Source organism: Manis pentadactyla, chromosome 12 (genome assembly GCF_030020395.1).
Source record: "Manis pentadactyla isolate mManPen7 chromosome 12, mManPen7.hap1, whole genome shotgun sequence".
Lineage (NCBI taxonomy): Eukaryota > Metazoa > Chordata > Mammalia > Pholidota > Manidae > Manis > Manis pentadactyla.
In genome coordinates, this window is record NC_080030.1 from 68,444,441 (window position 1) to 68,732,798 (window position 288,358).

General features: G+C 35.6%; 1 protein-coding gene across 3 annotated transcripts; it reads left to right on the forward strand.

The window, feature by feature from the left end:
- Nucleotides 1-24,928: 24,928 nt before the first annotated feature.
- Nucleotides 24,929-224,812, forward strand: TBC1D32 (TBC1 domain family member 32). 3 transcript variants are annotated; one of them, XM_057489309.1, is made up of 34 exons: nt 24,936-25,139; nt 25,323-25,478; nt 36,683-36,844; nt 49,313-49,490; nt 68,766-68,834; nt 70,729-70,854; nt 73,292-73,370; nt 73,512-73,615; nt 73,710-73,771; nt 74,475-74,619; nt 76,897-76,956; nt 100,212-100,302; nt 103,179-103,319; nt 105,772-105,864; nt 107,767-107,909; nt 117,780-117,907; nt 126,745-126,946; nt 127,513-127,595; nt 131,445-131,583; nt 134,777-134,864; nt 136,821-136,939; nt 145,934-146,050; nt 150,389-150,477; nt 169,428-169,550; nt 170,589-170,697; nt 171,896-171,989; nt 188,602-188,727; nt 193,670-193,753; nt 202,070-202,139; nt 203,874-204,002; nt 204,774-204,924; nt 211,062-211,202; nt 215,921-216,109; nt 224,619-224,812. In XM_057489309.1, the coding sequence occupies exons 2-34, from the start codon at nt 25,324-25,326 to the stop codon at nt 224,736-224,738; spliced, it is 3,909 nt and encodes a 1,302-aa protein (XP_057345292.1). In that variant the 5' UTR covers nt 24,936-25,139; nt 25,323; the 3' UTR covers nt 224,739-224,812. The 3 variants fall into 3 exon arrangements, with proteins under 3 accessions (XP_057345290.1, XP_057345291.1, XP_057345292.1); XM_057489307.1 differs by lacking the exons at nt 204,774-204,924; nt 211,062-211,202; nt 215,921-216,109; nt 224,619-224,812 and having other exon boundaries at nt 24,929-25,144; nt 203,874-204,057; XM_057489308.1 differs by lacking the exons at nt 204,774-204,924; nt 211,062-211,202; nt 215,921-216,109; nt 224,619-224,812 and having other exon boundaries at nt 24,929-25,139; nt 103,257-103,319; nt 203,874-204,057.
- The last annotated feature ends 63,546 nt before the right edge of the window (nt 224,813-288,358 follow it).

Genomic DNA, 288,358 nt, shown 5'->3' on the forward strand with positions numbered 1-288,358 from the left:
AAATAAGCTGTGATAGAAAAGGAAAACAAAACACAAAGGGAAATGGAAATCATGAAGAACAGAGAAAAGACTGGGAGGACAGTTTCAGGAGTCAACATAATAAACTTGGAGTTGCAGACAGAGAAAGAAGAATAGAGAAGTAACAGAGAATAGTATTTCCCCTGCTGATGAAAGACTACTAGGCTCACTGTGTCTCAGACGGGATTCATTAGAAAGGGCATGACGTGGACAACATGGTGATATTTCTGCTTTACAAGGATAAAGGAAGCTCTTTCCAGAAAGAAAAAAAAATAATTAACAAGTAGTCTCAGACTTCTCATCTGTAATATTAGAAATCTGCACAGAGCACAACAATGACAACAGACTGTTGAGGGGAAAAGAGGCCTGTCAAAGAAGTTATACTCCAGTTTAGCCATTCATCTATGGGAGGAAATGAAGGCCATTTTGAGCTTGGAAGGACTTAGGATAACTATTACACACCCTGCCTAACAAAAATTCTTGAAGAAGTATTCCACCAAACGACGATTAAATTATAAGACAGCTTTTAAATTAGGGAAAGACAAAGAAGAGGGAGAAAGGTGGGGAGCAGATTCTTATATAGAGAGTTACAAATCTTTAGGAATTAGAACTATTGCTTAGGAATTTGTAATAGAATCATGAAGTAAGAATTTTTGAACAGAAGAGACAAATTGTGAGAGACTCCAGTAATTGCCTAGAACCCAAAGGTTTAGTTATGTTAGAGAGAAACAAAGCTGTGGAGGGGTGGGATGCTAAGCTGGGGAGTAAAAGATGCTAAAGGATTATTTAGAGGGTTGTTGAGCTGAGTGAACATAAATAATTCTAAAACTTTCATCTAAAATGATCATTGCTTCTGGACTCTATCAGCTGATAGAACAGGGAAGTACATATGTGCATGTGTATATAGATATGTATATGTACACATATCTATAAATATTTCTGTATGTAACCACCTACATTATATTAAGCTAAACCTAGTTCATACTGATGTCAACAACTTTAATCCACTATGACACAGACGCTTCTAATCTCCTTTACTTGTTTTATCTCTAAACTCTCACTCCAGCAGTGAGCTACCTGGCTCCCACCATGGCTTCTGCCATCTACTTATTTTTTCAGTGCCAACCTACATGGATAGCAGTATTGGAATTGTGAGCCTGTATACAACCATGAAGAAAAAAGTCTCATCAACTAGAGTATAGTGCTTATACATAGTTTCTTTTTCCTTCAGCCTTCTAGGGTCCACCCAAGGTTGTTAGGTCAGCGCATCTCCTCCTTATCCTCTACATGTGTTTTTTAATTTGTTGATTTTTGCTTGTTTGTTTAGAACATTCGTGCAGATTTGCACTCACATGGGGTCAGTGCTTGGAGAATTTCAGTCAAAAGTTGCATGGTTTCGGTACAGTTCAAGGGCTTGTCAAAACTAGAGATACTTCCTGTTTGTGGTTAGTCTGCTTGGTGAAATCGTTATCATAAAGGGAAAAAAATAATAATAACCCAATATATAGACACCAGTCAAAAACTTTTATTGTCTCTTAATTCTACTTCCAATACAGTGACAATATCCAGATATTAACTGTACTGTTCCTGCCTTCTGCATGGAGGCAGAATTTTTTAATTTTCCAAATGGTTTGGAATTCCAGAAATGGGAGTGAATGATAAAGGGTTTGCTCAACACATGTGGTACACAGCCTCTACCAAGGATGGAGTTAATGCCAGGGAAGCACCAAGGGCAAGTTTCTCCTTATTCTTCATAGAAACAGAAAAAATTAGACTACTACATAAACAAAGGTGCTTTGAGTTGAGGATTTACATACTGCAAGAAACTCTCTTCCCCTGCAGAGACAGAACCTTTTTCTAGGACAGGGTCATGGATCTTGACAGTTCTTTGAATAAGAACAGACAAAAATTGTAGTCCGTTAATCTCACCTACTTTTCATGTGGAGGGAAAAATCATTAGATGGTGGTGGCAGATATTCAAGTTCCCCAAATAAGATTTTTCTGAAGGTCTCCCATAAGGCATTCATCTCTCTCCACTTACAGGATCGCTCACAATATGTATACATACATATACACACAATATTTTCAGTCAGCTAAGGTTTTGGTATAAACTCAACCACATGTTGATAAGTTTCTGGATTTTAAAATCTACATTTAGGCAATCCTAAGCAACAACACAATAGGATGCTTTGGAAATTAGCCTAATTTGGTGATTCCGGCAACATCTTCTGAGAATGGCACTAATGCTCTCACCATCCTCAAAACAGTCCATTAAGTACTATATTTAGAAGTAACTTAGGTTGTTGTTCTATGAGAAAGTAGTTTTCTAGGCAATTCCCCCTATGGATGTGGCAATTTTATTTCAACAAATACAGAGATGATCCCGGTAAAGCCTCAGTACAGGTCATCCCCAGGAGAATTATCTTTTGAGATAAAAGGAAAAGTTACTCCATAGCTCTCCCATCAGGGTTGTTTCAACCATGATCACTGGATACATTTGCCCACAGAGTGACCATTTTAGTGCCCTACGAGAACCATTTACAGAGTTCTATTACATGCCTTACCCTTTAAGATGACCATGAATTTTAACTGATGTCTGTGTCCCCTGGGTTCATGACTATCAGCCCTTTTATGCCCCTAGAGCAACAATTGAAGTCTGATACAACTTTCTCAGGAAGCAACCCATACTCAACAATAAGATTTGTGTCTATTAGTTTTGTCAAATATATACAGTATATGTTAAATAAACCATAGCCTATAATACATAATTTATCTGTCTAGCATCACTGCAGACAACTTCAATGGTTTTGTACTACACATGAGCAGGAACAAGTGTTCCAGGAAGCCCTTAGTAAAATTTCCCCTATATAAATCTGAAACAAACTGACACACTGTTGTTTTTTCCCCTCACCTAAGAAAAACATGCAGAAAAGAGTGATTTGCTATTTCATCTTAAATAAGTCACACAAAGATCTATGTGTGCATTACTCAGTCATAGTGGTAACAATGACAGCTCTAGCCAGAAAGCAAGGTGAGCACATACATTGGAATAGAACACAAACAAAATACAGTATAAAGCATATTATTTGTATTACTGAGAATAGGATTGTTTTGAAATTCATAGTGTGAAAACTGATTTCCTTACATATGGTTTATTATGAAATGCCTTTATATTCCAATTTTTTTCTATTTAGCAAGTTCCAGTAATATAATGTTTTACAATTTATAGATTAAATATAAATCTTGATTAAAGAGATAGTGTAATATAGAGGTTAAGAAGGCTGACTCTTGGACCCAGACTATCTGGATTTTAATCCAGCACCACTACCTACCAGCTGGTGCTGTGTGACTTTGAGCATGTTATTTATATTTTTCCTGTCTTAGTTTCCTCTTTGGAAAAATAGGGGAAAATCAAGTTCTGTAGCATAGATTTTTAGTGAGCATATTGTTGTTGTGCAGTCTCATCTGGGGAATTCTCCCTGACTTCAACCCAGGAGAGGGTCCTTGCCACTGATCAAGAAGAATTCATGAACAGGTTGAACAATGTAAGCAAGAGGGAATTCATTGAAGCAATAGTAGCAGTGAGGTTTCATAGTGCCAGAAATAGAGGACTATTGTGCAGTCAAGCAGGTGATGGAAAGCAAGGAAGAGCAAAGGGGAGAGAGGGGAAATTCACTGAACTCCTGCTTAGCATAGGGCAGATCCCTTACCAGTTCCTAAAGCTGGGATCCTGGCAGCTTTGTGTCCGTTTGGATCTGCATGGTATGGAAACTGTGTCCATACCACCCCAGGACTGGGGGAGGCATGGAGCACTGGATGGACGGAGTTTATATCCTGGGAAATTTCCAAAGCAAAGAAAAGGAGACATTCAAACAGGCTGTTAAAGAGCATGATTGTACAGCTGCAGTTCTGTCTGGGTCACCCAGGTGACAGGAATATGCAAGTCCCAAAATCTGAGGTCCCCACAGCTGCTTCCCTACTTGTCTGAAATAGAACAGAGAGACAGAAAAGACTTCAGTTTAAGAATAGAAAGTTGAATGAAGTAGCAAAATGACAGACTCTTACCACCATAATGGGAAGAGGTCTCTCACTAACCTCCTGACTGACTTGAAATCACTGAGATGAAGTGCAATAAACTAGACAGCAAGAGGTTTTATTTAAAGCAAACTACACAGTTGGAGAGGAGGAGTGTGGGCAACCTCAGAGAGAGAAGAGGTGTGCTAAGGGTTTAAGGTTTGAGGTTTTTATGGAGTCTTTTGGTTAGGGGTCTGTATAAGTCATGATGTGGGTAGGTCTTTGTCTTAAGAATAGGGCTTTCCAGGTAACTGTAGATTTGTGTCCCTGCATTCTTTATTAATTAAAGTGGACAGTTTTCTGTTGGTTCATTGTGCTTCAAAGGTCTGTTCCATGGATGTTTGTTTCTTGTGTTGGACAAAGATATTACTTAAATAACATAACTGGAAGAAGGCAGATTTGAGAGGGAAAAACAAGTGAAAGGTTGTGTTAAAGAATAATCTGGCCTTTGTTCACAAGTTAAGTAAATTTTATGATGTAGGACACTTGTCCCATGTCCCTGCTCTACCTCAATATAAAATTAATTAGTACATATGAACTGCTTAGAACAGAACAGAAGCCTGGCACAGAGTAAGCATTCAATAAATATTAGTTATATATTATTGTGGATTTATCATGCCATGATCTATTTTTGTTTGTGTGGTAATCTACTTTGGTTTTAAATGTATACTCATAAACTGTTTGGTACTTGTCATCAAATAGAAGCTACATAGTGTATCACCTTCTTAATCATCTGGATTATTATTTTACAGCTTGCAGCAAAGCTTGGAAGAAATTGAAAAATAAGATTACTTTTCTTTGACATTACAGATTAAATATCTACTACTAGTGGAGCAAAAAATCCATAATTTATATTATAATCCCTGTAAAGCTGGACCTCATTGCCCTCACTCTGAAAACAATATACATGGTGTATACTTGGGAAACAAACAAACACACACAAAAACAATACAAATCCCTGAAAATTAGGAAAATAATTTAATTTACCAAATCTCTTCCAAAAACACCAAAGAGGAGTTTTAGTCATAATACACAACGGAATTCCCTTAAATCCTTTTTTCCACCTGTGTTTCTAGAGTCCTGCACAGAATGGTAGAGCAGCTCACCCTAACCTCTCATCCTCAGAATTCCCCAAAACATTCCCTAAAGCCAGATGGATTGAACTTTACCTTTTTTTGCCCTTCTTTCCTCTATTTTTTCTTCTTCTCTGTATTTTTCTTCTGTAAACAATTTTTTCATTTCCAACTTAAAGCAATCTAACTAGCTCGAACTCTTCCAATTCTTCTTTCACCAGGTACCCTGATCTACAAAACAAAACCCAGGAAATAAAATAATTATTCATAAGGGGCAGCTACAGATATGAAAGTAGTTTAATATTTTTTCTGCAAGAAACGGAGTTTTAAAACAGGAAACAGAATCAGAATATATGATAATACAGACTATACCTGAATATTTAGTTATTATTTTTCAGCCCTTGTTTATTCTTACTATTCAATTGGCAAGACAAATATGAAAAAAAAATAGCTTCTTGAGACATACGGGAAGTTTTGTGAAACCAGTCTACTTTTTCTTTTTAATTTTTTATTACGGTATGAAGGATATACACTCTTATGAACGTTTCACATGAAAAAACAATATGGTTACTACATTTACGCATATTACCAAGCCCCCACCCATACCCCAATGCAGTCACTGTCCATCAGTGCAGCAAGTTGCCAGAGATCCACTATGCCCCTTCTCTGTGATACACTGTTCTTTCCGTGATCCCCCACACCATGTGTACTAAACATAATACCCCTCAGTCCCCTTCTCCCTCCATCCCACCCGCCCTCCCATACCCCTCCCCTTTGGTAATCACTAGTTCATCCTTGGAGTCTCTGAGTCTGCTGCCATTTTGTTCCTTCAGTTTTGCCTCATGGTTACACTCCACAAATGAGGGAAATCATTTGGCACTTGTCTTTCTCCGCCTGGCTTATTTCACTGAGCATAATGTCCTCCAGCTCCATCCATGTTGTTGCAAATGGTAGGATTTGTTTCTTTCTTATGGCTGAATAGTATCCCATTGTATATACGTACCACCTCTTCTTTATCCATTCATCTACAGATGGACACTTAGGTTGCTTCCATATCTTGGCTATTGTAAAAAGTGCTGCGATGAACATAGGGGTGCATATGTCTTTTTGAATCTGAGAAGTTGTATTCTTTGGGTATATTCCAAGGTCAAATGGTATTTCTATTTTTAGTTTTTTGAGGAACCTCCATACTGCTTTCCACAATGGCTGAACTAATTTACATTCTCACCAGCATTGCAGGAGTGTTCCCTTTTCTCCGCATCCTCGCCAGCATTTGTTGTTCTTAGTCTTTTTAATGCTGGCCATCCTACTGGTGTGAGCTGATATCTCATTGTGGTTTTAATTTGCATTTCCCTGATAAGTAGTTGATGTGGAGCATCTTTTCATATGTCTGTGGGCCATATGAATTTCTTCTTTGGAGAACCATCTCTTCATATCCTCTGCCCATTTGTTAATCAGGTTATTTGCTTTTTGGGTGCTGAGGTATGTAAGTTCTTCATATATTTTGGATGTTAACCCCTTGTCAGATATGTCATTTATAAAGATATTCTCCCATACTGTAGGATGCCTTTTTGTTTTGTTGATGATGTCCTTTGACATACAAAAAATTTTAGTTTGATGTAGTCCCATGAGTTCATTTTTGCTTTTGTTTCCCTTTCTTGAGGAGATGGGTTCAGGAAGAAGTTGCTCATGCTTATATTCAGGAGATGTTTGCCTATGTTGTCTTCTAAGAGTTTTATGGTTTCATGACTTATATTCAAGTTTTTAATCCATTTCAAGTTAACTTTTGTATATGGGGTTAAACAATGATCCAGGTTCATTCTCTTGCATGTACTTGTCCAGTTTTGCCAACACCAGCTGTTGAAGAGGCTGTCATTTCCCCATTGTATGTCCATGGCTCTTTTATCATATATTAATTGACCATATATGGTTGGGTTTATATCAGGGCTCTCTAGTCTGTTCCATTGGTCTATGGGTCTGTTCTTGTGCCAGTACCAAATTGTCTTGATTACTGTGGCTTTGTAGTAGAGCTTGAAGTTGGGGAGTGTAATTTCCCCTGCTTTATTCTTCTTTCTCAGGATTGCTTTGGCTATTCGAGGTCTTTTGTGGTTCCATATGAATTTTAGGAGAATTTTCTTTAGTTCGCTGAAGAATGCTGTTGGTATTTTGATAGGAATTGCATTGAATCTATAGATTGCTTTAGGCAGGATGGCCATTTGACAATATTAATTCTTCCTATCCCTGAGCACAGGATGTGTTTCCATTTATTGGTATCTTCTTTAATTTCTCTCATGAGTGTCTTGTAGTTTTCAGAGTATAGGTCTTTCACTTCCTTGGTTAGGTTTATTCCTAGGTATTTTATTCTTTTTGATGCAATTGTGAATGGAATTATTTTCCTGATTTCTCTCTCTGCTAGTTCATTGTTAGTGTATAGGAATGCTACAGATTTCTGTGTATTAATTTTGTATCCTGCAACTTTGCTGAATTCAGATATTAGATCTAGCAGTTTTGGAGTGAATTCCTTAGGGTTTTTTATGTACAATATCATGTCATCTGCAAACAGGGACAGTTTAACTTCTTCCTTGTCAATCTGGATGCCTTTTATTTCTTTGTGTTGTCTGATTGCTGTGGCTAGGACCTCTAGTATTATGCTGAATAGAAGTGGGGAGAGTGGGCATCCTTGTCTTATTCCGATCTTAAAGGAAAAGCTTTCAGCTTCTCGCTGTTAAGTATAATGTTGGCTGTGGGTTTGTCATATATGGCCTTTATTATGTTGACATACTTACCATCTATACCCATTTTGTTGAGAGTTTTTATCATGAATGGATGTTGAATTTTGTCAAATGCTTTTTCAGCATCTATGGAGATGATCATGTGGTTTTTGTTCTTCTTTTTGTTGATGTAGTGGATAATGTCGATGGATTTTCGAATGTTGTACCATCCTTGCATCCCTGGGATGAATCCCACCTGATCATGATGGATGATCTTTTTGATGTATTTTTGAATTCAGTTTGCTAGTATTTTGTTGAGTATTTTTGTATCTATGTTCATCAGGGATATTGGTCTGTAATTTTCTTTTTTGTGGTGTCTTTGCCTGGTTTTGGTATTAGAGTGATGCTGGCCTCATAGAATGAGTTTGGAAGTATTCCCTCCTCTTTTGTTTTCTGGAAAACTTTAAGGAGAATGGGTATTAGGTCTTCACTAAATGTTTGATAAAATTCAGCGGTGAAGCCATCTGGTCCAGGAGTTTTGTTCTTAGGTAGGATTTTGATTACCAGTTCAATTTTGTTGCTTGTAATTGGTCTGTTTAGATTTTCTGTTTCTTCCTTGGTCAGCCTTGGAAGGTTGTATTTTTCTAGAAATTTGTCCATTTCTTCTAGATAATCCAGTTTGTTAGCATATAATTTTTCATAGTATTCTCTAGTAATTCTTTGTATTTCTGTGGCATCTGCAGTGATTTTTTCTTTCTAATTTTTGATTCTGTTTGTGTGTGTAGACTCTCTTTTTTTCTTGATAATTCTGTCTAGGGGTTTATCTATTTTGTTTATTTTCTTGAAGAACCAGCTCTTGCTTTCATTGATTCTTTCTATTGTTTTGTTCTTCTCAATTTCATTTATTTCTGCTCTAATCTTTATTATGTCCTGCCTTCTACTGACTTTGGGCCTCATTTGTTCTTTTCTAGTTTCATTAATTGTGAGTTTAGACTGCTTATATGGGATTTTCTTCTTTCTTGAGGTAGGCCTGTATTGCAATATACTTTCCTCTTAGTACAGCCTTGGCTGCATCCCACAGATTTTGTGATGTTGAATTATCGTTGTCACTTGTCTCCATATATTGCTTGATCTCTGTTTTTATTTGGTCATTGATCCATTGGTTATTTAGTTGCATGTTGTGAAGCCTCCGTGTGTTTGTGGGATTTTTCATTTTCTTTGGTAATTTATTACTAGTTTCATAGCTTTGTGATCTGAGAAACTGGTTGGTACAATTTCAATATTTTTGAATTTACTGAGGCTCTTTTTGTGGCCTAGTATATGATCTATTCCTGAAAATGTTCCATGTGCACTTGAGAAGAATGTGTATTCTGTTGGTTTTGGGTAGAGTTCTGCAGATGTCTGTTAGGTTCATATGTTCTAATGTGTTGTTCAGTGCCTTTTTCCTTACTTATTTTCTGTCTGGTGGATCTGTCCTTTGGAGTGAGTGGTGTGCTGAAGTCTCCCAAAATGAGTGCATTGCATTCTATTTCCCCCTTTAATTTTGTTAGTATTTGTTTCACACATGTTGGTGCTCCTGTGTTGGGAGCATACATTTTATAATGGTTATATCTTCTTGTTGGACTGACCCCTTTATCATTATGTAATGTCCATCTTTGTCTCTTGTTACTTTCTGTGTTTTGAAGTCTGTTTTGTCTGATACAAGTACTGCAACTCCTGCTTTTTTCTCTGTGTTAGCTGCATGAAATATCTTTTTCTATCCCTTCACTTTAAGTCTGTGTATGTCTTTGGGTTTAAAGTGAGTCTCTTGCCAGCTGCATATAGATGGGTCTTGTTTTTTAATCTATTCAGTGACTCTATGTCTTTTGATTGGTTCATTCAGTCCATTTACATTTAGGGTGATTATTGATAGGTATGTACTTATTGCCATTGCAGGCTTTAGATTCGTGGTTACCAAAGGTTCAAGGTTAATTTCCTTACTATCTAAGAGTCTAACTTAACTCACTTAAGATGCTGTTACAAACACAATCTAAAGGTTCTTTTCTTTTTCTCCTCCTTTTTCTTCCTCTTCCATTCTTTATATATTAGGTATCATAATCTGTATTCTTTGTATATTCCTTGATTGACTTTCAGGATAGTTAATTTAATTTTGCATTTGCTTGGTAATTAGCTGTTCTACTTTCTTTACTGTGGTTTTATTACCTCTGGTGACAGCTATTAAACCTTAGGGACACTTCCATCTATAGTAGTCCCTCCAAATACACTGTAGAGATGGTTTGTGGGAGGTAAATTTTCTCTGCTTTTGCTTATCTGGAAATTATTTAATCCCTCCTTCAAATTTAAATGATAGTTTGCTGGATAGAGTATTCTTGGTTCAAGGCCCTTCTGTTTCATGGCATTAAACACATCGTGCCACTCCCTTCTGGCCTGTAAGGTTTCTGCTGAGAAGTCTGATGTTAGCCTGATGGGCTTTCCTTTGTATGTGATCTTATTTCTCTCTCTGGCTGCTTTTAATAGTCTGTCCTTATCCTTGATCTTTGCCAATTTTATTACTATATGTCTTGGTGTTGTCTTCCTTGGTTCCCTTGTGTTGGGAGATCTGTGGATCTCCATGGCCTGAGAGACTATGTCCTTCCCCAGATTGGGGAAGTTTTAAGCAACTACCTCCTCAAAGACACTTTCTACCCCTTTCTCTTTCTCTTCTTCCTCTGTAGCCCTATAATGCAAATATTGTTCCGTTTGGATTGGTTCACACATTTCTCTCAATATTCTTTCATTCTTAGAGATCCTTTTTTCTCTCTGTGCCTCAGCTTCTTTGTATTCCTCCTCTCTAGTTTCTATTTTATTTATCATCTCCTCCACTGTATCCAACCTGCTTTTAATACCCTTCATCATGCTCTTCAGCAATTGGATCTCTGACCTGAATTCATTCCTGAGTTCTTGGATATCTTTCTGTACCTCCATTAGCATGTTGATGATTTTTATTTTGAACTCCCTTTCAGGAAGGGTCATAAGGTCCATGTCATTTAAATCTTTCTCCAGAGTTATATTAATTTTACTCTGGACCAGCTTCCTTTGGCGTTTCATATTTGTATATGGCGCCCTCTAGTGTCCAGAAACTCTACTCTGGAGCTGCTCAGCTCCTGAAGCAATGTTGGAGGTCACAGGGGTGCAGTATTGGTGCCTCGTGGGAGGAAAGAGCTGTTTCCTGCTTCCTGGCTGCTGTGCCTGTCTCCACTACCTTAACCAGTGGGCCGAGCACACAAGTATAAGCTTTTGTTCCAGAGCAGCCACATATGGATCCCTGCTTTCCAGAAGTGGCTGGAATCTCAGTCTCTCCAGGAATTCTGCCTGTATTAACTTTCCAACCTGGTAATCATGCGAGTATCATGAAAGCACCATGAAATGTAGGTTTGTGCTCCCAGAGAAGATCTCTGGAGCTAGGTATTCAGCAGTCCCAGGCCTTCCACTCCCTCCCTGCTCCGTTTCTCTTCCTCCTGCTGGTGAGCTGGGGTGGGGGAAGGGCTTGGGTCCCTCCTGGCTACAGCTTTGGTACGTTACCCTGTTCCATGAGTTCTGCTCTTTTCTACAGGTGTATGCAGTCTGGTGCTGTCCTCTTTCCTGTTGCTCTCTCAGGATTTGTTGTTCCAACTATATTTTCTAATTGTATACAGTTTTAGGAGGAAGCCTCTGTCTCTCCTCTCACACTGCTATCTTTAATCTCTATTCAAAACCAGTCTACTTTTAAAAGAAAATGAAGACCAATTAATTCTAGTTAAAAAGTTGTTATTCTTGTTATACCTTAAAGCAGATACGTATTAGTGCCAAGTATAATTAAGTATGCATATTGGATAATGTTTCCTGTTTCTAAAAGTTAACAAAAATAATATTAAAATTCTGTTTCATCAGAGTATTTCATTGAGCTACCCTTTTTGAATCTCTGAATTATTTCTTGGATCTCTGATTATTTTATTCCTTCAATGAAAATGAGAGAATGGGGAACTGAATTTCTTACCAGTCAAGTTATTTTTTAAATTCAGTGAGGAAGAATTTCTGCTAATTTGAAACATTCTACCGGAACATGAGAAAGGATCAGAATAGCAATATTGAATAGTACTCAGTTCAGTAAATCTTATTCACTTTTCAGTTTCTCTGATATAGTTTATTGCTGATATATTCTTTTATTATGAGAAAGTAGAATCAGGAGTGGATAATTTGACACAACATTATTACTAAGTGATAAAATGTTTGATTTATTTATATTACTGCCTGAACACAGCCAAAAATGAGTTTTTAGATTAGGAATAAATTTTTAAATATATGTTACAGATGGTATAATTTGGAAAATGTTTGGGGCTTAAATGAAGACAAATCAATAGCTGAAAACATTCTCCATGTAAAACATCTAGAGATTTCATCCTAGGGATGAAACTTATTTTGGTTTATATTTAAAACAACTTATTGAAGGGTCAAGTAGAGGTCTCTCTGAGCATTCTTTTGGATATTTAGAAGAAAGTTATGAGTATGCTGTTAAAGAGCTACCACAGGGGGGTATTTTTCAGAAATATATTTGTGGCAGGACAGAGACATGGGACAAGCATCATGATTAACTTTTCTTTCCTATGATGAAAAATGCTGAGATATAAACAGTATAGTAAGAACAGGAGGGACCCCATCTTAAGGCTAAGATTCCCTTTTAAAAAGTAGAGAGTTAAGAAGTAAGATTCCTAACATATTCTCTGGTAATCAGACAATAACCTGATAGCTTATGTTAATGCAGGGCAGGCAGCTGTAACCGATACATCCCACTGCTTGAGGGTAACCACTATCCTGGAGAAGAACAGAATAAATAAATCCCTTGTGTTTGGTTTATTTAGCAGAATTAGCTGGAGGACTGATAACAGAGAAGCGGAGACCTAGTGTCTCTCACCAGAGATGAGCATCTTGGGACTATGTCAAGCCTATGCCCAACAACCCACCCCCTGCCCTGTGCCCCATTATTGAAAGCCTTAAAAGACAGAATCCCCAAACTTTCAGTGTACCTTCTCTCTAAGGATTCTCACACTTTCCTTTCTTTAAGTGTGTACTTTCAAATAAAGCTTTCTTACTCCTCAGATTATTGTGATTTGTCTCTTTTCTATTTCATTTTGTTTCCAAGTCTTCACTCTGTCTCTGCTTTACTCCTAATAAGTAGGAAGGGGCTGCTAAGCTTAGATTTGGGCCTGCATGTTTCCATCGCCTGGGTGACCTGGACGGAACTGCCACTGCTCTTAGTAGTCTACCTGAACATCTCCTTTCTTTGCTTTTGGGAAGTTCTCAGAACATAATCTCACTCCATCCTGTGCTCCAGTGGCTCCCCCAAATCCTGGAGTGTTTGGGGCTAGTCCCCATGCTGTGCCCATCCAAGCAGACACAGGATGCCAGGTGATCCTGGTTTCAGGAGTTGGCAAGGGAATCTGCCCTAGGCTGAGAACTTTCCCTCTTTTCCTCTGCACTGATCTGTTCTCTGCTACCTGCACGGCAGCTGCCATTCCCTGCTGCTCTTTCTTTAATGAATTCCTTCTTTACATACTCTTCTGACCTGCTTGAGAATTCTTTTTCGATCAGAATCAAGAATCTTCCCCTGCCCAGATTGAGGTTTCACCTCATGCTTCACCTAGTGCGCAGGGAGAGGCCTCCCCAGACACAGCTGCCCAGCAATGTATTGATCCTCTGAAATAAAAATGTGCACAATCAATGGCAAGAATATCCAAATTTTTGCTGCAGATTATCATACTTTTATTTAAAGCCTTAAAAGCCAGGTATCAGAAAGAATTATTTGTCTTGACTTTTTGCCTTAGAAAAGAGTTTAAAGTAGATTTAAGGATTAGGTCTTTATAAACAAATAAAAAAACATGGGATGTTTCCTATATAATTTATTGTTTCCATCACAACTGCATATTAATACTTTTTCATAGTGAGTATAAGTGGTTCTTTGTGTTTAACTATGAGAAAAGTTGGCCCAGAAAAAAACTAGTATTGTTGTATGGGAGGATAAGTTCTTATTTAAGCATCTTTATAAAATCAAGCAATTTAGAGAAAATCCTGTCACCACCTAGCCTAGTTGTCAGATAATGTTAAGACTTACTCCATAGGGCCATCCTTAATTCCTGCTAGTGACATTTAGTAACTTCTGAAGACATATGCAGAATATAAAGTTGTTTCATAGATTTTGGTGATGACCACAGGAATGACAAAACATGGGAGATAACTTAATACAAACATATTTATGCCTCTCTTCTATTGGCTTCTTTTTGCAACCATTCAAAATTTTTCTTCTGTAATATTTAAAGCAAAGGGAAGCAAAGAGTTCAACACAAGGTGAAGAGAGGCAATTGTAAGTTCTCAATTGCCAAGATTAATTATGGGTTTTGTTTCTGCAGAAAACCAAACAAGATACTGAAATAAAAGGGAGAATACTGTTGTCATTTACTGCTTACCTACAGGTCCCTAAGGTTGTCTGCTCTGTTTTGAAATGTGTAGTGAAGTAGCTGAGAGCAGAGTATTTTCTTCACTACAATTCTAACCCTTTCTTTAAGCATCTAGTGCTACTGGAGAAGAAATTACTAGCCTTAAAAATTTTTCCCTGAGGAAGCTCTGTCTTGATATCAAAAAACAGAACCAGACTTTTGGTAGACACAGGCTCTCAAGCAACAAAAGAACAAACACAATATGTTTTTCTCCTTGGTTTACTAACTTGGAAAATAATGTATTTCCAGATCACTAGCTACAGGACTAGTTAGAGAGTTTTAAAGACATTATCAAACATAGTATAAATTATTAACATCCTTCCCCAATCTGTCAAGCTAAGAAAAAATAATGAAGCATTGATAGAATAAATTAATTATGTGACATTAGGTAGAACATTGTAAGTTGCATTTACTGTGATTGAATTTTCTTATCTTCCTTCCTTCCTTTCCTTTTTAAACATTTGAATCCAGTGAGTTCAGCTATTTTTTAAGTACTGTTTTTTTCTGGGGATCTTGATTGTTCAGTTAGTAACTGGATAACATTGTATATTGTCTGAAAAGCACTTTTTTCCTATCCATGTGCCATGCCTTGTAGCTTACTTTAGTGCAAGCACTCACAGTACCATACTATCATTCTTCCTCTTATGTCTACTGCAGGCAATCAAAGTTATGATGAGCTACAGTGAACATCGTTGTTGTATTCCGTATCCTGACATTTGAAGTAAGCTTAGACATGATTCAGAGGAAACTACACAGAAAGCCAATGTGCCACCTATGACACATATTAGTGATACTGATATTTTGGTTTCCATCACTATCTTTGTAATCTAGGGCTATCATAATTTTTTATTCATACTACTTCCATACCCTTCCTACCATTGCTTCTTGGGCTAAAGAAAAAAAATTGGTTGAAGAAAAGAAATTCAGTAGCAACATTTTGCATTTTATTGCTAACTAAAATTTCAGGATTTATATAGTTTTCTAAACAAAAATTATTTTGTTTAAATAAGCAATCTGTAAATACTATTGAGTCAAGGAAGGTTAGCTAATGTTGGCTCGCTACCAAGAAAACACAGGACAGCATTACTATAGAACTTACTATATTCTGACTTAGGGTCTGACGTGTTTCAGGAATTTTTAAATTTTTAATATTTTTGTCAAGGTGCCACAGTCAACAAATCAGAAATTCACTCAAAGTAGATCAAGTAAAAAGGCAACATACCTGTAGGTTACAGGGGAATCTTATGAAGAAATTCAGGATAAGAAGCCAGACCTCAAGAATAGAAAGTCAAGTAATTTTCTAATTATCACTCTGTCTACATTTCCTTTTGTGTATTTTTTCTATTTTCCTCTTTGTAGACTGACCCTCTGTTCATTTTTTCTCTTTTCACTTATATCGTGGAAGGCAGTTTATTAATTTACAAAGAGAAATATAGCCCCCAAAGATCAGTGCCTATTTTCCCCAACAGGCAAATGTGAAGGTAAACCAAATTATTAAAAGATAGTTTTGTGAGCATGGAATCACATCACATAAACTGGTTATGTCTATATAACTTTCCAACAGCAGCTATTTTGAAATTGCACCCCTCTCAGAGCCCTTTTTGAAATGATGGCCTTGGGTAATCATGTTTGTATCATTTGATTCCATGAAGGTAAACAATCTGTACATCGACCTAATTTTTCAGAGTCTTAGTGTTTAGAATGTGAATCAAGGGACACAGATACAGTTTTTTTTTTTTTTTTGGAAGTGTGTATGCTGGATTCTCCTTGTGAAGTCAGTGCCAGAGCTAGCTCCTTGGAAAACTTGAACGACCAGTGAGCAGAAGTTCTAAGGAAGAGAAGAAGGAAAGATCAATTTGTAAGGAGAAAAATGGAGTAAATACATAAATGCAAATAGATTTAAGGATTTTAATGGCCCTACCAAGAAAAAGATATGAAGAGTAATGGCCAGACTTTGAAACTTGATTTTGCATCCTAAATTTGTTTGCTTGAAATTTCCCTGTAGCCTGTATGGTGTTTTCTTTTGATTTATTTTGCATTAATTTCTATACTTGTAAGCAAATATGACATATATATATAAAATTTATCATATATATGTGTATATATATATAATTTATCAAATTGAAACATGTACATAATTTAAGAGTCAAATAGTAATACAGTGTTTATAATGAAAAGTAGCAAGTAGTCCACTGCTTCATTTCCTCCTCTCTCCTAAATAACTTCTCACTGAATAAACTACTTTCAATTCTTAGTTTCTTTTAGGATTTACTTCTATATTTCTAAAACTTTTTCTCAAATTCCTATTTCTAGTTCTATCAATTCTAGTATTATAAATTGTTTTCTTACTGTGAAAGAAGAGATTTTAGCTGCCTTTTACCAATTGCCCTCTATTCATCTAGTGTAGTTGTAACTTTTGGTGAAATCAACATTTTGTTTTTACATTATTATGGTTATGTATTATTACTGTGCACATATTGTTCACTGCTGAGACATAAGTCACACAATAGTTACATTTCATTTTGGAATTAATTGCCTCATTTTCGGGAAAGCTTAGGATTTTATATAAGTGTCATTAGTTCATGGTTAAAAAATCAGGAAATCTATTCAGCCATAAGAAGAAAACAAGTCCTACTATTTGCAACAACATGGATGAAGCTAGAGAGTATTATGCTCAGTGAAATAAGCCAGGCAGAGAAAGATAAGTATCAAATTATTTCACTCATCTGTGGAGTATAAGAACCAAGAAAAAACTGAAAGAACAAAACAGCATCAGACTCACAGACCCAAGAATGGACTAACAGTTACCAAAGGGAAAGGGATTGGGGAGGATGGGCGAGAAGGGACGTATAAGCAGGAAAATGGAGCATTACGATTAGCACATATAATGTGTGGACGGGATATGGGGAAGGCACTATAGCACAGAGAAGACAAGTAGTGATTCTACAGCATCTTACTATGCTGCAGGACAGTGACTGTAATGGCGTATGTGGTGGGTGATAATAGGGGGAGTCTAGTACCCATAATGTTGTTCATGTAATTGTACATTAATGTTAGCAAAATAAAATAAATAAATAAAATATGAAAAAAAATCAGGAAATCTGTCAGTTTAGATCTCAGAAAAATCACTCTGATTTTTTGCAGCACCATTTTTTTGAAGAGACTATATTTTCCCCATTGACTATTCTTGACTTCCTTGTAAATATTGGTTATTATATTGTGAGGGCTTATTTCTGGGCTCTTCATTCTGTTACTCTGGTTAAGCTTGTTTATTTTTATGCCAATACTATATTTTTCTGATTACTAAAGCTTTGTAAAATAGTTTGAAATCAAGACTGTGATGCCAACAGCTTTGTTCTTCTTTCAGGACTACTTTGGCTATTCAGAGTCTTTTGTGGTTCCATACAAATTTTAGGAGTGTTTTCTCTAGTTCTGTGAAAAATGACATTAGAATTTTGATGGGAAGCATTAAATGTATGGTTTTGGGTATTATGTACTTTCAACAATATTAATTCTTCTGATCCATGAACATAGGAAATCTTTTGATTTGTTTGTGTCTTCAATTTCTTTCATCAGTGCCTTAGAGTTTTCAGGGTACACATCTTTCACCTCCTTGGCTAAATTTGTTTATAAGTATTTTATTCTATTTGATAATATGAATGGGAATGTTTTCTTTATTTTCAGATGTTTCATTGTTGTGTATAGAAACACAACTGATTTCTGTATGTTGATTAAGTATACTGCAACTTTACTGAATTCATTCATTAGTTTTAACGGTTTGGGTTTTTTTTTGTGGAAATATAGAAAATTTAAGATCATATCATTGGCAAACAAAGATGATTTTTATTTCTTCCTTTCCAATTTAAAAGCCTTCTTTTTCTTTTCTGATTGTTCTGGCTAGGATTTCTATTACTATGTTGAATACAGGTGGTGAGAATTGGCATTGGAGCGTAATGGCACATGCCAGGGATGGAAAATGGGTCTGATCAAGGGGTCTTGACAGTTGGAGTGTTCTCCCACTTCTGCATAGTCTCCTTGGACATGTGCACTGCCGTGGTTGCTGATGACAGGGGTCAGACCCGCAGTGTTTAAGTGCACAGCTGGAAGCACTAGCCAAAGAGTACATATGGTGGTAGGAATCAACTTCAGGAATCTAGGCTGCCATCTCGAAGTAGGGCAGCTGAAGAGGTCTGGGTTAGCTGCCATTGTGGTTCCTGGCTCTGGTGAGGAAGGAGAGGGACGTTGGCTGGCATCAGTGAATGTGAATACCTGTGGGACTGAAGCTGGTGAAACCTTTGAACAGTCTGTTACAGGGTGAAAACATTAGGGGTTCTGCCACAGCTGTGCTGCCTATTGGTTTCTTCAGTAGTGAAATCTGTTTTGTTCTCCAGCAGAACAGGTCACTGTGAACCATGGTCTCTCTGACTACATGGCTGCTGTTTGTAGCCCCTGCTTCTCTTCCTTTCTCCTAGTCATCTCTCTTGTCTCTATACATCTCACCCTTGCTATCTGGGTCAGGTGAAACCTAAATGATACCTTCCTGCAGTGCCCCTAAGTGTTGGAGAAGTTGGTTGCTCACTCTGCTTTTCCTTTCTTGGTGGTGGAAACTCTTTGTAGCTGGCAAGTTCCCTGTTGGTGCTGAGCAGTGCTGGCTTGAGGGATGGGATGATGCAGGTGCAATGAAGCTTTCGGTGCAGCTTTTTCTTCTCTTTTTATGCAGTTATTCTCAGGCTTTTCTGTTCCACTATTTTCCTAAACTTGGACTCCAGAGCCTTCCCAGAGCTATTTTTGTTCATGATAGCTATGTAATTGATCTTTGTCATAACACAGATGCTGGGATCTCACTCCAGTCAATCAGGTCTACCATTCTGATATTTCTCTTTACCATCACCCAGATCATTGCCTTTTCCCTATTCTGTGTTCATCCATTCCACAAATATTCTAGAAGGGTACATACAAGGCAATATTATGGATACTGGAATTATATCTATGAAAAAGTGATCAAGTTGATCTTTCTATAGAGCTAAAATTCTAATGGGAGGAGCATAACATAAAAACTGTAGTAGGATGTTAAACTGGAACTTTCCATTGAGGCACCAAGGTACAATTGGTATGTAAAAAATTAATACTAAAACTTTCAAAGGAAAGAGTTGAAAAGTTTGTGTGATTCTTTAACTCCTCAGGAAACAATCAGACATTATGAAGATGGGAGCAGACTTTGTGATGAATGATAGGGAAAGGTATTTAGTTTATTTTTTATACAAGGTTGTCAGTACAAACATCTCTTAATAATCTCTATTTGTTTGATATCTGGGCAGAGAGCTAAAGGAAGTGAAAGGATAGCTCTATGAATATCTGAATGACAAAGCATTCCAGCCAGAGGGAATAAAAAATCAGAAGCCTTGAGGTAAGAGCATGGTTAATGTGCCTTAGGAATAATAAGGAAGCCTCCTATAAGTATCAGAGTATCTAGGGAAGGGTGGGGAAGATTGGATGGAGATGAAATCAGAGAGGGAGCAGGTGATGTTCTAATCTGGAGTGGTATTATTAGATACGGTAAGAAATGGATAGATTCTGAACATGTTTGACAGTGGAGCTGGCAAAAATTCTTGATAGCCTGGGTATATATAGTACATGATTGAAGTAAAGAGTCCAAGGGTGACTTTAAAATTTTAGATTGAGCAACTGGAAATGAGGATGGGGCATTTAGTAAGATGGAAGATACTCAGCAAGTAAGAGGAGGCAAAATATTTTCAAAAGTTGGATCTGTTAATGTTAAAATGTGAGAGTCTTACCATTCATCCAAATGGAAATGTTAAATAGGCTGTTGTATATGAGAGCAATACAGGTACAATTTTAAGGCTGGACATAAAAGCTAGTGGATCATCAAGGTGTACTTGGTATTTCAAAGTCATGGATCATTAAGTCTTTGAATGGTGTAGCTGTCTGAATTTGGTGAGCTATTGCTTCTGACTTATTGCTAAACAAACAAGTTTTCTCTCTCAAGTTAATTTACCTTCAACATCTCGGTACAAGCCTATGTTCCTTGACCACCAAAAACTTTTCCTCTGAATATATCTGCCTATGTCTAATGAATTCTCATTTCACGATAAAGCCTCACTCACACTGAGAGGACAATTAAACTTCTCCCTCGACTGTCTGTTGGTGTATAACAAAGTTTAACTTACCAATAAATCCTTGCTAGGTCAGAGCATACATAAAGCCTCCCCCCAGTTCTCTTCTTCTATGATGTAGCTTGATGTATAGAAAATTCTTATCTACATAAACAGTAAGTATTCCTCCTAAATACATCTTTGCATAGGATGAGGTGAGACTTCAAGCTAAATCCTCATCCATAACTTCCAAAAATTCTTCCCAGAGCTGTCAGCCTATGCCTGATTAGGTAAGCCCTGACCTACAGTCTCCATGCTTGAACAAACCAAATTCTGTTATTTCCCCTCAACATTCTCTTTGTCCTTATGAGTTTATATCTTTTGCATTTCTTTGTCATCATTTTAGTGGGGTTTCTGGATAAAGCAGAAATAAATGGGTATGTTCAAGTTGCCATATTTAACAGGCCAAGTAATTTTTCATCATAAAAATCCAGTGAAATGTTTCTTACAGGATGTTCCTGGTTCTAACAAGTGAACATTGCACAGGTGACCTTGTTTAACAGCATAAGTTTTCTTGAAAATATAAAAAAGAAGCTTTAAAAATTATTCAGTGCTTACTGCTGGTTGTCTAACAGTACTTTTGACATTTTATTATAATTCTTTAATCCAGTAGAATATTGTATTATTGGGTTATGTTAGTAATATTTAATACCTGTGCTAGAAAAAAGATCACTCAATTTTTATAGCGTTTTTCATTTAGTAAGACTTTGGTTTTCAAATCAAATAACAGTATCCCTCTGGGAAAAAACAAAGCCTGTTCTGGAATGGGGATCCCCGAAATGCAGAAGGCTTTAATTAAGGATGCTGGGAATTTATATCCTAATTTTACTCTGATTCATTATCTAGGGGAAACAAAGCCATTTTCAAAACTGAAAGTTTGAAATGTTTTACTTTCTTATTGGATTATGTAAACTGGACCTGGACAACTTCTATGAAAATATTCAAGGTTGTAGAAATGGGTAACAATGATAACAACATCATATCAATAACAATAGTTACTGAACACTTTCCTCAAATTCCAGGCCTTTGTTAGTCCTTTACATATGTTACCACAGTGCAAGTTCACAAGACCCAAGTATCTTCTATGCCCACAGTCTGGCTTTTATTTTTAATTAATTTTTAATTTAAAAAACATACAAAAACATATTTTAGGCAATTGCCACTGCTACTGTGGCCATATACATATGAAACAAAAATCATTGCCTTGGCAAAAGTAATCCATGTACAGAACAGACATAAGGAAAACCAGTTTATGACATCATCAGATATATTAGGAATTGTTTGGATAATGGTTATTGGATAATGGGCTAATGCCTAATTGACCCAATCAGATTGCAGCAGATTTATTAGTGTGTGTTCTTGGGAACAATATTTGGTAGGAGTTTGGGAAGCAAAATTAGGAATAAGGAGAAGTTCAACGGTAATGCCTTTGCAACAGAGGCTTCAGTGAATCATTAAAGGAGTTCTACAGGTGGGATGGTACTTCAGAGTTTTTCCAACTGAGATAAGAGTGATGGCCCATTAGGTATCATACTGACCATTAGACATAGGCCTTCCTCAGGGAGCTTAACGTTGAGCAGAACCCCTTCCTTCTTCCAGGGAAATTCAGTAAGAGAAATTCAGTTGTGAAGTGTCAGCCAACATTCCAATGAGGTAGGGGGATGAATGCTCAGTCCTGAAGGGATATCTGGGCCTTGCACTATGGCATCTACCTCAGAATCTTAGGGAGTTTTAAATGCAGGAGGCATTTAGAAAAGATGGTCAGAAGCAGTAGAAGAAGAGATGATAAAGAAAGAGACAAACTGAGTCACAAAAGTGATATAGTTATTAACTGTATGAACAGCAAAATAATTAGGTTGCTACCACAGTTTTTGGATACCTTGAAAGGATTTTATATCTTTAACCATGGCAATGATATTTCAGGTTTTCATAAACATTAACTGTGTAATTGCTGAGGCAATTATATTTTCCCTTTTTCTTGCAATCTGAAAAAGCAAACCTAATAAACATAGAGTTTAGTTACTCAACTTTGAAGAATATCTTATAAGAACCATGCACAGAAATCTCTGGAAAATACTAGACTTATGGACAGATTTTGCTTAAAGTTCAAAACTGTTGTATCTTCCTGTTGAATTTTAAAAAATTATGAATCAACATGCTATATCCCTAACATTTACTTTTTCTTGTTTTATTTTTGCTAACACAAATATAGCTTCAATAGCTTCATTTTGGGTAATATTCACCTAGTTTATTTTTCTCTAATTTTTAAGTTCTAATTCTCCTATGCTTTTAGGATTTTAATAAGAAGCATATAGTTGGCTATTTTAAAATCCAATCTGCAGTTCTTTTAAGTGGAGGGTTGAGTTGATTTAATTTATCAGTGATGTGGACTATTTCTGTCATGTACCTTTGTACACTTTAATATCCTACAGTACATTTTCTATTTTTCTTATGTTTAACTTTTTCAAATTGAGTTTTTTTGTCTTTCTCATTTCATTTTTCCCTCCATTTTTTTGAATCTAAATTTTCTATTGCTAATCTTTTAAATGTTTACATTTGAAATTTCACAATGCCTACCTAACCAAATTTAGTATCTTAAACTCCCTTTCAAAGAATCCAAAGATTGCAGAATATGTCAACTTATCATTCCACTTCCTATTATACATTTACAGTATTTAGTCCTATGCATTTTTACCTTCTCAAATTGTATTACAGATTATTATTTTATACAGTCAATATTTAGATTTACTTAAATGTATTGCTCCCCTACCCTCTTTTTGGCTATGCTTCCTTTGTGCATCTCAGGTAGTCTTTTAAGGTTATTTTTTTCTTCCTAAAGCATATCCTTTATAGCAGTGGTTCTCAATCTGTGCAGTTCAAATCCTACCACATCTTCTCTGCCCCCAAAAGCATTTTAGAACTATGTGGGGATGTTCTGTCATCACAGTGATTACATGGCACTTACTGGCATATGTAGTGTGAGCTGGGGATGCTGAACATCTAGAAATACACAAAGGACAATCTCCTACACAAAAGCATTGTTCTGGTTCCTATATGACTTTCAGTGGTCCTATTGGACATTCATGTAGATGAATAAGCTCTTGGGAAGTATCTGAGTAATTGGAACTAATTCCATTTATGTAAAAATAATATTTGGCACAGTTTTGATACACTGAATTTCCAGGAATGCAAGAACTATGTAAATCAAAGAAAGAGTACATTTTATTTTGTCCTGAATTTTACCAGTAATAGTTCACTATTTCAGAAAATCACATCACTAATAGCTATATTAATCCTGGTGTTTGAGTTGCCAATACGACTCATCTGTTAGTTTGAATATGTAGCTGTTAACATTACTGGTAATTCTATGCACGTGTGTGCTCTTGTGCCCATGCATATTGAGTTTTATAGCTTAATCCACAAATAAAGTTATAAGTATGCCTACTCTGCTAGTATTTTTTCTCTTAATGTGGTAATGTGACAATACATTTTACCACAAAACATGCTACTAGATCTGGCAAAAATATATCATATTTTTGCTCTTGGAAGTAATAGCATAGACATTAAAGGAGTCACTGATCCTGGCTAACATGTGTTGTTGGACCAGTGGAGTAAAACACAAAGCTGGATAAGGGAGAATTTATTGACATTAAGCCACTCATCAGTGGCTTGGAATTGACAGTTCAACAGACACTCGGATCTTATCCCAACACTTTGCTGGTTTGGCTCTCTGTAGTTTGGACATGATCATGGTCTCAAGATTTATCTAGATTGGAAACTGGATGAGAGACCACGATTATCTCTGCAGAGTGATCTTTACATATGATATCTCATGGTGTGTCTCGGTATTTCAACTGTGTCCTACAACTTGCAAAATAAATCTCTATACCTTAAATGTGCCAACTCTGATCCTTTTCGATGCGGCCCATTTACTTCTCCAGCCGCCTCACCTCCTCTAACCCTAAGCACCATAATATGCTACACTCTTTTTCCTTGACTCTTCTATTGGGTTAAGAGGTGATTCTGGGTTTTCTTAGCACTTACCTGGCACATCTCTTTAGTGTAATACTTAATTGCACTATGTTGTAATTGTTGATTTCTTTTTCTCTGTTACATTGTGAGGGGGTTCTCATCAGTTCTTCTCATCAGTTCCTAGTAAGGTGCTTGGTAAGGAATAGGGAATCAATAGATATCAGCGTCAGCGGTCAGCTGTCAGGGGGACACATCACTGCAGCATTTCGATACCATTCACGCAATTAAACCTTATCAGACTGCTTTCAGTTTCGCCTCTATTATTTTACTTTTATTGACTCCTTTCTTTCTTACTCCTTTGATTCCCCCTATAACCCAGAGGCTTTGAAGTGTGGGCGCACTTGAGCTTTCCCGGAGCGCTGTCTTGTAAGCGCCCCGTCCCACCTGCGAGCACACGTCAACGTGCTGACGTCCTCGCGGCGCTTACGTCCCACCGCCCAGCTACCGTCAGAGCCTTCCGGAATCTGTCTGAGCCAGTTAAAACGCTGTTGGAACTGAAGGCCACCAGCGACGTAGTACCGAGTGGGTCGGGACCTCTGTTTTCCCAAAGTAAGGTGACTTGTTTTCCTGAATCTCGCGCGGGCAGCCGAGGACACACCTCCAGGCGTTGGCCGCGGTCTTCCGGGGGACGGCGCTGCGCAGAGCCGGGGGCTGGGTGGGGTTGCGCGTGCGCAGTGCGCGGCTTTTGCTCAGAGCTGGAGTAATGGACGTGAGCGTTTAACTCTGGTACAGGATGGCCCGTTTCTCCGGCGAGGACGAGGTGATGCTGCAGGCGATGCTGAGGCAGTTGTTCCAGAGCGTGAAGGAGAAAATCACGGCTGCTCCCTCCCTGGAGTGCGCCGAGGAGATCCTCTTACATCTGGAGGAAACTGATGAAAATTTTCACAAGTAAAATTGCTTTTGATATCTTAAGCAAACAAACCAGCTGCTCTGTAAAAGATCAAAGTGCAGTTAGAGAAAGAATGCTCATTTGATTATTGTAAAAATAATGCCCCGTTTGGAGGTTCAGTTTTTCTTTTATTTACCCAAATTACGAATTTATGTATTTATTCTTATTTTCCCAAACCCCTGCCTCTCTGTGTTTATCGCCACACCAACATATCCCAACTCTCCATTTCTTCTCCAGGCAACACAGTAACCTCAACTGTAAATTCATATTCTTTCAAGAGCAGTTCTGTTTTTTAAACGGATTCTTGTCAGTATGTCTAAAAGCAATGAGTTCCCAGGATTTCTATTTCTTTGTTGATCTGATTATTTTAGTGGCTGCACCAAATACCCATTCTGAGCACTGCAGGAATACTGAAGTGAAATTAAATTCTTATGGAATAGCTTAAGTCCCTATAAAAGATAAGGCACATGCTCAAATGTCTGTTATAATTGTCAGGAATATAAGATACATAGAAGAGGTGTAGAGTATTCTGGGTTTGGGAAGAGTAGAGATGGGAAATTTGGTTGGAGAGGTACCATTTGAGATAAATCAGAAAGGATGTATTTCTTTAGAGACCTGTGTTTTTCCTTTGGTTTGGTCCATGTAAATTAAATTAAGTATTGAAAAATACACTCTGGGTGCCTCAATTCGTTGTTATTAGTAGTAGTTATTTTAATTCAGTGTTTACATTTCATTTTGGTCCTACAGAGATTACATTTCAAATTTTTCTTATGTTACCTTTATTGACCCTTAAGAGTACTTCAAGTTCTACTTACCAGGAATTCCTATGCTATTGGTATGTAGGCATCAGGGCGTTCTGGAGCCCTTTAATTTTATATGCCAAAGTTTGCTTCACTTGCAGTTTTAACGGGGGAGTATTTATAGTTTTCCCTGGATTCTCAAGGGAGTTTTCAGAAGTGTGGGAGCAATTCTTGTTAATATAGAGTTTCTTTTGTCATTAGTATTTATGGTTATCCATTTTTTAAAATGTTTCCATTATTGTCTTATTTATTTCTTCATTAAATCCACTACTAAAAGCTATTATTAAATGATTAATATTACTTTGGAGATACTAGAGACTAGCTTTCATTGGTTAGCTATAGAATGATTGCAACTATCTCAAATTAAGGTTTGATCAACTGTTTTTAAACTCATGTATTGCCAATTAACCACATACAAACCCTCATGAAGCATTAAGTTTGGGGTTTCATTTCTGGTTTTTACTTCATTACTTAAAACAGCTCATTTGTTGTTAAAATAATTCGTAGGTTGGAGGCTCATCTTTTTGTTTATTTACCCACATGATGAATTTATGTATTTATTCTTTACTTATTTTCCAAAACTTCTGCCTCTATGTTCCTATCACCACACCCAAAATATCACAGTTTTCCATTTCTTCTCCAGGTAACACAGTAACTTCAATTGTAAATGATTCACATTCTTTTAAGAAGAGTTCTGTTTTTTAAAGGGATTCCTTTCATTATAACTAAAAGCAGTGAATTCCCAGAATCCCAGTAAATAGTTATTTTAAGTAATTTATATATTACTGTGTTAGTTTTTGCTAGGATCACATTCTGGGCATTTGCCCATTTCACTTAGTTTTCAAATTTATTTGTATGAAGTGTTTCATTGTTATCTTGTTACCTTTTTAATATTTCCAGTATTTGTAGTTTACATCTAACTTTTTATTTTTGTGTATTTGTGCCTCCCTTTTTTGTTCTTTTTTTTTTGCTGTAAGTTTATTTATTTTATTATTCTTTTCAAAGAGCCAGCTATTGGTTTTGATTTCCTTTATGTGTTTATTTTATGGTTCTTTAAGTTTTGCTCATTTTTTTTCCTACCTGGAAAAGTTTTAAAACTTCTGTAATGAATGGTTCAGTTAATTGATTTTCAGCTTTTCTTCTTTTTTAAAAAAGGTAAACATTTAAGGCTATATATTTGCCTATAAGTATTGCTTTGGCATTTTAAAATGTTTTTTTGGGTGTTAAGGTGTGTGAGCTTTTATATATTTTGGATGTCAACCCTTTATCGGATGTGTCATTTATGAATATATTCTCCCATACTGTAGGCTGCCTCTTTGGTATAGTGATGGTGTCCTTTGCTGTACAGAAGCTTTTTAGTTTAATGTAGTCCCACTTGTTTATTTGTGCTTTTGTTTCCCTTGCCAGAGGAAATATGTTCATGAAAAAGTTGCTCATGTTTATGTTAAGAGAGTTTTGCCTATGTTTTCTTTTGAGAGTTTTATGGTTTCATTACTTAGATTCAGGTCTTTGATCCATTTCGAGTTTACTTTTGTGTATGGAGTTAGACAGTAATCCAGTTTCATTCTCTTACACATAGCAGTCCAGTTTTGCCAACACCAGTTGTTGAAGAGCCTGTCATTTCCCCATTGTATGTCCATGGCTCCTTTATCATATATTAATCAGCCATATATGTATTGGTTTATATCTGGGCTCTCTATTCTGTTCCATTGATCTATGAGTCTGTTCTTGTGCCAGTACCAAATTGTCTTGATTAGTGTGGCTTTGTAGTAGAGCTTGAAGTTGGGGAGCGTAATCCTTGAAGCTTTATTTTTCCTTCTCAGGATTGCTTTGGCTATTTGGGGTCTTCTTTGGTTCCATATGAATTTTAGAACTATGTTGTAGTTCATTGAAGAATGCTGTCAGTATTTTGATAGGGATTGCATTGAATCTGTATATTGCTTTATTTAGGATGGCCATTTTGACAATATTAATTCTTTCTATCCATGAGCATGGAATGTATTTCCACTTATTGGTGTCTTCTTTAATTTCTGTCATGAGTGTCTTATGGTTTTCAGGACATATGTCTTTCACCTCCATGGTTAGGTTTATTCCTAGGTATTTTATTCTTTTTGATGCAATTGTGAATGGAATTGTTTTCCTGATTTTTTTCTAGCTCATCGTTAGTATATAGGAATGCAACAGATTTCTGTGTATTAATTTTGTATCCTGCACCTTTACTGAATTCAGATATTAGTTCTAATAGTTTTTGGAGTGGATTCTTTAGGGTTTCTTATGTACAATATTATGTCATCTGCAAACAGTGACAGTTTAACTTCTTCCTTACCAATCTGTATGCCTTTTATTTCTTTGTGTTGTCTGATTGGTGTGGCTCGAAACTCCAGAACTGTGTTGAATAAAAGTGGGGAGACTGGGCATCCTTGTCATGTTCCCTGTCTTAGAGGAAAAGCTGTTAGCTTTTCACTGTTAAATAGATGGTGGCTGTGGGTTTGTTGTATATGACCTATTATGTTGAGGTCCTTGCCCTCTATACCCATTTTGTTGAGAGTTTTTATCATGAATGGATGTTGAATTTTGTCAAATGCTTTTTCAGCATCTATGGAGATTATCATGTAATTTTTGTGCTTTTTTTTTGATGTAGTGGATGATGATGATGGATTTTCAAATGTACCACCCTTGCATCCCTGGAATGAATTCCACTTGGTCATGATGTATTATCTATCTGATGTAGTTTTGAATTTGGTTTGATAATATTTTGCTCAGTATTTTTGTATCTATGTTCTTCAGCAATATTGGTTTTTAATTTTTTTTTTTTATGGTGTCTTTGCCTGGTTTTGGTTTTAGAGTAATGCTGGCTTCATAGAATGAGTTGGAAGTATTCCCTCATCTACTTTTTGGAAAACTTTAAGGAGAATAGGTATAAGGTCTTCTCTAAATGTTTGATAAAATTCAGTGGTGAAGCCAAATGATCCGGGAGTTTTGTTCTTGGGTCGTTTTGGATTATTGATTCAATTTCATTGCTGATAATTGGTGTGTTCAGATTTCCTGTTTTTTTCTGGGTCAGTCTTGGAAGGTTATATTTTTATAGAAAGTTATCCATTTCTTCTAGATTATCCAGTTTGTTAGCATGTAATTTTTCATAGTATTCTCTAATAATTCTTTTCATTTCTATGGTGTCCGTAGTGATTTTTCCTTTCTCACTTCTGATTCTATTTGTGTGTGTAGATTCTCTTTTTTTCTTGATAAGTCTGGCTAGGGGTTTATCTATTTTGTTAATTTTCTCAAAGAACCAGCTCTTGGTTTCATTAATTCTTTCTATTGTTTTATTCTTCTGAATTTTATTTATTTCTTCTCTGATCTTTATTATGTCCCTCCTTCTTCTGACTTTGGGCAATATTTGCTCTTTTTCCAGTTTCAATAATCATGAATTTGGATGGTTCATTTGGGATTGTTCTTCCTTCTTTAAATAGGCCTGAATTGTTGTATACTTTCCTTTTATAACTGCCTTCACTGCACTGCATCCCACAGAAGTTCTGGCATTGAGCTGTTTTCTTCATTTATCTTCATATTTTGTTTGATCTCTGTTTTAATTTGGTTATTGATCCATTGATTATTTAGGAGCACGTTGTTAAGCCTGCATGTGTCTGTAAGCCTTTTTGTTTTCTTTGTACAATTTATTTCTAGTTTCATACCTTTGTGATCTGATAAGTTTGTTGGTACAATTTCAATCTTTTTGAATTTGCTGAGGCTCTTTTTGTGGCCTAGTATGTGATCTACTCTGGAAAATGTTCCATGTGCACCTGAGAAGAATGTGTATCCTCCTGCTTTTGGGTGGAATGTTCTGTAGATGTCTGTTTGTTCCATCAGTTCTAATGTATTGTTCAGTGCCTCTGAACAGTAAGAAAAGTCTCCTTATTACTTTTCTGTCTGATTGATCTGTCCTTTGGAGTGAGTGATGTGTTGAAGTCTCCTAAAATGAATGCATTGCCTTCGATTTCCCCCTTTATTCTGTTAGTATTTGTTGCTCATATTTGGGTGCTCCTATGTTGGTTGCATAGTTATTTATAATGGTTATATCCTCTTGTTGGGCTGACCCCTTTATCGTTATATAATATCCTTCTTTGTCTCTTGTGACTTTCTTTGTTTTGAAGTCTATTTTATTTGATACATGTATTGCAACTCCTGCTTTTTTCTCCCTGTTGTTTGCATGAAATATCTTTTTCCATCCATTCACTTTTAGTCTGTGTATCTTTTTGGGTTTGAAGTGAGTCTCTTGTAGGCAGCATAGAGATGGGTCTTGCATTTTTATCCATCCTGTTACTCTGTGTCTTTAATTGGTGAATTCAGTCCATTTACATTTAGGGTGATTATTAATAGAAATGTACTTACTGCCATTGCAGGGTTTGGATTCATTGTTATCAAAGGTTCAATGGCAGCTTCTTTCTATCAAACAGTCTACCTTAACTCACTTAATGTGATATTATAAACACAATTTGAAGATTCTTTTTTTTCTCCTTTCTTTTTCTTCCTCCTCCACTGTTCATATGTTAGGTGTCATATTCTGTCCTCTTTGTGTATCCCTTGACTGACTTTGTGGGTAGCTGATTTAATTTTGCATTTGGCTAGTAATTTAATTGTTCTGCTTCCTTTACTGTGGTGTTATTTCCTCTGGTGACAGCTATTTAGCCTTAGGAGTACTTCCATCTAGAGCAGTCCCTTTAAAATACGTTGTAGAGATGGTTTGTGGGAGGTAAATTCCCTCAACTTTTACTTATTTGGGAATTGTTTAATCCTTCCTTCAGATTTAAATGGTAATCTTGCCTGGTAGAGTATTCTTGGTTAGAGGCCCTTCTGTTTCATTGCATTGAATATATCTTGACACTCCCTTCTGGCTTATCAGGTTTCTGCTGAGAAGTCTGATAATAGTCTCATGGGTTTTCCTTTGTACGTGATTTTTTTTCTCTCTCTGGCTGCTCTTAATACTCTGTCCTAGTCCTTGATCTTTGCCATTTTAATTATTATATGTCTTGGTGTTGTCTTCCTTTGGTGCCTTGTGTTGGGAGATCTGTGGGCTTCCATGGTCTGAGAGACTATTTCCTTCCCAAAATTGGGGAATTTTTCAGCAATTACCTTCTCAAAGTCACTTTCTATCTCTTTTTTTCTCTCTCCTTCTTCTGTTACCCCTATAATGTAATTATTGTTCCATTTGGACTGGTCACACAGTTCTTTTTTTTTTTTTCTCATTTTTCTAGTTTTTATTTTTAATTTTTTTTATTTTGGTAACATTAATCTACAATTACATGAAGAACACTATGCTTGCTAGGCTCCCCCCCTCACCAAGTCCCCCCCACATACCCCTTCACAGTCACTGTCCATCTGTGTAGTAAGATGCTGTAAAATCACTACTTGTCTTCTCTGTGTTGCACAGCCCTCCCCGTGCCCCCCACGCAGTATACATGCTAATTGTAATACCCTCTTTCTTTTTCCCCGCCCTTATCCCTTCCTTCCCACCCATCCTCCCCGGTCCTTTTCCCTTTGGTAACTGTTAGTCCATTCTTGGGTTCTGTGATTCTGCTGCTGTTTTATTCCTTCAGTTTTCCTTTGTTCTTATACTCCACATATGAGTGAAATCATTTGGTACTTGTCTTTCTCTGCTTGGCTTATTTCACTGAGCATAATACCCTCTAGCTCCATCCATGTTGTTGCGAATGGTAGGATCTGTTTTTTTCTTATGGCTGAGTAATATTCCATTGTGTATATGTACTACATCTTCTTTATCCGTTCATCTGCTGATGGACATTTAGGTTGCTTCCATATCTTGGCTATTGTAAATAGTGCAGCGATAAACATAGGGGTGCATCTGTCTTTTTCAAACTGGAGTGCTGCATTCTTAAGGTAAATTCCTAGAAGTGGAATTCCTGGGTCAAATGGTATTTCTATTTTGAGCATTCTGAGGAAACTCCATACTGCTTTCCACAATGGTTGAACTAATTTACATTCCCACCAGCAGTGTAGGAGGGTTCCCCTTTCTCCACAACCTCGCCAACATTTGTTGTTTGTCTTTATCTTTTCGATGATGGCGATCCCTACTGGTGTGAGGTGATATCTCATTGTGGTTTTAATTTGCATTTCTCTGATGATTAGCAATGTGGAGCATCTTTTCATGTGCCTGTTGGCCATGGCCATCTGAATTTCTTCTTTAGAGAACTGTCTATTCAGCTCCTCTGCCCATTTTTTAATTGGATTATTTGCTTTTTGTTTGTTGAGGTGTGTGAGCTCTTTATATATTTTGGATGTCAATCCTTTATCGGATCTTTCATTTATGAATATATTCTCCCATACTGTAGGGTACCTTTTTGTTCTATTGATGGTGTCCTTTGCTGTACAGAAGCTTTTCAGCTTGATATAGTCCCACTTGTTCATTTTTGCTTTTGTTTCCCTTGCCCAGGGAGATATGTTCATGAAGAAGTCACTCATGTTTATGTCCATGAGATTTTTGCCTATGTTTTTTCCTAAGAGTTTTATGGTTTCATGACTTACATTCAGGTCTTTGATCAATTTCGAATTTACTTTTGTGTATGGGGTTAGACAGTGATCCAGTTTCATTCTCTTACATGTAGCTGTCCAGTTTTGCCAGCACCATCTGTTGAAGAGACTGTCATTTCCCCATTGTATGTCCATGGCTCCTTTATTGTATATTAATTGGCCATATATGTTTGGGTTAATGTCTGGAGTCTCTATTCTGTTCCACTGGTCTGTGGCTCTGTTCTTGTGCCAGTACCAAATTGTCTTGATTACTGGGTCACACAGTTCTTTTAATATTTTTTCATTCCTTGAGATCCTTTTTTCTCTCTGTGCATCAGCTTCTTTGTAATCCTTGTCTAACTTCTATTTAATTTTCCATCTCCTCTACCTCATCTAATCTGCTTCTAAATCCCTCCATTGTATGTTTCATTTCAGCAACTGTATTTTTTAAGGTGTCTGTTTCCCTCCTGAATTCATTCCTTTATTCTTGAATATTTTTCTGTAGCTCTGTTAGCATGCTTATAACTTTTATTTTAAATTCTTTCTCAGGAAGATTGGTTATTTTTGTCTCACTGAGCCTTCTTTCTGGTGGTTGAGGGATTTTGGATTGAACAAGGTTCTGCCTTTTCATAATCCTATTTTGTAGTGAGAAATACTAGGTTTGTGTGGGGTCACCCTCTAGTGCTCAGAAGCTTGCCCTTTGGAGCTACCCAGTACCTGGAGCGATTGCAGTGGTCACCGGCGAGCGGTGCTGGTGCCTACCATAAAGAGCGAGCCCTTTCCTTCTTCCCATCTGCAGTGCCTGTGCCTCTGCTGTCAGGGGCAGTGGGCCCCTCAGGGAGCAGCCTCTAGGTTAATCCCCTAAGCTGCCATGGGCGGGGCTGCCCTCTGGCTGGCCTGGAGCAATTGTGGGGCTTGCAGGTGAGTGGCATGGGTTTCTGCCAATAGGAGAAAGCCCTTTCTTGCTTCCCAGCCTCTGTACCTGTCTCAGCTGTCAGGACTATTGAACAGTGCACAGGGAGCAGGTTCTGTATTAAGGCCCTAAGCTACCATGGACTGGGCTGCCCTCTGGCTGGCCTGGAGCAATGGCTGGGGTCGTAGGTGAGTGGTGCCAGTGTCTGTTAAGAGGACAAAGCCCTTTCCTGCTTCCTGGCTGCTGTCAGGGCCAGTGAGCCGCACGCAGGGAGTAGCCTCTGTTACGCCATGTAGTTGGTGTAGTCAGGGCTGCTCTCCAGCTGGTCTGAAACAATTTGCTGAGGGCCACGGGTTTGCAGACAGGTACCAGTGTGGAGGAAGATGCGGCAGGCTGCTAATCATGGTGAGGTGCTTCAGGACTGTGTTGCCAGTCGGGTATGGAGCACCTGAATCTCATGAAAGTTCCCAACCTGCTGGGCTGACTGTGCCAGGATGATTTTGTATACCTGTTCCTTCTCTTGAGTACTTGCCCCCTTTGCAGAACTCCCACTATTGGAAAGTCTTTCAAAGTGCACACCTTTCTTTTGTCCCAGGGCAGCTGGTTGTGGGAACCTGTTCACAGTCTTAGTCTCTGATATTGGTTTTCAGCCCCTCTAATCTCCAAAGCACCATGCGGTGTGAGTCTGTGCTCCCAGAGTAGATTTCTAGGGCTGGGTATTTGGCACTCCTGGGCTTCTACTACCTCTCTGCTCTGATTCTCTTCCTCCTGCCAGTGAGCTGGGGTAGGGCGAGTGCTTGGTTCCCGACGGGTCATGGTTTTATTACTTTACCCTTTTTCATGAGATGTTCTCTTTTTCACAGATGTAGACTTGGCTGGTGCAATCTTATTTCTGGTCACTCTTTTGGGAATAGTTATATTTTCTGTATTTTCATATTTTATGTAGTTCTGGAATATTTCTGCCTTACTTCTCACACCGCCATCTTTTTTTATCTTTTAGGTTTTAATGTCCCTCTTTTAGATATGTTTGGGAAAAGATAGATTGCATTCATTTGGTAATAGTACAATTGAAACCAAATTTTTTTTCCTCACTAAAATAAGGTTAGTCAAATATATATTTGGTATATTTGGTGAGAAAACTGTCAAAGTACAAGAAAATACTGTATGATAAAACAACAGTTTTTGCATTAGGATTATCACCATTAAGTAGAAGGAAAGTGAAATTTAGTAAGGTCAGGTATTTTGTGTAGGATTGCAAGATTGATCAGTGTAAGGTTTAGAACTTAAACCTGAAACAGATTTATTGATAGATTTCTAAAAATAAAACAATTATAAACCTATTTATTTCTTGTATAGATCATATCCTTTAACTATAACACAATTATTAGAAAAATTTAAAATTTACAATAAATAATAGACCAATTAAAATAGAAACAAACCAATGTTGTATTTATTGTAGTCAATGACAAAGACATATTATTCTATAAGTCTATAGTCTTGGTCTTTCCAGCACTATTAGAATGTATTAAGTAAGAAAATGTTAATACAGAAGAGTCTGCTAAAATTAAATTTGAAAGGAAAGGACCATAATTGTAGCCAAATTGACTTAAAGTCTACTGAGGATCTTCTAAAATAAGTTATTAAGAATACTTTTTTTTAAAGGAAAGTTTTGTATTTCTTAAATAGAAATTTTAAACATGGAGGAGATTTACCAGTATCATTAGTGGTCAGGGTTGGTAATGCTTAGGGTGAAAAGATGTTGAAAGGTCAAACTGGTGTCCTGCGAGCCATATTTGGTCTATGAATGGGTTTCTATGGCTTAGTTTAAAAAAAGAAATACAGCATTTAAAAATCAGAAGATAGCACATAGAAAAGAAAAGGTTTTCTGGCTTTTCTTAAAAAATTGAAAGATTAACACCAGGCTGATATTCTTAAGTAGCAAAAAGTGGCTAGAGCCATATAAAAGCTCTACCACTTAGCTGAGGCATATCCTTTTAGTTTGCTACCACCTCTATCCTTCTCTCTCTTATACATGGTTCGCTGTACTTGTCTTCTCCCTGTAACATCTGAGTTTGCAATCTCTGGAATAAGTATAGGACTTTTTGAAAGTCATTTTTGGCATTCAGGGCTTTTACTTTTTTAAAACTGTTTTATTAAGTTATTATTGATATACACTCTTATGAAGGTTTCACATGAAAAACAATGTGGTTAGTACATTCACCCATGTGATTGAAACCCCCTCCCCCTTGCCCCATACCCCATTTCAGTCACTGTCCATCAATGTAGTAAGATGCCACAGAGTCATTATTTGCCTTCTCTGTGCTCTACTGAAACAGCCCTACTTTTAAGAGAAGTTACTTAGATTCTTGCTTATTCACTTGTTGGATTAGTCAGGGCTTTTTCTTTTATACAAAATAAGATTAGTACATCTCCAGAATAATTTCTAAAAATGATGCAGTGGGTTGATTTAAAAATCTTCAGTTATCAATCTTTTGAATTACATACAGATTTCATAAGAACAAGTGGATGGCACCAATACTACCAGATTTATAATGAATGCAACACAGTTCTTAATTTTACAGAGTATTTCTCCCAGCCAATAGCAACAATAATTTCTAACCTGGGGCACCATTATAGAAGAACAGCATTACTTCTAGATTTTATGGGGTGCTGCCATGAATTCAGATCATAAAAGAATCAACATAAAGTGAATTGCATGAGAATTTGAAGACTTGGGTTACTCTTATCCAAAGAGTAGAACGGCTCGCTGGAAGAAATGACTTTGTTCACTAATTAGAGATTGGCCACTGTAAAATGGGGGAAGTATCTATCCTGAAATAGTTGTGAAGATTCTAGGTAATATATGCACACCTAACATAGGGCCTGTTATGACTTTTTTTGTGCATAGGGTTGATAAGTGAACTCATGATATTTACAGCATTTGTTTTTTAAATATTTGTTTCAGCTATGAATTTGTGAAATACCTTAGACAGCATATATGTGACACTTTGGGGTCTATGATTGAAGAAGAAATGGATAAATGGACATCTGATCAAAATCAGGGTGAGGAATCTGGCTATGACACAGTTGTACAGCATGTCACTAAAAGAATTCAGGCATCTAAAGAGTGAGTATTCCCACAATACTTTTAAGTAACTTTTCTCTAAGAAGGTCTCCTTGAAAGCACCCCAACCCATGTGACTGAGTCTTTAAAACAATGAGTCAGGTACTGCCATTCAACATTGAAGACTTCTCATCTCATTCAGAGTAAAATCCAGAGTTTCTTCTATAGCCTGCAGGGCCCACTGTGAATCATCTGCTCCCTCTCCTGCCTCATTTCTTGTTATATTTCCTCTCACACTGCTCCGGCCACACTGGTATTATTCTTTCTCAAACAAGCTGAGCAAAACCCACCTTGAGGAATTTGGTTGTATTACTTTTGCTACTTTAGAATGCCCTTTCTGTAAATATTTGTATGACTTATTCCTTACTTTGTCCTTCTTTTAGACTTAATTTTAGAACAGTCTTAGGCTCACATCAAAATTTAGCAAGAAGGTTACAGAGGTTTCTTTCCCATGTGTCCTCTAGTCTGATACTTGCATAGCCTCCCCCATTGTCAACATCCCCCACCAGAGTGGTGTGTTTGTTTCAACTGAGGAACCTACATTGACACATCATATTTACCTGGAGTCCATAGTTTATTTTACATGAAGGTTTACTCTTGGTGTTGTACATTCTGTGGGTTTGGATAAATGTATAATTATATCTATTCATCATTATAGTCTCCTACACAGTAGTTTCACTGCCCATAATATCTTTGTGCTCTGCCTGTTCATCTCTTCCTCTCCCAGTCTGTGTCAACCACTGATTTTTTTGCTGTCTCCGAAAGTTTTGCCTTTTGCAGAATATATCATATTTTGAAACATATAATTTATACCCTTCCAGATTGGCTTCTTTCACTTAGTAATAAGCATTTAAGTTTCTTCCATGTCTTTTCTTGGTTTGATAGCTCATTCCTTTTAGCAATGAGTAATATTCCATTGTCTGGATGTACCAGACATCTTGGTTGCTTCCAGGTTTTGGCAATTATGAATATAGTTGCTGTAAACATTGTGTGGACATTTTTGTGTAGACTTATGTTTTCAGATCCTTTAGATAAATAATGAGTGCAATTGCTTTAACATATGATAAGAGTATGTTTAGTTTTGTAAGAAACTTCCAAAATGTCTTCTAAAGTTGCTATATCATTTTGCATTCGTACCAGCAATGTATTGGAGTTCTTGTTGCTGTACTGACTTGTCAGCATTCAGTATTGTCAGTGTTCCAGATTTTGGCCATTCTAATAGTGTGTAATGGTATCTCATTGTTTTAGTTTGCATTTCCCTGATGACCTAATGTGGAGCACTTTTCATATGCTTGTCATCTGTATGTCTTCTTTGGTGAGGTGTATGTTAAGATCTTTGACCCATTTTTTAATTTGGTTGTTCTTTTATTGTTATTTTAAGAGTTTTCTATATTGTGGATAACAGTCTTTTTTTTATCAGGTATGTCTTTTGCATATATTTTCTTCCATTCAGTGTCTTATCTTTGCATTCTCTTGACAGTATCTTTCACAGAGCAGAAAATTTTAATTTTTATGAAGTCCAACTTATCATTTAATGAATCATGCCTTTGGTGTTATATCTGAAAAGCTGTATCAAACCCAAGGTCGTCTAGATTTTTTTCTGTTATTTTCTGTGATCCAGTCTGTGATCCATTCTGAATTAGTTTTTGTGAAGGGTTTAAGGTGCATGTCTAGAACCATGTTTTTGCATGTTGCTGTCCAGTTGAAATCATGTGCCTGTGTTCCAGTAAAACTTTATTTATAAAAAGAGGTGGTAGGTTAGTTTAGGTCCAGAGTACTTATTTTGCCCTAGCCCTATTGGTATCGCCTTTATCTGCATAGTTGAAGCAGCCACATTAACTTCAAAACTGACTTCCAACCTGAACAAGGGTAGGGAGAGTGGAGGGCAAGATTCTTTATTTAATCACTTTCCATTGATTGAAACTTGGTCATGTGCTTATACCTATTTACAATGGAGATTGGAAAGTTTAATACCTAGCTGATGACCATGTATCCACAGCAAAAACTTTGGGGAGGGTGTTTCAACCTAATACTACATGGAAGATGGGTAGGATGGATACTGAGGACAATTAATAAACCCTCTCACTAGGGTCATTCAACCTAGTCTGACAGTAGTCTTGGAAGACTATAAAAAGTAAGGTGGTCATTTATGAGCTCAGTTTTTATGAAGTTCATTTTAACTCTATAGAACTGTAAGATATCAGTGCTGGAAAATATCTCAGAAATAATTAATTCTAAGCCCCTCATTTTGCAGGACCAGAGAGAAAAATTAAGTGACTTGTCCAGAGTGGTACAGTTGTTTGATATTGGAGTCCAGTATGGAGCCTGTCGTTCTCTTAGTTCCCTTTTGGGGGTACTGTTCTGTGTATGTTGCCCTGCAAAAGTTTTTATGTTGTACTTTTTACCGTGACTTGTGTTCTTGACTCCCTCAAATCCACTATAGATTCCTAAGGGCAGGAATTTTGTGGTCTATACATATCTGACCTCCATCCCTTTATAAGTGCTCTATGTATATTGTTTATTGCCTGAAGGAAATGAAGAACAGTGTAGATTTTGCTTGATTTAGTACTTTGTAAACTGTGTCTTGGCTAAAGAGGTCATGAGGCTGAAAGTTGGTCAGGAGAATGGAAGCCTTAAAAGGAAGCTGAATGGATACCATGGACATTAGGGAACCATTCTGGCTTTGTGAGCAGTGGGGCAACATGACAACCTGCCTAACTTGCAGTCAAAATACAGTTTAATACAGAGCCGTAACTGCCATGAAAGAAGGTTTGAGTTTTTTGTCTTATATTTAAGCTCAGTTACTTGAATGTTCTTCATTTTAATTATGATCCAACCTTTGGCATATGATTGTTGATTGAAGGTCTGTCCACACCAAGCGTAAAATGTGACACAACACATACTTTAGGGCTATAAAAGGCAGGAGAGGTAAGTGGTTTTCTAGTACCTCCTTAATTCACACTCATTCATGTAGTTCTATCCTTTAGTTATACTCTAATTTGTAGGGTTGCTAGCATATTAGATAATGTTAAAATTGCTTTCTGAAGCTAGATATTTATCCTAATAAAATCTTTGCATGATTTTTATGTACAATAAAACTTTTTAAATTTGGGTCATACAAATTAACAAATTGTGGTGATGATTTGGACACATGACATTTGCTTTGTTAATTCTAGTCTCTGGACTTTAATGTATGTAATATCTTCTAGATGCTTTTGGCATCTGGTTTCTCTCCAGCTGGGCAATCATGATTGCTTCCTATTTCAGTTTGAGGGCAGGTGTTGAAATTTAGAATACAGCTTATCTTTTCAGTATTAGAAGATTTGGATTATGTACCTGAGGCTGTATTACCTGTTGTAATTTAAAGCATAAAGTCTAACTAACTTTTAAATAAATAAACTTTTATAATTTGGGCAGGACTCCTTTTCCTTTATGGCAAAACTGATAGTATTCTTTAGATAAATATGTTGTTGAAGAAAGTGAAAGTGTTAGCTATTAATAAATTTAGCAAGTTAAAACTACTAATATATATTAAGTAAAAGCCATGGAGGTCAAGATTTCTTATTTCTTGATTTGGAGGAAAAAACTGGAGTCATCTCCATCCTTGGATAATACTATAATTCCTAGAATTCTATTTCTAGTAGTATTATTAAAATTTTCTAAAGGAATACTGAAATACTTTATTAGTCAGAAAATGAAAGCATTTTCATGCTAAGAACAAAGTTTTATATGTTAGGAAATAACTTTTAATCTCTGGGTAAGCTATTTTGTGTTATAGTTATCCAGGTGTAAAAATTAATACAGTAATGATTACCTCACAAGGATTTTAAATATCTTAATGAATATCTTCTATTTTGTGAACCACAGATGAAAGATTTTAAATTATATAGAGTATTTCCTTTCAGTTTCTTTTTTTTTTCTTTGTGGTTGTGATTCTTCAGAAATTATTTAGGGCTGATGTGGCAACAAAGCATCTATTCAATTTTTGCTATAATAATTACAAATTACTTTCCTAATTAGACATTTTAAAAAAATATTTATTTTGGTATCATTAATCTACAATTACATAAAGGACATTATGTTTACTAAGCTCCCCCTTCACCAAGACCCCCACATCCCTGTTCACAGTCACTGTCCATCAACATAGTAAGATGCTGTAAAATCACTACATATCACCAAGTTCACAGACACTGTCCATCAACATAGTAAGATGCTGTAGAATCACTACTTGTCTTCTCTGTGTTGCACAGCCCTCCCCGTGCCCCCACAACACTATACATGCTAATCGTAATGCCCCCTTTCTTTTCTTCCTGCCCTTATCCCTCCCTTCCCACCCATCCTCCCCAGTCCCTTTCCCTTTGGTAACTATTAGTCCATTCTTGGGTTCTGTGCTTCTGCTGCTGTTTTGTTCCTTCAGTTTTCTTTTGTTTTTATACTCCACATATGAGTGAGATCATTTGGTACTTGTCTTTCTCCGCCTGGCTTATTTCACTGAGCATAATACCCTCTAGCTCAATCCATGTTGTTGCGAAAGGCAGGATTTGTTTTTTTCTTAGGGCTGAGTAATATTCCATTGTGTTTATGTGCCACATCTTCTTTATCCATTCATCTACTGATGGACATTTAGGTTGCTTCCATATCTTGGCTATTGTAAATAGTGCAGCGATAAACATAGGGGTGCATCTGTCTTTTTCAAACTGAAGTGCTGCATTCTTAAGGTAAATTCCTAGAAGTGGAATTCCTTGGTCAAATGGTATTTCTATTTTGAGCATTTTGAGGAACCTCCATACTCCTTTCCATAATGGTTGAACTAATTTACATTCCCACCAGCAGTGTAGGAGGGTTCCCCTTTCTCCACAACCTCGCCAGCATTTGTTGTTGTTTGTCTTTTGGATGGTAGTGATCCTTACTGTTGTGAGATGATATCTCATTATGGTTTTAATTTGCATTTCTCTGATGACAAGCGATGTGGAGCATCTTTTCATGTGTCTGTTGGCCATCTGAATTTCTTCTTTAGAGAACTGTCTATTCAGCTCCTCTGCCCATTTTTTAATTGGATTATTTGCTTTTTGTTTGTTGAGGTGTGTGAGCTCTTTATATATTTTGGATGTCAACCCTTTATCGGATCTGTCATTTTCGAATGTTTTCCCATACTGCAGGACACCTTTTTGTTCTATTGATGGTGTCCTTTGCTGTACAGAAGCTTTTCAGCTTGATAAAGTCCCATTTGTTCATTTTTGCATTTGTTTTCCTTGCCCGGAGAGATATGTTCAAGAAGAGGTCACTCATGTTTATATCTAAGAGATTTTTGCCTGAGTTTTTTCTTAAGAGTTTTATGGTTTCATGACTTACATTCAAGTCTTTGATCCATTTCAAATTTACTTTTGTGTATGGGGTTAGACAGTGATCCAGTTTCATTCTCTTACATGTAGCTGTCCAGTTTTGCCAGCACCATCTGTTGAAGAGACTGTCATTTCCCCATTATATGTCCATGGCCCCTTTATCGAATATTAGTTGACCATATATGTTTGGGTTAATGTTTGGAGTCTCTATTCTGTTCCGTTGGTCTGTGGCTCTGTTCTTGTGCCAGTACCAAACTGTCTTGATTACTGTGGCTTTGTAGTAGAGGTTGAAGTTGGGGAGTGAGATCCCCCGCACTTTATTCTTCCTTGTCAGGATTGCTTTAGCTATTCGGGGTCTTTGGTGTTTCCATATGAATTTTTGAACTATTCGTTCCAGTTCATTGAAGAAAGCTGTTGGTATTTTGATAGGGATTGCATCGAATCTGTATATTGCTTTGGGCAGGATGGCCATTTTGATGATATTAATTCTTCCTAGCCAAGAGCATGGGATGAGTTTCCATTTGTTAGTGACCACTTTAATTTCTCTTAAGAGTGTCTTATAGTTTTCAGGGTATAGGTCTTTCACTTCCTTGGTTAGGTTTATTCCTAGGTATTTTATTCTTTTTGATGCTATTGTGAATGGAAGTGTCTTCCTGATTTCTCTTTCTATTAGTTTATTGTTAGTGTATAGAAAAGCCACAGATTTCTGTGTGTTAATTTTGTATCCTGCAACTTTGCTGAATTCTGATATTAGCTCTAGTAGTTTCGGGGTGGAGTCTTTAGGATTTTTTATGTACAATATCATGTCATCTGCAAATAGTTACAGTTTAGCTTCTTCTTTACCAATCTGGATTCCTTGTATTTCTTTGTTTTGTCTAATTGCCATGGCTAGGACCTCCAGTACTATGTTGAATAACAGTGGGGATAGCGGGCATCCCTGTCTTGTTCCCGATTGCAGAGGAAAAGCTTTCAGCTTTTTGCTGTTCAGTATGATGTTGGCTGTGGGTTTATGATATATGGCCTTTATTATGTTGAGGTACTTGCCCTCTATACCCATTTTGTTGAGAGTTTTTATCATGAATGGATGTTGAATTTTGTCAAATGCTTTTTCAGCATCTATGGAGATGATCATGTGGTTTTTGTCATTCTTTTTGTTGATGTGGTGTATGATATTGATGGATTTTCGAATGTTGTACCATCCTTGCATCCCTGGGATGAATCCCACTTGGTCATGGTGTACGATCCTTTTGATGCATTTTTGAATTCGGTTTGCTAATATTTTGTTGAGTATTTTTGCATCTACGTTCATCAGGGATATTGGTCTGTAGTTTTCTTTTTCAGTGGGGTCTTTGCCTGGTTTTGGTATTAGGGTGATGTTGGCTTCATAGAATAAGTTTGGGAGTATTCCCTCCTGTTCTATTTTTTGGAAAACATTAAGGAGAATGGGTATTATGTCTTCCCTGTATCTCTGATAAAATTCTGAGGTAAATCCATCTGGCCCGGGGGTTTTGTTCTTTGGTAGTTTTTTGATTACTGCTTCAATTTCGTTGCTGGTAATTGGTCTATTTAGATTTTCTGTTTTTTTCTGGGTCAGTCTTGGAAGATTGTATTTTTCTAGGAAGTTGTCCATTTCTACTAGGTTTCCCAGCTTGTTAGCATATAGGTTTTCATACTCTCTAATAATTCTTTGTATTTCTTTGGGGTCCGTCATGATTTTTCCTTTCTTGATTCTGATTCTGTTGATTTATGTTGACTCTCTTTTCCTCTTAATAAATCTGGCTAGAGGCTTATCTATTTTGTTTATTTTCTCAAAGAACCAGCTCTTGGTTTCATTGATTTTTGCTCTTGTTTTATTCGTCTTAATTTTGTTTATTTCTTCTCTGATCTTTATTATGTCCCTCCTTCTGCTCACCTTAGGCCTCATTTGTTCTTCTTTTTCCAATTTCGATAATTGTGACATTAGACCATTCATTTGGGATTGCTCTTCCTTTTTTAAATATGCTTGGATTGCTATATACTTTCCTCTTAAGACTGCTTTTGCTGTGTCCCACAGAAGTTGGGGCTTAGTGTTGTTGTTGTCATTTGTTTCCATATATTGCTGGATCTCCATTTTGATTTGGTCATTGATCCATTGATTATTTAGGAGTGTGTTGTTTAGCCTCCATGTGTTTGTGAGCCTTTTTGCTTTCTTTGTACAGTTTATTTCTAGTTTTATGCCTTTGTGGTCTGAAAAGTTGGTTGGTAGGGTGTCAATCTTTTGGAATTTACTGAGGCTCTTTTTGTGGCCTAGTATGTGGTCTATTCTGGAGAATGTTCCATGTGCACTTAAGAAGAATGTGTATCCTGTTGCTTTTGGATGTAGAGTTCTGTAGATGTCTGTTAGGTCCATCTGTTGTAGTGTGTTGTTCAGTACCTCTGTGTCCTTACTTATTTTCTGTCTGGTGGATCTGTCCTTTGGAGTGAGTGGTGTGTTGAAGTCTCCCAGAATGAATGCATTGCAGGCTATTTCCCCTTTTAGTTCTGTTAGTATTTGTTTCACATATGTTGGTGCTCCTGTATTGGGTGCATATATATTTAGAATGGTTATATCCTCTTGTTGGACTGAGCCGTTTATCATTATGTAATGTCCTTCTTTGTCTTTTGTTACTTTCTTTATTTTGAAGTCTGTTTTGTCTGATACCAGAATTGCAACTCCTGCTTTCTTCTCTCTGTTGTTTGCATGAAATATCTTTTTCCATCCCTTGACTTTAAGTCTGTGCATGTCTTTGGGTTTGAGGTGAGTCTCTTGTAAGCAGCATATGGATGGATCTTGCTTTTTTATCCGTTCTATTACTCTATGTCTTTTGATTGGTGCTTTCAGTCCATTTACATTTAGGGTGATTATTGAAAGATATGTACTTATTGCCATTGCAGGCTTTAAGTTTGTGGTTACCAACGGTTCAGGGTTAGCTTCTTTACTATCTTACTGTCTAACTTAACTCACTTATTGAGCTATTATAAACATGGTCTGATGATTCTTTATTTCTCTCCCTTCTTATTCCTCCTCCTCCCTTCTTCATATGTTGGTTGTTTTGTTGTGTGCTCTTTTTAGGAGTGCTCCCATCTAGAGCAGTCCCTGTAGGATGCCCTGTAGAGGTGGTTTGTGGGAGGCAAATTCCCTCAACTTTTGCTTGTTTGGGAATTGTTTAATCCCTCCTTCATATTTAAATGATAATCGTGCTGGATACAGCATTCTTGGTTTGAGGCCCTTCTGTTTCATTGCATTAAGTATATCATGCCATTCCCTTCTGGCCTGTAGGGTTTCTGTTGGGCAGTCTGATGATAGCCTGATGGGTTTTCCTTTGTAGGTGACCTTTTTTTCTCTCTGGCTGCCTTTAATACTTTGTCCTTGTCTTTGATCTTTGCCATTTTAATTATTATGTGTCTTGGTGTTGCCCTCCTTAGATCCCTTGTCATCGGAGTTCTGTGTACGTCTGTGGTCTGAGAGGCCATTTCCTCCCCTAGTTTGGGGAAGTTTTCAGCAATTATTTCTTCAAAGACAGTTTGTTTCCCTTTTTCTCTCTCTTCTTCTTCTGGTACCCCTATAATGCAGATATTGTTCCGTTTCGATTGGTCACTCAGCCCTCTTAGAATTCTTTCATTCCTGGAGATCCTTTTATCTCTCTCTGCATCAGCCTCTCTGCATTCCTGTTCTCTGTTTTCTAGCCCATTAATTGTCTCTTGCATCTCGTCCATTCTGTTTTGAAGTCCTTCCAGAGCTTGTTTTATTTTGTATTCTCCTTCCTTAGTTCTTGCATATTTCTCTGCAAGTCCATCAGCATGGTTATGACTTTTGTTTTGAATTCTTTTTCAGGAAGACTGGTTAAATCTATCTCCTTCTCAGGGGAAGATGTAGCAGATGCAGAAGCTGTCTGGGTTAGTCTTGTCTGGATCAAATTTTTTTGCCATTTCAAGTTGATAGGTGCAGTTGAGTGCTATTGACGCGTCTATCAGCTTTCCACTTGGCTCCTGGCCTTTCTTTACTAGGACAACTGCGACCCCTAGTGGCTTGTGTTGGGCAATTGCATGTAGACTGGGTCTTTGTATCTTGTCCGGCTGGTATGAAGGAAGCCTCCTTGCTGAGGGCGTGGCCAGCCTCAGGCTGTTTCTCTGCTTTGGCAGTGCCCCGAAGGGGTAATGCACTGGGGGCTTTTTAGCTGTTTACCTCCATGAGGGGTCTCAGAGCTGTTGCCCAGGGTGTTAGTGCGCCCGGATTTTCCTGGAATTTCCAGCTGCTGGACTGTGATGTGGGATGTTTCCGTCCAGCTGTGGCGTCCCTGTCCTTTTAAGACTTTCAAAAAGCACTCGCTTTTCTTTGTCACAGGGGCATCGGCTTCGGGACCTTCTCAGATGTCTTATTGTCGTGCTTCCCTAGTATCCAGCACCCTACGCATGCACTGTGTCTGTGCTCTGGTGCGTATGCCTGGGGCTGGTTGTTTAGCTGTCCTGGGCTCCCTCTCCCTCCCCGCTCCAACTCCTCTCGTCCCACCGGGAGCTGGGGGGAGGGGCGCTCGTGTCCCGCCGGGCTGGGGCTTATATCTTACCCCTTTCACCAGGCGCTGGGCTCTCGCAGGTGTGGATGCAGGCTGGCTGTTGTCCTGTGTCTTCTGGTCTCTCTTTTAGGTTTAGTTGTATTTGTTGTATTTTCAAAAATATATATGTTTTTGGGAGGAGATTCCCACTGTCCTACTCACACTGCCATCTTGGCTCTGCCTTAATTAGACATTTTGATACCTATTTTTAAAATAGAGGTTTGTACATGGAAGAATTCATTTTTAGGATCTATTATTATAGATTACTTTTATGTGTGAGTAGAACTGTTTGCTCTGTAGATTTTCATTGTTAATGGATGTAGTGGTTTTTATTCATTACCTCCTAGTGCTTTTTCTTATTTTGACTTCTTGGAGTATGCACAGATCTTCTAAGTGGTGTCTATATTCTATTCTATATCCATTTTTCCTTGGTTTATCAAAACTGTAGTGGTTACTATTGAATTCTAGTTCATTTAACCCTTGATATTGAGGTCTGGCTTTCTAGTTTTAAAAAATTTTTAATTAAAAGAATTACTCTTTTTATCTTTTTCTGTGGCCATCTTGCCAATATTTCTTGCAGTAGAGTTCATGTTAGTAATTTCAAAAGGTTTGGAGGAAACATGTCTTAAATGAAGCAGGTTTTCTATTGATTTTAATTACCCTTAATCTTACTCTAACTCATTGAGATTTACTTTTATATTCCTTCATTAAATTACCATATTGTAAATTTTAAGGAGACAGGACTTTATGTTGTTTACATGGCTATACCTTAATGTCAAAGTAGCCTAGGAGTATAGTTTAGCCTTATGTCCAGTTGTCATCCAATTACTGTGGAAGGAGAGAGCATATTTAGAGGGCTAGCTTTCGCCTGCTGCTGGGCATTGTCATGCTGCCCTGTGTTTTGTTGCTCAGAGTGGGTAGAGGAGGAAGCTGGAGCCTCCTGGCTTACTTACACTATATGTACTTCTCCAATTAGTCCAAGGATTGTCCTAGGATTTCTTCCACTCTTTATATCCCCTTACTTTACTTGGATCTTCCCAGACTCTTTCTCACTTTTATAGCAGTTCTCACTTGTATGTGTTTTTCCTCTATGTTGTTCCTAAGCTGTTCCCATCATCTTTCTACCTTTTTGTGTTTTCTGATAAGTTCTGAGACTTAAAAAAAAAATAGAGATATATGTATTAAATTTAGTTATAGTTACATATTATATGTTATATAATATTAAATATGGAAGAATATATTTTAAATTATATAACTTACATATATTTAATAATACAGTTTATATTATGTAGAATTTAAAGTGTGTTTTAAAATTCCTTTAAACTTCAGAATTACAGTCTATTTCTGTCTAAATCTCCCAGCATGATTTATTGCTTTTATGAGAGAAACTTACCTTTTCCTTTTCATTTATGCAGTTACAGTGGTCCATTAGCTAGAAATATAAAGGAAAGTTTCTTTGCTTATTTCCTAATGCATTTCCATTATAATCATGATAATAAATATATATATCATACTTTATATTTACAAGAAGCTTTTACATATATATTGTAATATATTTCTTGTTACAGACATGTGAAATACATCAGCTAGATTGTTTTTATCTCATTTTATATGAGGAAAACGAGACTTAATGATGACAGAGCTGGTAGGTAAAGTAGTCAGGATTTTAATCAAGATTTTCTGATTCTAAGTTTAGTACTTTATTCACTAGGTTTATTTAAACCTTTATGCATTTTTGCTTTAAAAATAGAAATTTCAATTGTCCAGGTTACATATTCCTCATTTGTACAATAAAGGGCTAGATTATATTATTTTTATGATTGCATCTAGCTCTAAAGTGCTATTTCTAGAGATTTTGGGGATATGAGTATAATACTAGTATCAGTGCATAAGTGTTTGAACTTAATAAATGAAGAAATTTATTACAAGGTCTTTTTGAGATATTTAGACCAGTAGAGCTGAAAGGGATCTTAAAAATTATCCAGTTCAAACACATACCAATTTCAGGAATCCCTTTCTTAATAATCCCTTCAGTGGGTTTTCTAGCCTCTGTTTGAAAGGAGCCCCTGATAGCTTAACTCTAAATTAGGTCTCAGTTGTGGCTAAAAGTACCTACAGATATAAAGTGAACGCAGGAGAGAAGAGAAAGAAAGGAAGGAGGATAGAGAAAGATAAAACAAGGAATAAATGTGACATATAAAATAAGCTGTGTTTTGGGAGTATGATGTTAACAGTTGACTGTTGCTTATTACTGGCATCCATGCCATTTGGAACATCTTGCTTTATATTCTGTTAATTTTACTACATTGTACCACATAACCAGATGAAGAAACCTGGGAAGTTATACGTTTTGGATTCCCTATTAATTTTTATTCTTGTCATGTAAGTTTTGTTGTGTCATTTTCTCTTTAAGAAAAACTGACTTAGATTTTTTTTATCTTTAGAATTATGTTCTTTAAGGAACTTTACAGAAAAAATAATAGGATGGTTTAATTTAGTTGAATGTTCTAATTTGTGTTAATAGTCTTTCTCTTACTAAGGCTGCTTTGAATTTAAAGATACAAAGAAATGATGCATTCCCTGAAGAACACCATGATGGTAGTGGTAGAATCTATGATTAACAAGTTTGAAGAGGATGAGACACGAATTCAGGAGATGCAGAAAAAAATCCAAAAGGAGAAAAGCAGTAGTTACTGCACAGACAATTGCTCTGATAGTGATTCATCTTTCAATCAGGTGTGTTGTTTAGTTTTGCATTGAAATGGTGTTTAATAATCACTAAATTCAATACAATCTTTATTAGTCAGATTGTTTTCTGCTTTCTAGTTTTAAGATTTCAGAAGAAAAATAAATAATACAGTGACCTAATGTTAAAGATTTAATCCATGGTGCTAGAATTATATATTCAGTGAATGGTTATATTATAATCTTAGACAATTCTTAATGATGTAAGTAAGCTACTCTGTTTTGGAAAATAAAATTAAGACTTGAAACAAATCTGTTTAACTTTTAGTTAAACAGATTTCAAATTAATCCTTATTTATTAATGTTCAGCTACATTACAGATGAGATATGGAGATAAGACATTTACCTTATTTATTTTTAGGACATGAAGGTTGCTGTGAATTGTTAGTTTTAAAACAGCCAGCTCTTTTTTGATGTCAGGGGACTTGACATTTTACATTTTCTGTTTCCATGTTATTAGAATTTTGTCATTTGGCTAGAGCAGAGCTACGAGAAAGATAGGCCAGTGGCTATATTAGTTCTAATAGAAGAAAAAGGAAACTGGGTAGACTGGAGCCTAGGCATACACCATGAATTTCCACACACAAACTTTCAGGTCAGATGGAGTCTTGTCTGACCTTTGTGTGAAACTTACCTGATAATTTTAGTGAAACATTTTCACTGAATTAGCTCTAACATAGGGATATAAATATAATGTAGATCCTAATCATAAAACATAAAGGGATTTGAGGAGTTTTAGGTGAAACATGAAAAAAGTGTGTATATTGGTCACAGTTGAGACTGCACTTCTATGGGAAAAATGTCTTTGGAAGTAGTCAAGGCAGAACTTAAAAGCTATTTGGCTCTGCTCATCTATCATTGCATCATTTAGCAGGAGAGATTGTGCTTAGTTTTGAATTTTACAAATCAGGTTAATTACCTGTTATGATGGAGGAAGTGCCAAAGGTTCTAGATTTTCTTCATATTGTAGCCCATAATAAAAATCACTCCTTGTTGATGAACTCTTTGGAAGACGCTGGGCTATAGAGATTTTAGTTTAGTTTGCAGTCAGATGGCTTATGCAGTAGGTTTACTGAATTGCAGATCAAGGACTTTCTAGAATTAAAAGGCACAGAAAAAACCAAACTTTAGGAATTTAGGGGCTCACAAGATTATACGTTTTTACTTAGTAGATGATGAGTCTGTATACATTGAAGTTGAACCACAGGAGAAAAGAAAAATGGAGCATTGTTAATTTGTTCTAAGAAGTACAGGTATTTAGATCTAAATAGGACTAATTGAGTAGAAGAGGTGTTAATCCCAAATGCTAAATTATTTCTACTCATAAAATTACAGATTTTTGAATAAATTCAAAGATTTGATAGAAATGGGTGCATACTTTCAGAAGATGTTCTTGTTTATATTTTGCTTTTATTCTTGAGAAGGATTAATGGTTTAAGTTTATATGGCTTACTTTGGGATGTCCACAGGGTATGTCTATATCGGGTTCTTGTGATTAACAGGGCTAGACACCAGGGACATTTGGCACACTCTGGAAGGCTAAGACTCTAGCCACTTGTGCAGGACAGGCACACTCCTCTGGTCCCACTGAGACCCAACACAGAGGCAGTATTTGAAAGGTCTGCCAGCAGTGGAAGGGGTGTCAGAGGCTCAAGGGTTGGTTGGAGCTCTCTCTGCAAGAGAAAGAGCAGGTAGATGATGTCTCCCCAGCCCTCCCTCAGCCCAAAAATTTGGGCACTCTGGGGAGCCCTGGGTGCTCCATCCCCCTCACTGGCAGCTCATCCCCGAAGCGCTTTCCTGTACACTGCTGACATGAAAGCCCACTTGGCCCACCAGCTTCAGACTTTGCTGCCTGACGGACAGAAGGAAACTCTCCTAGCCTTCTTGGCCCTGTCTCAATCCAATTAGAGAGGCACCTGCAGGAGCCAGTGCCAAGAGCTTCTTCCACATTGGTGGCCAACCCCAGTGCTGCATGCCTTGCTGCCTCTACGGGGCACCCACATAACTTGCTGCAGCAACAAAGCACTGCCCCAAAGTGACTCACACCATCCCCACCCACATGACCTCCCACCATTTGTCGCTCAGCCTCTGTGAGCCCATGTACCCTTCCACCCCATGATTCTCTACCACTACATGGCCCTGCACCCTGCCACTGTGCAACTTGGTGTGCTACCACCTACCCACCCACCCTGTTAACCCAGCAGCCTTCCTGAAGTTGCAGGGCAATTAGAGGGTGGCCCTGCCCACAAAGAGTCCAGCAGAAGCCACTGTCTGATCATAAAAGGCCTGCTGAGGCAGATTGCCAGCCTCACCAGACTGAGGTAAACCACTATTGGCAGATAGAAAGAAAGGCAGCCCTGCCATTGCCCATGAATAGCAACTGGCGCTGTACTGCAAAGAAGAACCACGTACTGGAGGGGAGAGTTTTGAGCTTCTAGGCACCACAAGACACCTTCTTCATAAAGTCATTACTCTCTAGACCAGGAAGTATAGCAGATTCATCTAATACATAGGAAAAAACTCAGAAACCCTGACAAAAACAAAGAGCTAGAGGAGTATGTTCCAAACGAAAGTACAGGATAGCACACCAGAAAGGGCTAAATGAAATGGAAATCACCAATCTTCTTGATAAGATTTCAGAGTGAAAGTCAAATATGCTTATTGATCTGTAGAAAAGTATTGATGACATCAGGGATGATTTCAACAAAGACATACAAGAGCTGAAAAAGAGCCACTCAGAGCTGAAGAACACAGTAACTAGAATGAAATACACAGTGGAGGGAATGAATAATAGATAGCTGCAAGTAGAGGAGATGATCAATGAGATGGAAATTGGAGAACAGGAAGACAATGAAGCTGAGGAACAGAGAGAAAAAATAATCTCTGGGAATGAAAGAATGGTAAAGAGAGTTGTGTGATCAATCCAAATGATACAATATTTGCATAATAGAGCTACCATAAAGAGAAAAGAGACAAAAGGATAGAAAGTCTCTTTGAGGAAGTAATTGTTTGAAAACTTACCCAATCTGGGGAAGGAAATAGACACTCAGGTCATGGAAGCAAAGAGATCCCCTAACAAAAGGAACCCCAGGAAGACAACACCAAGACATATAATAATTAAAATAACAAGGATTAATGATAAGGAGAGAGTACTGAAAGCATCCAAATAGAGGAAGAAAGATTACTTATAAGGGAAACCCCATCATGGTTTCAGCAGACTTCTTCACAGAAACTTTATAGGCCAGAAGGGAGTGGCATGAAATATTTAATGTACTGAAACAGAAGGAACTTTAACCAAGAATCCTCTACCCAATAAGTATGCCATTCAAATTTGAAGCAAAGATTAAACAGTTCCCAGATAAATGAAGGCACAAGGATGTTTTAACCACTAAACTAGCATTACAGGGTGTGTTAAAGGGAGTGCTGTTAGATGGAAATGTTCCTAAGGCAAAATAGTAACCCACAGTAAAGGTAGACCAATTACTTACCAAGCAAGTACAAAATTACAGCAAAGTAGTAAAACCAACTATACACAAAATCAGTCAAGGGCTATACAAAAAGTGCAGATTATGACATCTAATACATAAAGTGTGGAGGGGAGGGGAAGAAGAAAAAAGTACTTAACAGATTGTGTTTGAAATAGAGCAATCATCAACTTAATGTAGACTGTTATATAGTCAGGAGGCTATCTTGAACCACAACTAAAGTAACCACAAATCTAAAGCCTATAATAGATACACAAAAAATTACAGAAGTGATCCAATCACAATGCTAAGAAAACCTTCTAACAAGAGAAGAGTATAAGAGAGGAAGAAAGGAACAGAGAGGATGTACAAACACAACCAGAAAACAATAAAATGTCAATAAGTACATACGTATCAACCTTAAATGTAAATGGACTGAATGCACCAGTCAAAAGACAGAGTGGGAGAATGGATGAAGAAAGAAGACCCATCTATATGCTGTCTACAGGAGACTCATTTCAGACCTAAAGACATACACAGGCTAGAAGTGAAGGGATGGAAAAAGATATTTCATGCAAATCATTGAAAAAAGCAGGAGTAGCAATACTTATATCAGATGAAATATATTTTAAAAAAATAACAAGAGATAAAGACATTACCTAAAGATAAAGGGATCAGTCCAACAAGAGGATATAACTATTTTAAATATGTATGCACCCAACATAGGCACACCTAAATATGTAAAACAAATACTAACTGAATTAAAGGGGGAAACAGATTGCAACACATTCATTTTAGGAGACTTCATAACTCACCAGTCACATCAATAGATAACCAGACAGAAAATAAAGAAGGAAACAGGCACTGAAAAATACACTAGATCAGATGTACTTATAGAACCCATAGTCAGAGTTATTAAGAAGAATAGAGAGTGTACACAAACAAAATCACAAATGAAGCAGTAGTCACAAAAGATAACACAGAAATACAAAGAATTATTAGAGAATACTATGAAAAATTATATGCCAATAAATTGGACAACCTGGAAGAAATGGACAATTTCCTAAGAAAATACAGCCTACCAAGACTGACTCAAGAAGAAACAGAAAATCTGAACAGACCAATTACCAGCAATGAAATTGAATTGGTAATCAAAAAACTCCCAGCAAACAAGTCTAGGACCAGATGGCTTCACAGCTGAATTCTACCAAACATTTAAAGAGCTAATAGCCATACTTCTTAAAGTACTCCAAAGAGTAGAAGAGGAGGGAATACTTCCAAAATCATTCTATGAGGCCCACATAACTAATAGCAAAACCAGGGAAAGACACTACAAAAAAAGAAAATTATAGACCAATATCTGTGAACATAGATGCACAAATCCTCAACAAAATATTAGCAAACCAAATTCAAAAATACGTCAAAAGGATCTTCTATCATAACCAAGTTGGATTTATTCCAGGGATGCAAGGATGGTGTAATATTTGTAAATCAATATCTTATACCACATTAACAAAAAGAAGGATAAAAACCACACGATCACATCAGTAGATGCTGAAAAAGCATTTAACAGCATTCAATATACATTCATGACGAAAACTTGACAAAATGGCTATAGAGGGTAGACAACAACATAATAAAGGTCATATACAACAAACCCACAAATAACATCATACGAATGGTGGAAAACTGAAAGCTTTTCCTCTAAGATCAGAAACAAGACAAGGATTTACACTCTCACCACTTTTATTCAACATAGTACTGGAGGTCCTAGCCATGGCAGTAAGACAACACAAAAAGATAAATGGCATCTACATTGGTAAGGAAGAAGTTAAACTGTCGCTATTTGGAGATGACATGATGATACATAGGAAACCCTAAGGACTCCACCAAAAGAACCATTAGAAAGAATAACTGGGTTCAGCAGAGTTACAGGATACAAAATTAATACACAGATCTCTTGCATTCCTGTGTACTAACAATGAACTAGCTGAAAGAAAAATCAGGAAAACAATTTCATGTACAATTGCATCAGAAAGAATAAAATATGTAGTAATAAACCTAACCAAGGAGGTGAAAGACTCACACGTTGAAAACTTTAAGACATTCATGAGAGAAATTAAAGAAGACACAAAGAAATGGGAATCTATCCCATGCTCAGGGACAGGAAGATTTAGTATTGTTAAAATGGCCTTCCTGCCCAAAACAATTTTTAGATTCAATGCAATCCCTATCAAAATACCAACAGCAGTTTTCAGTGAATTAGAACAAATAGTTCTAAAATTCATATGGAGCCACAAAAGACCCTGAATAGTTAAAGCAACACTGAGAAAGAACAAAGCTGAGGATATTATGCCCCCTGACTCCAAGCTATACTACAAAGCTACAGTAATCAAAATAGTATGGTACTGGCACAAGAACAGACCCATAGATTGATGGAACAGAATAGAGAACCCAGATATAAACCCACACATATATGGCCAATAAATAATTGATAAAGGAGCCATGGATATACAATGGGGAAAACAAAGCTTCTTTAAGAAATGGTAGAGGGAAAACTGAACAGCTTCAAGCAAGAGAGTGAAACTGGATTACTAACTCCATACACAAAAGCAAACTTGAAATGGATCAAAGACCTGATATAAAACATGGAACTGTAAAACTCTTTGAAGAAAACAAGCAAAAATCTCTTGAACACAAGAATGATCAAGTTTTTCCTGGACATGACTCCTTGGGCAAGAGAAACAAAATCAGAAGTGAACAAGTGGGATTACATCAAACTAAATAGCCTGTATAGTAAAGGACACCACCAGCAGAACAAAAAGGCAACCTACAGTTTGGGAGAACATACTTGTAAATGATTCATTTGATAAGGTGTTAACATCCAAAATATCTAAAGAACTTATATACCTCAACACCTAAAACACAAATAACCCAGTTAAAAATGGGTGAAGGATCTGAACAGACACTTCTCCAAAGGAGAAATAGTATGGCCAGCAGACACATGAAAAGATGCTTCATGTTGCTAATCATCAGGGAGATGCAAATCAAAATCACAGTGAGATACCACCTCATCTCAGTTACAATGGTGTTGGCTACTATTCAAAATACAAGACCTAACAAGTGTTGGTGAGGTTGTAGAGAAAAGGAAGCACTCCTACACTGTTGGTGGGAATGTCAATTGGTGCAGCCACTGTGGAAAGCAATATGGAGGCTCTTCAAAAAAACTAAGAACTATCATTCGACCCAGTAATTCAACTTCTAGGAACTTACCCAAAGAAAACAAATCCCTAATTTGAAAAGATGTATGCACTCCTATATTTATTGCTGCATTGTTTACAGTAGTCAAGATAGGGGAGCAACCAGTGTGTCCATCAATAGATGAATGGATAAAGAAGAGGTAGTGCATACACACAATGGAAATATTGTTCAGCCATATAAATAGAGAAATCCTGCCATTTGCAACAACATGAATGGGTCTTAGTGAAATAAGCCAGGTGGAGAAAGACATACCATATGATTTTACTTATTTATGGAATATAAAAACAAAACAGTACAAAATGAACAAAATAGTAGTAGACCCAGACACTGAGAAGTGACTGTGGTTACCATGGGGAAGGGCTTGGGATAGGTAGGTGGGAAGTGTAAGGGGGATAAAGGGGCAGAAATACTCTCGATCAAAATATAAGTTGGTCACAGGTACGATAGTACAGCATGGAGAATACAGCCAATGATTCTGTAACATTGTTGAATGATAATAACTGTACTAGTGGGGTTGAGGATTTAGTAATATGATTAACTGTTAAACCACTGTGTTATATACTTGAAACCAATATAAGATTGTATATCGATGATACTTCAAAAAAAAAAGAAAAGGAAAGTAAAATAAACCATATTCACATATGGAAAGAAACCTATGAATGCTAGAACTATTCTGAAAGCTCCTTCATTATGGTTAAGCTCTAGGAGACAGTTGGTATGTTTCTGCTTAGTAAAAAGATACTCTGACCAAAAAGAGACTGTAACTGACCAGTGAGAGGCTGAAATAATATATTCAGAAGTGAAAGTGTCTCTGAAAATATGTCAGCCATTCATTCCATTAAATATTGATGTTGTTAATCATGCCTTTAAAATCAGTAAGTCTTTTGCTCTGGGTTTAAAAAAATGGGTCTGAATAATATTGAATAAACAATTCTGATTCTGCTGTTTTGATACTACTAAAATACTTGTATTTTGTGAGTAAAATAGGCTTTATTTCATTGTTATTATTTAAAAAATTGCAACCTTATATATGGATCTGACACTTTATTGAAAAACTTTGAACATTGCTAGGCTTGGATACAAATGGTTTAAGTTTGAGGATATTAAAAAATAAAGAAGAGAGATTGGATTTTACTATAGTTGTGATCAAAGCACTGAAAGGATTTAATGTTGTTAAACCTGGAAAAAAGTCTCTGTAAAATAATGCTGGAAATAATACTAGAGTTATATGTTCCTGAGATTGCAGCCATGTATTTCTCCTTGTTCTGGGCTTTATATTCACTAGGTATTACTAGTTCACTTCAAAGAAAAGCAGCTTATAAAAACAGGTAATTTGTTGACTCCTGTTGCTAGTGAAGAGTGAATCATGAATTTAAGTCTGATTTCTCTCCCTCCAAATTGTGTTCTCTTTGTTCTATGCTACACAGCCTGGAGGCTGCTTGGGTTCAGAGCTTGGTTCCAACACATACTAGCTATGTGACCTAGAACAAATGTTTTAAGTTCCCTTAGTGTTATGTGACATAGTGTTTTTCATTTGTAAAATGGGAGTGATAATACCATTTAGCTCATAGGGTTGCTGGGAAGATTAACTGAATCAGTGTATATCAAGTCCTTAGAATAGTCACTGCTGCTCTATCCATGTGAGCTTTCATTGTTGCTATCTCTTAAAGGGGGTGCTGAAATGGATGCCATTCAGACATGTACTCAAATAGAAAATTGCTCAGCTGTGGTCCTGTATGGTTTCTAACTGAGCTTCTCTGGGTCATTTTCTACTGCTAGGAAATTGGAGGCTTACCTCTAATGTACATTGATTTCAAAATTCATATCCTTCCCTGTTGCAGTTTTTCTGTGTTCCCTGATGGTATTCACTGTACTGCAGCAGGGCATTATGCTGTTTCATAGCATGAAACTATGTTATATATTATATTCCAGGTGAACCCCAGGGTGTGCCTTTTATATAGAGTACATGAGTTTAGGATAACAGTCACCTATTGCTCTTGCATAACGTGAACGTGTTTAAGGCATTTACTGTTTCTTTGCTTTTAAGGCAGCCCCTCCTTGAAACCCATCCTTTGATACTTAGGGTAGACGGAATAAGAGACCCCTTGAAGATATCCATGTCTTGATGTCTAGAACCTGTGAACCTGTTATGTCAGATGTCCACAGTTTTGTAAAGTGATATTAATTAATTATCTTCAGATGTGGAGATTATCTTAGACTCTCCAGGTGGGCCAAGTGTAATCACAAGGGTCTATAAAAGAGAGATTCAGGAGGGTCAGAGTTAGAGAAGGTGCTGTGAAGGTGAAGTAGAGGCCTGAGGGATGTGATTGTTGGCTTTGAAGATGGAAGGAGGCCTATGAGGCAAAGGATGCAGGCAGTCCCTATAAGGTGGAAAAGGCAAGGAAGTGGGTTCTACGTTAGAGCCTTGGGAAGGACCACAACCCTGCTGTTATATTTTAGATTACTGATTTCTGGAACTGTACAATAATAAATATGTGTTGATTTAAGTCACGAATTTGTTACAGTAGGAATAGGAAACGAAATGTAACCACTGACCTTACTAGTTGGCCTGTCTTCACCTTGAACACAAAGGCCAGGGCTTGTCTTTTCCTGTTTTTTTTTTTATTAATTCTTGAATAAGAAGATACTGTTCCTGTGACTTTGTGTTTGAGCTTCCATTTGGGAACAGCCTGAACTCTGTCTTGTTGCTAAGTTTGGAATTCTTCCTGAGAATTTTCTTGAGTAGCTTTTTCCTATTGAGAGCGTGGCCATTTTCATTTTAAGAATATGTGCTTTCAACCGCATTAGTTTATGTTTCGCCCTAACTGTTGAAAGCTTAATCATGGCATCTTGAGTTCAACCCATATTCTGGCCACTCCTAAAATCTTCAAAGCTTTTAAAATGTTCTTTTGGGTGAAGAACTATTCTTTTCAGAGTTTCTACTGCTTCTGAGGAATTAGAAGAGACTCATCTCTTTCTCAACAACATGAGCCACTACAGTAGGATAGTGTAGAGAAAATGGAAGTTCCATGGCCAGGATTCTCACCTGCCCCTGTTCTGCTTGACCACTGCACATGTGCAGTGCCTGCAGGCACAGGCTTAAACACATGTTGGCAATGGGCTATTATTGACTCTATAAAAAAATAGCTCCACTCAGAGCTCTGGGGCTGCGAGATGGCAGAGAGGCCTGGAGGCAGAGTCCAGCTTGCTGCATGCAAATTTGCCCTGAGGCAGATGGGATTCTAGTGCTTAACCTGCCACCATGAGAATAAAGCTGGGTATAAGCCCTTTTATCCCAAGAATGTTCCGTTGTCATTTTTCGGTCTTAACCAAATCCAGAGTGTACTTGGCCAGGGGTGAAACTTCAGATGAGATAGATAGCCACAGCCCAAACTATACTTTAGAAGTTCATCTCTAGCAACCCTCAATTAAAAAGATTTTTTATTCTTATGTGCAGAAAAAGGTAGGGGTCTTAAAGTTTTAAAAGTGTAAAAATGAAAGATAGCTGATACTGGAAAATAAAACATGGTAACATTGAAAGTGTAGCTTCCTTAAGGTAGGCTCAAAACAGGTAGATTATTCAGGAGAAGAACTGGGTAGGTACAGGTGTAAGGGTTTTTTTCTTTTTTACTTCCTTGATTGTTTAATAGTAATCTCTTGAAACAATTTGACACCAGAAAAACTAATTTCTTTGATCAACACTGCTAATATTCTTTCTTATGAATACCTACAGTTTCTTTGTATTTTAAAATGTTAGTAGATTTCTGTCATTACCTCTCAGATTAGCACTTTTAAAGAAAAGTACAAAAGTTCTTTGTTAAACATAATTAAAACATCTAAGAAATTAATGACAGTTTATCATTTGAAAATGTTTCATTTTCTTTAACATTGTGTGGATAAAATGAATGTTCCTGTGGCCAGGATTCTTACCTGACCCTGGTTGGCTAGCTTACTACATACATGTGGTCAGTGTGTCATTATTGACTCCATATAAAGAGCCCTGCCCAGTGCTCTGGGCCACATGGTGGCACAGCTACAAGAGAACAGAGGCTGGAGTGGTGGCAGTGCCAAAGACAGAGGCCCAGAGGATGGCTATGAGGGCAGAAAGGCCCAGAGGATGGTTGTGCAGGCAGAGAGGTCCAGAGACAGAGACTGGCTTGCTGCATGCAGGCTCACTGTGAGTGGGCAAGATTCTATTGATTAACCTGCTATCGTGGAAATAAAGTTGGGTATAACCAACTTTCTACTGTCATTTCTTTGGTCACATTGAATCCATAGTGAACTTGCCAGGGGCTGAAACCTATTGGTAAGACACCTTGTTTTTGTTTTGAATTAGTAACTTGGTACTGTAAGGCTTAATGAAGGGTGGGTGCATAATTTAAAAAGTTGTAGAGGCACAAAAGTTTGAAAAAGCTGTTCTACGTGACACTAATACATTTTGAATCTTGGCAACAAAACAGTCTGAAACTGGCTCTGCCACTGAGGAGTTGTGGACCTTGGTTTCTTAATCTTACTCAGTACCTGTTTTCTTCTCTCTTATAATGTGTATGGTAATAGAACCTTAAAGGGTTGCTTTGCAGTTTAAATGCTTTATTGTGTGTGAAGCATTTTGGATATTACCTGGCACATACTAAGCACTTACATAAGTATTTGAAGTTATCATTATCACTGGGTGGTGGTTCTTTTCCTTTTAAGAATAGGAAAGAAATCATTTTCAGTTAGACATATTAAAGGCTGAAGTATCATTACGTTCAATATTTACATATTTCACATAAACATGTGGTTTAAACAACAGCAGTTGTCTTTGGTTGTATTTTAATGTTTATACTACTTATAAATAAAACATTTAAACTAGAGACCTAGGGTAAATTAATTTGGCAGGTAGCTTGATTTTTTTTGGTTGTAAGTATAATCATTAAATAATGTGAATATTTTGGCAGCATATGTTGTAATAAAGTAATTAAATATATCTATACAAAATACAAAATGTGTTTTATGTTTTTAATCTTTAGGTAAAGTGCATCTGACAGAAATGTATCAGTTATTTTAGCATGTAAATACCTTTAATTAGGACCCATATGATCATATAAGAGGACTAAATACATTGTAGTCTATTAACCTATTATAGTTCTTTTTCTTTTCCCTTTAAAATTTGCTCAGAAGTGATTTGCTTAGTTTATACTTTTAAAACATGTAAATGTTTTTTAAAAAACTTTCCTTTGGAAATACCTACCTGTATTGATATCACCAATAGATCTGTCTTGTGTTGCTTTACAAATCAACTGCTTCCCTCCTCAGGAATTTTTAATCTAAGAAATACTTAGAAGAGATGAAAATCTAACATCTGTATTCAGTGGAGTTCATTATCTACTTCTTCTAGTTAAATAAGTTATTATAGTTAGTTGCTGTGGCACTTTGTCTACCCACTGATACATAACACAAAATGAGGCCTTAGGAAAACATCAGTAACCTTCAAGGAAAGTATCTGACTGATTTCTAGAGTAACCGTTACTTCATTGCTTAAATAACATTTTCAAAGAGACTTTAAAGAAGATAATTAAAGGAATCTTTAGGGTAGTAAATAGATTAAAGAGTCTACTCCAATCACATAACTGTTAAAAGCTATGTTTTTTTAATATGCATTATAACCTGGGAGGAAAGGCAAATATAAAGGTAGAATTGAGGGACTACAACTCTTTTGATGAATATTCATCCACCAAATATGTATTGGAACTTTCAGGAGCTTCAGGCACATCATCACCCTTGCTGGCTACTCAGCTCTGAGGCACCCCCCACTGTGATATGCAGCCTGCTGCGTCTTCCTCCTGGGCTGTGGGCACTGGCTTGCAAACTGGCAGTCCCTGCCCTGGTGTCAGGCCAGCCAGAGGGAGGTCCCGCCTACAGCACAAAGCAGAGGCTTACACCTGTGTGCTTGGCCCACTTGTTCTGACAGTAGAGACAGGCAGTGCAGCCAGGAAGCAGAAAACAGCTTTCCTCCCCCCAGGCACCAGTGCCACTCCCCTGTGACCTCCAATATCACTCCAGGAGCTGAGCAGCTCCAGAGAGCAGACCTTCTGGGCACTAGAGGGCGCCACATACAAATATGTAACATCAAAGGTACCGGGTTCAAACAAAAATCTCACTGACACCAGAAAAAGGGCCAAATTAAACTGAACTCACCAATCTTCCTGAAAGAGAGTTCAAAATAAAAATCGTAAACATGTTCATGGAGGTACAGAGAAATATTCAAGAACCAAGGGACGAATTTAGGATGGAGATTAAATCATTAAGAAAGTCCATATCTGAAATGAAACAATGGGGGGATTTAAAAGCAGATTAGATGTAGTAGAAGAGACAATAAATAGAATAGAAATTATAGAAGAGAAATAGAAAGAAGCTGAGGCACAGAGAGAAAAAAGAGATCTCTAAGAATGAAAGAATATTGAGAGAACTGTGTGACAAATCCAATGGAACAATATTCACATATTGGGGTACCAGAAGAAGAACATAGAGGAAAAGGGACAGAAAGTGTCTGAGGAGGTAATTGCTGAAAACTTCCCCAATCTGAGGAAGGAGATAGTCTCTTAGGCCATGGAAGTGCCCAGATCTTCCAACACAAGGGACCCGGGGAAGACAACATCAAGACATATGATAGTTAAAATGGCAAAGATCATGGATAAGGACAGACTTTTAAAAGCAGCCAGAGAGAGAAATAAGATCACATACAAAGGAAAACCCATCAGGCTATCATCAGATTTCTCAGCAGAAACCTTATAGGCCAGAAGGGAGTGGCATGATATATTTAAAGCAATGTAGCAGAAGGGCCTCTAACCAAGAATATCTGGGAAGATTATCATTTAAATTTGAAGGAGGGATCAAGCAATTTCCAGATAAGCAAAAGCTGAGAGAATTTACCCACCACAAACCATCTATACAGTGTATTTTAGAGGAACTGCTATAGATGAAAGTGTTCCTAAGGTTAAAAAGCTGTCACCAGGGGAAATAAAACCACAGTAAAGGAAGTTGAACATGTAATTACTAATCAGATGCAAAATCAAATTAACTACCCCCATAGTCAATCAAGAGATAGAAAAAGAGAGCAAAATATGATACCTAATATGTAAAGAATGGAGGAGGAAGAAAACGGGGGGAAAAAAAGAACCTTTAGGTTGTATTTGTAATAGCATACTAAGTGAGTTAAATTAGACTGTTAGATAGTAAGGAATTACCCTTGAGCCTTTGGTAACCACAAATCTAAAGCCTACAATAGTAATAAGTACATAACCTATTGATTATCACCCTAAATATAAATGGTCTGAATGCACCAATCAGAAGACAAAGAGTCACTGAATGGATAAAAAAACAAGACCCACCTATATGCTGCCTACAAGACAGTTACTTCAAACCAAAGACATACACAGACTGAAAGTGAAGGGATGGAAAAAGATATTTCATGCAACTAATAGGGAGAAAAGAGCAGGAGTTGCAGTACTTGTATCAGGAATAAACCTACCCAAGAAGGTGAAAGACCTATACCATGAAAACTTCAAGACATTCATGAGAGAAATTAAAGAAGACACCAATAAATAGAAATACATCCCGTGCTCATGGAGAGGAAGAATTAATATTGTCAAAATGGCCATCTTGCCTAAAGCAATCTACAGATTCAGTGCAATCCCTATGAAAATACCAACAGCATTCTTCAACGAACTAGAGGAAATAGTTCTAAAATTCATATGGAACCACAAAAGACCCCGAATAGCCAAAGCAATCCTTTTGAAGGAAGAATAAAGCTGGGGGGATTATACTCCTCAACTTCAAGCTCTACTACAAAGCCACAGTAATCAAGACAATTTGGTACTGGCACAAGAAGAGATCCATAGATCAATGGACCAGACTAGAGAGCTCAGGTATAAACCTAAGCATACATGGTCAATTAAAATATGGTAAAGGAGCCATGGACATACAATGGGGAAATGACAGCTTCTTCCACAAGTGATGTTGGCAAAACTGGACAGCTACATGCAAGAGAATGAAACTGGATTATTGCTTAATCCCGTACACAAAAGTAAACTCAAAATGGATCAAGGACCTCAATATAAGTGTAGAAACCATAAAATTATTAGAAAAGAACATAGGCAAAAATCCTCTTGAATATAAACTTGAGCAACTTTTTCCTGAGCATCTCCTTGGACAAGGGAAACAAAAGCAAAAATGAAGAAATGGGACTACATTATGCTAAAAAGCTTCTGTACAGCAAAGGACACCATCAGTAGAGCAAAAACCATCCTACACTATGGGAGAATGTATTCGTAAATGACATATCTGACAAGGGGTTAACATCCAAAATACATAAAGAACTCACATGCCTCAACATCCAAAAAGCAAATAACCCTATTTAAAAATGGGCAGAGGACATAAACAGACACTTCTCCAAAGAAGAAATTCAGATGCCCAACAGGTACGTGAATAGATGCTCCACATCACTAATTAGCAGAGAAATGCAAATTAAAACCACAATGAGATACCACCTCACACCATTTAAGATGACCAACGTAGAAAAGACTAGGGAACAACAAATGCTGGCAAGGATGCAGAGAAAGGGGAACTCTCCTTCACTGCTGGTGGGAATGTAAATTAGTTCAACCATTGTGGAAAGCAGTATGGAGGTTCCTCAAAAATCTAAAAATACAAATACCATTTGACCCAGGAATTCCACTCCTAGGAATTTACCCCAAGAATGCAGAATCCCAGTTTCAAAAAGACATATGCACCGCTATATTTATCCCAACACTATTTACTATAGCCAAGAAATAGAAGCAATGTAAGTGTCCATCAGTAGACGAATGGATAAAAAAGATGTGTTCATATACACAATGGAATATTTAGCCATAAGAAGAAAACAAATCCTACCATTTGCAACAACATGGATGGACCTAGAGGCTATTATGCTCCGTGAAATAAGCCAGGCAGTAAAAGACAAGTACCAAATGATTTCACTCATCTCTGGAGCATATGAACAAAGGAAAAAGTGAAGGAACAAAACAGCAGCAGACTCACAGAACCCAAGAATGGACTAACAGTTGCCAAAGGGAAAGGGACTGGGGAGGGTGGGTGGGAAGGGAGGGGGAAGGGGAATAAGGGCATTACGATTAGCTCACATAATGTAGGGGCTTATGGGGAAGGCAGTATAGCACAGAGAAGAAAAGTAGTGACTCAGTAGCATCTTCCTATGCTAATGGACAGTGATTGTAGTGGGGTATGTGGTGGGGAATTGAGAATGGGGTGAATCTAGTAACCACAGTTGCTCTTGTGATTGTATATTAATGATACCAAAAAAACCCATATAAAGTGAAAAAAATATGTATTGGGCACATGTTATATGTAGTATTGTTAGGCGCTGCAAAACTTCAAAGATTATTCAGATATGCATTATTCAAGGAGCTTACTTGAAATAGTAAATAAGCAGTATATATGTATAAAAGAGTTGTAAGGTAGAAAGAATATGAGAATTGCAAAGAAATTATAACGAAGAATATCAAAGCTATAGAGGAAAATATTTCAGACAAGTGAATGGACAAAAGCTCTAAATCAAAGAATATAGCATATCCAGAAGCTGTGATTAGTTTATGTGAAGAGTTAGAAGAGTTTGTCAGAAGTAAATTGGAAGGGTAGATTAAGACCAGATGATGGAGCAAGAACAAGGATTATATCTTAATCATTATTTATAGTTCCTACCCATAAAATCTTAGTACCTGGTACATAATATGGATGTGACACATAGTAGATGATAAATATTTGAGGAATGAATGTATGCATTCAGAAGTAAGTTGGATTGCTTTGTAAATAAAGGTAAATGATTTTAGGTTTCTGAACAGGAAAGCATATGTCAGGGAGATTTACCCGACAGTTGTGTGCAGAACGGCATGAAAGGGGAAGAAAGTGGATGGAGGGAGATAAGTTGGCAGGCTAACATGGTAGTCAAAGTAATAAGTAATTAGGGCCTGAACTGAAGAGGCTCTGTAGGCATAAACGGGGATTGATATCAGCATTATTACAGAGGTAGGATAGCTAAATTTGATTATTGAAGTGTTTTGATCAGAGTAATACAAAGAGGGAATAGAGTTAAATGTCTAGCTATGTTTCAAGCCATTGTGGCTAGAAGACTGGTGTCAAGAACCATAGCTGGGATTAGGGAGGACAGTCAGGTGTGGAGAGGAAAGTGGTGAGATCATTTTATTTCCTTTGCTTTGCTTTTTCCTTTCCTTTCTCCTTTTTTTTTTTCTCTCTTATATTGGATTTTAAATAGTAGTAAGGTATCTCAGTAGTGTAACAAGTAGTTGAAAATGCAGATGCACTTGGTAGAAAGATTGGGGATAACACAGTGAATCATCTGTGCAGAGGTGTTACTACTCAAGCCACCTAAATAAGTGAGACCTTAGGAAACATTTTCAGATTTATTTATATATATACACTATAACCCAGGTATATATTTACACATATACATAGAAGTATATATGTATAAAAGTATATATGTGTGTGTGTGTGTGTGTGTGTGTGTATATATATATCCTGTTGTCTTTGTCTATATATTTTTCCATTAAGCAAGACAGCTGTGTTCATACACTTACATTTACTCTTGTTATAAATCTTAGTACTTTAACTACAATATAATGGAAATTCAAAATTAAAGCTCTATTTAATTTATAGTACTTGAAAACATGAAAAGACTTCTCAGTAGTTGAACTGAATACTTCTAGAAAAGAGAAAAGGTAGGACATTTTTATAAGAAAATTTATGTTGGGTGATATATGCTGTTTTGGGTTTATTATGGAGTGGCTCTGTGTATCCTGTATTTTCTTAGGGACATGCAACACGGAAAGACTGGCTTTCGGGATATTCTTGTATTAAACTGTGTATTGAATGCCTACTGTGCATCAGGTACTATCTCAGTATTGGGAATACTGTAGTGAAAACAATGAAATTCTAAGTGACAGGAGGGCGACCATGCAAAGTTCTGGAGGAGCATTGTCAAGTGGAAGGAATGGCAGTGTCAGATATTCTTAGGCCAGACTGAACATGGAATCTTCTAGGGATAGAGAAAAGGACAGGTGACTGAAGCCTGGATGGCAGAGAGAAGAATGGTATGAGAAAGGGTTAGATAAGTAGGGGCCAGATCATGTAAGGGGCCAGATTTTGTATTCAGAGTAAAGAAGTCTTTTGTGGGGTTGAAGTAAGGGAGATGAGGGGATTTGATTTATAATTTTGAGACCCCTCCCCCCCCACATGACTTTTGCTAGAGAATGGATGGTGGGGTGAAATAGGGTAGAAGAATAAGGGTAGATGGAATAAGAGTAGAAGAAGAGATACCAGTTAGGATGGACTGAAGTAGTTTAGAGTTGGTGATGTTGTTGACCTAGCATTTTAGCAAGGAAGTGGTAATGGGTAGTTAGGCTACAAGAAATTGGGGTTGCCCTTCAGGAGTTAATAATGTTCCTAAGAGAACATGAGAAAATGAGAGAAAGTGAAGAATCAAGATTGACTCCTGTATTTGACCTAAGTCAAAATTTAGGGCAGTAGTGTCATTTACCAAAATAGAGATGTTTGAGGGGGGAGCATGTTTGGAATAAAACCAAGAATTCTATTTTGGACATGTTAAGTTTGAGGTGCCTATTAGACATCCAAGTGGAAATGTTGAGAGGATAATTATATATGTAACTTTGGAAATGAAGGGCCTGCTGTAAATCTTGAGTTATTGTGATATGCTTAAAGATCTAGATGAGAGCACCACAGGAGAGAGTATAGATAGTAAAAATGTGGATAAGAATCCAGTTCTGATAGCTGGGTGAGTTGGAGAAGTTAATTAACTTCTTTGTTTTTATTTTCCTCGTATTTCACAGAATCATTGTGAATTGAGATAGGGCTTGTTACATAATATATAATAAATGAAAGCTATTGCAATTTTATTTTTAGATGGATATTTTAGATAAAACTCTTATTTGAGCTGACTTTGGCAAGAAGACGACCCTTACCTTTCCTAAAATAGTTTTTGGTTTGCTGTTAACTTTTTAGATGAAATTTTTTACTTCAGGAATTTTTCACCAAAGAGAAGGCATGGAGAAAGGGTAACAAAAGTACAGGAAAGAGAAAGAACAAGAAAGTTCAAGCTGCATTATAGCTTTTCCTAGGGTACTATTTATTAATGCCTTCTTTTTTATGTTGTTTTATGTTTGTTTCATTCATCTCACATTTTTGAGTACAAAACATTTTTGCTCTATGTCTTTTCAGTCTTATAATCTTGTATACATTGCAATTGCTCAACAAATAATTTCCATATACATGAAGGTACACTGTTGTGCTGGGACATACAGTTCCCATTTAAATGCCTCAGGAAACAAAAATTCAAAGTTTGCTGCCAAATTGAAATAGATCGTTCCCTTCTGTTCAGAATGTATTTTGTGCTAGGAATTACATTAAAAGAATCATTTATAGCAGTACTTCTGAAGTTTACTAAAAAGTTGTTCTATCAATTGTGTTACAGAGTTACAAACTTTGTCAAGGAAAATTACAATTGATTTTAGACCACTTGGATCCTGCGCAACCTAAAGAGGTAAATTTAAAGGAGAGTTTCAGATCAGGTTCTCTTAGGGGCATGTGTGTGTGTTTATTTATAATAAATCATAATCAGGAGCAGCTAGACTGCTTCTTTGGAAGATAGGCTTTTATTATTATGGCAGTCTTAGACATACCCCTGCTAGACTTTTCAGCCTTGAAATGAAAGGTCACAGAAGAAGGAAGGCTCTTAGAGACTTGTCATGTTTACAAGAGGAGATTTTTATTACTCATTTCAGTTTTGAAGGGATGAAGTTACAAGCCGTTGTGCCCCAAATTTTTCCTTCACTGTTGCTTTGGATGTGTTATTTTAGTGATTTCTTTGAAGAAAAGGTATTCATTTAATGTTTTTTCTACTTCTGGAAAATATGAGCAACTTTGACACATACATTCATTCATTAGAAAAATAATTTCTTCAAAGTTCTATTGAAGAGTGCCTGTTTATATTTTAAAATATTATAATCGTTATTGTTTACAAAGTTTTATTTCACTTGAAAGTCAGTCTTAAATAAAAAATGTTATAGGATTTTTGAAGTACCTAAGAATTTGTGTATATTTTGGCATTTGGTCTCAATTTTTGAAATAGTTTTTCTTCAGCTTTTCATTTTAAACTAAATGAATTTACTGTTGGTGGTTTTCCTTAAAAAAAAATAACTTTTTTACTGGCTTTTTGATTTTTTATTTACTTTCTAAGTTCTTAATAAATGTGATGTTTCAAGAGATACTGGAAATAGGACTTGACTTTTATGTTAGAACAGTCTCATTGTCTTGAGTTTAAGTGGATTATTTGGAAATCTGTACTTGGTCAGAAACTTTAATTCTTCTGCAGGTAGTAAATTCTTAGTGGGATTTTGTACTAAAAATGGAGAAATTAATGTTTGTAAACTTGCTCCATAGTTCCCCTAATCCCTATCATAAATAAAGTTATATTTAGGAGTTCTTCTTTTATATGAATATAAAGGCACTTTTAAATGTATTCTGTATTTTTCAGCTAGAACTTGATACCCTGATTCAGAGTATGGTTTCCTGAGGTCTTAGCTCTTTTCTTTGTTTCTTCACCTTTTTTTTTTTTTTATTCCTGGGCTTCAGTTGCTTCAGCTGGAAATCAACCAGTTTTGAGAAACAGGTTGGAATCAGTGCATTATTTATTACTCACTACACTAGTTTATTATTACTATGCCACTTGGAGAGTGAGGTGAGGGGAGATGCTTTGCTCCATTCATGACTGGAGTAGAGCTACTCTCCACTGATGTCTTAGGTCATACTGTTTTGAGTGAATTCTGATTGGATTTTGAGAAGAATGAATGATTAAGAAGTAAGTTTTCTGTGAAAATACAGAGATACAATTTTGCATAATGTTGAATTACTTTTTTCTAATTCAGTGGTTAAGAAGGTCAGGAAATACGGTGTAGCAGCAAAAACAAGTCCCAGTTGTTTTGCAAGAATTGTTCATATATCCTGGAATGGGAGTGCCTCCCCGGGGCATCTCTGGGCAGTGTTTAAAATCAAAGCACTCAAACTTTAGGACCAACCGTGGGGGCCTTCTCAGGTGGGGTAGAGTCCGTGGGATGGAGCCATGGGAGAACCTTGCCCTGGTGATTTAGATTTGACCACCGTCCTTCCTCCTCTTCCACTGAAACATGTCGCCTAGAATCTTATAATACGCTTAGAGTTTTAATTTTTGATTTTACATAAAATAAACTTCCCCCCTTTTTAAAATATAGTTTAAAAAATGAGTTCTCAAAAATTGCTTTGTAAAAGGAGATCTGATTCTCATTAATTGACTATTTAAAGCAATTATCCAAACTCTGCCTTTCAGTGTTATTAAAGATTTGAAGAATTGATATTATTCTATTGGCTGAGTATTAATAAAAATATTTTTTAAATTATAGGTGAGATATGAAGCCTTGCAAACGTTATGTTCAGCTCCACCATCTGATGTTCTCAACTGTGAAAATTGGACCATTCTTTGTGAAAAACTGACAGTGTCTCTTTCAGATCCTGATCCTGTGTTTAGTGTAAGGAAATGCTTATAGAAATATTTAAAAATTTGTTTTTCTGTCATTCTAGAAGAAAATGGAATATGCTAATTTTCCTTAATAATAGCTCATATGGTCATGGAATTTCAGTTCCAGCTTTAGAATTGTTAATATTCTTTAAAGGAGTTAACTTAATATTTCATGAGATTCAAAGTATGGCCAATATGCTTCATTGCCAAATAAAATATACAATATAACATCTGTTAATCTTGTAAAGGGATGTCTAAATATTTGTGTTGTTTTTGAATTAAGAAAAATACTTTAAAGGAATACTTAGTGTTTTTGAGAGAATTCATTGTACGTGAAAATTTTAACTTAAAATGATTAGACTTCTAAAGGTTCATAATCATTTTCCTTACACATTTAAGTGTTCAGAGATTGCTTAATTCCTCAAAAAGTTAGGCAACTATAAAGCTAAGAGTTGAGAATATCACTGAGACAAATTATAAAGCAAATATAGAAAATTCCAAAAATTGTAAAATTATGAAGCCAATAAGGAAATAATTAAATGTAAAAAAGAAAAAAATAATTCACATAACTTCTCCGGAACTCATATTATGTAAGTAAGACTATGGTAAATAATTCTATGGATAATATTTGTGATATGAATTAAAAAAATCTTGACTGTATCCCAGCATCACATGTTGTTAATATAAATAGTTTTTTTTTTTTTTAATGAGGATCTTTTTCTTCATGACTGGTATATTAGTAAAAAATTTGGCTTTAAAATTTATAATATGTCTTACAGAATTTTAGGCATTAGTGCAAGAATTCCATTTTTCTAACTGTTTGACAGCTGTATCTTGAATACCTACACTGTGCATCATTGTAGGTTAGATGTTGGGAATATACTCTGAATAAGACAGAAGTCTTTGCCTTTATAGAACATACCTTCTAGTAGAGGAGACAGACAGTAAACAAACAATTCTTAAAAAAACTCAATATATTGTACTGGTAAACACAAGTGGTTTGGAAACAATGTTTGTTACTTTTTTAAGGGAGAGAAAGATGTTCAGTTATCTACTATCTGGATGTAGTTCAATGTACTAACACCAGAGGGTGATGCAGACCTCTGTAAAAATTCAGTGATTCAAAAACTTCAAAGGGGGAAAAAGATATTTCAGCATCACTTTTAATATTTCAAGGCTCTCTAACAGGAAATACAATCGTATATTTTTCTTTGTTTTTCCTTTACTTAAAGACAAAATAATAGCTAGGTAAGTTTCCTTTAATTACTAAAAAACAATTATGTAACAACTTTAAAAGCAGCAAATGTCATAATGGGTTAGTATAAGGGGCTTTATTTAGCCATTCCAGATCATTATGCAGCAAGAGTAGTGTAAATACTTAAGGCAATAGAATTGGAAGATTATGTTGTAGATGAGAAATGGTTAAAAAAAAAACAATCATTTTGGAGTAAAGAACATTCCTTTTGTTTTTTCGAATTTATACTCAATCCAAATTTCTTGTGTTTGATTCTGTTTCTTCATTTCCTGTTCTAAAGGACTCTTACATATAACTGATTGAAGCCTATAGTGTTTGAAACGTGACAGATACTTACCAGTTTCTACAAGTATAAAAAACAGAGTTTCCAAATTATATAATATCCTGTGTTCAGTAGGAATTTCTTTGTGTTATTAGAAGATATCTGTAGTCACTTGGGTAGTCATTTTTTTCTAAGCATATAATCCTAGCATTTGCTATAGGCAAGGTTATTAGTTTCTTTTTCCCCAGAATAGAACATTGGAGGGAATTTTATATTATTTAATGGGAAGTTGATTAGGATCAGTCTCATCACAATATTAAAGTTGGTATGGTTAAGATGACAATAACTCACTTTTTAAGGTGATTTGAGTACCAACTAGTGCCGAAGTAATGTTGTTAACTACATCTGTTATCTCATTTAGTTCATTTACTTTGTGATAGTTCCTACTTTAAGTTTTAATGTAAAGTTTTGAAAATATGTAATATTTTTCTTGGGAGTAGGCAAAATTATTAGATTCCTAAATGTTTATTGAAACTTACTTAAGTAAGAAATTAAAAAAAACAAAAACAAATGTTGAATTTACAAACAGGTGGGTTTTTGTTTATTTTGTTTTTACATTTACTATTCCTATTACCTTATTTGATATTTTTTACATTGTACCTTCGTCTGTCAAACCTCCCCTATCCCCACGTCTGTATCTGTTACCACCAGATTGTACAATAATAAACTGCTTTCTTAGATTTACTGTTAGTTTTGGTCAGTTTTACTTTTTTGCCCAGACAACACAAGAATGTGCCCATTTTTATAGGTAAATTTTAAGCTTCTGAATGGTTTCTGTTTATTTTCTAACTTTTTCACTATGAAAAATGATTCTTTCATGTCTATCTTTGTAAGAATATTGGCTGCAAATAATTTGTTTCATTTCTTTAGGATCGGATTTTAAAATTCTATGCACAGACATTTACACTTTCGCCGTTACATATGACCAAGGAAATTTATACAAGCTTAGGTATGTTTATTAAATCATTTTTAGAAATGTTTTTGCTCTTATACTTAAGAAAATGGATAGGAAATAACTTTTAGAAATCACTTTATAATTATAATTTTATATATACAATAAACATAATCTAATTTTACTTTTTCTTTCCAGCTAAATATTTGGAGCTATACTTTCTGTCTAGAGAAAATCATATTCTTACTCTTTCAGCTGGTATAGATACAACTAATCCAAATGTTATCCGCTTGCTTAAAAAGGTATTCATTTGCTATAGTATGGTTTTATTTTTATTTAAATAGTTCATATTTAAGAATTCTAATTTTTTGAGAACTGTTATGCACTGTTTTGTAGGTTCGTCTTCTAAATGAATATCAGAAAGAGGCTCCATCTTTCTGGATTCGTCACCCTGAGAAGTACGTCCCCTAATTTATGGCAACATAAAATACAGGGATGTTATTATCCCACACATCAAAAAAGAATAGTAAAGACAGTTGTAATTTATTTGATTGGGAAGGGATTAGTAAAGTTTATTTTCTAGCTTTTCATGTTTTGTATTTAGCTGTGTAGATGGCTCTGGGCAAGTATCATTTTACACCTTTTATTCATCACAACATAGTAAAAAAGAGGGGTGTAGCTCAGGTACTTTAATTACTGGTCTTTGCTGCTTTGGACAAGTTCTTTAAGTGTTCTTTAAACTTTTTCCATTTCAGTTCTAAAATTTTTAGTAAGGTTGTAAGAGCAACTGTGAGTCTAATATGGACAGTTTAAATTTGAGAGCCAATACTGAAGTAGAAAGAATGTAAGTTTTTAAAGCAGAAAAAATTGGGTGTGAATTCCACCTCTGCCATTTACTGAAATACAAAAATAAAGATTATTTAATCATTCTGTAAAATCAAAATATATCACCAGTACTATATACATACACTATATATATAATGTTTAGTATTTACATATTTTTTTACATGATTGTAAAACTTTTATATAATTTAATATATAAAGTACTTTATATATATCCATATACATATATATATACACACATATGTGTGTGTGCATATATACATATATATATAGGAAATAGCATTTTTTTCTAAAATCACTTCTTTTCCAAACCTTAAGGTATATGGAAGAAATTGTGGAGAGTACTTTGTCCTTATTATCAGTTAAATATGATCAAAGTCATCTTGTCTCACAAAAGATTTTGGATCCGATCCACTTTCTTGCATTGGTTGATACTAAGGCTGTATGGTTCAAAAAGTGGATGGTAAGGAAAAATGGAATATGTTTTATACCTTTCAGTTCATTGCTTTGTCATTTCAAAGAATACCAATGTCTGCATGTTTATTGGGTGCTTAAAGTTCAAATTGCTTTTGTGTGTGTTAATTCATTTAATTCTTACAGCAACTTACCAGATGGGTGGCATTATTACCCCATTTACAGGTGCAGCAACTGAGGCACAGAGAAATTAAGCAACTTGCTTAAGATCGTTTACCTAGTAAGTGGCAGAGCCAGAATAGGATATTAATTTGAATATCCATTAAGCTGAATGACCTACCCAAAATCTGGTCTTGTTTAGCTTCAAAGCTTCTTTAGTTTAAGCAGATGTGGTAGAACATAAGGATTCAGAGCCCATTTTTCTTTGACTTAGGAGGTATATCTGAAAATATCTCTTCATTTGCCTCTTCCTGGACCTCCAGTTTGGGAAATGTGTTTAATACCTTGAATTCTGGGCGTTTACAAAGGAGTGCATGACTGTCCTAGATTGAACCTTATATTAAGAGCATAGAGATCTTTATACTATTACCTTCCTCATCTGCTGTTGAATGAGAGTAGTCTGTGTCTGGCACTAGCAACAGCAGTACTGAACTGTGTTTTCACATCTTTGTCCTTCTCAACCTGCCTACTGGGCATTATGTATTTGTTAGAGTAGGGGAGGAAGTTGCTGGGGCCATGGCCGACTGTGCAGAGCAGCACCATGTTCATTTACTGCTAGCACAGTTTGAATACTAGGCTTTTTTTTTTTTTTAACTTTTATTGTCTAAACTGTATAAAAATGTCCAGCCCTTAGCTGTTACCTGGACTGTATAATGTATGTTTGATAAATGTTCAGTGTAGGGTAATCTGAACACTTTGTTCCTCACATCTGACACTTGTCATAATTTGATAAGACAATTAAGAAGAAGGTCATTAGTATAGAAAATATGCAAAATACATAAAAGTACAAATGCAATGCATTTCTGTAATTCTACAATACAAGGATATCTATTAAGACTTTGGTTTATGTAGGTATTTTTTTAAACATATCTGTTTAGGTCTTTTTAAACAAAAACCATATTTTACTAATTATTTATAACTAACTCTTTTCACTTAACATTTTTATTGTCATTATTTGATTGTTGAGAGTGAGGCAGATCACAGTAAAACTAACCAATACAAAATTATTAAAAATTCAGTTCCCTGAGTGTGTTCCCTGAGTAGTATTAATGGAAATTCATTTGTCCTCTACACTTATATAAGGTAGAGGTTGGCAGACTTTATGTAAAGGGCCAGAAAAATTAATATTTTTGATTTTGTGGGCTGTGCCATCTTTTCAGTTATTGAACTCTGTTATAGCCCCAAAACATCCATAGAAAATATGAATGAATGGACATGGCTGTCAGGTAAAACTTTATTTACCAAATCAGGGGGCAGCTGAGTTTGGACTGAAGGCTGTAGGTTGGTGACTCAGTCTAAGGAATGTACTATGAAGATTTCTTGTCAGAATATGATCGATAGTTTAATTGTAGCTCAACTTCCTTCTCTTACTACAACTGAAAAAGGGTTAATAATTTTTGATAATATTTTAAGCAACAAGGGTGAAAATATAAAGAGTTTTGGTATTATTAAACACCTAGTTTTGGTTAATTAAACTCTGTTCCCCCAAATTATGAGAGTTTTTACTGAATTATTAAGTAAAATGAGGAAACTATGTTGAACATTAGTGATATATATAAATATTACTTAATTAGATGTTTTCCTCTTTTTACAATGCATAAAGCATGTTCTGGTTTATCTATATTTAGTTCTAAGGAGAGAAATATTTGGCACTGAATAATTTAAAAAGTATGATTGGCAAAGAATGATAAAGATACTGCCCTTTAGAGCTTTTCACCCTTGACAAATTTCTGCGTATACAGACAGTACAATACTATTCTTCTCATTGTGAGTGTTGTGGTCCCCCTCCCCCCAGTCCTGTATCTTTTTTTTTGGGCTCTGTCATACACTAGTAGTCAGGTATGTTTTTTGGTGAGGGTTTTAAAATAGCATGGAAACTAGACACAACTGAGGAATAGAATACTTTTCCACTGGTCAATAAATGATCTGGGTTTTTTATATGATTTGCATTCTTGTCATTGCATTGCTCATAGTTCATTGTACATAAACCTGTTTGTCACTGATTACAATAATTTAAAATTGTGTAATGTGATATTAGATGTGATGCAAGAAAAACAGATTTTGAATGGTATAGCTTGAATATTAAATGCCATTTTCCTCATTTTAGCATGCATATTATAGTAGAACTGCAGTACTAAGACTTCTTGAAAAGAAGTATAAATCCCTGGTAAGTCTGTTTCTGTTATGTTGAAAATAATATCACAAAGATACATGATGTAATAACTTACATGAAGTAATAACTTGCATGTGCAAAGTTGAGTGATTATTTAATCTTCAGAAACAAAATGATCCTTTTATGTTCTTTTTAAAATACACTTCTGTGAAACATAAAAAAATTAGAGTAGAGACTTAAAATACAATCAGGATAAGTTGGGAAATGCATAACGACATAGTAAATTGGGCTGCTAACAAGCTTGTTTAAGATAAGCTGTATTTTTAAGTATTATGTAATTTAAAACAGGCTAGGTATTTGTAGGGTATACTTATGCTTTTGACTGAAAGTTGCATGAAAAAACTCAGGATGATAAATGCTTTTGCATTTGCAAAAATTGATTCAGGTAATACTAAATATAAACTAATACTGTAAAATATATTAGTGGAATTTTTCTACATTTACTGTTATTAGTAGAACAATGTGTAAAGGATTTTGAAAGGAATTGAAAATAATTCATAAATCATAAATGTAAAAAATGTAAAACAGTAAAATATTTTCAGAGTTATGCTAATATGACTGAGATGACAAATGTAGTCTATGTAGAATCTCGAGTTTAGAAGTCAGATGAAGGGAAATATTCCTGGAATTATGAATTTTTGGTTGCATGCACTAGAGCATAAAATGAAAGGAGAACAATAACAGTCTGTTTGAGAATCAAGAGACCTGAGCTTCAGAAAGGAGAGAAGAGGGTTATTGAATTAATAGATTGGGAATTTATTTCTGGAGGTAATAGGTGCTTATAAATCTTTAAAGAAACAAGTGAAAGTCTCTCCGCATTCATTTTTCTTATTACCATTTTTTTTTTTGAGAGGGCATCTATCATATTGATCAAATGGTTGTTAACAACAATAAAATTCTGTATAGGGGAGTCAATGTTCAATGCACAATCATTAATCCACTCCAAGCCGAATTCTCATCAGTCTCCAATCTTCTGAAGCATAACGAACAAGTTCTTACACGGTGAACAAATTCTTACATAGTGAATAAGTTCTTACATGGTGAACAGTACAAGGGCAGTCATCACAGAAACTTTGGGTTTTGATCACGCATTATGAACTATAAACAATCAGGTCAAATATGAATATTCGTTTAATTTTTATACTTGATTTATATGTGGATCCCACATTTCTCCCTTTATTATTATTATTATTATTATTATTATTATTATTTTTAATAAAATGCTGAAGTGGTAGGTAGATACAAGATAAAGGTAGAAAACATAGTTTAGTGTTGTAAGAGAGCAAATGTAGATGATCAGGTGTGTGCCTGTAGACTATGTGTTAATCCAAGCTAGACAAGGGCAACAAAACATTTCTCTCAAAACGGGGGTGAGGTTCTAAGCCTCACCTTTGTTGATCCCCAATTTTTTACCTGATGGCCCCCCTGCGACTGTGCCTATCTTAGGTTGTTCCTCCCTTGAGGAATCATACCCATCTCTGGCTAACCAGTCATCTTCTGGGACCATACAGGGAAATGTAAAGTTGGTAAGTGAGAGAGAAGCCATATTGTTCGAAAAGGTTAGCTTTTTACTTCTTTACATATTTATGCCCTGTGGCTTCTATGCACAGCATTTGTCTTGAGGTATCTTTACCACTTGGAGGAATTATGATACTCGGTAAATTCAATATGAGGCACGAATTTCATTTAAGGCTTGTAATTAGGAAGGAAGAAGAAAAGCTATAGAAGTAGCAGACGGAAGAAAACATGGGAAGATTGATTATTTCTTTGACATATCTTCTTGTAGAGTAACTTAAGCATGTATAGGTTTTAAACTACTAATTAAATTGTGCACACACATTAACATAATAGGAATACAGTTACATAACCAAAGCAGATCTATAATTACCAGCCATCTCCAGTGAAACCAAGAAAACCAGTTAGGCACCCTAGGCATTTGTGAAAATTTATCTATGATATGATGGATATTGTCCAACTGTACTTGAACAGTCTGAGAGAAATCAGACAAATTAAAACAACCCATTCCTGGGAACTGTTCACATCCCATATGTTCTCTTAACATTAGATAGTCTGTAGTTGTAAGATTTTGGAGCGCTAAAACTTGCACTTCTCCTAATTCTTGGTTGAGTTCCAACAGTATAGTTCCAGTCAAATTTGTTGTTTTACTGTATGCACAGGTCAGCTTAGATATCTCCTTCATTCCCATGGCAAGTCCAGGAACCGGTGGGATGAATGCAGCTACAGCCGTAGCAGCGCCTGGATCTTTGTTGAGGTTTTTTGATGATCATCTTCTGGTATGAGTCTTCCAGAGAGTGCTGATACTGGAAGTTCTTCTTCATATCGTATCTTAGTTCATTTTCTGGGTAGCCAAATTAGGCTTTGATCCCCTGTATAAACACAAACAGACCCTTTGACCACACTTTGATATGCCCTTTATACCATTGTGTAGAACTCGTTGGAGGTCACCACACAGGAACTGCTTTTTTTTTTTTTTAAGAGAAAGGAATATTATCAGATAAAAGTACCTCCATTGCTGATCATCTGACACCCTTTAAGTGATCAAAATTAAAGATATTTAAAGCATGCATTAATCGTTGATTTACAGTTAGTTTTATCCTATCAAGGTGTAATCCACCTTTTTTTCTTTCTTTTTTTTTTTTGTTATCATTAATCTACACTTACATGAAGAATATTATGTTTACTAGGCTCTCCCCAATACCAGGTCCCCCCTATAAACCCCTTTACAGTCACTGTCCATCAGCATAGCAAAATGTTCAAGAATCACTACTTGTCTTCTCTGTGTTGTACAGCCCTCCCCTTTCTCCCCCCACCCCCATTATGCATGCTAATCTTAATACCCCCCTTCTTCTCCACCCCCCCCATATCCCTCCCTACCCACCCATCCTCCCCACTCCCTTTCCCTTTGGTACCTCTTAGTTCATTATTGGGTTCTGTGATTCCGCTGCTGTTTTTTTCCTTCAGTTTTTCCTTTGTTCTTATACTCCACAGATGAGTGAAATAATTTGGTATTTCTCTTTCTCCGCTTGGCTTATTTCACTGAGCATAATACCCTCCAGCTCCATCCATGTTGCTGCAATGGGTAGGATTTGCCGCCTTCTTATGGCTGAGTAGTATTCCATTGTGTATATGTACCACATCTTCTTTATCCATTCATCTACCGATGGACATTTAGGTTGCTTCCAATTCTTGGCTATTGTAAATAGTGCTGCGATAAACATAGGGGTGCACTGATCTTTCTCAGACTTGATTGCTGCATTCTTAGGATAAATTACTAGGAGTGCAATTCCTGGGTCAAATGGTAGGTCTGTTTTGAGCATTTTGATGTACCTCCATACTGCTTTCCACAATGGTTGAACTAACTTACATTCCCACCAGCAGTGTAGGCGGGTTCCCCTTTCTTCACAGCCTCGCCAACATTTGTTGTTGTTTGTCTTTTGGATGGCAGCCATCCTTACTGGTGTGAGGTGATACCTCATTGTAGTTTTAATTTGCATTTCTCTGATAATTAGCGATGTGGAGCATCTTTTCATGTGTCTGTTGGCCATCTGTATTTCTTTTTGGAGAACTGTCTGTTCAGTTCCTCTGCCCATTTTTTAAATTAGGTTATTTGTTTTTTGTTTGTTGAGGCGTGTGAGCTCTTTATATATTTTGGACGTCAAGCCTTTATAGGATCTGTCATTTACACATATATTCTCCCATACTGTAGGGTTCCTTTTTGTTCTATTGATGGTGTCTTTTGCTGTACAGAAGCTTTTCAGCTTAATATAGTCCCACTTGTTCATTTTTGCTGTTGTTTTCCTTGTACGGGGAGATATGTTCAAGAAGAGGTCACTCATGTTTATGTCTAAGAGGTTTTTGCCTATGTTTTCTTCCAAGAGTTTAATGGTTTCATGACTTACATTCAGGTCTTTGATCCATTTTGAGTTTACTTTTGTATATGGGGTTAGACAATGGTCCAGTTTCATTCTCCTACATGTAGGTGTCCAGTTTTGCCAGCACCATCTGTTGAAGAGACTGACATTTCGCCATTGTATGTCCATGGCTCCTTTATCAAATATTAATTGACCATATATGTTTGGCTTAATGTCTGGAGTCTCTAGTCTGTTCCATTGGTCTGTGGCTCTTTTCTTGTGCCAGTACCAAATTGTCTTGATTATTATGGCTTTATAGTAGAGCTTGAAGTTGGGGAGTGAGATCCCCCCTACTTTATTCTTCTTTGTCAGGATTGCTTTGGCTATTCGGGGTCTTTGGTGTTTGCATATGAGTTTTTGAATTATTTGTTCCAGTTCATTGAAGAATGTTGCTCGTTGTTTGATAGGGATTGCATCACATCTGTATATTGCTTTGGGAAGGATGGCCATTTTGTCGATATTAATTCTTTCTAGCCACGAGCATGGGATGAGTTTCCATTTGTTAGTGTCCCCTTTAATTTCTCTTAAGAGTGACTTGTAGTTTTCAGAGTATAAGTCTTTCACTTCTTTGGTTAGGTTTATTCCTAGGTATTTTATTCTTTTTCATGAAATTGTGAATGGAGTTGTTTTCCTGATTTCTCTTTCCATTGGTTCATTGTTAGTGTATAGGAAAGCCGCAGATTTCTGTGTGTTAATTTTGTATCCTGCAAATTTGCTCTATTCTGATATCAATCCTAGTTGTTTTGGGGTGGAGTCTTTAGGGCTTTTTATGTACAATCTCATGTCATCTGCAAATAGTGACAGTTTAGCTTCTTTATCAATCTGGATTCCTTGAATTTCTTTGTTTTGTCTGATTGCCTTGGCTAGGACCTCCAGTACTATGTTAAATAACAGTGGGGAGAGTGGGCATCCCTGTCTAGTTCCCGATCTCAGAGGAAAAGCTTTCAGCTTCTCGCTGTTCAGTATAATGGTAGCTGTGGGTTTATCATAAATGGCCTTTATTGTGTTTAGGTACTTGCCCTCTATTCCCATTTTGCTGAGAGTTTTTATCATGAATGGATGTTGAATTTTGTCATATGTCTTTCCAGCATCTATGGAGATGATCATGTGGTTTTTGTCTTTCTTTTTGTTGATGTGGTGTATGATTTTGATGGATTTTCGAATGTTGTTCCATCCTTGCATCCCTGGGATGAATCCCACTTGGTCATGGTGTACGATGGTTTTATGTATTTTTGAATTCGGTTTGCTAATATTTTGTTGAGTTTTTTTGCATCTATGTTCATCAGGGATATTGGTCTGTAGTTTTCCTTTTTGGTGGGGTCTTTCCCTGGTTTTGGTATTAGGGTGATGTTGGCTTCATAGAATGAGTTTGGGAGTATTCCCTCCTCTTCTATTTTTTGGAAAACTTTAAGGAGAATGGGTATTATTTATTTCCTGTATGTCTGATAAAATTCTGAGGTAAATCCATCTGGCCTGGTGGTTTTGTTCTTTGGTAGTTTTTGGATTACCGCTTCAATTTCGTTGCTGGTAATTGGTCTGTTTAGATTTTCTGTTTCTTTCTGGGTCAGTCTTGGAAGGTTGTATTTTTCTAGGAAGTTGTCCATTTCTCCTAGGTTTCCCAGCTTGTTAGCATATAGGTTTTCATAGTATTCTCTAATAATTCTTTGTATTTCTGTGGGGTCTGTCGTGATTTATCCTTTCTCGTTTCTGATTCTGTTAATTTGTGTTGACTCTCTTTTCCTCTTAATAAGTCTGGCTTGAGGCTTATCTATTTTGTTTATTTTCTCGAAGAACCAGCTCTTGGTTTCATTGATTTTTGCTCTTGTTTCATTCTTCTCAGTTTTGTTTATTTCTTCTCTGATCTTCATTATGTCCCTCCTTCTGCTGACCTTAGGCCTCATTTGTTCTTCTTTTTCCAGTTTTGTTAATTGTGACATTAGACCATTCATTTGTGATTGTTCTTCCTTCTTTCAATATGCCTGGATTGCTATATACTTTCCTGTTAAGATTGCTTTTACTGTATCCCGCAGTAGTTGGGGCTTTGTGTTGTTGTCATTTGTTTCTATATATTGCAGGGTCTCCATTTTGATTTGGTCATTGGTCCATTGATTATTTAGGAGTGTGTTGTTAAGCCTCCATGTGTTTGTGAGCCTTTTTGCTTTCTTTGTACAGTTTAATTCTAGTTTTATGCCTTTGTGGTCTGAAAAGTTGGTTGGTAGGGTTTCAATCTTTTGGAATTTACTGAGGCTCTTTTTGTGGCCTAGTATGTGGTCTATTCTGGAGAATGTTCCATGTGCACTTGAGAAGAATGTGTATCCTGTTGCTTTTGGATGTAGAGTTCTGTAGATGTCTATTAGGTCCATCTGTTCTAGTGTGTTGTTCAGTGCCTCTGTGTCCTTACTTATTTTCTGTCTGGTGGATCTGTCCTTTGGAGTGAGTGGTGTGTTGAAGTCTCCTAGAATGAATGCATTGCATTCTATTTCCTCCTTGTGTTCTGTTAGTATTTGTTTCAGGTATGTTGGTGCTCCTGTATTGGGTGCATATATATTTATAATGGTTATATCCTCTTGTTGGACTGAGCCCTTTATCATTATGTAATGTCCTTCTTTGTCTTTTGTTACTTTCTTTATTTTGAAGTCTGTTTTGTCTGATACCAGAATTGCAACTCCTGCTTTCTTCTCTCTGTTGTTTGCATGAAATATCTTTTTCCATCCCTTGATTTTAAGTCTGTGCATGTCTTTGGGTTTGAGGTGAGTCTCTTGTAAGCAGCATATGGATGGATCTTGCTTTTTTATCCGTTCTGTTACTCTGTGTCTTTTGATTGGTGCTTTCAGTCCATTTACATTTAGGGTGATTATTGAAAGATATGTACTTATTGCCATTGCAGGCTTTAAGTTTGTGGTTACCCACGGTTCAGGGTTAGCTTCTTTACTATCTTACTGTCTAACTTAACTCACATATTGAGCTATTATAAACACGGTCTGATGATTCTTTATTTCTCTCCCTTCTTATTCCTCCTCCTCCCTTCTTCATATGTTGGGTGTTTTGTTCTGTGCTCTTTTTAGGAGTGCTCCCATCAAGAGCAGTCCCTGTAAGATGCCCTGTAGAGGTGGTTTGTGGGAGGCAAATTCCCTCAACTTTTGCTTGTTTCGGAATTGTCTAATCCCTCCTTCATATTTAAATGATAATCGTGCTGGATACAGCATTCTTGGTTTGAGGCCCTTCTGTTTCATTGCATTAAGTATATCATGCCATTCTCTTCTGGCCGGTAGGGTTTCTGTTGAGAAGTCTGATGATAGCCTGATGGGTTTTCCTTTGTAGGTGACCTTTTTTTTCCTCTCTTTCTGCTTTTAATACTTTGTCCTTGTCTTTGATCTTTGCCATTTTAATTATTATGTGTCTTGGTGTTTCCCTCCTTTGATCCCTTGTCATGGGACTTCTGTGTACCTCTGTGGTCTGAGAGGCCATTTCCTCCCCTAGTTTTGGGGAAGTTTTTGGCAATTATTTCTTCAAAGACACTTTGTTTCCCTTTTTCTCTCTCTTCTTCTTCTGGTACCCCTATAATGTGGTTATTGTTCCGTTTCAGTTGGTCCCACAGCTCTCTTAGATTTCTTTCATTTCTGGAGATCTTTTTATCTCTCTCTGCATCAGCTTCTGTGCATTCCTGTTCTCTGTTTTCTAGTCCATTAATGGTCTCTTGCATCTCATCCATTCTGTTTTGAAGTCCTTCCAGAGCTTGTTTTATTTCTGTATTCTCCTTCCTTAGTTCTTGCATATTTCTCTGCAAGTCCATCAGGATGGTTATGACTTGTTTTGAATTCTTTTTCAGGAAGACTGATTAAATCTATCTCCCCAGGTTCCTTCTCAGGGGAAGATGTAGCAGATGCTGAAGCTGTCTGGGTTAGTCTTGTCTGGATCATATTTTTTTGCCTTTTCAGGTTGATAGGTTCTATTGACCGTCAGCTGGGAGGGCCAAACTTTCCGCTTGCTACTGGCCTTTCTTTACTGGGACAACTCCGACCCCTAGTGGCTTGTGTTGGGTAATTGCTTGTAGACTGGGTCTTTGTGTCTTGCCCGGCTGGTATAGAGGAATCTCCTTTCTGAGTGCGTGGCCAGCTTTAGGCTGCTTCTTTGCTTTCCTCGCACCCCAAGAGGGTTAGTGGACGGGGGGCTGTTTGGCTGTTTTCCTCCGTAAGTGGTCTCAGAGCTGTTGCCCAGGGGGTTAGTGCATCCGATTTTCCCTGTAATTTCCAGCTGCTGGACTGTGACCTGTGTTTCTTCTGTCCAGCTGTTGCATCCCTGTCCCTTTAAGAGTTTCAAAAAGCACTCACTTTTCTTTGTCACAGGGGCATCAGCTTCGGAACCCGCTCAGAGGTCTTGCTGCCCTGTTTCCTTAGTTTCCATCCCTCCACGCATGCACTCTGTCTGCACTCTGGTGCATATGGCTGGGGCTGGGTGTTTAGCAGTCCTGTGCTCCGTCTCCCTCACCGCTCTGACTCCTCTCCTCCCACCGGGAGCTGGGGGGATGGGCGCTCGGTCCCACCGGTCCGGGGCTTGTGCCTTACCCCTTTCACCAGGCTCTGGGCTCTCGCATGTGTGGATGTAGTGTGGCTGTTGTCCTGTGTCTTCTGGTCTCTCTTTTAGGATTAGTTGTATTTGTTGTATTTTCAAAAATATATATGTTTTTGGGAGGAGATTCCCACTGTCCTACTCACGCCGCCATGTTGGCTCCACCTCTTGTTCCCGTTTTAAGTGAGAATTTATTGTTAATATGTGAGCATAGACTGATCTTGTTAGAATATAGAAGGGAAAAAACAAAGAACAGGATGATTTTTTTCCCCTTGTGGTTTGACATATAAAGACTTCTGCTGCTATCACAGAGGCCCCGATGGACATATTTCAAATTTGTTTCTTATTGATTAATACATAACTTTTCAAATAAGAAGCAAATTTTACTTATACCATAATTGATTTTTAGCCTGCAAAAAGTTTATTATAAACAACTTCAATATTTTATCATCTTGGTCAAATGTTATATTTCAAGTACATAATGGGTCCAATTTGCATGAAATTCCAACTTAAATCTCATTTTCTCCTAAAAAGTTTTCCTAAATTTGAAAATATTATTTATAATATATATTATTTATAAAGTAAATTTAGCCCAACTTTTGAAAAAAAAACATTGGGAAAAATTGATATAAGATCTATTTGTTCTTTTTTTCTTTTCAGAGTTGAGGATGAGATTTTGTGTATCAACAGTGGAAACTTTGAACTACGTATATTTGTCTTTTGTTATGTAAGAGATACTTACATCAGGACTTTGGTCATAACAGTATATTTAGCTCAGTGATCTGCTAAAGCATTTGTGCCAGCTTCTCATCAGTATGGTCTGATAATATTTTCTGTAGCAGTGGAATGTCTGCATTGTCCAATAGGGTAGCCACTAGCTAGCTATGTGTGTCTACTGAAGACCTGAAATGTGAGAAACTGAATTTTTAATTCCCTTTAATTTTAATTTTTAATTTAAAACTAATATGTGGTTAGTGGCCACTCTATTTGTACAATCCTAATGATATTTATTACATTTTCAATAAGCAGCCTTGGGCAACAAATTATGTATTTGCTGTTAATTTTTTTAAACAGGAAGTAGAGAGCTTTATTTCCATAACATTGTAAAGTCATGAAGTAGTTGAAAAGCATTTTGGCTATCAGCATAAATATGTAATCTTTTATTTTTAATAACTTGAATCTTTGTCCAATCTACCCATAAAGGAATGGCTTCTGAAATGGCTTTATATAGTGAATTTCCTAGTTTTCTTGCTCTCAGACTCATTTAAAAAAAATATTGACAGCTAGGTTATTTTAATTTTCTCTAGGTTTTTCCTACTCTACTGTTCTATAGCCCTTTCCCCACCGTGTCTTTGGGGTTAGCAATTAAGTGAAATAGCTTGTATCCATTTGGTAGTGCAGGAAAACAAGCATCAAATAAAATCCTGAATTTTAAAGCAAATTTCTATAGCTTCCTGAGATTTAGGAAAATGATTCTTTATGCCCTCAAATTTGACTCTCTTGACTAGTGCTTAAATTTCCTTACTATAGATTTGCTTTTTTCAATTTAAAAATGGATATTATATAATGTGATTATTCTACTCCTGAGACCTATACCTTATCTTGCAATTGTTATCTTTTCTCAAAAGGAAGCACATTTAAGAAGTGAGGAGAGGAGTTGAAGGAACAGAAGTGGGTGTAAGTGGTTGGTCAAGATAAATCTGAGTAGAAATGGGTGCAAGGAGGAGGGGTTTCTGAAGGTTTGAATGCATGTGAACTATAAAATAGTATGAGTAAAATTATCTTCTAGATAGTGTTTTAAGTTCTCAAGGAAGTTGGTATTCTTTGCCTTTTTTTGTCTCCTAACTTAGAACTTAAGTATTTATTTTGTCATGTCAAAAGTTCCCTATAATGGCAGTTGTTATTCTAAGTCACTTTTTGTTGGTGGTGGTGTTTACCAAGGTATGTATAAGAATTAGAATTATAAGAGTAAGTTCATCTAGGAAGCAGGAGTTCTATGAACAGGAGGCTGCAGCGTAGACAAACTCATGACAAACATGAAACAGATCAGTATCCTTCTGGGCAAAAGTGTATGCTTATGAATGATGTCTCGGGCTCTGACCTCGCAGAAACTAGGAAGGGGCAATAGTGATACGACAGTCATTAACTCCCCTCTTTCATGAATTAACAAGTCACAGAGTAGTGTCTTCATGACATTTTTGTAGGAGTCCCAAGCAGTTTGATTATTTGTCTTTGCATGAATTTGTTGCTGGTAGCCAGTAATCTCAGATGGTTTGGATTGGATTGACTGAATTAGATACTTCTTTCACTATGCTTCCTTCTGTTGCCTATGGAACATCTCCTTTATATATTAAGTAGATGACTGAATTAGAGACCTCTTGGGATTATACTTCCTTCTAGTCCCTATGGAACAACTCCTTTATATATTCATTAGATGCAAGATAAACCACAGCAAAATAGGAGCTAAATGTACAAATAAACAACAAAAGCAAAACAAACCAGAATATTTGCAAAATAGGTCCCCTCCAAAAGAAAGGGCTTCTTTGCATAAAGACCAATTTCATTTCAAATTTTAGGATAATGAATTTAGCAGTGAGAGCTCAGATGAAGCAAATTAGAGCTTACATCATTGTTGAGACATATTTACATGATGGCATAACTGAAGGACTGTCAGTATTTGGAACTTAAGGTGGCTAAGTGAACATTCTTCTTTGAGGATCCCATGGAATGCTACCAAATAAGAGCCCCTTTAAGGTAATCTTCATGGAAGCTCCAGAATTGAGCTTAAGAATTAAGACCACTGTTCAATATGTGAAAAAATGCATAAAGCTGAGTTTATTATTATTTCAGTCAGGCAAAACAGATTGTTAATCTAATAGAGTTTTAGTGAAAGCTTGTTACTCAAAGACTAATAGGCTTTCAGAGGTGAGAGTTCATACCAACTAGAAGAATGGTAACTTAGGTGAGACTGCTGCTTTTACAAATAATTTTCCTGGAGTGTGTCTGTTGTGGGATGACTTTTATTTTTTATTCCTTTTTTTTTTTTTCAGAAGCAAGGGGATAACATAATTCATTGGGCTCTCAGAAGCATATTTGTTGACATCTGTTTATCTCTATTGATTTTTAAGGTTTTAAACTTGTTCTCCTAGTTTCATAGATTTGTCATCAATGTATTAAGTTGATTTAAATCTGGGTTTGATGTTTATTATCTATAGGACAGTTACTCTTTTCTGAAGATTGTGAGGAATTTCTTAATAGGTGTTATCCTGGAAAAGAGAAAGGGAGTGTATAAAAGTAGTGGCAGGAAAATATTTCAGGATACTGAAATAGTGTAAACATTTAGGGATTGGAATACACATGGCACATTTGGAAATGGCATATGTTTTATATGATTGGACATAGATTACTAAGAAAAAGGTGAATTAGTATGAAGGAAATTTCCTGACAAATCAGTTTGCTGAAAGCTGATATCAAGTAGATGATGTTTTTTTGAAGAGTTTTTAGATGCTTTAAATTGAGTTTGTATCAGTTGACCTCAGTTTTATTCATGCATGGGGCAGGGCATAATCCCATAAAGATAGACCTATTTAAAGGAAATCATCCTATTTTTGCAGACAAAAATGTTGAGTTTTGTTGTACATGTCAGTTTGGTTTGAAAATGTGTTTCAAATATAACTGCCATGTGTTGATTGAGATTTTATTTTGTTTAAGTGAAATCATGATATTTGTCTTTCTCTGCCTGGCTTATTTCACTCAACATAATACACTTTAGGTCCATTCATGTTTTTGCAAATGGCAAGATTTATTTTTTTTTTAATGCCTGAATGACATTCCATTATATGTGTGCAGCACATCTTTATCCATTCATCTGTTGCTGGGCACTTCAGTTGCTTCCTTAGGTAGATTAGGATTTTCAGTGAATTTGTTTTTGGTGAATTGGTCATTTGACTGGTCTCATGTTGAATTGGCTTTTGGTGACTTTTATTTTTAACACAGGTAGATGTATTTCTGTGTGTTCATGCATTTGTATGTGTGGCTGGGTAGGAGGGGCATCTGGAGGATAAGAGGACTAAAACTAATATAAGATCATAAAGAGTTTTTGTGAGTAATATTATATCAGATTTAGGAGATTTGTCTTTATTCTGGAGGTGTGGTGAGCCACTATTACAGGTTTTTAAGTACTGAAGGAACATCATATTAGGGCTTTGGGAAACTTGGAAAATGGGTTGAAGGTGCTAAGTGTGGATGCTGGGGTTCTTGTTTGCAGAGTCAAAGAATGAACTTAGCAAACACCCAAGGTAGGAGGGCCAGGGAGAGGCTTTTATTTAGAAATAAAGTGAGAGGAAAGAGCTCCTGGCTCATGCCAAGAGGGGACAAGAGAGCCCAGGGTGATGTGTTGTCTAGGGGATTTATAGGCAGTTGAGGATTTTGGGAAACTGAGGGCTTAGGGTGTGGACTTGTACCACATACCCTGCCCCTAAGGTTGGCTGGGTTGTTGTCTGTTTGCTAGGGCTGTTTACAGAGAAGGCTCTCGTTATGTTGACATACCCTTCTTTATCTGCAGAACACTCAAACATTCCAGGCCAAGTTGCTCCTGGATTTTTGATCTTTAACTGATCTCACTGAAGATGTCTATATTCCTAGTCTGGTATCTTTACACTAGAGAATTAGTGTGACCTTGGCTTTGCATAATGCTTAACACAGAGTTTCAGTAGGGACTTCTTTACCACATTGCTTTGACTGTAAATATCCTGCCTTGCTTTTTCCAGAGGCCCTCACCCTACTCTGACTACACCCATGGTCCCTATATCAAGTGGAGATAGGGAGAAATGTTGAAGCAGAAAGATTCAAATTTTTTGTGGTAACCCAAGCAAAAGATGGTGAAACATGAATATAAGGCTGTGACTGTGAATTGGGATAAATAGATGGACTCCTCCAGAGTACCATATTTAGAATATAGGATTTACAGGACTTGGCTTTTTGAATGGGAGTGGGTAAAGACTGACTTCTCAATGAATGACATTAGTCACTCAAATGAGTAACATAGTTGAACGAAAGTTGGGAAAGGTAATGACTTCAGATTTGGTAGATTTGTTCATATTGAGTTTGGGATCCAGATTTTCAGGAGGCAATTTCATGTTATTGATCTAGATCTCTGAAATTTGATTTAGAGAAGACATACAGATATGGGAAGAGGCCCCCAAGACCACATCCAGATTTGATTATTGCTGGGAAGACTCATAGACTCAGTGTGTAGTCATATTCTCAGCTGTGATTTATAAACAAAAAAGGATACAAAGCAAAGGTCCATTGGGTGGACCTTGGATGATACTAAGCATAAGCCTCCAAGAAGTCTTTTTCCTAGTGAAGACAACATGACTCCACTTAATTCCTCAGCATCAAATTGTGACAACTCAGCAAACACTCTGCCCAATTTTATTTTAATTGGGGGATTTATCACATAAACACCCCCTTGCCTAAAATATACCAGGATTCCAGACTCCCAGAAGGAAAGCAGGTATTCAACATAAACCACATTTTTTTTTTTTTTTTTTTTTATTGAAAGGTAGTTGACAACAGCATTGCATTACATTAGTTTCAGGTGTACAACACAGTGATTCAACATTTATATACATGATAATTCTAGGTACCAGGTATCACCATACCAAGTTGTTACAATATTTTGACTATATTCCTTATGCTATACATTACATCCCGGTTACTTATTTATTTTACAATTGGAAGTGTGTTTATATATATATATATATATATTTTTTGTGAGGGCATCTCTCATATTTATTGATCAAATAGTTGTTAACCACAATAAATTTCTGTATAGGGGGGGTCAATACTCAATGCACAATCATTAATCCACCCCAAGCCTAATTTTCGTCAGTCTCCAATCTTCTGATGCATATCGAACAAATTCTTACATGGAGTACAAATTCTTACATAGTGAATAAGTTACATGGTGAACAGTGCAAGGGCAGTCATCACAGAAACTTTTGGTTTTGCTCATGCATTATGAACTATAAGCAGTCAGTTCAAATATGAATATTCATTTGATTTTTAAACTTGATTTATATGTGGATACCACATTTCTCTATTATTATTATTTTTAATAAAATGCTGAAGTGGTAGGTAGATACAAGATAAAGGTAGAAAACAGAGTTTAGTGTTGTAAGAGAGCAAATGTAGATGATCAGGTGTGTGCCTGTAGACTATGTGTTAATCCGAGCTAGACAAGGGCAATAAACATCCATGTATGCCAAAGATTTCTCTCAGAACATGAGGGGGGAGGTTCTAAGCCTCACCTCTGCTGCTCCCCATTTTCTCACCAGATGGCCCCCTGCGACTGTGCCTGTCTTAGGTTGTTCCTCCCTTGAGGAATCTTACCCGTCTCTGGCTAACCAGTCATCTTCCGGGGCCATACAGGGAAATGTTAAGTTGGTAAGTGAGAGAGAAGCCTTATTGTTTGAAAAGGTTAGCTTTTTACTTCTTTGCATATTTATGCCCTGTGTCTTCTATGCCCAGCATTTGTCTTGAGGTGTCTTTACCACTTGGAAGAATTATGATACTCGGTAAATTCGACATGTGGCACGAGTTCTATTTAAAGGTTGTGATTAGGTAGGAAGAAGAAAAGCTATAGAAGTAGCAGGCAGAAGAAAACCTGGGAAGATTGATTATTTCTTTGACATATCTTCTTGTAGAGTAACTTCAGCATGGATAGGTTTTAAACGACTAAATAAATTGTGCACACACATTAACATAATAGGAATATAGTTACCTAACCAAAGCATACCTGTAATTACCAGCCATCTCCAGTGAAACCAAGAAAACCAGTTAGGCACCTTAGGCATTTGTGAAAACTTATCTATGATATGGTGGATATTGTCCGACTGAACTTAAACAGTCTGAGAGAATTCAGATAAACTAGAACACCCCATTCCTGGGGACTGTTCATATCCCATATGTTCTTTTAACGATAAATAGTCTGTGGTTGTAAGATTTTGGAGTGCTACAATTTGCACTTCTCCTAATTCTTGGTTGACTTCCAACAATATAGATCCAGTCAAGTTTGTTGTTTTACTGTATGCACAGGCCAGCTTAGATATCTCCTTCATCTTTCCCATGGCAGGTCCAGGAACTGGTGGGATGAGTGCATCTACACCTGCGACAGTGCGTGGATCTTTGTTGAAGTTTTTTTTTTTTTTTTTCCTGATCATCTTCTGTCATGAGTCTTCCCGAGAGTGCTGATGTTGGAAGTTCTTTTTCATATCGTATCTTAGTTCATTTTCGGGGTAGCCAAATTAGGCTTTGATCCTCTGTATAAACACAAACAGACCCTTTGCCTACACTTTTATATGTCCTTTATATCATTGTGTAGAACTCATTAGAGGTCACCACATAGGAACTGCATTTTTTTTTTTTTAATCATTAATCTACACTTACATGACGAATACTTTGTTTACTAGGCTCTCCCCTATACCAGGTCCCCCCTATATACTCCTTTACAGTCACTGTCCATCAGTGTAGCAACCTGTTGTAGAATCACTACTTGTCTTCTCTGTGTTGTACAGCCCTCCCCTTTCTCCCACCCCGCTATGGATGCTAATCTTAATACCCCTCTTTTTCTGCCCCCCCTTATCCCTCCCTACCCACCCATCCTCCCCAGTCCCTTTCCCTTTGGTACCTGTTAGTCCATTCTTGAGTTCTGTGATTCTGCTGCTGTTTTGTTCCTTCAGTTTTTCCTTTGTTCTTATATTCCACAGATGAGTGAAATCATTTGGTATTTCTCTTTCTCTGCTTGGCTTGTTTCACTGAGCAAAATACCCTCCAGCTCCATCCATGTTGCTGCAAATGGTTGGATTTGCCCTTTTCTTATGGCTGAGTAGTATTCCATTGTGTATATGTACCACATCTTCTTTATCCATTCATCTATCGATGGACATTTAGGTTGCTTCCAATTCTTGGCTATTGTAAATAGTGCTGCGATAAACATAGGGGTACACTGGTCTTTCTCATACTTGATTGCTGCATTCTTAGGGTAAATTCCTAGGAGTGCAATTCCTGGGTCAAATGGTAGGTCTGTTTTGAGCATTTTGATGTACCTCCATACTGCTTTCCACAATGGTTGAACAAGTTTACATTCCCACCAGCAGTGTAGGAGGGTTCCCCTTTCTCCACAGCCTCGCCAACATTTGTTGTTGTTTGTCTTTTGGATGGCAGCCATCCTTACTGGTGTGAGGTGATACCTCATTGTAGTTTTAATTTGCATTTCTCTGATAATTAGCGATGTGGAGCATCTTTTCATGTGTCTGTTGGCCATCTGTATTTCTTTTTTGGAGAACCGTCTGTTCAGTTCCTTTGCCCATTTTTTAATTGGGTTATTTGTTTTTTGTTTGTTGAGGCGTGTGAGCTCTTTATATATTCTGGACGTCAAGCCTTTATCGGATGTGTCATTTTCAAAGATATTCTCCCATACTGTAGGGTTCCTTTTTGTTCTATTGATGGTGTCTTTTGCTGTACAGAATATTTTCAGCTTAATATAGTCCCACTTGTTCATTTTTGCTGTTGTTTTCCTTGCCCGGGGAGATATGTTCAAGAAGAGGTCACTCATGTTTATGTCTAAGAGGTTCATGCCTATGTTTTCTTCCAAGAGTTTAATGGTTTCATGACTTACATTCAGGTCTTTGATCCATTTTGAGTTTACTTTTGTATATGGGGTTAGACAATGGTCCAGTTTCATTCTCCTACATGTAGCTGTCCAGTTTTGCCTGCACCATCTGTTGAAGAGACTGTCATTTCGCCATTGTATGTCCATGGCTCTTTTATCAAATATTAATTGGCCACATATGTCTGGGTTAATGTCTGGATTCTCTAGTCTGTTCCATTGGTCTGTGGCTCTGTTCTTGTGCCAGTACCAAATTGTCTTGATAACTATGGCTTTATAATAGAGCTTGAAGTTGGGGATTGAGATCCCCCCTACTTTATTCTTCTTTCTCAGGATTGCTTTGGCTATTCGGGGTCTTTGGTGGTTCCATATGAATTTTTGAATTATTTGTTCCAGTTCATTGAAGAATGTTGCTGGTAGTTTCATAGGGATTGAATCAAATCTGTATATTGCCTTGGGCAGGATGGCCATTTTGACGATATTAATTCTTCCTAGCCATGAGCATGGGATGCGTTTCCATCTGTTAGTGTCCCCTTTAATTTCTTTTAAGAGTGACTTGTAGTTTTCAGAATATAAGTCTTACACTTCTTTGGTTAGGTTTATTCCTAGGTAATTTATTTTTTTTGATGCAATTGTGAATGGAGTTGTTTTCCTGATTTCTCTTTCTGTTGGTTCATTGTTGGTATATAGGAAAGCCACAGATTTCTGTGTGTTGATTTTGTATCCTGCAACTTTGCTGTATTCTGATATCAGTTCTAGTAGTTTTGGGGTGGAGTCTTTAGGGTTTTTTATGTACAGTATCATGTCATCTGCAAATAGTGACAGTTTGACTTCTTCTTTGCCAATCTGGATTCCTTGTATTTTTTTGTTTTGTCTGATTGCCGTGGCTAGGACCTCCAGTACTATGTTAAATAACAGTGGGGAGAGTGGGCATCCCTGTCTAGTTCCCGATCTCAGCGGAAATGCTTTCAGCTTCTCGCTATTCAATATAATGTTGGCTGTGGGTTTTTCATAGATGGCCTTTATTATGTTGAGGTACTTGCCCTGTATTCCCATTTTGCTGAGAGTTTTTATCATGAATGGATGTTGAACTTTGTCAAATGCTTTTTCAGCATCTATGGAGATGATCATGTGGTTTTTGTCTTTCTTTTTGTTGATGTGGTGGATGATATTGATGGACTTTCGAATGTTGTGCCATCCTTGCATCCCTGGGATGAATCCCACTTGGTCATGGTGTACGATGGTTTTGATGTATTTTTGAATTCGGTTTGCTAAAGTTTTGTTGAGTATTTTTGCGTCTACGTTCATCAGGGATATTGGTCTGTAGTTTTCTTTTTTGGTGGTGTCTTTGCCTGGTTTTGGTATTAGGGTGATGTTAGCTTCATAGAATGAGTTTGGGAGTATCCCCTCCTCTTCTATTTCTTGGAAAACTTTAAGGAGAATGGGTATTATGTCTTCTCTGTATGTCTGATAAAATTCTGAGGTAAATCCATCTGGCCCGGGGGTTTTGTTCTTTGGTAGTTTTTTGATTACCTCTTCAATTTCTTTGCTGGTAATTGGTCTGTTTAGATTTTCTGTTTCTTTTTGGGTCAGTCTTGGAAGGTTGTATTTTTCTAGGAAGTTGTCCATTTCTCCTAGGTTTCCCAGCTTGTTAGCATATAGGTTTTCATAGTAGTCTCTAATAATTCTTTGTATTTCTGCGGGGTCCGTCGTGATTTTTCCTTTCTCATTTCTGATACTGTTGATTTGTGTTGACTCTCTTTTCCTCTTAATAAGTCTGGCTAGAGGCTTATCTATTTTGTTTATTTTCTCGAAGAACCAGCTCTTGGTTTCATTGATTTTTGCTATTGTTTTATTCTTCTCAATTTTATTTATTTCTTCTCTGATCTTTATTATGTCCCTCCTTCTGCTGACCTTAGGCCTCATTTGTTCTTCTTTTTCCAATTTCGATAGTTGTGACATTAGACCGTTCATTTGGGATTGCTCTTCCTTTTTTAAATATGCTTGGATTGCTATATACTTTCCTCTTAAGACTGCTTTTGCTGTGTCCCACAGAAGTTGGGGCTTAGTGTTGTTGTTGTCATTTGTTTCCATATATTGCTGGATCTCCATTTTGATTTGGTCATTGATCCATTGATTATTTAGGAGCGTGTTGTTTAGCCTCCATGTGTTTGTGAGCCTTTTTGCTTTCTTTGAACAGTTTATTTCTAGTTTAATGCCTTTGTGGTCTGAAAAGTTGGTTGGTAGGGTTTCAATCTTTTGGAATTTACTGAGCCTCTTTTTGTGTCCTAGTATGTGGTCTATTCTGGATAATGTTCCATGTGCACTTGAGAAGAATGTGTATCCTGTTGCTTTTGGATGTAGAGTTCTGTAGATGTCTATTAGGTCCATCTGTTCTAATGTGTTGTTCAGTGCCTCTGTGTCCTTACTTATTTTCTGTCTGGTGGATCTGTCCTTTGGAGTGAGTGGTGTGTTGAATTCTCCTATAATGAATGCATTGCATTCTATTTCCTCCTTTAGTTCTATTAATATTTGTTTCAGGTATGTTGGTGCTCCTGTATTGGGTGCATATATATTTATAATGGTTATATCCTCTTGATGGACTGAGCCCTTTATCATTATGTAATGTCCTTCTTTGTCTTTTGTTACTTTCTTTATTTTGAAGTCTGTTTTGTCTGATACCAGAATTGCAACACCTGCTTTCTTCTCTCTGTTGTTTGCTTGAAATATCTTTTTCCATCCCTTGACTTTAATTCTGTGCGCGTCTTTGGGTTTGAGGTGAGTCTCTTGTAAGCAGCATATGGATGGATCTTGCTTTTTTATCCGTTCTATTACTCTGTGTCTTTTGATTGGTGCATTCAGTCCATTTACATTTAGGGTGATTATTGAAAGGTATGAATTTATTGCCATTGCAGGCTTTAAGTTTGTGGTTACCAAAGGTTCAGGGTTAGCTTCTTTACTATCTTACTGTCTAACTTAACTCGCTTGTTGAGCTATTATAAACACAGTCTGATGATTCTTTATTTCTCTCCCTTCTTATTCCTCCTCCTCCCTTCTTCATATGTTGGTTGTTTTGTTGTGTGCTCTTTTTAGGAGTGCTCCCATCTAGAGCAGTCCCTGTAGGATGCCCTGTAGAGGTGGTTTGTGGGAGGCAAATTCCCTCAACTTTTGCTTGTCTGGGAATTGTTTAATCCCTCCTTCATATTTAAATGATATTCGTGCTTGATACAGTAGTCTTGGTTCGAGGCCCTTCTGTTTCATTGCATTAAGTATATCATGCCATTCTCTTCTGGCCTGTAGGGTTTCTGTTGAGAAGTCTGATGATAGCCTGATGGGTTTTCCTTTGTAGGTAACCTTTTTTTTCTCTCTGGCTGCCTGTAATACTTTGTCCTTGTCTTTGATCTTTGCCATTTTAATTATTATGTGTCTTGGTGTTGCCCTCCTTGGATCCCTTGTCATGGGAGTTCTGTGTACCTCTGTGGTCTGAGAGGCCATTTCTTCCCCTAGTTTGGGGAAATTTTCGGCAATTATTTCTTCAAAGACATTTTCTATCCCCTCTTCTCTCTCTACTTCTTCTGGAATACCTATGATTCTTATATTGTTCCTTTTCGTTTGATCACTCAGCTCTCTTAAAATTCTTTCATTCCTGGAGATCCTTTTATCTCTCTCTGCATCAGCTTCTCTGCGTTCCTGTTCTCTGTTTTCTAGTCCATTAATGGTCTCTTGCATCTCGTCCATTCTGTTTTGAAGTCCTTCCAGAGCCTGTTTTATTTCTGAATTCTCCTTCCTTAGTTCTTGCATATTTCTCTGCAAGTCCATCAGCATGGTTATGACTTTTGTTTTGAATTCTTTTTCAGGAAGACTGGCTAAATCTATCTCCCCAGATTCCTTCTCAGGGGAAGATGTAGCAGATGCCGAAGCTGTCTGGGTTAGTCTTGTCTGGATAATATTTTTTTGCCTTTTCATGTTGACAGGTGCTATTGACTGTCAGCTGGGAGGGCCAAAATTTTCACTTGCTACTGGCCTTTCTTTACTGGGACAACTGCGACCCCTAGTGGCTTCTGTTGGGTAATTGCGTGTAGACTGGGTCTTTGTGTCTTGCCTGGCCAGAAGGGAGAAATTTCCCTTTCTGTGGGCGGAATTTGTCTCAGGCTGCTTCTCTGCTTTCGCAGCGCCCGGTGGTGTAATGGAATGGGGGTCTGCTTGACTGTTTGCCTCCGTGAGGGGTCTCAGAGCTGTTGCCCAGGGGGTTAGTGCACCCGGATTTCTCTGTAATTTCCAGCTGCTGTACTGTGACCTGGGTTGTTTCCGTCAAGCTGTTAAGTCCCTGTCCCTTTAAGACTTTCAAAAAGCCCCCGCTTTTCTTTGTCACAGGGGCATCAGCTTCGGCACCCGCTCAGAGGTCTTACTCCCTGTTTCCCCAGTATCCAGGGCCCCCTGGGCACGTACTGTGTCTGCGCTCTGGCCCGGATGGCTGGGGCTGGGTGTTCGGCAGTCCTGGGCTCCGTCTCCCTCCCGCTCTGCCTATTCTTCTCCCGCCGGGAACTGGGGGGATGGGCGCTCAGGTCCCGCAGGGCTGGGGCTTGTATCTTACCCCTTTCACCAGTCGCTGGGTTCTCGCTGGTGTAGCTGCAGTCTGGCCACTGTCCTGCGTCTTCTGGTCTCTCTTTTAGGGCTAGTTGTGTTTGTTGTATTTTCAAAAGTATATATGTTTTTGGGAGGAGATTCCCACTGTCCTACTCACGCCGCCATGTTGGCTCCGCCCCTCTGCCTTTCTTCCATAAACCACATTTTTTATACAAACAGTCTAGATACAGTGAGTCTCTCTTACCAATGATGTCAGAATGGTGGGAACCCTCTTGAAATACAAGTTACCGGATGCTAGTCGGGATCTAACCTTGTAAGCATGCATTTCTAAGGATAGAAGTCCTGCCAAGTTAACTCTTCTTTGCATAAAACTGAGGCCATAGGACAAATGAGACTGGGAAATGCATCAGTTCTTTGACACTGCAATTATGAACTTGCTGTGTCTGTAATCATCTTTCTTTCCCATAAAGCTTAATTCTTCTTTCCACTTAGGTTCTAGCTGCTCCTTCTTCTTGGATACTTTTTTCCATTCAGTTATCCTCTTTCTCTCTTGTACTAAGAAGAGTCAAGCTCTTCTTCTCTTGGCTCCTAAAGTAACACTTCACATAATCATATCCTTTGAATCTGAAAAAGAATTCAGTCTTGACTCTAAGAATCTTATGTCAGCTGTTCTTTTTTTCTTCACAACCAACCTTCATGAAAATGAAAATTGTACTAGCTGCCTTTATTTTTCCAGTTCCTATTCCTTTTCAGTATGGACTCGTGGTACTCCCTAAGCTGCCCTGGGACTGTCTTTTCAAGGTTGCCAACAACTTCCTTATCATCAGATCTGACAATTATCTGTCCTTATCTCACTGGCTTCTATTTTATTTGAGAATTAAAATTAAAGGGCATCTGCTGGAAGTAGGTGGGTGCAGAGGAAAGGGGAGAAGTTTTGAAGTCTGTCCTTCTGGAGAATGGGAGGTGGTAGAATAGAGATTCATAGAAGAAGTGCTGGGTACAAGAGAAGTTGGAGTCATTTTTTTGTTGTAACTATTGTTTGAATTACAAGTGTTTTCTTCATTAGTTTTCAGCAATTCTGGTATCTGAGATGGAATTGAAGGCTTGATCTCTTTCATATTTTGCTGGCTGGGTAGGAGAAGACTCTAAAGCAAGGGAACTGAGGATATTGGCAAGAAAGTAAAATCATGCCACACAATTTTTGCATTTTTCACTGTAAGATTTGAAGTACATGTATATATTTGTCTGTTGCCACCAACATTACAGCTATATTTATATATCCACAAATACTTTCAATGTTTCCCAGAATGAATGATGCCATAGTTAAAATATAATTGAGGAAACTGAGCTTTAATGGCCTGAAAAGGTGCTATTCTAAATATTGTAAATATTTGTCTTGCCTATTTTTCCAGCCTTGGCTAATTTCTTTCAATACTTGGACTTGTAGATTATAAATTGCTAGAATTAAAAAGTTATTATTTTAATAGGTAACCACAGCAGTGCAGCAGTGTGTTCAGTACATTGAGTTATGTGAGACCATGAAAGCTGATGAGATTTGGCAGCATTCAAAGCATTGTGGTAAGTACTGTTTTCTCTGTTATGTACTTTGAAAAATGGTTCATTTTAGTAATAAAGGTTGTTTAGTAATAACTAATTTTTAAATAATTGCTAGTATCATGGTAAGTTAGATGACTTTTGCCAATATAAAGTATTTTCACAAATTTAAAAAATATACCATAATGATTTTTTAATAACAAGTCTACATCTGAAATTAATGTATCACCATACTGCTTTTTACCACATGCAGTTCTTCAATTCAGACTAGAATATATGTCTTAGTCTGTTATACTGCAGTTATATACTGCTCAGTCTTTAGTATATCATGTTGGTCACTTAATTATTACTTGTGCATTTCAGTGGGAGGCAAATTTTTCTGTAAAATCATTGGACACACCACCCTACCATGTGATTCCTCTGTGCTTACCTCATCTCTGAGCTAAAATATCCTAGGTTGTTTCATAATCTGACCCTTATCTCTTTATCCAGTCTCTTCTCTAGCTACTGATTAAAGAGCATCTTCTCTTCAGTCAGATTTTCTTGAATATCAGTGCCTATACGTCTTTGTTATTTCTCCTCCTACTTCCCGTAGTCATAATCTCCTAATTTATATCTTATTTGTTGTAAAAGAAATTTCATTCTAAATTTTTCAAGGAGCTTTCTCTGCCTATTTGAATTTTTTATTGTTCTTTTGTTTATATCACCAACGTGAATTTGGTATCTTTTTATCATTCGGTTATTTTGTGTTGCTACCCTAAGCAAATAATAAATACTCTGAGAATATGAGGATATCTTACTTTCTTTACCCTTGGGTAAATTCTTTATCAAACTTGAGAAAAATGATCAAAGACCAATAGTTGAATGAGTTCAAAAGCTGTTGTTCTGTAGTGGAGGAAAAAGTGCAGAAGCCAGAATTTGTTCTTCAAGAGGAAGAAAAGGAAAAAGATGTTTAAGTTTATATGAACTTCTCATTTATAAATGTATGTGTCTTTCTAATTTCTTGATAATAAAATGTTATACCTAAGTGGGTTTTTTTTGTTTTTTGTTTTCCTTACCACTCCAGCAGCCCTTCATGACTTTGCTTTCTTTCCTAGTAAAGGCCTCAGCGTACTTCACTGCATTCTTTTGCCATTTCTTTAAAAGTTCTCGCTCTTTTCTCTTCCAGTTTCCTGTCTGCTGCTTCCTAAATTTAGGTCAGTTCAGTCTTCCATGTTACCCTTGAGCAGATAGCATTTTTGATATAACTTGACAGTGCCCTTTCTCTGGGCTACAATAAAGGGGTATGGTATCCTTCTATTCCAGATTGATCTCTTTGTACTTGATTCTGTTCCCATCTGGTGGTGTTTGTGTTTTTGTTTTAAAACCAGGACGTTGCTTCATTTTTATTGTCTCCCTGCACCATTTAAACATATTTATTTATCTTTCATATAAAAAACTGAGCAAGTTAACAGTTCCCTTATCTGTCTGCTTCCCTTCAGAGAAAAAGGTTCTAAATAACCTATATATAGCCAAGCCCCATTTTCTTTATCTCCTATTCACTTTTCAAGCCTCAACAGTGGTACTGAGGCTTCTATTTCTACTGCTCCATGACCTTCCCCTTATCAGCTTCCCCTCTTTCTTGCCCTCATTTTACAGCATGTGCCTCTGTTGATCCTTTCCCTCTTCTTCAGGGTTCCATTCTTTCTTGGATTTCCTCATTCTCATCTAACAAATTCTTAGTAACTTTAAAGGCTCTTTTCTTTATTTATGTTCATACTCACCAAGGTTTTGCCCTTTGTTCTTTTCTCATCGCAGTCTGCCTGTTCACTCTTGAAGCCCGTTTATTTTCATGATTTCAAATATGTATTTATATGTGTAGGGTGATTCTGAAATATTTTAAGTCCACACCTCTTTTCTGAATTCCAGAGCCATGTACTCATACTTAGCATGCTATCTGTATGTTCCATGGGCACTTAAATATTAAGATGTCAGGGACTGAGATCACTTTCTTTTTTTTCTAAATAAATCGGGGTATTTTGGCTCTGTTTAGAATTACTTGAAGAAAAATTCACTGTGTACACAGATATTTGAGTTGGAGCTTGAAAGTTTTCTTTATTTTCCAATTCTTTTTGCTGATGTTTTTGTTAATGATTTTTTTTATAAGTCTTATTTCAAGCCTTGACCAATCCTTCTGTCCACCTTTTGTGCTGTTTTCCACATGCACATTTGATTATTACTTTCTCACTTACAATCCTTTAATATTCCAGTTGTCTCTGTAATAAAGCCAGTATTCTTTCTACAGTTAAGTCCTCCATGATCTGCCCCTGCTAGCCTCTGGCCTCTTGCCTCTCCCACTTGTCCTTGTCATGCTCTGGTCATACCAGACTGTTTGCCACACTCTTAATTGGAAGCCCAGTTTCATCTTTTTTACTGCATTTGGATACCAGCAAATAGTTAAAGGTCTCATATAAAACAGATACTCAGTAGGTCTTGAATATATGGATGAATGGTATATATTAGAAGATTCTAATTTCATTTGTTAACATGGTTATAAATATAATCTTTTGTAGTATTCATTTTTATTTGTAGAATTTAACAGTAATGTTTTTCACTTCCTCCCTTCCTTAACTTACTTGTGAGGTCCCTCTTGATGACAGATAACTGACAATCTTACACTTCTAGAATGAATGTTGTATGCATATTACCCATTTCTGAGATTGTTAAATTTTATGAATGCTTTTTACCGTAGATTTAAGTGTTAAAAAACCATAGGAAATAGGAAAATAATTTATTTATTTACATCAACAGTGTCTCCATTACAGACTGCAACCTTACTTAATGTTCAGAATGGAATAAAGACAGGTACTACAAAATGTAATAGCATTAAAGTAAATTTAATTGTTTGCCTCTCTTTTAAGGGATCAAACAGAAAACGTTCTACTACTCAGGACAAGAATTGCAATATATTTATTTCATTCATTCACTGTGCCTTTTAGGAAGATTATTGATCTATACACAAGGCAGAAAACTCTTTCCCATAAAGCTCAAGAATAGAAAAGGTAAGTGTAGTTAGGAGAAATGAGTATGTTCAAATATGGTAAGATTTATATACTATGGATTATAAAAATTTGGAGATTTCACATGGTCTCTTCTAGAGTACTTAGTGACATAACTTCTAGTCTTGATGGCTTGTACATTTTAAAGTGTTACCTTTTCTTTTTTGATATGTGATTTTCCCTACATTTATGTTTTTTCTGTTCATCCAGCCTTATTTCTCTCTGTTTTTCAGTTTCCTACACATACTGAACAATCCACATCTGGATTTAGAACTAGAATACCTCATTTAAGTTCTGGTTCTTGTATAAACTATGATCTTTTGGGCATTCACTCAACCATTGTTTCAGGTTCTTTATCTGTAAAAAAACCAGTGATGTGGAGCTCACAGAATTTTTGTAATGATCAGGAATGAAGTTTGAGAATACTGCTTTAAAAAAGTACAAGGCCCTGTACCATTTGATACATTCCATGTTATTATTACTGCAAGTCCCATTTAAAATTTTTCCCCATCAAACTTTAGCACAGGCTGTTATCTTCCTTACTTCCCTTAAAACTTTAAGTGTATACTGAATATAGTGTAGAGATCAGAAAAATTTTTTTCTGTAAAGTACCAGGTAGTAAATATTTTGGGTTTTGTGGCCTACATACTGTCTCTGTTACACATTCTGTATGTGTGTTGTGTGTTTGTATACATGGTCACGTGTGCACAAGAGTTATCACAACAGGCCTGAGACTGCTTTCCTTTGAAAGGCCTGATTGTAGGGTTGGACTGTGGCTGGCATCTGGGAACTTGGATTTCTCACTATCCCCAGAACTGATAAGAGTGGTTTGCTGTGCCTAAACTGTCTATACACACAATGTGGTTTATGCTGAACATCTGCTTTCCTTTAGGAGGTGTGGAATCCTGGTATGTGCCTGGCAGAGAGTGTTTACATGATCTACTGCCAATAAAAACCTGGACACTGAGTCTCTAATAAGCTTCGTTGGTAGAAAACATTTGACATGTGTTGTCACAACTCATTGCTGAAAGAATCAAATGTATTCTGTGTGACTCCACTGGGAGAAACGTTTGGTCTCTTTTACCTAGTTTGTTCTGGTCTTGACCCTGTGCCTGATTTGTTTTTGTTTTTGTTTCATAACCTCTTATGTAATAAATCATAGCTGAGAGTACTACTATGTGCCGAATCTTGTGAGTTCTCCTAGTGAATCACTGAATCTGGGTGTGGCTTTGGGGACCCCTGACACATTGTACACACCTTTAAAAATAAAAGAACTATTCTTAGCTTGTGAGCGTGATTAAAATCGGGCCACAATGACTATAGTTTGCTAATCCTGTTATAGAGTATCTTTATTTTGAACACTTTCTGTAATGTTTTCATAGTTGTTTCACTTAAATCATTTCTCCTCGTACTGTGCGCTCCTTGAGGAGCTGTTTTATGCCCTTCTCTTGCATTTCTTGTGGTAGTATCATGCTAGGCATAGCGGCACTCAGAATTGACTTTCAGAAGAGCTGCCAGTTTATAGGGTATTGTTGAACTTTACAGAAATAGAAAGATTAATATTTACTTGTGATGTTATAGCAGATACTCAACTGAAGCTTATATGTCTATTATCTGTAATTTAGCTCTTTTATATTGACTTTTAACATCTATATTTTAACCTATCAAAAATCATAGGTTATCTCAAAACAGTTTTGAGAGATTTTTTTCTACTGTATTAGCATAGGTCTCTGTTAACCTTTAAGTTTTACATGTGCTTCCACCAGAATATGTTTATATAAAATTTTATACCAGGGGTTGGTAAACGGTAGCCCATGGAACAAATCTGGTACACTGATTTGTACGACTTGTGAGCTAAGAATAGTTTTTATATTCTTGAATTATTGGAAAAAATTAAATATTTTGTGACATGTGAAATATATAAAATTCAAGTTTCAGTGTACATAAAGTCTTATTGGAAAATAGCCAGGTATTCATTTGCATATTGTCCATAGATACTTTAGTGCTACAACAGAATTATTTGTGACAAACTACACAAAGCCTAAAATATTTACTGTCTTGTGCAGAAAAAGTGTGCTGACCTCTGTTCTACAGTGCTATATAGATAAAGTTAGCTGTGCCAACACATTAAGCTGAATTTTATTGCTCCTAATTGAATAAATTCAAATAGGCCTGATTGGATTCATGGACCTTCCTGTGGTAGGTTTATATTAAGTGACTGGTTCAGCATAAGTGTTAAAATCTTCACACAGCACCTACTGCACCACTTATCTTGCCATCTTTTTCTCTGTGTAATTTGTTTTTCTGGAGTCTTCTGTCTTGGATAATATACCACTTCTCCCTGATTGTACCACAATCTCTGCAAACTCAGAATAGGAAGATGGAAGCTCAGTTACATTTTTTTAAGTTGTAAGTGTACACTAGAAAATAATCTTTTTTTTTTTCCTCTTTGAAGATTCTGTATCCCTTATAGATCTTCTGGTTCTGTTTACCCAACTTATCTACTATTCACCAAATGGTCCAAAGATGACATCAGCTGCACATTTAGGTAATTCTGCTTCTATTTTAAACAGAGAAATAGAAGATATCTAAAAATATTTAAATATCATCTAAATGTTTTGAAAGACTGACCCAATGTAGTAAAGAGCTTTCATAAGATGCAGTATTATTCACAACAAGTTACATTGGTCCTGGTAAACCATTAAATTTATTTTTGTTCATTGGTATTTTAAGATGTTTCTAACCTACTACCTTTTTATTTAGAATCAATTTCACTGACAATTTTAATGTTCTTCATTAAGAGCAAGATTTTCTTAAGAAATGGTATTAAGGAAAGTTTGATACTAGTGTGTGTGTGTTCTTGCTATTTTCTAGCCTTTGTACTTTCCTGGATGTTTGGAACAGCTTGGTTGTTTCAATTTATATCCCAAGCTTCAGCTATTCTCATATTAAAGAATAAAGAAAGAAAATTCATGTTTTCAGTACTAAAATACCATTTCATCTTTAGCTGTGAATGGCTTTAAAAAAATGTCTTAAAATACTAACATTTAAAAGATGTACTTATTTCTTTGAATATCAATAAGTTTTCAAAGTAAAGCCCTTTACTAACACCACCATCTTACAGTGTTCTGAACTTGGAGGTCACCCTAGAAGTGCTGGCCCAGATGCTGAGAGGATTCAAGTGAATCAAAGGGAAAATGGTTTTGGGCTGTGTTAGTGCTATGATACATGTATCAGTTTGTAGGTTTTATCTGTGTAATTACAACAGCTTATTAATCTTAACTGTGGTGCTCAGACTTCTACTTTTACAGCATTTGCATGTATTAAGTACTAGGATAGATCCCTCTGCTGTATGCTCCTGCAATATACTATGCTTCCTTTATGATAAAAATTTTCCTTCTTTGTTATAATTACTTATTAATGTCTCAGTTTTTTTGTTTATCTCTTTCTGTAATGCCAAGCATAATGTCTGGCACATCATAGGCACTGAAAAAATAGTAGGTAATTAATTAGATGAGTGAAGGGCTGCCTGTTTGTCAGTAATCTCTCTTTGCTAACAGGTTTCTCATCTAGCTGATAGAACAAAATCACTTGACCTTCGTTTTCATTTTTTATCAAGTATTGACTTGAAATCTTAGTTTGTTCATGGAGTATGGAATATTGTGACAAATTAAGAACTTCAGTGTTACTTTTAGTATTGTATCTTACTAGGACAACTTTATGCAGCTTTTTGTTCCTTAGTTTCTTCATGTAAAAGACTATTTTGTGAGTATATTAGGTTAAATAATCTGAATATACATTAACTTATGAAGCAAAAAAAAAATCACACTTATTTTAGTGACTGCTCATCATGTTACATTTATGTGTATTTGTGTATTTCTGTGTATAATATTTTCTGAAAATCTTAAAAATGCTCATTCATTTAATTGGTTTTGTGGTAACACAAGAAGTATATGGTCTCCAAGAAAGTTTCACCTCTTCTCTGCCTTCTTTTTTGGCTATAATTTTGCTGTAATGACTTAATTTTCTATGGCTCAACACCTAAATGCATTTTTTTTTAAGAAAATGACTAAAAGTGAATATAAGTAATTGTTTGCTAGGTTGAGAAAAGTTGTAAATTTTCTTCAAATCATGTCCTCACTGTCAAGCAATGATTTAATGCCACACTGTGAATGATCTTATGTTATCTCTTGGCATGTGTATTTGTCATATACTCACTCACTTCTTATTAACTTGAAGATTTGTTAAGCTAATGATATCCCCTAAGGTTTTATGTTATAATCTGGTAATACATCATACTTTGGGCATTGAGTTGTGTGATTTTATTTTATTTTTTTCCATTTAACTTTGATGTTGAACATTTTGAAACAACAGTAGTTAACCCATAAATAAAAGACATTTTAAGTATTAATGTTTAAGGTTTTAATTTTTAAATATTCTTCTTTATCAGAGAATTACTCTCCTGCAAGTATGGTAACTGAAGTTCTTCAGATACTCTGTGATCATAAGGAATGTGCAATCGAATGCTTATATAGCAACACTGTGATTGAAACACTTCTTCAGCCTATTTATAATTTAATGAAAGAAACTAAGGTTGGTGTTATTTACTAAAGAGAAAAGGTCTGTTAATTAGGTATCAGTGAATATTCAATGGGACTTTATTTCTAAATATGATATATTTGAAATAGCTGATATAGATGTTTGTTTATTGTTAGAATATAGTTTATGCAGTTGGTTGATTTATTAGTTAAAACAGTGGGGGAAAAGACATGTAACACTTAATTTTTTTTCCAGTTAGGATTGGATTTACTGATTATAAGGACTGAGAAAAGTTATTCTATTAAGAAGCTATTTGTCTTACAAATCTAATCTTATTTAATGGTAATCTTACAGCTTTTACAAATAGGATTATTTATCTAAAGATCCAGCTCTGTTTTATATAGAGAACTAGTATTACTTTGGGAGAAAAGCTTATAAACATCACAGTCTGAGCATATATATGTCTCTTTATAGCTTATTTGGTTTATTCTTTTACATTACAATTTAATCCTCACAACTGAGGCTGAAAAAGTGACTTCTTCAAGGTTGGGCATTAATAGGTGGCAGAGTTGGTACCACTCCTAGTATTGTTGCCTGTCCAATATATTTCCTCCACTTCTATGACTTTAGCTCTAAGTTACTCCACAGAAGCTTCTCAGTAGGTTAAGTTCCTTTTCATGTCTGTGTTTTGTAGTGTTTTACAGGTTTTATCTCCCTCCTGTGGCCACCCCTCAGTGAGCTGGGCAACTGCTCACCCATTCATGCATTCATTATTCATTGTTCATTCAGAAGCATTAAGCATTTATGTGAATGTGGTACAAAGTATGGAATTCTAGGAAATGAAGGGGATATAATAATAAACTAATTCATCTTATAGTCAACCTCAGGAAAATAACACAGAAGGAACAAATAAAATTCCTAATACAGCTTAATATAATAGAATGTCACAAAATCAATAGTATTGTGACATAAAAGCCATATAACAGATATGAAATGTATTCTTGGATCTTGTACAAAAGTTATGGTTTGCATCTTTGTTTTCATATATATATTTTTTTATTAGGCTATCATTGATATACAATCTTATGAAGTTTTCACATGAACAATATTGCAGTTTCAACATTCACCCATATTGTCAACTACCCTACCAACCCCACTATAGTCACTGTCTATCAGCATAGTAAGAAGCTATAGAGTCATTACTTGTCTTCTCTGTGCTGTACTGCCTTCCCTGTGATCCTCCTACATTATGTGTGTTAATCATAATGCCCCTTAATCCCCTTCTCCCTCCCTCCCCACCTACCTTCCGGAAACTTTTCCCTTTGGTAACCACTAGTCACTTTTTGGAGTCTGTGAATCTGCTGCTGTTTTGTTCCTTCAGTTTTGCTTCGTTGTTATACTCTACAAATGAGGAAAATCATTTGGTACTTGTCTTTCTCTGCCTGGCTTATTTCACTGAGCATAATGCCCTCTAGCTCCTTCCATGTTGTTTCAAATGGTAGGATTTGTTTCTTCTTATGGCTGATAATATTCCATTGTGTATATGTACCACATCTTTATCCATTCATCTGCTGATGGACACTTAGGTTGCTTCCATTTCTTGGCTATTGTAAATAGTGCTGTGATAAACGTAGGGGTGCATATATCCTTTCAAACTGGGCTCCTGCATTCTTAGGGTAAATTCCTAGGAGTGGAATTCCTGGGTCAAATGGTATTTCTATTTTGAGCTTTTTGAGGAACCTCCATATTGCTTTCCACAATGGTTGAACTAATTTACATTTCCACCAGCAGTGTAGGAGTGTTCCCCTTTCTGCACATCCTCGCCAATATTTGTTGTTGTTTGTCTTTTGGATGTTGGCCTTCCTAACTGGTATGAGGTGATATCTCATTGTGGTTTTAATTTGCATTTCCCTTATAATTAGCGGAGTGGAGCATCTTTTCATATGCCTGTTGACCATCTGAATTGCTTTGGAGAAGTGTCTGTTCATACTCTCCACCCATTTTTTAATAGGGTTATTTGCTTTTTGGTTGTTGAGCTCTTTGAGGTCTTTATATATTTTGGATGTTAATCCCTTATTGCATAAGTCATTTCTGAATATATTCTCCCATACTATAGGATGCATTTTTAGTTCTGCTGATGGTGTCCTTTGTGGTACAGAAATTTTTTAGTTTGATATAGTACCATTTGTTCATTTCTGCTTTTGTATCCCTTGCCCAAGGAGACATGTTCAGGAAACAGTTGCTCATGTTTATGTTCAAGAGATTTTGCCTATGTATTCTTTTATGAGTCCTATGGTTTCATGAGTTACATTCAGATCTTTGATCCATTTTGAGTTTACTTTTGTGTATAGCATTAGACAATAATCCAGTTTCATTCTCTTACATGTAGCTGTCCAGATTTGCCAACACAAGCTGAAGAGGCTGTCATTTCCCAATTGTATACCATGGCTTCTTTATCATACATTAATTGACTGCATATGCCTGGGTTTATATCTGGGCTCTCTAGTTTGTTCCATTGATCTATGGGTTTGTTCTTATGCCAGTACCAAATTGTCTTGATTACTCTGGCTTTGTAGTAGAGCTTGAAGTTGAGGAGTATAATCCCCCAAGCTTTATTGTTCCTTCTCAGGATTGCTTTGGCTATTGGGGGTCTTTTATGGATCCATACGAATTTTAGGACTATTCTAGTTCATTGAAGAATGCTGTTGGTATTTTGATAGGAATTGCATTGAGTCTGTGGATTGCTTTAGGCAGGATGGCTATTTTGACAATGTTAATTCTTCCTATGTATGAGCACAGCATGTATTTCTATTTATTTGTGTTTCTTTAATTTCTCTCATGAGTGTCTTGTAGTTTTCAGGGTATAGGTCTTTCGCCTTCTTGGTTAGGTTTATTCCTAGGTATATTATTCTTTTTGCACAATTGTGAATGGAATTGTTTTCCTGATATCTCTTTCTGCTAGTTCATCGTTAGTATATAGGAATGCAACAGATTTCTGTGCATTAATTTTGTATCTGGCAACTTTCCTGAATTCAACTACTAGTTCTAGTAGTTTTGGGGTGGATTCTTTAGGGTTTTTTATGTACATTACCATGTCATCTGCAAACAATGATATTTTAACTTCCTCCTTACCAATCTGGATGCCTTTTATTTCTTTGTGTTGTCTGATTGCCGTGGCTAGGACCTCCAGTACTATGTTGAATAAAAGTGGGGAGAGTGGGCATCTTTATCTTGCTTCTGATCTTAAAGGAAAAGCTTTCAGCCTCTCGCTGTTAAGTATGATGTTGGCTCTAGGTTTGTGGTATATGGCCTTTATTATGTTGAGGTACTTGCCCTCTATACCCATTTTGTTGAGAGTTTTTATCATGAATGGATGTTGAATTTTGTCAAATGCTTTTTTGGCATCTATGGAGATGATCATGTGATTTTTGTCCTTCTTTTTGTTGATGTGGTGGATGATGTTGATTCATTTTCAAATATTGTACCATCCTTCATCCCTGTAATAAATCCTATTTGATCATGATGGATGGTCTTTTTGATGCATTTTTGAATTCGGTTTGCTAATATTTTGTTGAGTATTTTTGCATCTATGTTCATCAGGGATATCGGTCTGTAATTTTCTTTTTTTTGGTGGTATCTTTGTTTTTGGTATGAGAGTGATGCTGGCCTCATAGAATGAGTTTGGAAGTATTCCTCCCTCTTCTACTTTTTGGAAACCTTTAAGGAGGCTGGGTATTAGGTCTTCACTAAATGTTTGATAAAATTCAGTGATGAAGCCGTCTGGTGTGGGGGTTTTGTTCTTGGGTAGTTTTTTGATTGTCAGTTCAGTTTTGTTTCTAGTAATTGGTTTGTTCAGAGTTTCTGTTTCTTCCTGGATCAGTTTTGGAAGATTGTGTTTTTCTAGAAAGTTGTCCATTTCTTTTACGTTATACAAATTGTTAACATAAAATTTTTCATAGGATTTTCTAATAAATCTTTTATTTCTGTGGTGTATCTAGTGATTTTTCCTTTCTCATTTCTGATTCTGTTTATGTGTGTAGACTCTCTATTTTTCTTGATAAGTCTGGCTAGGGGTTTATCTATTTTGTTAATTTTCTGGAAGAACCAGCTCCTGCTTTCATTAATTCTTTCTATTGCTCTTTTTGATTTTATTTATTTCTGCTCTAATCTTTATTATGTCTCTCTTTCTACTTCCTTTCAGCCTCATTTGGTTTCATTAATTGTGAGTTTGTACCGTTCATATGGGATTGTTCTTTCCTGAGGTAGACCTATATTGCAATATACTTCCCTCTCAGCCCAGCCATCACTGTGTCCCACAGATTTTTCAATGTTTAATTATTGTTGTCATTTGCCTCCATATATTGCTTGATCTCTTTTTTTATTTGGTCATTGATCATTGGTTATTTAGGAGCATGTTGTGAAGCCTCCAGGTGTTTGTGGGCTTTTTTGTTTTCCTTGAATAATTTATTTCTAGTTTCATACCTTTGTGTTCTGAGAAGCTGGTTGGTACAATTTCAATCCTTCTGAATTTACTCAGGCTCATTTTGTGGCCCAGTATATGATCTATTCTTGAAAATGTTTCATGTGCACTTGAGAAGAATGTGTATCCTGCTGCTTTTGGGTGGAGTGTTCTGTAGATGTTTGTTCCATGTGTTCTAATGTGCTGTTTATTTCCTCTGTCTTCTTACTTATTTTCTGTCTGGTTGATCTGTCCTTGGAGTGAGTGGTATGTTGAAGTCTCCTAAAATGAATGCATTGCCTTCTGTTTCCCCCTTTAATCTGTTAGTATTTGTTGCACATATTTTGGTGCTCCTATTTTTGGTGTATAGATATTTATAATGGTTATATCCTCTTGTTGGACTGACCCCTTTATCATTATATAATGTCCTTCTTTGTCTCTTGTTACTTTCTTTCTTTGGAAGTCTATTTTATCTAATACAAGTATTGCTGCTCCTGCTTTTTTCTCCCTACTGTTGGCATAAAATATCTTTTTCCATTCCTTCACTTTTAGTCTGTGTATGTCTTTGGGTTTGAAGTGAGTCTCTTATAGGCAGCATATAGATGGGTCTTGCTTTGTTATCCATTCTGTAACTCTATGTCTTTTGATTGGTGCATTCAATCCATTTACATTTAAGGTGATTATTGATAGATATGTACTTAAGCCTTTGCCACCTTTAGATTTGTGGTTACCAAAAGTTCAAGGGTAACTTCCTTACTACATAACAGTCTAACTTAATTAGCTTATTATGCTATTTCATACACAATCTAAAGGTTTTTTTTTTATCCCTTCTTCTACTAATATATTAGGTGTCATATTCTGTACTCTTTGTGTATCTCTTTACTTACTCTGTGGGTAGTTGATTTAATTTTGCATTTGCTTAGTGTTTGATTGGTCTACTTCCTTTACTGTGGTTTTATTTCCTCTTGTGACAGCTATTTAGCTTTGGAGCATTTCCATTTAGAGCACTCCCTTTTAAAATATACTCATGTAGGCAGCATATAGACAGCATACAAATTGTAGAGACAGTTTGTGGGAGGTCACCCCCAACTTGGCCTACCTTGAACTTGTTTAATCCCTCCTTCAAATTTAAATGATAATATTTCCGGGTATAGTATATATGTTTTGAAGCTTTTCTGTTTCAATGCATTAAATATATCATGCCACTCCCTTCTGGCCTGTAAAGTTTCTGCTGAGAAGTCTGATGATCGCCTGATGGGTTTTCCTTTGTATGTGATCTTTTTTCTCTCTCTAGCTGCTGTTTATACTCTGTCCCTGTCTTTGATCTTTGCTGTTTTAATTATTGCATGTCTTGGTGTTGTCTTCCTTGGGTCTCTTGTGTTGGGAGATCTTTGCACTTCCATGACCTGAGAGACTATTTCCTTCCCCACATTGGGGAAGTTTTCAGCAATTATTTTGTCAAAGAGACTTTCTATCCCGTTGTCTTTCTCTTTTTCTTCTGGTACCCCAGTAATGTGAATATTATTCCATTTAGATTGATCACACTGTTCTCTTACTGTTCTTTCATTCCTAGAGATCCTTTTTTTTCTCTGTGCCTCAGATACCTTATTTTCCTTTCCTCTAATTTCTGTTTCATTTACCATCTCCTCTACCTCATCTAATCTACTTCTAAATCCCTCCATTGTATGTTTCATTTCAGATACTGTATATTTCAATGTTTCTATCTCCTTGTTGAAATCCTCCCTGAGATCTTGAATATTTTTCTGGTGCTCTGTTAGTATGTTTATGATTTTTATTTTGTGATCTTATCAAGAAGATTGGTGATTTCAGTTTTACTTAGCCCTCTTTCTGGAATCTGATTTTTTGTTTGTATAAAATAATTTGCCATTTCATTTTTCTAGTGATTCCTGTGGAATAATAACTTTATGTAGGCCATGCCCTATAGTGCCCAGAAGCTCTACTCTCTGGAGATGCTGAGCACCTAGAGAAATGGCAGGGTCATAGGCATGTGGCACCAGCACCTGCTGGGAGTAAGGAGCTCTTTCCTGTTTCCTTTCTGTAGTGCCTGCCTCCACTGCCAAGCCAAGTGCAGTGGGCCGAGCATGAAGGGAGAAGCCTCTGCCTTATGTTCCTGTAGCTGCCATAGGTGGGGCCATCCTCTGGCTTTCCTGGTGCGATGGTGAGGGCAGCAGGTGTGTGGACTGTTGTCTGATTGGAAGAAGGCATGGTAGGCTGCATCTCGCAGTGGGGGCCTTGAGTTGCATTGTCAGCCAAGAGTAAGGAGGAGAGTCTGAAGCTCCTGAAAGTTCCCAACCTGCTGGGTTGAGTGTGCCTGGGTGATTTTGTCTACCTGCAGTTTCTCCTGAGCTGCAGCACACTCTGTGTAATCTTTGCTCCTGTAGCCCCTACTCTTTGTTGGGAAGTCTTTCTAAATGCTTGCTTTTCCTTTGTCCCGGAATGGCCAGTTGTGTGCACCTGTTTTCCACAGGCCTCTGGATTCTCAGTGTCTCCTAGTATTCTGCCTGTCTTTGCTTTTCTACCCCACTAATTTCCAGAGCACCATATTATGTGGGTTCCTACTCCCAGAGCAGATCTCTAGGCATGGTTGTTTAGCAGTCCTGGGCTTCTATTCTCTCCCCGCTCCATTTCTCTTCCTCCTGCCTTTGATCAGGTGTGGGGGCAGGGCTTAGGACCCACCAGATCATGGCTTTGCTACTTGATCCTTTTCTGTGAGGTCTTCTCTTTTCCCCAGATGTAGATTGTCTGTTCTGTGATCTTTCAGTCGCTCTTTCAGGATTAGTTGTATTTGCTGTATTTTTGTGTTATATGTGGTTTTGGGAGGAGGTTTCTGCCTCACTTCTCACACCACCATCTTTCCCTCCCCCTCCACTTTCATATATATTCTACTTTTTGGCATCTTTCTTTCACCTATAAATTTTGTTTGGCATCTTTCTTTCACCTATAAATATGTCTGTGTCTGATAATTGGGATGGGAGAAGCTTTTGATTATTAAGTGCATATATTTAACCACCAGCTAATATCTGATCTTTTTAATGTTAAGCTTTTAAGCACAGAATTTTAAGCCATTGTTCTCTTGTCTCCCTTTCTTCCCATTTTCAAATCATTGCATTAACGTTCTAGCCTTCACAGAACCACTGATGTTGCTTTGATTGGTATTGCCAGTAATTTCCTAAACATATATATATTTTCAGACCATTATTTACCTGATTGTTAACACAGTAGACACCTTTTGCAATTTTTTGCTTGACTTCCCTAAAATCATTCTCCCCACACCCCACTTCCTTTCTAACCATTATTTCTTTGTCACTTCTGAAGGCTCCCCTTTCAGGTGTCTGCTGTCTTCAGTGATTCAGAACCTGGTTCACTTTCTTTCTTTTCTCTCACTATAACCTTTCTTGGATGATCTCTTCGAGTCCCACTGATTAGATATGTTGTAGCCAATTAGTACAACATAGAAAAACAACATATTATTTCACAGCCAAACAATCATTAACTTCTTTTTTGTTGTGGTAATATAACTTTATTAGACTACATTACCAGTCCTGAGTTTTAGTCTGTGGTGTGTTAGCATGTCATAAACGTGTGTGATTTGTTATCTTTTTAATGTACAGGCTGCTAAATTAGATCCCTTCAGCTACAAATTTGTCTTTAGCTTCCTGCTAAACACCTTTTTAAGTTATTCCATGAGCAAGTCAAACTGAACATTTTCGAACAGTAGTGTATTTTTCTACCCATGCTCCACATCTTCAAGTTTGCTCACATTTCCTTCTGTGGTGAGTAGGAGTACTGTAAATTTAGACTCCTTCATTTGTTTTTTCCTAGTCAGTTTGCAATTAATATCTATAGATATGTTTTTCTACATATTTCTAAAATCCATGTATTTCCTTTAATGTAATGGGGACTGCTACTGATTTTGTTTTAGCTCTGACTATTCCTTGCTTGGAAGATTGAAATAATTTCCTTATTTCTTCCAGTCTTTCATCTTTCCAGACTATATTATACTGCTGCTCAGGCTTTCAAAATACTTTCCTGTTCATTGCTTGCTAGATAAATTTCAAACTTTTTAACTAGACATTTATCAAGTTTTCCATTTTCTTTCATCCTGTCTTCTTTTCTATATATTCCAGTTATAACACTGACATTTTCTTTACAAGGTTATGCTAGTTCCCTATATTTACACACTTTTCTCTACCCTGGAAAGTCTTAAACTTGGTCTATATGAAAAATTTTTGTTCAGACTATAGTTTTTTCTCTGTAAACTTCTCCCAATTCTCCCTAGCAAATTTAGGTGTTTCTTTCTCTCCCATGTTATGTACTTCTGTAATGGAACTTACATTATGCTGAAATTATTCTTAGAGTAAGGGATAGCACTCTGAGCCACAATAAACATTGAATATTTAGCTTAAGAGTATTCAGCATCACCCATTGAGCCACTAATATGTCACTGACTCTCCTGGTTATTTTAAATATATAATACAGAAGTAACTAAGACATGTTCATTGCTTTTATGGTGCCTAGTCTAATAGGAAAGGCAGACTATTAATTTAAAGATTGAAAGTGAGGAAAATAAAGTAAAATTTAAATGCATGAAAGAAGGAAAGTATTATATGGGCAGAGAATTTGTTTTATTAAACATATTTAATGTGAAAGTGATAAGACTGTCTAATAATAAGGAATTCTTCAGGTGAATATACCTGACTCATCATTGGTTATGCTAACCAACTGAATTTATTAGTATATATTGGTTGCAGTGTATAGATACTCATATTTATTTGTTCATTGACATCTCTGCAGGTGTGTATAAGTAGGCCCCAGATTTAGTAGATTTAGTAGGCTTAGATTTCTAGATGGGTTTCAGCATTAATATGACTCTCTAGTTTTTAGTGTTTATCTTATACTAATTTGCTGGCAAAGACATTTTTAGGACTTTCATTTAAAAACAAAAGTGAGGAAATATGATTTGTTCTGCCTGCATTTTCTTGTTAGATGTCATCATTGACTGTCTTGAGACCTACAGCTTATGACCCAGTCAGTTTTAAGAAGGGATGATATCCCTTAGAAAGGATGTTAGATACCAAATTGGATTGGTTGTAGAGAAACCCAGTGAGTAGGAAGTAAAGGGCACAGTGGAAATGGAGCAACTACTCCATTTGTCAACTAGAATTATATATAAAACTGTAATAGGAACAGCAGTTCTCTCAACTGTCTTAATAAACAATATGGGTTTGAGTAAAAAGTTTATATTTGCCTTATCAACTGCTGGTAAGTGAATATAACCTAATGACACATTTAATTTAGACATATTATTTCACAGCCAAACAATCATTAACTTCTTTTTTGTTGTGGTAATATAACTTTATTAGACTACATTACCACTCCTGAGTTTTAGTCTGTAGTGTGTTAGCATGTCATAAATGTGTGTGATTTATCTTTTTAATGTACAGGCTGCTCCAAATTGCTCTGAAACAGCTTTAATCCATATAGCTGATATTTTGGCAAGAATTGCATCTGTAGAAGAAGGACTTATCTTACTTCTTCATGGAGAAAATATGAACTCTTCTGGAGGAAAAAAGTATGTGACTGTGTTTAAATAACTTGTGGAATTTTTAGCATATTTTCTCAATCTAATTCAGTTTACAAAATGTCATATTATATGTTAATAATGAAAATCTGGATTCCTATTCTAGGTATAGTTAGTTTTCCTGATCAGCCACTAACACATATTAGATGGTCTCTGCCTGTGTCCTTTGGAGCTTCACTCCCCATGTCTGCTTTTTTCCCAGAAGTCTTTAAAACCTCTATCTCTTCCATTCTTGCCACTCTTCAGGAATTTTCCTTTTTTGTGTAACTATTCTTATTTACTGAGTTCTCAGGAGCAATGGGAGCTAGATGTGTATGGATACCTGTGTTCACCTCCTCTGGTTTTAATTAAGCATTTTATATGATCCCGTTTTCTCATCTCTTAGCATATCAATTACAATTATTTTTAGTGGTTGTCCTTAAGTTTCTAATCTATATTTACAACTGATACTCAATAATAGAATTGCTAGATTGTATGGTAGCTCTATTTTTAATTTTTTGAGGCACCTCTATTATAGTCTTTCATGGTTGCTCTACCAATTTACATTCCCACCAACAGTGTGCAAAAGTTTCCCTCTCTGTATATTTTAGTCAACACTTGTAATTTATCTTTTTGATAATAGACATTCTAACAAGTGTGAGATAATATCTCATGTGGATTTTGATTTGCATTTCCCTAGTGATTAGTGATGTTGGACATATTTCCATGTGCCTGTTGCCTATCTATATGTTTTCTTTGGAAAAACATATGTTTGGATCCTCTACCCATTTTTGAAATTGGATTTTTTTTTATGCTTTTGAGTTGTATGAGTTCTTGACATACTTTGGATATTAACTGTTTCTAGGATATATGATTTGCCAATATCTTCTCCCATTCAGCCAGTTGCGTTTTCATTTTTTTTGATGGTTTCTTTTGCTGTGCAGAAGCATTTTAGTTTGTAGTCTTACTTGTTTGTTTTTGCTTTTGTTTTCCTTGTTTTTGCAACCAGTCAAATCAGCAAAAAAGCATTGCTAGGACTGATATCAAGGCACTTACCACCTTTGCTTTCTTCTAAGATTTTTATGGTATCAGGTCTTACATTTGGATCTTTAATCCATTTTGAGTTTATTTTTACATGTGGTATAAGGTAGTCGTCCAGTATCATCTTTTTGCATGTAGTTGTCCAGTTTTTCTACTGCCAGTTTTTGAAGAGACTGTCCTTTTCCCTTTGTATACTTTTGCCTCCTTTGCTGTAAATTGACCATATATGTATAAGTTTATTTCTGAGATCTCCATTCTATTCCCTTTATCTATATGTCATTTTTTGTGCCAGTTTCATATTTTAATTACTATAGCTTTGGAGTATAATTTAAAATCAGGAAGCATGCTACCCTCTAGCTTTGTTCTTATTAAGATTGCTTTGGTTATTTAGCATCTTTTGTGTGTCTGTACACATTTTAGAAGTATTTGCTTTAGTTTTGTGAAAAATGCCATGATATTTTTATATTTTTGGTATTGGTATTTATAGTATATAATATTGGTATATTATATTGGTATTTGATATATAGGGTTCTGTTAAATCTCTAGATGCTTAAAATAGCTGTACTACTGAAAATAATTTAATTTTTCCTATCCATGAGCCTGGAATACTTTTCCATTTATTTGTGTCTTCTTCAGTTTCTTTCATCAATGTCATACAGTTTTTACAGTACAAGTCTTTCACCTCCTTGGTTAGATTTATTTCTAGGTGTTCTTTTTGATGTGATTGTAAATGGAAATGTTTCTTTGATTTCTCTTTCTGATAGTTTGTTATTAGTATATACAAGCACAACATATTTTTGTATATTTTGTATCCTGTAATTTTGCTGAATTCTTTTATTCTGACAGTTTTGATGGAGCTTTTAGAGTTTTTTATGTATAATATGTCATCTGCAAAGAGTGGCAGTTTTATTTCTTCCTTACCAACTTAGATGCCTTTTCTTTTTCTTGCGTAATTGCTGTGGCTAGGATGTCCAATACTATGCTGAATAAAAATGGTGATGGGCATCCTTGTATTGTTTCTGATCCTAGAAGAAAACCTTTCAGCTTTTCACCATTGAGTGTGATGTTAATTATGGATTTGTCATATAAGGTCTTTATTATGTTGTGGTATGCTCCCTCTATACCCACTTTGTTGATATTTTTTATCAGAAATGGATATTGAATTTTGTCAAGTGCTTTCTTTCTGCATCTATTGAGATAATATGATTTTTATCCTTCATTAACCTAATGTATCACATTGATTGATTTGCAGATGTTGAACCATCCTTGCATCCCTGGAATAAATCTCCCTTAATTATGATACATGATTCCTTTAATGTATTGGTGAGGTTGGTTTGCTGATACTTTGAAGATTTTTGCACCTATGTTCATGAGGGATATAGGCCTATAATTTTATTTTTTTGTGGTGACCTTTTCTCATTTTGGTATCAGGATAATGCTGGGCTGATGAAATTAGTTTGGGAGCATTCCCTCCTCTTCAGTGTTCTGGAAGAGTTTGAAAAGTATAGGTATTAAATCTTTGAATGTTTGGTGTATTCACTAGTGAAGTCATCAAGTCCTAAACTTTGTTTTTTTTTGGATGTTATTACTGGTTCAGTCTCCTTACCAATAATCAGCCTATTCAGTAAATGTCTTCTCCAGTAAGTGTCGTAACTCAGTCTTGGAAGATTGTAAATTTCTGGGAACTTACCCATTTCTTCTATGTTGTCCAGTTTATTGGCCTATATTTGTTAATAGTAGTGTCTTATGGTACTCTGTTATGTAGTAATGTGTTGTTTTTGTCCATTGAGTCACTCTGTTGATTGGAGAATGTAGTTCATGTACATTTAAAGTAATTTTTGATAGGAATGTCCTTATTGCCGTTTTGTTATTTGTTTCCTGGCTTTTTTTTTTTTTATAATTCCTTATGTTCCTTTCTTTTTCTCTCTTCACTTGTAGTTTGACTTTCCTTAGTGTTAGATTCCTTTCTCCTTTTCTTTTGTGTATTTACTATACATTTTTGCTTTGTGGTCACCGTGAAGTTTGCATACCATCCTGTGTATATAACATACTGTCCTATATATATAACAGTTTATTTTAAGTTGATAGAAGCTTAAATTTGAACACATTCCAAAACTCTACATTTTTTCTTCCCTATCATATTTGTTTTTTGATGTCACTTTTTATATCTTTATGTATCCCTTGATTAATTATTGTTGTTCTAATTTTACTACTTTTCTTTTTTCCTTCTTAATAGCTTTATAAGTAATTATTCACTACTATATATTTACCTTCTCTAGTAAGATTTTTACTTTTGTATGTTTTCTTGTTATTAATCGGTACCTTTTCTTTTCAGCTTAAAGAAGCCCTTTTAGTGTTTCTGGTAAGGCTGTTTAAGTGATGATGAACTCCTTTAGCTTTTGACTGGGAAATTTTTTCTTTCTCTTTCAAATCTGAATGATAAACTGCCTAGAAGAGTATTCTTGGGTGGAAGTTTTTTTTCCTATCAGCACTTTGAACATGTCATGCCTCTCCTCTCTGGTTTGCAAAGTTTCTGCTGAAAAATTTTCTGATAGCCTTGTAGAGTTTCTCTTGTACATAATCTGTTTTTCTCTTGCTGCTTTTAAAATTCTCTTTATATCTTTAGACAACTTAATTATAATGTGTCAGTGTGGCTGTCTTTAGATTCATCTTACTTGGAATTCTGCTGGATCTGGATGTCTGTTTTCTTACCTGGATTAGGGAATTTTTCAGCTATTTTTACTTCAAATAGCGTTCCTGCCCCTTTCTCTTTTCTTCTTTTCAGGACCCCTATAATGTTAGTGTTACTCTGCTTGATATTGCATAGGTCCCTTAAATTATCATCATTAAAAAAAAAATTCTTCTTTCTTTTTCCTGCTCTATTTGGGTAAGTTCCATTTGTCTTCCAGCTCCCTGATTTGGTCTTCTGTTTCATCTAGTCTGCTGTTGAACACCTGTCCCCACCCACCAACCCCAGTATATTAGCTTTTCAATTCAGTTATTGTATGTTTTAGCACTGTTATTTCTCTTGTGCTGTTTTATGTTTTCTGTATTTTTGTTGAAGTTCTCACTGTGTTCATCCATTCTACTCTCAAGTTCAGTAAGCACCTTTGTGACTATACTTTGAATTCTTTATCTGGTAGATTACTTATCTCCATATCATTAAGGTCTTTTCCTTTGGCTTTGTTTTGTTCTTTCATTTGGAGTATATTTGTTTCCTTATTTTGCTATACTCTGTGTGTTTATTTTTATATATATTAGACAAGACAAAGGAATGACCTTGTACAGGTGATGAATCTTCTCCTTTTAACTTTCCATAGCATTTGGTTATCTCTTGAGCCTTTGTGATTATCTAAACCACTTGACTTATTCTTGATATGCCCATTTTTGAGGGTGTTCCAAGACCTGTGAGAGATCCAAGGGGAGGAATTTCATTTAGCACCTTGTTTCATGCTGATTGTAAGCCAGACAGCAGGAGCTTTTAAAGTATGCAAATTTGTACAGTCCTATTCAGCCACAATCATAAACCCTGCTGGCCTACAGGCCAGGGGACCTAGAGGTGTTCCCTGGGAGATGGTTACAAAAAAATGGGGGCTCTAGATGAGTATATAAACTCCTGTCTGGGAAGTCTTGTTGAGCTATAGTGAGGCTAAGGGGTATGCAACAATTTTGTCTCCCTGTGTGCATTCCTTGGGAGTGCCTCCTTAGCCTCTAGATGTGTGGGAAACCTGAAGCATGTCTCTTGTGCTAAAGTTCCAGACTAAGTAAATGGGCCTTTTTCAAAGGAAGATTGGATTGTATTTCTATCTGTGCAATCCCCTGGGGGTGATGGCCTGACAAGAACTGTCTTTCCAATTGTTGCAGTCCTAGAGCTCTGGAACAACAACCTTCTTGGCCATGCGAGTCAGGTGATCAAAGGGTGTCCCCTGTGTGGTCTGTGTATGCCTGCTGTCCTTAGAAAGGCAGTTGGAGAGTGGAAAGTGTAGGGCATGCTGGCTGGCTTCAGAAGGGCATCAGGGAAAATGTCTTGATGTTTTCTGTGCACACCTACAGCTTCGGCAGTGCAGCAGGAGAGTGCCTTGTCTGTGTACATACACTGGCTTTGTCCTGGGAGTGGGAGACTCTCACTCTCACCTGCCCCAGCTAGGGAGTGGGGGAGTGCTACAACACCCTTGTCCTCTGGCACCAGTAAGAACAGCCACCACTCATCCCCACCCACCCCAGCCAGGCAGCAGAAGGGTGCTGCATCTCAGCTTACAAGCTATATCAGAACGCAACAATGACATCTGTCAGTACCTCCATCCAGTGGGAGCATCTCATCTGTCCCCTGCCCCTCCAGCTGATGACTCCAGATTAACAAATAAATATCCCTTTCAAATATTCTAGATGTTTTCAAACTGCTTTTTTTTTTCATTGGGTGTTAGGGTGAGCTCCCCAAGAGGGGAATCTAAGTTTCCTATAGCACTTTGGGACACCAACATATTTCAGCCCTGCTGGTTTTCCAAGCCAGACATTCTGGGGGCTCATCTCTGGTGCAGATCCCAGTGTGTGGTATCAGCTGCTTGCTCCACTGGGTGCAGCCTTCTGATGAGAAGCCTCCCTATTATGTGTCACTGTGCCAGGAGTGAGATTTTTATGAGACCGTGTCTCTGTCTCTCCTATAAGCCCTCAATGTGGTCCCTTTATCCTTTGCTGTAGAGAGCAGTCCTAGTTTTCAGATCATTTTCAGAGAGAAATATTTGTAACTGCCTATTTGGTGTGTCCATGGGAGGAGGTATGTTCTGGACCCCTCAGTGCTGCTACCTTAGACCCCCAGGAGCTTTCCTTTTTTATTCCTTTTTGAAGAAAAAGAAGTTCTTATTCTAGCATCCTATTCTTATTTCATGACTGTAAGTTCTTTTACCTCTGAAGGTAATGAAATTTTCATTTCTCATTTTCTTTTCTCCTTCCAAATTGATTTTTTCTGTTTATTGTCTTGGTCAGTGATTTTAAATTAGAGATTTCTTCAGATATTTGAAAGCGAGTAAAAAGCTGCTTGAGATCTGTGCAGGAAAGTGGGACTTGTCACTTGTGCCCTTTGTTGTAGGGGAACTTTGCCATGGTATTGTTTGGGGAAACTCTAATGTCCAGTATCTTTAGCCTTTTCTTTGTTCTGGTCAGATTCCATAGACAAGGTTCTTTGAGTTAGCTGTCTGCAGAGAATATGTCTTGTTCAAGAAGAAAACTGGGTGGAAAAGGGCTGGGTCTCAAGCTTTTGTATATAAACTTTGATGTAACTGTGGTTCCCTTAATTGTTCGTGATCTCTGCATACCCTCCAAGAGATATGTTGTATGGCTACGTGGGATGTGGAAGGGAATCTGGAGTTCAAACTCCTTAAACTGACTTTCAGGCAGCTCTTCTGTGTTTAGCCCCACTTTTACTCCCAATTCCAGAGATTTTTGGTGCTACCAATTTGAGTTTTTTGAGAGATTCTATGAAATAAATTGTGTTTTCCTGTTTACTTTGGCTTGTGATTCCATTGTTCCAGGTCCTGAATTATTTCCTGTTTATTCTGTTCCAAAACAAATAACAATCATCCTTTCTTTTCTCCTTGTCCTTGGAGGTATGAAAGCCTTCTGAAAATTTTGTTTACTTTTGCAATTTAGTATTTCAGGAGGGAGCAGTGGTGAATGTGTATGTTCAATTTGGCATTTTTAAGTGGAAATCTTTTTATTACTCATATTTAACAATTCTTTTTTAAAATTAGGAGGACTAATCTTTTGTCAAGAGTTCTAAGTTTTCTTTTCAGTGTTCATCACTTCCAAGTTTTTTTCTGCTATATATGCACATTAATTAGTTATGTGTAGTCAAATTTTTCCCAGTCATTATCTTTATGATTTCTAGATTTTTCTTTTGTTTTTCTTTTTAAGAAAGTCTCCCTCACATTGATGTTAAACAGATGAAAACATAAAGTGTGAGAATTTCTTCTGAATCCCCAGTGTTCAGTAGTTAAGAGTTTCTGATTATAGAGTTGACTCTTGAACAATATGGGTTTGAACTGCGCAACCCCACTTATACATAGATTTTTTTTTAATACAGTATTGTAAATGCATTTTCTCTCATGATTTTTAGCAATACATTTTCTTTAGCTAAATTTATTGTAAGAATACTGTATATAATGTAGTTTTCAAAATATGTGTTAAGTAAGTCTTTCAGTCAATGTAATGATTTTGGGGAATCACAAGTTATACCTGGATTGTTGGCTGTCTGGGGGTTAGTGCCTGTAGCCCCTGAATTTTCAAGAGTCAACTCTATTAGCAAAACACTAGGATCATCTCAAATATCAAATAACAAGGGGCTAGTTGATTATATGTTCACACAAAGAAGCACTTAGCAGCTGTAGCAGAAAGGAATGATAAATTTATTATGTACTGCTGTAAAATTATCTTCAGGATATATTCAATGAAAAACAAAACAGAAGAATGTTTATAAAATGCTATCTTTTGTGTAATAGAAGGGAATATGAGTAAACTGATTTCTTTATATTTTTCAACATGCAATGATGAAAAAAATCACCTGAAAAATAATAGTGTTAAGAAGAAGGGAGAAAATATGTGGATAGGGAAATATGGATATAAGACATCTGGGGGTTATACTTTAATTGTACCTAGGTTTGACTTTGGAATCATGTAGCTGTTTTACATACTAAATCTAAAAGTTAAACTAAAAATAAATATTAAAAATTTCCAAAAATGGAAATAAGTGAACCCAACTACTAGTCAAATCTGTGACATACCCATTGCAGAGAAAATAATTACTTCAAGTGGACTAATTTAAACAAAATAATTAAAATTTTGAAGGTAGTTTAATTTTTAATTAGGGATCACAAGTACAATTTGAATTTTGATATGTGTGACTATCAGATGATATTAAGAAATTGTAATCAGTTTTGTTAAGTTGTTTATTGGCACATAACATAGAAAGTTTAGACCAGGTAGAGGTGCACACTGGGTAAAATAACATGATGTCTGGGACTTAAAATACTCCAAGTAGAAGGGGGAGGAGGAGAGGTCAGAGAATAGGTAAAACTGGCAGAGTGTTAAAAATATTGAAGATGGATGGAGGGGTACCTGGAGAGTCCTGTCTACTGCCTACTGTTTGTTTTTTGTTAGTTTTTCTGGCTTTTTAAAAAACACAAAAAGTTTGCTGCTTGAACCAGGTAGCCTGGGTGTAAGTCCTACCTTTGTGATATTTTTCAAATTCCTTAACTTTTGTAGGCCTTACCTATATTTCATTATCTGTAAAAATTTAAGAGTAATATACCTTCTTCATAGGATTATTATAAAGATTAAATGAGTTAATGCACTTAAAATACTTAGAAAAGGCCTGGCTCTTTATAAACATTTGCTATGTTTCTCCTTATCTGTTATTGCTAGTAAAATGTCCCAGCTTCTGAACCAGGCAAACAGTCCTGTTAATGGAGTGAGGAATGTTTAAGAGGTGCTAGGAATGGAGATCTCAGGATTGTTCTCAGTATAAATCAAAGGAGGTTACTTATGGCCCTGGACCAGCGGTGTCTCTAACCTTTCTAAGTGTATAGTTTTGTTGTTTTCTTTTTTCTGTATATTTTTTTATTCTACCGAAACTGCTCTCATTATTAGATGTCTATACATGGGTGGGGACAGAAATATTGACATATCAGAAGCTAGAGGAAGACTGAAATACAACAAAGCAAATAAAGAGTTTGTGATAAGGCCAGCCGTTTTGGTAGTGCTTTATGAAGTTGTGATTTATAAACTTGGGATCACTTTTAGGTATCATCTTTTAGTCCTACAGGTGCTCATATAATTGCCCAGTTTTCAAAAAAACTTCTTGATGAAGATATTTCTATTTTTGCTGGATCCGAAATGTTGCCTGTGGTTAAAGGAGCTTTTATTTCTGTTTGTCGTCAAATATATGATACATGTGAAGGCTTACAGGTGTTAATTCCTTATAGTTTGCATGAATCAATAGCAAAGGCATGGAAAAAGGTAAGTATTCTCAAGCTTCTTTTTTCCTCCCTGCAAATCTTTGTTTCACATATAGTCACTATTGTCGTATCATACTGCAGTTAAGGTATTTTATTGGAGCAAATGCTATTTCTGTAGTATCACAAAATTATAGGGACATAATGCCTTTTTAATTTGACACAGGATGACCTCAAATCCTCCTTTCCTAGGAGGACAAAATTCTAGAACCTATCTGGGTACTACAAAGTCTTTTCTTCTGGTAGGAGAGGCTTTAGATAAATTATCTTTGCATAGGCTGACATTCCTCTTTGGAAGTTATTTCTAAGCAATTTTTACAGATAGCTGGGTTTTTGTAATGGACAGTAGAGGTCAAAATGTAGCAATAGTCAAATTAGTATATGTTAGTGAACTAAGACTTTACGTTTCATTTGTGAAAAACTTTACGTGATCATTATAAACCAAATAATTTAAATTTTGAAGCCAACTTAACTTTTAATTAAGGATCATAAATAAAAATGTAGCATGAGATCTTATGAGTAATGCTATCATTAAAAAAATAATAATTAAGTTTATCTGTTATATTTCAGGCAAGTTTGCTATCAGAAAGAATTCCTACTCCTATTAAGGGTTCAGATTCTGTTTCTTTAGTAAACCAGGAATCCCAAAACATGTAAGTACCGATATTAAACTTATCCGTTTCTTTGTTTTTTTATTTTCTGAACTAATTTCAAAGTGAGAATGTAACAGAATACTATACTAAAAACTCTTTACAGGAAGGTAAATGTATACTTATAGGATCTAGGAAAATTACACCTAGGAGGAACTTTAGAGATCATATTCAAAAATAGAAACAAGCCTAGCAATATTCACTATAACTGCTTTACCCTGTATTTACATTATCAGTTAGGAAACAACCTGTTGTAATATTTCCATAAATTTGTAGAATTACCAAATACTAAAATTGGAAAGCTAACTAGGGAGTTCAGTAGAACTAAAGTGTTAGCAAATGCCAGTGAAGTTCATTTATATTTAAATAATTAGTTTTCAAAATGTGTGGCAGTGCATTTTAATTAGACTTTGGCATTGGACATTTATTTAAATATATATATATATACCAGTTTTTAATTTAGATGTCCTCATGTTTCTTCAGAAATATCAACAAGATTATGGAGTGATGTTAAAGGGGAAAAATTTCATCAATCAAATCAAAATATTGAATAACTCAGGCTTCCTATGATTGATCTCAAGAATTAGACAAATTTACCTTCTGGCACAATTGGCAGTAGACAGCCATACGCCTCCCTCTAAGAAGGAGCTTACAAAGATCAAACTTAACTACATAGAACAGAGCAGAATATGTGCTTCCAATAGGTAGCTAACCACAAAGAAGAAGTAGACTAGAAGAGAGGCATTACTTAACCAAGGGAGCTTAGGTCATTCCCCAGGAGTCCCTTCTTCCATAGGAGAAATAAGTGATTAGGTGAGAGAGAGGCAGGCAGCATAAAACTGGAGAATGTGTTGCATGTGGGAACTTGAGGCCAAAGGAAAAGGAGGTTCTTTCAACATCTGGTATTGTTCTTAGAAATAAAAGATTTAATAGTTTCTTATAGTTTAATATAATTTAATAGTTTAATGTAGTTAGAACTTGATTTCATTTTTGTCAGCAAAATTAAAATACCTCCTAGAAGAGTTGAGTGTTTTTTGCTGGTTTGTGTTAATTAAGAAGTTGGTATGAGATAGGCAGTATTTGTTCCTTTGTAGCTTGTTAAAACTTGAGTGTAAAAACCATCTGGGCCAGGTAATGAGACTAGCCTGGTGTCAGCACATAGCAGGTGCCTGATAACCTTTTTGAATGAGTGAATGAATGAATAACACACCTACCCCAAGTTAGTAGTTTCTAAATAATGACATCAATAGTAAGACTGATATGATAAAGTAAAATTGAGTTAAATTCTAAAATTCTTATTTTTGAATCTCTGCAAGACTAATTTTAGGCATTTTGATCTTACATTTTCTGACAGCTTATTTTTGGAGATGCCCTCCCCATCCTCCCATTTATTGAAGCTTTCAATACTACAGAGAAGATAGAATCTGTTGTATAGCCACATAGGGGACTGAAGTCTTTTAAATCTAGACTCTTGAATTGCAACCCCAAATGAAATTTTTACAAGGTTGGTTTGGTTGTTATTAGTGATTGCAGTGAATACAAGCCATGTGGGATCATCATTAGGGTGACCATAGAGAAGAATCCAATCATAGGGAAAAAAGATACTCAGCCTGCCCCAGCCAGTCACTGAGTGGGCTTTGGTAAAGCTAGAGGGTAAAGTAAAAGGGGACCTTTGATTTGTAAAATTCATCCTTTGACCCTAAAGAAATAAAATTAATAACCTAAAATTTAATTTCCATGAGAGTGTCTAACCCTCCATAATTGTAGCCATTCAAAGAAGGAAGTTCTCAAAGCTTACTAAACAGTGTTATCTATTCCATTACCCTTACTCCAAGGCCAATAAGCAAATTCAATGGCTTGGACCTTCCTTCCACTTTGAAATATTCAGAGTACCTGCACACTATAATTTGGAGAATTAAATGCTAAGATAGCAGAAAAGACAAACTAAAGCAATGCCAAGTCTTTAATTTTTCAAGACTATATGATGCAACCTGAAAGTTTTTTTGCCTGTGTTGTTTTATTTGGCCGGGGGACAAGGGGGTGGAGTGGGGGTGGTGTCAGTGGATAGAATTTTAAAAATTTCAATTTCTTTAATGGCTAATGGTTCATTCGGGATTTTTTTTTATTTCTGCTTGAGTGCTTTTGATTATATTTTCTAAAAAAATAACATTTTTCAGTGTGCATATGTACATTTTGGTGTTAATTTGCCCAAAGTGTTGTATATTTAAAAATAATACAGTTCAGTTGTAATATATCCCCATTTTTGAGTCTTCGTAACTTTTGGCGCTTTTCCCACCTTGACCAATTTATTGCATTAAGTGCATGCAAAGACCAGGTTTTGATTCTGTTAGCTCTTAGTGTTAGGTATCTCTTGAAGTTTGACTGCAACTTGATTTTTAGGTGAGATTTTTTTTTTTCCTTCCCTGTTTTCCTCCTTCCTCCCTTATCTCTCCTGATATCTATTTCCATGATCATTTGTCCCTGTCCAGTGGTTTTATAGTTTCTTTTTCACACTGTGTTTTAAATAGGTTTTGCATTGACATCTTGAGGGTCTTGTCAGTGACATTACAGGTGCAAAGAACTAAAGGCAAATTAATCATCTCACTTCTAGAAATAAGGCTGTACTTGTATTCTCCTGTCTGCCTAGGATTATGGCTTGTCAGAGCCCCTGTTTTAGACAGTTTTATACATACATATATATATATATATGCATTTTGTTCATTATATATTATTTCTTTATATAAATTATGTTGATTTTAATTTCTGTTAAATATATATTATTTTTGCTAGTTTTACCTAGTCATAAGTCTTAAGCAGTAGCCTACATTGTGTCTCTTTGCGTATGTAACTCTTTTAGTCCTTTATATCTTGTTGGAACCAGAATTTGGTTTCCATTGTCTGCATTTGCCTCAAAACTAGAGTCTCATTCACTTTTTTGTGCTTTTGTTCCCTTTGTCCATGGTGATATTTATTTTATATTGAACACGGTTGTTATATCTTTGGCCGTTGCTGTGCGATTGGCACAGAGGGATATGTATTAAGCCATGTACTTAGTTTCTGTTTTTGATCAGAGAAGTCCTGGATTTCAAATTTCTTTTATGATCAATTCCTAGATCTGAAAAGCACACTTTTCCATATTCAGAGTTTCACTGTACATACAAATAAAATCAAATTGATTTTTATATATTTTAATACCTAAAGTTTCCTTCCCCACAACTAGGAATATCCGGTAGTCATTTTCTCTTACTAATGACACCTCAAGATTAAGTACTCTTATCCCCTTATTTTCAGATTTCTAGCTCTGACCCTCTTATTAACTGTGTGTCTTCTGAAGGTTTCAAGTTTTTTTCTCTGGAGAATGTTTCTCACCTTTTTTTAGAAGTGTTCTAATGAGGGGCATAAGTCTTTCTCCAAAAGTAAAAACCTATGAAAATAAAGATAATATGGTTAATATGCCTCAGAAAATCAGAAGCCAGGTACTCCAAAATGAAAAGGAAGTATAGAAATAATGGAGTGATGGGTCATCGGGAATCTAGGCACAACAGGATTATAATAGGAAAACAAAATGAAATTAAGTCATGGATGGTAGAACATAGGTGTAATAAAAATGCTGACAATATGCAGTTTATATTTGAGTCATTTAGCAAGGGAAAATAATTGTGATACAAGAATAAAAGAATTCAATGTCAAGGGGAAATCATGCTTTTTATCTTATTTTTAAACATTTATTTATTGGTTACTTTGTAACCAATGTGTAGTTCACAAATTTCATTTATCAGTAATATTAAGCTGAAATATATTCTTTTCAGTTGAGTGCAATAAAGTTCATACCTGATCTTTTACCTGTTTCAGTGTGGCTTGGGAAGAGAATTTGTTAGATGATTTACTACATTTTGCTTCCACTCCCAAAGGACTATTGTTTCTTCAAAGTACAGGTGCCATGAATGAATGTGTGACATTTATGTTCAACCAATATGCAAAAAAGTTACAGGTATGAATTACCATCTGCCACAGGCAAAAGGAATTTTTGTTGCTGTAAAAGCCATTAAGAACACCATTCTGGTTTCTTTGCATGAAGAGGTTATTAAACTTCAACTGAAAAGCCATATAGCATTGTATATTTAACTTGATATTTTTTCAGGAAAGCATTCGAGAGTTGATATTGGTATCTGTTGCTCTGTTTACAGAATGGCAAACAACCAGATGGAGTGTAGAAATTATGTTAACCATCCAGATGTTTGCTAAGTGATATCAAACATCTGGATATACTAAAACTAGGTGGTACTCGAGGATGAGAAAATAAAAAAAAAACTATTGGGTCTAAATGTACATGTCAATGAGAGTTTAGGCCTCACATATTAAGAAACAAATATTTGTAGACGGATTTTATTGTTGCCATTAAATAAAATTTATAACATAATTTAATCTTCTCAGACAGATGTCATTGAGGTATATACAGCTCTTTGTTGTCATAGTAAAAACCCTAAGACTTAAGGGTTTTAGGTGTGCTTTTAAAAGCATTTTGTTTCTGGCAACTGTTGCTTCGTGATGTTATTAGGTTGCCTGATTATAAATATTATTTTACTTATTCTTCAATTCTTATTTCCTGCTTTTATTTAATCCTATAAAAAGCAACTTTTTAGAGTGCTTTTGCCAATGAAGAATAAGTTGTTCCTTAGGGAAGGCCCTGACCACTCTTCACAAGTAAAACATAGAAACATCATTTCGTGGGTTTATGATATTAAGTTTGTAAATACAGATATTTGTTTTTATTATTTTATTTAAATGGACCTCAAGTATAGAGTATTTACTTATTCATATTCTTAAGTTCATGGCATACTGTCCTCATCTGTCCATGCGAACTTTGTCTCTTGATCAATTTATTCCCTTGTCACTCCTTTTTCACAGTTGTGTGTGTCTCCCTTCATGCATCCTCCAATCCCAGGCTTCCATACTAATGTGTTTGATAATGTTTAACAACTTTGGATATGTATACTTCTGCTAGAATGTGCTCTTCTAGGATATTGTAGAATATTGTCTTAGTCTATTTGGGGTTACAACAAAATTCCATAGACTGGGTGCCTTAGAAACAGCAGAAACATATTGCTCACCGTTCTGGAGGCTGGAAGCTGGGGATGCTGACATGGTAAGGGGAGGGCTGCCTTGTGGTTTGCAGACTTCTCATGTCCTCACATGGAAGCAGGGGCTATGGAGCTGTTGTCTGGGATCTTCTTTATAGGAGCACTAATCCCTTCCTGAAGACTCCACCTTCATGATCTAATCACCTCTCAGAGGCTCTCCACTTACTGTGTTACCTCTGAGGTTTAGGATTTCAACATAAAAATTTTGAAGGGAAACAGACATTCATACTATAGCAAATATAGAAGTTTTTCAATGTTCTTCATGTTCACATAAATGACATAGTGATTGTTTTTAATTTGAATTGCTCTGCTGGTGAGTTTGACTCTCTCCTTGTGTACAAGTCAACTATTTGGGTTTCCTTTTTTGTTTTTACATTTTGAAAATATTCAGGCAATTCAAAGACATTTTTCTTTATTATCATTCAGGTACTGAACACACACAGCTTTTATTACTATGATAATGTACCTAGGACCAGATGTCATTTTGTTATATTCATGTATTTAAAAAAAAAATCTAGTCCTCCTTTTTACAACAGTGGTAGTTATAATAGCAGATACTATTCCCTTGACCTTAGTAACTTACAACCTTAAAATTTAGTACAGTACTTTAATGGTACTTTATATAATTTAAGATATTTTTTGAAAATTTAAATTCTCAGTTATCTTGTAAGAAAGCAATAAGGCCATTTCCTTGATTTTGCTGAAAAAAAAGTAGAGACCCTGGCCAGTTAAATTATCTGCTTATGCTCACACATCTAGTTACTGACCACATTAAGATTAGAACTCGGAGTTGTCTTTACCAGCATCCATGAAACCTAAGACTTGTTTAGTAAAGCATGTCTAATTTCTTTGTGTTTTTCTCTGCCTCTTCCTTTTCAGTACTTAGTGGCTAGAAGGGCTTCCGAGATTCACACTAATATTTGAATCAGCAGGGTCACTGGAGGTGATTGATAAGTAAGGGGTATTTTCAGCGGTTATGGAGAAAGGCAAGGAAGAAAAGGGTAAACATTATCTTTGTGTACTTCTGTATCATCTAACTGCAGAAGCAATGGATGGCAAATTAAAGAAAATGGAAGTAATAAAAATGAAAGGGAAGGCAAAATTTGTAAAGTCGTAAGTGGAACAAATTTGAAGCAATCTAATTCCCATGGCCTTTTAGTTACTATATTTTTTTGTGCTTCAAACTGAATGTACAGTTTATATTTTTAAAATTTGATTAAAATACATCCTTCAATAAAATGTTGGAAAAAAATACAAATTTTAAATGTTTAGCTCCAATTAGAAGTTAGCCTTTTCATAAGCCTATCTGGTTTTAGCCTAAGTGCGAGAAGGAGGAACTTTTTGTAATGTCTTTGTTATTTCCCTATTCTGATTTGTGTTAAGAGATACTCACTTCTATACTTTACCATGAATACTAGTATAATACTCTGTGAGCTAACTAGTTATTTAAGGTTTTCTGCCATACTGTTTAGAAACCTGTATACTAATGATGAAAATTTATGTGTTTGTGTGTATGTATAAAATTCCTTTCCTTAGAGGAAAAAAATCAAATTTCTTCTAAAAATAAGGGGTCATTTTAAGAAGATACCATTATTCTTGTTCTTCTTAAAGTCTGATTATTTAAAAACCCAGTTATTAAACTGGCAGCCAATACAGATTTATTAATGAGGAAGTTTATTGAAGAACCTAATGAATAAAAGAGAAGGATATTAGAATTTAAAGTTGGAAGGAATTGCACTCTTCATCTGGACAAAGTTCCTCATTTTATGTATAAAGAGAATTAGACCTAGAGAAATAAATGACTTGTTCAAAGTCAAAAAAGCTAGTTAGTTTTAAGGTTGGGACCAGAAACTAAATCTGAAATGTTCTTGTCAAAAATACTACATTGATTGATGGTAACAATGTCTGAATTTGTTCTTGCTGTTCTTATCCTTATTTGAAAGAATGTTAGTGTTTTAATTAAAAACTAAGTCTACATGTAACATGTAAATATTAACATGCTATGTCTTCCTGTTTTTCATTGTTACTCCTTTTTTCTGTTAGATCAGCAGGCATAAGAAGTTTGGCTATGGAGTTTTGGTCACACAGGTGGCGTCAACAGCAGCAGGCGCAACAGCCCTCCAAAGCTCAGGTAAGTTTCTTCTTGTGCTTAGAATTATAATTATTTTGAATAACCAACCAGTGGAAAATTTAACTGGCATGAGAAGGAATCAGGATAATTATCCTGAAGTTTTTTTTGCAATTTATGCCTTAATAAAAGAAGGCTATGGGTTTTCTTTTCATCATTTCTCTTCCATGAAGTCCCACTGGGTATTTCTCTCCTGAGAATATACCCAATCTTGTTCTCTTTTCTCAGAACAGTAGCATGCAGTAAACTAAACAGAAAAATACCTGATGCTTTAAGAATCCCTCTTCATCTTATAGAGCAAAAGTATATCGTTATTCTCTTAATATAGTTGTACTTGATGTGATTTCTTAATGTTTAGTTTCAGTGGCTTATGCATACATCAAAATTTATAGTCATGGTCGTTATCACACATACATAAAATTTTCTTACTCTCTTTCCTTCTCTTACCTTCTTGAAAGCTTCCCTCTCAGCACTTCTCTTTCACCAGTATCTTTGTAGTTTGCTTCCAGCATGTATTACCTACTATGGATTAGATTTTTTAAAAGTTTAAACATTGGGAATTTAATATAGTATTTCTTAAGATTATCTGAACCCTGGTCCTGCCAAGATGTAATGTCTAGTGGAGATGTATGATTATATTTTTCAAAGTTTAGAGCAGATTAATTATAACATCAGTGATCACAATTGATTCTCTCCTTAAATGAAAATAATTTCCCTATAGTGTATCTTAAATATTTTTGTCTGAACTAATTTGGACTGCTTGTACTTTGAAACATGTTTCTTGGCAGAAGTTGTCCTTGGCTGAACCACTTAGTTTTTTCTCTTAGAATAAAATCCAATTTATTGCAGTACTCATGGACACATTATTGGAAGAATTTGAAGACTAGATTCAATCCCCAATATCCCTATTGGTCAAGTCACATAAGTTTCTGAGCCTCATAGTATCAAACTTTTCATGGGAGGAGTAAATGAAGTTTTTCATTGGACAAAGGAAGGAAGACTTAACACTTCTTGAGTTTCTATGATGGTTAGGCACTTTATCAGGAACTCTATGTATCATTGCATTTGTAGTTAATGGCAGCACTCAAATGTGGCACTATTTAATTTACAAATGGGGGAACTGACGCTCTGGGCAGTCAAGGGATTTGTCTGAGGATGGCAACTAATAAGCTGGTGTATTTTTTATATTTTTTATTTAAGTCCTGATATTCTGATTTCAGAGCCTATGTTTTTTTTTTTTTTTTCTATACGGCCAGAGGAACCTTTTTGCTGCAGTCTTACTATAAGCTTACTGATTTTATGAGTAGATATCCTGTTTTATGCTTTAATATATGATTTGATTATTCATAAAGGGATTTAATAAAAAGGCTTAAAAATCATTTTCATTTGTAGGTATAGGGTCTGATTCATGAGACTTTAAAGATTGTATTCATCCAGAAGCTCTATGAAATGGAGAATTGTTCTAAGCATAAAAATTACAAAAATAATTACATTAGAAGAAGGGAACACACTTACACTCTTTGCCTACTTTACTTCCTGATGCCTCCTTATGTACATGCATGTGCACATGCATACACACACACACACATACCTATTCCACTTTTCAGGCTGCTTTTCACTTTTGGCTCATTTGCAAAAAAGTGTAAACCTTATTATTTTTTAGAAAACCTGCTCAGAGAAGTTATTGACAATGGACAAATGCTGGGACTCAAAATTCCACAATGGACATTTTATTTCAGAATTTAGTCATTGTACAGTTAATGATAATAAGGTATCATAAAGGTATATTAACAACAGCAGATGTGATTTCTACCAAGGTTAGAGTTTCTTTTACAGAGGATTACATTTATGTGTCTTTTGTCAGTGTGGACCAGTCTGGTCAGGGGCATAATTATATCTTTTCTCTATAATACAAAGAAATAGTATACCATAAATATGATGTAAAATAATTCTGTTTAGGATTTATTAGTGCACTTATAACTGAATTATGGGCCAGTCTGGAATGTGGAAGAGATGATGTTAGAGTAACCCATCCCAGATCTACTCCAGTGGATCCCATTGACCCAAGCTGTCAAAAGGTAAGAAATGACTTCACTATATCATAAATTACTTCATCCATACTTTACCTATACTCAGTTACACCAGCAGCCTTTCCTAAGTTTATCTTTTCCTTCCTTTTTTCATTTCTAGATTCTTTTTTCAAAATACATTTAGTGAAAATAGAAATACGACTGTTCCCTACGAATTATGTTTTGCAAGGCTTTTTGTCTTCCACAATATTTTTACTATATTTTTTCTTCTGCCATAGAGTATTGCACTCTAGTAATGTTATGAAGAAATAAAACAAAACAAAAACCCTGAAACAAGAAACAACCAAAATTAAGGAAGCTTTTCCCTTGGGTTTGAATCTAATAGAAAATTGTCAGGATTATTTGAAGGAGGGTTGGGTACAGAGAAGATATTATCATTTAGAGTAATGTGGCAAACAATATTTTTCTTTTCTTGAAGCACCAACACAATGTTTTCTTATAATTCAAAGACTCCTATTTTTTTAACATGTTCTCCAGATTTCACTAAAATGAAATGATTTCTGACTTTGAACAAAAATTTCACAGGCTACCATAAAGTCAAAGGGTGTGATAAAATCATAAAAAGAAATTCTTTTTAAATCAGAAGTTCTTCTTTCTGTAAAGGTGAACTAGTTTCCTACACTAGAAAACACAAGCTCAGGAAAAATAACTTAAAAATCAACTGTTTACAAGCACTGAAGTGACTAAAATATGTGGGGGTAAAAAAAGAGAGGGTAGTCAACACATGAACAAAAAGAGTAGTACTGCTCAAAATTCTGAATTTCAACAGATTTTTGCCTGAGGGCAAGTATCAGTTGGTACTTCCAGACAGAAATTCATACTCTTAACAAACTTGAAAAAACAGAAGACAAAGTTTAAGGATATACAGCAGCTGGAAAATGAAAGGAGGTGTCTGGAAAGAAGAGTGATACATAGGAGAGACTTGAACTCTTTGTGTATGCTCTGTTCAAGTATGTGATTCTCTCCTGAGCTATACACTTGAGTTTAACAGGGAGATGCTCCTACCACAGGGGCTAGAGTTTAGAATTTTGCTTCAGCAATGTTAGCTACTACATTAAAATTAATACTCTTTGGGAAATAACAGAATCCAACATCTTTACAACATATCCTTCATAATGTACTGGATACAATCCAAAATTACTACATATATGAAAAATAAGAAAAATGTGATTCAGACTTCAGAAAAAGAGATTGTGAAGTAATGAAGTTGAAATTATTTGTCTAGGATTTTAAAGCAGTTATTAAAAATAGAATATAAAGGAAAACATGTCTGTAATGAAAGAACAAATTAGAAATCATAGCAGAGAAATGGAAACTATATTTAAAGAACCAGAAGTTAGAACTAAAAAAATTTATCTGAAATAACTTTCTAGATTGGTGTAACAGAAGATATAAAGATGAGAAGAAATAATCAATGAACTTGAGTTAGATCAGTAGAAATTGTACAAGATGAAGAAGAGAGAAAAAAAATTCTTCTCTGACACCTTATCAAAGGGTTTAACATGTATGTAATTAGGATACCAGAATCTGGAATACCAGAAATAGAGAATGGGAGGAAATATTTGGATACATTTGCAATATTTTGAATTAATTTCCAAATTTCCAAATATATTTCCAAAATATTTGAAAATTTCTAATTTCTTGAAAGATATACCCTTTTTGATCAAGAAACTTAATGAATCCCAAAGCAGATAAAGGAAATCACAGCAATGCTCATTATAGACACGATGATGAGAACTAAGGAAAAAGAGGAAATTTTGAAACAATCTATAGAACATTACCTAAAGAGGAACAGCAGAAAAATTTGCTATCTCATTAGAAATATTGGAGGCTGAAAGACAATGGAGCTCTTTAATGTGCTGAACAGGAAAAACAAAGTCAACTCAAACAAAAATATCTTCAAGAATAAAAGTGAAATACATTTTAAAGTAAAGGCTAAAAAACTGTTTTACAGCAGACCTGCATTGTATTAAATACTAAAGGAATTTCTTGAGGTTGAAGGAAAATGATAACAGCTATTTGGATTTTCAGAATGAAAAATTACAAATAGGTAAGTATTAAAGCTTGTTTTTCTCCCCTTAATTTCTTGCAAGTGCACATGGCTTCTTAATAATCTATGACACATAGTAGGATTTATTTTATATTTAGAGGTCATTTATATGGCAGCCATACCATGCAGAGCAAGTGAATGGCATAATGGTACACAAATCTATACAGTCAAAAAAGTTCTTACTACATTTTACATAAATTGGCACAATATTCTTAATCCCTAGAAAGTATTTTTAATTCAAATTTGTTATAGGGGTTTTATTCAACTTTGAATTACAAATGTCCTTATAAACTAATAACTTATTTTAAAAAAAGTCACCCTAAACTGTGTATTGAGAGATCTAGAAATAGTAACAATTCAGAGTAGCAAATATTCTTAGTGCCCCATCTTATAGTTCCAAATATTATTCCTTAGGAATTTTGTTTTCTCTTGGGATTTAACTTTATTTTTTAAATTGTAGAAAACAAAGTGAAGTACATTAAATAAAAGAAGTACATTAAAAAGTTTACTTCTTGTCCAGTCTCCTCCTCTCACTCTCCTCTCTATAGTTCTGCTTTGCAGTCTCATAGATAACAGCCCCATGTGGCTATATGAACTTAAAACTAAAGTTAAAAATTCAGTTCCTCAATTAGGTTAATCATGTGTTCAAAAGCTATATGTAGCTAGTGACTATCCTACTGCCCAGTTCAGATTTCATAACATCTTTATTACCACAGACAGATCTGTAGGCTAGCACTGACCTAGCAAAACCACTAAATGAAATGCAAAGAGATATAGCTAAAAATAAATTTATAAAATAATAACCCAAAAGAAGGCAAGGAGAGAGGAATTAGGAAACTGAAAACAAATGGGTTAAAAGAAAACAAAAAACAAATGGAAGATATAACCCTAACCAATAATTGCATTAAATGTAAATAAACTAAATATTTTAATAAAAATGCAGAGATTTTCAGATTGAATAAGGAAGATTGAACTGTATGCTATCTTTAAGAAAGTCATTTTAAATAAAAAGGTATAGATAAATTGAAAGTAAATGAATATAAAAAGCATACAAGAAAAAAAAAAGTACATTAGAAGACAGGAATGGTCTTATTCTGTGCCAGATATTGATTAAAAAATCAGATTAAGAAAAACATTTCATCATGATAATATGGACAATGCAGTAGGAAAACATAACAGTTATAAATGAGTTATTATCCTAGAAATGAAATTCAAAATATATGGGATATTAAAATAGGAGTTAAAGAAAAAGTAGGCAAATTTACAGAGTTGAAGATTTTAACATTCCTCTTTTATCAATTGATGTAATAGATATGTATCTCAGAACAGATTAAAAGGTATGAATGCCATTACTAATTACATGATCTAATTGTTATTTATAGAAATTACATTCAGTGATTGCAAAATAAACCATCTCTTCAAGAGCACATAGCATCCTTACCAAGAGAGACTGTTGCTGGCCTAGAATACAAGTCTAAATAAGTTTAAGGTGATTAAAATAATACAAAGTGTTTCTGGACCACAGTGGATTTAATTAAATATTATTAGGTAGAATCTAGAAAACCTCAAATATTTGGAAATAAAACTCCTCTAAATAACACACAGTTCAAAGAAGTCACAAGGAAAATTAGGAAATATTTCAAACTGGATGAAAATAATACAATTATAAATTTGTGGATGGAGCCGAAATAGTTCTAAGAGGAATATTTTATCTTTTAGGTATTTCTAACTTTTAATATAAAAGTTAAATTAATGCCTCAAATTAATGGCTCAATTTTCCACTCTAAGGAACTAGAAAAAGAGCAAATCATACCCAAAGCACATAGAAGAAAGGATATAAATATTACAGCAGAAATCACTGAAACAGAAAAAGACAAACTAGAGAAAAGTAACAAAACCAAAGTTAGTTCTTTGAAATGATTATTAAAAATGATAACCCCCCTTGCTAGACTAATCAAGAAAATGAGACCAAAAATTACTAATATCAAGAATGAAAGAGGGCATTGCCGAAGATCCCACAGATATTAAGGAATAATTATGATCAGCTTTATGCCAAAAATTCACCAATTAAGATAAAAATAGGCAACCTTCTTAAAATATATGCTTACCAAAAGTGACATAATAGAAAATCTGAATAGCTATGTAATTGTTAAAGAAATTAAATTCACTATCAGAAACTTCCCTGTAAAGAAAACCAGGTTGTTTAGCTGGTGAATTCTATGAAACTTTTATATAAGGAGAAAGAGTACTGATCTTGGACAAGCTGTTTTCGAAAACAAGAGTCAGAGGAATCAGTTTCTAACTTACTGTGAGGCCAGCGTAACACTGATGTGAAAATGAGGCATGATCATTACCAAAAAGAAAATTACAGACTATTATTTTCCTGATGCATATAGACTTAAAATATTATTGAATTTAGGTTTATTGTAGGTAAATACTATATTTGTCTATAGATATTCATCTATATATCAGAAAATTACAGACTTAGCAAAATATTTTATTATCTAGTATTACAGATCAAATTTTATCTAGTACTATATAAAACAACCATTCATTATGATCAAATGGTGTTTATCTCAGCAAAACAAAGTTGTTTTAACATTCTAAAATGAGATTATAATTCACCATATTAACAGAATAAAGAGAACTCATACAATTCTTTCAATAGATATAGAATAGCATTTGGCAAAATTTAATACCCATTTATGATAAAAACTGAGATTTAATACTAAATCTAACAATGCTATCTTTGAAAAACATATGTGTTACATATTTAATGGTGAAATACATATTTAAATACATATTGCATACTTTGCATACATGTACATATTTGCATACATATTTAATGGTGAAATATTGGACCTAAAACTGGTTCACTCTGTTATTCAATATTGTATTAACTCTTACAATAAAGCAAAAAAAAAAAAAAACTAAGAAGGCCTACAGATTGGAAAAAAAGATATAAACTACCTATTTGAAAATGGTTTGATTCTGTCATTGAAAAGCAAAATCTTGCCTTTTTGAGCCATTTTCTGATTTCTCTATTAGACACTTTAAAAATACTTCTCTGGTGTAATAGATTTAACTGATAATTCTCATTGTTAGAACTTCCAAATCCTAATTTGTTTCTTTCCCGATATTATCTATCCTCAAAACCATTTTCCTTCATAGCATTCTAAAATGTAAAATATAATTTCCATTATTCTTCGGAAAACACTGTTAACTCCTTTCTCCTTGAGGATAAAGACAGTGCTCATTAACGTAGCATGTCTCCTCCTGCCTACCTGCCTGCTACTTCTGCAGCCGTATCTCACCTCTTCATTCTTTGCTGTATAGCATCATCCCCCCAGTATCCTTCCATTCCTCTCCGTAGTACAGTGCCATCAGGTTATGCAGGGTACTGTTTTAAATGATCTCATAGTGTATTTGTCGTCTATTACACTGTAAGTATTTGAGGGCAGAGACCATTCCTTTTTTCACATTTTTATTCTTAGTGTCTGGCACAATTGCTGATAAGCAGCTGATGTTAAAATAATTTCAGTGAATAAGCAAATGGATGATCATTATCAACCTGAAGGATGTTTAATTAATAAGAAAAGGTTTTGGCTTTGGATAATTAACTTTATGATTTAGTCTCAAAATATATCAAACATTTGCCCTTCCATAAGTTTCCTTATTACTGCCACACAAATCCTCATTCATTTCTTCAAGACTTTGAAATATAATTGTTTTATGCTATGTTTTAGAATAATTAATGTCTGATGTTAGTAACATCTTATGTTTTCTTGAGTTCTAAAATGTATAATGTACACATTACAATTTGTTGTTGCTAGCATCTTTTAAAAATAGCATGTAAGAATGGATTTGTTTCTTCTAGAAACAAGCTGCGGAAATACTCTCGTTTCTTCAAAATTTTCTTTAGGTTGTTTTTATTCAAATACAATTACTGAATTGTTTTCACCTGGAGTTCTAGGTAATTTGTTTAGAGTAGCATATCAGAAGTTATGATTTTATGTGGCCCAAATTGTTTCTTTGATGAAGATGGAGAGGTTTCATGTTTACTAGTGGAGTTCTTCATATGTGAGACAAAAACCCTCAATGTGCTATTGATGTATGTAATTTCTAAAGACCATATGTCTTCATGGACAATGTCAAATGTCAAAATGGACATTTATTAAGTTTGTTTGTAATGTCATGGTTATAATAGAAGAGATATTCTAAACATAAAATATAGTACATAAATACTGGACTAATATTAACGGTATTTATGAAATATTTGTATACTTAAATTATAAAGCATTTTTAGCTTAGGTTTTTGATAAATTAGATTAAAACAAAGCTATTATAAAATCTGTTTTATCAGTCATCTTTCTAGTTCACACCTTGGTGACTAGTGAGTTAATTTTTATAGTGGTTTCCTAGGTGGCCATAAACTCTAACTTTTCTGTAGTTCATTTTACATTTACTTAGTAGACATATCCCTCAAACATCCTTTCCTTGATATCAGTTTTTTTCCTCCTTCTCTGTATGGCATACTTCCAGCATAGTGTTTTCTTCAAATAAACATTCAATAAGTGGTAACTAGGTTATTTAATTTATTCAGTTATTCTACTTGGTAACTTTATTGCTATCCAAATGATACTAGCTTCAGTCATGAAGAAGTGGATTATTTTCTTCTTTGAATTGGTTAGAAATTCCATCTTCATTCTTTGGAATATTTATAGGAAACAAAGGGAAGCTTTAAAAAATGGGCTCACTTTTCATCCTACAACAGCAGTTTTTTAAAAACCACTGTGTTAAATATATTTACTATAGCCACTGTTACTGAGTAACATTGCACTTGTCCTAAAATAATGCGGAGGTGGTAGATGTAGATAAATGTACTGTACTTTACAGGTCCACAAATAAGGACTTTGTAGCAAGCAGGTGTGACACTGTTAAGTAGCATCTGAAGACTGTATTGTACCTTGTAATGATTATTAACCTTAGCCAGAAATTTAAAAAAATATGTAGATCAGTTCTGCCACCGGCTTTCCTGGTTCTGTAAATTTTCTCATCTATTTAATGGGAGCTTGAATTCACTATTCTTTTTCATTTTCTCAGTGTTCTGAGCTTAGTGAAATTCTCAACTTATCTGATTCTCCAATTTTGAGTCTAGTGAAAACATTTTTAAAATGACCAAAGACCTGAATGTAAGTCATGAAACCATAAAACTCTTAGAAGAAAACTTAGGCAAAAATCTCTTGAATATAAACATGAGCAACTTTTTCCTGAACGCATCTCCTCGGGCAAGGGAAACAAAATCAAAATGAACAAATGGGACTACATCATGCTAAAAAGCTTCTGTACAACAAAGGACATCATCAGCAGAACAAAAAGGCATCCTACAGTATGGGAGAATATATCTGTAAATTACATATCCAACAAGGGGTTAACATCCAAAATATATAAAGAACTCACATGCCTCAACACCCAAAAAGCAAATAATCCTATTAAAAAATAGGTGGACGATATGAAAAGACAGTTTTCCAAAGAAGAAATTCAGATGGCCAACAACACACAAAAAGATGCTCCACATCGCTAATTATCAGGGAAATGCAAATTAAAACCACAGTGAGATTTCACGTCACACCAGTTAGCATGGCCAACATAGAAAAGACTAGGACAACAAATGCTGGCAAGGATGCGAAGAAAGAAGAACCCTCCTACACTGCTGATGGGAATGTAAACTAGCTCAACCATTGTGGAAAGCAATATGGAGGTTCCTCAAAAAACAAAAAAATAGAAATACACTTTGACCCAGGAACTCCACTCCTAGGAATTTACCCAAAGAAAACAACTTCTCAGATTCAAAAAGACATATGCACCCCTATGTTTGTCACAGCACTGTTTACAATAGCCAAGAAATGGAAGCAACCTAAATGTCCATCAGTAGATGAATGGATAAAGAAGAGGTGGTACATATACACAATGGAATACTATTCAGCCGTAAGAAATAAACAAATCCTACCATTTGAAACAACATGGAAGAAGCTAGAGGGTGTTATGCTCAGTGAAATAAGTCAGGCAAAGAAAGACAAATACCAAATGATTTCCCTCATTTGTGAAGTATAACAACAAAGCAAAACTGAAGGAACAAAATAGCAGCAGATTCACAGACTCCAAGAAGGGACTAGTGGTTACGAGAGGGGAGGGGTAAGGGAGGGCCGGTGGGGAGGGAGGGAGGGAGAAGGGGATTGTGGAGTATCATGATTGGTGCACATGGTGTGTGGGGGGTTACAGGGAAGACAGTGTAGCTCAGAGAAGACAAATAGGGACTCTGTGGCATCTTACTACACTGAAGGACAGTGACCACAGTGGGGTAAGGGGAGGGAACCAATAATAAGAGTGAATGTAATAACCACACTATTTTTATTGTGAAACCTTCATAAGAGTGTATATCAATGATACTTTAATAAAAAAAACTATGAAATAAATAAATAAAAGAATAACTGTAACTAGGTTAGTTGGATTTCCATTGATTTTAAAGATAAACATAGCCTTGTGACTTGAGTGCAACAATATATAGAATTTATTTTCTTGCTCTAGAGCTCCTAAGTATTATGTAATAGAACAATGCAGACTAACAAAGATGAATCATTTCATTTTTTTCTCAGAGCCAAACTTTTCAAGAGATACGACATATTAAAACATTTTCCAACTCTCTTGTATTATGTTCTAATTATTATTATGCATTGTCAGCACATAGATTATTATTGATGTTAACTATTTTGTGCTTATATATGTGTTTCACACTTATGTAGATTAACTAGGCATATTTAAAAAATTAACACTTGCAGTCAAACTGGTATGAAACTACATTAATAACTCTTCTGTGGATGTGGTTGGAAAAAATGAATGATTTAAATGTGCTTTCTCCCCCAACCCCCAAGTCTTTTCTAGGACTGGTAAATTTGTTATCTTATCCTGCTATTTATGAGCTGGTCGGAAAACAAGGTCTTCCTAATAAAGCAGAATATTCTCTTCGTGAAGTCCCAACATGTATTATTGTAAGCCTTTTTCTTTTCATCTTTCCCTGATAAAAATGCTACTTTTTGAGAGTTGTAGTAAAAATACAATCTGACAGGAAAAAAATCAAAACCACTATTTAATGACATTTAAAGGTTGATTTATTAACCATGGAAAAAATCATCTTCTGAGCTGCCTGTGAAGGCAGTCTTTAATCCAGAGTGCTAACAATTATAATACCTATCAAAATACAAGGTAATATTCCCCATCCAGGAAAGAGATTGGGCATAAAGAGAGGTATGTGCATGAATAATGTTTAGATGACTTATTGTCACAACAATGCCACTCCTTCATTGGCTAGGGTAATTTATATAAACTGTATCTAAGAAGTGCAATACATTGTCTGCTTATATTTTAATAACTACATATTACTGCCCCATGAGGGCAGTATATACATATTTATTTGAAACTTATTTCATATTCATACTCCCAGATGAGTATGTTGTTTTAATCACTCAGAGGTATTTAGTTCCTCATGTTTGGATATACATAAATATGTATATATGCAGTAATAAAGAAATGACTTGATGAATACTGAAATTTCATTATTTATTGGTTTAATCTTCTGGTCACTTTGTCCTGTGTGTTACTGTTTTTTTTTTTTTTACACAGTTTTGCCCTTTTAAATACTTTTGTTAGCCCTAAAAATTAAAACTTTTTTTTTAGCTTTTTCTATTTTGGTAAATGTTAATCTGTATGAATGAAACAAAGATAAGTGCTTCTGTCATTAAACTTTAAATGTATATTCTCTTTTCCTTGAAGTGTTCCAATTTTATCTTATGCTTACTTATATCTTGGCACTTCTTAAGTAGTTTCATAATTAGCCATTTATGTACCTGTCTTCCCTACGATACTGTGAGTGCCTGAGAGCAGGTAGGGTATCTTAGTCATTCTTAGCACCTAGTATAGTAGATGTCCAGTGAGTGGTTTTTGAAAATATTCCTAATACTGCCTTTACTGAAATCAGTTATGGGAACAAACGAGTTGCATTATTTAATCTAGAACAACGACTTGAATGGATGGTTTCATAGATATTTACAGTGCATATTCAAGGACGTTTCCACTTAGGGAAGGGTTTGTCTTTTGTTTAGTCTTAAAACACTAAACTGCAAAGTTTTGTTATTCCACCTCCTCTGATGACATTATAGTTTAACCCTGTAGAAGAATCACCAATTCCCATCATCACTGAAACATGCATAAACTCTCCTATTAAAACAAATAACAACTCCTTTGAGCTATGTTCTCTTTCAGCTACCGCCCTGTAGTTTTTTTTTTCCTTGTCCTGAAAACCTTCCTGAAAAAATTGCCTGTATTTGAAATCTCTACTTCATTCTCTTCTGTTAACTCCAGAAGCTACTGTAATCTGGCGTCTTGATTGACTACCTAACTGAAATTGTTCTGCCAAAAGTCAACAATAAGTATATAATTCCCTAATCCAACTGAACCTCCCCCTTACTTTAACTTAATTCACCATCTTGTAGCAGTTGACACAGTTAATCTTCTTGGTCCTCACTTCTATGCTGTGGCACTACTTCTGGTTTTCTTTAGCTTCTCTAGTTTCTCCTGCATAGTTCTCTTTTGTGAGACTTCTTCTGTCGTCTGTCTTCCAGATTAATCTCATCTAATTCTGTGGCTTCAGTTATACACTGAGTTCTGATCCGTATCACTCACTTTACTGACAGGTCTAAACCCAGCGCAATCATCCACACAGTTCAGTAAGCTAGAAACCTGGAAGTCATTGTTGACTCCTCTTTCTAGATATGTGATTAATCACTATTTATTGATTTTTACCTCTCCGATAATAACTTATTTGTTTGTATTCCTGTTCAGTCCACTTTGGCTCAAATCTTCATTTCTTGTCTAGATTACTTTAGTAAGGTACTAACTGCTCTTTTCTTCCAGCCTTAACCTATAATTTATTCTCACACTAATGTTTCCTCAAAGTGGTCCTTTAAAATGAAAACCAGACTCAGTCATTCTGTTGTTCAAAATCTTTTGCAGATTTCCCTTTCCCTCCATATGTAGTGCATATTCCTTCAAATGACATACAACTTTTCCTTGTTTCTCAAAGCCCTCTTTCTCTTCTCACCTTCCACCCTAACCTCTGGGATCTTTGGACAAGTTTCTTTCTGTGGCATACAGAAGGTATATAACCTCCTTGTTTTTTGAATAGATAGCACCCCTTTTCCTTCAGGCTACTTCTTGAGTCCCAGGCCTAGTTTGTTGCTGGGAAGCTCTTGATTTAGTATTACTTTATATACACATTTTTCAGTACTTAAAAACTGAAGTTTTCCATAAGGCAGGCTTTCCTGGAATTTCGTTTTCTTCCCTCAGTGGTAATCCATCTATGTAATCTTCTTTGAAGAAGAAATTATTTGCTGTAACATTTGTTCTGTGAAAATGCATTGTCATTGATAGATCACTGCAATCTATTCTTCATTAGCTCATTGGTAATATATTCTGTCTCTCTTATTCTTAAAGTATTTAGTACTTAGATACACAGCTAGAACTTGAGGATCACAAGGTGACACAGGCTATCAAATAACCTGAGTTTAGTGTTATGTTCAGTTGTGCAAACTTCAGTCACTTATACTAGTACCCTAGTAATGAAGAGAAATCTGTAGATATCCTTCCAGAAACAACTGCACAGAATTAATTCTCTCACATGTGAGAAGGCTAGTGATGCATAATTAATTCTAAAATAATTTGTGAAGATAACTATGGTAAAAATAGTGATAATCATTTCTTAAAAATTACAATATTAAACAGTAAAAATATATACTTATTTGAAGAACTACTTAGCAAACAAGTTTCTCCTTAAGTCTACTGCAAAGACTACTTGCTTAATAGTATCCAGGTGCCTGAGCAAGTGAAGAAGAGCTTTGTGGCTCTGTAGCTAACACAGGACAGTCAGAGTGGAGAAACTGGGAAAGAGGGAGAGAGTGGTGTGACAGTTATTAAGTATTGAATATAAAGCTTGGGGATATGAATGAGTTGCTTATAGTTCATGTTCTGTCCTAATGTTTGAAATGAATCCTCAACCAAGAAGCACACCACAATGACAGATTATTTTAAGATAGCAATCTTTTTATTCTTCATCTTTTATTCTTCATCTCTGGTAGTTTATTTAATTTTTGCTGATTATGAACTCTTGTGCTAGTATTATTTACACATTTTTACAAGATACCTATAGAATGATAAATGCATTCCTAAGTGTTGGGTATAAACTTTAGGTAAGTATACAAAATCTAGTTTTTATTATGTTTTGATTAATCTTTTTCAAATGTGATTCTGAGAGATCCATTATTTTCTCCTCCTTGCAGTCATTCCCTTGCCTCTTATTTGATGATGTGACATTGGTACTATCATCCACGTAGACCTTACTAAATACTACATGTCTTTACTCCCTAGCAAAACATTCCTTCTTTTCTGTGACTGTATTGGTCACAAAAAATATCTTGAATTTGAACTCACTGGAGGATAGCAAGTTTCTTGATCAGGAAAAAGAGTAATGAGAGAGAAGTATTTGTCTATGAACAAATTTCTTAAGCATGAACCCAGATATGTACATAAAAGCAGGGCATTATGGAAAGAAAGTCTTTTAGAGAGTAGGCTAAAATTATCAGGTCTTGGGACAATTGGCAGTGCCTTGCTGCATCAAGTTCCCTCTGTACTTATGTCATAATTTTTAAGTATGGTTACATATTGCAACAACTTGGGAGCTTTTCAAAGGATATTAATGTCAAAATCATATCCCCAGATATAGTAACAGATTGGTCTGGGGTTAGAGCCTGGGCATCTACCTATCTATACCTTTTTAAGTTCCCTAGGTGATTCCAGTGTTTAGCCAGTGTTGGAAACCATTGATTTACCTGAGCACAATATCTATTAACAAAATCTCAAATGGTTACTAGATAAAAGTATTCAAATCTACTGTTCATATTTCACATTTGTAGATTTCCTATTTGCTTTTCAAAGTAGTTTACATTTTTAGCAATGTAATCAGTATTTAACTGGCTGCATAAACTGCTCACAATACTGGAGGAGTATAAATGAGTGATTCTCCACTTTGGCTAACCATTAGATGATATATTTGGGGAACTACAAATCTTAATGCCCAGGCCACACTCAGACCAATTAATTCAAAACCTCTAGTGGTAAAACTCAGGCATTAGTCTTTTTTTTTCCCCTTCTTCCTTAGTTTATTAAAATGTAGAGCCAAGTTTGAGAACCACAGAGCTAAATAATTATTTGTTGATTTTGTTTTCTTTACATGTTTTCAGTCAAATACAGTCTCACTCTACCTCTTTCTTTTCTAGGATATTATTGATAGACTTATAATTTTGAATTCTGAGGCTAAGATTCGTTCTTTATTCAACTATGAACAATCACACATCTTTGGTTTAAGGTAAGGCACTAAACTTTACTTGAGATACATTTTCTGTTGTAAAAATAGTTAAGCGTAAGTTCAGTATACTTTCAAAAAATATTTAAAATAAGCTAATTTTTAAAACATGTTTAAAGGTAATTTGTCTCCCTATAACATTACAGGGAATAAATTATAGCTATTACATTTTTATATTATGGCTTTTGCATACATGTAGGTTCTATATTATTACAGTGTCTTGTGCTGTTTGTTCAATTTACCAGAAGCATTTTGCAGACTATTCAGTTTACTTAGGAGTCTTCTGGGGCTTCCCTGGGTTGTTATTTGATTGGACTCCTGCTATAATACAGTCTTGAAAGAGGCCTCAAAATAGATAATTTATCTTGAAGCCCAAATTTTACTCCTTGGGTGTTCATCATTACTTTTTACCTTCAGTTTTTCCAAGGTTTAGATCTTTCTGATTGAGTTATATTCTTTGACATTTTATTTAATATGTTCAAATGAGGGGAAGAAAAGTGAAAGTGTTTGAGCTATAGAGACTCATCTTACAATGAAACAAAACAAACTCCCTATTGCTTCTCTTTCTCCTCCTTATCAATCTTTTAGCAGCCTCTGAAGGTTGGGATACTCAGGACTTAGTCCTGGGCTTGCTGTTTTTCCTGTACACTCTGCCCCAGTTTATTCATTTATATATTTGCCTTTAAGTATCATTTATATGCCAATGGGTGCTGCAATTTATATCCCTAGTCTAAACCATTATTCTGAGCTACCAGACTCATATACACAACTCCCTTCTGACATCTCAATTCAGACATTTCTCAGATATCGCAAATTTGACATGTCTAAAACTGAACTCTTAGATCTTCTCCCACAGAAACAAAACAAAACAAATTTTTCATCATTTCATAAGTAACCCAGTCATCTATTCAGTTGCTCTGTCCTGAGACTCATTTTACTGTTTTTTCTTTGCTTTTCAAACATTAATTTGTATTTATAATAAATAAAATAACCAATACAGAAAACTAAGTATGATAACTGAAATTCTTCCTAATTCTGAAAGTGATAGTAACATTGAGGAAATCATTCTAGACATCTTCCTATGCATAAACAGAATAGATGTATAGAAATTCTTCTATAAAAATGGAATCGTTATATGGTTTCCATTTTAAATTCTAACTGAATATTATAGAAAAGAAAAAGAAACCTAGTGAGACAGAAGGAATTGCTCAATTTCGAATAACTTTTTTCACTCCAGGGATTATTACTTCCCCAAAGTCTCCTCTAAGGTAAAGAAAAAATATTATGTAAAATATTTTAAGTGGTCTGAGCATTATATTTCACTTTTAGACAGTATATTGATTGACTCCCTACTATGAAAGATGTGGACATTAATGCCCTCATTGGCTTCTATCCTTCCCTGTCTCCACCTGTGTTAGAAGCATGAAATCCTACCATTTTCTAACATGCCTTCTTGAGTCAAGAGACCTTTTTTTCCCCCTATCTACCCAGTAGAGAGATTAAGCCAATCTGGGTTTTTTGGTGTAGTGACATAAGATATGTAATACTTTTTATATAAGTCTACAGAATAAGATCTATAATTTTTTTAGTTTACTCTTCTCAACTCATTTAGTCTGCCAATATTTATTGAGCACTTGTGCTCTGTGCTAGATATGAAGGATCTAATGATGAGTAAATAAGATGTATTCATTCTCTTTAACTTCACTACCTAGTGGGGAATCAGATATTAAGATAAGAATAATAAAATGTGAGGTAATTAATGCAGAAAAGAAACACATTCTTATAAAGCTCCCACTTTCCCATTTTTAAATAACTGTCATTTCCAAATGTTCTTATGTGACTTTCAAGGAACTCCACCTTTCTTGCATATGTTATTTTCCACCTTTCCCAGTTTGAGCTAAGACTCTAAGCAGGTTAGCCTTCTTATGTCCCTCAGGCACAGTGTCTATTATTGCCTCCATGCCTGTGTTTACATCTTTAATAATGACTTCACTTTGTCGTCTTACACATGTGGATCATCCTTCAAGACAAAGCTTACTTTATGAATTACTTCCTCCATGATTTTGTCTTTTTCTTCATGTCCATTGGTTTTATGGTCATTCCCACAGATGTAATATTTCATTTATTTTTCCCCTGACTCAAACTTAGACTTCCTGATAGACTGTTATTTTCTTTTTACTTTCATCTACCACATTGCCAAGTACTTTTGATTTTTGGTTAATATTTATTTGTTGAAGCTGTTGGCTGATTAGAACAGTTTCCTGGAAATTTTTAAGGAAACTGTATACTTACTGAAAATTTTGGGTGTAAATTACTTTCTGGAACATTTTAAGGACTTTTAAATTCACTGCCCTTTTGAGGACACCAGTTAAGGCACACATATGTCCTCTATAATTTCTTTTTTATGGAGGTATAATTTACATATGTTAGTTTCAGATGTATAACATAATAATTTGATATTTGTACATATACAAAATGGTTACCACAATAAGTCTAATTAATATCCATCATACATAATTACAGAATTTTTTTTATTATGAGATTCCTCATAGAATGTTTTTAAGATTTACTCTCTTACTAACTTTCAAATGTTATACAATATTGTTAACTATAGTCACCATGTTGTACATTCCATCCTCATGACTTACTTCTTTTATAACTGAAAGTTTTGTAACTTTTGACTCCTATACCCATCTTTCCCACTTCCTGCCTCCCACCTCTAGCATCCACGAGGCTATTCTCTGTATCTATAAGCTCATTTTGTTTTGTTTTCTAGATTCCACATGTAAGTGAGAACATAAAGTATTTGTCTTTCTTTTTCTGACTTATTTCACTTAGTGTAATTCACTCTCAAGGTCCATCCCTCTTGTTCCAAATGACAAGATTTCATTTTTTCTTATGGCTGAATAATGATCCATTGTGTACATATACACACACATGCATATCACATTTTCTTTATCCATCCATCAATGAACAGTTAGGTTATCCCCATGTCTTGTAAATGAGGCTGCAGTGAACATGAGGGTACACATATCTTTTCAAATTAGGGTTTTCATTTTCTTTGGGTAAAAATCCAGAAGTGGAATTGCTGGATCCTGTAAGCTATTCTGTTTTTAATTTTTTGAGCTATCTCCATACTGTTTTCTGTAAGTGACTGCTCCAATTTACAGTAGTACAAAAGAGTTCCCTGTTCCTCATATCTTCTTCAATACTTGTCTTTTTGTGAATAGCTGATCTAATAGCTATGAGGTGGTACCTCATGTGGTTTTGATTTGCACTTACCTCATTATTAGGAATGCCAAGCATCTTTTCATGTACCTGTTGGCCATCTTTATGTCTTTGGAAAAATGTTCAGATTCTCTGCCCATTTTCTAATTGGGTTGTTTTTTTGCTATTCAGTTGTATGAGTCATTTTTACATTTTGGTTATTAACCCCTTATCATGTATATGATTTGCAAATATTTTCTCCCATTCCACTGGTTTCCTTTTAATTTTGTTGATAATCCTCTTTGCTATGCAGAAACTTTTCAGTTTGATGTAGTCCCTCCCACTTGTTTTTGTTTGCTTTTGTTCCCTTTGCTTGTGATGTAAGGTCCCCCAGGAATTTGTGACCCTGCCCAGAGTTTAGCAGTTTAAGATTTTCTTAATGATCTTTAGGTTAGAGGAATGTTATACTTTTATTTCATTTCATGCTAGAATATTTTATTTCAATATAAAAACTGTATATCTCATGGAGAAGGAATTCTACCATTATTCATATTAATTTTCTATCAAACTACAAATTAAGTTACACGCTGTAGAACTGCTTGTTTCTAACACTTAATATATGAAGTAATTCTTAAGTATACATATTAAAATTTAATATGGTTAAAGATATGTTAATATAATTTTCTCAACACCTATTTTTATTCATTTGAAACACTAATATGGCCTACTTATTGTTAATTTTCTACAGAACTCAGGAATCTCTACTTAGCCTCCTTTAAAATTACTTGCTATTTAAGGTATTATTTTACATTTATCCAACAGTAAAATTATACACACAGTATAATAAACAGTTTTATGCATAGGTATCGTCTTTGTAAAAAGTATGACAATAAGATGACTTTAAGAGGAAGAGCTAAAAATACATACTTGTTTTTCAGTTTAGAAACAGTCTGATTATTTTAATAAACATAGGCAAGGGTTAATACTCCATCACAACAAATCACCAAATTATTTATTACTAGTGCCCCAGATGCTAACTTGCTAACATTAGCACTCTTAATTAACATTAGTAATAAGAATTAAAAAATTCTCTTGCAGTCTTTTTTTAATATCAGAAATTAGAATATAATCAGACTACAAAACCATTCACATTTTGGATTTTATATACACATGCACACATATCTGATATTTAATTTTAATCTATTAAGATAATTTGAAAAAAATAATCTGTTACTGAGGTATCAGTAACTGATTCAAAACTCCTATTTAATCAAAGAATTCATGTTTATATAGAATAATTAGAAAACAATGAAATACAGAAAGAAAACAATATTCATTATTCCTTCCGTTGAGGATAACCACCATTAGCCTCTCAATGCCCATATTTTTCATCCTTTACCTGAAAACGTTTTTTGAAAAGTAGGAATTTTATTGTTTGGAAACTACATTTTAACTTAATTATGTAAAATTTTCTCTTACACCTATATATGTTCATCTATACTGTAATTGTAAAGCACTGAATAATATTTCAGTATATGGATGATTCCTGATTTTCTGTTTCTAGATAGGGAGGCTGTTTAAAATTTTTTTTTTATTTCTGTGCCCATAATTATTTATTTTAAACATCTCTATGCCCATAGTATTTCTTTGCAACAAGTCTTTAGAAATGCACTTGATATGTTTAGAGTAGGCACATTTTCAAACCTTTTTTATTTATATCTTCCTTCTTTTTTTTGACTCACTTTACTTTCCTCTCTACCATTTTATATTTTTCTCACTGTTGACACTTTTCCTTTTCATTCACTTCATTCAGAAAATAATTAATTACTAAGTGCTGCACTGTTACGTACAGTACTTTTTGGGTGCTCTTTATTTCTGGATGCCTTTTTGTAAGTTGTTTTTGCAGATTCTTCCTTCTCTCTCTGCCTTTTCCATTGAATTCTCTTCTAGAGTATGTCTTCAGTACTTTTTCCATTTTTTTTTCTACAGTGGCTTCAATATGATTTATTTACTGACTAACCCTTATTTATGTATCTGTAAGCTTTCCTTTGATTATATATACAAATTTCATTGAATCTTGGATCTGCATACTATGCAAGTTCAGCAAACTCATTATATCCAAAAATTATACTCTGTATGTACTTTCAGAACCCAAGGTAACCTCCAGCTTCAGGAGATCCAGAGTACTTTTTGAAATGGAGATACGAATTCAGTACCTAGAGCAAGTGAATAGCCTCTCCATAGCCCCTGCTCTCTCTCTGCTGCTCCTGGAGAGGTTTGGGGTTTTTTTCTTTTTTAATTGAAGTGTAGTTGATATACAATCTTATACTGGTTTCAAGTATATAACGCAGTGTGGTTCAGCAGCATATTATTAAATCCTCATGCCCACTAGTGCATTTACTATCTGTCAACATAGGAAGATGTTACAGAATCACTGGCTATACTCTCCATGCTGTACTACCATCCCTGTGACCAACTTATATTATGATTGATAATTTTTGTGCCGTTTTATCCCCCTTACCCTTCCCACCTGCCCACCTTAACCTCTCCCCCATATTCATGGAGAGTTTCATTGGAAAACTGACTCTCTTCCCTTTTTCTCTTCACATATGGTTATATGTGTTTCAAAACTTTTAGCTCAAGGTTTGGAGGTGTGTGGTTAGTGTGAGTGTAATTCACATCCTGTTCTTGGTTTTGATTGCAAGCAGAGAATTGGACATTACATTTCTGCTAGCTAGTGTGTATATACTGATCAGAAGGAACTCTTTCATATTGAATTTTTGTATTTGTTTTAAGTAAAATATACAGACATAAAATGTATTTGATTACAGAGTTTGTAAAAGTATAATTTATGGAATTTATGGTAATGCATACATGGAAGTATTTAGAATGTTAGTAGAGATAATACGTTGTGTTGATTCAATGTATTCAAAATACTAGGAAAAAGTTTCAGGATTAGGAGAAGGGGCTTGTGACTACAAACATGAGGTAAACAAAGAACATGCTTAGGAAGTCCTTCAAGCGGAGATGATAGCTAAGACAAGACTGCACAGAACCATTTCAGGTACTCCAGGCAAGTGCCCACTTGCTCACATTAATAATACAGTAATATTTAAAAAGTGATATACAAAGTATGTAGTAATTAAGAGCAGAATTATTGCTCTGGTGGTGAGATTTTATTTGGGTTATTAGCAAATTCCTGGGGGACCCACTATGTTCAAGATATATTCCAAAACAAGTGAAAAGATTGATCCCAAATTTCAGATTATTTATTTGAACTATTTGAAGGAACAAGACATTGACATAAAGGAGACACTGATATTCATTTCCAGAAATAAACTGAAATTCAGAGATGTTTGGTTGGATTTTTAAAATAAAATTCTATATACCATGCACTAAAAACATTCTTTCAAACTTAGCATAATGGATACTAACTTGACATCAAGTGTCAGTCTCTGATATTTGAAATTCTAAAATTCAGAAAAAAAATTGAAATTTTTTTTTCCATAGCTTATTTGCTATATACATCTTATCTTACCTGAAGTGATGTGAGATTCTTTATAGTCTTTATTTGGCCTGCTTAATTTGAAAGGCAGCATATTTTGCTGAAGAAATGTTAATGTGCTTGATTATGAGGTGTTACTCCAGGTTTACTGTATTTTGTTGCTAAGTGCACAAAAATTATAAATTCTTGGTCATAGGAATACAGGTAAGGAATTACAAATCTTTACAACATCACTTTGCAATTTTTAAATCACTTAGGGTCAGGGTAAGGGGCAAAGGGAAAGATAAATTAAATAGTGTCTGATATTTTAAAATCCAGTGATGTAAAATGCCCATTTCCACCCTGGGTTGGGAGGCTCCCTTTGCATCTGAGGCAAAACAATGTCTATATATTCCTTGTTGATAGTTGGGCCTGAAGCTCAGCTGCAAAACACTTATAACTCTGGCCCTCTTAGGGCATAGTCGGCTCTCCTGAGGTCAGCACTGACAGGGAACCTCAGAGAGGGCTCCCAGCACAGTTAGTGTGAGGTGGTGCACCTCATATCCTGACCACATTGATAACAAAAACAATGTGGCCACAGACTATTCCTTTGATTATAATTACGTTTATGCTAGTTATACTTATTAGTATGTATTCAATGATATTTTGATGTTTCTTGGGGAGCATCAATACTTTTTGCAACTGTGTGTAGTTTTATAGTGATGAATTGGATGTCTGTAAATTACTTGGGTTATAAAATGAAACTACATGTTAGCATTTTTTCAATGCATAAGAACCCCTTAATATATTTATATTTTATACTACATATAAGACATAGTTATAACATAGAACTTACAAAGTCAATGTAAAATTAATATTAATACTATATTCTCTAATGACAATATATTATTATCTGTTAAGAGCAGTAACTAATTAGAGTCTTAATGTTTAATGTGAAACGTGCAAATTTTGGGAGTCTGGTATCCTTGGTTAACAATTCTTTGCCCTGAAGTTGTGACTTGACTATACTTTATACCCACCCCGCTTTACAATAATGCCAATTTTCCTACATTTAAGCCTAAATCCTTTACCCAGGTGAAATTTTATTACAGGTTTCTAATGTAAAGAAGATAAATTCATTTGGGATGTCAAATTGGCATTTAAATTATTTTTCATAATCACTTCACCCAAAATATTTTTCTTTATAACAAAAATTAAATCATTTTGTTTCAGTTTCATTACATTAGAGGAAAAAAATAAGTGAAAAGAACTTTAAAAAGATGATTTAGAGCTTAGAAAACAAATATATTTGTTTTTGTTTTATCTATTTGAGCAAAAAGCAAAGGACTGAGTAAAGGTCCATATTCTTACCCTCTTCTGCAACAGGGAAATCTAGGGTCTGTCTCTTCAGTGTTAACATAAATCTCTAGGTGACTTTCATTCATTGTTAGTTTATTTACAATCACTTATATCCTTTCACCTGTAGACTAAATTACTAATTAACATCCTATGTAAAATAACAGGGATAAGAGAGATGGAAGAAAAAAAGGAAATTGATTAATATGTAAATGATTGCTTGACAGAGCAAGGTTGAAAATAAGTTTCACTAGTATAGCCCTTGTCTCTGTAAGTGGACATAAATCTTGAGGAATTAAATTCTGCCAATGATCTTGTGGGTAATATTTTCACATTGCTTAACATTTATGAAAGAATAAAGAACAGCTAAGGTCTTTGGCTATTGTTTGTGTTTTGGTGTACAGAAACTTATTTTGACAAATGTAACTTATTAAGGCCTAACCTAATTTTCATCTGAAATACGTAGTCAGTCTACTGCTAGCTGTATCCTGAGAGAGACACACAAATATACATGCATACACACACTTCTGAAATTTGGCTATGTAACTTCTGTTGATATTTTCACATAAACTTTAAATTATTTTTTAATACTTTACCTCTGTCCATGAACAACTGAAAATACATCATTAAAACATTTTCCAGTTTATTTATGAATTTGGATTCACCTTAGATAATTGTTGACTTTCTTTTGAGTGATTGATAATAACAACTTGTTTTATAGGTGAATAAGCAGAAGCTTTCTCTCAGAACTTTGAGAAATTTAGATTGGAACCAACAAACATTAAACTTGACAATTTGTTATAAGCCTTATAATATGTAAATTTTGAGATGTTTTTCTTGTCATTTTTTTTTTAGATTAGTGAATATAAAAAAAGTTATACTTCTATTCACTTTCTAAACCTGGCATTATATTAATAATGGTTAGGTTGAAAAAATAGAAGTGTCTCACTCAAGTGGCTTTTCCTTTCATGTTTAGTCTAGCTGCAAGCTTATACAAATATGCAGGTATAACTAATGAGCTACTAAGATCCATTTATTAGATGATTACATAATTGAATAGTAAATGATAGTTGTTATTGAGTCTTAAAATAATCTTTATGCATAACCATTAAAGTATGTATTCTTTTATTAGTATTCCAGATTTCTTCATTTGTTGCATACATGTTTATATGTTTTAATGGATATAATGATATATTTCTCATTATCCACCCTACCATAGCACTTACAATTTTTATGAAATATTAAAAATATAAATATTGCACAAAACATATACATACAGCTTAACAAATTGTTACAAAGTAAATGTCTACATAATCCCAACCAAGTAAGCAAAGAGAATTTACACTATTAGTGGACATTTGGGTTATTTCTAGCTTTCCACTTTGGACTATTATAAACAGCTCTTTTACATGTATAACATTAGCTACATATCTACTGTATACATACATAATTAGTGTGTTACAAAACAAGTGTCTAAATATGCAAAGCACTGTTTCTAAACTTCCTATTCTGTTCAGATAGACTTTTGTTTATTCTTGTACAAATAGTTAATTACTATAGTTTTGTAGTAAGTTACAATAACTAATAGAGTGACTTTTCCTACTTGGTTCTTTTTCAAAAATATCTTGGCTACTTTTAGTTCTTTTCTTTCCATATAAATTTTAGAATCAGCTTGTCACACAAACCAGCCCACTGATATTTTAATAATCATCAGATTGAATCTATAGAGATGGACAGTGAGTGAATCGACATCTTTACAAAACTGAATTGTCCAATGTGTGTCAACATGGTATATATCTCCATTTAACTTAAGCATTCTTTAGTTACTCATTAAAATGTCATTTTGCTCTGTAGAACTCATACACCTTTTGTGAATGCAGTATTTGTTGCCTTATATTCTGTTTCCTAGTATATACTAGAGTGAGTAGCAGTATCACTCAATGGTTAAAAGCATATTCTCTGGTACCACAAAGTGAGCTTAGGCTATTCTTAACCTCTTATGCCTCTGTTTACTCATGAGTTCATTGGAGACAGTAACTGAAATTTCCTCACAGAGTTATTGTGAGACTAAATATGTTATACCTCTTCCAAATTCAGAACATAGTAAGTACCCTATAGAAATTAGTGTCTATGAGATTACATATTATTCATTCAATTGAATTATTCATTCATTTGTTTTAAAAAAAACTTTTAGGTTATTAGCAGGGGCATTTTGCTGAGCTCTATGATAATATTGAATTTTTTATTAAATTATTGAATAATGTACATTTAAATATAATTCATAACTGAATTGGAGAATCCCATCTTTATAATATTCAATATTCTCAGCAGGCAAGTGCTGTCTCTATGGAAATTTTTTACATTCTTTGGTGATATGGTTCTCTTCATAAAGGTCCAGTAAATTATTATCATCCTCTATATTATACTTCTTGTTAACAGTTTTTTTTTTACCATGGTTATGTTTTAATTACTTATTATTGATATAGTACATTGTTTTCTGTATTTTGTTCCTGGTCACCCTACATAATTCTCATATTCTCATGTTTTATATATATATATATATATATGTCACGTAGATGTATTCATATTCATATATTGTATATGATATATATAAATTCTCATATATATTTATATATGTATTATATATAAATTACATAATATATATAGTACATATATAGTCTCATAAGTATATTCTCATATTAATATATATAAGTATATAAATATATCATATATAGGTATATATATATGAATACATAATATAACATTTTATATGTCTCATATAAATGTATTATCATATATATAATTTTTCCCCCTTGAAACTAGTTCTATTCTTCATATCAACCAAAAGGCAACATCATACCTTTATTTGCTTAGTTGTAAACCTTGAAATTTGTATTATTTTCCTATTGGTGTGTAACAAATTACCACAAACTTTGTAGCTTAAAACAACACAAATTCATTATCTGTTTCCATGCAGGTAGGTATAGTTTAGTTCGGTCCTCTGTTCATAGTCTCAAAAGGCTGCAATCAAAGTGTCAGCTGGGGCTCTGGTCTTATTTAAAACTCAATTAGGGAAGGATATGTTCCAAACTACACAGATTGTTGGTGAAATTTAGTTCCTTATGATTTTAGGACTTAATGATTTTACGACTTGAGGGTCCTGTTTTCTTGCCACCTAGAAGCTAGAGGCACCAGCCCTTCAGTTGAAGGCTGCCCTCAATCCGTAGAAGGCATCTGTAGGTTCCTCGCCACATGGTTTTCCCCAGCATGGCTGCTTGCTTCTCTAAAGCCAGCAAATGAGAGACATTCCAGCAAGAAGGGCACAGAGTCTTATGTAATACAATCATGTAATCACAACCATCCTGTCACCTTTAACAACTCTGATTAAAGGCAAGTCACTGGTCCTGCCTGCACTCAAGAGACTCACATAAGACAATGAGCACCTGGAAAGTGGGGATCACAGGGACTCCTAAGACTTTATCTACTGATAAAAACTGATATGTCAGCTTCTGTCCCTGGCTAATTCCAGCCTATTCTGTATGTAGCAGCTGGAGTAATACCATTGAAATAAAAATCAGATCATCTCAATCCTATACACATGTTTTCTCATATCAGGATGATATCATACTCCAGTGGTTTCTCAGTCAAAAAAAATGGAGTTATCACAAACTTACAGAGTCCTATGTGATCCGGACCCTAAATATTACATTGACCGCATCTCCTAATAATTCTTCCTTGCCTATTCCACTTCAGCTATATTGGTTCCCTCACTGTTCTTCAAAGATGCCAGACTAAGCTCTCATCTTAGGTCCTTTGCTCAAGCTGTAATGCTCTCTTTCAAATACTTTTCCCCCAGAGAGACCCATGGTTTGCTCCATTTCTTTTAGGCTTTTTCTGAACTGTCACCTTCTTGGTGAGGTCTTTCCTAACCACTTTGTTTAAAATTGCCTACAATGATCTATCTCCACTACCCCCTTGTTAGAACTTCTTATTAATTTTCCTGCTTTAATTGTATCCATGCTGTTTTGGGGGTTTTCTTGTACTTTTTATTTTATTCTTTGTTCTCTTCCTCTGGTATTTTTCATTCCATAGGACTGAGACTTTTGTGCATGTATGTTCAGTGATATGTCCTCAGCACCTTAGAGAATAGTAGGCACTTAGTAGGTATTAAACCAATATTTCCTCAAATTAAGTAAATTGAATTTTATGATGGGGGATTCCAAATAAATAGTTCATCGTCATTTAATAATGAAAATTATTATCTCTTTTCAGATAGCATGACTTTTCTTTTTTTCTCATCTTTTTTGCATTGGCTTAAACTTACAGAACAATACTAAATAATGGCAATTTTGCTTTCCTCATGACCTTAATGTAAATGCTTTTCCTGTGTATGCTTTTAGCTTGTGCACTGAGATAAATTTGCTTTTTAAATTAAATTAAAGAAGTAACATTCCTTTAATTTGCTTAGAATTTTTTTTAGTACAGGCACTAGAGGATGGATGTTGAATCTTAAGTAGTTTTTAAGCATCTGGTCAGATGATTATATGGTTCTTTTCTATTACATATTGATGTTGTGAATTATATCAGGAGATGTTTTAATAAATAAACTATCCTTTTCTTCCTGGAATAAACTACTTGGTCACAGTATGCTAGTCTTTTAATTTGCTGTGGGATCAGATTTGCTAAGCTTTACATTATTCCCAGTACTTGTAAGATCTTACAAGTCTTATATCACTTGTTAAAGTTTCTATTTACTCATTGTCTAATGAGAATTTGGTCCAGGCATGTATTTTCTTTTCAAATTTTTTATTAAGGTATTATTAATATACACTCTTATGAAGGTTTCACATGAAAAAACAATGTGGTTACATTTACCCATATTATCAAGTCCCTACCCATACATACCCCATTGCAGTCACTGTCCTTCAGTAAAGTAAGATGCCACAGATTCACTATTTGACTTCTCTGTGCTACTCTCTTTTTCCCGTGACCCCTCACATCATATATACTAAACATAATACCCCTCAATCCCCTTATCCCTCCCTCCCACCAACCCTCGCTTTTGGTAACTGCTAGTCTCTTCTTGCAGTCTGTGAGTCTTGTCCTATTTTGTTCCTTCAGTTTTGCTCTGTTGTTATACTCTGCAGATGAGGGAAATCATTTGGCACTTATCTTTCTGTGCCTGGCTTATTTCACTGAGCATATCCTCCAGCTCCATCCATGTTGTTGCAAATGGTAGTATTTGTTTCTTTCTTATGGTAAATAGTATTCCATGATGTATATGTGCGACATCTTCTTTATCCATTCATCTACTGATGGGCACTTAAGTTGCTTCCATATTGGCTATTATAAATAGTGCTGCAATAACATAGGGGTGCATATGTCTTTTTAAATCTGAGAAGCTGTATTCTTTGGGTAAATTCCAAGGACTGGGATTCCTGGGTCAAAGTGTATTTCTATTTTTAGTTTTTTGAGGAACTTCCATTTTGATTTCCACAATGGCTGAACTAGCTTACATTTCCACCAGCATTGTAGGAGGGTTCCCCTTTCTCTGCATCCTCACCAGCATTTGTTGTTCTTAGGCTTTTCAATGCTGGCCATCCTTTCTAATGTGAGGTGATATCTCATTGTGGTTTTAATTTGCATTTCCATGATGATTAGTGATGTGGAGCATCTTTTCATGTGTCTGTTGGACATCTGAATTTCTTCTTTGGGGAAGTGTCTGTTCATATCCTCTGCCCATTTTTTAATCGGGTTATTTGCTTTTTGGGTGTTGAGGCATGTGAGTTCTTTATATATTTTGGATATTAATCCCTTGTTGGATATCTTGTTTACAAATATATTTTCCCATACTGTAGGATGCCTTTTTATTCTGTTGATGATGTCCTTTGGCATGCAGAAGCTTTTTAGTTTGATGTTGTCCCATATGTTCATTTTTGCTTTTGTTTCCCTTGCTCAAGGAGATGTGTTCAGGAAGAAGTTGCTCATGTTTGTATTCAGGAGATTTTTGCCTATGTTGTCTTCTAAGAGTTTTATGGTTTCATGACTTGCATTCAGATCTTTGATCCATTTCGAGTTTACTCTTGTGTATGGGGTTAGACAATAGTTCAGTTTCAGTCTCTTGCATGTAGCTGTCCAGTTTTGCCAACACCAGCTGTTGAAGAGGCTGTCATTTCCCCATTGTATGTGCATGGCTTCTTGTCCTATATTAATTGACCATATTTGGTTAGGTTTATATCTGGGCTCTCTAGTCTGTTCCATTGGTCTATTGTTCTGTTCTTGTGCCAGTACCAAATTGTCTTGATTACTGTAGCTTTGTAGTAGAGCTTGAAGTTTGGGACCGTAATCCCCCCAGCTCCAGGCATGTATTTGATTTCAGAGTTGCTCCATTTTACCTCAGACTGTCTCTTTGTCCATCTAGATCCTAGAGAGCCCTTCTTATCACAAACTAGAGGGCATTGAGGGTCAGTTTCAATACCAGTTCACTGATGTAGTTGTCTGAAGAAAGATCATTAGGTTCTCCCTAAACTTTCATAACTTACAGCCTTATTACTTAATTGGTGACAACTTGACCCTTACCTTTTTTTTCTAACAAAACCTCTGGAGTCATCTTTGACATCTTTCTTTTGCTCCCTTCAGTCCATCAGGAAATTCTGTTTTGACATAGGAGTCTTAAGTCTGGATATTCTTATTTAGTTATGTGTCATAACTATACTTTTCTAATTATTACAATTTTATAACATGTCTTAATATCTGATAGTATTAAATCTCCTCCCAATATTCTGCTAGTATTGAAAGTTGCTGTGGATATGTCTGAGTAAAGCTTGATCTACACCCCCACCTCACCCTCCACTATGCTGTGTGTGCATACACACACAGACACACACACAGGCACACAATGTCTTTTAGTGGCTTAGTGGCTTGATCTTTTTCCCGAGATACCCGAATGATTCTTTCTTTCTCTTTAAGTCTAATAGCTTTACTAGGCTCTATCTCTGTGTTGATTCTTTTGGTTCAGTTTACCCTGGGACAATATTGTACACTTACTGTACACAGATTCATTTCCTGACTAATATCTTAAAGGTGTATCCTGTTAAGTTATTTCTGTTTTCTCTCAATGAAATGTTAACCTAAACACTTTATACTTCCACACTCTCATTATATTTTCCACACTCTCATTCTATCCCTTATACCATTTATTGTGTTTAAATAGTGTCTGCTTTTTTTTTTTCTGTTTCCATTTGTTTACTTTTTGTTACAGTTTTATTTTTCTACTTCTTTCTTTAGCTTGGAAAGATCTTAGAAGATCCTTTATCTGGTTGTTTTGCTGTTTTTTCCCTTACTTGTACATCTCTACTGTGTGCAAAGAGCTTATTGGAGACCACTGCTTTACTAAATGTTTTTACTGAGATATAATTGATATGATGTAAGTTGTACAATGTGTTAATTTGATACATTTATATAACTTTTTAAATTCATGGCAAACTATTTGCCTATAGTTTTGAAGTGCTTAAGAGCCACTCTGTGTGTATTTGTATTGCAATCTATTTATCCTATTATTTTTTCCCTTTTTCCTGGATCATCTTTATATGCATCTGTGGTATTTCTTTTTGGAGAGATGTGAGTTTTTTCCATCATCAGTTACTTGAAGGAGGCTCATGTGGAAGAGAAGTTAGGGTCATATTCCTGGTTACCTGGAATTTTCCTAAAGGCCCAAGTTCTGTGTGTGTGTGTGTGTGTGTGTGTGTGTGTGTGTGTGTGTGTGTGTGTGTTCTTGTCCCCTCTTTGTGCTGTTCCCAATGACCTTACTGTAGATATAGTCCATTTTGTTTATTAATTGTGTCTGTAATCAATAATTAATAATTGATTTGTCTGTGACTCCCTGGTTCACCTTGCTCCTTGTAATCCTGAGAACTACAGTGGGACCAAGGATCCTCCAGCTGGCTGTCCTTTGTATTCCATTTCCACTATTGGAAACAGAGTAGCTTTTTCATCTGAGTGTACCCCTCATTTTTTGAAAAATTAGTTTTTTTTACTTAGGAATTTTTTTTTGAAAAATTTATTTTGCTGTTTTTCAGCAAACATGGCTCCAACATCCTTTTTCAATTTATTTCCCTCTGCTAACAGCATTTGCCCTATTTTGACTATCCTTCTGTTTCCTTCAACTCATTGTGGTGTTAACAGTTTTTGTGTATGCTAATTTCCTCCCCCATCAATCCTTGGGGTTATTTCTAGGATGAGAAAGGGAAAACTAATTTTAACTATCCTCTTCAAACTAGAAGTTTATGTATTTTGTTTTTTTTCCATTGCATTTGATCTAGCAAAAATGTTTTTACTTTTATAAACTGAGTAAATGTTTATCTAAACTGATGATAGATTTTCCCTTATTTTATATGCATTTTATTATTTTGGGCAGGTTGGGTAGTAATGTCAGATTGCCATTTTTAACTCTCAAAGACACCTGCCAAGAATTTTTTCTCTGTATATGAATGCTATTAAATGGTAAAACAGGCAATTGCCCTAAAATTCAAATACTAAGATGTACAGTGAAAACCATGCTCCCTTCTGGTTTTTTATATCCTCCCCACTACAGAGCTAACAACTGTCTCTTTTTTTTTTTTTTGTCTCAGGGAGTCATGTAAAAATGAATATGTATTTATTTTTATATTCAAATTTTTTCCATCTATACTCAAATGCTACCATTATACACAATGTTTTCTGCCTCTCCTTTTTCAGTTAATATCCACCTGGGAGATAGTTCTTTATCAAAACATAAAACTGTTCTGCTCCAATATCTACATAGTACATCACTATAAAAATGTACTGCAAACTAAAACTTAAACTTCTTGTTGTGGGTGAACACTTAAAATTTTTTTTTCTCATACCACCCTGCAATGAGAATCCTTGTGCATAGACCATTGTGCCCATGTTTAAATATATTTCTGAGATATATCAGTTAGGTATATAATTAGAAGTTTGGTTAGTTTCTCCTATTTTCTTCAAATGCTACTTTTCAGAGAATCTAACCTGTTACAGCCATCTTCAAATTATAGTCCCCTTCAAATTATCTTTTTTATATACTTTAGAAAAATCTGTTTTTATATTAAGGTATATACAATAAAATGCACAAATCTTAGTGTACGGCTTGGTGAATATTGAAATTTGCATACACTCATGTAACCATTACCTAGATCAAGGTATCCAACATTCTCACTTCTTTTTTTTTCTCCTTCATCTATTTCACCCATCTCCCTACCCCACTTCCCTTTGGTAACCACTAGTCTGTTCTCTGTGTTTCTGAGTCTATTTCAACTTTGCTTGTTTTGTTATCTAGATTCCACATATAAATGAGGTCATACAGTATTTGTCTTTCTCTAGATGACTTATTTCATTTAGCATAATACCCTCTCCACCCATCCATGTTGTTGTAAATGGCATTTCATTCTCTTTTAAGGCTAGTAATATTCCATTGTATACATGTATCACATCTTTTTTGTTCATGTATCCATGGACATTTAGGTTGTTTCCATATTTTGGCTATTGTAAATAATGCTGCAATGAATACATGTATCTTTTCAAATTAGTAACTTTGTATTCTTCCAATAAATTCCCAGAAGTGTAACTGCTAGGTCATATGGTACTTCTATTTCTAATTTTTTGAGAAACCTCCATACTGCTTTCCATAGTGGCTGCACCAATTTGCAATCCCACCAGCAGTGTATGGGGTTTCCCTCTCCTCCACATCCTCACCAACACTTACTTCTTGTCATCTTGAGATTAGCCATTTTGACTGGTATATGTATACTTTTTTATTAAATATATATAAAAAGTAGTAGAAGGAGCATGAGCAATAGTATAATGAACCTTCCATGTACCCATCATTTATCTTTATCAGTTGTCAATATCTTCCAATTTTGTTTCATCTCTCTCCCCCTCCCATACATATTTTTTCCTTAAGTACTTATTCCGGTTATAATACCATTTTACCCATGTACAATGCTGCATGCATCTCTAACTGACAAAGACCTATTTAAAAAAAACAAAGCAGGGCTACTATGCCACTGTTGCATCTAACAATTAATGCTATTTCCCTGATATTCCCTAGTACCTATCCCAGACATGTTTTTTTAGTTTTTGCTTCAATCATGATCAAAACAAATTTGCTAGATGTTTTTCTTTTAATTTATAACAGTTCCTTTTTCCCCCTTTCTATACCATATTTTTTTAATATGAAGAAATAATTTGTGTAATGGTGTGTAGGATTCTCCCGATTCTGGGTTTGCTTGACTTTCCTCCTCTTTTAACATTTCTCTGATGTGTGCATTTCCTATAAACTGATGGTGAGACATCTAGGACTGGTTAATTTCAGGTTCAGTGTTCTTGGCAGGAGTATTTTATAAATGGTGCAGTGTATGTACTTCCTGTTGCATCACAGTAGGAGTGGCAGACTTACCTCTATGGGTGCTGAGAGTAGCATGCTTATGTGTTCTCAGCTTTATCTGACTGACATTTCACCTATTGAACATTTCCTGTATTGGTAGCAAAATGATTATCATTCCTCCTGTAATTAATCGCTGAATAAAAAGTAGAGGCGATTTGCAATCTTTATGGATTTGCTAATGTTCTCTAATTTTTAAAATAGCAGTTAAGAAGAAAATTTACTGTTTTTAGATTTGGATAAATTTTTTAAAAATCTTAATTACAAATTACCCATTGCCTTTAAATATTTCAGTAAGAAAAACTCTTGAAATCTATTGCTATTCAAAATGATTAATATATCTGAAATAACTATGTGACCTTGTTATGAAATTTGTATTTTGATGTGCAGGTATTACTTTGACACCAAAAAGTTTTTACACTTTGAGTATAAAGCTTATAAAATCTACTTTTATTGTTCTTTGTGTAGGTTATTAAGTGTGGCATGCTGTGATCTAAACACTCTTCTCCTATTAGAGGCTCAGTATCAAGTATCTGAAAGGTTACTAAATGCTCAAGAAGAAAATATCTTAGAGATCTCTGAGAGCCACAGGTAAAAAAAAAAAGACACAATAAGTTTTTATTACAGATGCTCTGTTAAGACAGTTGTCTGTCTGGCTTATTTAATGTTTCTCCACTATCCAAATTCTGTGATTTAAATAACAAACTGAAATACAATTAAGCATAAATGCCAGTTAGAAAGATTTTGATATTCTTGTAGGAGGCTTGCCAAGTATTGCTCTCTTAGTTTTTGTTTAATTTAGTTGTCTGTGTTGCTCTTTGTTTTTAGGTAAGCACTAACTTTTTTAATGGTTCCATGATGTTGTTATCACCTTTTAATTCAGGTTGCATGTATAAGATGACCCATTAAACAAAACATTTGATTTTGTGTCCCTTGTAGAGGCACTCTTTAATCCACTTTCTTAGTTATGTTAGTTCATAGTCTTAAATTTTGATTATTACAAAATGAGGTTATGATAATCTCTTGATAATTTTTTCAATTAATATATCACACTTGCTATTACCTGAATATACATTCAATAACTGGCATTGCTTCATCTTTGTAATTTTTAAAAAAGGATACCTCTGTCCTAGCTAGGTCTTGGACAGTTTGGCAGGCCAGGTAAATTACTGGATACTCCGGGTTTGCTGAAGAAAGAGTATTAACAGCTGCAGGGAGTGTGGAGGCTACTCAGAAGCAATGCTTAGATTCCAAGTTTAAGGCACTGGGTCTATACCTTAAGGAAACCTTGACTAAAGAAAGTGATCAAGTCATTGTGGGGAGATCCCACAATAATGCATTGCTTAATCCCATTTCTTAAATGAAGTAACATTTGCCAAGGAAATATTCTTAATCTCACTCATCTCCTATCAGTTATATCCCCATCAAAATTTTTCTCTCTGGCAAAGAAAGCTATAAAAGAAAAAGTGAAATTAGCCCTTATTCAAGTAGTACATTGATGACAATCTGTTGTTCAGACTTTTCTAGAGAAATTTTTCTGCCTTTTATCTTTACATTCCACTGACTTGATTTTAAAATTAAATTATATTCAGTTAAGTCGATAACAAAATTGTATGTTTATTTTTTCAGGAATTTTATAATTGATGGCCTATCAGTAGAGAGAAATCATGTTCTTGTCAGAATAAATCTTATTGGTGGGCCAGTGGAACGAATTTTGCCTCCAAGGATGCTAGAGAAGGTGAGTGCGGTAAAAAGGTGGGGAATGTTTTCCTGACACTTTGAAGCAAATTATCCGACTCAGGTGACACTTAACAACGGCCAAATGCCTACATTAAGGAATTGAGCTTTTGTTACTAGAAAACTTCAGGATGAAAGTAAACACTTTCAAATGAAAACAGTATTCTTCACGGCAAGGGGTCATGAACGCTAGTTTATGTTGCTAAGTAGGTTATTGTTTTAATAAAAAGTTGTCATTTTCCTTGTATCTTTGAATTTTTTACTTTCAGTGTCTTTCATGATACCTAATTTTTATTAGATGACTATATTCTTTTTATATTTAATTGACAATGTACGCACCTCTCCTACCAATATTCATGCAGTCTGGTTTTCTCTTGAAGGTTTATTTTTTAATTGTTAAGTACACTTCTGCTTTGACAGTCTGGGAAAGATTAGATAGAAATGATTAATACTAGGAGACACAGTTTTGTGAGCAATGTAGGAAATGCAGGTTTCTTTTGAAGACTATAATTTTCCTTTCATAAAAAAAATTACTAATGCCTTCACTATCAGTCCTAGCTACTAGAGCAGGTCACCATATTTTTGTCTTCAGGGTTTGTTTGGTGTTGTTTCCATTACATTTCACTTTAGTTACTATTTGTTAGAGTATCAAATTATAATATCAAATCATTTTTCTTAGGCTACAACTCTAGAATTTATGAAACAAAAGTCAATGTAATGATATTTCATAAAGGAGAAAGAAAAATACCATATGATTTCACTTATTTGTGGAATCTAAAAACAAAACAAAACAAAAAATGAACAGAACAGCAGTAGACTCATAGACACTGAGAAGTGACTGATGGTTACCAAAGGAGAGGGGCTGGGGTGGATGGGTAGAGTGGGTGAGGGGGATAAAGAGGCACAAAATCTCAATCATAATACAGGTTGGTCACAGGATCATGTGCAGCATGAAGAGTATAGTCAGTAGTTCTGTAACATCTTTCTATGTTGACAGAAAGTAACTGCACTAGTTGGGATGAGGGCTTAATAATGTATGTAACTGTTGAATCACTGTGTTGTATACTTGAAACCAATATAATATTGTGTATCAACTATACTTCAATAAAAAAATTAAAATAATGATATTTAATAAAGCCTTAAAAGTCAATATTATTTTAAACTACTTCCTAAAGTCATCTGTCTTGCTGCTTTTTTAGGGTGATGATCCATATCCTTGGCCAATGTTTTCATCATATCCTTTACCAGACTGCTATCAGCCAGAGGTTACAACAAATGGTGATCTGAAACAAGGTAAAATATGTGCCATCATAGGCCATGTTAATTTAGTGCTTTCATTATAATTTGAAAGAGGTGAAGTATTATGAAGAGAGTTTAATACTGTTTTTCATTAAGCTTATATATATGGATACATTTATGCCTATTTCTTCATAAGTTTTCATTTTTTATTTTTCTTACTAAATACATGATGCTGAAAAATTCTTACCAGAAGCTTTCTTAAAAGAAGAATTAATGATTTTCAATGAATTAATTTTAGATACATAGAAATTTATTCAACAGAGTAATACTTTTTTAGTATCTGCATGAAGTCCTATGTGCTCAAGAATTGAAATAGAAATATAATATAAATTACATAAATATAAAAATTCAGATATCCATCTTAGAGACGTTCATGAACTTTTAGAGAAAGCATTCAAATAATTACATAATTGAATGGGAGTACGGTGTGATAGGAGCTAAATAGACAAATGTATAGCCTGCTTGGACAGCACATAAGCACAATACCTTTCCAAAGAATGTGAAGTTTGAAGTGAAACTATTTATTTATAATAAAGAAGTATGTATTTTCTGGATAATAAAAAAGCATTTTTTGACAGGGGAAATAGCGGAGAGGTTAGAAGTAGCAAATTGTATTCAGAAAACTGTGAGTAGTTCCAGGATGTCTGAAATTTGGAATGTGATGGCAATAATGACCGGAGATAAGACTAGACAGGTAAACCAAGTTCAGCCATAAGGCCAGTGTAGCTCAAATTCAGGTATTTAGACATCATCATAAGAGCGGTGAAATTTCAGTTATTAGACTAGAGAATTCTAAGATGAAATATGAAGTTACATGATCAAACTGTTCATTAATCTTAGAAGTTAAATCTTATGTCAACAAGATTACCTTTATAATACCATCAAACTGGCATTGGAAAGAACATAGATTCATTTCACATAGGTTAGATTTTACAGACTGTTGAAAAATAAATTTTCCTTCTGTGTGAAGCTTCATATGCTATGTACCTTCCCTACATTTATTTGCTTTAAAATAATTAATAAAAGCCACCAATTGATGCCTATTTTTTTTTATTTCTATCTAGTCTTTGAGATACATTTTACATCTCACAATTGCATAGAAATAAAATTCTATTTTTCTCTATCTTATTAAAGGTTATGAAGAGCAACATGAGGGAACTTTTAAGGTTTCTAATATTTGGCTTTATAATGCACTTTAAAATTTTTTCCTCTGTTTTCCTCTTGTGTGACCTAATCTACTGCCTTCAGAGAAATGAGAGTGATACTTGTAAGATAAATTCTAACAGAAATAAGCAGGCGACAAGAGGCAACAAAGGGCCAGGCAATTTATTTGAGCGCAATTCCCGGGCGAGGCTCACCAGTCTGCAGGGACACAGGCTGGGGAAGTCTTGCCCAGGAGGGGAGGTGGGGAGTTTTTAAGAGAACAGGGAAGGGAGGGGAAGTGGGCCACGCTACGGGTATGTGGGGAATTTTTATTGGCTCAGGGTCGAGTGATGGACAGCCAGAGGTCTCCTCCTTCCAGGTGGAGGGTGTCTGCATACAGGGTTTGTTGGCACATCACGGGACTGGAATCCAGGAAGATCAGTTTGTTCCTTCCTTATATGGCACAGAGCTATTTGGTGCTGTCTTTGTTCCGTTTGCACTGTCCTCGCTTTCCTCCCTCCGGTGCCTCCAGACTTACAATACTGTTTTTTAAGAAGACCCTCATGAGAGAATACTATTTTGGACGCTTTTCACAATAGCTCACGTCTCCAACCATTCTCAATCTGTTATGCTCATGTTTTCCCATCCTATTTTCTGTCTTTTTAAACAAAGTCTTTATATTTTGTCATTCTTGTTCAAGGTTTCATTGTTTATTTGCCTTCTCACTTCCTTATTCAGCATGTTTCTTAAGTACTGATTATCAAGTGATTCACTAGGCATTGGAGATAAGATGATGTATCAGACTTGGTCCATTCTTGGTTGGGTGCCTCAATCATTTTTCTGATCTTTTTTCCTTGTTTCAGCACAGCATTGTTATCTTTGCTAAATTTCACTTAAAAGCAAATATATCTTCATTAATTTTTTGCACAAAAAGTTCATTCACTTACCAGTTTCATTACGTGACTTACATATATGATAATCTATTTCTTCAAAATATGTAAAAAATTTGCATTGTTTAAACTGAGCAAGGGAGACAGAAATCAAAAAGTAAGATTAAGTGGATACTTTCCTGAGGAGGGGAAAATGTATCATCAATTCCTAGGAACTGGTGCTCAGAGGAGTGTAATTTTACTCCCTGCTGTACTGTTATAAATGATTAGGAAAAAGAGTAATAACTACTTACGTGTCTAACCCAGATGATAACTGCAGAATGGTTATTAACTCAAGTGGATCCATAATGCTGCCAGGCAGTCATATAGTGTGTCCCCAGGTCCACTTACCCTCCTAGTCTCCTACATGACTGTTGTATAATCTTCTTTCTCATCAAACCTTCCTCATCCTTCCTATCCGATGGTAACTGTGTTTTCTATTTTGCTTACAAAACAGAAACAAAAGAACTTCCATGTGCTCCTGATACATATCAACTCACTTAGCTGCATCTGTGCTAACTTAGGTTTCTATTATTACTATGAAAATATGGCCAGCATTACAAACGCCAGTCACTCCATTTGTGCACAGTGTTCCATCCTTTTTCTTCCCAAAGACACTGCTTCTAACAGTTATTTTCATTTGCTGTTGTTGTTATCAGTGGGAGGGGTCCTCAACTGTAGCTTTTCCATAGCCAACAAGCATGATGTTAACTCTTCCATATTTAAAATACCTTCTTTTTTACCCACTTTCTCCTCTCTACAGTCCCATTTCTGTCCTCTTACTTCAGAATTACTTGAAGGAGCTGTATACTCTTGGTATTCTAGCTGCTTTCCTGCCATTCTCTCTGGGGCTCCGCTTGGAAGCTCATCGGGCTTTCCCCCTGCCGTTCCGCTTACTCCACCATGGTTAAATCTGCTGGGCAGGTCAGTCCCCATCTTAGCAGACTCAACATTATCATTAACTGTTTGATCCCTCCTTCTTTTTTAGACACTTTATTCACCTCGCTTCCAGAAAATACATTATCTGATTTTCCTCCTGAATTTCTGGCAAATTCTTCTTTGTTTCCATTATTGGATCTTTCACATCTTTCCAACCTCTAAACTCTAGAGTGCCTGAGGGCTCAGCCCTCAGTTGTCTACTTTTTTCTAGTTGTACTTATTCTTGAGAGGATTTCAATTATTCTCATGACTAAGATGCCATCCAGTATGCTGATAGCTCTGAGATTTATATCTTCAACCCCTATCTCTACCCTGAACTTTGTACTCCTATTTACTTGACACTCTGCCAGGAAGGTTAATAAGCATATCAAACTTAACAATTCTGAGATCAACTTCTGATATTCCCTCAAAATCTGTTCCTTTGGTATTCTTCCCCATTTCAGAAATTGAAACAGTGTGCTTCTAGCTCTTTAGGCATAAACCTGAAGGCATTCTTTGATTCCTTTCTGTCTGCATACTCCACATCTAGTCTGTCAGCAAATGCTCTTGACCCTGCGTATCTGAAATATAACCACTCTCACTCATTCACTGCCACCCTCATTTCTCACCTGTATTATTGTAGTGACTCGTCAAGTGCTTAGTTGCTCTTAACACAGTGGCCAGAGTAATATTGATATAATGTGGGTTGGGTCATATCACTCCTCTAACTGAGACCCTCTCTTGACTTCCCTGTAGCATGCAAGGCCCAACACATTTGTGACTTCCTGTCACATGCTGTTTTAGTTTAGTATAATTTCAAGGCTCTTTATTTAATTCCATATTTTCCCACCATATTGGACAGCAGCTCCTATTGTCTGTCCCTAAAACACAAGTGTTTGAATAAGACATTGTTTTCAATTTAACAGTAGTACCTTATACTTCTCTTAATAATAGTTGTCCTGACATTACTGTGTTTCTTGTTAATCAGGAGGGAATGATCTAAGCACAGTGGATAGACTTTTTACCTTAGGAAGAAATTTTATATAGATACATTCTGAATCAAATAGTAGAATATATGTCATTCTGATTTTGCTGATGTATCATTGATCATGTACTTAAAGTAGGATAGCAGAAAACAGGAGAGGAAATCAGAAGCATGACTAGCTTTCCATTGTACCTAAAAGAGTATAATGATGATGTCTATGGTGAGAATATAATGATAAATATTGCTGTATAAGGCTGCTCTCTATATATGCACTTTAACTCCCAGAGATAAGTGTGCTGTGAATAGGTGTTTGGACTAGCTTCAGGGGAAGGTTCAGAACAAGTTGCTTTCTAATACAACAGTGGAAGCCAGTCAGATTGGTAATCAGCTTAACTGACTAAAATGAATCAGTGCAGGATGCCCCTTTCAAGTAAGTTGTTCCTAAGGGTTATTAAAATTGAACTTCAAATCTTCGTTAGATGGCTGTTCTGTGTGCCCACTCATTGGGCTCAATGAGAAAAATAGAGCCAAATGTATTTCTAACAGGTATAAAGCTAAATTGAAAGTAATGTTACTAAGTACAGCTCAATAAATTAAAAATTAATTGTGTACTTTTAAAATATGTTTAATATTTTAAGACACAAATACCTATTTTGAAGGCAAGAGTTCACATACTTTCCATTTTGCTGTTTTGATTTGGAAGTAATGATTCAGTGATTCTGCTAAGTGTTACTTTAGTCATTGTTTGCACTGCAGAATTTTGGGATATCTTGTCATTGGTATGGTAAAAAATTGCCACTGTATGCACATGGTGACATCCTCCTCATTTGTCTCCCAGCCTCCAGATTTATCCTCCTTGCTACAGTTAGCATCTCCTCATCTGCTAAATTGCCTCTTAGTAGCTCCTTGGCATCAATGTTAGCTATTAGATGACTTACCTTCATCTTTAAATAAGAATCTTGAGACATCAGCTTGTCCAGTTATTTTTCTTTGTGTACATTTTGGGGTCACCACGTTCAAATGTAAAAGCCCCTTAAAAGCTACTGATTAATAATATCTGTGTGTATGTGTGTATGTATATATATATATATATATATATATATATATACACACACACACATATGTGTGTGTATAAGTCACCTATGTGTGAGCATATATAAATCATCTAACACATGAAACAATTCTCTTCCATCTGGTAGGAATAACTTCTACTGGGAATATCATCTGTTAGCTGAATGTTTAGATAAATAGGAATAACTGTATTAATACAGTCACTTATTGTTACCTGTGCAGAAGTTAAAGAGGGAAGAGGAGTGGGAGAAAGGAGAGTTGTACAGTGGTTAAAAGCAAGTACTGGTTAGTGTGTCAGGGACTCATAATGGCTGTTCTCTATGAAACATAGAGATTGTGAAGTAGTTTCTATCACTCCCAACAGGGCCAACAGAATAGAAGTGCAGCATGGACTCACACTCACTGGTATCAGGTCCTCTGGCATTGATTGCCTTTCTTTGATCTTAGTAATTCAAATAGGTAATCATTGAAAGCCTCCAACATGTTAGTAACTCCTGATATAAGTGAACTTCTGAATGTTCTTAGAAATTCCTCAGTATTTACTCTTTACCCATATATATCCCTCCAGAGGTCCTTCCTGAAAGTTTGCCTCCTTGGGGCTTTCTGAGAAGTGAATGGTGTGACAGCTAATGTGAGTGACAGCTTGTTATTAGTGTATAAGCAAATGTGTTACCTTCTCATTCTTTCATCTCCCTTGTCCTATGCATCATCTCTTGTCCTTTCTATAGTAATTAACCTACATATTCTGCATCAACCATATGGATCGTTTCTTTTTAAGAAAAGCTTTATTGAGATATAATTAACATACCATACAGTTCACCCATTTAAGTGTCCAATTCAGTGGTTTCTGTATGTGCACAGATATGTTCGACCGTCACCACAGATAATTTTTAGAACATTTTCATCACCTCGAAAAGAAATGTAGTACACGCCCTCCTTCCCTCACATGCTGTAAGCAACCACCAATGTACTTTATGACTCTAGATTTCTCTAGTCTGGATTTCCATGTGAACAGAATAATATATTATATGGTATTTTGTGACTGGCATCTTTCCTTAGCATGATGTTTTCAAGGTTCATCCATAAGGCCTGTCCTTGTTTTAGCATGTGTAAGTACTTCATTCCTTTTTATGGTTAAATAATATTCCATTGTGTGGCTATGCCACTGTTTGTTTATACATTTGTCTGCTGATGGACACTTAGATTGTTTCTACCTTTTGGCTATTATAAATAATGCCGCTATAAATATTCATTAGAAGTTTGTGCATGAACATATATTTTCATTTCTTTCGACTATCTATGTAAGAGTTGAATTGCTGGGTTATATGGTAATTTTATGGTTAATAGTTGAGGAACTTCCTCACTGTTTTCCGAAAGCATCTGCACTATTTGGCATCCCCACTAGCCACATATGAGAGTTCTGATTTCTCCACATCATCATCATTTCCTGTGCTCTGATATTTTATTGTAGCCATCATAGTGGATGTGAAGAACGAACTATCTCACTGTGGTTTTGATTTGCATTTCTCTGATTACTAATAACATTAAGTATCTCTTTATGTTCTTATTGGCTATTTGTATATCTTCCTTGAAGAAATTACTGTTCAGAACCTTTGCACACTTTTTAATTGAGTTATTTGTCTTTTTATTATTGAACTGTAAGATCTCTATATATGATATATATATACTTATATATATAAGATATATATATATATAAGATCTTAGATTATATATATATATACATATATACTTTTATATCTCTCAGATATAAGTCTCTTATAGATAATTTGGAAACATTTTTCATATCTTAAAATACATTAATTTATGCCTCTGCGACTTTTTTCCTGGAGTACTGATTTCTACTCTTCACACAGGTAGTTCCTTCTAAACCTTTTGTGCTAAGGCTGAATGTTACTTCTTCAGAGAAGTTATCTCTGCCATATCTAAAAGATACTCCTCTTGTTTATTATCTCTCTCTGGCTTCTCGTGTATTCCTCTAGAAGCATTTACACCTTGCTGTGAGCTTATGTATTTGTTAATTGTGCTGCCCTAGAATGTAACTTCCATGAGACAAAGATGTTGTCTGCTTTAGGTAGTAGACAATAATAAATATTTACTGAATGCATGCATGAACTAATAATGGATTTTTTATCCCTTTATTTTTCTCATCATTAAACTCTACTAAACTTTTGTCAGTGGTCGCTGGGAACTCCTTCTGAAATTTAGAAATTTTTACTCATACCTGGAATAACCTCTGATCTTACTCATTTTTAGAGTATGAATAGCTTTACAGTTAAAAAGTTCCTTGAGCAAGACTCCTATATATATCATTTATGAAGCAAACACCTTTGTTATAGTTACTTTATCATTTATAAAATGATAGTTTATGTTTTTATAGCATATAAAAGGCATACATTGTTAGCATTACAACTCATTTTTTCACAATTGAAAAAACAGCCAAAAATTGCAGTCTTTATTCTGTGAGTTTTTCAAATTTAATCTTTTATAACTTCAGTATCTTAACTCTACTGCTTCCTTTACTGCATTTCTACTTATCTGATAGGAAAATAGATTTTCTGCCTGGCAGAACATTCTCTTTCAAATATTTTATGATAGAGTAAGTTCCTTGGTGATAATCATTCCCCTTAATGGAATACACCAAATACACTTTACAGATTGTTCAGATATTATTAATTGGATATTTTTAGGAGGCATTATTCCTATATGGAAAAACAGATCATTTTGAAGTTCATAATATGTGAGATATGAATACATCTCTCTATAACTTTCCTTTTTTTTCCCACAACATGGTGTAGTTTTTCTTTCTACAAATTAATGAGAAAAAGAGAGAGAATGTCATAGAGAATTGAAGTGAATTCCAGTTAGAACTTGCTTTTCACTTTGTAAATTTTAGCTCTAAATTAATTCATTATCAAATATTTGTTGAATCATTAGGTTCTATGTATAGATCAGATATCTGTGAAAACTTATGTTCTTGGATGAGGACCATGAATCTAAACCACTATTTTAAATCTACATTATTTGCATAGATTGGTGCTTTATAAAAGCACAAGTGAAAATACAAATCATTGGCAATGTATATGTATTAACATGTTGGGAGTATTATATAGTAATATGTATGAATATGGTGAAGATTTTTTAAAGGTATTATTATGTGTAAGTTTATTTTGAACATCTTGTAGTTGCAGTCTGTTTATAGAAGTTAATCATTGCAATGTATTTTGGTCAATAAGGAAGCAAATATTAATAATGTTTCTAATCTACATTAGAGATGAAGCTGAAGAACAAGAGTACCGTATTCTCTTATCTCTGGAGTGATGCATTGTTCAGTAAATGAGCAATAAAATTCATAAGTTTATAGCTATATTCTAATGATGCCAACATATTCTATTCTAACTCTCAAGACACGCTGATATTATTTTAAATTGTTTTTCATTGAAAGGTACTGAAATTGAGCCTTTTCAACTACAATTACATACTGTTGTTTTGCCTTTGGAACAATATTCTTAATTTTAACAAGAGAGATTTCAATAATATATATTGATTTTGCTTAATAAATTTTCATGTCACAAGGTTTAATCTTTATTCACTGATGCTGCTTCGTGCTGACACTTTGATAATTTCTGTATTTTCAGACATTAAGTCCACACCCATGTCTCTGATGATTAATCTTTGTGTCTTTTTAATTTACAAATAGGATGACAATCCATTAGACAACCCTAATAGTATACATACCAAATTACAATACTACCTACAGAGTATTTTGAAATAAACTGACAAGAATGAGATGATCTATAATGGCAACTACATTTTAATAAAAGAATGAAAATTACCCAATTAACAAATGAGTAGACTATATTGCCTTCACTGCTAGTCTGATAAATAATGTAAGATTTAAGATGAATGCTCCTCCTTCAGTCAGCTAAATAGAATCCCATTGGAAAAACTGTGAAAGTGCTTTGAGAAATACTATGGTACTACTTGAAATGTTGTGTAACATGATGATGGGTATTGTTGTATGTTCTGATTTTAAAAGCCTTTTGTGTTGTCTTGCATACACAGTCTATAAAAAGTCAGTATAATAATACTTAGCTAGGCCTTTATGTTGAGTCAGGCATTTTCATATTCTTTTTAACCTTAGAATTAAGATTTATTTATAGTAGATAAAGGTAAGTGACTTTTATTTGACATAATCCTGTTAACAGAGCATACTGGGAGTATGAAATTATGTTTTTTTTCCAATATAGTAAATCTTGAGCTGCAGCTGTTGAGATACTTAGCTTAAAAATCAGAGTATTTTCTTTTGAATGGTAAAACTTACTATTTTCATTTGTACTTTTTACATCAATGTTTGAAACAAACATATCTGGGCCAACAGGGGAAATAAATCACCTCTTAGTTTAGGTGCCAGGTGATAAGGGAAAACTAATTATCTATGTTTTGGAAAAATCTTCACTGATTTCTCCTATCATAAATGCATAATTATCACATATTAAAGAAAAGGAAAGTGCTATGATAATTCAAAAATAATGAATCTGTGTAAAATATAGATGTCATGTTAAGAACCCACAGTTCAAACAAAATGAAGATGTAGAAGAATTTAGATATTCCCAAATTTAGAGATGTACAGAAAACTAATGTAGAAAATTTAGATATCTTTCCAGTTGCTTCTCAGAGACAACTCCAGGGTCTTCCTTTGTTTACTGTAGTAAAAGTAAGCTTAAATGACAAGGTAAACACACATGGAAAAAGAGAAGATAAGCAGAAACACAAGTGGGAAATAGTCCACAAATAAACCTCAGGATAATAGAAGGGTGACTAAGTTAAGCCTAGGAATCTGTTGCTAGTTAATAAAATCTTCCATTTATTTTATTTATTATGCAGCATCTGTTATGATGTTGTGTTAAAGTGGGCATTTAAAATTACTAACTGACATACTTGGAATGAAGTGCTAAAGTCTTCTGTATAAATAGCAGATTTATTTATTTATTTATTTATTTATTTATGTTGTGCTTGCATTTTCCTCCCTCTCTAATACCAAAGTTCTTTCTTTTTACATTATATATAATAATCTTATAATCAGTGTAATCAATTTTTCTATATAATACTTTGAGAAATAAATTACACAGTATCCTCAGATATGATAAGATTATAGTACTCATCATAAAGAAGTTCATAGTTTAGACATGAAATATTGTCATCTGTGATTGGTGAATTTTGTAAATATGAAATTTGATGTTTCCTCCCACCCCCACCCCCTGTTTACCTCAGTGGTAGTAAAGAATGAATTTGTAACAGATTTTTTTTTTTTTGCCTTCTCTTCCAGTTTTTCATTGTTCCTATAAATCATGGTGGTTTAAAGTAGCATAGAGAGGAAAAGCATACCCTTCTGTTTCTTAATACACATACACCATACTTCCTTTTTGGAAAACAGAATTATAGATTTCCATAGGGAGTTTATCATAGACAGAGATAAAATTGACATACTGAAACCAAGTATATTATACTATACGGTCTCTGAAAATAATAGGGTATGGTTAGAAGTATGTGAAAATGATTGTACAAAAAATGTGAGTTAAGAAAAGCATTATTGAGAATAAATTTTAAATGACATATCTGACAAGGGGTTAACATCCACAATATATAAAGAACTCATACACCTCAACACCCAAGAAAACAAATAACCCTATTAAAAAATGGGCAGAGGGTATGAACAGACACTTCTCTGAAGAAGAGATTCAGATGGCTAACAGGCACATGAATAGATGTTCCACATCACTAATTATCAGGGAAATGCAAATTAAAGCCACAATCAGATATCACCTCACGCCAGTTAGGATGGCCAACATAGAAAAGAATAGGAACAACAAATGCTGGTGAGGATGTGGAGAAAGGGGAACTCTCCTACACTGCTGGTGGGAATGTAAACTAGTTCAACCATTGTGAAAAACAGTATGGAGGTTCCACAAAAAACTAAAAATGGAAATACCATTTGACCCAGGAATTCCACTCCTAGGAATTTACCCTAAGAATGCAGTTTTCCAGTCTCAAAAAGACGTATGCACCCCTATGTTTATTGCAGCCCTATTTACAATAGCCAAGAAATGGAAGCAACCTAAGTGTCCATCAGTAGATGAATGGATAAAGAAGATGTGGTACATATACACAATGGAATATTATTCGGCCATAAGAAGAAAACAAATCCTACCATTTGCAACAACATGGATGGAGCTAGAGGGTATTAGGCTCAGTGAAATAAGCCAGGCGGAGAAAGACAAGTACCAAATGATTTCACTTATCTGTGGAGCATATGAACAAAGCAAAAATTGAAGGAACAAAAAAGCAGCAGACACAGAACCTAAGAATAGACTAACAGTTACCAAAGGGAAAGGGACTGGGGAGGGTGAAGGGGAGTAAGGGGCATTCGATTAGCACACATAATGCAGTGGGGGTGCATGGGAAAGGCAGCATAGCACAGAGAAGAAAAGTAGTGATTCTATAGCGTCTTACTACTCTGACAGACAGTGAGTGTAATGGGGTATGTGTTGGGGACTTGATAATGGGGGGAATCTAGTAACCACAATGTTGCTCATGTAATTGTATGTAATGGTACCAAAGAAAAAAAATGTCATGACATCAGGAAATTGGTGTGAGTCATTGGAAGTCAGATAAGAGAGAAATGAAGGTTACTGTTAACTACCTAACAATTTTTCATTTTAAGATTGCAATATTGTCTCCTAATAAAAGCTTAGGTAAAATTTCCAAAATCACAACTAATTTCTTACAGCTCTGTATCTGTGATGAGAAAAAAAAAAAAGAAAGGCATTATTTGCTATACCTAGTCAATGTATAGAATATAAATCTGGGTTCCTTCTAGTGAAATAGTTGTTTTCTTATTTAACCCTAAGAAGTAAATATTCATTTCACTGCAGGAGGTTGGATTGTACTCAGAAAGCAGCTAGACTCTCATATGAAGATATAGTAATAAGGATTTAAAATTTTTATACTTTAAAATACTTTAATATTATGATTAGGTTTCTTGTGAGTGAATCATTTATATACATGCACATACTTTCAATTAAAGTTTATCGAGTTCTGGTATAGACTTTATGCCAAATGATGAACCGTTATTGCTCATATTTTAGTGATACTAGTATGCTTAGAAGCTTTCAGTCACTTAAGTAACTTTCAGTTATACCACACACATTTACATACACACTTGTATATATGAATAAAACCAATCTTCATATACACTAGAATCCACTCATATTAAGAACACAAAACAAATTTTGACAAATATCTTTGCCCACATAACCACCACCATAATCAAAATACAGAACATTTTAATGACCTCATGAGTTCCCTTTTTCTCTTGCAATCAACTTCTCTCCGCACTCAATCTGTAGGCAATCACAGGTTTTTATTTTTCCATTACTGTAGCTTAAGATTTCTCAACCTAAGCACTATTAACATTTTAGGCTGGATAGTTGCCTGGTGCCATAGCGTGCCCTCCTAGCCACTGTAGAGGTTTTAGCACCATCTTTGGTGTCTACCCACTAGATGCCGGTAGAACTCTTGTCTGCAGCCCCCACTCCCAGTTGTGACAATCAGAAATGTCTGTAAACATAGATGAAATATCCCCTGAAGAGCAAAACCTAGTCCATTTAAGAACCATTGCTATAAATTAGTTTTTCCTTTTCTAGCATTTCATACAAATAGGATCATAGGATGCTTTCTTTGTGTCTGGTTTCTTTATCTCATCATGATGGTTCTGAGATTCTTCCCGTTTGTTACTGTACCATTCAGTTCCTTTGTACTGAGTGGGATTCCATTATTGACAAAGTACAGTTTGTTTACACATCCACTTTCTGTTCATATTTTCTTTAAATCCTAAAAATAACCTCTTTAAAAACTTTGCTAATTGTATCATCTCAGTCCTTTCTGAGTCTATTAATTGACTATTTACTGATTGAGTCCCAGTTTTCCCTTTTCTCATTTTATTGAGTATTAGACATTATTAATTTTACATTGTTGAGTGCTGGGTTTTATTATCTTTCTTTAAAGAATAATGGACTTTTTGTCATACAGTCAAATTACTTGTGGTTTGCCTTTGCTTTATGGTTAATGTAACTCTATTACCAAGGTGTTACTTTTCATGGCATCCCCCTTCTACACAGTGATCTTGAAAGTACCATCCAGAAAAGAACGGCCAATTGTAAAGCTCACCTCATTAGTTTCCCTTTTCTCAGACATAACAGACCTGTGCTGCCTATTGGCCAATGTCTGAAAATAGTTGTTTGATACATTTAATCCATTTTTCAAGTTGTTTATAGCAGGAATACAATTCTATTCCCAGTTCTCCATCATAACCAGAAGTAAAACTCTGGTTTTTAATTTTTTTGTGTTGTCTATAAACATAGAAATTTTGAAAAACAATGAATTCTGTGTATCATTCATATTTATTCTACTGGCATAATCACGAATTTATCGTATCCCTATGGTACCATTCCTATGATTCCATTTCCCCTTGGCTCATTCTCCATGTCCCAGGACTTTTCCTGGAGTAACATGTTGGCCTCTCTCTGGACTTCCTCACTTACTCTCCACAAAGGTAGGAAGAATGGTTGGCAGGTGAATTTGGAAAATCTTGGATTAGCCTACTTGTACGCTCTACATTTAAGTTAACCCATCTCTGAATTATATTAACCTCTTTTCTAACAGGAGCATCAGGAGAGGCCTTTGATTGTTGCCCATTATGTATGATTGAATAGATTTGTTTGGTTCAGGAGAGATATTTGGAACTGCATGTGGCATCAGATCCAAGAAATAGTGGCCCATATAGCTATTTCAGTATTAACATCGATATTTTGAACTCCATTTACTGGTCCTATCTACTACTCATTTGGCCCCAAATTTGGAAGGGGAAATAAAGGTATCATTGTTCCCCTCAAGCCTAGTAATATCACAGATACACATGTTGTTAAACTAACATTATATAAAATCACTTCAGTATTTTTAACTGTAAGGAATGCAAATTGAAAAGCTCACACTCCACTGATGGCTAAAGGAAACCATAACCAGAAGTATGTAATGGGTACAAATTTGTCTCTCTAGGAATCTTGCAGTCACTCTGTCTACAGCTCTTCATTTCTTTATTGACTGAATTCCAATTTCTAAGTAAACTGGGCCTTTCAGCCTTTCCATCAACTGGTAGATTCACATGTATACCACATCTGCTGCTTCTTTACTGTTTACATTTACAATGCCCTGTGCTTTTTTCCTTTGAATGAGATGATGAAAAACAATACAGAATAGCAAATGTGAAAGGATATAGGAGAGCAAAGAAGAGTGTGTAGGACATGAGGTAAAGGGAAAAGGCTAATGGGATTTTTAAGTAGGTAAATTACAAAAGTGCTACATGGACATCCTCTATTTGAGGGAGATATAGTAGTGTGTAAAAGACAGGGTAACACATGGATAGAAAAGATGACATAAAGAAGGAAACAGATGAAAACAAACTGCATTTGTCTTTGCAATTTTTGTAGTAAATCTTATCAGGCTCTAGGTAGTTCTTGGGAAATAAGTAATGTAATTATTCTAAAAGGAAACTTTAAAAATTTTATTTTAATGCTATTAAGTCTTTTACCTAATTCACATCAAGATAATTTAACACCATACCTTTGTTATTAATAACAATTTTCAACAAAATTATCAGCTTTGATATTTCTTGAGTTTAAAGGGTTTGAGATTTTATTAAAAAGAATCATTTTGTCCTTTGACTTAATGAGTTTAATTTTTCTCTAGTTACTGCTTCTGATTGAGTTTATTTATGAAATGTTACAGGATCATTCTGGTCTCGATATTCATAGAGAATAGATGAGTACTAAGTATCAGAATTACACATTCTTTCAATAAGACAATTCTTTCACATTTATGTGTATATTTGTATGAGTATTCATGCGTTTGGTATATTTATTTGTATACTCGTGTTTGTATGAAGAGTATGTCTGTAGCTAGATCTGAGAAGGCTGTTTTATGACCTAAATGTCAAATAGGGAAATACTTATATAAATTATGATTTATATATTTAATCACATAACATATATGAGGACTATATACATACATATATATATATATATATATATATATACACAAATATATATATATATATATACACACACTGATGCTTTATGACTAAATAAAACCATTTAAGATCAGAGGAATGACATCTATATCTGGATCACACTATTATAATCTATGTGTGTGTATGTGTGTGTGTATATATATATATATGCATGTGTGTATACACATATACATGCTTTATGACATAGCAGATCATGAAGGCAATTGACCTTGTCTGTATTGTTAAAGCGACACAGTGGAACTACATACATATTTATTACATTTATTTTTATAAAGATTGGATGGAAAAATAAAATAGTTTGGTATGGTAGATTAATTTTTATACCTATAAGAATAAGCACTTGGTTTATTATAATTTTGTTCATTTTTTTAAAGATAAAGAGTTGGTTGAAACTCTCTGATATCAGATTGACCGCTGGTTTCTTTCTGGTGGGATTCATCATCCCCAAGTAGTGGTTAGACAGGTGTATTTTGCAGTATTAGTGTTCCCAGACCACATTTTGAGCAGAAGCAATCAGGCCTTTAACCCTATATTTTCAAAAGATTCTTGGTTTTTGTTCTGTTTTGTTTTTATCCCCAAAATTCAGTTAAAGGAAAGTGGTGGAAAAGTATGAGTTCATGGTTCCCCCCTGCTACATGTTCTTTATGAAAATAAGAGAACATCTTTGCTTCTTTTTCTCCGCCTTAGATTTTTACCTATATGTGGGTGGGCAAAAACAATATATATGTCTGTATGTATACATACTCATATATGCTTTTAAAATATAATTTACAGATGTTTTCTTATACAAAATCTCATAGAAATAAAATTAAAATGGAATATTAAAAAATCTTGTGGGAATTTAAAATAAAGGACAATTAAAATTACGTGAAAGTTGCCATATATTGATGAGGTTGCTTTTATTTTAGCCATAGATATTCCTTCAGCACAGTTCATTGTTTTCAGTATAATTTTTTTAAGAAGAGGAGATAAATAATTGACTAGAGATTCTGTACACTTATGCTTTTCTTTTTGCATTTAAAGAAATGAATAAAATTGTGCCTGAATGTACATGAAGAGTGGGTTTGTGTTAATCAATGTGGTGATATCTTAAAATCCAGATTGTCTATTAAATGAATTCCTTAGGATGCATATTTGTATGAGAAAAAGAATATTTAAGAATTATGGTTAGAAAGCTACTTTTTGAGCTTTTAATAAATCAATTAACCCCCTTTTATGAGCTTTTAATAAATATGTTGAATACACATTGATGGTATAAGATATAATTACAGAAAAATGTCTTTTGTCCTTTGAAAGCTATAAATATATTCTATACTTATTCTGGTACTTGTAACTATTTACATTCTTTAATGCTATCTAGCATGTCTTATTATAACATGCTGTTTTTCTTATTAGACAGTGATCTTGGCAAACTTCTATTATGCTTCAAAATGTCTGATAAACAAACAGAATGGATAGAAAATTGCCAAAGGCAATTTTGCAAAATGATGAAGGACAAACCTGATATAATCAGTGGAAGTGGTGAGTATGTTGTTTAATTTTTGTGGGGTTTTTTTTTAGTATGAAAATTATATTAGTAGAAGCTGTGTTTCCTGAAGACTAGTACTAGCATGTCTAGAATATGTAATACCAATTCCAGAAGTCCACTGATTTCTGAGAAACTTGTGATACTGGGAAACAAAAATTAAAATCTGAGAAACTACCAAGTTGTTCTTTTTTTTAACTGAGAATTCTTGGTAAGCAAAACTGTAACACTGATCTGCTTTGCCTAGGTAACAGTTTGCGTGGTTTCACCTGTTTTCATCTGAATGTACCCTACTGCTATATTTTGGGGAAATGTTACTGAATATTTTATTGACAGTTATTTTGAAACTCTGTCATATCCAGCCAAATAAATTAGTGACTCCTGAAGCATTTTGTTTTGAAGGAGTAGATAGCTATGTTTCCTAAAGTACACATTTTACATTCAGATATTCACATGTGCTTTTGTTTCCTAAAAATTAATTTTAAAGTAACATTTTGAAGAAGCAAAATCAAAGAAAAAAGTTCCAATGTCAATATAAGCTAGATTTCTTGAAAGCTATAATTTAAAGTAATTGTCCACTTTATCGCCATGCTTTATGGTTTTCTTATTTGTATCATTTGTTATAAAACTAAAAGTGGGAAATAAAAATAAGTCATATTGTGTTAGAGAAATTGTGTCTCCAGAATAATGATAATATTTCTAAGGGTAGCTCAGAAGTGAGGTGCTTGGTTTTCTTTTTGCTTAATATATCCTAGACTTAGTAAGAATGCCAACAGATGTGGGGGGAAAAGCCGGGAGGGACAATAAAAGCCTCCTGTCTCTAGCCAAAGGACCAGGAAAAGGATTATCTACCAAGAAAGATAATTTGTAGAAAGTAACCTCTTTAATCTAGCTAAACACCACAGAAAACCCTGCTAGTGAGACCTGGGTCACAACCTGGACTTCCATCCTCAACTTGCAGTAATGAGGTGCCCTGCCTCTCCCTGATAGAATGGTATAAGAAGAGACCTAGGTAGAGTGTTAGGACTTTCACCACCACCTTGTGATAATGAGGCCACAACTTCTCCTTCCCCTCCACACATGTATTGTTTCATACATGAAACAAATTTAAAAATAGGAAATGTTAGCAAAGAAATGCATATAGAAAACTGAAAGGAAATTTTAGAACTGAAAAATAGCATACCAAAAATACCGTACCAAAAAGAAAGCTCAATGGATGTATTCAACAATAAAATGGAGGGATGAATCTGTGAACTTGAAGATATCAGCAGAGAGGAAATAGATTGAAAACCAAAAAAAAAAGTTAACAGAGCCACAGAAAGTTGTGGAACCATAACAAAAGATCTGAAGATCTAACGTCAGTGTCACTGGCATTCTTGACAGAGGTTGGGACTACAAATGTATTTGAAGAAATAATGAGTGAAAACTTTCTGAGTTTGGTGGAAGATATAGCCCTATGGTTTCAAGAATCCCAAATATGTTAAACCCAAAGAAATACACACCAACACACAATGCGGTCAAATTTCTGAAAACTAAAAAGAAACAAAGAAATTTTGGTAACAGAGAGGGAGAAATAACACCTTACCTACAGGGGAAATCAGTGTAAATGACAGTGGATTTCTCACCAGAAAAGATGGAAGGCAGAGGAAGTAGTATGACATTTTTCAAGTGCTGAAAAGCAAAGAACTGTCACTCTGTATGCATTGAAAGTAGTTTTTAGGAATATTAAGGAAATCGAGACATTCTCAGATGAATTTGTAACCAGAAGACCACCCTAAATGAAAGAATAAAGGAAGTTCTCTCTGTACTATTCTTGCAACTTCTTGTGAATCTACAATTATAAAAAATAAATTTTTAAAAAGTATAGAGGAACGAATGAATATAAAGTACTTGAGAACATTGATAAAAATAGTCTGACCTTGCTTATAATACTTTGTATGAAAAATGGGTATGGTTGGATGTGGTAAGGTTACAAGGTGCTTGAAACCCGTTAGTATAGTTCTTACTTCATTCAAGAAGAGAGGAAAACTGTAAGTTCTTGAATAAACAAGTGTTCAAGAAACACACATCTGGTGGTTGCCATGTAGGATGAATTGACTGGGAAAAAATTGAACTCTTAGTGTAATTTTCTAGTTATCTGACAATATGCTAACAATGATAAATGATATTTTAAAACTTACAAAGAGTGAATCCAGGAGAAAATTTACATGTTTACAGATATTGAGCCATCCTAGTTTTAAAGCCAGTTATTTCTGTAATGGCAATGGCAGGAGGAAACTTAGAGTATATATACCCAAGTATCCCTGAGCAACTACCTTCAGATTTTCCTCAGAAGAAAATTCATGTCCCTATTTTAATATGTAAGTATTACAAATCTTGCTTTTATAGTGTGTCAGTGTCATAGTCTAGCCCCATGGGATAAATATAATTAAAAGGAAAAGGCTCATAATTTAAAATCCTTTACAGAAATTCCATGTCTATTATTTAAAATGAAAAGATACACTTAAGACAAAACAATATTCTATAGTTCCTGGATAATAATAACCTAGAGTTAATTTATTTTTAATGTTAAGTATTTCATAACATGAATTAGTATCTTTGAGTTCCAGATAGTAGAATTTTCAGTGAATTGACAATTAGTGAGGTGGGTGATCATACTGAGATAAATAGCCATTCTAATAAATATGCAGTTGGTTGAAGAGATATGGCAATGAGATTGTAAATACAGGTTCAACTACCACATTGAATCAGTTTTTAGCATTTTTCTATGACTACAGCCCTTCCCTCAAAATATTTGGAAATGTATGATGCTGTTCATAAGGGTTGCTGGGCAAAGTGAATGTATTGTAATCAGTAGAAATCTAGAACCTTCTTTAGATAGTTCAATGATGTTATTTTTGCATATAAAGTATAGAATTACTTTATATGTAAGTATCTTTAATGTACTGATCTAATGACATAATTTCGTATTTCAAGATCAATACTTGATGGAAAATAGTGTGCTTTGCAAAGTCTGAAATTAGTCTGGTGATTCTTAAGTTTCAGATCAGACTATACAGCTGCTTCACAGATGTGATGAAGAATTTTCTCAATTCCCTGAAGTGTGTTTAGCTGTCTGTCTGCTGGCTAAACCTGATTTGGGGCATAGGATTCAAAGAATTGCTTAGCAATATGCTGTGACTTTTCCCATTAACCCAAGCACTTTACTTAAATGAGTATGTTGCAAACATATGGTTGTGCTAAAATGAGAATAAAGTTTTCAATGGACATTTCTATTGAAAAAAATTTTATATAATCTTTTTACTAATATATAACTCAATCTTATCACCTAATTCAGAATGATTGCACTGAAAATTCATCAAGACCTTCTTTCTGAAAAAAAATTGTAATCTCAAGAGACAATATTAAGGGACTTAGAAATATATACATAGAAATTGAAAGCTCTCACCTAAGGGCTATTATTTACATATAGACTCTACATGTGAATGAATTTGTGCCTGTGCATATAAAAATAGAACCAATCTAAACAACTGTAAGTTTAAATCATGGTGCCTTTTCTGACCCTTTACTACTAAATTCTTATACTTTTTAATACTCATTTCATTTTGAAATCAGAATATGAACAGAGTTCAATGAATAAAAAATGATTTTTATCTTAGGCAATTAAAATATTGATTTACCTTGTCAGAACTACAGTGTTGTTAAACATGTTATTTGTGTTTGACTTTACATTTTCACATATTAAACATTAATTTTCTTTCATGAATGATACATTTAAAATATACTTGGATGTGAATAAAAGGTTCATTCAGTTAATAGGTCATAGTAAATATCCTGAATGTAAGTAGTGCACAATTTTTAAAGGTGACTAAAGCTTACTTGCTGTATGTGTAAGCATATGTCAGTTACTCTGTGGATACATTTCCTTCCAGCAAAATAATTCCAGATTACATATTATAATTCACCTAGTTACATCCATTTTGAAGGTAATATATGCAGACACAGTGGCATTATCTATATGGTATTATCAATCTAGGCCAGAAAAGAATAATTTATCCCTTCTAAGCTAGATAGAGAAAACCTAGTTGATTTTTTTAATGACCCAATTCTTTATTATTCCATTGACAGAAAGATATCTTTTCCAACTTTTTTAAAATTGATAAACTATTTTTTGGAGTAGTTTTAGATTTATAGCAAAATTGAGTGGAAATTTCAGTGAGTTCCCATATACATCTGTTCCTACACAGGCACAACCTCCCAATGGACCTGTATTGACACATCATTATCATCTAAAGTCCATAGTTTACATTAGGGTTCATTCTTGATGTGCATTCTATGGCTTTTGACAAATGTATATGACATATACCACCACTGTAGTATCTATCATACAGAAGCTTCATTGCTCTGAAAGTCCTGTGCCCTATGTATTCTTCCCTCCTTCCCTGCAGCCCCTGGTAAGCGTAACTGATCCAGTTGCCTTGAACAGATACCATCAATTGCAAAGTTTATACAATAATATGTCCTTGTTGTGCAAGGGACACGAGTTATGCATTGAGCTTGGTCTTGGAGTTAACATTTTTTTTTTTCTGTATGTGTGACTGATGATGAAAAGATATTATGGGTTAATTAGTGATAATTTTCTTTCTGTGTTGGAATCATTTAGCAAATTCTGAAGTAATCCTTAGAGGATCTAAAGATAACAGATGATTCTTTTCCAGTTTTACATTGAATAGGCTCTCAGTAAAGCTATTAAAATTTAATTTACATCAGAAACATTATGAATATAAAAATGGTATGTGTTTTTGAATTGGCCCCCCCAAAGAGTGTAACTGTGAAGAAGTTCAGATGACTTTTATCTACTAGTCTGTGACTTAGAGAGGCATTATCACATATTATTCTTGACCTTTAATATCCTAATTCTTCTCTTGTTTATTATAGTGTTAATAGAATTACTTGAAAAATTTGTGCTTCAGCTCTCTGAAAGCCCATCTGAGTGCTACTTCCCCTCAGTGGAATATACAGGTACATTTTAAACATTTTGAATTTTGAAAAGTACCCAAAATGCAAATAGATTCTACTTCATAGAGTTGTATAATTATATTACAAATATTCACAAGGTTTCTCATCCTAAAAATCTCTATTGGTGCCATATACATTCCAGAAATCTTTCAGTCTCTTCTGTGCAAATGTCTGAGTTTCCTAACAACTTTCTCTTTTTTGAGCTCTTTTTCCGTGTCTACCTGTTAAAAGTTGTTTTTCCTTAAGGCACTGTCTTCCAGTGTCTTCCACTTTTCTGATTTTATCCACTATCGTCTAGTGATACCTGCTTGTACTGCTTTACCTATCTAGTGTATTGATGACTTCTAAACTCACATCGTCTGCTAAAGGTTTACTTCTAATCCTCATTCTCTTACTTCCAGCAGTTTCATAGGTAAACATCACTTCAGTGTGCTACAGAAACCCTCAGACTTGAAATACCCAACCAGTACCTCACAGTGATATACACCCTCCTCTTACACTGCCTATTTTGGTGGACACTGTAATCATCTACTGTTCATCTAAGCCAGAAACTGAGTAATGATCAACTGTAAGTCCACATTTCTCTCCCAACAACCAAATCACAGTAATCCTATATTCTTAATATATCTTAAATTTATTTCCTTCTGTTGATCTCTACTCTTCTTTGTTAGTTCAGGCCACCATTACTTCTTGCCTCAGGATTTACAGTAGCCTGTTTACCAGGTGTCTCTAACTAGAGTTTCCTTTCCTGTCAAAGGTATTCTTTATGCTATTCTTAGAGTGACCTTTGAACTGCACATCTGATACACTCATTCCTCTACCCTTTAGAAACTCACCATTGATATGTATAAAGTGTAAGTCTCTTATCATGATATCCAGGACCTTACATTGGTCTTCCCATTCCTTACTCTCTAGCATCATCTCTTTCTATCCATATCTCATATTTATTTGTTAGGAACACTAAATTATAGGCAGTACTGCCAAACCCTATGCTCACAAATATCCATTCATTTATTCAACAAATAAATACTGTGTTCTGTGTAATTCAGCTTTACTATTTTGATATAGAAGTGGACAATAGAGAAAAACATCTTGCCTTCTGATGGGAAGATAGACAATAAATAAGTAAAAGATTTCATATATTAAATGGTATGGTGACAAATAAGAAATAAGCAGCAGGGAAGGTGACTAGAGAGTGCTAGTTGTGGGTAAGGGTTACAATATTAAATAATGTTTAGATCAGCAAAAGTGAGCAAGTTACATGGATATTTGCAGAACAGAATTCCAGCAAGTGACCAGGAAGGAGACCACTGTGGCAGAGTAAGGGTAAGAATAGTTGGTACTGAAGTCAGAGAGGAGAGAGTGATTTAGGGTTTTGGAAGTCATTGCAGGGTCTTGAACATAAGAGTGATGTGCTCTGAATTATATTTTTAAAATATCACTATGGCTGCAGTTTTGAGAAAAGAATGAAGGAGGACAAAGAACTAAAGTAGGGAAAAGATTAAAAGGTTGTTGAAAAGATCCCGATGAAAATGGTAATGACTTGGATGAGGATGTTAGTGGAGATGGTGAGAAGTACTTGGGTTCTGGGTGTATTTTAAAGACAGAGCCATCAGAAGAGGGTAACAGATTGAATATTGGGTTTGAGAGAAAGGGAGGAGTCAGAGAGGACTAAAGTTCTTGATCTGACCTATTGGAAGGCTGCTGTTACCGTACACTGAGATGGAGAAGAATGGGAGAGAAATAAATCTGAGAAAGGAGATGAGGGGCTTGCTTTTTGTTATGTTTTGAATACTTGTTATACATTTAAGTAAACATGCTTTTTATATGCTAGACATTTGAATCTGGAATTTAGGGGAAGGGTGTGGGCTGGAAATAAAACTTTCTAAATTCATCTTAGTATGTAAAGCAGTACACATCTCTGTAATGTCTTTCTCATATTCTGCCTTAATGTCTAATCCCTCATGTGACAGCAAACTCCTATAGGGTAGTTTCCATGTCTTATCATATTTTGTGCATCTATAGTAACAATACCAATAAATGTTTGACAAATAAAAGGATGGATGAAAGAATGAAAGAGGGGGACTTTCTATGTTGTTGTCAGTTTATCTTTATTTTACTGGGCAATAGAGTAAACCATTTAAGGTTTTAGAACAGAAGCTTGACTTAATTCATTTGTACCTTAGGTCATATTAGTGTTATACAAATATATTTGTATAACGATTCTAAATATATTGATATTTACAAATATACCTATTAACGTAGCTATTTATTCACTTATAGTGATGTCTAATGCAGATTTGGGGTTTAATGACCAAGTCTACAAGTGAGAAAAGAAATAAGTAAGAAGTGGTAATCATGGAGATTTGTATGGCCAGAGTGGGTATCTCTTCAGTCTTCAGTATAATAATCTCCAATTTCTGTAGCTGTCCTGAGCACATTGTTCTATTGGGTCATATTTTCTGTAGATAATCAAAAATTAGCGTTTTTGTAAACATCATATAAATACTCAACAAGACTGATTACTGTGTGCATGCATTTACTGCCCTCTGATTTATTTCTGAATTATGCTGAAGGAGATCTCAGATACTGGCTTTGTTGAATGTTTATTTAAGCAGATCAACCCTGAATGCCAACTTAAATTCTTTGAATCCAGCTGAACAACCGTCCACTGAAGTTTTAAAGTACAGCTGAAAATAAAGTGGCTTCTTGTTGATTGATTAATATTTATTTTTATGATATGGTAAACTTGTTGCTAGTATTGTTTTCTTCCCATGGCCTTAAGTATCTTTATCCTTTGTTATTTAATTTTTGGCTGGTGGAACAATGGTTTGCTATTATAAAATTTCACTCTATTTACTTTAAATAAACACATGCCATGTTTTGATATAAAAGATATTTCAAAGCAAACACTGGATAGATGTATTCAATGTTTTTTCATGTTTCTCCAAATGAAAAATTGATTGTCTTTTTAAAAATGACAGCTTGCTAAACCCTAAGGTAGCTGAAATTAGAATAACACAATCATCCATCTGTTGTTAGCTCCCTCAGGATTTCCATCCATTATAAAATTTGCAAATCTGGAAAAAATCTAATTAGTTTGGCTGTTTATCCCCTTAAAGAAAGAAGAATGAACAAACAGATAAAGTTCTGCGCATTTTTAGTTTGTAAATCCGTAACAGATGCCTTTCCAAATCTTAACAGACGTTTACTTTGTGGGCTCAATTCCCTGAGTAAGTTGGGGATTTTTTTCCTATTGTAATTGCTTCTTTGAAATGATAAATCAAGTAGTCCTTTCAGGGTAGCAAGTATGTTAATTTTATTTCTTTCCTCTTTATGCTGTTAATCGAAAGGTTGAAAAAATATCATAAAATTTTGCCTTGTTTCACCTTTTGACTATTAAAATATCTTTAAACTTAATGTATACAGTTAAACACCTTTTATTGTTCAGCAAATATGCTCTTTCTGTCTTATATTTATGGAGCATGTTTGTGTGTGTGCTTGATAATTGCAAAGAGGTTTATATTGAATGACCCTGTCTTCAAGGAGGAGAAATAGATCATACACCAAAAATGATGATTTAAGAAATTGCAGCATATAGTAAGATAAAAAATAAAGAAATAAAGGAAAATTGAAATTTTTCAGCTGTCTACTTTGTTTCAGGCAATATGGTAGGGTGTTTCAGTACATTATATGAATTGGGTTATTGTCAAATAAGGGATTTTGTTGGAAGTGCATAGGTGTTCAGTGTAAAGAGTGATCACTGGTGACTTGCGCCATCATGGAAGACAGAAGAAAGAGGTGATAACAGAGCAGGAATAGTGGCGCCAGTACTACCTCCTGGGCTCTTACAATGGAAAGAAACAGGAGTGGGGACATCTTGCAGGCAAGGGTAATTGCATAATCAAAGACATGGAAAGACAAATGCTTTTTCCCAAATAACACTGACTGTACCAGTTAGGAGGCTGAGACTCAAAATAGCTTGATCATAAGTAACTGAATTTTATGTCAGCAAGAATTGAATAAAATGGATAGATACCAGCACACCTTTGAAATGAAGCACCGGAGCCTGCAGGACTGACTTTGGGAAGAGGAAAGAGGTAGGAGGGAAGGGTACTGACTGGTTGATTTCCTTGGGTGGTAAGAGGTCTCTTACTTTTTGATAGATAGAGCAGGGGTTCAGGGGAGTCAGTAAACAGCCCAGCAGTAACTGCTTCTCCAAGCATGGATTTATCCACCAATAGAGAAATTTCTTTACTTCTTTAAAATTGTATTTTTTTCCACGTCATTGGCCAAGTGCTAGGCTGAATAGATTTAGTTTCTTCTACCACTCCTCTGTGTGTTAGCTTTGCAAACCAAAAATGTAACAGAATGTATTATCAGAGTGTTTCAATCAATATTAAGTAAATTCTTTTCAACTCATTTTGTTGAGACTATTATAATTAAAATGATTGGTTATTTCAAAGAGTCTAATATTAATGCTCAGATTGAATTAGGCATTGTTAAGTAAATATCATAAGTATGCTGCTATAGATGTAATTGGTTGACTTTTTTTCAAATTATTTTGTTAATGCTTTTCTAGTGACTCCAGGGAATGGGAGTTGTGTCATCTATTTGTTACTTATTTCAGTATACAGAAACTTTTTAAGTCCATATCTTTTTCCATCTCCTCCTTGCTTCATTTGATACATAAAAGCACAGTTTATTTTGTTGTTTATTGGATATTCATTTATTAATCTCATTCATTTATTCTGTTTATAAGCACCTATTATATAACACACTGTTGTGTGCACATTTCAGTCAGTCACTGGTTACCTATGATTCATCAAGTGTCCTCTGAATACATCCATTTTTATCAGAGTTTACTAATTCATTTTTTGCTATCAATTTTCTTTTATTTCTAAAGATTTTGATTCCTGCTTCCTAAGGTGTATGTAGGTCCAGGTTATATGTTACAAAATATTATTCCACTGAACTTTTATAGTCCAAGATACATTTCTACTTATCAAGTTTCATATTGTATACCAATTACAAGTTTAAAATTGAAGCCTCTCTTTTAATATATGTCCATAAATCATTTTCTGACCTCTTCCTTCTTGCTTCAGAAAATTTTTTCTTACATTTTTTTCCCCTATGAGATTTTACTCACATTAAAGTCACCTATATGTATTTCATATTAGTGATTTTTTAAAAGTGGAAATTTGATGTTTGCTTTGGTATACTTATCCTCATTTTAAAAGCCTTTCTGAAGATTTAACTAGTTCCCTTTCTAAAGTGAAATTATTGTAGTGGGATATCCCTGACCAGTTGTAACTATATCTAAACTTCACTTTTACTCCTTTAAGTGTGAATCTCAACTTCAGTGCACAAGAAATAAGATGTAGAGGTCTTTAAAAATACTTTAAAAACGTCTTTAAAAATAACTTAAAAAGAAGTCTTTAAAAATGACTCAACATTCACCCTCAGCAACCTGACCCAATGTGTGGAGTAAAGCCTGTTTATCTTTTCTTTTAGAAAGCTCCTCAGAGTACTTTGATTTACAGCCATAACTGGGAACCATTTCTATTGAAATATGCAGAGTTAAGTTGTTCCTCTGAAGGTGCGGGATCATAAGCTTTTAGAAAAGGAATACACCTGGAAGTTATTTGTACAACCCCAGAAAAGTTAAAGAACTGATGTCAGGCCAGATAGAGGACTCTGGAAGGACTCTCCTTCCACAAGGAAGAACTAAGAATTTGAACTTCATGAAACATTGCATGCCATAGTCCCTTTGAGCAAATCCTCCTGCCTTGATCCTTAACTTTTTAACATTCTTCACTAATGTGAAGGTCTCCATCTTCTGGTATGGAAGATGTGACACTGGGAATGCCTATTCTTAGCATCCTTAGCCTAATGCACACTACTCTTCTGCTGTCAAGATATCTGTCTGTGTTATACTGTACAGAAGGGAAACAGTAATACAAACATGCAGATCTATATATACACGAAGGTATTTTTCATGCTTAATAATCCAATTTTATTTATACTAGAGTCCTAAGTACTATCATCTAATATAACTTAAAATTGTTCTGACATTAGTTTATAAAAATCAATCTTTTCATTATATCACATTATGATAGTTGATAGGAGGTAAGTCTATTCTGTGGTCTTAGGAATATATAAAGTCAAAATGTCTTATTGAAACAAAATTTTACAAAATCAGCCAATGTCACCAGGACTACAGCACTAAAGCCTTATGTTATTAAACTTGGTAAACTAAAATATAAGTAATCATAAAATATAGGATCACCAGGAAGAGATTTAGGTACTGAAACTAAAAGAACTTCCTGGTCACTACCCAAATGAATTTAACCTGATTGTATTGTAGTCAACATTAGAAAAGCTGTATTTAAATTATGGCTGAATTTTTTTTTTAATGCTGTTGATAAGACTAAGAACTTGAAATTACAGTGAATGTATGAATGATGACTAATAGTTCTTAAGATTGGCAATTATTTTGTGAGAGTGAGAATAATTTGTGGTATATATTTTTGGTACCCAGTAATAGAAACTTAAAACTTGGTTGGTTTTTTTTGGTCTAGGCAGAAGAACAGGCAGAATCACAGGCTCATATAAATGAGAAAAAGCTGTCCTTAGCAGTCTGCCCTCTGTTTCTCCCTTTCCTTGCATGTTGGACTGATTCCTCTATCCTGGAAACCTAGGGTGCCTCAGAGCCCTGTGATAGAGGGACAAAATTCCATCTTCACTCCAGTTTGAAAAATCTATAAAAGACATTGAGTAGTCCTCTTTGCTTAACCTGTTGGTAGGAGTGCAGAACTGGTATCCTTTCTTAGGGACAGAAGATACATCTATTACAGCAGTAAGAATTATAAAGAGCAAAGAATTCTAAACTATATAAACTGTAACTTAACTACTATTACTGTAGGCAAAATATAACAGTATTGCTAAGATTGTGTTCTGATTTAAAATAAAACTCAGGTGTAGCTTATCAAGAAATTAACTAAGCACTTAAGTTTACTTACTTATTTTCTTTAAGAATATTGCCACTCTAGATAGGTGACCAACCAGTCTGGTTTGCCAGGCACTGTGAAGAGTTCCTGGGGCTTGAGACTTTCAGTGTTAAAACCATGAAAAGGCCTAGGCACACTAGGAAAGGTTACCTTAACTCTTTAAGATTCCTGAAAGGTGAATTATTGGTGGTCTGAAGAGTTTTACAAGCAATGTTTAATTTGCTCTTCCCTATTTCTGCAGATCACAAGGCGACCCATATTTAAAGTTTGGTTTAAATGCCACTTCTTCCTAATCTCTCTCTGTTCTGAATTCACATACTACTTTATCTGTACATTTTTAGCCCTTTAAAGCAGCTTTTATCAGAGTTATCTGTAAATGAATTTTATCTCTGACACTACTTAGAAAGTTATTTTAGGAAATGATGTATGATTTATCTTTTAACCCCCATAGCTTCTAGCATGGTATGCCACACCATAGGAGGGGAAAAAAAGAAACTAATATGGGATTTAGAAAACCTAGCTTTTGGTCCTCTCTACCACTAGTAACTGTGTGATTTTTCGACAGTTCCCTTAATATTTAAGAGTGTGTGTATGTGTGAGTGTATGCTAAAGTTTGTTTCAGCCAAAGACTGAAAGTTTCAGCTAGAAATTCAGTACTATGTAGTGATGCTTTGAGTGTTCACTCTCAGTGTGGACACACCATTCTCAAAGACTAATCCAAATTTTCTGCCTCTTGCATCGTCCTCTTCCTCGTTTTTGGTAGAGGATCACAATTCCTACTTCACAAAGAAAATCTGCCTGTAGGGAGAAACTTGTTCACTCCACCCTCATACACTGCTATCCATTATATGTATAATAATGATTATTCTTTCCTGATACTCATATTTAAATATTTAAGAAGTAAACAGCCATACTTATATTTACTGTATTTGTAATTCAGAACCTTATATATACTATGCATTGCTTGATGAAAGTACAATAATTCTAGACTGTTTTTCAGTCAATAGCTTTTTTGTTCTGAGAACCAAGTAAAAATATATTGCTTTAAGAGTACAATTAGTTGTTTTGTATTTGATAGGCTTTTTAATGTTTTTTATAGGAAAAAAATTATTTGTAATTTTTTTGAATTAATTCATTTTTTGAGTTAATTCGTTTGAAAAATACTGACAACTCTTAAAAAACATTCATCAGTGTTCGCAAAATTTACATTAAAATATTTAAAAATGTTACTTTCATCAATTTTGAATTTAAGTATGATTATTATGCAAGCTTTATACATTTTCATAACCCAGTTTTCTATTGTTTATAGCTACTGATGCAAATGTGAAGAATGTAAGTCTTTCATCTGTGCAGCAGCTTGGCATTAAAATGACTGTCAGGTATATTATAGGGAAATATCTCCTTTGTGCATTTCTAGAATCTGTTTTATGTACTTGATGTGTGCTTAATAGTACTTAACAACCAACTGTTTTGTATACTTTAAATGCAGAGTTTATCATTCAGAAAATAATAACTGTTTTGAGGATATTGGCACATGATTAAATTACCTCTGCAGGTAAATCAGTTGCAGTTCATTATTATTTCAGAGGCTAATCACAGTATGCTTAAGCTTCTATGACTATCAGAGTTTTTCCAAAAATAACATTGTAAAAATCAGTATATTGGTAGCACAATCATTCCATTTTCTAAAATATGATTAGTTTTAATTGTCAAACTATGGTGAGACTACAAGAGTACCTTAAGGATAGATGCGGAAGTTAAAGTGAATAAGCCAATTTTGGTAGTTTGAATATTTAGTACTCAAACTGTACTTATCCAAAGAAACAGACAATCTAAATGGCAGACTGAGGGAAGGTAAGGACTAAGTCCTTGAGCACCCTCCCACCCCTGCTTTCTTGCTTATTAGATGGTCATCTTGACAGTCCCATTCTACTTCAGTGGGTCATCTTCAGAATCAGGTCTTAAAAAGATGCATGTAAAAGCTGTTAAAAAGACTTTTTTATAAATTATGATGAAAACTCTGATAGGAATTCTGGCTTGCCCACTTTTATCTCATAGGGCATATAACTCATTGGTTGTTTTGTGACCCTATATTTGCTTTTTATTTTGTAATGCCCTATTTCTATTCCAAAGTGGAATCTATAGATAATATGAACAAGCTCTTCACATATTTTTGTCTATCCAGTATGATGTCTACTGAAGAAATAAATGGGAAGTGATTTATAATGAAATGTTTGTATACAATTACAGTATTGCTATACAGACATAGCTGGCGCCCATATAGAATCACTGTGACTGGCAGCTGCAAATACAGACCAGTTGTATTTTGGTGCCTCAAATACTGCAAGAGTGTTGCCACTGGCAAAGTACTTCCCACAATGATGAATAAGTCTTAGGAAGATTTCAAACAAAACAAAAGTACATCTTTCCCTGGTTCACACACAGTGCATTCAGTGTACAATAAAAAATGCAGGGAACACATCTTGTGATTTTATATAAAACAAAATTAGCTTCAGGTAATTAGCTTTTACATCCATGCAAGTAACAGGCAGGACATTTGCAAGTTGTTACTGTATAACTGACCCATGTCTAACCTCCTGGCTGTCACTCACCAAGTACCACTATTGCCCTTGGTGACTATGACCATCAAAAATGCCGCTGTAAATTTCCAAAGCCAGCCCCTGGGGGAAGTGCACCCCCTCCCCATACTAGAAGTACTGAACTTGGTGACATCTAAAATTGCTTCTGGTCTTAACATTCTGTCAGTCCACCCTGTCAACCCATGTTTTAGATTAAGTTCAGGAAAAATGCTTGAATTCTGCTCATCCATATTATCTACATTTTGTTTTCTCAATGCTGTTTCATTTTCCTTTAAAGTTACTGGTATTTACCAGGAATGCTGCTAATCCAAATATATTATAATTATCAGTATATATTGAGTGTTAATCTTTCTTAAATGTTCTATATAGCACAGTTACCCTAAAAGTAGAAATTTGCAAACTTAAAACCATGGAATCTCAAGAGGCCTACACTTTGTTGGATTTCAAAAAGTGAATTTGCAGGCAGGGTCTAACTTTTTTTAATTTTATATATTTTGTGGACTTTTACTATAGATATGGTAAGTTCCTCAACCTGTTAAAAGATGGTGCAGAAAATGATCTTACCTTGATTTTAAAGCACTGTGAGAGATTCCTGAAACAGCAACAAGCTCCTGTAAAATCTTCTCTTCATATCCTTTTTAAGTGGATTCACAGTAGATAAACTTTCTCATATATTTTTCATGATTCTTTGGGGTACCCAAACACATTTATAGTAGAATAATACTTTAACCTATATTAGTGATTTATTTGTTATATCTTTATAGTATTTTATTCTGAATTTTAAGTATGCATTTTATTAACCTAAGTAATTATTAAATTCAGTCTTATTTATTAAATCTTAAGCTAATTATTAAAGTTATTAGAAGAAATTTTCAGATATATATGAGAGTTTTTTAAATGGGCTTAGTAAATCTACCGTAAGAATAAAATATCCATTTCTTATTTTATTTGAATTGGTTATATTTCAAAAATAACTTTTACTTGAGGAAAAAATGTATACAAACCATTTGCATTACTGAATTCTAAAAATAGATGTATTCTTTCTTTATATCTTATTATATTTGTAAGTTAACACATAACCTGAACTATAGTTAGGATAGTACCACTGTGTTAATGACTAGAGCAATTGTTCAATAAAGCAGATATTTTTTCCTCCAGTTGCTAGTGCCGGTGGCTTCCACTGGACATGTAAGCAAATACTATATTAAAACAGTTATTGTGTAAGTAATTTTTTATTAATAAAGTTTAATTTTCCATCAATAGTTTGTTAATTGGTTGAAGACAAAATGAGGACTAAGTGTCATTCATATCTCTTTTGTGATATGGATCCTGGAAATGTATATTTATGGAGTTCTTATATTTCATCTTGAAGATAAAATACTGTAAAGGTTCCTTAACTGTAATTTCAGTCAGCCTGCAGGGGAGTTACACTGGCCATGACTGGTTTGTGTCGTCTTTGTTCATGATAATGTTGGGGGACAAAGAGAAAACATTCCAATTTCTTCAGCAATTCTCCAGGCTTCTGACCTCTGCTTTCCTTTGGTTACCAAGACTGCATAATTCTGTAAGACTTTTTAGTCTGTTTTTAAAAAAGTGTTTTTAAATATTAAAGCAGATACTCTTTAAATTCATCAGGATCTTTTTATTTTATTTGTAGAGGGCTCTGTAATGATTTATATTCATTTTCTTTCTGAATTCTTCTTGACTAATTCTCTTTAAAGATATAGATTTGACATTTTCTCAAATACTTGATGTCTTAATGGTTACTGAATGAAAGATTAATGACAATAGATGCATTATTAAATTTTAAACTTGTCTTAGTAAATTATAAAATTCTGTTGGTAAAAATAACTTGAATGGATATTTATTGTTGCCTTTCTATAAAGAATCTCTCAGTTAAATTACAGTGTAAGAAAATTTATTAAGTTGAAATTGTAGCCATTTTCTATAAAAAATTCATTTTATATAACAGGGCTTATGTATAGTGAGTTTTGATTAAGATATTGAAGTATTTTTAAAGATTTACTAGTCCCATGAGAAAATGAGTATAGAGATAAGTTCCTCCCTCAATTTGTTAATGGTTTTATATTTTACTTGTTTACTTTCTGCCATTTAAGATTTCCGACCTAGGGAAACTGCTACAATAGCTGTGCTCAATGTTTCCCAAGCTTTCTCCTTGACATGTTGCATGTGAACAATAGAATATCATTACACCCTAGGATAAGTTAAGGGGGCTTGAGATTAGAATTAAATGAAAACGTTTATTACATGTCTTTACATATATATTTGTGATAACAAAAATAAAATCAAAGCATCAAGGAATACATAATTGAAATTTTATGATTTTATGCTTGAATAGCTATGTATAATTTCTGAATAAGACTTTCTAGCTCTTTTACTTCACCAAAATGAGAAATTTGTTCACACAAACAGGAGGAAGCACATGGCAAGAGTATGTACTAGTAGTTTTTCTCCAATTGGTGAACCTATTTCCCTTGTTAGCCAGAATTTGATCAAGTCTTTATATGGTACGTGAAGATTTAAAATATCTTACAAATTGTCCACTCTTCCATTTACAAATTAATATTGAAAAAAATATTTTCATAATGAGCATGGATTTTGAGTCCATTCACACATTTTCATGTCAAGTATTTTTAAGTGATACCTGCATTCCATCAGTCTTAATTATTCTACTGTAGTGTTGATTTTGACACTTGTTAGATATGACCAGTGAAGTGTTTTTAGCTGTAATTCTGTAAAGTTGCTTTTCTGATTTAAATGTGTAAACTTTTTTGTAACACTTTATTGTAACGTAATAACAATGTTATGTTCTAATAGCATGTCTTCCCATAAAACTAAAATCGTGCAGGACTCTAACATCTTGGATTTTATTACATTTAAAATTTTGATATCATCATTTAACATAGAATATAGGTCTATGAATGAAACAGCATGTTATTCAGGATTCTTAGCACAACTCTTGATATAAATAAAGCCTTGCTTGCCATCTTCCTTTTGGTTGTAGCTGTATCATCAAGGAAGACTTACATAGTGCCTTCCATATTATCATTTTTTTCTTCCAAGTACAAATATACCAAATTGAATATTTTGTCACCAATAGTTTGTTTTAGTGTTTCTTTGTAAAACAAATAACATTCCACTAAGATTCTTCATCTGGGGTTCTATCTAGAGCAGTTAGATAAGTATAGTTACTAATGTCTGTACAGTTACCACTCACCATTATAAATGTTCTTAATTTAATAATCTTTTGGATTGATATTTTTTCTATGCCACTTGTTAATTCAATAATAGTATTAATAGATTATTTAAATAGGGGTCCTTTTTCTATTTTGTTGTTCCATTGGTCTCATACATTGCACAAACACTTTCTGTGCAGGTTCATAAACAAATCTGTTGTGGTGAGATGTTTTGGGCTAAATAAGGAGGACAAGTTTGTGCTATTAATAGCTCATATTACTGTAATCAACCTTAAAAAAGCTTCAACGTATTTCCTCATTCAACATTCCCCAATGTTATTACTCTGTTCTATTTTTCCCTCGTGCTCCATAGCTTACATCAATTCCTTATATGATGCATAATTTATGTATTTATTATTTATACACTTAAACATAAGCTCTATTAGGGCAGGGTTTTCTGTTTTGTTCACTGATACATACCAAATTATGCCTCACAGTAATTATTCAACCAATAACATTTTAAGTGTGTGAATTTAAATTTAAATAGAAGTACATAAAGGAAAGTAGACTTTTATTACTTTAGAAAATAAACTTGAAAGATACTAGTTCTTCTGCATTCTTAAGAATATTGTGAACAAATTGCACCAATAAAAGTTTTAAAAAATAGATAAACCACTAGCCAGACTTATCAAGAAAAAAAGAGAGTCTCCTCACATAAAGAGAGTTAGAAATGAGAAAGGAAAAATCACTATGGACACCACCAAAAACAAAGAATTATTAGAGAATATTATGAAAAACTAAATGCTAACACACTGGATAACTTAGGAGAAATGGACAACTTTCTAGAAAAATACAACCTTCCAAGGCTGACCCAGAAAGAAACAGAAAATCTGAACAGAACAATTACCAGCAACTAAATTGAATTGGTAATCAAAAAACTACCTAAGAACAAAACTCCTGGACCAGATGGCTTCACCACTGAATTTTGTCAAACACTTAGTGAAGACCTAATACCCATCCTCCTTAAAGGTTTTCAAAGAGTAGAAGAAGAGGGAATACTTCCAAAATCATTCTATGAGGCCAGCATGACTCTAATACCAAAACCAGGCAAAGACACCACAAAAAAAGAAAATTACAGACCAATATCCCTGATGAACACAGATGCAAAAATACTCAACAAAATATTAGCAAACCAAATTCAAAAATACATCAAAAAGATCATCCATCATGATCAGGTGGGATTCATCCCAGGGATGCAAGGATGGTACAACATTCGAAAATCCATCGATATTATCCACTACATCAACAAAAAGAAGGACAAAAACCACATGATCATTTCCATAGATGCTGAAAAAGCATTTGACAAAATTCAGCATCCATTCATTATAAAAACTCTCAACAAAATGGGTATAGAGGGCAAGTACCTCAACATAATAAGAACCACATATGACAAACCCACAGCCAACATTATACTTAACAGCGAGAAGCTGAAAGCTTCTCCTTTAAGATCGGGAACAAGACAAGGATGCCCACTCTCCCCTCTTCTATTCAACATAATACTGGAGGTCCTAACCACAGCAATCAGACAACACAAATAAATAAAAGGCATCCAGGTTTGCAAAGAAGAAGTTAAACTGTCCCTTTCTGCAAATGACATGATATTGTACAAAAAAAAACCCTAAAGAATCCACTCCAAAACTACTAGATCTAATATCTGAATTCAGCAAAGTTGCAGAATACAAAATTAATACACAGAAATCTGTAGCATTCCTACACACTAACAATGAACTAGCAGAAAGAGAAATCAGGAAAACAATTCCATTCACAGTTGCATCAAAAGGAATAAAATACCTAGGAATAAACCTAACCAAGGAAGTGATAGACCTATACTCTGAAAAATACAAGACACTCATGAGAGAAGTTAAAGAAGATACCAATAAATGGAAATATATCCCATGCTCATGGATAGGAAGAAATTTATTGTCAAAATGGCCATCCTGAGTAAAGCAATCTACAGATTCAATGCAATTCCTATCAAAATACCAACGGCATTCTTCAATGAGCTAGAGCAAATTGTTCTAAAATTCATATGGAACCACAAAAGACCACAATTAGCCAAAGCAATCCTGATAAGAAAGAGTAAAGTTGGGGTAAGTATGCTCCCCAACGTGAAGCTCTACTACAAAGCCACAGTAATCAAGATAATTTGATACTGGCACAAGAACAGAACTATAGAGCAATGCAACAGACTACAGACCCCTTATATAAACCCAACCATATATGGTCAATTAATATAAGATAAAGGAGCCATGGACATACAATGGGGAAATGACAGTTTCTTCAACAACTGGTGCTGGCAAAACTGGACAGCTACATGCTGGAGAATGAAACTGGATTATTGTTTAACCCCATACACAAAAGTAAACTCGAAATGGAACAAAGACCTGAATGTAAGTCATGAAACCATAAAACTCTTAGAAGACAACATAAGCAAAAATCTCCTGAATATAAGCATGAGCAACTTCTTCCTGAATGCATCTCCTTGGGCAAGGGAAACAAAAGCAAAAATGAACTCATGGGACTACATCAAACTAAAAAGCTTCTGTATGGCAAAGGACACCATCAACAGAACAAAAAGGCATCCTACAGTATGGGAGAATATATTTGTAAATGACATATCTGATAAGGGGTTAACATCCAAAATATATAAAGAACTCACATACCTCAACACCCAAAAAGCAAATAACCCAAATAAAAAATGGGCAGACAATATGAAGAGACAATTCTTCAAAAAAGAAATTCAGATGGCCAACAGACACATGAAAAGGTGCTCCACATCACTAATCATCAGGGAAATGCAAATTAAAATCACAATGAGATATCACCTCACACCAGCAAAGATGGCCAGCAGCAGAAAGACGAAGAACAAAAAGTGCTGACAAGAATGTGGAGAAAGGGGAACCCTCCTACACTGCTGGTGGGAATGTAAGCTAGTTCAGCCATTGTGGAAAGCAATATGAAGGTTCCTCAAAAAACGAAAAATAGAAATACACTTTGACCTGGGAATCCCACTCCTTGGAATTTGCCCAAAGAATACAACTTCTCAGACTCAAAAAGACATATGCACCCCTATGTTTATTGCAGCACAATTTACATTAGGCAAGATACGGAAGCAACCTACGTGTCCATCTGTAGATGAATGGATAAAGAAGAGGTAGTAAATATACACAATGGAATACTATTCAGGCATAAGAAACAAACAAATCCTACCATTTGCAACAACATAGATGGAGCTGGAGGATATTATACTCAGTGAAATAAGCCAGGCGGAGAAAGACAAGTGCCAAATGATTTATCTCATTTGTGGAGTGTAACAACGAAGCAAAAATGAAGGAACAAAATAGCAGTAGACTCACAGACTCCAAGAAGGGACTCGTGGTTACCAAAGGGGAGTGTTGTTGGAGGGCAGGTTGGGAGGGAGGGAGATGGGGATTGAGGGGTATTATGTTTAGTACACATGGTGTGGGGCGTCACGGGGAAAACTGTAGCACAGAGAAGACAAACAGTGAATCAGTGGCATCTTACTACACTGATGGACAGTGACTGCATTCGGGTATGGGTGGGGACTTGATAATATGGGTAAATGTAGTCACCACATTGTTTTTTCATGTGAAACCTTCATAAGAGTAATAATCTATACTACTTTAATAAAAAAAAATTTTTAATTGTATCTTTAAATTCTTTGTATAAAAAAAGGTTTTGTAGTTTTATGCCGGATTTATAGGAACACTCATTAAAATATAGAGCATTCATGATGATAAATTGTACCTAAAAGGTAAATTGAAAAATAACTTTGAAGAAATTTCTAAGAAATGCAAGCCTGTAAATATGTGTGTATAATTATTAATATACAAATGAATATGTCTATGTAAAACAGTTGGCCTGAGAACTCTGGTGAGAATGCAGTATGCATTTTCCCCAGTTTTAGAGATAAATGGCTTATGGAGTTCCCAAATTATTAGGAACTCAATTCAGATTTGGGTTATTTAACATTAAGTTAGAAAAAGGGAATTAGGTAAATATCCCTAAGAGCTGACATACTAAAACTTTTTAATGTTAAAGAGTCATTGGCCAAAGCTAAGGATAGTAAGTAAATATACTTAATATTAAATGTAAAGCATTTCTTACTCATGTAATTACTCATACATATATTCTGTCTGCAACACCCATCCCCATCATGTCATAAGGCATTAACGTTACCAGAATTACAAAGTGTTAACTTTATTCCTGTTTCTTGGAAGGTATATTATACTGCCTTTCAGATTTATTCTTTCTACAACGTTTAACATTCTGACTTTTTAGCTTGCATAATTATAATGTTTCAATAAGTTGTTAGGCCATTACATTAATTCTGAAGGTGCAATTCAAAGCAAAAAATTAAGATATGTGTTTATTTTAAATTAACTTCATATCTGTTAATTCTCAATTTCTCTCTTTCGTGCAGAGGTACTTACCTACTGATACTATAGAATCTGGCATCCATCCAATATATTTTTACAGCACTCACTATATTGAAATGATTCTGAAGGCGGAAGTGCCACTCGTATTTTCAGCTTTTCACATGTCTGGTTTTGCACCATCACAGGTAATCCATAAGAAGCAGCATTCTTCAACTCCCAGATCTAAGGCTTTTTAAAGAAAATTGCATTCTCTTCGAATACAGGAAATGCATTGAAATTTATAAAATAATGTTTTTAAATATTCAGACCTTTGTATGTATTTAAATTCCTACACTGGCTTTTTTCCCCTAGGTCTATTAAAATATATAGGTTTTCTTTATAATAGTTCCCTGGCATTCACAGATTTTGAGTTCAGTTTCAGCTAGTTAAGGATGTAGACATTCTGAAAGTCTGCAACATGTAGGTTTTTCAATGGCAATACCTGCTTCCTAATGCTAATGTAAGGGTTAAGTGAGATAACTCAGGGCAAGACTTAACACTGAGTGTCTGTTATGTGAGATACTGTATTATCTAATAAGACAGCCCAGCTGTGTTTCTGCTCTTGGAATCTGGGAAGGTTTAATGATTTTTCTGGGGCCTGGAATTTTGCACATAGTTGCATGCAGTAGCCACAGGGTTATCAATCCTGTGCCAGCCAGTCCTTCACTGATGGAGGTATGGATTGTTTCTTCACTATGTTATAATAAAGCTAAAATATAGTATTTTAGAAAAAAGCTTAAATCTTTTTCTATTTTTAGATTTAGATTTTTAGGTCAGAGTCCCAAGAAGTAACTTCATCAAAAGATATGAAAACTTCTAAAGTCCTTGATGCACATTATCAAATCACTTTGATTTTATTTTTTTAATAGATATGAAGAGAGTATTTTTTCAGGACAGGGTATTTGTTTTTTTTACAAAACTAATTGCTAAATTAGTATGAAAATTGTTTCTCTTCTTAAAATCTATGTTTTTTCTTAATATTAGCAAGGTTGATTATAATTCCATAACTTTGTTTTGTTGACTCTTATTAATTGCCTGTCTGTCTTAGCATGTTTCTTATTGACTTATACATTATTTAAAGTAAACTCCACTATCCAAATCTCTTCCCTGAGTATGTATTTTACTTATACTATTGTAATTTATTGTTTATTATATACCATTGTATTCATTTTCTATTGTATTTTACTTATTGTAGCTTTATGTCTTAATTGTTGGGTAAGAGTAAGTCTGTCATTTATTTCCTAACTATCCTTTAAAATGTTAATTTAGGTATTCCTATGTATTGGTAACTTTACGTGCCCTTTCGGGTGATTTTGTCCAGTTCAAATTGGCATTTAAATTTAGATGAAATTTGGATTTCTATTATGTTAAACTATAAATTACTGTGAAAAAATTTAAGTCCTACTGTATGTGCTTAACCTTCCTGCCTAGGAATATAGTAAGCTTTCCTATTTATTTTCTTTGTATTATATTTTACTCAAGTTGTATAGTTTTTTCCATATAGGTGTAGTACATTTCTCATTATGAAAAAGTTAGGTCCTACTGTATGTGCTTAACCTTCCTACCTAGGAATGTCATAAGCCTTTCCATTTTTTTTTTTGTAGTATATTTTACTCAAGTTGTATAGTTTTTCTGTGTAAGTGTAGTACATTTCTCATTACAGATATTTCAAATTAGTGTAACAAAATCTTTTTCAATTTTATTTTCTCTTTGGCTATTAATAATCAGTAAAGTCTTAGCTTTTCTGTATTAATTAGGTTATAGTTTTTTCCTAGATTTTTTCTCTTCCAGCTTTCTAAGGAACTTTATTTCTGCTTCATTTTTTATTGAATTATATAACTTATCCAGAATAATTATAAATAATAATGAATTACTTATTTTAAACTTAAATAATTATTGGGAAAATCATCTAGCATTTCCCCGCTAAGTAGTAACTTTTGAAGATAATTGTTCCCTTTTGTGCTATGGAAGAATCCTTTTAGTTTAAGGTATTAAAATTTGTTTCCTTTCTTTTAATTAAATGAGAATGTTGAGTTTTGTCAAGTTCCTTTATTGTAAAGATTATCTTGATCTTGGGCTTTATTTCACCTGTTTCTGACATATTGATAGATTTTTTGGTAGTAAATTCTCCTTGCATTCCTTGGATTCGTCCTACCAGAAATCTTTCTTCTTATTTAGACATTATGGTTATGTACATTGTTATGTGCCTTTATACTTATTTTGCAGAGTCCTTATGTCTTTATTGAGCCCTTCATTGCATTTTTTAGTATCAGATTACTATGCCTATTGAGTTTTACATTCGCTGCAGTTAACAAGCAGCCTAAATATGATGAGAAATTACATCTGGTGGAAAGGAAAGGAATTGTCTTTCCCCAGACAATTCTACCTCTTACTGCGTATGTACCTGAAACACTTCTAGGAAGTTTGAATCACAGTTCTGGTTGGACGTAGTTACTTAACTATTTACTATAAGTTCCTAATTCTTTAAAAAATCCAAGCCAGGAAGCATTATGTTCCTAAGAATTCCTTATTTCCATTCCAGTCTTGATTAATACAATGTATACTGCCTAATACCTCTAAGCATTTATTAATTCATAACATATATCCTTTAATTTAAAGATGGACTATCTAAGACTGTGGGAAAAACTTGCAATACTTCTGGCCCTCCTTTATCAGTTTGGTATCTCTTTATCAACTGTCATCTCTTTATTAATTTGATAGATCTTCATCAATTTGAAACTGCATACCTGTAGCAGATTTACAATAAAAACCACTGAATTATTTCTAAGCAGAAGTGTTATTATGTTTCTTAAGTCCTCTAATGTAAAAATACCATTTTAAAGGCTTCTTAGGTGAACTAATCATTTTCTGCCTTAAGGAGTATGTATCATTGCTTTGTTGATATTATTTGCTATTTTATTACTAATTATAAAATATGAAAACAACTTTTAAGTAAGTGAATAGTGGTTAGGTAACTAGATATGTGGTTAAGAGATTATTTGGATACATATTTTATATTTCAAACTTATTTTGATTAAGGAACAGTGTTTTTTGAAGTTACGTATTTATAGACACTAAGGGATTGATTGATTAATGATGGATTTGTGGACAAGTTGCTAAATAAAATACACAGATCTTTAAAGTAAAAATAATAAGCTCAATTAGAATACAAAAATGTTAAATACAGTTAGAGATATATATTTCATTAGAGTTTCTTTTAAGGGTAACTGAGATTGAAAAGAACATAGAAATTCAAATATATATATATATATTTTCTTCTCGAATGAACAGACACTCACATGTTCTAATTAACTTTTTGACCAATTTTATCCTTTGGTAAAACATATTTCTTGTTATATTTTATTAACTTTCCTAGCATAAAAGTACCATATATATATATATATATATATATATATATATATATATATATTTATTTATTTATTTATTCAAGTATTATTGATATACAATCTTATGTTGGTTTCAAATATACAACACAGTGGTTCAACAGTCCATATTGTTAAATCATCACCCCCTCTAGTGTGGTCACTATCTATCAATGTAATAAGATGTTATTCATTAACTGTCTTCTCCATGCTGTACTACTATCCCCGTGACCAACTTATATTATGATTGCAAATTATTGTGCACCTTTACCCTCTTCCCCCTCCCCCTTCACCTGTTCCAGTCCATCCCACTTGATAACCATTAGTCCTTTCTTGGTGTCTATGAGTCTATTGCTATTTTGTTCCTTCTGTTTTGCTTTGTTTTTATACTCCACAAATAAGTGAAATCACTTGTTATTTATCTTTCTCCACCTGGCTTATTTCACTAAGCATAATACCCAGTTTTTGAGGCCAGAGTCCAGAATAAAAGTGTTAGCAAAGCTGTGTTCCCTCTTAGGGCACTAGAGAAAGAATTCCCAGCTTTTTGTAACCTTGATGTTTCTTGGCTTTGTAGAAACATTGATCCTCTGTCTTCATATGTTATTCTCCATATGTATCTTTTCAATTCCTTCCTTCTATGGGTGTCTGTTTATATGTCCAATTTCCCCTTTTTATGTGGATAACAGTCATATTGAAATAGGGTTCATTCTGATGACCTCATTTTAACTTGATTACCTCTGAAAAGACTTTGCTTCCAGTCATGTCACATTTATAGGTACTGGAGGTTAGAATTTCAACATTTACTGGGGGAAACATATAATTCCACCCATAACATTAATGTACCAAAGTGTTAACAATCATTGATCACAGTGCCATTGCTTTTTGTGTTTTTTAAATTTTTTTCCACAATGGACATGTATTGTTTCTATAATCTGAATAAATGTTACTCAAAAAGTAAGATAAATGATTTTTGTAAAAGCCTCATTTTTTAATTATTTTCTACATTAGCTTCCATTTTTTATGTTATATAATTCTGTTTGGTTTAAATTGTTTCCTGATTCAGCAAAAGTCCATTTGCATTAATGTAACATTTAGCAGTCTGTCATCTGCATAATTATACATCTGTGATTATAGGTAGGATAGAAAAAACTCCCCATCTCTGAATCAAAATAAGTTTTTTAGCATTTGTTATCTGTAGAGACTATACTGGTGTTATGGGTAAGAGAAGGACCATATGAATAAAGCATTTAACAATGAGCAGTGTGAACACCTTCAGTTACCCCGAAGTTCTGAGTCCCATGAAAGTTTTTTATGCATTAAGCAAATAAGTGAAACACCCTTGTTAGGCGTCTATGCAGAATATATTTATATTTTGATTAAAAGTTCAGTTCTTCATTGGTTTTGTGTAATTTGACTACTGTTTTTTTAAAGTTAGGTATGGTTTTATAAGCTTTCAAATGATCTGACTTCTTTTCTTGTAGATTTGTCTGCAATGGATAGCTCAGTGCTTTTGGAATTATTTAGATTGGATAGAAATCTGCCATTATATTGCTACTTGTGTTTTCCTTGGTCCTGATTATCAAGTGTATGTCTGTGTAGCTATATTCAGACACCTACAGCAAGATATTTTGCAGCACACGCAGACTCAAGATCTGCAGGTTTTTCTAAAAGTAAGTATATTTAGGGGCAAAAATGTTGATAAGAGTTAATAGCTAATTTTTATGGGTGCTTAATGTCAGTTTTCTAAACACTCTTTGAATCCTAAAACAACCTTAAGAGGTAGGTACTACTGTTGTCCTCATTTTAGAGGTGAAGAAACCGTGGCACTGAGGAAATTGTCCAAGATCACACAGATAGTGAATGGTGGTGCCGGGATGGAAACTTAAACTGTGTGAATCTAAAACTTTGCTCTTAACTAGTATGCCGTCGCAAAGGATGTATATTTTTTAATATTCCTATATCTTATTTGGTCAATAAAAGCTCAAGTTACTGCATTAATACAGAAGTTTCATGCTTTTTAAAAACATTCGATGTGATTTCCTGTATCTTCATATTCTATATTTTTCTAAGTTTCCAACTATTTTTTAAAAGGTTTCCATGAAAGATTATTCTTTCAGAATATTGTTTCAAAAAACTCACTACCACATATAAGTTAATATTTTTAAAAACTCACTACCATGTATAAGTTAATATTTTAAAACAAGGTATAATTGTTTCCTTCAGAGTTGTGACTTTGAAGCTCTGGACTTTAGGAAAAATATATGATATACAAATACACTTCTTTTTGCAGTTCTTGATGAAATATCCAACACTATTTGTTTTAAGTTAAAATCTTCCCTTGAATTTAAATTGTGTTTCTATCCCTCTGGTACTCTCACTATCCCACAGGCACACATATGCATCATACACAAAACCAACATCTGTCATTTGCAAGATTTTCTCTAGGTCATCAAATAATTTCTATGTAAATTAATTTTATCTTTATTCTATACCCTTAGATACTTATCAGAGCTATTTCCATTTAAGATGATTATCTGTAAATAAATGTCATAGATTATTTAAGATTGCCAAGCTATCAAGCATTTTTATTTTATAAATACTGAATTCAAAGTTTCTCAAACTTCCTACATATATCACTATAATTATGATCTTAGAGGCATTTTTAATGAAAAGTATACCCAAAAAATGCTTATATATGTAGAAGGAAAGCTTAGGTAGAAAAAGAACAAAATGATCTGCAAGAGGTAATTTAGAAAACAGCAGTGGTTAAGCAAATAGGAATTATGTTGAGGACAAAATGTGGGTTCCTTTGGTAAGGAACATTTTCATCAGCTATAGTGATCAGTTCATAGGAATTTCACAGTCTGAAATTCCCCCAAACTCTTATGTTTAAATATATTAAAAAATTCTCTAACTTCTTAATCCCAACTTCAGTTTCTTTTACAGTGTTTGTCACTAGCTGATGTTACTTCATATGTATTTTTGTCAATATTCCCCAGTATAATGTGTAAGTACCACAGAACTATAATTTTGTCTATCTTGTTTACTAATGTATTCTCAGTGCTTCAAACAGTACTTGGCACATAGTAGGTGCTCAATAAATATTTGATAGAATAAATAATGTAAATATATATAAAGAGAAAGATGAACTTAGCTTTATTCACACTGAATAACAAACATCACTAAATTCTGCTAAAGATTGTCACTTATTTTCCCTCTTCCCAAAGGAGGAAGCAAACAAAACAAAAAAGTATCTTCATATTTCATCATCTTTAAATCCAATTAATGTTGTTGAGTGCAGTTTTATTTCTTCCTTCACTACTGCAGAGAAAATTAGTAATAGGGTTTGCAAATGGTGTCCCAAACTCTATTGTGCTGTGGGTTAATGCTATTAATTTAAAATCAAAGAATCTTTAAATTAGGGGAAAAAATTATCTTTACTACCTAAGTCCTATTTAAATTACTAAAATTTTAATGGAATTGGTTTAAACCTAAACTAAGGACATGTTGGCAAAGAATTAATTTTAGCACTTTTCCTGAAACTAATGGTATTTGCATTCATCTGTAGGATTAGAAAAAATGCCTTTCTAATATCATGACTTCACTTTCTTTTTTGTTTTATTTTCAGCAGGTAGTACTTAAGTTCACTGATCTCTTTCATTCTTTTTTTTTTTTCTTGTTAAGTAAATTCCAGTGTAGTTTATTTAAATATGCACTTAAATTATCCCTTTAACAACTCATTATGCTTTGTTATGATCTCTTGTATGCAAAGTATTTAAACATATATACACTATTTTTTACTTACTCACATATTAACTAATAATGAAATTTGGATTAATGAAGTGATTATTATTCATCACTCCTTTGGAATTACTCCCAAGTCAGAAATAGACATATGATTTAAAAATTCCTCATTCGACTGTCAACATAGGGATCAACTCTTGTGAATTGTTTTATACTTTCTCAGTGTAAAAATCTCAGACTGTATGAAGGAAGAAAAAAATAGTTCTCCATATAACTACATGTCACAGCCATAATAATACTCTCACATAGGTTATGTGTTATTCTCTGACTATACATATTTAGTAATAATTGCTTCTGATAGTAAAGTAGAGTAGGGAACTTTTACTTTTTATTGTATATATCTGTATATATTTATGTGGACTTTTCCTTCTTTGGATTTCTGAAGAATGTCTCTATACTTATTTTATAATAAAACTGCTTTTTAAAAGGAGTTTATTGAATCATTGTATAAAAATAAATAGGTCAAGCATCTGATTATAGTAAATATGTTCAAATAGTCAGGCACAGTTGAATTAATTCCCAAAATTCTGAAAAACCACAAACATGTTATATTTTCAGCTATTATCAGTCTTTCTGAGAAACTTCAGATAATGAGATGGTTCCAGTATATCAAAAATATGCAATTCTTTATTGGTTTAAGTTTCATGTATTGACAAAAAGTGACATAATAGAAACATTGCTGAAGGAATAAAAACCTGTCTGAAAAATACAAAGAAAATAAAAACCTATTTGTATTAATTTTGGTTTAGACTCAAGATTTTAATCAGAGTCTAGACTAATTGCCTACATTTCTGATAGTCTAGTGAACAGTTTTACATATTATGACAAAATCAATTTATAATTATGAAAATATCAGATTAATTTCAACCCATTCAGTAAATTATCAAGAGGGATTTTTTATTGTTGTTGCTATTGCAACTATTACCAGAACATGTTGATAGGGTGAGAAATGGAGAGCTGACTGAGAAAAACCAATTGAATTACTAAGCTCTTGAAAGACAAAAGTGTACATAGTATGAAAAATAATTCACCATTTGAGGGAGTAGGTAAAACAGGTTCAGTATTATGTCAACTGTGGTTGCAGATATGTTTTCTGCTTTTTCACTTGAGTCGACCTGAATTTAAGTCCTGGCCCTGTCACTCACTCTGTGTAAGCTTGGGCACATTGCTTAACCCCTCTGTGCCTTAGTTTCCTTATCTGTATTTTGGTGTGAAGTAAGACCTTTCATATAGCACTGTTGAGGAATTAGATGAGATGATATCTGTAAAATACTTCTAGAACATTTTATCTGACACATAGCAAGTGTTTACAGAAAAGCCATTGAATTTCTACATCGTTTGTTGTCCCATACTTTTCTAGCTCTTACCTAAGATGTGTAGAGAACACAGCAAAAGATACGGGGCTTTATCTTGAGTCCATAATTAGAGTATATATTTCTGCTTCCATTTTTTTCCCCAGCCTCTGAGACCTCTTAGTATATCATATCATAATAATACTTGGCATACACTTCAGATTTATGTCAGAAACACCGTCTTACATTGGATCTGATCAAGGTCTATACCCTCATTTACCCAGCCAAGATTGAACTCTCTGTAGTAATCACATACACCCTGTACCTCTCAGCTGAGTTAAAATCTTCAAGAATCATACTATATCCTAAATATATAAGAACCTAATATTCTATCCAAACTACACACTCTATAAACTTCCCTCATTCTGAGGATCACTAGAGTGATTATTAAAATTGGCATACCTAGACTCTTCTCTAGACCTACCTAAAACAATTTTCAGTATAGAGACCTGAGTTGTTAGATTTTAATATAAAGTCTCAAATAGCTTGAAACCTTTAGAACATGTAAAAATATTAGCTTTGGAGCTTGAGTCCAGAATTCTGACAGTAGAGATTTAAAAGTTTTGGGGATATTGGGTCCAGGAATTTATAATTATACATAGGAAGTAAACACCATAGGAGAAGCACACTAAAAGGAAGTGACTTACAGATTGTTTCTACCACCTTGCCAGGAAAGAAGGTGCTTTTTCATGTAATGGTTTAGACACAACATACAAAGTCATCTCTAAAAAGAGTAAAGCAGAACTAGGTTCATAAAATCCTTTCTGTCTTGTGACACTTGATACATAATTTGGTGCCTCCTATGTGAAATTTGACATTAATGCAAATCCTTTAAGTGACATCAGTATATAGTAAGTTATATACCTTTTATGATAAACTTTTATATGCCTCCTGGTGACACATTAATAAGAACAAACTCTTTATTCTAATTTAACTCAGAGTGACCTGGCCTGCTTTTTTCCTCCATACTTTTTAAAAATGCTATGATCTTTTTTTAAAAATCACCTTTCAAATGCATGGATAATTAAATATTTGGGAAAGAGTATATCAGAAATACCTAAACTTGGTCCTGAAACAAAATTAAGGCATGTCATGTTAGCACACTTGATCTTTTTGTATTTATCTGTTTACCACTCTGAAAGGCTTATCTTCAAATTCCAAAAGTAAGGGGCTTGAAATATCTCTAAAAACATTTGTGCTGGAAATTAGGAAAACTTTGACACAAATAATGTTTCAAAGTATAGGTATAGCTTCATTTCTACAATGCATATTCCTGAGAAGTTTCAAAGAGAGACAAATTAATGTCTTATAATTTTAAATGAATTGTTCCCTTATATTCTTGATAAGGGTTGAAGAGCAGAGACTGGAATCAGTAATCCTTGGGCCCATGCATGTTTATCATCATACATTTCTAGAGTGATCAAGATAATCTCACTCAATTATTTCAGGTACTGTCAGTTAATAGAAATGTATTCTTTTTATGACCACCATTAATAACACATGCTTACTGAATGCCATGCACTGGGCAGAGGAATTCAGGTATTGCCCATTCACTCATTGACTTATTCAACTATTGTGCCACACAGCTGTGTCCTAAACCTGGTTGTAGTCACAAGACAATATATATCCCTACCCACATTGTCCTTATATTCTACTTGTAGATAAATATGTAAATAAATTATAATATTTCAGTATTGATCTTATTAGAAGGAAATGAAATGTGGTAAGGGAGTCAGTGAGTCAGAGGTGGTATTAAGCTTAAAAAATCTAGCAAAGGCATCTCTGAGGGGGTAAGTAGAGACCCTAATGAAGCAAAGGAAAAACGCAATGCAAAAACCTCTCGGCAAAATCCTTCTAAATGGAAGAAAAAGTCAAATGCAAAAGCTCAAAGATAGTAATGAGCTTGGCCCACTTAGAAAGTCTTGAGATAACCATTTTGGCCAGAACAAGGTGAGAGAGTAAGAATGATAGGACCCAGGTCATAAAAGGCTTTTTACGTTGTGTGGTAAGAAGTTCATTACAACCTTATGCTGTTACTGTCCACATTTACACATGAGAAATTGAGACTGAAAGTGTCAGTAAGTTTCCCAGGTTCATACATCTAGTAACTAACACAAAGGAGTTTGAACTCTGTTTTTGTTTGAATCCATATTGTATACTCCTTCTGATACATCAAATTGTCATTCATCAATTAGTCCAGTTACCTTTTTTTTATTATTCATTTTGTTATCGTTAATCTACAATTACATGAAGAACATTATGTTTACTAGACTCCCCCCTTCACCTGGTCCCCCCCACAAACCCCATTACAGTCACTGTCCATTACCTTTTTTTTTTTTAAATCCTGAATTCAGTGGACTTTCTAATTATTCTCAACAGTAAAAGAAAACCAGTGGATACATATTTGAGGCTGGATTCTATATACAAAGGAAAGAAGGAAGCTATTTATTTTCTATGTCATAGAATATTAAATACACATGCAACATTGTGGCTTAGAATGGTAATTTTTAATGCTTTTTGGTTATTCAACATTTGAAACCCAGAACTAATGAAGAATGAAAATCACTGAAGGCACACTAGTTGAAAAGCCATTAGGTACATAAGAGAAAATGCAATATTGCTCAAAATGAACTTCATAATAAGACATAAACCACTTCAGTAGTAACCTATTTAAAAAAACACTTCTTGAATAGTACACTAGTAATATAAAATGGAATGTTGCCTTATGTAATTACATATGTCTTCCTATTTAAAGAATAAGAACTCATACAGAGTCCAGGATACTAAGGTCAATAGACAAAGTATTTTTCTGAGGAAATGGTCTATTATAACTTGAATAAGCTGGCAATCTTAAGTGGCCATAATGATAAAGAGAAGTTATCCACTAAAAGGCCAATAGAGAACTTTTAGGATAAAATGAAAAAATTCCACTTTGAAGACAAAAAGTCTAATTCAGAGATTCTGAAATCTTATTCAGAGTTAAAATTGCCCATGGTTTTAAATAAGGAACTATATCATTTTAAAATACTCCTTTTAAAATGAATATTTAATTTTTCTACTCTGAAATAAGACCTTAATAGCCTTATTTGCCATTTTTATGGTGTCTTCAGTATAGTTATCAGGGTATTTTCTCTTTATTTTAAGATGAATGCCCATTAATGGAATTATGGAAGCCATAATTTAAAAAATACATTCTAAGTGGAAAATATATTTAAACCAAGTAATTGCTATGGTTCCCCATAGGTAGATTTTATTTTTAAATTAAGGTGGAAAAATAATTAAATGTTAAATAGATTTTGCTTATTTTTGCCCAGAAAAGAATTATTAGAGCTCTTGTTCAAATGTTGTCATCTCCTGTTGTAATTCACATGTAATAAACAGCATTCTTAAAAATCTTAAATATGTACTAAAACAATTTTTCTACCATTTGCACTATTTTCTAAAAGGTTAGAATAACATTACCGTAATTTGTTGCCATCTTAGGTATAATTTAGTGAAGAAATCATCAGTGCCAAATCACGCATAATTTAAATGAAGAGAATGGATAATCCATGACTACAATAATTGTTTAAAGTGAATTCTTGAACAGGAAGATAGGTCTTACTTCAGTCTATTTTTTCCCCAAAGAACGAGGTGAAATATTTCTGAAATTTACAAAGACCTAGTATTTTTCCTCTTAATAAGATTAATATCTGTCTTCCATTTGATTCAGTTGCTTATACGTAAAACTGGAGATATGATATATTCCTCATGTGTTAATGTTTTATGACAGGGATCTGTCTTACTCATCTTTGTGTTCTCAGTGTATAAACAAGAGCCTTGCATACATAAGAGAATGAAGGAGTTAATAAATGATGAAATGAAAGAATGGATAACATTACAATTATTTTTAAATTAAAAATTTGATTTTTTTATGTTGGAAAGTATTAGCTCTAGCTTTCATTGTGTAATGTTATGTACTTAACATCATTTAGTTTCTTAACTATATCAGCCCTGTAGATCAGTAATTTTTTTAAGCACCGTTTCCTTAAATTGCCCAGATTTTAGGTGATCCATGGTAAAATAAATGTGACATTCTCCCGTTATTTGCAAGCCATGAACTATTACTAACCTATGATATCTGAGGCGTCTAAAAACATCCATTCTTATTGAGAATTATGTGTGATAATTTCTTAATTACCCTACATTGCTCTCTCTCATCCATAAACTGTCTCTAACGCAGTATCTAATATGTGACAATACATTGTATTTTATTTTGAATTGCTTTTGGTTTCTGTTGGTAATTTTTGCCTTTACAATCTGCAAAAAGGCATGAATTGTCCAAAATTTTTTATTACCTCTAAAATTCCCAAAGTAATGCTTATTACATTATTACATTGATTCAAGGATGACTTTTCCTCAGAGTTTGTCACTGTGATTATTACTTTGAAGGGTCGGTACTACTGCATAGCTAGTATTTGGAGATGCTAAAAGGAATAGTTATAAAATTCCCTGTAAGTCTCCAAGATTCTAAATGGATATTCGTACTGATTTTATTCTTGAGTGCTTCATATGGGACACTAACCATTAAATTCCAAATTAGTATAGCTGTAAGATTTGGGACACCTGAGGACAAAAATGTTTTCTACATATTTCTTGCAATATTATAGTACCCTTTGATTAATAAGCTTTATAGTTTAACTAATTAGAAATGTGACACAATCATCCTATAACTGAAACTTAATGAAATCTTATTAATATTTTGGATATAATAATCTAACAGTTTTGTCTTATTTTTTTGTTGTTAGGTGTAAAGGATTTTTGGTTTTAAAAACACAACTTTGTTTCATAGGGACATGATTTCCTGCTATCATACATATACAGGGCCTACTAGATAAAAAGCAATTACACATTTACTAGCAACATAAAACCCATGCCTATCACAAATTGAAAAAAAAATGGTATGTCATCTATTTAAAATTAATTAATTTAGGATTGTGTGTCTTACCCAAGCAAATTAACTTCTCTTCGTATTTTTTGACAGGAAGAAGCACTACATAGGTTTCGAGTAAGTGATTACTTTGAATACATGGAAATTTTGGAACAAAACTACCGACCATTGCTTTTGAGAGACATGCGTAACATTAAAGTGCAAGGCACATAGATCGTGGAACCATGCTGTTTAATTTTATGTTGTATTTACTTTTAAAGGAAATAAAAGGATTTGATTGCTTTCTATATGTATCCATAATAACATATTCTTTGTGAATACACAAACTGTAAATCAATACTGGAGGTTTTTAATTTAATAACATATTAAAGTAGATATTAGCTCAATTTGTGGCACGAAGTGAATTTTTGTAAGTTTGTTGTTTTGTAAGACTATTTTAGAATAAGACCTAGGTTGCTTGTAGTTCTTTATGTTTAAGAGCTAGTCCCAACTACATCTCCTTCACCAGAGGACAAATATGTTTTGTCCAGTGAGTTTGGAGAGAAGTAGCAATATCCTAAATAACTGACTAACCAGGCAGTCCACAGAGACAAAGAAAAAAGGCCATTCTTTTCTTCACTTTTAATGTCTGCACATATAAAAGAAAATAGACTTTTCATGTGAAGGAACAAACTGTATTTATCATGGCAAGTGGTAGGAAAACTATTGTCCTCAGATATAATTGGGTTTATTTTTTTTATTTTTTTTATTTTGGTATCATTAATCTACAGTTACATGAGGAACATTATGTTTACTAGACTCCCCTCATCACCAAGTCCCCCCCAATACCTCATTACAGTCACTGTCCATCACCGTAGTAAGATGCTATAGAATCACTACTTGTCTTCTCTGTGTTGTACAGCCCTCCCCATGCCCCCACACACATTATACATTCTAATCATAATAACCCCCCTTTCATTTTTCACCCCCCTTATCCCTCCCTTCCCGCCCATCCTCCCCAGTCCCTTTCGCTTTGGTAACTGTTAGTTCATTCTTGGGTACTGTGAGTCTGCTGCTGTTTTGTTCCTTCAGTTTTTTTCTTTGTTCTTATACTCCACAGATGAGTGAAATCATTTGATACTTGTCTTTCTCCACCTGGCTTATGTCACTGAACATAATACCCTGTAGGTCCATCCATGTTGTTGCAAATGGTAGGATTTCTTTTCTTATGGCTGAATAATATTCCATTTTGTATATGTACCACATCTTTATCCATTCATCTACTGATGGACACTTAGGTTGCTTCTATTTCTAGGCTATTGTAAATAGTGCTGCAATAAACATAGGGGTGCATATGTCTTTTTCAAACTGGGCTGCTGCATTCTTAGGGTAAATTCCTAGGAGTGGAATTCCTGGGTCAAATGGTATTTCTATTTTGAGTATTTTGAGGAACCTCCATACTGCTTTCCACAATGGTTAAACTAGTTTACATTCTCACCAGCAGTGCAGTAGGGTTCCCCTTTCTCCACAACCTCGCCAACATTTGTTGTTGTTTTGTCTTTTGGATGGTGGCGATCCTTACTGGTGTGAGGTGATATATCATTGTGGTTTTAATTTGCATTTCTCTTATGACTAGCGATGTGGAGCATCTTTTTATGTGTCTGTTGGCCATCTGAATTTCTTCTTTGGAGAAGCGTCTGTTAGATCCTGTGCCCATTTTTTAATTGGCTTATTTGCTTTTTGTTTGTTGAGGTGGGTGAACTCTTTATATATTTTGGATGTCAACCCATTGTCAGATCTGTCATTTATGAATATATTCTCCCATACTGTAGGATGCCTTTTTGTTCTATTGGTGGTGTCCTTTGCTGTACAGAAGGTTTTCAGCTTGATATAGTCCCAGTTGTTCATTTTTGCATTTGTTTTCCTTGCCCGGGGAGATATGTTCATGAAGAAGTTGCTCATGTTTATGTCCAAGAGATCTTTGCCTATGTTTTTTTCTAAGAGTTTTATGGTTCCATGACTTACATTCAGGTCTTTAATCCATTTCGAATTTACTTTTGCGCATGGGGTTAGACAGTGATCCAGTTTATTTCTCTTACATGTAGTTGTCCAGTTTTGCCAACAACAGCTGTTGAAGAGGCTGTCATTTCCCCATTGTATGTCCATGGCTCCTTTATCGTATACTAATTGACCATTTATGATTGGGTTAATATCTGGACTCTCTATTCTGTTCCACTGGTCAGTTGCTCTGTTCTTGTGCCACTACCAAATTGTCTTAATTACTGTGGCTTTGTAGTAGACCTTGAAGTTGGAAATCGAGATCCCCCTGCTTTATTCTTCCTTCTCAGGATTGCTTTGCCTATCTGGGGTCTTTTGTAGTTCCATATGAATTTTAGAACTATTTGTTCGAGTTCATTGAAGAATGTTGTAGGTAATTTGATAGAGATTGCATTGAATCTGTACATTGCTTTGGGCAGGATGGCCATTTTGACAATATTAATTCTACCTAACCAAGAGCATGGGATGAGTTTCCATTCGTTAGTGTCCTCGTTAATTTCTCTTAAAAGTGTCTTGTAGTTTTCAGGGTATAGGTCTTTTACTTGCTTGGTTAGGTTTATTCCTAGGTATTTTATTCTTTTGGATGCTATTGTGAATGGAATTATTTTCCTGATTTCTCTTTCTGCTCATTCATCGTTAGTGTATAGGAATGCCACAGATTTCTGTGTATTACTTTTGTATCCTGCAACTTTGCTGAATTCAGATATTAGTTCTAGTAGTTTTAGAATGGAGTCTTTAGGGTTTTTTATGTACAATATCATGTCATCTGCAAATAGTGACAATTTGACTTCTTCTCTACCAATCTGGGTGCCTTATATTTCTTTGTTTTGTCTGATTGCTGTGGCTAGGACCTCCAGTACTTTGTTGAATAACAGTGGGGAGAGTGGGCATCCCTGTCTTGTTCCCAATCTCAGAGGAAAAGCTTTCAGCTTCTCGCTGTTTGGTATGATGTTGGCTGTGGGTTTGTCATATATGGCCTTTATTATGTTGAGGTACTTGCCCTGCATACCCATTTTGTTGAGAGTTTTTATCATGAATGGATGTTGAACTTTGTCAAATGCTTTTTCAGCATCTATGGAGATGATCATGTGGCATTTGTCCTTCTTTTTGTTGATTGGGAGGATGATGTTGATGGATTTTCGAATGTTGTACCATCCTTGCATCCCTGGGATGAATCCCACTTGGTCATGGTGTATGATCCTTTTGATGTATTTTTGAATTCGGTTTACTAATATTTTGTTGAGTATTTTTGTATCTATATTCATCAGGGATATTGGTCTGTAATTTTCTTTTTTTGTGGTATCTTTGCCTGGTTTTGGTATTAGAGTGATTCTGGCTTCGTAGAATGAGTGTGGAAGTATTCCCTCCTCTTCTATTTTTTGGAAAACTTTGAGGAGAATGGATATTATGTCTTCTCTATGTGTCTGATATAATTCAGAGGTGAATCAATCTGGCCCAGGAGTTTTGTTCTTGGGTAGTATTTTGATTACCAATTCAATTTTGTTGCTGGTAATTGGTCTGTTTAGATTTTCTGTTTCTTCCTTGGTCAGTCTTGGAAGGTTGTATTTTTCTAGGAAGTTGTCCATTTCTCCTAGGTTTCCCAGCTTGTTAGCATATAGGTTTTCATAGTATTCTCTAATAATTCTTTGTATTTCTGTGGGGTCCGTTGTGATTTTTCCTTTCTCGTTTCTGATACTGTTGATTTGTGTTGATTCTCTTTTCCTCGTAATAAGTCTGGCTAGGGGCTTATCTATTTTGTTTATTTTCTCAAAGAACCAGCTCTTGGTTTCATTGATTTTCGCTATTGTTTTATTCTTCTCAATTTTATTTCTTCTCTGATCTTTATTATGTCCCTCCTCCTTCTGACTTTGGGCCTCATTTGTTCTTCTTTTTCCACTTTCAATAATTGTGACTTTAGACTATTCATTTGGGATTGTTCTTCCTTCTTTAAATAGCCCTGGATTGCTATACACTTTCATCTTAAAACTGCCTTTGCTGCATCCCACAGAGTTGGGGCTTTGTGCTATTGCTGTCATTTGTCTCCCTTATTGCTTGATCTCTCTTTTAATTTGCTCATTGATCCACTGATTATTTAGGAGCATGTTGTTAAGACTCCATGTGTTTGTGAGCCTTTTTGTTTTCTTTGTACAATTTATTTCTAGTTTTATACATTTGTGTTCTGAGAAATTGATTGGTAGAATTTCAATCTTTTTGAAATTACTGAGGCTCTTTTTGTGGCCTAGTGTGTGGTCTCTTCTGAAAAATGTTCCATGTGCACTTGAGAGGAGTGTATGTCTTGCTGCTTTTGGGTGTAGAGTTCTGTAGATGTCTGTTAGGTCCATCTGTTCTACTGTGTTGTTCAGTGCCTCTGCGTCCTTACTTACTTTCTGTCTGCTGGATTTGTCCTTTGGAGTGAGTGGTGTGTTGAAGTCTCCTAGAATGAATGCATTGCATTCTGTTTCCTCCTTTAATTCTGTTAGTATTTCTTTCACATATGTCGGTGCTCCTGTATTGGGTGCATATATATTTATAATGGTTATATCTTCTTTTTGGACTGACCCCTTTATCACTCACTGTGTAATGTCCTTCTTTATCTCTTGTTACTTTCTTTGTTTTGAAGTATATTTTGTCTGATACAAGTACTACAACACCTGCTTTTTAATCCCTATTGTTTGCATGAAATACCTTTTTCCATCCCTTGACTTTTAGTCTGTGCATGTCTTTGGGTTTGAGGTGAGTCTCTTGTAAGTAGCATATGGATGGGTCTTGCTTTTTTATCCATTCTATTACTCTGTGTCTTTTGATTGGTGCATTCAGTCCATTTATATTTAGGGTGATTATTGAAAGATATGTACTTATTGCCATTGCAGGCTTTAGATTCATGGTTACCAAAGGTTCAAGGGTAGCTTCTTTACTATCTAACCTTTTAACTTAACTCGCTTATTAAGCTATTATAAACACAATCTGATGATTCTTTATTTTTCTCCCTTCTTATTTCTCCTCCTCCATTCTTTATATGTTAGGTGTTTTATTATGTACTCCTTTGTGTTTCCTTTGACCCCTTTTGTGGATAGATGATTTTATTTTTTTTGCCTTTAGTTAGTTTATTGTTGGTGTGCTTTCTTTGGTGTGATTTTATTTTCTCTGGTGACATCTATTTAGCCTTAGGAGTGCTTCCATCTAGAGCAGTCTCTTTAAAATATCCTGTAGAGGTGGTTTGTGGGAGGCAAATTCCCTCAACTTTTGCTTGTCTGGGAATTGTTTAATCCCTCCTTCATATTTAAATGATAATTGTGCTGGATACAGTATTCTTGGTTCAAGCCCTTCTGTTTCATTGCATTAAATATATCATGCCATTCTCTTCTGGCCTGCAAGGTTTCTGCTGAGAGGTCTGATGATAGCCTGATGGGTTTTCCTTTTCGGTGACCTTTTTTCTCTCTCTGGCTGCCTTTAATACTCTGAGCTTGTCCTTGAACTTTGCCATTTTAATTATTATATGTCTTGGTGTTGTCCTCCTTTGGTCCCTTGTGTTGAGAGGTCTGTGGGCTTTCATGGTCTGAGAGAATATTTCCTTCCCCAGTTTGGGGAAGTTTTCAGCAATTATTTCTTCAAAGACACTTTCTATCCCTTTTTCTCTCTCTTCTTCTTCTGGTACCCCTATAATGTCGATATTGTTCCGTTTGGGTTGGCTGCACAGTTCTCTTAATATTCTTTCATTGCTGGGAATCCTTTTATTTCTCTCTGCCTCAGCTTCTCTGTATTCCTGTTCTCTGATTTCTATTCCATTAATGGCCTCTTGCACCTCATCCAGTCTGCTCTTATGTCCTTCCATAGATTGTTTTATTTCTGTATTCTCCCTCCTAACTTGATCCTTTAGCTCTTGTTTATTTATCTGCAGGTCCATCAGCATGGTTATGACCTTTATTTTGAATTCTTTTTCTGGAAGATTGGTTATATCTATCTCCCCACGTCTTCTCTCAGGGGTTGTCTGGGTGATTCTGGACTGGAGCAAATTCTTCTGCTTTTCATGGTGATAGAGGTAGTCGTAGGCAGGTTGCACATTTGTTAGCTGGAAGAACAAAGTCCCTTCCTGCTTGCTGGTCTTCCTGCCCCTCTCCACTGCTAGTGTTGGTTACCTGCCCACCAGGAGCAGCCCTCGGGATAGCCCAGAGCCCTGCGGGTAGTGGCAGGTGCGCCAGATTTGCTTTCCTTCGAGAATGGCTCCCCTTTGCGCCCTGCCCTGGCTTCCCCTGTCTGTGCTGGGCACCTGCTCACCAGCAGCAGCCCCGGGTCCAGCCCAGGCAGCTGTGCGCTGGCAGGAGACTCTGGGCAGCTGCTGTGGGTGTGGCTGCTCTCAGGCTGCTCGGCCACTGTAGTGGGGCTGCGCTGGAGGGGAATGAATGGCAGGCTGTTTATTGCTGTGAGGGGCCTCCGAGCTGCAGTGCCGCCCAGGAGGTTAGGGCACCTGGAGTTCCCCAGGATTTCCAGCTGCTGGACTGAGTGTGCCGGAATGATTCTCTCCAACTGTGAAGCCCCTGTCCCTTTAAGACTTTCAAAAAGCACTCGCTTTTCTTTTGTCCCAGGGGAGCCAGCTGTGGGGACCCACTCGCAGATTTACTTTTCTGTTTCCCTGATATCCAGTGCACCATGCAATGTGTGTCTGCGCTCCCGGTGCGGATGACTAGGGCTAGGTATTCAGCAGTCTGTGCTTCCACTCCCTCCCCGCTCCAACTCCTCTCCTCCCGCCAGTGAGCTGGAGTGGGGGGCACACTCGGGTCCCACTGGGCCGTGGCTCATATCTTACCCCCTTCGTGAGATGCTGAGTTCTCGCAGATGTTGATGTTGCCTGGCTGTTGTGGTGTATCCCCTGGTTTCTCTTTTAGGAATAGTTGTATTTGTTGTATATTCAAAAATACATATGGTTTTGGGAGGAGATTTCTGCTTTCCTACTCATGCCACCATCTTGGCTCCTCCCCTCATAATAGGTTTTCTAGGAATTGTTTTTGATGCCTATATCAATTTATAATTTGCATGTGAATTATAGTCTCTACATGGTTCATTTAAAAGATAGATTGGTATTTCATACTGATAAGCATTTGAATCATTTGTTATGCATTTTTCTTAGTGATAGATTTGATTTGTACTGAACTTGAAAACATACATTTCTAAGTTATTTTAAATGACTAACAGTGTTTTATTTAAATAGAAGGCTCTGCTCCAATGAGATTAATACAGTATGTTAGGGTCTATCTTCTTATAACTGTCACATTTAATACATGAAAGATAATATACAAGAAATAAATTTTTAATTTTTCAGTTAGCAATTTCAACAAGTTTTTAAAATTATGGGTAGAGGTCATTTTGTTTTATTGCCTATATTTAAGCGTACATCAACCATTAAAACCATTTTTGGGCCTTTTTTCCTTTTCAACCGAAAATGGTTCATCTGCAGACATTTTCCTGTTGGTATGATGAAACAAGTGGTATGGTTTCAATTTTGTGATATTTAGGCTATTGCATTATCAACCTTCCAATGTCCCGTCCAGCGGGACCTAGTTATTTGTGGGGACGAGGGGGATCCGACCTGAAAGAAAATGGGGGCGAGAGAAGAGCGAAGGCAAGACAGTATTCTGATCAAGCCCTCAAATTTTATTGTAAGACGGGGGTAGATATACACCAGTGTTCAGGGGCAGAGTGGGCCATAGGATACTTGTAAGCAGGGGATTGGCTGCATAGCAGGGATGGCGCAGCGAGTTACATTCTGATTGGTATATGATAATGGGGAAGGAGGGGGAGAAGAGTATCTCTTGGCGCGCGCGGGCTTTCTTGTTGGCGCGCGCGGGCTCGCAGCTAATCTCCAGGAAGTGAAGCAGGAACCTCATGAACTGTGGCCATCTTGTTGTCTTTGTGTGGCTCCCAACATCTCCTCCCTTTCTATTTATTTCAGAAAGGTGGGCCTTAATCGAGTGAGGGAATAGAGGCCTGGCTCCTCCAGCAGGGTAACATTTCGCAAATGCTCTCGGTATCTTTTAGGGAGGAGAGGCAGAGCTGAAAGCCAAATTGATCTTAATATATCAAGGCTTTATGTACATATGGATACCAACCTCTATGCAAGCCAGGCGTATTCTCAGGGAGGACCAGAGAGGTTCTAGGAAGAACCCTCCCTTGCGGTACTTTGTCTCGCACTCATCTCGATGCCCATACCCTCACAGTTAGGGGTATGCTTGGTTCTGGCCGACCAGCATATGGGCCACATTAATTACGGTGCCAGAATCGATGGTACCATGGTTGAGGCGCCTGTAAAGTTGAGAACTGGAGGCCGGGAGCATTGGTTGGTTCGGTGTCGGATCCTTCATCACAGGCTGTAAGTCTGTGATAATGAACAGCAACTGCTGGCTTGACGAGCTGGTCAACCTGCTCTCGAATAAAGGCTGTTAGTTTTCTTAAGGCCCAAGGGCCAAAAGACACTAAAAGGAGGAGTCCTGCTAAGGGTCCAAGGATGGTGGGGATCAGAGTTGTGAGCCATGGGGACTTAGTGAACTAGGACTCAAAGGGACCTTGGCTAGCTTCTCGCTCTCTCTTTCTCTGGTCTAGCCTTTCTCTAAGCTTTGACATTGAATCTCTTATTATTCCGGAGTGGTCTGCATAAAAACAGCATTCTTCTCTTAAAGCTGCACACAGTCCTCCATCTTTTAGGAGCAGTAGATCTAGCCCCCGTCTATTCTGCAAGACGACTTCAGAAAGGGAAGTCAGAGATTCTTCAAGTTTGGTAATAGATTGTTCTATGGTTTTTAGATCGTCGTCAATGGCGGTTCTCAGCCCTTCATAGTTTTGGTTCCCCTGGATGATGGCAGCTGTCCCTGTTCCTACTCCTGCTGCAATTCCTACTCCCACTAATGTGGCTAGGGTCAACGAGACTAATTCTCTCTTGTACCTATTTTTAGGGTCGAACTCAGTGACAAATGAGGGATCATCATGATATATAAGTCTCGGCACTAGTTGAACCATAACACAGAAATCATGGGAGAAATTGAAAACAGAGGTGGAAACACACGGTGTTAGTCCAGTGTTACAAGCCCACCATCCTTGACGGGGAGGGACTAGATATCTAGATTCACTCGAGGTAACTATGGGTATGGTGTTATTACACAGACTCTTATGGGTTGAGGGAATTGTTCCTAAACATGTAGCTTTTCCAGTTATCTCAGTCAGGGTTAACTTCTGCATGCCCCAGCCACAGGCTTCGTGGCTGGTCGTATTGTTAAAATTGCCTAACAATCCTAGTCCTTCATAGTAAGGAGGTGAAGAGGAAAAGCATAACCAACAGGATTTGGTAATATTTGGGTTGGTGGTATTTAGAACTCGGAAGGCTCCTTCAAGGAGGTTGAGAAGGCGCTGTCCGGTGCTAGGAAGGAAGGTGGGTCTGAAGGAGGTGGTGCGGGTAAGAGTGGAGGCGAAGGAAGGGGTGGCAGCGTCTGCAGGTGGGGCTAGGGTCGGCGCGGGTGGGGCTGGGAGACGCGGCTGGTCTCGCAAGACAGTGTTGGGTCCTACTGGGACAGCCGGAAGAGGCTCTACCCTAAGCCTGAGCATAAACAAGACTCCATTATCATAGCCACTCTGGTAGAGTCTCAGTCCCCACATAAGCCCGTTTTCCCAGTTTGTTGCCCTTTTTCCTGCATCTGTGAAAGAGATGTCAATAGGGTTGCAGATCGGGTATTGGGTACAAGCGGTATTCTGCGAGGTCTTCCGCTGGATATTTATGAGGCCTAGAGGAGATCTCTTTGCACTTCCTGTCAGCCAATGACATGTCCCTGTTTGTTCACAACCCCAATATTTACAGAAAAAATCTGTCCACCCACCACACTGTGAGATCTTGGCACTGCCAGCTTGGGGGCCTGGACATACATAGAAGCAGGTTTTTTGGAGTTCTTTCATGGAATTCTGGGAACCGCATCCTGGTATCCCTATTCTACCTTCGTGCCAAGGGTCTTGTTTGAAGAGAGTGCACAGGTCCACAGTGAGGGTAGGCCACCAAGTTCCCCTAGGGTGTTGTCCTGTTAACTGGACTACTACTCGTTGGGAAGCCGGGGTGATGATTTGCCATGTGAGTATCTTGGGTTCATGGGGGTTAGGGTTCTGGAAGGTGGGAAGTAACTGGGTCATTAGAATTAGAATTGTTAGTGACACAATCATTTTTACACAAGCGAAATTTAAGAGGGTTATCAGTTCAAATTATTTGCCAGTCCGGGTCTGGTTGAGGCGCTTTCTTCACAGAGACTAGGTCTCTTGCTTGGAACTGGTGAGACACTGAGAGGTCTTTTGGCCTTGCCTCCTGAAATTAAACAGAAAGGGAAGGCTTCTCAGGGGTTAATATGCCCTGGACTAGAATTATTGTTTTTGCTTTTATTTGTGTCTAGAAGTTTAATGAGCCTGTCTGGGAGCCATCGGGCATTTTGTGCCTTAGCATCATATATGCAAGCATGTCCTTTCCCCCATATGAGCACAGGGTCAGGCCCGTGCCATGCGTTGGTCATCGGATCTCTCCACATAGCCTGTGCATAATTATCTGCCGTGGAGGGATGCCAAAGGCGATCAGCAGCGGTTTTACCCGCGGAGTCATAAGTAAGGAAATTAAGAACAAACAGTGCATGATTTAGGAGTGTCTTTGCATTACCTGTTTTCGGATAGAGTACTTCTCCCCCCGACTGAAGTTTGAATAACATGTTTTTAAGGGTTAAGTGGGCTCTTTCAACAATGCCTTGGCCTTGGGGATTATAGGGAATTCCTGTTATGTGCTTAATACTTAACTGCGCACAGAACTGTTTAAAGCTAGAGCTGGCGTATCCAGGCCCATTGTCAGTTTTTAAGATTTTAGGTTGTGGTAGATATGCCAGGCATGAGAGAACATGGGTAATAACATTTTTAGTTGCCTCTCCCGTTTGCAAGGATGCACATAGGAAACCACTACATGTGTCAATAGACACATGGATATATTTTAATTTACCAAAGGGAGGGTAATGAGTGACATCCATTTGCCATATCTCTCCTGGAACCAACCCCCGGGGGTTGATTCCGTTATGAGGCTCTGGGAGGAGAGTTAGACATCCTTGACATTGCCGAACTATTTGGCGGGCCTGTTCTCGGGTGATTGAAAATTTGAGTCTAAGAGTGTGAGCATTGAGATGATGTAGTTCATGAGCCCGTTGGGCTGCAGCCAAGGGTGAGTCTGACGTGACAGAGGCTACTAATTGAGTCGCCAGATCAACTCTGTCATTGCCTTTGGCAAGCGGCCCTGGAAGGCTAGTGTGAGCGCGTATGTGCCCGATGAAAAAAGGGGCATCGCGGTTTAGAATTAATTTTTGCAATTTTGCGAATAGGGGGGAAGCATTTGTAGAGGGACGTATGTAAGGCACTGTCTCTAATAGGGGAACAGAGGTTGCTACATAGGCACTGTCAGTGTAAAGGTTAAAGGGGGCATCTATTAAAAGCTCAAAAACTTTAATTATTGCAGTTAGTTCAACAAGTTGTGCAGAAGAGAGGTCTGTCTGTATTCGAGTAACTTGCCCATTAATACTGAAAGCGGCTATACCGGAGGAGGACCCATCAGAGAACACCATTACGGCCCCAGCAATTGGCGTGGTTTTAGTCCTCTTGGGAAAGACAACCGGGGTCTTTTGAAGGAACTGGACTAATCTGTCTGCAGGGTAATGATTGTCTATTGTCCCCTGGAAGGAGGTGCAGCTAATTGCCCAATCATCATCATGTTGAATAAGCCATTGTAATTGAGATGTATTGTATGGGAGGGTTATAACTTCAGGGTCTCTCCCAAACAACTTGAGAGCTGCCTCTCGGCCTAAACGTAAGAGGGCAGCAACTAATTGAGGATAGGTAGCTAAGACTCTAGGGGGGGAGGCTGGCAAATGAACCCAAAATAGTGGATGGTTTTGCCAAAGGACTCCTGTAGGGGAGAAGGGGGTAGGGAAAATGAGCAGCCACAAACTTAGATGTGGAGAGAAGTAGCTAATGGTCTGTTCAGAAATAGCCCGCTCTACAATGGTTAATGCCCTTTGTGCTTCTGATGAAAGCGAGCGGGGGGAGGAAGGATCAGGGTCTCCACGTAGGACATCAAACAAGGGCTTTAACTCTCCGGTGGTCAGCTTTAAATAAGGCCTGAGCCAGTTGATGTCTCCTAGCAGACGCTGAAAATCATTAAGAGTGTTTAAGGAGCTTCTCTTTAACTGAATTTTTTGAGTGAGGATTTTATTAGAAAATAATTCAAAGCCTAAAAAAAGTTGGGGGGGGTGGACCTGGACTTTTTCTGGGGAAATTTGTAGTCCTCGATCTCGGAGGGCAGTGACTAGCTGTTGACTGGCCGCATAGAGCTGTTGCTGGTCAGGACCGGCAAGAAGAATATCATCCATATAATGGATAATATACAAAGTGGGGAAGAGCAACCTAAAGGGGTCTATAGTCTGGGCTACAAACTTTTGGCAAAGAGTGGGGCTGTTGGCCATTCCTTGTGGGAGAACTCTCCACTGAAACCGAGGAGAAGGCCCTACGCAATTGGTAATGGGTATACTAAAGGCAAAACGTTTGCAATCATCAGGATGCAAAGGTATGGAGAAAAAGCAATCTTTTAGGTCAATTACTAATTTGACATACCCTTTAGGGATGGCTATTGGAGAGGGAATTCCCGGTTGTAATGCGCCCATAGAGACCATAGTCTTATTAACTGCCCTGAGGTCTTGTAGGAGCCTCCACTTGCCTGATTTCTTTTGGATTACAAAGATTGGGGTGTTCCAAGGGGATGTAGAAGGTTCAATATGTCCAGCAGCCAGCTGTTCCTGCACTAACTCTATGGCTGCATTTAATTTTGTAGTGGTAAGGGGCCATTGATCGATCCAGACAGGAACATCACTTTTCCAAGTAATCTTGTCTGCCTGGAGTGCAGGAGGAGCAACGGCCCTTACGAAAAATGTTTTTCAAACCCTAAACCTGAGCGGTCTATCTTAGGCGTGGCCAGTATCGGGTTGGGATCTCCCTGTTTTAGTTTGCCCAACCCCTGACCAGGGAGGTAACCCTGTGAAAGCATCTGCTGTGTTACAACTTCATTAGGGCTACACATGATGACCTTCATTTGAGAAAGGATATCTCTTCCCCAAAGATTTACCGGCAACCCAGGAACTACGAAGGGTTGAGTGAATCCGGTATTTCCTTCTTCATCTTCCCAGTTTAATAACTGTGAGCTCTGTAAGGTGTTTCTTGACTGCCCAATTCCTTGTAGATGGGTCAAGGAAGCGTGTAAGGGCCAGCTGGAGGGCCATGAAGCCTGAGATATGACCGTAGAGTCGGCCCCTGAATCTAAAATTCCTTCAAATACTTTTCCTTGGATCTTAAGTTTAAGAGTGGGGCGTTCTTTAGTAATAGCTTGGATCCAATATAAGTCTGAAGAACCTGGGGTAGAGGAGCCTCGCTGCTTATGAATAGCAGGGTGAGATGTACTTAAAGGGAGGGGGAGCGCCTGCGCAAGGCGCTGACCTTTCATAATGCTGACAGGGCACTGGGGGGCACTAGCAAGAATTTTTATTTCTCCAGTATAGTCATTGTCAACTAAGGAAGGGTGGACAATAAGGCCGTTTATTGTGGTGGAAGCTCGCCCTAAAATTAGAAAATAAGTATCTTTGGGAGGTGGGCCATAAATTCCTGTGGAAATAATTGTAATTCCCTCTTCAGGCGTTAATATTGTTGAGGAGGAGGCACAGAGGTCAAGTCCTGCACTCCCGGGTGTGGCCCGATAGAGGGCGGGAGTGCTACAGCTAGGCTGTTCCCCGAGGCCGGCTGAAATGGAATTGGCTGGGGGGCCCGGGGCTGGCCCCTCAGCCCGTTTCCCTGAAAAGGGGGGGTGAAAGGATTTGTGGTACTGTAAAAAGGATTTGTTGGATTGTTACGGCACTCTTTGGCCCAGTGCCGCCCCTTATGGCAGCGAGGGCAAATACCGGGGACTGACCCAACTCTAGGAGGAGGAGCTGTGGTAGGGCATTGGCGAGCGAAATGGCCTGGCTGTCCACATTTAAAGCAGTTACGCATAGGCGGTGCGCCCTTGGGGAAGGAAGGAGGATAAGAAGCCGGGGGAGTTTGAACAGCGGCACCTACAGCTAAAAGGGCTTGGACTTTGGATGTAAAAGGATCGACATCTCTACACATTCTCAGCATTTCATCAAGAGTTTTGTCTCGAGTCTTACCGCGGAGGACGGCTCGACATGCCGAATTGGCGTTTTCATAGGCTAGCTGTTTTACAATCTTATCATTGGCAGCCGCGGAACCAAGGGTCCTTTCGGCGGCCTCTAACAGTCTGCTAACAAATTCGCTATAGTCTTCTTGCGAGCTTTGAGTGATCTTAGTTAGAGGAGTGTTAGCAGTCCTGGAAGCAGGGAGTGATATCCAAGCGCCCAAAGCGGCATCTTTCACTTGAGATAAAAGACCAAGGGGAAGGCGCTGCTGCCTGGTTTCAGAGATATATCTGCCCTGTCCCGTAAGCTTATCAAAAGTCTAGGACGCTGTTGGGGAATGAGGGTCTTTTACATTGGCAGCAGCGATGGTCTGACAGCGGTCAGCAAAATCTGCCTTCCAAGTTAAAAACTGACCACGGGTAAGCACAGCCTGGACTATACGCAGCCATTCACCTGGGAGTAAATGTCCTCCTCGAGACAGCGAATCAAGAACAGAAAGGGTAAAAGGGGCATTGGGGCCATAAGCTTTAACGGCCGCGTTCAGCTCTTTTAAGCTTTTGAAATGGATTTTGTGAAATTCTCTAGGGCCATCAGCAGGCTCGGCCGGCTCTGGCTCAGCCTGCTCCTCTCCCTCACTTTCTATTTCCTGAGCAGCAGGGGCGTCTTCGCCGTCGCTTTCAAGATCGCCCTCCTCCGGGCTATGTGTTGTGGAGGTGGGGCCAGAGCGGGCGGAGGCCCGGGTAAGAACAGGAAAGAGCAGTTTTTTAGGTTGTTTTTTAGGTTTTGTGGCTGTAAGCGGTTTCTTAGAGAGGCCCCTTTGCGAATATAATGCGGGACGAACTGGTTGGGAGACAACTAATTTTTGGAGATGGCAAGTTATTCTTTGTTCTACTATCTGTGCTATTAGGTCTTTAGTGCTGGTAGGGGGGCTAACAGGACCGGGAGCCGGAGGGGGTAGCGGAGGGGCCGACGGGGGCAAAAAGGCCGGGGCGCAAACATTGGGAGGCTGAATAGAGGGAGTGTAAGAGGCTCTTTTCAAAACTGGGGGTGTGTAAGAAGGGGGGTTAAGCGACGGGGCGGCAAGAGGCCAATCTGGGTTGTGATACTTGGCCGCTTCGTCTTCTAGTTCAGCCGCGTCTCTCGGATCTAAAGGCTCGCCATTTTGGCTCTTAGTCACGACTGGAAAAACCTTTTGTGTATCGACAAAGTCCGAATCTCGAGGGAGAGGCGGATAAATGCAACATTTGGGAGGGGTATCATGGAGGGCACCGAGCAAAGATGGTGTCGGGCTAGGGGAGGGGGATTTAGCTGATTTTGGGGCAGGGGGATCACTCGAAAGAGACGATTTTGAGGCCGCCCGAGATAGGGGGCGGAGGCAATATTCTGCCACTGACAAGAGTTGACGTTTATCAGGGTCAGTATTTTCAACAATATCTCTGATAAGACCCCAATAGGAAAATACTGAAACAGGAACAGAGTCAGGGCCGTTTTTGATAAGATAATCATTTAAATCTCTACCTACTTTCTGCCATTTTTTAGGATGAATTTCGGGGCCATTAATGATAAACCACGGACAGACTTCATCAACAAAAATAAAAAACTTTACCAAGTCTTTCTTTTTAACTCGAACTCCTCTCTCCCTAAGTGAACTTTTTAGGTCTCTTATGAAGACCGCTTCTTTACTTAATTTAGTTCCCATTTTCTTGTAAGGCGGCCGGTACTCACCAGGGACGACGACCTCCGTGAGCGGCGAAAGGCGTCTCCTATTGTTTCATCAAGAAGGGGTCTGGCCAGACGATATCTTACTCGGGGGTCCGCCTGCGAAGGATCCGCGCCTCGAGCCCCACGTTGGGCGCCACTTGTCCCGTCCAGCGGGACCTAGTTATTTGTGGGGACGAGGGGGATCCGACCTGAAAGAAAATGGGGGCGAGAGAAGAGCGAAGGCAAGACAGTATTCTGATCAAGCCCTCAAATTTTATTGTAAGACGGGGGTAGATATACACCAGTGTTCAGGGGCAGAGTGGGCCATAGGATACTTGTAAGCAGGGGATTGGCTGCATAGCAGGGATGGCGCAGCGAGTTACATTCTGATTGGTATATGATAATGGGGAAGGAGGGGGAGAAGAGTATCTCTTGGCGCGCGCGGGCTTTCTTGTTGGCGCGCGCGGGCTCGCAGCTAATCTCCAGGAAGTGAAGCAGGAACCTCATGAACTGTGGCCATCTTGTTGTCTTTGTGTGGCTCCCAACATTCCAAAGTCCAAAATCAGATTTTATGCTGCAAATGCCAACAATAGCTTCTCAGTGATGGTGTTCGTAAAGGGCATTGAAAAAGTTGAGAGAAGAAAATTGAGCAAGTTAATTTGACATACTGCTCACCTTAACTCTGGCTGTTATGAATTAAGTTAGAGAGTCCTAAGTTACCCAAAACACCAAACTTTGTCTTCTTTCAAACTAAATTTTGAAAAGCTGTTCCACAGAAACTGTAATACATGTTTATGGTTTCAGTTCTTCCCATTGCATTCCCGTTGTTATTGGTTCAAAGAAACTTGCAGCTTTATTTCTTTTTAAAAGTTCTTACATGGTAATTGGGAATACAAATGCAGAAGGGACTTAATTTTATAATACTCATTGGTTATTTTGATTGGAAAGTGAAGACCTAGATAATAATTACATTTTGGAAAAGTGACTAAAGCTGAAGCCAGAAGGCTTTCGTTCTCATTTGACGTCTCAAACAATGACCCAGCAATTTGGTGAAATAAGATGTAAAACATGGTAGTTTGTGTAGCTACCATTGTGAATTATTTTTGTACCTATTTTTTAAATGCTATGAATAAAAATACAGCCTTGTCTTCTTTCCATTTTATTAAAATATTAAGTCCTTAGGACAGACTTTATTTCTATTTTGTGAATGGGTACCTCATACATTTTACAGGATTCATTATAATTTATATTTTATGATACACTCTAAACAAACTTGTGAAAAATGTAAGTGTTCATATGTAAATCTTCAAATACTTGTTTTCAAAATTTCTTCTTTGTCCTTATGCCTCCTTATGATACATGGACATGTATCTAAAGAATCTTTGAAGGCAAAGGCAATCTCAAAAGTTCATCTAACTTCCTAACAGGATTCTATATGAATTTATGATTATTAAATTATGTTATGCTCTAGATTGACTGTCCAATTCCAAGATGTTTAAGAAATTACCTTATTCATGTATTGAACAGAGACAGTTGTTACACATATGAAATATTTTTAATATTCAGGACAGAATAAATGAGATACAGCACTTCCATTCAGAGTCCAGAGTCTTACTGTTATGTATAAATGGTAATTTTCTCCCCTTAAATGTTTGGTAGAATTTCCCAATACTCCTGGAATCTTCTTTGTAATAAGATTTTTAACAGAAACAATTTCTCTGATATGTGGCTCTTTAAATTATCTACTTATTCTTAAGTGAGCTTTGATAGTTTGTCCCTTTCAAGGTATTTGTCCATTTCATCAAATATTCAAATTTATTGGCGTCAAGTTGTTCTTAATAGTACCTTTCAATTCTATCAGTTTTTGCTTCATGCATTTTGAAGCTCAATTATTAGATATATAAACATGATTGTTAATATCCTTTTGATAAATCGACTTTCATCTTTATGAAATGATTGTTTATCCCTAGTAATATTCTTTGCTCTGAAATATGTGTTTAATATTAAAATGGCCATTCCAGGTTTTGTTTTTCATTTAAGATTGCATGATCTTTTTCTGTTATTTTACTTTTACCCTTATGTATTTTTATATTTAAGATTTTTATTTTGTTGTACGCAGCATAGAATTGGGTCTAGCTTCACCCATCCCAAATCTAGCAAATAATACCTTCTAATTAGGATGATTAGACCATTTATATTTCATGTAATTATTCATATGTTTGTATTTACATTCTTATTGACCTTTATCATCTCATAGTTTTTCTATTCATCTCAACATATTTTTGTTCCCTTTAATTCTGACTTCTTTTGGATTATTAAATGTTTTAGTTGATTCCATATTACATCCTACATTGTTTTATTAGTTGTATTTCTTTGTTAGTGTTGCTTTCAGGTTTACATTAACCTCTTTATTTATCACAGCTTACCTTCAAGTAATATTACATCACTTTGCATTTAGTATAAGAACCTTACAACTTCAACCCAAAACTTAACTGGAACACTCCAAAGGATTCTCTCCTTCCTCTTACATTACAGAAGGTTTCTTAACCTCCCTCTAGTAAATAATTAATCATTATCTTCTTATGATAGTTAATCATCTTATATGCTATTGCTTGTTATTTTGAATTGCTTTTTAACTCCCATCGTTACTTAGTGCCAGCATATTATTGAGAATGTCATCTCCCCAAAATTAAGTATAACCTTCTTAATGACAGAGACAAAGTTGATTAATTCCTCTCTCCCAGAAACTCTAGCTTCGTGGTAGGCACAGAGCATATTATTGCACCATTTGCTGAATGAAATATCAAAATAGTTTGAATTATCACATTGGTACAGAGGAACAGCATTTAAGACATTGGACCAAATCTCTCCCTGAGCTCCCTTAATAGCTACAGCCAGGAGTAAATGACTTATGTTACTCACACAAATAATGTTTTCTTGTTCACTCTGGAATGTAATTTTAATAGAAATAGTTCATTTCACTAAATTCTATTTATCAAGGGTTGTAACTAAAATGTGTGTGTAAGAGTCTTAATTCTGTGTGTGTGTGTGTGTGTGCACGTTTGTGAGTGTATTTGTATATGGATATTATTTTGGCTATACTATGTATCTAATATGCTTCTGTGACCTAGCCTAGGAATATAACCATGGTTTGAAAATCAGTCTACACTTTTTGAAATACATCATGTGTGCAAATATGTGCTTATCTTGTATTTATAAAAACTGACAGACCAATTTGGTGTTTAAATCTGTGTAGTCTCTCTTCCTAGAAGCCATCAGGGAGACAGATAGTCACATGTCCTAAAAGCTGTAGTTCTGAAGGCAGAAGTAATCATCATCTGATGTTTCAAGATCTCTCCTAGAACAATGATGCTGAATATTTCTAAATTTTTTCTTGCTAAACCTAGCCTTACTATTTCCTTATTTTGTATGGGTTTCAATATGGGCTGACAAACAATGCATTTTTATAAATAAAGTTTTATTGGAACAATGCTCATTTATGTATTGTCTATTTGCTTTTGTGTTACAGTGGCAAAAGTGAGTATTTGTTATGGAAACTGGCCCTCAAAACCTAAAATATTATCTAACCCTTTACAGGAAACTTGCCAACTCCAAGTTAGAGTACTAATTACACATATAAATCCAAATCCACTTGAGATAGGAGATACAGAGGACCCTAAGGACATCTAATCCAAAGCCTTTAGGTCATCAAAGATGAAGCTAAGACTGAAAGTGAAGAATGGGTTCCTAGATGATGGAGAGAATACAATGCAGTGGGTAAAATGAGTTCAGGAGGCAAGTTAATGCCTTAGTTTACATGTTGGTAAAATGATCTTAACAGTAGTACCTGCCTCCTAGGAATATGATGCAATGCATGTTTGTAGTAACTCTTTAGTAAGCATTCAATGAACTGTAACATTTTTTTTTTTTTGCTATTGTGTGGCTAGTTGGCGGTAGCATAGCCAAGAAGCTAGCTCTTCTGACTTTAATCCTCTTTCAACTGTATTTATTCATTTAGTCAGTATACCTTTATTAAATTCCTGCTGTGGATTAGGCAGTCTGTTAGGTATGGTTCTAGTCTTTTCCTTTATACAGACTTTTCTGGCAGTAACAGATTGTACCTTCCTATTTCTGTTTTTTTACTAGTCCTATACAATCCAAGGTGAGACACATTTTTGTAGTTTATCCAATTTCCCCATGTTTCCTTCCTTTTACAGAAAGCTAATATTTTCATTCTCTAGATTTAGTGATGTAGATCAGATCCATGTAAAATGAGTTATCAATGTATTTTTTAATTATATTATCCAGTGATAAAACATTTTCTTTTATGTGACACAAAAGTTTATGTTATTTGTATCAAAATTGATCTGACTACATTTTTTTTTCAGCAGAATATTAAAACAGTTACAAAAATAAGTGCCAATATATTTACTTATCTGATGAGTTTAAACAGAGTCAGGGCAGTTAGCCTCACATTAACCCTGAATTTTCAGCACTAGCAGCATTTTAGCTTCTATAATCAGTTAACTTCTTTGGTACATTTCCCACTCCATATTCTGTTGGCGATAGGCCACCATGAAATGTTAAGCACCATGGAAATAATTAGACTGTCATGTTTGCTAATAGAATGCATTTGAGATACATTGGGGAAGACAGTTATTAAAATGCTGGCTGTTAAAGTCTGATCATAAAGTCCAGGTTTTAAGCTTTGATCTGCTATCAGAATGTGTCAGCTGTTCTTTATTGGATAACACATTTATATTTAGTCCTTTCCTAACATGCTAAAATTTATCTTTCTTAGAGCATCTCTAAGATGTAATCCTTTTCTCTTATATCAAATATTAACTAGTTTCATTGGAAATCATCAGGTAATAGAAACCAAAATGCTTTTTGTCAAATGATCTGCATGTTACATCCACAATTACTGACACTTTTCTTTTAACTTTTCTCACAAAATTCTTCAAATATTTTGCTTACTATCAGGAAATTATTTTGACTTGAAAAGGTATTCCTTAGAATGGATGATGCGTACAGCAGAGGCTAGTTAGTGTTCACCAGTTTCCTCTTCCTCGGCTAAGTATATTGCAGGGAATTTAATTAGCTTAGCCAATGTTAAGTGAGCAAGTCAAGGAATAAAAAACACGTGTGCCTTTTCTGTGAGCTTTTTTTTTTATTTCTGGCTGCCTCTGAAGCCTGGATGCTTGAATTTGTGAAAGCAAAACCTCCCCACCAGCCCACACTGGACTGTGACCTGAGGAAGAAATCAATCTTGCATTAAGTGACTGAAAGCATACAGTTGTTTATTATTGTAGCTAACCTTAAAAACCCTGTAGGTGTCTTTGTCCCCATTTCTGTTCCCCTTCTTGAATAATTATTGATGTGCCTAGATGGGAATTTTCTAAATTTTATTGTGTTTTATTAGATTTCATTGAAAATGTGCCTAGCAAAATGCAATTACAGTTTCATCATTTCCCTCATTGATACTTTTACCAATTAGCAAACAGTTTTGTGAACATAATACTTGACTAGCAGATATGTGTACTATCAAGAAAGACTTGTCCCTGTAGATGAAAGCTGGGCCACCTAAAAATAGCCATTAGCATATCAATCTCATCAATTAATTCAAATTTGATCACAGTTATGTATTTTGAATATTGCATATGATTGTTTTTTAGTATATATATAAGCTTATTCTACTTTCTTCATTTTAACACTCAGGCTCATTTTTTTTTTACACTGAAAAATACTTCCAAGCTATCTATCATACACAATGAATGTAAAATTGCTAACTGGAAAATAACAAGAATTAGAAAAGGCACCCCTGTTTGCAAATGGAAGGGTGTTTCAGTTGACTAAAGATTGGTAGGAAGATAACACTAACGTACATACACATAGGTAAGGTAAGGTTAGATTAAATTCCTAACTTATTTAACCAAGGATGTAGAACTTTATCAGGAGTGAAGAGACCATATCAAGCAGGAGCAGATGCAGCATATTTAGTGTAGGTTCTCTTGGCTTCTAAGTCAATAACAACTTACCTGCCAGTGAGTCTGCAAAGTACTGTAAGATTCAAAAAAGCTCAATTTCTTTTGTTACCATTTTATTCATGGAGCTTATATCATTATTCAAAAAGAACTTGCTCAAACTATTCATGTTCTTCTCATTAAAGAAATATTTACAAAATGTAGTTCTGCTGGTCCTTGACCCATATTCCACATCAAGGCTACATCCCCAACCTGGAGAATCAGGGTTCAGGCAGGCTTACTTGATAAATGTCTCACCTTGGACTCACAAGGATTTCAGAAACCCCAATTCTTAACAAAGAACTAAATGCAAGAAAACAAGAAATAGAACTAGTTGAGTTGTGTACAAAGAATATGCCTAATATCATACTGAAAAGACAGAATAACTCCAAGAGAAATTATCAAAAACACTCTGTACTTCTGCATAGTGGTTTACTGTTTTCAAAGTACCCATAAGCATATTTCATCTTTACAACATATCTACCAGCCAAATATTTCAATATTCGTATGTATATATTTCCAGTATTTCTCATGCACTGATATGTAATCTTTTTCTCTGGAACAAAATTGTGGTACTGTGTAGGTCATTTTAAATTATTTTTATTAAGTACAGTTTAGGCTTAGATTAATATTTAAACTAATATTAATATTAATATCAATTATTAAATTAATATTTAAGCAGTGAAAATAAATATGCTGTATATGGAAACTATAGTAACTTCCATATTGTAAGATCATTTGACAATGAAATAAATTGCAAACTGATCACAAGTATTTGAGAGTCTACTTTTTTAAGACAGATATAAAACAATCTGTACCTTTAGGGAGGTTCTAATATGCCTGAGTGATAAAACCTGTACAACCGAAAAGACAAGTGTACTTTTTACATATGTTGTAGTTCTGAACAGTATCAAAGGCAATTGCTGATAGGAAGACTCAGAGGAAGGAGGCATTACCTTGAGCTGAGTGATCATGGCGGGTAGCAGGATTTTCATCCAGAAGGGACAGGACTAAAGCAAAATAGCAGAGAGCACACAGGAGGGAGAAGCAGAAGACATACTGAGTACAGTCTGAGCTGAGTGACTGCAGGAAGCAGCAAAGGAGTTTGAGTAAAGCCCTCTGGCTAGAGTGGAAGTTTTGTTTAAGAGAAAATGCTGGAAGATGAACTTGATTGGCCAAATAATACAGACTTTCTCCTGTAGGTTGTAGTACTGAAAATTTTTCAGCAGCAGAGTAACATGATGAAGTAAGTAATCTTGAAACTTAAAATAAATATCTTTGAATATTCAAGTAACTAATTTTAGGTCTAATTTACATTAAAATTCTCTTTAAAGATTTTCTAGCTTAGCAATTTTTATTCAACATATCTTATAAATATATTGTTTATAAATGAAATGTTATGCTCAAAATGATTTAAAACCAAATTTTTCTTTATTATTTTATTATAGTATTTATTGATAGTACACATCCCTAGAACTTTTTAAGCTGTGGTTTATGTTAATAAAGAGCATCCTTCAAAATGACTTCAGGATTTTTATTTCTCCTTAAATGGTATTTAAAATGCAATTTTATAAGAGATGTAAAGGTGAGGAGGTCTGCATTCAGAATAAAAGGACAAAACCTTCACCAACTCTAGAGCAAGATTCTTTTCAAGAGAATTAGAATGCTGCTAAATTTTTCTAATGAAGTAATTATTTCAAGCTGTGTGTCTTAAGGAATATTAATTAAGTTTATGGGTCCTTAATGAGAACAAAGCTAAAATAAAGCACTGTACAGAATCCTCTTGACTATTATAACACAGAGAGAGTAGGTGAAACGATATAACCTTGAAAGGCCACCATCTCTACTGTTTTTACTTTGTGAGATGGTCTTTACAATAGGTTTAATGCTATTTTAAAATGCTATATGGCTGCAGCACTGACCCTGCAAAAAGCTGTTGCTTAAGAAATTTGTTAACAGTACCCCTTCTCTATCACCCACTGTAATTCTGGCGGAAAATCCCAGGACAAAATACCTTTAAAATTGAAATCAGTTAAAGTGAGAAAGTGGGAGAAACCTGTTTATTGCTGACAAGTAGTCATCTATTTCTGATCTCCTGTGTTTTTACAACCAGGCTGCAGAAAAGGGCTCCACAAAACCTCTCTGGTCCAGATATGCCCTTGCAATCACCTATTGATATGGAGATGCACTAAGACCAGGCGAGAGATTCTAGAAATGTTCCAAGTTTACTCACACACACCCACCTCTTTATTTGCCATTAATTTTCCTTAGGGAACCAACTGTTTTGATTTTGTTCTCCAAGGCACCCCTGTTCTATATTCTAGCCTATTGCTTTACCTAATTTTAATCTCTTTTCAAATTTAATCATTTTACATAATTCAGTGAAGGACAGAATGTCAATATGCATGGATTGTATTACAACTGTTGTTTGTGTCGAGTGTGTGCTCCTCTGTTCTTGTCCCCGCCAAAGAACTGCAAGGCAGAGACACAGTAGCAAAGCAGAGAAAAAGTTTTATTTGAATACACTCCAAAGGAGGCGCAGGCCAGAGTCAAGGTAGACAAAGGACTCCATCCTTGATGGGGGAAACCTTTTTATTAAATTCTGGCTAGAAGGTGCTTCCCTGATTGACAGGTGGGGCCATCTGATTAATAGGTCCATTTATATAGTCGTTCCTCTCAGTGCACATGTCCTTTCCCATGATAAGATGTGGTTTGGATGGTTCTTAGTTTTGTTCCACTGCCCCTGAGTTGGGATCTGGTTGGGACCAATTTGACCTGGCCCCCAGTAGGCAATGTTGTCTTCCTGTGGGACCCCCTACCTGGGCAGGGTTTGGGCAGTCATTTTCCTTGAACCTTATCTTCCCCTTCCCTGGCTGCTCATGTCTACCTTTCTACTTAACATAAGAAGCAAGCACAGGCCACCCCAAGATGTGCCATTGTGATGTGCAGATTATTTCAGAGTTGAGAGTAATCAAAGCCCAAAAGATTCAGAAAGAAACTGCATAAAAAGAATTTAGATAGGGGACATGCTCCAGGAAAAGAGTTATCACCTTAGATAGCTATATTATAATGTAAACTAGGTGTGGTAGATAGGGAAGGGTGTCTGTTAAAATTCTTTGTGCCTGCTCATTGTTATTGTGTGGCTCAGTGAATATTAAATTATCAAACATCTACTCTTCTCATGTTCCTGTGAGTTGCTTCCTTTTTTTTTTTGGAGTCTCACACTCCTATCCCTTTCTCCTTGATTCAGGATGACATATATACCTCATTCTCCCAGACTGTCTTTGGAACTTATGTCTATGACTTCTTTGTATGTGCATAATTAAACTTTGGGTGTTTTTCTCCTGTTAATCTGTCTCATGTCAATTTGATTCTTAGAACTTTGAGGGGTAGAGGAAATTTTTTCTCTTCAACATAGTGATGCCGGGGATCTTGTTCACAAAGCCAAAGAATGAGCTTCACAAACACTCAAGGTAGGAGAGCAAGGTACAGGCTTTTATTTAGATATAAAGTGAGAGAATAGAGCTCCTGGCTCACGCCAGGAGGGGACAAGAGAGCCCGTAGTGATGCATTGTCTAGGGTGTTTTATAGGCAGTTGAGGATTTTTCCAGAACATCAAAAAAAGGCTTAGGGGTGTGGGCTTGTACCACCTGCCCTGTCCTCAAGCTGGGCTGGGTCATAGTCTGATTGCCAGGGCTGACAGCAGAGTCACAGGTTATGCTGATACCCTTGCAGAACACTCAAACATTCCAGGCCAGGTTGCTCCTGGCCTTTTGACCTTTAGCTGATCTCACTGAAGATGTCTATATTCTTAGTCTGGTATCTCTCCCTAGAGAATCAGTGTGACCTTGACTTTGCATAATGCTTAGTACAGAGTTTCAATAGGGACTTCTTTGCCCATTGTTACATTGCTCTGACTGTAAATATTCTGCCCTGCTTTTCCCAGAGGTCCTCACCCTACTTTGTCTAAGCCCATGGTCCCTGTCTCAATAGTCTTGGTACCACAAATAACAACCTGTGTCATCTCAGCACCTACGTGTTTATGGGCCTCATTTCTGCCAGTGCAAAACAATAGTACCACCCAACAGTACTTCTTGGAATCAGCCTAGTCTAACTTTTGGTTCTAATATTTTGTGCCATGTGACTGAAGCTTAATCCACAGTGATGCACAGATGGGTGATCAAAGTTTCAAGTGGTCCCCTTCCCAGATCCCACTGGCATTTTAAAAATAAATTTCCTAAGTGAAATTATAAAACAGCAGGGATTGTGGACATACTAGGCATTAACATATGAACTGCCTTTGTGTTTCTTGTTTAGAGAACTCCTGGTGAGTTATAAATAATGTGGAATACTGATGGGGATGTGTGGGTAAAATTGCAATATTTCTGGAATCTCTCACCTGACTTTAGTTCATCTGCATATCAATAGGTGTTTCCAAGGGGTGGAGAGAATTAGTCCATCTACATGTCAATAGATAATTACAAGGGCTTGTGAGGGTTTATCTGGACTGGAGCGATTGGGTGGAGCTTTCTTCTACTGCAGCCTGGTCAAGAGAGAGATAGGTTGACTTCTTGTAAGAAATAGATGGGTTTCTTAACTTTATTTTTCCCTTAACTGATTTCAGTTTCAAAGGTATTTTTGCCCTGGGATTTTACCCCCAGAGTTACAGGATGATAAATTTATTGTATAGTCAGTGGAAACTTAACCTATTGTATAAACAGACAAATACATTTCAATTTAAATAAGAAAACATGAAGATAATTTGTGAAAATATAGTAGTGCTGAGATACTCATTTCTACAGCTGTATCAGTGAAACAAGTCTGAACTCTTCCTGAATCTGGTCTATAATCATAATTAATCAGTACTTAATGGGTATTTGACACTTCAAAAACGATATCCACCTATTAATTGAGAAAGACTATCTTAAAATTGTTAGGCCTCTGGATATTGACAACAGTGAAAAACTGCTGCCTGTTAGAATTCTTTATATTGGGAATCCTTTATGACTGATGTGTTATTATGTGGCTTCATTTTATGTCCATTCTCTTTAATGTCAGTTTAAACAAAATCCCTAATCAACTGTAAAAACATTGTTAGGAAGGGTAGCTAATTTTTACTTGAATGCTGCAAGGCAAGATTTGAAACTATTAGAGTAGCTTTGGCAGTAAATTGAGTTTTAAGGATATTAAGTGTCCTGGAAAATAGTAAGAAAGACCATCGGTTTAGTTTTTTTTTTTTAATGGCAAAATTGTTAGTGCAGATAAGTTTAGAATATTAAGAGAAACTATAGTGCTTGGATTCATAAAACTTGTATTGAGCAGTGTTTAATGGAGAACAACATATCAGTAATAATTCATCTTTTTAAAATATTGAGCATTTTAAGTTTAAAATTAATTTAAAATTTTGTACTTTAATAGAAGAAAAACCTCTTGAGCAATACTTTTATGTGTAGTTGGCAGAGAAGCAAAGTGTTGGAAAGCAATGTGGCAACATCTATTAAAATTAAAAATACATTTACCTGTAGACCTAGAAATCCCTCTCCTAGGAGCTGATTCCCACAGAAATAAAGGCATCCATATGAAAGACATTGGTACAAAGATATTTATGGCAGTACTGTCCATAAAGATGAAAAACTGGAAATAGAGTGGTGCCCATCAATATTAGAAGGGCTGACTAAATCATGATACATCCACATACTGTTACCATTAAAGCATGTGTCTTAGGGCTCTGTCAGCGAATATGAAGGACTTCTATGGAGTATTCTTAAATGCAAAAACCAAGATACACAAAAGCATGTGTATGAGACTTTCTGTTAAACAAAACCTGATCCACGTGTGTGTACATGTAAGTTTTTATATGAACTGTAGGTCTGGGAGGAAGGGGGTTCCCCATCTGGGGAAAGTTCCCTGTAAATCTGGTAAGAATGAATGAAAACAGGGGTGAGGGGTTGGGAATGAAAGGGTTTATTCTCACAGCTCAGTCTCTCCTCCCTCTGAATCTGGGCTGCTCAGCTCTTTGCACTGGTGCTGCCTGAGAAACCCTGCCTGGGATTGGCTCCCAGGCTCGATCTAACTGGCCACCACAGGGTTCTCCCCCGCCCCTCCTCCACCTTGTTCCCCAGAGGAACTCTGTGGGAGGGTCCCTGGTTACTGGCAGGTGCCTGGTCAACTAGGAATGGAGGGGAGGCTAGAATGGATGCTTTCTCACCACCACTTATCCCAGACCAGAAATCTGGTGACTCATCAGTGGCTCTGCCACTGGTAAACATCCCATTGAAGTGCAAACAGGCTCTTATATGTATATACAATGGGCACACTCAAGGCCAGGTGGGAAACCTGGTCGAAAACTTCCATTTTCCTGATGAGCAAAAGAAAAATATGAAAGTATAAACTAAATTGTTAACATAAATGTGGTAGCAGGTGCAAGGAATATTTGCATGAAGTGAAAACAAACAAAAGATGAAAACAAAAAATTATTTGATGGAGTAAAAAATGTCAAATACATAATTCACAGTATCCACTCTTTTTGGCTTAAATTTCTCTATCACAGAAATTCTTGCAACTTTTGAAGTTGTATTCTGTTCTAACTTACCAATGCTAAACCACTGAAAATTATCAGATGACCAGCTTGATTTGATAATCTTAACCTTTGGAACATGGTGAAAAATTAAATATATGAGGTAAACAAAGGCAATGAGGGGTTTACAGTCAAAATAACATAGTATGACTAAAAAAGGGACTGGTATCTTCATGGAAATAAGCAAGTCTAATAACTTTATATTCATAATATTATATGTAATTCCTTACAAGAGTTAAAAATAATTGTGATGCTAAAATAGCTCTAGTGATTAACAAAATAGTAAAGTCAGCATACTACTCAAATGGAAAATGTCTAAACATTTCAAGTAAACAGTGGTAAAGATGACTGTTTAGTTTACTTTAGCAGACCATTCATTTCAGGATATCTAGGTTATTTTAGCAGTCCATTCTTTGTATTCACCAAGCAGTTTGAAGAAACAATAAATGAAAGACTAAAACCGATGATCATGTGTGTAAATACATGTTTCCTTTGAAGCCTTTCATAAGCCAAAATGGTGTAAAGTGAAGAAGACATTACCATTAACTTACATAAAATTTTTTTAGCAAACCCAAAAATAACCACTTAGGCTTTTCTGATACCTTAGGACACATCTTGCTAATGGATGCACAAAACAAATGCAGATAAAGTACAGATGCTCACAGACACAGTTCAAAGCTAAGGCAGCTTGTCACTGAGATGCTGAGTATCTGCCGTACCTTTTGCTGTTCCAAATTTCTGCTGTTCCAGGTCAGCCCTGCCTCTATGACAGATCTCGCTACAAAACAAATGCTGTTCACTATTTTTGCCTTTTCTCATAAAAGCAAAAACCCTCTTCAGACTTCTTTCAGTTAGTGAGAACAGGTACTAGGTAAATCTTTCATAAAAGCAAAGTAATATAAAACAATCTTTTGAAAAGCTGAGATTAAGGGACATGGGGAATGATGTGTGACCAAGATGAGGGCAGAGTTACTCTGTGCAGCTCAAATTTCAGTAGACTCTCAAGGACCTGTGTCACTTAGGACACAAAGTAAAAGTGATTGAGTAAGTCTAAACATGAGAGAAAGGGGTATTTCACACAAATACCTCTTCAGCCTGGTCTTTGAATCTGATATCACTTCTTAAGATAATACAGTTATTTTGGGTGGAAGTTTTATCACTTAGACGTCCAGTTACTTAAGATGACTGAAGTCAGTGTTGCACAGAAAGTTCTCTGTTGGGGTGGAAGGAGCTATGGCTCACAGGAGATGACTTGGAGAGGGGTGGTAGCATCTACAATACTGCATTGTGCAACTGGACAGGAGTCATAAACTACTATTGCAGTAATGGCTGAGCCTGGCAAGTAGAAAATTAGGAGTAAGTGAATTGATACTGGGGGTTGAGATAGTGTGGAAAGGTTGGAAAAAGTTGTTGCTGAGGATTTTCTCCTGATGTTTCCAGTCTCATTTGAGGAGTCAGTGGTGTTGAAATTTCTCTGTGGGTCTGGAGCTAAGTGCTTCGAGGATGGCAGTTCAGGCTATTGATCTTCCTTAAGGCTGGTAGGTATGATAGAAGTACTCTTTCTACATTTATTTATTAATTTATCCAAAAAATATGAATTAGAGTAATCCACTGGCAGTTTTTACTCAGTGTGTATATGAACCAAGCAGGCAGACTGGGCATTCACATCTCTGACCCCCAACCCAGGAGCCTAGCTCTTCCTAAGCATAATATTTCACATTTTCAGAAAGCACTCAACCTTGATTTCTCCCCCAATTCCCTCACCCTCCATACCTGATGACAGTACCAAGAATAGTGCTTGCCTTGGATTCATCTTTCTCTATGTCTATATAATATTTACCTCCAATCCTGGTTTATCTGTCAGTATAGTCTTTTTCTTTCCAAATTGTAGAAATCACCATGCTTTTTGTTTGTTACTGGTATTCTCAATTCTAATTCTCAAAGCTGTTATGGACTAAATATTTTTTTTATCCATTTTCTATGATTCTAATGTGATTTTGGAAGGAGAGATGATAAATGTGACAGGAAGACATCCTCTACCAGAAATAAAACAGTGGTGGTCAAGCATGGAGTAGAGGCAGGGGTGGAGGTGAAGAGATTGGATGAGGCTACTTCAGTAGTCCAAACCAAAGATTTTGTTTATTATGTTTTTATTCTTCTTTTAATATATCCAAGGAAAATTGGTATTGGAAGAAGTAAAACAGTAAAGGAGTTACAAAGAGTAATTTAATAACTTATCAAAACCTTAACAGTAGCCTTTATTTCAGAATTTTTATCACTGGCTTTATTTTTTTAATAGAATTATCTGTCCTCCTCAGTTGAAAATGTTACTGCTGAGACTATACTTTTAATAGCATATTAAAATGTTTAAACATATTTTTAACACGTAAGTTTTTATAATTATCTCAAACTTCTATTTTGACAGGATTTTCTTAGGCAGTCACATAAACTCCTACGATCACACCAGAGAGACTCATAATTGTACAATTAACAGAAAGAAGAACATTTTTTCCAGTAATGATGAACCAACAAACAAGATTTAAAAGGCGAGTAGAAAGTAAGCTGAAAATTTCAGAACTTATGCCTGAGAAATGGAAACTCATTTAGAGCTTAGCTGGAGACATGATCAAAACATTTCATATTCCATCAGAACCTTAACCCTACCTATAACTGCCACTTGTAAAAGCATGTGTCTATTTCTCTCGGCTATTTAGTCCAATTTCATTATACTCACCATAGGTGTTTGAAGAAAGAACAGAAAAGCTCAAACTAATGAGTTTTTGTAGAGTTGTAAATCTGTACAATGGCCAAAAGCTATTGCTATGTTGTTTTCTGTAGTGGCACAGACCACTTTTCCTCTGGGCAGTCACTGCTTGAAATAATTACTGACATTAATGATGCAAGTTTCTGGATTTAATAGATCTAGGTTTATGTTGCCATCCATCACTATGCAAACATCTTCTATCTCCTCTGCTATTACTAAAAGTTTCGTTAAGTGTTCTAAGATATTTTACTAACCCAGTGATGCATTTTTAACCACAAGAAACCACCAAACAAAAATTCCACCTCTCTGAGCTTTATGTATATTATGGTAGTTATATTAGTATGATTTTTTTTTCTTTGCCAAAAGTGAGAAGAATGAATGCTAATGATATTATACTCACATCTGATTCTCTTGCAGATTTATAAGTGGCAGTTCCTAAACTGCTGCAATATCTACAGGAGCAAGGATAGGCTGTGAACAGCACCAAGGTTCAGGGACTTCATTTGTCAGTAAAGTTCTTTGGTGTGGCTGGTCGGTTAAAACTAAAGTTATCCCAGAAACAGTCATAAACAAGGCCCAGACTCTCCCTACCCCTACCACTGTGGCAGTATTACAAGAGTTTTTGGGTCTTTAGGGCTACTGGAAAGCATTTATCCTGCACTTGGCACAAATTCTGAAGCTCTTATACTGGTTGATACAAAAGGGATTGGGACTGGGATGAAACACGTGTAGCTGCTTTTACTGCTGTTAAGCAAGCAGTCAAAGCTGTACAGACCTTGATTGTAATGTACCTATCAAGGCCCTGTGAGTTGGATTTTCAGGAAACTAAAGATGGTTATTGATGGGGCCTTTGGCAATGGCTTGAACGTATCTGGATTCTGGTCACAGCTGTCAAAAGGAGCAGAGGTCCAGTACACCTTGATAGAGAAGCCGCTGGCTGCTGGGTATCATGCCTTGCTGGCAATGGAGCGATCACCAGAACAGCTCTGACCAAGTGATGATATTATGCTTATGTCTGATTCTCTTGCAGATTTAGAAGGGGCAGTTCCCAGACTGCTGCAACATCTACAGGAATAAGGATGGACTGTGAACAGCACTAAGGATCAGTGGCCTGGTTTGTCTGTAAAATTCTTGGGGGTTGTCTGGTCAGGTAAAACTAAAGTTATTCCTGAAGCAGTCATAGACAAGGTCCAGGCTGTCACTGCATCTTTAAAGATTTGGTATGTTAGTGTTTCATTATTATTATGTCCATAAACTTAAATTCACATCATGATAGTTTGATTACTGAGTTCTTGAAAAGTTTTTATAAACTTTCAAATATACAAATATTTTTAAAAACTTATTATTAGATTCCAGTTCAGTTGTTGTCATTAGATAATGTGAGGTGCATTTGTGTATATGTGTTTAATTATACTGTTAGTAGCTGAGTCAAGTATAAGTGTTACTGTGGCTTCAAATAAGCTACTGATTCGGAAAAGGCCCATTTTAATTGAATTGACTTTGGTTGTTTTTTTCTTTAAAATGTTTGGATTTTACTTATGCTGCAGAAGTCTTAGTAGCAAACATTTGGTTTTGTACATACTTTAAAAAGATAATATCAGTTTCCCACTCAGATCACCTAGTACTTGGTGGTGTTTCTTTTCTGAAAGCCAGTACCGCAGCTCTCAGAAGACTGCTATAGATACTGGAGTCCACTGCCTTTGTGTTATGCACATAGACATAAGCATCTGGGGAAAGGGAAGATAAGGTTCAAGGAAAAATCCTCCCAGGTAGGGAGTCCTATTTGTAGACACCAAAGGCTTTGCAGGTAAATCATTTCCTTACCTATCAGGACCAGGACAACGTGGTCCCAGTGAAATCACAACACAGGTGTAATTGAACAAAACTAAGAACTGCTCAAACCACAGCTCATCATAATCCCATTAAAATAAAACTGCAGTTTTGCTCCCCTCACCCACCCTCCATAGGCTTTCCTTTATGCATTTTGGGGAAGACAGCTGCACCAAGAGGAATCGGTATATTACTAGAACTGTCAATCAAATGACCTCACCCTGTCAATCAACGAGGCACCTCCCTTTGGGGGCCATTGTCTGCCTTGACTCTGGCCCACTCCTCCCTCTAAGTGTGCTCAAATAAAACTTTCACTCTGCTTCACTATTGTGTCTCTGCCTTTCAATTCTCTGTTTCTCTGGGGAGAAGAACTGAGGAGAATGAACTCAACTAGTAACATTTGGAGAGCAGAAAGAGCTTAAGATACTGCCTCCTCCCTCTGTCTTCCTCCCCATAAACAATGTAAATTTAAAAGCTCCTGCTACCTTGCCATGAGTTGAGAGAACGCTGAGTATAATGACTTTGAAAGGAGCAAACTGAAGCTACAATCTACAATACATTGCCTGATACCAGACCCTTGTTACTTCTCCAATTTTTACCAATTTCTGCTGGGCATCATTTGCACAAGAATCTCCATCTCAGGTTCTGTTTCTGAGGAGACTGACTTAAGATACTTAGTCTATCTGTTTATAGTCTATCTGTCTGTTTTAGTCTATGTTTTTCAGATTATAATATTTGAGATACTTAGTACAGTTTTGGCCTCTGCACTCATACCTACCTGGAGATACTGGCTTCTGTACATGCTGAAATGTATTGGGGAAGTGCAAAGACCATACCCTAATGTGCTACCCCGCTAGGGAAACTGAGCATGAATGAAGTGAGAAGCATTAGGACAGAAGCACTAGGTTCCCCCACAGTGGGTAATCTTTGCCATTTACCTTTCCATTACATATCCCCTTAGATAAGAACTTTTCTTTGGAATAAATGATAATGGGAAGAGATTATCCTTCTAATTTGTAATCTAAGAGCCCCAGGAGTTTACAGAGAAGTCCCTAAATTGTCAATTCCAATAGTTGTTTTAATCAAACTCACCCAAGTAGAATTTTTGTACAGCTTTTGTATTTTTTTCATCAATGTATCATTTCTAATTTCTGTAGTGAGAAAGTAGGCATGATTCTAAACTGATATGAGGGAGAGGTAAAAGCAAAGCTTAAAAGACATTTCTCAAATCCATTTTCTCATTGTGCCACCAGCCAAACTCTATTTCAGGCTAATCTGACATTTAGTACTTGAATCCATTTTCTCTCTAAAGGTTTTTCATGGATTTCTTTTTCCTATTTCTAGATACCTTGTTTTATTCTATGGTTTCTCTGTGGTTAATTTTCTGAAAGATTCAGCATCCACCACTCATTTTTAAAATTCTGGCAAGAACTAAAAGCCTTACACTTATATTTGGCACACATCCCATAATTTAAGGGGAACATAATAGTAACTTCATAAGTAAAAATACTGTCACTCTAGAGAAAGGAAAAATGATTCCCATATGTAAATGTCTCAAACTTTGGTTCACCTATTCATAACCTTTTTGGAGGATTTGCTTTCTTTTCCTCCCCACAGAACTCACAGTTCTTGTAAAAGGGAGCAGGAAGGCAGGGGACCCAGGCATGTGAATCCCAGAGCAGGGGAGGAGGTGAGGGGATCTCCCCGAAGTGTCCTGAGTGCTGTCACTGCTTTGCTTGAGTTTCAACAGAAATGGAAATAACAGCAGTAAAGCTGGGAAGAACTCCTAAAAGTCAGACAGCCTGACGCCCCCATCCAGAGTAGGTGTGCAGTCCTGAGGGTGGAGGGCCTGGGCGGCTGGGAGTGTGGGACGACCAGTCACTGAGCGGTGGGGGGGACACACAGGCCACTGGGTTCTGCGCAGGCATCCCTGGGTCCCTCACTGCTGAGAGGGAGGCGAACACTCAGGAAAGGCCATCAAAAAGCCATTAGCAGGGGGACCACCCCTCCTCACTTGCACATTGTGGTTCCTAGAGAGGAAGAATGAACTTCATCTGGGCAACAGTTGCTGCTGCTGGTAGAATTCCACACACCCTTACAACTGGGAGGAAAGGACAAGTAGGCGAAGGAATGATGCCTGGATTCCTTGTGCAGTGGATTACATATTTTAATTTTTCATTTGTTTGTTTTAGAATTGTATTAGAGTAAGTTGAAAGTGTAATTAGCTTTCCAACCAACCAAATTTATGCATCTGAGTCAAGCATATTTAAGTGTTACTATGGTTTTAAAGAAGCTGTTGATTCTGAGATGGTGTGTTTAGATTGAATAGTTTTTATAAACTGTATTTTAGTTATGCAGCAGAAGTCTTAGTAACATTTTGTTTTGTATAGACTTTATTTCCACTGAAGGTCATATCCTGAGAACGCGCACTCATGCCAAGCCCCCCTACCCCCACCACACAAGCAAGCAAACCATGATTTTCACCAACACGTTGAACACCACAGGAGGATCAATGACTCTTATAAGCAAAATAATTTATTTCTGGACTTGTCTTCAGCTCTGGGAATAATTTCCAGCATGGATCTCATTGGCATTCCCTGTATTCATAAGTACTGAACCAGCTGAGTGAAAGTCAAGGCCACTCTCCTCATGGCCTGAGGAGGTACTTACTTTCTGGTTGGCAAGGTGGCCCCTGTTCTGCAACTCGAACAGCCTCTAGAAAAGAGCAAATATTGAGGAAACTGAAGTTCATGATACTTTACAAAGAGAGATGGCAGATAAGTAATCAAGTGAAAGCTGAAAGAACCATTAGTAATTCCTTCTTAAGAATAAATAATATTCGTTTTTCTCTTCTATTCAAAAGAAATCTGTCCAGCAGGTAGGTGTTGTTCTGCAAATCTAAATGATCCAGAAGTAATTGATCATTAATATGTTGTAGTCAATAGTTTCAAGACTAGTGGTGTTTAAAAAATAGCAACATTCTCAAACCAGCTGGTCAGCCCTTTGCTTTTTTATTAACATCTGGGGCATTCTTTCTGGCACACTCAGTGGCCCAAGCTTTCATAGGACATAGATACCAAAAAATACAGTAAGCTTTCATTGCACATATTTGCTCTAGGTATGCCATGAATATTTAAACAAGCTCAAATTTTAATTGGAGCAACAAGAAAAATCTAATGCAATTTTGCACTGAGAACAGTGTGTGTGCTTCGTTTGATTTTCTATTCAGAATGAATGCAGAGTCCTTTCATCTGGTGTTCCAACCATTAGTAATAATAGTAGCAATAAAAGGTTAATCAATTCCCACTGGGAATGAAAATTATATGTGAGAAAAAACCTGTGTAGTTAATGGCAATCCTTTCAAAGAACAAAGACAAGATCAACTCTTTAATTTACTAATTCTTTTGCTCAATATCACTTGCATTTTTCATATTCTTTTACTTGAGCAACTCAGGGGTATTTTCTTTTTCTTTTGGGATAAAATATTTGAGGTCATGGTGCCATATCCACTCTTTCACAGTACCCAGCACCTAAACACATCATAAGAGTTTTCGTAAATGTTAAAAACATAAGAAAATGTTTAGCTATGCCATGTTCCATAAGACTTAGACTTTAAAAAGATTGTATGAAGAAACAAACCTTTATATAGGCTCAATATAATACTTTGCCAAATAATAATAATAATATAATAATGAAATTTACATTTGATTTTTTTAAAGTATCTGAGTAGAAGCAAGGGAGTGTATAGTCTTGCTTGAATCTTAGTTTTGAACAAATGGCTGTATTCTTATAATAATTAGATAAATTTGGTTAAGGACTGGTGTTAGATAGTCCTAGGAACTTATTGTTGTTTAAATTCAGATAAAACTTTCATTTTATGAAAGAAAATTTCCTTATATTTTAGGGAACATAATGAAATATTTAGGGGTAAAATGTCATGATGTATATGATTTTCTTGTAAGTTTTTAGCAAAAAATACATGAATTAAATATGGCAAGGTATAAACAATTATTGAATCTAAGTTATGAGCCAAATAAAATATGGCTATTATATTTCTCTCTACTTTTCTTTATGCCTGAAATTTTCCATACTGGAAATTACAAAGGCAAGAAAAATCAGAAGGAAAGGGAGGGAGGAAAGAAAAATACTAACATTGTGTTATAGAAAAAGCAAAATAATGATTTAGAATCAGGAAAACAAGTTAGGGGTCACAGCTTCTACTACATATGCAATGACAGGTAAACCATGTAAGTGCTCTTAATTTAGTTTTCTCATTTTTAAATGAAGATAATCTATAATTAAATGGTTATAACAAAAGAGACTAGCATGTGAAGTATTGGCAAGCATATGGAATAAATAGAACATACATTGATGGTAGGAGTATAAAATTGAATAACCACTTTGGAAAAACTTCAACATTTTCTACATGTATGTATATGGCCAAGGAATTCCACTCCCAGTTACATGCAAAAGGCAAATGAGTGCATGTCAACAAAAATATATATACAGTATATTCACAGCTTTATTAATAATAACAACGTTAACAGGAGAATGGATAATAAATATTGGTATATTCATACAATGAAATACTATGCAGCAATAAAAACTAACCAACTCTGGTACAACATTGTTGTACAAGTCATGGCCAATCATGGGTGGAAACTTATAGATATTATATTGACAGAAAGTAGTTACAAAGGCATGTTTATTCTACAGTTAATCTGTATAAAATATAATAACAGGCAAAACTATTCAGTGATAATAGATGCAGAATAGTGGAAAGCTTATGGGATTCTGGAATTGTTTTTGTTTTGATCTTGGTGTGATTACTCAGGTCCGTATATATGTTTTTAAAAAAAACATCACATTGTAGACCTAAAATGACAGTTCCTTATGTACTTCCCTGAATCTTTGCTATCCTTCAATTGAATGGAATTAAATAAAATAAAACATTAATATCCAAGTCACAGGAGGGACAAATAAGAATATGTGAAATTGTTTTCTAAATTTTAAAACACCATACAAATTTCATCCATTATCATTTTCTAAGCTAAACTCTAAAACGTTTGTTAAAAGCAAGATTCTTATTTTAAGTTGTGACCATTATTATTTCTAAGTTTGACTCACACTTTTCCTAAATCCAATCCATTTTGGACTAAGTCTTGCCATAACTTTATTCTTAAATTATCATTTTCACTATTCCTTTGGTGGTGGGAAAATGATATATTTCTATTCATTTAACATTGTCAAATATTCATGCAACAGTTTCATGCTTAATATATGCAAAACACTTTGTCAGGCATTGGTGACACAAATCTAAATAAGACATTATTTCCTTTCTATCTTTACATTTTTGTCAATAATTCAGCTATAATACAATTGAGTGCCACTAGACCCTATATTTTTTTAAATGAAAGAAGCCAAAAGGATTATTTCATATCAAAAGCAAAACATGTCTACCAATTACAGTTCTCATTTAGATGTGAACTAAAGAACTAAATGCATTTTGCATTTTGTTCCTACTAAGCTTCTAAAAGTTTAAAGGTATTTTATGCTGACTATATTTTTGAAATGTTAAAATTTTGAATTTCTGATTATTTAAAAATATATTAAACATGATTTTAAAGTACTTTTGAGACTGCAAATTACTAAGCACATGATTTTTTACAGTATTAAAACTTCCTAAAAATGTATAAATTGTATCTTGTTTTATAGATAATTATTTAAAATCCCTGTTCTCTACTGTGTATTCTGTTTAATCTTCCCTTTCCTCAGTAATAATCACTCAACAAATAAAATATTCCTTTGTGCTTTTAATATTCTCAAACAGACGCATGAACTTCTTTTGTAAGGTCTGAAGCTCGGCTTTTAAATAGGAGATTTTAGTGCTCGGACCTTCAGATGTTACTCAGTGAGACTTGACTATAAATGCTCAGCTCCTGTGACTCCTGTCTTTCAAAGCATTAAGTACAAATTGGTCTTTCAAGAAGTGTGTGAATGATGCACAATATGCTGAACAGCATGTGATCATTTGAACAAAAGATGTGAAAACAGCGCGATCACCCTGAAACCTCTGGAGACCTTGTAATTCAGGAACAAAGAGCCCCAATTCTGAAAGGTAATATATCTTTTTAAACACCAGTTTTCCTGTTCTCATCTTCCAAGGTTTCACTTCATAAAAAAAATGTTAGTTGACACTATAAGCAGATGCTGGAAAGCACTCATCCAACTCATGAAAAATTCAGCATAAATTTTAAGCAAACATAGCAAAATCACTTATTAGGAAAACACGTATAGTCTGATTGATGACCGTGGTTATCAGGTAAATTATTCATTTCTCTTCACAGAGAAGTCACCCAGTAAAGACTCACTCATTTTTCACAGGTTGTCAGGGAATGGGTTGAGGAGTGAGGATGTGGCGTGATTTGGCTGCATTGTCATGTAAATTGCAGAGAAATGCTAGCGTGTCCTAAAGTTGAGTGCGGTAACAAGTCCAGCAGAAGCCAGGGTAAATATCAGTCTAGGGCCACAAACTTGCAAAGGATCCACTGATAAATTAGCATGTCAGTACTACCAAGACAGACTAAATACGTGTGGAGTATTCAGAGCCCAGGAACGATTTCTTTCTGGAAGCTAAAATACAGCTGCATTAGGGATGGAAACAAAAATTCATGAGAATTTTTCAATATTCAAAATTTTCAAGAACAAAAATAATTATAAACCCAAAGCAGCACTGAGTAGGTAGCAGTTCAAACATTTCTGTCAGAGACTAAACTTTGAAATGATCATTATTCCATCTATCAGATCATAGTAGATTATTTTGTACTCTGTATCAGAAAATCCTAAATGCTAAAGTAGATGATGCAACATACAGCTTGCCTTTAAGCAAGAGCATTGATTTCAGTGCATGCTTTATGGAAATTTAAAAGTTTATAGTTATATCTAGGACAATTGTTCAAGAAAAGTCCTTTTACTTCTGAGCCAGTTGCACATCTTTTCACAATCAGACTAGTCAGTCAATATTTATGGCTCTTGTTGTCCACTTGTACTTGAAGTTGGCTTTGAGGATGAGTTGTAGTCAGAATGGTTCTGCCCTCCCATGTCTGGCAGTAGTCATGGAGGATGGAATAAGATGGATGCTACTTATCTTAACTGAAAACACAGGGATTTTGCCTTCTAGTTAGCAAGTTATGCCTTCACAGCTCATCATCCATGATTCAATCCTACTTTCTCTCAGGGTTTGTTTGTACCACAGTGTTGTTATGTGGCATATAGTTAGGGCACTGCAATACAGTAGTTTAGTCTGCAATACAGGACTCAACTCTTACCACACATTTGGATAAGTAAATATCTCTCATACATAAATCAACATTCAAATAGGTTTCACTGCTGTAGAGATCCAGTAAGTAGTCCAGTAGGAAATATGAATAATATAAAAAGTAAATTTGGAAATCTAGTCTCTTCTCAACAAAAAGTAACTTCCTTTGGGGAAACTGTGGAGAAAGGACTGCTCAAATTACACATAAAATTGTATAGCAAATCACTACAAAGTAATATTTAGTCTAAAGGAAGTTGAAGTTTCTGTGTGATTTCACCCCCCCATATAACTTTACAGGCAAACAAACTGGTAAGTCCCAATCTTTCCTGGAGTTATGGCCTCCCAGGAGCAGAACCCAAGGGCATTAAAGGTTCTGGTTATCTTCCTACTTTGCTATTTGATTACAATAAAAAGGCCAGGTGAACTTAGGTCTAGAGTAAGTTCACTGAAGAATTTATTATTATAAATGAGTGCTTACAATCACAAAGACAAAAATATACTGAGAGATCGTGATTGGAAAGCAAGGTGGGGACTAGTGGGAGCCCATGCAACACAGACTGGTCACAATGAATGGTTCTACCAGCACTGAATAATTATTAAAGAAAAGAGTAGGAAGGAAGTTTTGAGAAAGAGCAGCCTAAAGCACAGGCAAAAGCAACTCAGGCCAGCCTTTTGCATACTGCTGACACTGGTTAGCCGAGTGATTCCAGAGGCCTTCTCCATTTTGGCAGGTCCCATTTCCTTCATTGACCTCTCCTACTTTTCCTCTCTGGAATGTTCCTTTCTCTGGGTTGTCTTGGCAATTCTGCTAGATGGTATGAGGTTCGATATCATTGATTTCATCTTTTTAACTCTTCTTTCCTCCCTTTCTTTTTTTCCTTTAGCAATTACAATGGCTCAGATACAAGCCATGATCTACGTGCTGCGGTATACTTTGGTGAACGTAACTCATCCCTTAAGGTTGTTCATAGACTAACATGTGGATCAGACAAATGGTACACATATTTTTATTTTTCTACACATCTACTAAGGGTTTGATGCCCACTCTAATTAAGTCCTGAAACAAAGTGTGAACTTACTTGTGTCAGTAAGCTCAGGGTGCCATAACAAAATGCCATAGCTGGGACACTTAAAGAGAAGGAATTAATTCTTTCATAGTTCTGGAAGCTGGAAATCCTAGATCAGGGTACCAGAATGTTTGTGTGCTAGTGAGAACTGTCTTCCTGGCTTGCAGATGAGACAGCTCAAGTATCTATTCCTCTTCTTAGGGTGTGAGTTCTGTGGAATCAGGGCTCCGCCTTATGACCTCATTTAACCTTTATCACCTGCTTAACAGCCTTTCTGTAATACAGTCACATGGTGGGGGGATTTAGGGCATCAACATATGAAATTTAAGGGACACAGTTTAGTCCATAGCACGCGTTAGTGATATCTCCGTTCTCCTGGTTTGAACATATCTAAGCTTTCAGCATCCTAGGTCTACTCTGGTCAATTATTTAATATTTAAAAATTTCCAGTTCAAAACACTTTCTGCACTCCCTTTGCTTGCTTTCTAGCTCATCAAATTTGACACATAACTAATATGGCATTTCAATATATCATTAGTTATGTGTTTTATCTCCGTGATTAGTGCCTCAAGAGCAGTGTCCCAATTATCCACTGCTGTGTAACAAATTACACTGGAACTTAGTGACTTAAAATGATCACCATTTTATTAACTTGCATGGGTTTTATGGAGAATTTGGGGAAGGGTTGGATGTATGGTTCTGGCTCAAAGTTTCTGTATTAGCCTGCTCAGGCTGCTACAACAAGAAGTCCAAGGTCAAGGTACTGGCAGAGTTAGTTTCTTGTGAGGCTTCTGTTTCTGGTTTGCAGGTGGCTGACTTCTGGCTCTGCTCTCACATGGCCTTTCCCCTGTGCACATGTGAAGAGTGAGAGATCTCTCATGTCTCCTCTTTTCATAAGAGCACCAGTACTATTGGATTAGGGTCCCACCTTTATGGTTTCATTTAACCTTACTCACTTTCTTAAAGGTCCTATCTCCATATTCAGTCCCTTTGGGGGTTAGGGCTTCAACATATGCATTTTGGGGAGACACAATTCAGTCCGTAGTGGTCTCTCCATGATTTAGTTAATCAGTGGGTGGAGCTGAAACACAGTGGGCTGGAGCAGCTGGAAACTATTTGGGTCTCTCTCTCTCTCTCTCTCTCTCTCTCTCTCTCTCTTTCTCTCCACATATTCTTAGGATCTCTCTATGTGGTCGCTTCCTGTGAACTAGTTTGGTCTCAGCATATTAATCTTTGGACTGTTGGATTGCTTACATGACATCTGGTTTCCTCCAGAGCAAGTGTTTCAAGAGAGCATGGCATTGCTATGACCTTGCTTGAAAATCACATTACATCATTGTGCACATAGGATACTTGTTGAGGCAAAAGTTCATCCAGGTTCAAGGGGAGGAGACTGAGACTGCTTCCCGGTGGGAGGAATACCAAAATCACATAGTAAGAAGAGCATGAGAGTTAGGAGGTATTGTTACTACTACTTTTGGAAAATGTGACTTGCTGTAGGCAGGAACTATGTTTCCCTAAGTTTTGTATTTTTCTTGCTTAACACAGTGCCCAATATGAGCAGGTGTCCAGTAAGTAATTTTCAAATAGAGTTGTTGTTCTCATTTCATGTGTATTTTTCCATTTTAACCTTCTCAGGGCAGCCTTTTTAAAATTTAACTCATTTCTGTTTATAATTGTAATTGAAAAGATGAGATACACTTAGGATACGAAACAGTAGGAAAACTTATGAAGAACATCTAAACATATTTCTATAACAAGTGTATTCCAAAATGAACCTAGGATGACATTTTACTTGACATTGGTTAATTGGCAACGGTTATGGTTTTTCACACTGAAAGTCTATTATGGTATGCCTCTTTATTTTAAAATTGACAAAGAGAAATGAATACACACACACTAGACAGACAGAAAGAGAGGAAAAAGAGAAATTTTAAGGAAATGGTTTGCATGATTGTGGAGGCTGACAAACCCAAAACTTGCAAGGCTGACCAGCAGCCTGAGACCAGGGAAGAATTAATGCTGCAGGTTGAGTCCAAAACAATCTGGTAACAGAATTCTCTTTTCTTCAAAGTAGGTAATTATTTTTCTTCTAAGGCCTTCAACTGATGGTTGAAGCTCACCCACATCATGGAGGGTAATTTGCTTTACTCAGTCTACTAATTTAAATATTAATCTTATCTAAAAAATACCTTTACAGCATTATCCAGATGTATTTAATCAAATATCTGGGCACTGTGGCCTAGTTAGGTTTGCACATAAAATTAACCTTCACAGACACTAATGATGGGGTTGTTAGTGTTTTCACTAGGAATATAAAAAACCTTTAAACTCACATCAAATAAATATTTTACTTGTAAAATTATCTCAACCAACTACTGTCTGTATTCACAACTTCCTTTTCATTGAGTACACTCTATATGGTTGTGCAAGATCCTCAAGGAGATATGGTATGAGAAGGTGAGGCTAACTGCAGTAATAAACAAACACAACGTTTTAGTGGCTTAGCACAGAGAAAACTTATTTACTGTTTACACAAAAGCCTAACATCCATGAGGCAAATCAAGCATTCTCTTTCTGGCTGTGCCTCTGTCCTACTCTATGTGGGGAAAGTGGACTGTGAGGAGAAGCCCTACCTAGGTAGAAGAAACTTAGTCAAGTAATATCTCAAGTAATCAGAGGAAATCATAGATCTTGGTGAGTAATCTTAGGCTCAGATGCAGGTCATCTGCCCTCCATCCAGCAGTGAAAAATGAACCTAGAAGTAGCAACAGAACAGAAACCCCAACTGGAGGTATTCACATTCTGTTTAAAGTACCCTCTCTTGACTGGTATGTGGCACAAGATTTTTTACTTTCCATTCTGTAAATATAACTAAAGTATTTTGCCTTTGTTTTAACTATGTATTTTAAGCATTTAAGAAAGGAGAAGATTCTGCAAAATTTTTCTTTGCTGGGAAAAATAAATTAAAAGCAAGACTCTAGAATTTAGATCAATCAGTGGTTCCATCTGGTGAATGTTCAGTAAGATGGCCTCATTTAGAACTTCAAGAGATTTTGCTCACATTTAAAATTCTCATTAGAGTTCTAGCCAGAGCATCTTAAATGCAAAGCAATCTTAACTTTAAAAATTTAGAAATTGCTGAAGAAGATGTACCATCAGAGCAAATAACTAACAACTGTGAAATAAAATGGGTCAGAGAAAAAAAAACCTCTATAACAGTCTATAAGACTAATACTCTCTGAAAATAAAGGAACAAAAACTTCATTATGGTTTTTAAGTGTCCTTTTCTATGTAGAGCTATGTTCACTTTTTTTGTACCTTGTGTCTTATCTCAGTTTAAAGGGAAATGTGAAATATAGCTGATAGAGATTTTTCCTAACATTTGGCACTCCCTTCACCTTTGGAATAAATCCCAAATGGGCTTGGTTTTATAAGTTACATGTTTCCTCTGCTCTTCCAACAATATTGATCTCTTTAAAATCTGTTTCTTTCTCTTCTAGAAAAATGTACATCTCCATTTCTGCAGTGTATCCTATTAGCCATTTCTAGTGGATAAAAAAAAAAGTACATTCATTTTTTTCCCGGGAAACACTGCATTTTATAATTAAATTAACCTTGGCCTACTTTAGAGCTATACTCAGTGGCTACCCATTTTGAGCTTTCTTCATAACAACGTTTTATTCATACTGGGTTTTAGGGATATTGTGGTAACTTAACTATTTTACCTGTAGAGGTATTTTTCATATTTTATGTGGAGTCCTACAACACATTTTTTTTTCAAATGTTGATGTCCACTGAATTCCCTTGCACATTTTCCTATATGGTTCTTTAATTTTAACAACCTATTCTATAGTAAAAATATGATCTTTCTTTAAATAGACTAGAAAGGAGAGAAAACAGCAGGAAAGTGTGTAGAGCCATCATAGTGATAGATTGGCAATATCTTTGTAATTATTTCTATCATAACTCTTACAGTGATAGCACACAATGACTTTAACAGAAGATACATGTATTTGAGTTTTCCTGGGAAATGTCAAACACGGTATGCTGGAGAGAGGTGCATGGCATATTGCTGCGCATTCCTAATGCCAACACATTGGGAACAACCTGATTTAAAAATTCTTTTTCAAAACGAATGTTTTATTTGCTATATAAACGAAGGGTAAAAGGCAGAAAGAAAATAGTCCTAATTTGTGGTGGAAATGGAGGAAGAGAGAGAACCAACATTTCATGAGTACCCTCTTTAGGCCAGGCTTTTTCACACAGATTATCTAATTGATTCTCACAACAATATCCTAATTGTTATATGTGTATGTAATTGTTCCTACCAATATATATGAGAAAATGAAGATTAAGTAACCAAATATATTACAAATATAATCAAGTAAGTAACAAAAGATTACATTGCTAATAAAAAGACCATGTAGGGATTTGAACCAACTCTTTATGATGCCAACTCTGATGGTTATGACACTATGTCTGAGGAACCTGGAGAAGAAAAAGAAACATATGGATGGCTTTGAGCACATTAATAAGTAATTTATAAAAAGAATATTCAGCCATCCTTAAGTCTATACATTCCATCATTTAATGAAAGCTGAGCAAATTTTATTTAATTGGCTATGATACAAAGCATGTACAAAGTGATGGTAAAGTCTGTGAATTTGAACTTAACCAGACATTTTTTTTCATGAATTTCATGGGTGACTAAATTCAAATAGCTGAAGGATCATTAAACATATATGATTGATTACTAAAGCAGCTTGCTGAATTGTTTTCTTTGGCTCTCTTTGAGAATGAGGGAAAATAAATGATCATCCTTTCTAAGTTAAGTAGATGAGAGTGAGAATTCATTTTCCTCAGCTTCTTCAACATGTAGCTCCTCTGAGAAATCTACCTTAATAAATTATCTTAACAATTGCTTCTATTCTGTGCTTCCTCAAACACTTAATGTACCATAATGATTTGTGTATAATTTATATCTGGTCACTACAAATTCTGTAAATGTATTTGGAGTATTATGTATAGTATTGCCCAACGAACTGGTTATTAAGCTCCTTCAGTGATCAGTTCCTTAAAATGTTTGTACTGGGGTGCATATAAGGCAGGGATAATGGGAGAGAAGAGCAAGGAGGCTAGCATTTTGCTGATACCAGATCTGTAATCCAGTTGAACCTGAGAGGGGTGAGTGGGAGATTAAGAAAAACAGAGAGATACAGAAGAAAGATAGATCAAAGTTGGGACGACAGGAAGTTCATTGACCGCGTATGGTGGATCAGTGATGCAGTTTTATTTCTGAGCACAGCTTATATACACAGGCTCACAATGATGTCACTTCCTGGCTGATCTCACATCTGGTGTTCTCATTTCCAGATCCAGTGTTGTCACTTCCAAATCCTGTGTTCTCATTTCCAGAATGATCTCACTGCCGGTTGTACACACATTTTAGCAAAAAATAGCAATACAGAAGGTTCAGAAGTAGAGGACTTAAGAATATTAAGAGAAAATCCAAAAAAAAATGGCATCATGAATCATGAGAAGGAGATTCTAGAATGAAAGAATGATCAAAAACCATAGAGAGGTTGAGCAGGATGGGTCTGACAGGAGGCTACTGGTTTTCAAGGAAGCAATTGATGGCACTTTTATTAGAGTCTGAGAGAATAAGGCCAACTATAGAGGATCAGTGAATGAATTGGAGAGGAGAAAGTGGGTACAAAAAGTGTATACTGTCTTATTTTTCTAAGGAGTTTGATCATAAAGGAGTGGAAGAAGCTAGGGTGGTGATTTAAAAGGGAAATCAAAACTAAAGAATGGTAGTTTTAGGATAAAAATACTTGAGCTTGTTTAGAGATCAAGAGACAAGAGGATAGGAATAGATCAATGATAAACAAGAAAGGATTGGTCAGTGCTAATCTTGTGTGATCTGGTACTAGACCACTGTGGTTTGAAACTTGGATTTATCTATTATTAGCTGTGTGAACTTGGTCAAGCCTTGGTTTTGCCACTTATTAAATGGGGATAATTTAGGATTATGGTGAAGATTCAATGTTGTAATTAATTTAAAATGCTTATTCTAGTGACTGGCATGTGGTTAACATCTCAGATGATGACAGCTATTACTGTTGTTAGAAAGCTCCTAAATAAAAACCAGAGATAGAGATGTTGGTGTGCAAAAACAGAAACATTCTGTTTTCTTACTGAGGAAGATAGGACTGATGATGTTTTAGACTGCATGTAAGAAGTAAGCTGAAGCTAAAGGAGAAAATATCAGATGGATTCAAGTTGCTGTTTCTTTTTTACAAAGATGGGCATTCAATTAAGTATTGAGAATGAAGGCTTAGTCATGTTAGACTTGGTTTGGAGCAATGTTATTCCATTGACAAAGAGAATTATAAGAAATTGATGAGTACAATGATGGGTAGAAACACTGAGGACTCTATTGAAGATGAAAATCACAAATTTTATTGTTGCTGATCTCTACTGTTATGTTAATTTTCTCTAGCAACGTGAAACTGCCCAGAGGAAAGAAATAAGCAAAAAGATATTTTGGTTCTTAAGGTTGATTAGAGAAGCTATCATGATGAAAGTTGAGAAGGCCATGGGATTTGTGAATGCTTAGAAGAGTTGAAATTAGGTTTAGACAAAATAGAGAAGGAAATAAAATCAGGAAAGGATAACAGATTCAACATTAAATTATTTTGAGGTTAATGGTAGGATCAGTAGATTGGGCTGTAGGATGAGAAAGTTGAATCAGAGAAGGTAATTTCAATAGTTCAAAATTTCAGAGGTGTATGTTGAGGATAATAATGATTCCCAGGTTTAATGTTCACACTGAGTAAAAGTAGATAGTAAATTCTACAGGAGTAGACATATGTTCTGCTGATGGCGTACAGAACATGCTGAGAATCAGGCCCAATACTTAAGTATAAGGAAAGTAGAGCTCCATAGAATCCTTTCTTTTTGATCCTGCAAGTCTGTCATATCAGGGTCAAGGGAGCTTTGGAATCCTGAGATTTGGGATGGGGACATCCAGGTCAACACACTTGAAAAACCTTGATCTGCACATTCCCTGAACTCTCAGAACCCACAGTAGTGGCCCGCTCTTCCATTTTAAAGACTAGTTCTCTACCTCTTGAGAGTGCTATAGAAAACAAATGTTCTCCATCTCTCCCTTGTTAAGTATCAACCCAGTCAGGATATGGTAGGCTTTAGGCTTGCTATGTAAGAGAAAAAATCTAGCCAGCAGGTATGAGCAGGAGTCTGGAGAATATGTGTAAGAATGGATTCGGGGGATAATCAAATCAAGGGAGAAAAAAACATTAAGTTAGATAAGACAGTTTTTTGCTATTTTGGAGTAGTCTCTTTTGATATAGGATTTAGCACTGTCAAAGACACCAAGAAATACTACTAAAATATAACTAAGTTGACTCTTGGAAAGTTGGAGAAAGCAATGGACCATATTAAGTAATAAACGCCACAGTTATCATGGCAGAGAACAGAAAAAGAAATCAAAAGACACAGAGAAGGGATCTTGCTAGAGAGAAGTACTATGTGAATATAGAGACCACTCCATTTTCCAAAGCAATAAGAAGTGTCCTAGTGAAAGGAGCCAGCAGCACTGAGAAGCTCAGTGGTGACTATCCTCCTCACATCACAGCTGATTGTAGGAGATGGTAGGAGTTAGGAGAACTGAGCTTCCTAAAATCAATGGATGTGATAGGATTCTGAAATAATAGAGACCAGGTCATAGCTTTTACATCTGAAGCATGCTAATGAGTGGCAATGTCAGAGGTGTGTGTTTGTGTGTGTGTGTGTGTATGTGTGTGGTGTGTGTGTGTACCAAAGTCAGTCAATACTCACAAAGATCTATGGAAATGGTTAATGGAATGTGACATCCCTAGAGGTGAGGTTTAAAGCCCTACAAAAATTTGTTGGTCAATTATGTCAGTGAAATTTTTACCTAGAGAGTGATGTAGAGCCTCCTGGGACAACCCCTCTAAAGTATAGCATGAATTATATCTCATAATTTTCACAACTTAGGTGTAGTACTCTGATCCATTCACAAGTGACTGGAAGATTTTAGCCTTGACTGAGGCTGAGTGGGTCCGGGATGGAATCAACACATATTCTGGATATGTGTTTTCATTTCTTGTAACTGAGCCTTAGCCAACATTCCTATTCATGAGCTGAGAGATCGTGCGATGCACTGAAGTAGTATTCTACATGACATCACATAGAACTAAGTGACTTACTTTGCAGCAAAGAAAGTGCAACATTACTGCACATACTGCTCTGTTGAGAGGCTGTTTGTCTTACAGAGCAATGGAAGAGCATCTTAAAGCTGCAGCAGAGACACCAACTGGACACTATTCACTCAAAGGCAGCTATAATTATAGGGATGTAGAATTCATGAGTCTAGAAACTAAGACATGAAAGTAGGAATTAGCTCAGTTCATCATTATTCTCAGGAACCCACTTGGAGAAATTTGTGTTTCTCAACACCACATTTTAGGTTTTGAGAAACTAGAGTTCTTGTTTCCCATAGGTAGCGGGGGATGCACCTATCAGGAGATGAAGCCTGAATCCTATTCAATTTGAAGTTCTGGATATTCTGTGGTCACTTCAAGTACCTGTGGCAAGAGAACAGCAAGCAAGGAATAAAGTTATTCTGCTGGCAAGGACAATTAGCCCTGACCACCCCGGGGAGGAAGTGTTGCTGTTTTGTAATGGGAGCTAGAAGCACACATTTGGCTCTCAAGTGGTCCTTGAGGGCATTCTGTGGTATATACACTGGCAAGTTTTGATAAGTGTGCAAGTTGAGCACTTATGGTCTGAGAAAGGTATGGTGACCAAGCACTCAAGACTTCTCAGGGTTGAAACTCTCGATCATCCCACTAGGTGCCAACTGAGGGTGAAGAGAACCTAGAGTGGGTTATGGAGGAGGGAGATGATGAGTATCAGTGGTGTCTATAAGATCAGGAACGGTGGTGGAGGTTATGGTTTTTCCCCACTAATTTTCCTCTTGTAAGTTTTACCAGGAAAACAGAACATTTGAGCTGTTCTTAAATGGGGCAAACTTATAAACAGTAGTAGGATCCCACTTAGGCAAGTGACCTACTGTAGTGGATACTGTGGGGTATTCTTCAGATCTCTGCTAAATGACCTAAGCACTCATTTCCTCAGGCATATTGGCTGCTTTGGCTCACAGTTGAGTCCCTCTCTAGAAATTTCCTTCAATCAAAGGGACTTGCCTTGCAAAAGATCGTGCCCACTCCTTGGGAGCACCTCTGCATCCAGTAACTGGTCAATATGGAGTGTGAAGGGCTCAGTCCTTTGCCTCAGTTCTGTGAAAAGTCACCCCATCATTCCTGTGTGATCTCCAAGTACCCCGTTGTAACTGTAACACAGTTCAAATTCCCACTCTGCCCAATTCTTCCTTTACTTCCTTAAAAATCTTGTTCCTAAGGGCACTATTCAAGAAAGTACCTGCATGTAAATTCTTGCCTCAGAGTCTGTTTCCCAAGGAACCCAAACTAAAACAATACTAGACTGGAAAAGTTGAGTCCACATAATCTTCAGAGACTACTTACTCTAGAAACCCAGAAAGGTCTAGTTTATCTTTATTCAAATCTTTTAATTTCAAATATGGTTTTCAATGTTACTTTTTTCTGATATATTTTGTAAAATATCGAGTTATATTTTATAGACAATAAAGAGTAATATAGGTAATGAAGTTAGGATATAGAAAAAATAATATTAAAATAGATTTACACAGAAATTGGGCTTAATCAATTATGGATTATTTATGGGTACAGTTAGGCAGAGAGAGATGTTTAATAAGCAAGACTTTTAATAATAAGCACAGGTCCAGGCACACAGTGGACACTCTCTAAATGTTTGTTGAATGCATGGGTAAGTGAGACTTTTAGGAGAATATTCTAATTCACAAACTGCTGTTAATGTTCAAGTTAGGTATGGCATTTGGAACAATTATAGCTCTCAGAAAATTCTGTTGTGTGAAGGGGCAAGCTTTTTAACTTCTTGGAAACTTTGCTTCTTTGTCATTACAATATTGACCTTCATGTAGGTTCCAACTGATCTCAGCCTTAAAGGCAAATGATCATTTTTCCCATTCTTCCTTATGTGACATAGTAACAAATGGAATTATCAGCAGAGAGAATACTTTTGTATTTTGAGAACCTTTCTCTTTTAGCATTGTTTTAATTCATGCTTTCCTAGTACAGCTTATATTAAGTATAATTTTATTCAAATTATAAATCTCTGGGTTCTCACAAAGTTCATGTTTGTACTACATCAGAAATTTGAAATGACATTAAACATATATTCAGTTAGAAAATAATTAAATTTCTAACCATGAATTTTGTCAGATTTTCAGTTTTGCTTTATCTACCTTAAAGTCACATTTGTAATTATTAAACCTTAAGTACAGTTATAGTCAGCAAAAAATAATTTAGTCAATTGTGATTATAGTTGAAAAGGTGCATGCCCAAAATCTTTTTGTATGTATAATTGAATGGGAATGTATACTTTATTTCACTAGAAATAAAGTTCCCTTTAGGGAAGGAAGTATCTTTTCTTAGAAAATAGATAAAAATAAGTGACTTAGATAACTTGGCATTGGAAGGAAATATATCAGGGAAATTGGACTGAAGATTTTTTTAAATGCTACAGCAAAATTACTCTGTACAAAAAAGATCATATGACAGCATACTGGGTCTTGAGAGCAGTAATGATAGTAAAAATGGGGAAAGAGATGGAATCAAGCAACATGGAGAAAGGCTTGAACTGGTAGCATAATGGTTCAAAGGACTTAGAGAAAACTAGGATATCAAACGTGAAGTTATTCTCTTTGGTGTTATTTTACTTCTTGCTGTCCACTTAGCCAAATTTACTGTAAAATATGGCTTTCCAACACACATGGAATGAGGTTTGTTTTTGTGAAAACTGAAGATAAGAGATTAAGTTTCTCACCTGAACTAGTACAGACTGCACAGAAAGGAGCACCACACAACCAAGACATGGAAAATTTACAGCCAGAGCTCGCATCACTCTGGGAAAGTGCTGGGCTTTTGGTCCAATCTTATTTCGATTCTGAGAGGCAGGGTGAACCAAGCTGACTCTAGTTGCATATAGTTTGATCTCAAGGTACACAGAAATCATTTCTACATTACTAGATGTATAATTGCTCAAATAACTGCAACACTCTCAGCCTAAGTTTGTTCATCTAAAAAAATGGAATAAAAACAGGGCCTACCTAAATGGATGGCTCCAATGGGAATTAAATGTTAAATATTGTCATTGCAGTTATTGTTACTGTTATATTGATATTGTTGATTTTTTTCCTCACTTCTTTTATTCCTAGGAGACAGTATTATTGCAATATTACAGTTAAAAGGTGATAAGGATTTATGGGCATGGAGATGAAGAATTGAAGTGGATGTACGTAGAATTAATCTCTTTCTTCCTCTACTCATCCAAAATTCTCAAAAAAGTCTACATTCACTCTCTCTCTTTTCTTACTCTTACTCTTTTCAACCAATTAGTTTTCTTTGTATTACCAATTACTCCTCCTAAAATTCTCTCATAGAGAATGTAAATGTACCAATTGCAAAAACTCCAATGATACTTCTTGTTTTCATTGGCTCTTTCCTGCATTGACACTGTTGATCATACACTTCTTATTGAAATATTCTACACTTTTCTTTTCTGTATCCAGCTCTTCCAGTTCTCCTTATGCATCTCTATTTCTTTTTGGTTTCCATCATGAGCATCTTTTCTTCCATGCACCACCCATCACCAATAACACTACCATCTCTACCACCAAATATTGTTACCCCCATCCAGTGTTCTTTCACTTACCTACTCTCAGAATTTTAACCACCATTATATATTGTTAATTTCCAAATGTGTATTTACAGTTCCCACATTTTAAATCCAGTTATTCAACCTCAGATGCCTCAACACACATCCAAAATTACATGATAGTAGGGTCATTCCTCCCTAAAACTAGCTTCTGATCTGTTACTTTCAATCTCACTTGGTAATAACAAAAAAGATATTTTTTCACTCAAGTAGAAAGCATAGGCTTTCACATTCCTTTTCTCTCTTACTTCCTACCTCTAATAAATCTTTTGATCTTTGCACTTAGTAAACTATCATAAGCAAACACTGCAAAATGAGTTAATTTAGATAGTACTTACATTTATTATCATTCCACGTACTAAACATAATCAAAACCTATTTTTGTTTTAAGATAAAAATTAAAAGTTCTAACATTTATTTCCTTCAATCGCTGTAATTGTCATGCTAAATTCTTCTAATTCTACCTCTTAAGAGTTTGTTTAATTGATCTCTTATTTCCTACCTCTCTCCATGCTATGGTTCAGACTTTCATTATTTCTTGCCTGGACTACTGCAAATGACTCATTTTGTGGTTCTCGACTCTGCATGTGTCTTCCCCAAATTGTCACATATGTCTTATTTTAATATTTTATCCAGACTATACAACTAAACCTTTTCACTTCCTGCTTAACACCATTCATTAACTTTTCATTGCCTGTAGTATAAAACTACACTCTGTTAAGAAGTTCTCCATGACCTACATCCCTTTCTACCCTGACATATTACCATTCCAATCTTTACATTTTAAATTTTAGCAAAATCAAACTGCTGTACTTTCTTAAACTCAAGCATTTATTTCTCCCCTGTCCGCCAGACAGGTGTATTTTCAATGCCTCTGTGTGTGTCCCTACCCCCACTTTCACTACATTTCTTTTTCTGATCAATCTCTACTTTTCTGTTAGACTCAGATGGGGTGTAACTTCTCTGAGTACTGGGATTAATCAGATGGTCCACATAAATCTGTACTATTCTGTGGATAGCTTCATCATTTTGGAGCTGAATGTGGTAGGAGGAACCTGTTGATTAGTTTCACCTTAAATCTATGACCACAATTTTCAACTAGGCTCTTAAAATTATAGTGAATGCTCCCAGTTATTTGCTCTTTCAGTTTGTTGGATTATTACTTGACACATTATCTCCTCTCTGCAAATCCCCAACATCATCCAGTCTTCCATTTCAGCTAGTGACCTCAAATTTTACTCACTAAAAATAAAAGCAGAGGGAAAGAGAACTTCCACACATTTTTGCCACCATATTCATCAAGGTACCCAGAATCTTTAACCACAGCAAGTACTGTCCTTTTCATCTGTTACCGTAGAGGAATTGCCCATGTTCTCACCTAAACTAATTCTGCTGCTAGTGTGCTGAGTCCCATGGCTCTCCTGTGTACTCAAGGACAGTGCTTTGATAGTATGTTTTTGGTCTGTCTCACATCTTCATTGTTTTCCTCTACTGTATTATTCCCACTACCATCAAAATATCCTATCATATCCTCCATCTCAAAACACAAAGCAAAACAAAACACAATTTATGAGCTATTAGGTGATATTAAGGACTTGAGATAAATTTTGTTTGGTGTGACAATGCTAAAAAAATCCTCATCACTTGAAAATACGTACTGAAGTGTTTTAGGTGAAATGATATAATGCTTAAGATATGCTTTAAGAACATGAGAAGAGATGGATGAAAGGATTAGCAAAATACTAATGATCATTAAACCTGGATGATGGGTACCATACTATTTTATGTTCTTTTGTGTATGTTTGAAATTATCTATTAAAAAAGTTTTGAGAAGTGTATGTAGTCAACCACCCTCATAATCAAGGTACAGAATATAACCATTACCTCAAAAAGTTCACTCATGCCCCTTTGCATGCATTAACTTCTCTGTACTCCAGTCCCTGGGAAACAATGATAGATTTCCTAAACTTTGGTTTTGCATTTTTTTAGAATATCATATAGGAGGTATCATACAGTATGGAGCCTTTCAAGTATGGCTTCTTTCACTTACCATAATGATTTTGAGATTTATACATATTGTTGTATGTACCATTTGTTTGTACTTAATGTTGATGAGGAGTATTCCATCATATTGATATATATAACACAGTTTGTTTAACCTTTTACTAAATAATTTACATTTGTTTATTTCCAGATTTTGGATATGAATAAATCTATGAACATTCAGACAGAGGTCTTTGTGTGGATGTATATTTCATTTCTCTTGGGTAAATGACTAGGAAAGGATTGCTGGGTTAAGGTTAATTATGTTTAAATTTATATGAAAGTGCTGAACTGTTTTTCAAAGTGGGAGTAACATTTTGTACGATTATCAGCAATAAATGAGTTCCAGTCACTCTGCATTTGTTGCTGGCACTTAGTAACATAATCTTTTATAATTTTAGCATTTGTTATTAATATGCAGCAAAATATAATGATTTTTAATTTTCATTTTCCTGATGACTACTCATGTTATGCAACTTTTCATATGCTTATTTTCTTCTGCTCATATATATTCTTTAGTGAAGTGTCTGTATAGATCTTTTATACATTTTTGTGTTAAATTATTTTATCATTAAGTTGTGAGAGTTTTGTTTTGTTTTGTTTTGTGTTTACACATTTTGGATATAAGTCATTTATTACGTATAGGTTTTGTAAATTTTTTATCCATCTATGGCTTTTTTTTTCTTTTACTTAATGGGTCTTTTGAAAAGGAAAAGTTGTTCAATTTGCTGCAACCAAATTTATCAGTTTTCTCTTTTGTGGTTTGTGCTTTGTGAGTCCTAAAAAATATTTGACTAACTTAAAGCCACAAAGATTCTCTTTTGCTGTCTTCTGGAAGTTTTATAGTTAAGAGCTCTCACATTTAGGTCTTTGATCCATTTAGGGATAATTTTTGCATTTTTAGAAAGTCTGATTTGAAGTTAATATTTGCATACCATGTCCAATTATTCCAGTGCTATTTGTTGAAAAGACTATCCTTTCCCATTTAATTACTTGGGCACCTTTATTGGAAATCAATTGATCATATAAGTTGGTCTGTTTATGAATGCTCTATTCGCTTCTCACTGATCTCTTCGTCTATACATATTCCAAAATAAAAGCCTGAGTCATGGATATTTTAGGTCTTTTTTCATTTTGATAAAAGTTTTAGAATTAGGTTGTTAATTTCTACAAAAGAGTTTGCTGGCATTTTGATTGGGATTATGTTTAAAACTGTGGAGAATTGATACCTTAACTGAGTCTCCTAGCTTATGAACACAGTTTCTCTCTTCATTTGTTCATGTCTTTAAATCCCCTCAGCAATGTTTTAGTTTTCGGAGTACAGGCATTGCACGTATTTTGTGATATTCATCTCTATTTCATGTTTATCTTCATGTTGTTGTAAATGATATTGTTTTTGAAATGTCAATTTCCAATTGTTTTTTGCTACTGTATGAAAATGCAGTTGTTTTTAAAATATTTACCTTATGTCCTCTGACCTTGCTAAATTCAGTTATTTGTTCTGGTAGCTTTGTGTAGATTTTGTGGGATTTATTATATAAGCAATCATGTTGTCTGTGAAGAACGGTATTTTTACTTCTGCCTTTCCAATTTGTATGCTTTTTTTCTTAAATATTTACTGCAGCTCAGTGTTGACTAGGACTGATGAGAGTGAATAACCTTGCCTTGTTTCTGATCTTTGGGAGAACAAATTCTGTCTTTGTCACCATTGTGTATATTTGTTTCTAGTTACTTTATGGATGAGCTTTATGGAGTTGAGGAAGTTCCTTTTTTGTTTCTGGTTTGTTGAGAATTTTAATCATGAATGGATGTTGAATTTCATTAAACATTTTTTCTGTGTCTATAAAGATGGCCATCTATATCTCAGCATATTAATATGGTGAATTATATTGACTGATTTTTTTCAACGTTAAACCCTTTCTGTCCTGGGACAAACCTAAGTACTTCGCGAGCTATCATCCTTTTGTAACTTGTTACTGGATTTGATTGCTAATACATTTTTAAAATATTTTGACATCTATATCCATGAAATATATTTGTGTGAAGTTTTCTTTTCTTGTAATATCTTTTTTCTGGGTTTAGTTATAAAGTTATTCTGGCCTTAAAAAATGAGATGGCTTGTGATCCCCACTCTCCTACTTTATGAAACAGTTTTACCTAAAATTGGTATTAATTCTTTAACTCTAATGAGACATTTCGACCTGGAGTTTTCTTCTATTATAGAAGTTACAGGTTTTTTTTAGTAGAGAGCTATTGGGATTATCTATTCCTTCCAAGAGGTTGTCCACTTCATCTAGCCTTTAACATATTAATTATACTCATTTTAAAGTCTATGTGGTGGCATCAACATCTGGAACATCTCTGGGTCTGTTTCTTTTAATTTCTTGATTTCTTGACAATGGATCTCTTTTTCTTGTGGATATTTTGTGTCTCACAATTTTTTAATGCTGATATTGTATATAGAAGATCAGCAGAAATTAAGGTAAATAGTTTTTCTGCCCTGCAATGGTTACACCTCTTTTCCTATCAGGTTGTTAATAGTGTGGGGAGTTAATTTCAGTAGTTTCACTGGGTAAGGATTTTGTTATTGCTGTAGTTATTTTAATGTACCAGGCTTCAAATTCCCATAGGAGAAGATGGCAGCAATTTTGTTCTTTGTGCAAATTCTGGATTTACCTGGTGAGGGTGGAGGTGGTGGTTCTGAATGTTTCTGATCTTCAGTTTTTAACCAGATATTGCATGCTTGCACCACAGATGGGTTTCTTTCAGCTCTTTTATCTTCCCAGCAGTGGATTGTTATAGTTTTTTACTTGCTTCAAGATGACTAATAGCAGCAGTGGAGTGAACCTCTGTTTCCTTTTCCAGCCTCAGTCTTAGTAAGGCTTTGTGTCCCTAGACTGAGAAATGAGCTTTCTTAATATTCCTCACCTTCTCCCCTATGGCAGCTGAACTCTGCCTTGTGTCTTTGAAATATCTTGGCTACAGACTAGTTTTCTGCTCTCCCTTAGCTCAGCAGACCTCTGGATTCTGACAGCTTATGAGAGCAAGTGTGAGGGCATTTCTTGTCCTTCCCCCATTTTGCTCAGGTTCACGGAAGGACAGGGAGGGTGAGTTTTTGGACCCCTCCCCCAGCAGCTGAAGTCATTTTTCGTGGGATTTGGAGGTAGGAATACTCTCTGGCCTTTTCCTAATACCACATGGCATTTTTTTTTCTAACCCTATCCCAATGGCTATCAACATTTTTCTGAGATGGCAGTGGGGGTCAAGGTGAGGGTTTTCTTTGTATTGGAGATGAGCCTAGGACACTCCTGGGTTTGTGCCAGTTGCTGGTGCTGCAGCTGCTTGCTCATCTCCATGCCGGTGCCTATGGGAGCGGCTCTCCCAGCTCTCCTGCATTACCAGCAGTCTTTCTTTGCACAACTGGTAGAGGGTCATGTTAAATTGCTGGTGAGTTATTTGCAGATGCTCCATGTCTCTTTGGCTTCCAGGGATTCTGAATTGTCATGCTAGCCTACAGTCGGCCTTTAAGAATTGTTGAAAGTTTCATTTTTTCCTTCTTACGCCCTTTTTATGGTTGGTACTTCTTCCTCCTATGCATTTCCAAGAGCAAAACAGTTTAGGGCTCCCAATGGTCCTTGGAAGAGCTTGTCACACTTTGGGTTCTATACACTTGGTTGCTTTGAAAATCTTGGCCCTCTGACAGGCTCAAATAAAGACAAGATTTTATAGATTGTCTGACTTTTTTTGTAATTAGGGTGGGAGTGACTTTTTCTTGTCTCTAGCTATATCCCAAGTGAAAGGATTACTTTTTTCTTCTTTGTATTCTGATTTAGACTCTCAGTATAGGGACTATCTAAAAACATAAAAGATTTTTTTTTTTAATTTACTTAATCTCCAAGTAACTCTAGAAACATTGTGGAATCTTGGTGTTGGTGAGAATTCCATTTTAGAAATATTAAGTTGGTTCAAATTCCAATTACCTTCACCCACAACCAGAGACACAAAATGAAATGTTCCTAGTAACCACCTGGACCTTTTCCAGGGCCTCAGACCCAGGTACCATCAAGTTCCTTCCCCCTTCAGGGCCATCACATGTAGCTCTATTGCCTGAATCTCTCCTAAGTCTTGATTCTGTGGCAAATTCCTACATTGTCATCAGCTCACAGTTTAAATTCCACTACTCCAAAAATGCCCTAATCTCTAATCTAAGTGAGACCCCCTGCCCCATTATAATCTCACACAGTACCTTATAGATTTCCTTCTCAGCACTTACCAGAGTCTGCAGTTTATAGTTGTATTTGATTAATCATTTAAGGAATATCTTCCTCACTGTTAGTTCGATTGGATCAGAGATCCTGTCCGTACTGTTCACAGTTATTCTTGGTACAGTTGACATAGTTTAACTGGTATTTAGCAGGTGCTCAACACTGAGTCAGAAGGGAAGAGAGGCAATAGTGGCTACATGAATAGAAATTCAAGATAGGCTACCAGGCAAGTTTTGCCATGGGAAACACTGAGGGCCACTTCTAAGGAAAGGAATTCAAAGCCAAGACCAGACTAGTCCCTATTTAAGGATGTCCTGTAGATGAGCAGACCAGTCTCTGAGTGAGTGGGACAGTGAGATGAATAGTCACTTTGAATTTCTTCTTCCATGTTAGCTTGGTGAAAGAAATGCTCACATAATTTTAGATGAGAACACGAATTTTAGATTAAACACGAAAGCTTTGGGTGCACACCTGACTCAGAGAACTCTGTGATCTGCTTAGAAAGAAACATACATAATTGAATGTTTTAATAGCCTTTATAGAGCAGGCAGCCAGCATGTACTCAAATTGAGTACATGTGCTCATGACCTATAACCTAGTAATCCTGCTCCTGGAAATACACCCGAGGTATTTTTACATATGGAGGGGCATTGTGATGACGGATAGTTGGAGACAGTTTGGCTGGAAGAATGAAATGACATATGGTGGACACCCCACTATGGCATAGGATGAAGCAGTTAGAAGCAACAGACATCTGCACAGAGCAGCGTGGATAGATCTTAAGAAACAATATCATCTAAAGAATAGCACTAACTTTAATGACAATAGGTAGCACTTAGGTGGTGCTTACTAGGCACCAATTACTTTCTGAGCTCATAACAACCTTGTGATGTATTATTACTATCCACATTTTACAGATGAAGAAACTTAGGTATATAATGTCACACAGTAAGTATATGTGTTAGAATTTGAACTTGAGCAATCTAACTGCAGAATTCTTATTCTCAAGCAGTTCTTTATATGACTAAGAACTTCAGTGAGCTACAAAATAATACCATTAGTGGAGATTAAAAATTCATACCCACCAAACTACATGTTTTTGAAGGATACATTAATTTTAAAGGATTGCAAAACATAGTAGAATGGAAATAAAAGGAAATAATTAAATAAATACATCAAGAGAGGGTTCTTACACAGTCCAGTGATGAAAGTGTTCCCTACATGGAAAAGCAGGACTCATTTAACCCTTTGGATATGTGAAAGTACGTCAATCTAACTCAAGGATTTTGTACTTAAGCATGGTTTTTCAAGCACTGATAGAAGGAAAGACCAAGAAGTAGTCAAAAAACAAGCAACAAAATGATAACAAAGGATATATTTTCAGCTAGTTTGGTGAGAAGGAATTGGCCTTTTGTCGGTCTTGGTTAATATACAAGAAGGAGTTCACAGCTGGGGACTTACACAGTTGTCTTACCTTAGATGTCAGTCTTCTGTCATGTGGTAATATAGAGCACGGAGAGCAGGGTTTCTTATCCCTTCTATACTAATTGCAGTCTTTTTACATAAGTCCTATCCTCATTCAACAGCCATAAATTTAATTCAAATAAAGAATTGTTCTCTGTTTGGATTCTTATTGTCTGCCTGATAAAAACATGAGTTTTGCGATGAGCAATAAAAAAAAATTCACAATAACCAAAAAATGAGAAACATATCACAAGAATCACAGAAGAAAATGAAATAAATTGTTGGGTATTTTTCACTCCACACTTTCATGTACACCAATGAACAGCAATTGGAAATCAGGCAGTGGGAACAATCTGCATTAGAACAAGAAAATTAAAAAATGTTAAGTCACAATGGCAGTGCTGAAAAGACCATGACTTGTTTCTTGTTTGGAGTTGCCTATATTTGCTTGTAACTCTTAGAAACAGACGTAGGTTATTAGATTAAACTCACACAGCAGTGAGGAAATGATTTTATAAGGAAGACAACTATCTTTAGCATTTTTCTTATTAGTCACCTGAATCAACATTTGCAGTCTTCAAAAAGAACTTAAGGATCTCTCTTGGAAACTGCATTGATGCACTTTAAGAAAGGTTAAAAATTTTGGTCTGGTTAAATAAAATGCTTAACTAACAGATGACGTAAAAGCAAAGGAACCCTAATTTTTCCTCCACTTAAAAAAATTCTTCCCCTATTATTTCTAATCTGACTGGTTGATCTACAGTCAACAGTGGAAATGAATTTGGAAGACAGTGCCTATCACACACTTTATGATCTCAGTATTAACTGTTCAATTGCTGTTTGCAATACGCAATCTATACTCTTCTGCTTGAGTGATTCTCTTACAATTTTCTCCTCCTATAGCTTTCCTTCCCTCTCTCTGCCTTTCAAAATTCATCTTTTCCTTTGAACCTGCCTCCAAATCTCACCACTTTGATTAAACTATTTTATAAAATTAAATTTACTCAACACAAATTAAGCCTTACTGAATTTCCATAGCAGTGTGTTTTAATTTTGCTCTGTCAACTATCTGTTTTGCTTAACATTATAATAATTTGTGAAAACACTTTTGCTCTGCTGTCTTGTTCATCTCTGCTTTCCTCATAGTGAATGTTTACATATGTTATGTTCTCAATAAGTGAACATTGAATTGAATTAGAGTTTTTGAAGCATACTGATTGAAGTTTTCTTAGTGAGATAAATCTGGCGGTCCTGTATAGGATGGATTGTGGGCTGAGATATTATAGAGTTAGAAAAAATATTTAGGAACACATTGTGATATTCAGTCATGAGGCAGTAAGGGTCCAGGACAATGACTGTGTACAGGAAAGGAGATGGTAAATCACAAGATTCTGGAGATAAAATGACAGGTGTTATGAATAAAGATGATGATAATGTTAGCAATGAGGATCATAGTTTATATTTGTATAGCAGTTTACAGTTTATGTAAATTATTTCAGAGTTATGTATGCAAATCTTACTCCAGAGAATCAAGTGATGTAATGTGATAAGTAATCATATATTAAAATGATAAAATGCATGGCATTCCTGTGTTTTGAGGGGCAATGGCGTGTTGGCTTCAAAGTTGGAAAAGATACAGCACAGAACCATGATGACAGCTTAGAAATCAGGTTAATCATGTCAATTTAAGACTTGCTATATTTCTCCTGCTCATCAGATGGTATTCAGAAGATTTATCTGAGGAACAGTTTGCAAATTCCATTAGAACAAATCCCTAATAATTAATTCTAAAAAGCAGTGTTATTTTTGGCAAGCATTTATTTAACTCCCATGGATTCTGTGGAAACTGTATTATTTCTCCAGGGAATAGAGACAGAGCAAGGGTTCCTTCCACCTGGGGAGACTTTGGCTTCCAGCTTCTTATATTTTGGGGCAAAGGTTAAAGTGACTGCCTTTGCCTTCTGAGAGTGAAGGCACAAGAATTTTTTTTTTTTTTAAATAATTATTTTTTATTGAAGGGTATTTGACGCACAATATTACATTACATTAGTTTCAAGTGTACAACACAGTGGTAGAACATTTATATACATAATTCTAGGTTCCAGCTATCACCCTACCAAGCTGTTACAATATCTTGACTATATTCCTTATGCTATACATTACATCCCGGTTACTTATTTATTTTACCATTGGAAGTCTGTCCTTTTTTTTTTTTTTTTGTGAGGGCATCTCTCATATTTATTGATCAAATGGTTGTTAACAACAATAAAATTCTGTATAGGGGAGTCAATGCTCAATGCACAATCATTAATCCACCCCAAGCCTAATTTTCGTCAGTCTCCAATCTTCTGAAGCATAATGAACAAGTTCTTATACATGTAGAACAAATTCTTACATAATGAATAAGTTACATAGTGAACAGTACAAGGGCAGTCATCACAGAAACTTTCGGTTTTGCTCATGCATTATGAACTCTAAACAGTCAGTTCAAATATGAATACTCATTTGGTTTTTATACTTGATTTATATGTGGATACCACATTTCTCTCTTTATTATTATTATTTTTAATAAAATGCTGAAGTGGTAGGTAGATACAAGATAAAGGTAGAAAACATAGTTTAGTGTTG

Coding starts and splice junctions, on each gene's coding strand:
- TBC1D32 (XM_057489309.1), top strand. CDS start 25,324: ATGGCCCGTTTCTCCGGCGAGGACGAGGTGATGCTGCAGGCGATGCTG. Junction 25,479..36,682: donor ACTGATGAAAATTTTCACAA/GTAAAATTGCTT, acceptor TATTTGTTTCAG/CTATGAATTTGTGAAATACC. Junction 127,596..131,444: donor AACCAGGAATCCCAAAACAT/GTAAGTACCGAT, acceptor TACCTGTTTCAG/TGTGGCTTGGGAAGAGAATT.